The sequence below is a fragment of the Haemaphysalis longicornis genome, unplaced genomic scaffold (assembly GCF_048455015.1).
Source record: "Haemaphysalis longicornis isolate Haplotype H1 unplaced genomic scaffold, Haemaphysalis longicornis Haplotype H1 scaffold_2, whole genome shotgun sequence".
Taxonomy (NCBI): domain Eukaryota; kingdom Metazoa; phylum Arthropoda; class Arachnida; order Ixodida; family Ixodidae; genus Haemaphysalis; species Haemaphysalis longicornis.
In genome coordinates this window covers 205,516,001-205,744,123 of record NW_027526295.1, presented here as the reverse complement: position 1 = coordinate 205,744,123, position 228,123 = coordinate 205,516,001, and the positions used below count along the sequence as shown (strand labels likewise).

The window sequence follows — 228,123 nt, the reverse complement described above, 5'->3', positions numbered from 1 at the left end:
ACACTGTTGCGACCGGGTGGGCCGACCCGAGCCGAGCTCCGTCGCCTCCGGCATACGTATGGTAGCGTGGTGTGACGAGCGGCCAGCCGCTGTTGCAGCCGTGAAGAAGTCCAGAAGCCGTAGGCTAACGTAACTGTTTACTTCATAGCGAGAGGTGCGCCGAAGCCAACTAACAAAGCCCCAACGGGCGAGGTTACAATACAGGACTCGAGCAGAGTGACAGCATGGATTCGCTGCTCAAACAGGAACGGGTTACAGCGCTCGGGCAGCTCTATTTATATCCAAAAGAGGTAACGGTCAAAACAGCGTTCCCTCTACATTTTGCGCACGCTACGCACGTCAAAGACACACACAACGCTCTTTCCGGAGTTCGTAAGCAGTCGGTAGCAGCGGCGCACGCTGATTCCGAGAGAGGGGAGAGAGGAGGACTCCGCTGCGATCGTGGGCCCTCTGTGTCCTTGAAGAGCGTTGAGACGAGCCTCGCTGGTAGCCGCCGAAGTTCTGAAACGGAGACCCAGGCTTGTTCCGGCATGAAAACATGAGTCACCGACACGGTGGGTATTGTTTGAAAGGCGCACGCAGTGGCTTCGCCGTACAGCCGAGGAGTGATGCGGGAAAGTACGGTGGCGGGCCGATTCGTAACAGCTTCTCCGCCGGGGGTCCGAGATCCCGAAGGATAAGGGTCTTCAACCGTTGTCCGGAGGGATGCTCTCGGAAGGATGTGCTCGGCAGACGCTCGACTCCAGGCCTGGGCTGTACGGCGCCGTGCTGGAGCTCCACAGGGCCGGACACTGGACGAGTAGTGGCTCGCCAAGAACGTCTCTGGCTTGGTCAGGCAAGCAACCGAACAACACAGGAAGACACAACCGCATCGCCGGCAAGTGCGAAGACAAATCCACGCTGAAGATCTACCAAGCTTTTGGTTGCGAAGAAATAGGCTAATAACTAACTGCACTAGTTACATATTTTAGCCCAGCAGTACTTTAGACAAGTGCACAAACTTGAAAGGTGACATTCGCGTGATTGGAAATGTCCTACAAAAAGAAACGTAATCGTAGAGGGCGAAACCTGCTTCAGGAAAAACAATGAAATTGAGAAAGTCAGGCGTCTACTGGCCACTTCTCGCGCAGAGAGCTGCGATTTGAGCTCTCGTCATTGCCCTGAGCTTTCCCCAATTTGTACCGCACTTTAGGTGCGTCCGTTCTCTGAAAGCGACTGCTGCTACCGCGTGAAAGGACGCCGGCCGTTGTTTTCGACAAAGGTCGAGCGCGCGGAGGAGCGAGCGGGATTTTCCACCGTTCATACGCTAGGCGCGCACTCCTTGGAGGCGGCGTTCCCTTGGCGCGATGCGAGCTCACGGCTTTACCCCTTGGCGTGCCCGCACTGAAACACGCACCGCAAGTACGCGCAGAAGTTTTCCCTCTCCTCGTTGCTCACCTTATCGTGAACGCGTTCGGCAAGCGAACATCGGAACGCGTTGACGTTCTCTTCTCTAGGCTGGTCGGTTCCCGACTTCGGCTCAGCCGCAGGCGACACCGGATTCTCAACTAGCTCAGCCGATGTTGGCCTATCATGGGGTAATTCAGCTGGGAGTGACAAGGGCACGACGTGCTCATTAGACACGTGGTAGCTTCGAACAGACCCTATCTCGGCGTCTTTCGCCCTTTCCGCAACACCCTCAGTAAGCGAACACCGAAGGGTGCTTCGTTCTGTTTTTTAGCTGTGAAGGCTACACTAGATCCAAGCTGCCCTGTCTCAAAAGACGGCTCAGCCACCCGCGACACCTGAATCTCTACGAGCGCGGCTTGGCGTTGCGAGGTTGGTTACCTGAGCTGGTGGCAGGACGGAATCGGCTTGCTGAGTGGCGAGATCGTCATTACTCCCTACTCTACCGTGCAAACCTTTGGCTGCCTCGACTGGGCGCTTTGCCACCACATCGCTCGTTTCTGCACTACCGTCTGAAGGGACAACCTCCGTTTCAGCGGACTCGTGCGGCCCTCGAATTTGAACCGTCCGAACACCCTGCCGAGATCTCCAAAACAAACGCCGACACATTATTGCACTCAGTGGACACACACTGCCCTCTGCCGCCTCTGCCTACAGTCTGAGCTAATGCGCCTTATCTCTCAGCAACCTTTTCGCGCTGCTGGGACGCAACGGACGCCTCCGACTCGCGCTCCCGAGCGTCTGCTACTGGCAGCGCTGGCACGGTGCTTTCCTAGCAGCCGAGGTCTTTTTCGAGCAACAATTCTAACTCAGGCTTCACTTCTTCCTGCTCAAGTTGAATTTCGTGCTCTAGGTTCTTGTTCTCCCGTTGGAGTATCTCTTTTTCGAGCTTCTTTCTTTCCCATCGGATCCGCTCGATGTGGAGGACGTACCATCGCATCTTTTCCTCGTGTTCTCGTAAAAATTTCTCATGTTCTCGCTTCCGTTCCTCGCGTTCCTGTTTCCGCCTCTCGAGCTCCTCACGCTTGCGCTCAGCCTCTGCCTCTGCAGCCTGACGCTTAGCGGTCTCCCTGCCATTGATAAGCTCAATGCATTCCGACAGCTCGTCATCAGCTCTGGCTTTCTCAGCGCGTCCGCAACCTCCAAGCGCAACTCTTTTGCAAGCTCCAACAACTGCGGTTTTTTCAATGCCTTCAAATTCACGGCTGGTCTAGAGTACTGCTTTCCCACTGCTCCAAAAATGTTTGGCGCGAATAACCCACGCGACAAAAACACACGCCCTACCAGCTATTCTCAGAAGCCTGGTAAAACTCAGTGAAGAAAAGTCCCGCACTCACCCTTCACCGCCGTGAATTCTGCGAAGTCCGAAGGCGCCTCGACGTCCATGGTGTTGGGTCTCGCACCGCTGGCTCCAGGTGTTACGAAGTTGCCATCCGACCGCTGCCACCAGTTGTTGTGACCGGGTGGGCTGACCCGAGCCGAGCTCCGTCGCCTCCGGCATCGTGTGGTAGCGTGGTGTGACGAGCGGCCAGCCGCTGTTGCAGCCGTGAGGAAGTCCAGAAGCCGTAGGCTAACGTAACTGCTTACTTCATAGCGAGAGGTGCGCCGAAGCCAACTAACAAAGCCCCAACGGGCGAGGTTACAATACAGGACTCGAGCAGAGTGACAGCATAAATTCGCTGCTCAAACAGGAATGGGTTAGAGCGCTTGGGGGGGGGGGGAGGGGGGTCGTATTTATACCCAAAACGCCAACGGTCAAAACAAGCATTCCCTCTAGATTGTGCACCCGCTACGAATGGCACAGACACACACACACCTCTCTTTCCAGAGTTCGTGAGCAGTCGGTAGTAGCGGCGCACGCTGATTCCGAGAGAGGGGAGAGAGGAGGACTCCGCTGCGATCGCGGGCCCTCTGTGTCCTTGAAGAGCGTTGAGACGAGCCTCGCCGGCAGCCGCCGAAGTTTTGATACGGAGACCCAGGCTTGTTCCGGCCTGAGAAATGAGTCACCGACACGGTAGGTCTTGTTTGAAAGGCGCACGCAGTGGCTTCGCCGCACAGCCGAGGAGTGATGCGGGAAAGTACGGCGGCGGGCCGATTCGTAACAGCACGCTACAAAAGAATCATACCTTCCCTTTCGTCTTGCTTCCTCACAGCTGGCGCGCGCGCACTCCCCGCAGGCTGTGCTTCGTCACAACCACGATAGAGTGTACGTCTAGTACTATACGCACGCTGCAAAAGAATCATACCTTCCCTTTCGTCTTGCTCCCTCACAGCTGGCGTGTGCGCACTCACCGCAGGCTGCGCTTCGTCACACTTACGATAAAGTGTGCTTCTTGTACACTCTACTAATGCTGCAAAAGAATCATACCTTCCCTTTCGTCTTGCTTCCTCACAGCTGGCGCGTGCGCACTCCCCACAGGCTGTGCTTCGTCACACCCACGATAGAGTACTTCTAGTACACTCTACGCTTGCTGCAAAAGAATCATATCTTCAATTTTTCTTGCTTCCTCACAGTTGGAGTGTGCGCACTTCCTGCAGGCTGCGCTTCGTCACACTTACGATAGAGTGCTTCTAGTACACTCAACTCACGCTGAAAAAGAGTCATACCTTCCTTTCCTCTTGCTCCCTCACACCTGGCACTTGCTCCCTCCCCGCAGGCTTCGCTTCGTCACACTCACGCTAAAGTGTACTTCTAGTACACTCTAATCACGCTGCAAAAATCATACCTTCCCTTTCCTCTTCCTCCCTCACAACTGTCGTGTGCGCACTTACCGCAGGCTGCGCTTCCTCACACTCACGATTGAGTGTACTGCTATTACACTCTACTCAAGTTGTAAAAGAATCATACCTTCCCTTTCCTCTTGCTCCCTGAGACCTGGCACGTGCTCTTTCCCCGCAGGCTTCGCTTCGTCACACTCACGCTAAAGTGTACTTCTAGTACACTCTACTCACGCTGCATGCAAAAGAATCATACCTTCCATTTCCTCTTGCTTCCTCACAGCTGGCGCGTGCGCACTCCCCGCAGGTTGCGCTTTGCCACACCCACGATAGAGTGTACTTCTAGTACACTCTACTCCCGTTGCAAAAGAATCATACCTTCCCTTTCCTCTTGCTCCCTCACAGATGGCGTGTGCACACTCCCCGCAGGGTGCGCTGCGTCAAACCCACGATAGTGTGCACTTATAGTACACTCTACTCACGCTGCAAAAGAATTATACCTTCCCTTTCCTCTTGCTCCCTCAGAGCTGGCGTGTGCGCACTCACCGCAGGCTGCGCTTCGTCATACCCACGATAGAGTACTTCTAGTGGATCTACTCACACTGCATGCAAAATAATCATACCTTCCCTTTCCTCTTGCTTCCTCACAGCTGGCTCGTGCGCACTCTCCGCGGGCTTCGTTTCGTCACACTCACGCTAAAGTGTACTTCTAGTACACTTTACTCACGCTGCAAGAAATCATACCTTCCCTTTCCTCTTTTTCCCTCACAACTGTCGTGTGCGCACTCACCGCAGGGTTTCAGGCTTTGATTCGTCACACTCACGCAAAGTGTACTTCTAGAACACTCTACTCACGCTGCGTGCAAAAGAATCACACCTCTCTTTTCCTCTTGCTTCCTCACAACTGGTGCGCGCGCACTCCCCGCAGGCTGCGCTTCGTCACACCCACGATAGAGTGTACTTCTAGTACACTCTACTCACGCTGCAAAAGAATCATACCTTTCCTTTCCTCTTGCTCCCTCACACCTGGCGCGTGCTCACTCCCCGCAGGCTGCGCTTCGTCACACTCGCGCTAAAGTGTACTTCTAGTACACTCTACGGACAGTGCATGCAAAAGAATCAGTTCAAGAGTTCTTTTAACTTATGTACGGATGGCTGAATCGAGGGGCAGGCAGGCAGGAAGGCAGACCACAATTTTTGCCTTGAAGTTGCCCGCGAAAGACTATCGTCAAGTGAAATGATGGTTTTCTGGATTCATACCTCAGGGGCATGTCGCGTTATGGATTGTGACAGCGAAGTGTAACAAAAGGTGATGAGTAGTGCCATGGGAGGAGTTGTATACTTTTATTTGCATGTGCAGACAGGCCTCCAATATATCGAAAAACATTTTGGAAGCAACGAACGGACTACTGTGCACAAATATCGCGGATTAAAAAAAAATTGGCGCCGCTTGCACTAGTAGTGTAAGGCTGGAGAAACAGCGGAGCTGGGAGCCGACCCAGCTTCTTCCGGTTCTGCTAAGTTTCCTAGGCTTTGCTAAGTTTTCTTAGGTTTTGCGATGCTCTAGCTTGGCTAGGCTAAGTGTTGAGGTGTGAGGCCCAGTTTAGCCGAATTTTACAAGGCCGTTCCGGTCGGTCCCCCACACTGACAGCGGATCCCAGATGGGCAGAAGCAAGGTCGACCCCCAGCTCCGCTGTTTGTCCAGCCTTGCACCACTAGTGCAAGCTGCGCCATTTTTTTGCGCTTTGGTTGCCCAAGACAGGCTGTCACATTTAAAATGGTAGTAAGGGGTGCGCATACGCATATGCATTTTGTGCTCACAGTCAAGCAGGCACGAAAGCCGGTTTCACTGTTATAATACCCTGACTGCGGCGGTGCACCCTGTATACAGGCAGCGCAGCCACCTATATGCAGTCGTACGGCTACAAAGGAATGCTGTACAGCTTTCTCAGAAACTTCGCAGGTGAATAAAATTTCATCCCGGTCCAGGATACGAACCCGGGACCGCCTATCTAGGGCAGTCACTCTACCGAGTTAACCAGGAGGCTAGCAGTTTCGTAGGGCGAAAGCGAATTGATCGACAACTCGAAGGGATGGACATGTGTTAATCGACCGGATCTAGGAGAAATTGCCAAGAAGGAATAAGTTTCTGCGATTGACATCCACCTCAATGCAGCCGTACGGTTACAAAGGAAAGCTGTACAGATTTTCTGTGTAGCTGTACGGCTGCTTTGAGGTGGATGTCAAATTTTCATTCGCAGAAACTTATTCCTTCTTTGGGATTTCCCCTAAATCTGGTCGATTAGTTTTTTTCTTGGTATTTTTTGCTAACGCCACCGGACCAATCTCAAGCTTAAACAGCTCCGCTGTTAAGAACGGGCTGACTAGCCCCTGGCTTGAGGACCAGGATTACCTGTTCATTGGGGTCCTAGCACCTCATGTGAGGAATGCGTCGACATCATCCTACAATTGAGCTTAAGGTTAAATTACCCAAAGATTTTGTTCAGCTATATGAAATAGAAATCTCCACCAGTGACATTTTTTACATTTCGTTTTTCGGTAAATATTGTAGGGATTCGCCCCTGTGAGCGCTCGCGTTGCTTCGTTGAAATTACCGCGCGCCTCTATCTCCTGCCATCTCGGAGCGAACTGTAGAAATACTGTGTGATGGACGGGGGCCTGGCACCGCCGAGGTACGTTAGATAAGCGCAGCGGCGCTTGTCAAGGGGGAGTCGCCAGCAAGGAGAGCCCAGCCGCCGCCAGCCACCTTCAGGAGCTCGCACGACAGCAAGCGGTCAGCCGTTCTTCCCGCCGTGCCGTCAGCCTCCGGACATTGAAGTGCTTTGGTGAAGTGCTCGGGTGAACCTATATCCTGTGCCGTTTATGTTTTATTTGTGCTATTTCAGTAAAGCCCGTGTTTCTTGGAATGTTCTGTGCGGTATACTGTTTTGACAAAGACTGTTGCTTGAACTCCCTCGGTAGGCAGGACTACCTGCAATATGTCACACCGGTACCATCTCAACACATCAAGAATTGTGCGATTTTATTCTTTACATATGCAGAAAATGTAGAAACGCCGTGACGCTTTACACTTGCTGTGAAGTACAACTGCACCAGGAGCGCTTAACTAAGATCCAAGCCGCAGGCGCATTTGTCCGCGCGCACTAAACTGGCAAGGGGTCAGTGCATAACCAGAGCGGGACTAGACACTGCAGGTCTTAAAAGAACAGAAAAGAGGTCGGTCGGCTCTGCGACACCGAAGTCCGTAGATGTTAAAAACTAGTTACACGCCATGTCTCCTGGCCACTTCTGTGAAGAAAAAAAAAAATCCTGATGAAGTCATATAACTATAAATTACAGGCGCAGGAGGTGTCGGCGATGATGGTGTAGCTGGGATAGAGGTATGGTCATTAGGTGCTTAAGGGTTACTAATTCGAACCGACCTTGGCGTACTACTGCGGCATAATAATGAATCGCTTCAGTTCACAACATCTGTCGGTGCGTTACCACTTCTTAATTCCCTGGCAATGTCGTGGCTCATAATTAATGACGCCATCACAGCAGATGAATTGTATTCCTGCCGCACGATAGTGGCGACATAGCATAAGCAGGTTGGAAAGTAGGCAGACTGTCGCGAGCTAGCCTTCATTTTTAAACTTTTAATCTTTAACACCCTTAGTATTTCTTGAACTTCAAAATTTATCTGCAACATTTGTGCGACCTCAACTACAATATGCGAATGCTGGCCTGGATACACCAGCCTTGTGGAATTTTTTGAATCGTCCCGAGCTGCAGAGCAATATTTAGGTACCCTGATCATAACCGGGGTCCGGTAAATAGTGTTTGAATAAAGAGGCCTGGGTAAACAAAAAGAAAGCTTGTTTAAGTGTCCATAACGTTTCAATTGTGGTGGTTGTGGTGGATATAGATCTAATGATCCTTTTTTCCCATTGGGACGGCCTTTGAAGCAACTAAGGAATACGGGATGGTGACGAACTGACAAGTGAAATCAACAATTCCTTTCGAATGGTATACCCTGTATAGTGTCTTCGATATCCTTCTCAAAAGCTGAACACTTACCGTAGTTCCACAGAGAAATGAGCTCGCTATCAGCTCCACCATCAGGTGCGCCCATTTAGTAGATTGTAAATACATAACCTATTGATTTTTCACATTTACCAGCTTTAAAACTGCAGCTTTAAAAATTGTTGGTTAAATACAGGTGCATTGGCATGTCCGCGCTTGACATGAGTTCCTATACGACGCAGCTTCGCAACCGTGCATTTTCTGTTTTCTCGCAGCACTCCGCTTGTGAATATTAAGAAGTGAGCCAGTTCATGACCCGGGGGGTTGCCTCAGTGAAACTATACTATACGGGAAATCTGCAACCGGCCAGTTCCACGTGGTCACTATTAAATGCAAGCTAGTGCTGCATTACCCCTCACGCATTTTCGTTTTCTTATTTATTTATTTGTTGCAGAGTTTTCTTTCAGCAACCGGTGACAACCCCGTGAAATGTATACTATTAGAAACTTTAACAGCGCATTGCTTTCGCTCCGAAGCGTGTGCACCACAGTTGGCGTTCAATGCGCACTCTAAAACGACCTAGCGTTTCCACGGGGTCACTGCGAGCAAGGACCTCTACCCTGACACCTCTCTTCTCTCATGTCCAGGGGGCAGAATGCATGTGGCAGGCTATACCTAGTTGTTCGCCATTTATGACAATAAAAATATGTAAACACATGAACACAGACCGAGACGTGAAAGGGTCCACTGCAAGACACGCAAACATTGGTAAATCACGGTGAATCACAGTGCGCTTGAAGCCCGCTGTACGAACAGTCTGGAGAGAAACACGCAGTCAGGAACGAACTTGCAGGAACGAACTTGTAGTGGAATTACAATTACAGAGAGCGTCCGGTCACCGAAGAATGTACCAGAGTGTACTAGCGGTCAGGAGGGCGCTTTGACATCTTCAGCACTGGTGCTCATCTCATCCTCGAGGAGGCTGAAGTTTACGGTGCCCACCATCATGCTTTTGCGGAAGAGCTCCTTTTCTTCCTCTACATCAGCCTTGCTGACAGCGAACTCGTCCCACTCGCTGCCGTCCTCTTCCTTCAGAAGCTTCTCCAAAGCCTCCTGTTGTTGTCGCCGGAAGAAACCCAGCTGCCGAGAAGGAAATATGCAAGGTGTTTGAATGGTTTTGTGCGCACAAGGAAGTCTAAATATGAATAACTATACACCCGGCGCACCACCACCGAAATTGAAAAATGTGACCGACTTGCTGTACGTACATGAACCAGTCCGGCTATGATGAGTGAAAAGAGAAAAAGTCCGGCGACAGCACTGACAGCGATGATCCAAGCTTCCACCTCTTGCGCCGGTGGCGGACCCTCCTTTTGGAACACCGTGGTCACCTGCGTGTACGTGCGGTTCGCACAGGTAAGAAGAACACGAAGTAGACAACATGAGCACTTTGTTGTCTACTTGTTGTGTTTCGTCTTTTTGCGCTTTGAATATGACTGCAGTCCAACTAGCTCAGCTTTTCGTTCTGCAAGTAAGATGGGTGTCCTCGACGGCGATAGTGCACGAGGGCGCTGCGTTCTAATGATTCTAATGAGTACCTATATTTGCCGAATACCTCCACAGCCCCAGCCATGTAACGCCCTGAATTTGCACAAAAATGCATGACTGGCGTAGTTAACGCCTCTAACAGTTATAGTAGAGTAAATGAAGATAACTGTCCTAGGGGAATGAAAAATAAATCTACAAAATACAAAAATAAAGACATTACAAGAATGAACTAAGAAATAGAAATTATCCATATCATACACTTCCCCCACAAAATGACGACAAAAAATATAAAAAGCCCCCCAAAAAACGACGGATATATAAAAAAAAATCGTGAAAACGGATTTATGCGTTTATCTTTATTGCATCACCACTACGGGCATTTGAGGAGTTTTTTTTTTTATTTTTCGAAATGAGCCAAATCCAGACACCGAAACTAAATCAGATAAAGTTGTAGTGAAAAGAAAAAAAACTTGGCAACTTTCCCCTAGCAAACAGGTTTCGACAAAATAGGCCAGATAACGTCGGGCGAACGTGTACGCTCAATGTATTTAGTATCGAAATTGAGCCTGATCACGTTGCGGCACAGATCAAAATGAGCCAAGTCCATTTTTCAGATGCCAGTGTGCCTTTCGTTTGACGTCATATAACTTACATGGCCGCCTCCTTGTGAGTTCCCGCCTGACAGCTCGGACTGTCAGGCGTGATGAAATAATTAATATATTAGTAATTAATTAATTAAAAATTAACAACTACTTAACTAGCTGCTTACTTCACAATTTCTTGTGGCCCCAAACTTTCCTTAGCTTACATGTAAAACATGTCACATAATAGCATTGAGAGCATTGCATTTAGGTCCCGTAACAAAGTTTCGCTGTTTTCTGAAATCCTGCTTGTGTGGATTTGACTCATTTAGAAAAAAAAAAAAAAAAACTGATTTGCATTCATATCGCCTTAGGAATAACGCAAGAGACCCTGAGAACTTTCGTTCATGTTTTGAGTCTTCAATCTCCGTGCACAATTCAGACAAACTGGTCCAGGTTGTAATCCTCAGGTGCGGGGGGGGTTGCAGCCTTCAACAGACATAATGTAGGAACAACAGCACAGATGGTGATTTCGATAAAAACGAAAAAAAAAAAAAAATCAGGGAAGCTTGCACTCATGCGCAAGACTTGAATGGCGAAGCTGTTGTAGGTGATCAGTAACGGACACACACTTGAGTTTCTGCATCGTTGTGGTGTCGTGGTTGGCGTCGGCGGCATGACATTTCAATTACCTTATGCTGAGCAAGGCCAGAGTGAGCTCGTCGTTTTGGTCGACATTTTCGTACGCCAGGCTGCAAGCGCGTCTTATCGTCTCTAGCGGATGCTTCACACGCCGAGCCTCTCGAAGCGCGGCCTCTTCCCCCGCCGTGCGAATTATCCGCGATTGATTGATTGATTGATTGATTGATTGATTGATTGATTACAGTGTTTAACGCGCCGACGCAACGCAGGCGATGAGGCGCGCCGTAGTGGAGGGCTACGGATTAATTTTGACCACCTGGAGATCTTCAACGTGCGCCGAAATCTCATACACACGGGCGTTTTTGCTTTTCGCCTCCATTAGAAAAGCGGCCGCCGCGGCCGGGAAACGAACCCGTGACCTCGTGAATTATCCGCGGCCGGGCCCATGTGGAGTCAATGCTCACCTACAGCAGCTTCGACATGCAAGTGGCGGCTCTTATATACGGTACAGAGCGCATGCGCACGACGACACGTGGACGAACGAACGAGGGGCGTAAGATATGACGTGTCTTTCTCGTTCCGAGCAAGCGTTGCCACGATACAGCGAATGCTGGAGTATTTTTGTGGCCAATGTCGGCCAATCTCCCTAAGCTTGACGAACGTGCGCTCGAGGCACGCGTGCATGAGCGCCCGGCATTTTCTTGGTGCTTTTAACTGCGGACACCATACACAAACGATGTGCTCAACAGCTTCGCTGTTAAAAAAAATCATCGGGTCACTAGCCTTTTAATTGGTGAAACGTCACGCTCTCGCTATAGCAAAAAACAAAATTAACGTACGGTAGGAAAGCCTTACGTGAATTTCTTTGCGAGATTGTGCATCAGTCAAGAAAGTAGTGTTGTCCAGAATCTCAAGGAGACCTTCGGAGCCAACGCTGAATGCGTGCCACGAGCCCTGAAAAATATTGCAAGGCAAGTGAGCGTTTCATGTGCACTCTAAGCAAAGAACTGTATACATTACGCGTCGCATGCAGGTATTGAGTGAATTCAGGTACTTTGTCATGAGCCATGTACAAATCAGTTTCCATTAGGCTTATAAGTGGTTGGTGCCAATTCCTATATTATTTTTATTTAATTTTGTCGTTTATGCCTCTGCTGTTGTATGGCATTTAAAAAAAAAGACAAGCCCCATTCCGACCATACCACCCCTCCTTTGTCATATTCGTGAACGAGGAGTGGCCAATTGGACAGCTGGTTTGCAGTGCAAAAGCCTTTTTGGAATTCTGCTATTTGAATTCCAATAATGCTTTGTCGAAACAGCACCCATTTTTTTCCCCCTGATTAACTGAGACCTAATCAACCAACAAAGGCTAGCTGCGCGTCTGCTCGCTGCTGCACAGCGCAAGTGCTTGAGCGAATACTTACAGCTTGTCGCCTGACCTCCTCCATGTTAACAATGACGGACACTGCGATCTGCGCTATTTTCTGCCTGTCCAAAAATGGTCCGAAAATGCACTTGACTTCGTGGCAGAGTGATGTCTTGCAGTTCTGTGGGAGGAAGCAACGAAAGCTTTGCTAGGCGGAAAGGTTCTGAAGTTTCACTACAGGCTACCATGACTGGATCACCGCTGCGCGTCTATAAACAAAAAATAAACGTATTTAACGCCATGCCGATCATTCTTGACCACCATAATGAAAGACTGCAGAAGCTTGAAACCAGAGAATGAGCTCTTATCACTCTTTGTCTCTGAGCACTGTATGCGCTAGCCTATATGCGCATCTTTACTCCTTCAGTCAGCTCATACTTTGAGGCTTTCAGCCGTTCCATGCCGCAATAAATGTGCGAGTAGGACTAATGTCAGCTAGGACGCGCCAATGATGGCGGCGAAATGAATTTGTGGCGTACAGTGGTGCTCCTGAAGCCGCGCAGAACACCAGTGCTCCCATGTCATTTCTTCTCCTTCTTCTTCTTCTTCTTCATAATAATAATAATAATAATAATAATAATAATAATAATAATAATAATCATCGTCGTCGTCGTCGTCGTCGTCATCGTCGTCGTTTTTCTTTTGCGTCTTTCCCTTTGTTGTTATTAGAAAGAGCCTTGTTCAATCACCTAGGCTAGCGCATACCCGCTACCCCATATGGCTGCTCTGTGGCAGAGCCTTTGCCAGCCATTCGGCTGGCTTTATATCAGTCTTGACGCCATTGCCAAGAGCCCACCTTGGAATATTTCGCTGTTACGAAGACGCGCTTTGTTTTTCCCGCTAAATGCGCCATTTATGCATTCGCGCTAATAACAAAGGAACAGAATACTAAGAGACGAATTACGAATGCCATCGCTTCGGTTTAGGTGCTCTTTCTCTTCCTTCCTACTTTCTTCTCTACCTCTATCTTTAAAACGCCTTCCATATGCCGCGCGGCAAACACTCGTAATTAAAAAAAAAAAAAAAAAAACTTGGAACCGTTTCTTCCAATAGCTACATGAGCTCCTTAACGTAAAAATCAACAAACTGCATAGCAATTGTGTCACTTAAAAAAGGTAAAGGTACTCCAAACTGACAGTTTCTCTTCTGCGCTCGTGCTTGGTGCGTCTCCGTGCGGTAACCTCGTTAAGTAGCGGTGGCTCATGAAGACGACAGTAACAATGTTTCGGGTGAGTGCGCTCGTTGTCTCACGTCACGCTGCTTCCGCTGACACTGTGGCTTGCCGCTACACTATGACTGGCTACTCCCTCCCCCTACTAAACACATGTTTATAAGAAGATCCGAGATTTGTATTTATTTCCGATTTACATTCGCTAAACTAAGTAAAACAAATAACAATAGCAGTAAAAGTCGTTCAGTGAGGCTAAAGTATGCTGGGGGGGGGGGGGGTGGTGTATGGGGGCGATGTACGGAATTTCTTCCCAAATCATTGCTGAACGCGAAACGTACCAAGAGGTGCACGTTCTGGTCGGGGAGCCTGGTAATAAGCCTTTCGGCGCGAGGCGAATCGGCATCAGGCACCGACCGCACTACACGGCCGCTTAGGCTGTCCATCCCGATCGGGAAGACGTCAGAGCCCGAGCCGTCATCGCTGCTCTGTCCGGCCTCTCCGGCCTGGTCCACGCTGCTCATGACGAATCCTTCTACGTTTCGGCATGATCCCGGAACAAACCGGGCCCCTTGCGAAATCTGCGGGAGAGAAAAAAACAGGTATCAGTCACATGTGTTGGGTGCGACAGCAACAATAGGACCAGCCCAGTAGGTTTTGTGTAGACGGTAAACTCTACCTTCTCCTTTTGCGCCTCCCCACCGCCGCTATCATGCTCACACCAACGAAAAAAAATTCCCCGCATTTCCCCGAGGGGAAGAATGTGAAAGTGCGAATGCACGAGTTGAATTTGCGCGGTTCGGTAATGTTCGCGAAAGAGAGATCACACACACACACACACACAACTACAAAGAAAGAAAGATGCATTTATTCACAGACACCTATTTGTGTTGTCGTTGTACTTGATTGCTAGAGCGGATCTCAGCTTTGAAATTTCGTGTCAGTACTCCTTTACGGTGCATTAGCCCTTCTCACGCCCGATTCCTGGCCAATCCCCCACGTGGGTATGTGCCATGTCAGCGGCCAGGCAGCGCGCGCCCATCTTTGAAATTTCGTGTCAGTACTCCTTTAAGCGGGTGCATTAGCCCTTCTCACGCCCGATTCCTGGCCAATCCCCCACGTGGGTATGTGCCATGTCAGTGGCCAGGCAGCGCGCGCCCATCTCCCCCCGTTGCTAAGGAAGACGAGGAGCGCGCGCACCCGCAGCTGTTGCTATATGCGGACTACGGCGGCGGACGATTCAGGTTCGCTTAAGAAGTGCATTCGCACTTAAAACATAATTATAGTCGCATTTATCGTCCTCGTCCTCGTTATGATCATCATAACAACCATTGATGTGGGCATAATCGTCCACTCGGGTCCTGGATCTTTCCTGCTACTCACTGTAATTTCCCGGAATGAAGTGGCGGCCCCTACAGTGCAGGGAGAGTGTGCTCGCGTTCCCCCTTTCCCATTCGCATTGTTCCACCTTTCCCCTTCACCTTCTTCCCCCTTTCCCCTAAGGCCCGTTTTGCCCTTGAAATTTTTCGTGAACGCGCCAACCATGAGCAAACGTTTTTCTATAGATTCCGCACATGGGAAGACACACCGCAAGCCTCGAGACACCGCAAATCTCCGGTGCGCGGTGACTACCAAGAACTTGTGTAACCTTGCCCTTGGGCCTACTTGAGAAAATCCTTTTCTTTTATTTGGCCAGTTGTACATATTGCAGTGTTCATTTCCTTTTTGATATTCACAGTTACATATAGTGTTATTTAGAAATGTTTATTGTCCTCCATTCCTCGTATATTTGTTAACGTAGCCGACTGTGCTCATTAAAGTACTCATGTTTGCTTTTGTTGCACTTGTGTCATTCTATTTTCCTCATCGGGTTATAAAAATTATTCTGTTTCTACTTACGAGATCTGGCTCACACTCCTCGACGCTAGCGGAGAAAGGTAGACATCAACAATAAACCATCTTTGTCGCTGGTGGAATACTCGTTTTCTTGCAGGTACGCCGCAATCAAGTGGAACCGTTATAACATTATATTGCACTATCAGTAACCTTCTGGCATATCTTGTCATTTTCCCTCTGCACCAGCGTCTCAAACATGAAAACTCTTGGTTTCAACAGTTTCCGTCAAAATGGTGTGTATGTACGGTTCCTGTGGAGTACTCCCGAAGTACTGTGTGAAAATAAACTTTTTTTCTTCGGCCGCCAACGATTTTCGTTTTACTCTTTCTGGCACGGTGGCTACCCCAGTCAACCATATTTTCTTGATTTATTTCTGCTTAAAGACTTGTCTTTTCTGAGTTGGTAGCATGACATAACGTGTTGTATAATTAGCTAATACTAAGTAAGCTAGAACTGAAGTGCTGCAATCAAATAGTATAGAGCGCCATGTCACTGAGGTTGGTAGTCACCTAGAGTGACCACCGTGCATGTGAGGATGGGCAGTATCTACAGGTGCGGTATGTGCAGTACAAAATTCCAACCAAAATTCCAGGGAAACAAGGACTGTTTTGCGGCCTTACACCGAAAATGACTAGTAGACCTTTCCTGCATGTTGGTCACCTCAGGTGACCACCTCATATCTTTTGAACCAAAAGTGCCACTTTTTATCTTGTAAGAAAAGCATTTTCTGACCAAAAGTACACTATTTTTTCAATTAGAAACTGTTTCACCACAGAATGAAGTTCTGTGCCTGAAACAGTTAAAAATTATTTTCTGAACACCTGCAAGGCGCCTGCTGCATATACAATCCTTATCACCGTAAAACATGGTGACAGGGAAAGGGAAAGAACATATATTGCGAACTAATTACACTTGTCAGTTCTGTATTAATTATTTAATTTTATGTCGAAAATAAAACTGAACTTAAAGTTGTTTTTTGACGTATGCGGAACTTGTTTTGTCATACTGACAAGGGTTGCAATAAGCCAATCCTTCAATGCGTATAAATTTCGCCATTAGGAATTTATTGAAGCGGGAGTAAAACATGGTGTTTTGTACATTTAGAACACGAAAAGCATTAATGTAGCTCAAAGGTGCAGTCATTGTGACGAAATGTACAAGTCTCCTTGCAGTTTGTGAAAGAATTGCCAAACCACATTTTGTAATACGTATTAAAATGCATTTTGTGTATGCTGCTTGATGTGTTTGTTGTACGATGTACCCACTTCTACTACGTACATCTCGTGTATCGAGACAGCAGTACCTGCAAAAAACTGTGGTTGATTCCTCTGCCATAGGAATCAGTAAAACACGGAAGTGAAATATGCAGTGAAATCTGCAGCTGAGCATGATTTGCGGGTCGGCGGTTGTTTTGTGGGTGTGCCTGGCGAGCGACGTCCTCCTGTCGGGTCGCTTCGGCAAAGGTGTACTGGCGTCATTTTCATGATGGATATCACGTCAGCGAAATCGACGGATATAACGTCAGCAAATTATTTTAACACTTTCGTGTTAAAATATAACACCCCAGAACGAACAACCCTAAGTATAACGAACTCTTTAGTACTAAAGGTTGCTTCCCCGCAAGAAGATCCTGTGTGCAGGGGTGCACCCTTTACAGGCCGCTTGCTTCGCTGTACTGGCGTCACTTCCGTGATGGATATGACGTCAGCGATATCTTTGTGTATCCGGGAATAAAACACTTTCGTGTTAATAAAAACAAATAAAAAGTGTGCATGGGCGCCTCAAGTGCTAAATATTCTGCCTGTAAAGCTGCACTACTGCGGGCGAACAATTTTTGTGGTGAAAGCAACGTCAAGAGAGAAAACGCTGAAAGCACATGAACATCCCATACCCACTTTTCACACGGACTGCAAATGGTAAGAAGTTCGATATGATGTTTATTGTACCGTGGGATCTTCGGTTGTGGTCGTTTGTAGTTGTTGTCATAGTTTGTCCTTTACCTCGCAAAATGGCGAACAGACAGAAATTGCTGCCAAAATTATCAGAGCGTAACGTGGTATACGACAAATTCAGGAAGTAGAGTGCGAAGCTTTGAAATTTTTTGGGTGAAAGGTACCCCTTATTTTTTCATTCAGTCGTGAATGAATTGAGGGTATGTGAGTTGTCTGTGTACGACCAGCCCAAAACATGATGACTGGATTTGTAAGCTAAATCAGTGAGCGTTAATTGTCCAGGTTGTACGTGAGAAGCATATAAACAGTAATGGGTTACAAAAGGGAATAAAACTTTCAGGCAAAAATTGTTTAACTCAGTGCTTATGCGTGTAATACTTGTAAAATTGCTCGCCAAACTGCTCGTGTCGCTTTCTCGCTAGACTGCTCGCTTGCTCTGCTCGCTAAAATACTCGATAAATTGTTGTAACTGGCTGATTACAGCCGCGGAAAGTTATCGACAGAAAAGAATGCCCAAAAGTACGTAGCGATATTGCTTTTAGAAAACGTTTTAACTGCAAGGGGGGGGGGGGGCAAATATTTAGTTATGGGTGATCTAATTATAACACCTTACTTGTTCCTCTGCAAAATTAATGAAGTACTGGTGAGCAAATAAAACAACAAAATAACTTGAGGGTTCACTGGTTGACCAGCATTGAATTTCTGAACATTGAGATTGCTATGAATACCTCGATTTCTTTGACGTAGATGATTGGTTGCTCTGACTCGCTGAAGGCGTGTGGCACACGAATGGAGAGTTGGACCTGCTGAATTGGACTCGCGTATTGCTTGACAAGCTGGAAAAAAGAGGGAATATGACGTGGCATTGTATTCCCTGGGATGCATTTCACGTTTAGTGCTGAAAAGTGCAATTAATTTTACAGAAAAAAAAACTTTATCCAAGGGTGTGAAATACCTTACCACGAATCCATGTTTCAGGTCGATTGACTTTGTAGTTCCGTTGAAAGTTAGCACTTCGGGCCTCGCTGTCCTGCAAAGTAGGACCGGAGGGCATTTGGGCTCTGAACAACAAATATTGTGAAGATATCGCCATAAAATTAAACAAAGCAAACTTCCTGATTTTCACGACAGAATATTTTTTTATTTGAAATCGCGAACAAGAACATTTTATGCTAATCGATTATTAACTAATGCAACAAGAAACAATCATCGTCATTCAAATGTTCCTTATGTAAAAACCCAAGCCCACCTTCCTTACATTGCATTGCGATATATTGTCTATGCCTGACGTCGTGCTCAACCCCGACTGTGTAGCATTTAAAACTTCCATCAAGCAAACTTTGTACTAGAGCCCGCCAAACAAACAAACAAACAAACAAACAAACAAACAAACAAACAAACAAACAAACAAACAAACAAACAAACAAACAAACAAACAAACAAACAAACAAACCGACCGACTGACCGACCGACCGACCGACCGACCGACCGACCGACCGACCGACCGACAAGCAAGCAAGCAAGCAAGCAAGCAAGCAAGCAAGCAAGCAAGCAAACAAACAAACAAACAAACAAACAAACAAACAAACAAACAAACAAATAAATAAATAAATAAATAAATGAAATACTCATGGGTGGACCCTCAAAGATGCGTTAGCAATGCATCCCTTTCCCTCGCGAACTTGACAATTCGCCTGATGCCATGCTTTGCCCCGGCTTTAGAAACACGCCACACGGCATTTCCCGCACGCCACTCGCAAGCCAGGTCCGCGCACCATGTCAACCTGCTTCGGATTCTTCCTATCTCAGTGGTGCCGTTTACTCGCTTTAGAGGTGGTACTGGATGCGTATTGCTCCTTTCGTTCCTTAAGCCCCTCGGCATTCCATCGTAGTCATTTCCATACCATCTTCTTTTGCCGTCTACTCAACCCTGCATTCGCGCCACACTCCATTTCGCACTGCGCATCATCGCGTACAAGCCTCAAGGTGTCGGATGCCAGCATGCTTGTGTGACATCCCCACGAAAGCAACGAGCCGCCGCCACCTCTTACCCTGGTATTCTGAGTCCATCCTCCACTCGAACCTCCAGTGGAGGAGATCCCTGAAATCGATTTCCGCATTCATGTGAATTGCGGAATCCTTCCCTCATCCGAGTTGAGGGAGGAGTGAGTGTGGAGGAGGGACTCAGAATACGGCCCTTAGACTTGACGTCATCCCGTATACGCTTGCAGCGCCGTGAAGGCTGCGCCACTGCAGCCGATGCCAGCCCTACCTAGGCTTGACGTCGCCCCTCTGCAAGGTCTTTGTTTAGGCTTAACGTTTGGCAGCCCTAACGTCAAGCTTAACAACTTCTCAAACGACTTCAAGCTCATTGTACTTCAAGGTACCGTTTGACGACACTGGGTTTCAGAGCCTGATGGGTGAGGTCAATGCTACGGCTTCATCTTACGTATTTGGAACCAAGAGGTCATAGAGGCTTTCGCACTAAATCGTAGAACAGAAGCGCCCCCCCCCCCCCCCCTGGGGCTACAAAGCGCTTGACTAATAAAACAGGAAAAGAGGCGGGCCTTCAACCTGAGGCACAGAAAAAGGGCACTGTGCACGCGGATGGACACTGCCTCCTGGGCGGTTCAATAGATGGCACTACCTGGCCTAAGGTGCCTTGGTTAAACTTGAGGTATATAAACGCATCGTATGATAGGACTGGTGCCACTGTTGGCGTTATTAAGTTTTCATCATCCGAAGTTTTATCTCTCGCACATTTTTGCGTTCTGACCTTATGAGGATATGCTTAGGGCTACCCTTCACCTTATTTGTTTCGAAGTTAGATTTCTGTAAAATTGTGCGGGCGTTATGTCCCTGCATGGTGAATTCTCATGATATAAGGCAAGCTGCATCAATAGGTGGTATCTCGCTACCTAGCTGCATCATCCCTAACTATCCGGTCTGTTTTAACGGTTATGCTAACGTATTACACACGGCCTTCTCGATCCCCTCTTTCTAGTTCACTCCAGAAACCACTTTACTAGGGCCAGAGCGAGATGCATTCCTGGTGCATTCCAAGCCCAAGAGCTCACCCTAGCATAGCGATGTCCGCTTGGTGAACGAATGGTAGAGTGAGGACGACCTTGTTGTCGCTGGGCGAGGTCTCCTCGCTGGTAGTTGCTGCCTCGGCGGTCAGGTCGAACGTGTCTTGCACTTGGCTCGTGTCCAGCTTCAACCGGAAGGAGGCCTGCACAAACAGTACTGTGTCACACAGGTCCTGTGTTCATCGAAGGATTAAGCGATCAAATTAACCCCCGTCGAAAGAAATGGCAAGAACCAGTGACTAACGCCAGGTTTCACCTAGGGTTGGCAGGACCTCCCCCACCCTCCGCAACAACAACAAACAAGAAAACAAACATTAACATAAGAACGCCCTCGTTAATTTTTTGCCTCCGATTTTCCTGATTTAATTTTTTAATTTCTCATCCCTCCAAAAAGGCTTTTTTTTGTGTCGGAGAACGACGAAAAAAATTAAGAATATGAGCCACGTGTAGTTTCTCTGTAAAATAATTCTAGGTAGCGTCAATGGCCTCATTCGTTTCTTCCTTCTTCTGGAGTCCAAAACAAGCCCGATGTAGTTTTGTTTTGAGCGAAGCTTTAATGGCTGGGTTTCATGCGTTTTTAATATCCGAGAGCAAAATCACCCGAGGTTCCACGTTTCCCTGAAGCGCGAGGCGGTCTATAGCGCGAAGCGGTGAAAAAAAGAACGTCTCGGTGTGCGCGGGATTTGTACGCAACCACCAAAGTCGAACACTGTTAAAAAAAAGGGAAAAAAGCTTACTTAGAACTTAAGCTTACGCGTCTCGTCACTTGGATAGGCATTTTGAGCTGATATAGGCACTATTTTCAACATGCTTGTGGAGTCAACATAGGTGCATGCGTATATGTGCGCGTCTTTCTTAGAGATTACCGCCGTCAATGCTCAAGAGAAATTAATTGATCATACTTATTTTCACCTAAGCTCTGTGTCACCTCTATGTAGCAAGCTAAAAAGCTTCGCTGATTATCTGATTTGACGGAGTGGAATGGCTTCTGATGTTTTTCTAAGAAGCTTGCAGTCAGCACTGAACTGTGCAGATGCCGATAAGTGCGCACCGTGTTTGAGGGCCTGAGAGGGTTTCCGGCGTCGCAGACAATGAGCGTCCTCTGTTGGTCCGAGTCCTGCTGGACGCTGCACTGGTCTTTGTTGACCACTTGCACGCTCTCGGGAAACGTAATCAACACGCGCGCCAGGTACGCCGGGTCAGCCGTGCGTCCGTTCTCCACGAACACCAGGAGCGACAACTCCCGACGCTCCCCGACGACCAGGGGCGACCCGCTGTCGAAACACAGGTTGGCGGAGAAAAAAAAAAATGGGCGAAGTTTAACACTTGGAAACCTAGTTATCGTAAGCGAAGGGTCTGCTTGGCTGAGTTTTGCAAGGACTACGCGAACAGTGTTTTATGAAAGTTAGGTCACACCTGCTACCTCAGTAAAATGTGCTGTTGGGCTAGTTGGCGCATTATGAATTACGAAAATTGCGCTTAGAGGACAAACAGAGGAAGGACGACAGACAATGCGCATTGTCTGTCGTCTTTCCTCTGTTTGTCCTTTTAGCGCAATTTTCGTAATTCATAATACGCCTGCCACCCTTGGGCTCCGGATGGCTGCGGGCAATCAATCGCCACAGAACAGACGATTGGGCTAATTGGTAACTGTTTATTTTGGTTTTGAAAGCGCTCACAAAACAGGAACGAAGGTAGAAAAAATTACGTCCACCTCCCCTCGCGGGAACCCTGGTGTGATGCGACGCTGAGGGGGGGTTCAAGCGCAAGCGGAGAGCAACCGTCGACCGAAAGGCCGCCGGAGAGCGGCACACCGGTTATATGCGCAGCGCGCCCGAAGGAGAGGAGACCGCGGAGAGAGAGAGTACTGCACATGCGCAGCACCGCGCGCAGCGCCTCCCACCGGCGGAGTGAGAGCGCGCTGGGCCGCACACGCTCTCACCTGGGCACGCTCCAGCGCTAGTGCGTCTCCCGCGGCTATGGCGCAACACAATCCAACACATCATCATCATCATCATCATCATCATCATCATCATCATCATCATCATCATCATCATCATCATCATCATCATCATCATCAGCCTATCTACGCCCACTGCAGGGCAAAGGCTTCTCCCATTATTCTCCAATTACCTCGGTCCTGTGCCAACTGTGCCCAATTTATCCCCGCAAACTTCTTGATCTCATCTGCCCATCTAACTTTCTGCCGCCCCCTGCAACGCTTGCCTTCTCTAGGGATCCACTCTGTTACCCTTAATGACCAGCGGTTAACTTGCCTTCGCATTACATGCCCTGCCCACGTCCATTTCTTCTTCTTAATTTCTACTAACATGTCTTTAACACCAGTTTGCTCCCTGACCCACTCCGCTCTCTTCTTGTCCCTTAATGTTACACCTATCATTTTCCGCTCCATTGCCCGCTGAGTCATTCTCAATTTAAGTTGAACCGGGATCACGCGTGGCTCTCACCGACTGGCATCATTTCCGCCTGTCGGATCTCCCCACCATTGACCCATCTAATCCCGACGCTTGGCTTCGTGCTCTCATGCGCAATCATGATCGGCACACGAAATATGTTGCCCTGACAGCCGATGCCCCTTTCATAGACCCACATCTCGTGTACCTTTGGGACGCGCGCCGCTCACTCATTCGCCGCTGGCGCCGGAACAAAGCCAACCGTCGCTTGCGCCGTCGAATTAACATCCTCACACAAGAAGCCCAGACCTACGCGGATCAATTAGCTCGCTCGAACTGGTGGAATTTCTGTGACTCTCTCAATCCAGCAATGAACACCAAACGGGCTTGGTCCCTCCTCCGCTCGCTCATTCAACCTTCCTCACCGGTCCACCCTGTTCCCCGCATCCTCCTCTCGACAAAGCAACATCCTAACACACTAGCAGAGGACCTTCGCTTACTCATGTACCCTACTAGTACACACATTCCTGCTTCTGCGCTTCCACGCCGAGACTTCTCGCCGTCCCCCCTTGACCAGCCTTTTACAGTAACAGAACTGCACCGGGCGCTCAACACCCTTCGTCGCAATACGACGCCAGGGGAAGATCGAATAACTTATAAACTACTCCGCAACCTTCCCGACAGCGCACTTTCAGAACTCCTGGCTCTCTTTAACCACATCTGGCTCAGTGGCGAACTGCCGGCGTCTTGGAAACATTCCAAAATTATTTTGATCCCGAAACCAGGCAAACCACACACTCTTCCAAATCTTCGCCTTATCTCGCTTACGTCTTGTGTTGGTAAATTGCTTGAGCGTATGGCATTGACGCGCCTTGAATGGCACCTTTCTCACAACTCTGCCCTCCCTTTCACCCAAACTGGATTCCGCCACTACATATCCACTCAGGATACCCTCCTCCGTATTTCCCATGACGTCTACGGCTTTCGTAGCTCCTCTCAGCTCCGTGGCATCCTTGCTCTCGACATTCATAAGGCCTTCGATAATGTTCAGCACACTGCCATTCTCGCTAACTTAGCCAAAACTAACTGCGGATCTCGCATGTATACCTACATCCGTTCGTTCCTCTCTAACCGTACCGCTTCTTTCTCTATCCCGGGCTCTACCTCCCCCCGTTCTATCTATCAGCTGGTACCCCCCAAGGCTCCATCCTGTCACCCACCCTTTTTAACATCGCTTTAGCTTCGCTTCCTCCACTATTAGGTGCCATCCCTCTTCTCTCCTACTCTATATACGCGGATGACATCACGCTCTGGTCAACCAAGGGCAGTCCCGGCCAACTGGAGGACACTCTTCAGCAAGCGTGTGACGTCATCCAAGGCTATGTCACGTCTGTCGGCCTCTCTATTTCGCCTTCAAAATCCGCTCTACTCGTAGTCAGTAACAAGCGTGGAGTAGCCCCGGACCGCTTTCTTCCTCAGGTACAAATTTTTGGCAGCCTTATACCGCATGTTGACACCCTTCGGATTCTCGGTCTCACCTTACATTATGCGGGCAGCTCTGTACCGAATCTGCGCACACTTCACAATCAGATCACTCAGCTATCCCATCTCCTCCGCCGGGTCGCCAACCGAAGAGCTGGACTGCACGAGCATCACCTGCTCCGCATCATCGATGCTTTTGTTATGTCCCGTATACTATACACAATTCCGTATTTGCAACCCTCGCCATCTCAGCTCTCGTCCCTCGAGGCCTCCCTCCGCACACTTTACCGTATCGCTGTGGGAGTACCCCCCTACGCCCCCAGCGCCACCCTTCTGGAACTAGGGATATATAATACTCTTGAAGAACGCATTGCGTGCCATCGCCAGGCCCAACTCGAACGCCTGCAGACTTCTGCCCAAGGTCGTGCTATTCTCAATACACTTAACTACCCCACTTCGCAACTACCCCCCATACCACCGGAGCACCCTCCTTGGGCGACTTTCACTAATTTACGGGTTGAGCCTTTGCCCCGCAACATGAACCCTGATCGACACCCTGCTCGTCGTGCACTGCGCGTTCAGGCCCTCTCCAGACGAATTAATTTTCTACTCTCCCATGGTTCCATCGTTTACTTTACTGACGCCAGCGACATCCCCTCAAACTCAACGGGCATGGCTTCATTTCTCCAACTCCCTTCTTTAGACACTGCCACGCTTTCCTTTCTTCCTACACCGGGTTCGACCTCTCTCGAAGAATACGCCATTGCCCTTGCAATAGAGCACTCTTACTGTTCCTACCATCACGCCAGCATATATCTTCTCCGACTGTCAGTCAGCCCTTCGTAATTTCGCTCACCATGAGACTCACCCACACACTACTGAATTCGTCACTCCGATACTTGCATTGAATCCTCGGCCCCGCTTCACACTGGTTTGGGTTCCTGGCCACGCTGGCATGTGCGGAAACGCCTTAGCAAACGCGCTCACCCGAGTACTTTTCCCGGGTCCGCCCATGTCCTGGCCAACCTTGTACCACCCGCCGACGGTTCGTACTCAACACCGCGCTTCCCGCCGTTACCAATTACACGCCCAACGCCTATCACGTACCCTGTACCCACCCCCCAGTTCCCGTCTAACTCGTGAGGCTGCGTGCCTCATTCGGAAGGCTCAAACCTCTTCACTCCCCTCCCATCACATTCTTCACCGCATCTATCGGCGCCCTGGTCATCCTTCCTGTCCCACCTATTCTTCCTACCCATCCATCCCTCATTCTTATTGGGACTGCACCCCGCCATCACTTGACCCATCCCTCGCCTCCATCACCTCCTGGGAGCTCTGGTTGTCTCCCCCGCCGACAGTAAACATCCAGGCTGCCCAGGAAGCTCTCTACAAACACGTGCACCGGATCCGCACGGACATTCTGGAGTACTACGTGGATCCGGTGAATTGAACTTTGAAATTAGGACCTGGACTTAGGTCCTGCGAAAAATAAAGTTTATTCTCTCTCTTAGTGAGCCTCCAAGTTTCTGCCCCGTAGGTGAGTACCGGTAAGATGCAGCTGTCATACACTTTCTTCTTCAGGGACAATGGTAGTCTGCTATTCATTATCTGAGAATGTCTGCCATATGCACCCCACCCCATTCTGATCCTTCTAATTATCTCTGCCTCATGGTTGGGATCTGGGGTCACAACTTGGCCTAAGTAGATATATTCGCTTACCACCTCCACTGCCTCGCCACCTATCTCAAACCGCTGTGCTGTCCCGAGGTTATTGATCATTACTTTAGTTTTCTGCATACTAATTTTCAGGCCCACGGTTCTACTCTGTTCGCCCAGTGCGGAAAGCATGCTTTGCAATTCGTCCCCCGAGTTACTTAGCAAGGCAGCGTCATCAGCGAATCTGAGGTTACTGAGGTATTCTCCCTTAACCCTTACTCCCACCTGTTCCCAATCCAATGTTCTGAATACTTCTTGTAAACATGCTGTGAATAACATTGGATAGATTGTGTCTCCTTGTCTGACACCCTTCCTTATAGGTATTTTACTGCTCTCCCTACGGATGATGATGGTAGCTGTAGACCCATTGTAGATATCCTCTAGTATTCTTACATAATGCTCATCTACCCCCTGGTTCCGTAATGCCTAAATGACTGCTAGGGTTTCGACCGAGTCAAATGCTTTCTCATAATCTATGAAGGCTATATATAGGGGTTCAGTATACTCAGCGCACTTCTTTATCACCTGATTGATCGTGCCCTGCTTGTTCTTTGGGTTGACTGAAATCTAAGGTTGCAGAAATTCGGTTAGCGATTACCTTGGTAAATACCTTGTAGACGACTGACAGTAAGCTGTCAGCGATGGCGTACAGGTAGAACACCCGCCTCGCGTGTAGAAGGACCGTGGTTCGAATCCCGGTGCCGGACAATTCCCACCGGATTAAAAAAAAAATCCGCGTATTGATGGAATTGCACAAAGGGGCTTGGGGTGCGGCCTGACCCCGGCGACCGTTGCCGGCAATGCACTCCCTCACCCGAGCAGGATTGGCCACCCTGGTGTAGTAATGGCCACAACCTCCCATGAATACGCCAAATAACCCAATCCAACACAATCCACCTTAATCCAATCCAAGCCAAGCCATGCCAATCGAATCCAATCCAATGCCCCTCGCGAGAGAGTGTTCGCTATCGGAGAGGAGAGCGGAAGAGTGTGGCTGCGGACAACAACGGACGCACGCGGACAACAAAGGACGCACGCAGGAAGGACAGGGCCGGCGACAAGAGATGCTCTGAGTGTCGCATCTAAAAAAAGGCAGGCCAGTTAGCGCCGTGCCGTCTCTTTTTTCTACCCTCATCCCTGTTATGTAAGGGCTTTCAATACCAAGATGATCAATGACCAGACTGAGCGACCAAGCGCAGGCGAAGCAGCCGTTAAACCCTCAACTGGTCACGTGGTACCACAGCGGCGAGGCTCCGAGCGAGCGCAGCTGCGTCGCCTTTCCGCAGCATATCACGTGGAGTGACGTCACATGTGCCCTTCGGCTCAGTGCAACGAGATGAATGACCATGCGCGACACGGAGTAGTATAGCTTTAGCTTAAAAGAATGATTTATATTTTTTCCCCGAGTGCTGATCGAGGACGCCGCAAGACTTTGCCTGGTGAGGTAAAGGACGCGGTAATAAACGGCTGCAAAAGGGGCATATATAATCCTCTACATGCATAGGCAGGGCACCGATTTCAGCAGGCCATATCTTGAAAATTCTGACGTAGACTAGTGAAACAAGTGCTGCTGAAGTTGTGGTCTCCTTTGAGTTTAGATTATTAGATTATTTAGTGTAGCAGTTACGCCGAAGTTGTTTGACGCCAGTAAAGGAGAAGATCCGCCACGGTGGCTCAGTGGCTAAGGCGTTCCGCTGCTGAGCACGATGTCGCGGGTTCGATTACGGTGGCTACTTTTCTGATGGAGGCGAAAAGTAAAACCGCCCGTGTGTTCGAGATTTCGGCGCACGTTAAATATCCCCAGGTGCTCAAAATTAATCCGGAGCCCTCCACTACGGCGTGCCTTAACGCCTGCATTGCGTCGGCGCGTTAAACCCTACAATCAATCAAATCAGCCAGTACAGGAGAAGTCAAGAACGGCGGAAGCTGTGTTTGACGCAAGCGCCCCTGAATATAGAAGAGCAGCAGATGTAATGACAGTTTTTTGTGATATTTTGCATAGCACTGTTATCTTTTTTTAATGCGATAGATTGCCCTACGGCATAACAGGAGGTTTATAGGTACATCATTGCACCAGTTGCACGCAGAAAGCCAAGAAGAGACCGGTACTGGGGTCCCCATATCCAACGCTTAAGATCGGGGGGTCTCCCAGGATGGAGCCCTGTGCCTCGGAGGTGTTGGATTCTGGCATTTCTAAGACCTGAACAAGTCCACAACCGGTGTTCAACGTCAGCTTCTAGCGCCCGAGTCACACAGAAGGGACAGGTGTCCGCAAACGGGGCGTGGTATCGGGCAGGCCAAGCGTGAGTAACTGCTGGGGATAACGCCACCCCAACTCGAAGCCTCCGCAGCAAGACCTCCTCCCAGAGAGCGAGCCCACTGGGGCGATCAGTTCCACGCGGTGGAAGTAAAGCACGCGTGGCGCGGCGGAGGTTCTCTTTTTCCACCAGCAGTTCTTCTAGCGTAGATACTCGAAGTAGTGGTAGTGGCCGTGGGAGGTCTCTTCGGTGGCAGGCGCGATCTGCCACAGTGTGGGCAGGAAGTGTGTCCCGGCGAATTCATGAAACGCGGACAGGGCATAGATAAGTGTCCATAATCTCGTGAATGCGTGCGGCCAGGCTTGTACAACGCGCAACGTGACGCAAATCCCGAATCGCTGCCGTTGAGTTCGTGTAAAGTTCCAGCTTGTCCCCAGTAGTCAAAGTCGATGCAAGCGCCTGCAGGCCATCCCTAATGGCAGTAAGTTCTGCTAGCAGGCTTGGGAGTACACGGAGTGACTCGTACGCGCAGCTTTGATTTAGGGCAGGGTAGGAGGGACACTTCAAGGCCGTGGTGACGAAGCAGTCGTATGCCCCGGCGTCCACAAAAGCCTGGACAACCAGCGGTTGCGTCTCAGGCGCCCAGTCAGGGACATGAAGGACGGCATCTGGAGGCTGGTGAAGGCCCGAGGTACGGGCGTGTAGCCTTGTCAGAGGCTTGTTGTCTGTCACCTGATGGAACAGCCAGGGCGGCCTTGCGGCGGAGGCTGGCATCGTACTCGGCGGCTGGCCCATGTACGCGGAGAGAGCTGCTGCGTCTGGAACCAGTCCACGTTTCAGCAGGCGTGCGGAACGACGCTGATGAATGAGTTCATCAAGCGTGTTTAGCTGGGCTTCTGCTTGGAGCTGTGGAATTGGTGTTAAGCGGGGGAGTCCAGTAATAGTGCGCATGGCGGCTCTGTTAATAGCCTCCAGCCGATCCCAGTCCCCTTGCGTTATGTGCTGGAACTGTGCCTGGTACACGAGCCTTGGCTGTAGTACAGAACGCGCTAGGAGACCGGCCATCGTCCAGCAGGCCCCGCCAGACTTCTGGGAGATGCGGCGAACAAGGCGGAGCAGTTATCCGGCTTTCTGTCGAGCAGATCGTATCCACTGAGCTGCCGACCCTGAGACCGATATCTCCAAGCCCAGAACCCGAAGGTGTCCGACAATGGGAATGGCGGTACCGTTCAGTAGTAGGACGATCGGCGATACTGCAAGGGAGCGACGGCCCTAAGCGTTGGCGACTGTAAGTGCAGCAGTCTTCTCTTGAGAGAGGGTGAGGCCCACATACCCGCACCATTTCTGACAGTCTGTTAACGCTTGCTGGAGGCACTCGGCTTGTCTTGGCAGGTCTGGATGGACTGTCCATACAGTGATGTCATCCGCGTACATGAGGAAATACATGTCTTGATTAGTGGCCAGGTGCCAGGATAGCGGCAACAAGACGATGTTAAAAAGTAGCGGAGACAGAACAGACCCTGGTGGCACACCGCGCACTGGTGTAAAAAAGCCGAAACTTCCACCGTTGATGCGTATACGAAGAAAGAGCGGTGTTGTAGGAAGTGCCGGACAAAGACACAGAGTTTGTCTGGGAGGCGGAGACAACTTAGTACCTCTAAGATGGTAGCATGGCTAACATTGTCGTACGCCTTGCATATGTCCATAGCTAGCACATTCCTCACACGACGAGAACGGCCTCCCACCAAAACCATAGATGACAGGTATTCCAAGCCATCCTCAGTACCAAGATGAGGCCTGAATCTGATTTGCGCCGGGTGATACCACTGAAAAGTATCAAGCCACCACTCAAGACGCGTGGCAAGCATCCGCTCTAACAGCTTGCACAGCGTAGATGTCAAGGCGATTGGGCGCAAGTTACGAAGTTCATGTGGTGATTTCCCGGGCTTAGGGATGGGGGCAATATCCGCCCGAAGCCACGATTCAGGGAGTTTACCAGAGAGCCACACCTGATTTAAGGACTCCAGAAGCATCGTGAGAGCTGGGTCGTCAACATTTTTGAACACCTCGTTTTATGTTTGCTCATCACCACATTGAAGAGAACTAATTTATTTTCTAATGGTGCACTGTGTTAAACGGGATCCAAAGAGCTCTAACTGGCTGTGTCCTTTTTTTGGTTTCGCACGCCCATATTGTGTTTCTATTCCTTCTTAATGCGTGCCGTCATGGTAAGCCACAACTACAGCGCAAGTAAGTTCGAAGTGATATCCAGCTGACCAGCTTCGTGCATTAGGTGAGAGTTAAAAACATGTTTTCGGTATTCCACCTTTGCATGCTCGGGGCAAATGCACGAATTTCCACTTTGGTGGGAGTTTCAATAACGCTTTACATGTTCGAATAACGGCGAAACCTCATTCATTCATTCATTCATTCATTCATTCATTCATTCATTCATTCATTCATTCATTCATTCATTCATTCATTCATTCATTCATTCATTCATTCATTCATCTTTATTTGTACGTTCCCACCAACAGCTCTTGGCCTTTGATGGTGGTGCACAAAATCAAAAAGAAAGAAAATAGAAGAAAATGCCCTTCAAAAAGAGAAGAAACATGAATACCAATACATGAGACGCTATAACTTCGCAAGAGCTAGTTAAATGCCGACATATTATTGCTAAAACATCAACATCATTTAACCTCACACTAATATACACCATTACGCCAAAATGACAGCCTGTCGGTTTTTACAATACTCAGTCGACTGTTTCATGTTTCTGACAGTTATTGTTAATACCCCGCGACGTGGAATTGCGGTACTTACTCGTAGTTCGTAATATTTGCGGTCAACTTCATGTCCGCCCGGCACATGTCGTCCGATCCGCAGCCATGCTGGTACGGAATCTGCGTCGGAAGGTACGTGGGTTGTATAAAATTCCGCTGGTCCTCTTTCAAACACTTCAATTTTACATGTGCCATTAAGACAAAATGCAACTTTGTTTAATTTCAAAGTAGTAGTCTTGTAACTCACTCAGGAGAATTCCAGCCACGAGGAACATTTTTTAACAAAAAAAAAATGCAAGAAATGTTACAAACTCTTAAATTCCGCGCTAAAGTGACGTAAGTAGTGACGTATATGCCCGTTCGCATTCGAGTGATACGATCAAAAGGAACTAGAGGCCCCGCTACAATCGCCCAGTAGTGTTTCTTGGCGGTTTTTTATGTTCGCGGTGGCCAGCCGCATAAACAAGATTTTGTGCCTTCAAGAGAAATTACCGGAACGTGGCCGGGGAGTCGTCACTGCTTCATCTGTTTTGCTTAATATCTCCATTATTTGTTTTAGTTCGCGATAAACTTGCGATGATTGTTATTGGGACAAAGCAATCTCTTGAATAACCCAATCTTGTATTATGCCTCCCTGGCCCCTTCAAGGAATGAGCAATACGAGAGAGGACGACGCTTACCGCGCTGACGTTGCTGATCGGTAAGTTCCTGTCGGCCACGGGACACGTGGGACACCAGTGCTGGTCACCGGTGTCGCGAAGACGGTACTCCAGACGCACAGCAAAGGGTATCAATGGGTCGACAAAGTTTTCCTGAAACGCGAAGTTGTTGTGAGCAATACGATGACGACACTGGGCTCAGAAAAGCACGCATTGTTTCTTCTAGCTTTGTCTGAATCCAATATATAAGTTTGATAAGTTCCATGTCGAATTCTTTATTCCATTGGTGTTATTAGCCACCAAAGTTTTCTCGCCAGTAGTTTTATTCCCCTGGCGCCATACCATCGGAGAAATTTAATGGGGTTTCACTCTACAGTGCCCCAGATATTTATTGTTGTAATACATCGGGAGCGTAAACAGATTCGCGTGATAGGTGCATGAGCAGGAAGACCACGCCAGTGGAAGCGCGCTGTGCCAGGCTGCTCCCACAATCGTGACCCAACCTGTGATTTTTAACAGCGGAGCTATGGTCCCCAGAAATTGTGGCGGAGCTGTTCGGCCTTTTCGTCAGTCTACTGTTGGTCGTGCGCCAGGCAGGGTAGGAGCAGGTTCCCAGATACAACGATAGAGGGCGCAGTGGCCTCGCCATGGCCTCGGTCGACTTGTTCCTCTTTCTCCCACTAGAGGAGGGAGACTCCCGCTGCTGACCTTTAGATGCTCGTTCCTCTGCGCGAACCGTCGAATTTGCGCCACGACGGCGCTGCCGTTCTCGGGCGAGTGCCGGTCGATGTTCGACCCGACAAAACAGAACCACCTATCCCCTGTTTCAGAAGATTTCACACTGGGTGGGACTGGGTTTATTTGCTAGCTGCAAATATGTCGTGTACGTATTGTGAGCGACACTTAACCTTCGCGTTATCATTCGCCTTTTCGGGTAATGTGCCATCATCGCAGTTTTTTTTATTTCTGGAACCAAATTATGCCCAGAAAAAAGCTAACAGACAAAAAATAATGATCATATGCCTAATAAAACGTGGTGTATTTGAGTGGAAAACGATGGTTAGCAGTCATTTCGATCAGTTAAGGAATTGTCGGACAATAAAAAAATGCCAATTTAGAGCAACGAACCGAAACTCCCTGCAAGGCTAGGTTCACCTGTTTCTTAACGACAGTAGGGAGAGCCAGGCAGGTGGGATTGCGGGGAGAGACAGATAAACATCGAGAAAAAAGGCATAAGCGCCAGCCGTTCCAAAGGAGTGCACTGCAGTTAGCGTCATCGACAGCTCAGGCGATGTCGTTTGCACCGCGGCCATAAAAGCTAGGAACATCGCCGAAGCCGAAGAAACAGTCATCCCACTGGCGGTGGCATCTCGAACTACGAAGAAACCCCTTCACATAACCACAGACTGCCAACAGGCGCGCAGGGACTACAGCAACGGTCGCATCTCAACCTCCGCCCTTCGAATACCAAAAAAGCACAAGGATTTTCTAAACCTTACTCTGCTAACATGAAAGCCAGGTCACGCAGGGCTCGACGGAAACGACTGACAGATTGACACGCTTAACTTTTTTACACCCTTTTTGGTCAAAAAAGGTGTAGCATAAGGGGAAAAAGGGTGTTGGGAGCCCATTACACCCCTTTTTAAGTGCGAATGCACTTTATAAGCGACCCTGAATTCCGTTGACCGCCGTCCGTCCACATAGCAACAGCTGCGGGTGCGCGCGCTCCTCGTCTTCCTTGGCAACGGGGGGAGATGGAACATACCCACGTGGGGGATTGGCCAGGAATCTCCTCGTGTTCCTTGGCAACGGGGGGAGATGGGCGCGCGCTGCCTGGCCGCTGACATGGCACATACCCACGTGGGGGATTGGCCAGGAATCGGGAGTGAGAAGGGCTAATGCACCCGCTTAAAGGAGTACTGACACGAAATTTCAAAGCTGAGATCCGCTCTAGCAATCAAGTACAACGACAACACAAATAGGTGTCTGTGCATGGCACATACCCACGTGGGGGATTGGCCAGGAATCGGGCGTGAGAAGGGCTAATGCACCCGCTTAAAGGAGTACTGACACGAAATTTCAAAGCTGAGATCCGCTCTAGCAATCAAGTACAACGACAACACAAATAGGTGTCTGTGAATAAACGCATCTTTCTTTCTTTGTAGTTGTGTGTGTGTGTGTGTGATCTCTCTTTCGCGAACATTACCGAACTGCGCAAATTCAACTCGTGCATTCGCACTTTCACATTCTTCCCCTCGGGGAAATGCGGGGAAATTTTTTTGGATCTCAACACCCTTTTCCTAGCTCTAAACCCTTTTTTTTTGTGAAAAAAGGGTGTTGATCAACTTCAACACCCTCGGTTTTTCTTAGGGTGTTGAAAGGGCGTGGAAAAGGTGTTCAGCTGTTCATTGGATAAGGCTATGCATGCATGTATAACTGCACTGTAAAGAACAAGACCTCACCTCATACCCTCCTCTACTCGTAAGAAATGTTCAGAAGCAAAAAGCAGCTGCGGGTCCGCCTAGTTTCTTCCGGTGTTGCTAAGTTTTGCTACATTTGCATTTGCTAGGCTTTGCGATGTTCTTGCTGAGCTTGGATAAGCGCTGAGGGGTGAGGCCAAGTTTAACTGGATTTTACAAGGTTGTTCCACTGACAGCGGATCCAAGGGGTAAACAAGCTAGGTCGACCACAAGCTATGCTATTTCTCCATCTTGCTCCACTTCAAGCTGCACCATTTTTTTGCGTTTTAGAATCCCCGAAAGACTGGTGCCTTTGAAATGGTATAGTAAGAGGTTCGTATACGCTTGCGCCTTATGTGATCACACTCGAGCAGGCTCCAGAGCCGGCTTCACTGTTATAATACCTTATCTGCTGTGGTGCACCCTTTACAGGATGCGCAGTTCTTTTTCTCTGTCTTTTTTTTGCTAACGCCACCGAACTTAGTTCAAGCTCAAACAGCTTCACTTGTAATAAATTATGCCAATTTATATTGTGTGAAACGTCGTGAGGTACAAAACATACTCCGCTTGTTGAAAATGCTCTGTCCAGCCGTGTAAACGGGTATGAATACCTCCAAAGTTTGAAGTCTCTTACACCCTTTTCTCAGTCGGCGGTCTCTTCTTACACCCTTTTTCTTTACACCTTTTTCTTAGTTTCCAACATCCTAATTTGTATTTTTGCATTTTTTTGGAAAAAGGGTGTTCCAAGAATGAACACCCTTCTCAAGGAGCAAGGATTATTCCGTGGCCCTTCTTGAGGGGTGTTGAGATGGCGGGAAATATTTGTTTGGTATATGCTTACACTAAAATGCATAATTCCGAAATTAGCACTAACATATCTTGTTTTTGCGACAAGCCCACCGCCTCTATTGGTGGACTTTTTTCTGCTGGCTATAAAAGCACGAAGAGCAGATGTATTTCTAAGTATGTACGTACTCGCTCTCCCCATGCATCCCGTTGATTTTCTTGCTCAATTCATTTGATGGTCAAGTGTGATTTGTCCGTATTAAATGTGTCTGCATGTCATGCTGCACTCTCGGCCCATCCCCAGCGTCACGCGTAGCTCCGCTGCCAACACCCTTATTTTAGAGTGTTGAGCAACGTAACACCCTTTCTTTAGGGTGCTCGCATGAACACCTATTTTCATCCTTACGTGTTCGCCCTGGGACAAGATTCTTACACCCTTTTCGGCTAAAAAGGATGTAAGAAAGTTTAGTGTGTTGGGTTTAGCGCGCCGATGCAACGCAATCGATGAGGTGTGCCGTAGTAGAGGGCTCCGGATTAATTTTGACCACCTGGGTATCCTTAACGTGCGCCGAAATCTCGTACACACGGGCGTTTTTGCTTTTCGCCTCCATCAGAAAAGCGGCCGCCGCGACCGGGAATCGAACCCACGTCCTCGTGCTCAGCAGCACAACGCCTTAGCCACTGAGGCACCGCGGCGGTTTCGACAGAAACGCGCGAGCCCACGCTACAGCCCGAGAATACACAATCCGGAAACCGTGCCACCTACCCTGTGAGGAGCCGCAGTACCTTTCACTTTTGCAACACCACTGCCTTGCCAGATGTTCTTACCCATCACCGCTCCAGGAGCTCACCCGAGAGGAGGCTGTGGCCTGGCGGCAACTACAGAGAAACGCATACCCCAACTTTGGCTTCCTGCATATCGTACACCTTACCATACATACCCACATTGCAACTAACATCCAACACTGGTCCACACCACGTGGGCTTGCCGCAGCACACCAGCAGCCCCCATTATTCGAATCCCCAACCTCGAGCACTGGGAGGCGGCTATGTGCAGCTCGGACCCTGAGTACCAATGGGACCCTGAGTTGGTGGACCGGGCACGCACGACAGCAGCCGCCGCAGGAGCCCTGGACTGAGGGCTTCTCCCGCTTTCGAGCGCGAACCTCTCCTCTCACTAGAAACAAATGTTTTACCATCGCCAACAAGAACCGGCAGACAGACAGACAGACAGACAAACAGACAGACAGATAGATAAGTTAGCGCCTCACGTCAAGGTAAATGAGCCTCTTTTCGCAGGTGGGGCGTCCTTTCCTCACTAGCTCCAGCGAGCTGTGTTTGTCCACTCTGGCATGGCCGTCTAACATGAAACCTCGCGCTGGATCGTTCTCCACTCGCTTCACGTCCAGCTTCAGTTCTGTTTCTACATCTGCAAAAAGGAAATAAACGACATTTAGCAAGGTGTTTTCTCTCTTAATTCACTCGCGACTGACAATACCTTTATAACAATCCTATTCATGCGACTCTTAAAGGAGCGCGAGCGTATTACTCCGTACGTTAAAGATTCGCTTCGATTGTGTATGAGCACGAGGCTGTACTTGCTATGTATGTATGTATGTATGTATGTATGTATGTATGTATGTATGTATGTATGTATGTATGTATGTGTGTGTGTGTATGTATGTATGTATGTATGTATGTATGTATGTATGTATGTATGTATGTATGTATGTATGTATGTATGTATGTATGTATGTATGTATGTATGTATGTATGTATGTATGTACAGTCGGCCAAATCTTTAACTAGCGTTCGGGAGCGGCGACTTTTCATGCGTCAGCGGCGTATGACGGAAGCCAAGTTGCAAACAGGTCGGAAGCCAAACAGGTCGGATGACAGGCCCATCGTTCGCTAGGCTGTTCCTTCCTAAGAGCGTCATAAGGTTGAAAAATCACAGCCGCGCACGCTAGTTAAAGATTTGGCCGACAGTACTTTTGTATGTATGTACGTGTGTACGCTCGTACGCACATATGTATGTGTGTAAGATATATATATATATATATATATATATATATATATATATATATATATATATATAGATGTGGGTTCGACTCCCGCTCCCGGAAAAACGGCGGATTTTTTCTCGACTTATATTTTCGCCTATTTAGCACTGTATTAAAGAAACATGACAAACACGCGTCATTCGGCACTATTAAATATCTCGGAAACAGCCGAATAGCACTGGCAATGACGACTGCAACCTTGATATGTGTCCTTACTGAGTCCCTCGTCCCGTATCTTTCTGTTCTGCTATATATATATATATATATATATATATATATATATATATATATATATATATATATATATATATATATATATATATATAATATATATATAATATATATATATATATATATATATATATATATATATATATATATATATATATATATATATATATATATATATATATATATATATATATATATATATATATATATATATAGGGCGTAGTTACCTATTACCATAAAAATCGGCTTCCATCACTCACCGGCTGTGTCGTTCACAAATTTTCCGGAGTACTCGACGCAGGTTGTCAGGTTGAAGCATGAAAACGTGCCCACTCCGGAAACTTCGCACTTGCTGATGTTAGCTGTTATCATATCAATTTCTGGCCTGATAGAGCCTTTCAGCTGCGCAATCGGCCGAGATCTGATAAAAAAAGTAAAACGAAAGAAGTTGACTCGTACAGACTGCAAACGTTTACCAGAAATGTTGGGTACACAAGCTGGGTAGTGTTTCCGTTGATAAATTTATGTTTCTGACGAGACACTGTGGATTTCCAGCCTGTATCCTTTATTTTAACGAGCTATTCTTTTATAACGTATATTAAAACACCAAATTATTTTTTACACGTATTCAATGTTTTTAAGGTAATACTGTGAATAAACACTTTATTACAAAATTATGAATCACAAACGAACACACTGAGGCTATTCACAAGTTCCTTGCCAATTGGTAGCAGCAAAAAACGCAATATGAGTTATCAGTACAATATTGAGCTACTAAGGCATGTAACAGGTGGTTACTGCAGGATACAGAATAATTTTTTTTCATGAGGTGCTGACTATATTTCAATAACAACAAAAATATGTAATTTGTTTTACCTAGACTATTTTAAATAAATTTTCAAATCTTCGTACTTGGGAAATAACTTTGACAAGAACTTTCACAACACAAAATAACAGGGACAAAATTTTTTTCACTAGTTAGGCAAAGTAACAATTTTTAAAGGCGTGTTTAATCATGTTTGAATGATAAATAACTGCGCTTTATGTAAGCATGTTATTCGGCGAAATCACCGTATGCACTCACCTGAGCAACACAGCACTGTCTGTCATGTAAGACCCCACCATGATGTCTGTAAAAGAAATTTAGCGTGTACACTTTAGGTCAAAATAAATTATTTTTACCGTACTAGACCCGCAAACGCCGAGAAAATTCAACATGCCCAAAGACGTAACGAAAATTCGTGAGTTAAAGTTGTCTTCTTTCTCTCGGTGCATTTGTATACGCTCTTATTTAGGACTTAACACGACTGGCTGAGCCACGCGGAGTGGAGACTGCCGATTAATATAGACAACCAGAAATTATTTAACGTGGCGCACAGGGGCAAGACATATACACACTGTCCAAAATTATCGTCATTCGCGGAAACAAAATCATACCAGAAAGCCTTCTCTTTTCCTCTTGCGTACAGAACTGGAAGCATGATGGCTACCAGGGAGTCCTCTAGATCGACGAATTTAACGGCGCCTTTAGTACCATATGAGAGGGCTACGCAGCGATGAGTGGTAAGGCAAGGTAACGGAGGTGTCTTGATGCAAGGACCATTCCCTCGCCGATGGGGAGCCGTTTCCGGGTTCTAGTCATGCCACTCACGGGTTCTTTACCGCAACCAGCCTTCCTTACCACCTTCGTGACTCTTGATGGCAGTCAAAGGATGTTTAGTGCAGTGTTAAAAGTGTCGTCGCAGTGGCGTTTCAAGGGCTCGTGTGCGATTTACACGCCAGACGGAATCTTGTTAGAATGCACCCACACGTATCACCAACACGTATACTTAGCCAAATGCACCTGGTTCTTTGACACCGTCCCGAACACGCTATAAAGCGTGCATACCTTTGTCGTCGTAAGCGACTTCAACGTTGACGCGTGTAGTAATAAGAAAACCTGTTTTTTTCAATACGTGGCGGTGTGCGAGCTTAGACTATCCGACGACTCTCACGGGTCTGCTGCTACCCAATTACCGCCAGGTGCATAAAGACGGCGTTTGTGTGTTGTACTGACTTTACAAGGCATGAGATTTACTTCATATGCAAGAAAGCACCAGAACGTAGCGATGCACAGGCAATCAATAAGATCATGGGGCCATCCCTGTCCTGCACTTTGCGTGTTACTTGCGTGTTACGTGAGTGAGTGAGTATGACATAGAAGGATGCAAAAAAAAAAAAAAAAAAACTGTGGTTGATTCCTCTGTCACAGGAATCGGTAAAACACGAAAGTGCAATGTGCAGCGAAATCTGCAGCTGAGCATCATTTGCGGGTCGGCGGCTGTCTTGTGGGTGTACTTGGCGAGCGACGTCCAGCTGGCGGGTCGCTTCGGCAAAGGTGTACTGGCGTCATTTTCGTGACGGATATGACGTCAGTGAAACCTTGGTGTATCTCGGGATAAAGCACTGTCGTGTTAAAATATAAAACTCGAAAACGAACCCGAAGTATAACGTACTCTTTAGTACTAAAGGTTGCTTTCCCGCAAAAAGACCCTTCGTGCACGGGTGCACCCTTTACAGGCCGCTTGCTTCGTTGTACTGGCGTCATTTCCGTGACGGATATGACATAAGTGAAATTTTCGTGAGTCCCGGATAAAAACACATCGTGTTAAAAACATTGCCTCTATGGAGCAGTCAGGTAAAGATTAATATCATTTTAGTGCAATGGTGTAATTCGCTAAGTGACAATTCTTGTGGAACGGGTACAAAGATAAATTTATAAAATGTGTAGATAAAACATGGCGTGAGGGAATAAAAGAGCCTACCGTTGTAGTGATTAGAGTCGACGTCCCGGCCTTTGGTTATGCTGACGCCGAATCCTTTCAGTGGAGATCCGATGCGTGACGAGATCACGCTGGCCTCTATTCGCTGCGCAAACGGCGTGTAAACAAATAATTGAGGGGAAAAAAACGCGAGCCCAGAGTTACAAAACAATTTGGGGGGGGGGGGGGGGGGGTACACGCGTCGCACTATTCGTATCGTATTTTTCGTAATAGGTGCTCGTAAAGTGAAGTCTGCTGTATCTTATTATTATTATTATTATTTTCTGTATCGTGTTATCGTAAATGAAGTTCTTGCGGTGTTTTAAAGTAAAAAGGTATTTTCTGATCATTCTCTGTATTCGGCCATTAGGCAACAGCGTATTTTGAGGCATTACTTGTGCATGTGCTCAGAGTAACCTGGGTCGACGGGATTCCTTGCAACACAAAAGGAACCAGACAATATTTACTGGAGCCCACCGCTGCGTTCGCGTGTTCAGTTAAAAATATTTGTACCAACGCAGTTTCCTCGAGCCATCCAGCCTAGCATGGGAAGTTTAAAAGCACCGCATTAGTCTGCCATATATCTCTTATATCGTAGCCCTTTTACGCCGAACCTGGAATTCAAGCACACGGATCAGCTTTTCACGTGCCCGTTCCGAGCATAAGTGCTACAACGAGTGCCGCCGGCATCTGTGATATGTTACAAGCCCAAACAGACAACCTGCAGCGAAAATTTCGTCTGATTTAATGCGTATCTACAACCATTTCTTGACCGTATACAATCACCGAAACACAAAAAATCAAAGCCCTTTTCCTAAGAAAAAGATATATGGTTAAAACGCGACGCTTCCTCATTCAACCTGAGTCAAAGTCCAAACTCCAAACTGGTTCGACCGTGTTGGAAAAAAAGGGGGCGATCAGATAGACGTCAGCTTCAAACGCGAGTGGCAGTAGTAGTAGTATGAAACTTTAATGAGCCTTATAAAGTAGGAGTGGTTCCCTAGTCCGGGAATCCAAGTGATGGCCGGGCGACCGACGTCCTAGATGCCAGCAGTTGCTGGACGTCCAGGTGGCCGCCGGTGATCAGGTTCTCCCACAGCTCATGGAGGGGGAGGGGGGAAGGAAAGGTGGGAGGTCAGGGTTATGCGCACACTCTAATAAAATGTGGACAAGTGTGCCAGGCTTAGAGCAAAAAGTGCATTGGGCGGGAAATTGAGTGAGAAACATGTGGTGTAAGCGAATTGGATGGACGAATGTATTCGTTTGGATGCGACGAAGAGTCGTTTCTTCTGATTTGGACAGCTTGGAGTGAGGCTGAGGGAATTGTTGTCTGTCGAGTCCGTAATACTGCGTAATGTCCTGAAATGTAACCAATGGTGTGGACGCCGCTTGTTCTTCTGGGGCCTGGGAGGAGAGTGCGCAGGCTTGATGATGGGCAAAATTATTGCCCGTCAATGTACAGTGGGCGGGTGTCCAGACGAGGGCGACGTTTTTTTGTGGCTGATGTTGCGAGAGGAGGCGGAAAATTGGTGGGGCCACCCTCCCCGCCAAGAAGCTCCGAAAGGCAGCTTGAGTGTCGGTTAAGATGACCGCGCTCTTGGTGTGATTAAGTGCGAGTGCGATCACCAGTTCCTCAGCAATCTGCGTGGATGTCGCGAGTAACCCAGGTTCCATTCCGTCCAAGGGAAGCGTTTTTAATGCGTAGCATTCGTTGCCGAGTGCCTCCCCAGCCAGAATCATGTAACGCCCTTCATTTCCACAAAAATGCAGATATCGAGGAAGTTCCGCATGTTTTCGCCATAACAGCGTAAATGGAGATAACGGGTCGCACGAAACTTTTAAAAACTACAAAAATAGCAAAAATATAGAGAAATTACGAAAAAGGGCGAACCGTGTAACGCATTTCCACATTTATGCAGATTTCGCAAAAAAGTTTCACCTGTAATCGTTATAACAGCGTAAATTCAGATAATTGGTCGAACGAAATCTTGAAAAAAAAAAAAAAAAGAGAAAAATATAAACAAATTACGGAAAATGGCGAACTGTGTAATGCCCTGCATTTCCACAATAATGCAGATGTCGCAAAAATTCCTAATTTAATCGTTATAACAGCTTAAACGGGGATAATTGGTCGAACGAAATTTTGAAAATCTAAAAAATAAGAAAAATATCAGAAATTATAGTAGCGTAAATGGAGATAATCGGTTGGTCAGGATTTAGAAACACCAAAAATCTTGGCTGTAAAGAACTCACCCTCAAGACAAGCGACATAAGAATGCTACGCATTAGTAGACAATTCTCTGAATATCTGCAGAATTTTTTTTGAGGCCCTTGATGAGGCTTCGTTTATCATCGTCATCCTCACTGTGTTAAACCCATTGCGTAAAGTTGGCTTTCCTGAAGTGCGTTCTGGCTTGACGAATGACTCCATTAATGAGGCATAGAAAGTTTTTCTTTAAAGATGCGTTAATTTTAGCCAACGCTGTAATAATTCGTTATTGCTGGTAATCCCGCGTTGCTAGCTACACCACAGTATGAGCGTATGAGCGTACGTGGTGTGGAGCGCCCTTTAAAGGCAAAACTCAAGGCCTCGGGTACAGCAAGAATATATAGGAGAGGAAACGACCAATTGCGGCAAGCGCGGGCGGGCGACCAGTATGCCACAATGAAAACCAAGGCGCACCACTAAGGAAGGAAGGAATGCGTTTTTTTTCGTACATCGGGATCAGGTATTGGGGGTGGAGGAGGCCCACAGGGCCACCGCGACCGCCAGGGCCCGGGAGGTGGTCAGGACTTGGCCTGACTCCCCCGGGTCACGCAACATCTGCTCCCAGTGGTGAGGGGAGGGAACGGGGGGGTACGGGTCTGCGGGGCATTCGCAGAGGGAATGGTAGTGAGTGTCGAGTGCCCCGCAGGCTGGACAGGTAGGGTCAGTAAAGAGGTGTGGATGACTGTGTATTAAGCTTCGTCGCTGCGACGGCGAAGGAGAGGGTAGCGGCACATCATGGGCGAAATGATAGCGGCCGCAATTCATTCCGTGGCTTCGCAGTGAAATTCCGAAAGCGGTGGTCGAGCAGCTTCTTCACCCGTGGCAGATGCCGCTAGCTCAACCTCTGACGACAGCTTGTGACTTTATCTGGCCGAGCTAGGAAGCCTCGTTTCCACTCGTGTTTTGTTCTTGCTCCGTGGGTACGACGAACAGCCGGAATCGTCTGCAAGGTTAAAACGCCGGAATCGTCTGCATAACAGCCGACATTGTTTAAGTAAAAATCGATAACAATATACCTTCCATAAGAAGGAAGATCTTTAGCTGTACATGTGCGGTGTTCCTCTCATTGTATAAATGAAAACGAAACGCCGTTCCGCGTGTCACGAAGCATGGGCGTTAACTTTCCACCGCCATTGTGAATCGTAGGCTACAGTGCCAAAGGGGTCTTTGCTCATGAACCATACGACATGTGTGGTCATTAAGCTCAGCGAAACAGGAAAGAATTAAGGGAGATGCTTGGAATTATTTAAGGTTGTGAAGACGAAAGCCTAATTGAACCGTTTGTTGCTCGGTTGTAGAACATGTCTCTCGTCGGACCGCTGCCTCAGCTTAGTCCATAGCCGCTTCCTCCCGGCGGCGGTTATGACGAGCGGCATTTCGAGCTGCTCTGGTCTCTTCCATCGTGGTGATTTTTCTCGGTATTCCCCGCCCGCGATTCGGGCGTAGTGTGACGCCCTCGCGGCGACGCATACAAAACACGCCCAGAGCGCTGTACGATGCGCCCTATTTCCCAGAACCCTCCCCGGCAGATGTTTTTTCGTTTTGCGGCGTGGGCTCTGACTTTCGCTCCGACTTTTAGCACGGTTAATTTTTGTACAGGATTCTGTACAACGTTTAACTAAGCGTCGCGGTCTAAGCCTTTTGCTTTAAAAAAATGGCCGCATATCTTCTGGCTTTGCTGCAAATGTCGTCGGAAGACGAGAGTTTTCTGCCGCCCTGCTACGTGCATTCTCTTCTCAGGGCCTCCAGAGGGCCGAGCTGATCGAACGTCGTCCACATGAGCTCCTGGGACTTTCCATTCCTGTGGCCGAAATTCCATGCGTGGACCTCCGAAAAGTATTCAACCGTATTCATGAAGGCCAGTGCACCCAGAGGACACCGAATCCTCGGCGTACGAAAACGCCCGAAATTCTCGGCCTTTGTCTGCAGTCGGCTGGGCGATGCCTCCCAACCCCAACGATGCCTACTACGGCTACTGCTCCCACGCTGACGCGAACGCTCTTTTTTGGCACGTTCTGGTACGGGCCGTCACCACGCCATACCGTGACCCTTGCACGTACTTGCGCACTGGCATGCACACTGGATGTGCGCTGCCACGCGCCACCGAAGACTTCCAGCACGGAGTGCACTCTCAGCCCCTGCCTAATCGATACACAGCGATGCATTATCGAAGTCGGGGAAGTGGAAGGTGAGCCAGTCTCACCCAAAGACTACGAAAACTACGCGGGCTGGATTACCAGCCGCCAGAAACGAAGTAGCCGAGCAAAGGAGGCTGACTAATCGAGACTTTCGAAGCCAGGATGGCGCCCGTCGAGAGCAGGCGCACGAAATCCAAAACCAGCTGGGCGTGCGCAGGCCGCGTCTGCCACCGCTTCCAGGAGGAAGGGGCGTCTTCATTTTATTCGACCTCGTGATGGGCTGAACACGTCGCGTGTGAGTTACAGCTCCGTGACGGTGTGTTACGCGCCGCCGCAGTGTCGACGGAGGGTGAGTGACGACGTCTTTCGCCTCCATCCCGGACAGAACCTCACGGTTATGGGTAGGCGAACGATGGAAAATGCTAAGTACTGTAGCATCAAAGAAATTCCATTCGGGAACCAGACCTACGCTACGGCGGCGTACGTGACGCCGCCCGACGACAGATCAAAAGGCGTGATTCACGTTCAAAACTACGACACGCAAGAAGACATAACAAAAAGTCTGGTCAACTCGAAGAACCCCGCGATTGTGCAGGCGAGACGAATGGGGAAGACGGGCTCGGTTATTATCGTCTTCGAAGGTGCCAAAGTTCCGCACTATGTGTACTACCGCGGTGCCTCCTGCGCAAGAAGAAAGGGGAAGTCTGCGGCCATCTCGGGCATCGCACTGACGTCTACCCCAGCCCAAACGAAAGACACTGCCAGATCTGCAGGTTTAAGGACCCACCGGAAAATCACAGGTGCGACCCAACATGCGCCATTTGCGGCAAAGCGCACATCACGGGTGGCAAAAAAAGTCGCAACCGTTTCAAGGCGCCGTTCTTGCTAAGCAACGGCTATGGGAGCAACTGCAGCGCTCCACACATGACGAGGGAGGAGCGGCTCCGGAATTCTCTGCGGGGAAAATCACCTGAGGTGCGCTACGAGCGCGCAAGATCCCGCCAAAGACACCGGATGCGAGCGAAGAGAGCCCTCCCGCTCCTTTCCCCGATTCATTCCTCCAGGAGACGCGTAAAAAAAAAGCAGAACGCCAAGCGTCGTCGTTCTCGGTCGAAGTCAAAGACCAGGAGGGATTCAAGCCGTACTCAATCGAGGTCTAGCTCTAGGTCCAGGCCTAGGAGGGGTCGCTCGCAGTCCTCGGACAGAAACAAAGAAGAAAACGCAAATAAGACGAGCTGGCCAGATGCGGTCTCTCATAAGGCTCCTAGCAGAGACAACAAAAAGTCAGAGCCTTCCCTTGTAAAACAAAAACTAACGAGTATCAGGCAAATGCTTGAGCAGTAACTAAAGAGAACAGAATCTTAAAGGAAGAAATAGTAAGGCTGAAAGCGGATAAGCAAACTTGTTAGAAAACCGCTGCAACGCCGATATAAACGGGAGCACCAGAAACTGAAACCGCACCTGTCGCAGTCACGATGCTAAGTAACGAAGATTCTTCCCCTCCTCTAAAAAAAAAAGAAAAGAAAAGCGAGTGAGCAACCTAAAACATATAACGACCCCGAAATAACTTAAAAAAAAATTAAACAACAGTATTGACTGCAGGTTTGAAGCTATGGACCGAACGATCGAGATAGCGATCTCTAAGCTAACCGACGCCATTAAAGATCACTTTGTCAAGCTGGAAACTCGGTTTACAGCCTTATAGGTTACCCATAGGAACTCCCGCACGGTTGGCGTCAGGCCGATAAGATCCTCGAAACGTTACAGCAGACCCGCTTCGGCAGGCATACCCAAATTTAACACGGAAGAATCGAATTCGAACAATGGCCCGGAGTAACGAGAAATAGTAATCTGGCAATGGAACTGCCCTGGGTTTCGCCGAAAACGAGAGGCGCAAGGATTTTCCCAGCCAGAGACACTCATAAAGACCTCGACTGGCCGTCATATTTTAATGACTCTAGGCATCCGGTACGAATATCAATTCCGCGCCAAACGCAAGATTCCCCGTGAAGTAAGGGGAGCATGCATCCCGAACACAACAAAGAAAAAACACGAGAAAGAAAGAAAGCCTTACAAAATAAATTCAAAAACTCCGAGAACGAGGACGGCCCGCGATGCCATGACCGTGGTAGCTATCGACAATAGCGGCAATTCCGTAACTATCGGCTCGAGTCTTACGTCGTCGCCGGAAGCGGCAGAAGGCAGAAGAGGCGGCCATGTCATAGCTTCCACGAAAACTAAGTTTATTATCAGCATCTCAAGAACTGCAATTCGGAATTTTGCAAAGGGATGATCTCGTCCGAGGCACTGAGAATTCTGGTCGGCTTCAAAGACCGGAGAAAGGTCCAAATCGTATCGACGCCGGCACACTCTTATCTTCCCGGTAACGAGAACGCTCACGACGCGGCTCGAGGTTTGCTTAACCGAGCCGATCACGTCGTGGAAACATCTGAGCACTTCTCGCGTGCTGGAATGGGGAAGGACCGCAGGGTCTCGTACAGGGACATATAGTTAACCAGCACAGATTGGAACGCGTTAACTATCCCTCCGCTCGCACTGTACGCTCAACCAATGGCAGTCTGTAGCATGCAGCCTCTTACAGACAAATACATTCCTCAAATTGGCCATGTACAGTAACTGTTACCCCGGGCTCTGCACGAGCGAAAATGTACGGGCAGGGCAGACCTATGCCATATTATTTGGGAATGTCCCCAGAAGAAGAATCCGTCAGGTGCTTTGTTATTAATTGAGACCGAGGAGCAGATGGGAGACAGTTCTGCGCAGCTCCTACCCGGACGTCCAGATCCGGGTTGTCCAATTGGCCGAAGATGCCGCCGGAGCCCAAGCACTTCTGGCCGCCGTCTGAGGGGGCTGAAGAGGCTCCGCCTCCTTTACTTCAAGACCATGTTGGACAAATAAATGTTCTTTCTCTCTCTCTTCCTCCCACTCCGCAAGCTCTTCCCCTCTAGATTAATACGGACGGTCATGCAGAGTAAGCATAACCAAACTACCGCTAATGCACATGAGCCTGCGTATGCCATATTGACCAAGAATGTACAGAATTGGCGTGGCGCCTATCATAGAAGGGCAGACTCCCTTCTTGCTTGCTTACTTGGTCCCACGAGAGGTTTCTTTAAAATTAGTTTATACAGTGAACGACTTTATAAGAAAATAGTCAGCTGTTATATTTTGTACGCTTTATCTTTCGGTAATGTAAGAGAAATTGTGAGTGAAGACTCACAGCCCAAATTTAACTAGACCGCAGTCAATATATTGACACAGAAGAAAGGCACATGTTCTTGTCTCCATCTAAGGTAGTTATCGTGTGCTGCGACTTTTCATTCATCATGGATTACGAAGTTGCCAGTACGAGCAGATAAAAAAGTGAGTGTGTTCGTCGGTGCGGGAAAAACAGAAGGTGCTCTCTTGCTTGGGACTCACCTGCGCGTAGGCGCTCCTTTCACCGAGCGTGGGTGAGCCATGGTAGATGTAGACGGCTCCCACATCGTTCTCGTACGGTGCGCCGACTGCCACGTCTGCGGAAAGAGCGAAGCGAGGGGAAGGAGGGCAGTGGACCTTTGGTAACATACTTAAGCCAACAAACCCTTCCGTGAATAACGCACAGGGCCTTCCGTGAAAGCTCAGGGACATATCATCAATGACTGTGCTAGGTATACCCTACTCCTAATGGCGGTCGTAAGATTGCGCGATACTTTCGTATTTATTGAATGGACGCTATGAAGGCTGAAATATCTCGTGTTTCGCAGCCTTCTCAACCTTTGTTCGACGTCGAACAATGCCTTATTTGCTGATAAACATGTAATTAAAGCTGGCGTTCGCCTCTGCCGATTCCGTTCCATTTTTCCGTGATGTTTCAGAGGACGTCAAAGAGCGACCGGAGGACGCGGGTTCGATTCCCGGCCGCGGCGGCCGCTTTCTGATGGAGGCGAAAAGCGAAAACGCGCGTGTGTACGAGATTTCGGCGCGCGGTAAAGATCCCCAGGCGGTCAAAATTAATCCGGAGCCCTCCACTACGGCGCGCCTCATCGCCTGCGTTGCGTCGGCGCGTTAAACCCTACAATCAATCTAAAAGCGACGGGAGCGAGCTGAGCCTGTCTTTACTCGATCATCGCAACCTTCCTAAAAGCCTGTCCTCATTGGCTTTCTCTATGTTCGCAAAGATGGCAAGCCATTCACAGTGGGTCATTTTAACGCCATCTTGGTATAGCGGTGTCCAGGCAAAGCCGGCCATCAAGCCCCCCGCCCCTGTATGCCGCCCCCCAAGAATCTTTCCGGTGAGGCGCCACCACCGCCTTCACTGTTAAACATCACCTCAGGTGGGCTTCACCACAACACTCCTGAACGACCAATCACCGCGACCAAATGTGCAAATTTTGCGAAGGGCGATGCCCAGCATGCGATAGAGCAAAAAAAAAAAAATAGTATCTGCGCTTCTCTCACGGTGCAGATACTATTTTTTTGCTCTAATCGCATGCTGGGCATCGCCCTTCGCAAAATTTGCACATTTGGTCGCGGTGACTGGTCGTTCAGGAGTATTGTGGTGAAGCCCACCTGCGGAGATGTTTAACAGTGTGAGAGAAGGTGTATAAAATGCACGCGCAATGAGCCAGCAATGCAGCTTGCGGCCGCTGCACCCTGGCGTGCAGCGTAGCCGATCGAACTATTAATATCTGGCTTTTGCAGTTTGCTGCTGCGTATGTACACACATATACGCGCTAGTGCGGAGTACGTAGGTATACGGTGGGCTCTGACATTCACCCTCATGCGCCTTTTGACTGCGCGCGTGCCGCAAGGCGAAACATTGGCCGAAATTAAAACTGAAACAAAACCTGCCGCGTGTGGTAGGCATCCTATTTTATGTTTATAATTGTATCAGGAATCGTCAGCGTGTATTTTCTGTAAATTTCGGTAAATGAGTGAACTTAGTTAGGTTTTTTCGCTGGGATGCCCTCGCGTACCTTCAGTTCCGTCCATGTTGAGATCTCCGACGTTGGCCATTGCTGTTCCGAACCGGGCAGCCGTGGCTCGATGTCCGTCCAAGTGACCAGACGAGTATATTACCTGTGGGGAGGAAAATAAGGGCAGAAAGTTCGGGAAGGCAGAATCAGAAAAGGGAACGCCACATGAGCTTGCGGTATTCGGATTTGCCAAGACACTGCCAGAAGAATGGGGATAAAACCGGTGAAATTATTTAGATGGAGCACCCATCGATGACGTCCATACCTCAGTACCTTTCCCTCTAGTGTGACCCCTATTCGGTTGTGCTTCCGGTATGCTTGATCTTGTGTACCTTCTTTTATAAGGAGGAAGGAGGAAGGAGGAAGTGGTTGTTGGGGGTGGGGGAAGGGGAGATAGAGGCCGGTAACTGTCTGGCGTTTCGCCGCCACCTCAACCGGCCGAACGGAAGCGAGAGGGGGGACAGTAAAAAGAGTAGAGAAGGAGGGATGGAGGAAGAGAGGGAGAATAATAATTCGGCACGCGACTCTTCCCTGTAGCACGTACCCGTCCCTGCAGACAGGGGAAACGCGCGGCACACAGCAACCCGCCCGGGGAACTTAATTAATAACAAAAGAGGATAAGCAGCTGAGCCGAATAAGTAACAACAAAAAGAAGACTTCCCACCAGAGGCCAGTCTTGCTAGAAGCGTCGATTCGCAAGGGGCTGTGTACGAGTCCAGAAGGGCGCACCATACGCTTCACTTGCGCCCTCTTGATGCGAATCATAAATCCCGAGGCAAAGGTGCGGGTTTACGACGCTCATAAAAGGCAACGCGACCGTGTACGTCATCCTGCATTACACCTACTTGCAGATTGGGCAGACCTTATTCGGTCTTACTCACTTAGAAGGTTAAACTGAAGGCATACTCACCATGCCGTTGCTTCGGAAGACGTAGACGCGCCCTTCGTCTTGCCCGCCATTAATGGCGTAAAGCGGAGCACCGACCAACAGGTCATCGACACCGTCAGTGTCCAGATCTATGGCTAATAACGACGCCCCGAAGTACTCGCACATCTGCATCATGAGAGCACAGGATGGTGATGTCAGAAATGAGTCTGGTTGGTGGAACGTTCTGGCAATATCGGGCCACAGGAGAAAAGCAGGGCAAAACAAACACGGATAGTATGCGTTATTCCCATATCTTTTCTATACGCACAGAACTTACGTACGGCAACTAACGCAGTTGGAGACTAACGCCAGGTTCAGACTGTTGTCGTAGGTGTGGTAATATTTTTAAATAATGACGTCAGTACAAGTCTCAGCCAAACTCCTTGAAGCGAAGTTTTTTTTTTTTACTTCAATAGCTCACGATATGGCTGTTGCATCGGTAGTCTGAACGACGGTGTGGTCTGAACATAGCATACCTGTACAGGATGTTGAAATAAGAAATCCAGTTGGTTTATTTTCTTTAACTTCTGGAGGGGATGACAACAATTTAAAACTGGCACCGACCAAGCAATTGTGTACAAGAACTCGTACGGGAACCTAAACGTATTTTTTTATTTTATTAACATTCTTGGTCGGTGCCAGTTATTAATTGTTGTCATGCTTTTTCCCGACCATACGGGCTTTCGTATACAACCCTTGGTCTCAACATCTGGAGAGGTGAAGGGATGCAGATAGTTATTTAGAAATCAAATAAACACAATTTTACCCAGTGATTACCCAGGCCATAAATGAAGGTCGCGAATGGCGTCGACCCCTGTTTTATTCAATTTTCGTAAAAAACGAAAGACTGGGTCGCGAATGACAAATCTATAGCTTATACACACACACACGCACAGGCTTAAAAAGATGTTAATTCCGGCCCAATTTTTATTTGCAGTTAGCAGCAATATGACTAACCACAGCGGGGATTTACAAATTAAAAGGCCGCACACAGTGGTGTTTATCAACCTCGGTCAGGGTATCGAAATTTTGGAAAATGTGTTATCGCGCCAGAGGCACGAGTTCCGCAATAGCATGTCAAACGACTTTGTACAAGTGCGGCAGCATGTACGAAAAATGTTTAGGCATGCTAAGTAGATTTATACCATTGACATGAAATGGCAGGCTCTTTTTTGCCACATGATTTTTAAAACCATTGAAAAATATAACAGTGGCTTTATGCAAAAGCTTACCTGGGACCCTAAGAGGCGGCTGTTAATTTCCACGCTTCTGTCGTTTCCAGGACCATCAATTCCGAACAGAAATACCTGTGAATTATATGGAAAGTTAGCATCATTCTTTACGTATATATGCGGCCTATAGTAATTGTTTCGATGGGGTAACCCGAATCAAGGCTCGTGAGAAAAGAGCATATATCCATGTATACGGTATCAGAAAGTGGGAATCGCTACGAGCTTATAAATGTCATCAGCTCATGCATGTTAGCAGGTTATAAAACAGCTTTTTTAATGGAGTTAAATATATTGTGTTCCCCGATAATTAATCACACTGAAAAAAGGCCGCCATCCCGCCCTGCAAAAGTGGATGTCCGGCGAAGCTTTTGTAAGCCACTACACATGCTGACGAAGGAAAGTTTGACATCCACGTGAATGCAGCCTTACGGCTACAAAGGAAAGCTAAACAGCTTTCTCAGAAACTTCGCAGTTGAAGAAAAATTCGTCCTGGTCCAGGATTCGAACCCGGGACAACCGCTTAACCGGAGCAGTCGCTCTACCAACTGAGCTAACCAGGAGGCTAGCAGTTTGTAGCGCGAGAGCGAATTGATCAACAACTCGAAGTGAAGGACAGGTGTTAATCGACCAGATTTAGGGAAATCCATAAGGTGGAGTAAGTTTCTATAAAAGAAAGCCGTATGGCTGCACTCAGGTGGATGTCAAACTTTTCTTCATAGAACTCTTTTGGGAAGACGCTCCCTAATTTTTCAACACCACTACTTCTTCCCGGAACCAGTAGCAGTAGCAGCAGAGAGCGAGTTAGACCAGCTAGGTAGTCAGTGAAGCGCATCTCCAAAAGCAAAAAAAAAAAAAAAAGCAGCCCTGAAAGAAACAAAACAGCACAAAAATTGCTGGGCAAAGTATGGGCGCTGGGCAAATTGGATAGTGCAGGACCGGCCTGCCTTTCTGCATGTGTCATCTACTTCTTTTTGTCTAAGACGAAATATACGTATCGCCTGCAAGTTCGGGGGATAAAGCTTTAAGGAAAATAAGAAAGTGAGTGCCACGCACTAGCAGTTTTTGTGCAATATTTATTATCATTATGTGAATATTGTCACGAAGTTTGTCTTCAAGGAAAACACGTTTATTGGAGTGAACTTTCGCTCCCCTAACAACTCAAAGAATACACAGGCGGCGAAGCAGCAGTCAACAAAGTGACGTGCCTAGGCGAGCGTCGGCAAGTCGAATCCCGCGGCCTCTGCTCTGAGGTCATTTATCTCGGCACGAGGGCGTCTCGAACAGTCGAATTGCACACAGAACACTGTAGATCATAGAAGATTATTCTAGGCTGGAGACGTTAGTTCGCGACACTCTCTCTATCAAAAGAGATAACACGTGCGGCATTGATAACACAGATAACATAGCCTGGTGCAGCCGGTCGGCAAAAACAAATGTAAACAAACCCAAAACATGGTTCGTGGCATTACGTTAAAAAAACGCCAAGTTATCCGCTCTGCACGTCATGAAAAAATTGGCCGCGTATCTGCTCCTTTCGTTGCAAATGACGTCAAAAGACGATAGTCTTTATCGGCTTTTGCGAAGTAAATGCCTCCCTTCGCTTTACCGCTCACCTCTCATGTTGTTCCTCTTGTGTCGCGCTCCTCCCAAGGTAAATACACCAAATGTTTGCTTAAATCATTTTAAATTTCCCGCGTTCCACTGCTCCAAACCGGGTGTCTCGGTGCTAACGCTGCCGTACGGCGAAGACGCGCGTTAATCGAGGCACCCTACTTCAACGTTTATAGAACCGCGTTTCCCTACTCCACGTGCGTTGCAAGCAGAGCGTGGAAACTATCTAGTAGAAACTATCTAGTGGAACCTTGCGTAACTGTTGCCGGTTGATTTCTTAAAATGGCGCCAGAAGCTATAGTGGCGCGGGCGACAGCAGGCGACGGCGGAGTGAATTCTTTTTCTGCAGTTGATGAAGTATTTAATTTCGCAAAAGTCAAGCATGTTTGAATTTTTATAAAGGAACACTGCAAATATCACTTCTGTATTGATTTTTTGTCTCATATTTGCGTAATGTCTTGTTCTTCTTCAACAATGTTGACAAGTATGAACATTACACCGGACCAAGACGGGTAGATTTAGCTGTGACTATATAAGACTATTGCACAGGCATTGTTTTGCTTTGGCCGGGTCCAGGCTGAATCGAGTCACAGACAGACAGACGGACGGACAGAAAGACATACAGACATACAGACAGACCAAAATTTCTGGGTTTAAGTAGCCCAAGAAAGACTATCGTCTTTAAAGCTGACTATTTTTCCAGGCACCACGACGCTAGCTGCTTTCTCCGTAATGAAATGTTTGTATATGTTAAAGAAATGTTGGACAAAGGAAGAAATGTGTAGGGCAAAATACACCTTTTGGTGTTTTGATTGTTCGCTGGCTGAAGGCAGCAAAAAAGAGCCTAGATTTTACAGCGAAGCTGTATACCTCTCGTTGGTGAGAAAATGTCGTGGCGTAAACGCAAAACACACTGCAGGAAAGCCAACTTTCCCTGGCGATGGTGATGATAGTGGGTGAATTGAAGAAAAAAACGGTTCCTGTGTTCGGATTCGAACCTGGGTACCTCGCGATATCTAGCCGACGTCAATACGATTGTGCCATTCCGACACGGTCGAAGCAGTTCGGATTTGGAGAGGGGTACATGGACGTACCAAGTAATTAAATATAAATATGCACCCCTCAGTCCAACGACGACGATAGTTTAAAATTCGTTTCAATAAGCATAAAACCGCATATGATTAATGATAAGGTCCTGTTACCAATGGAAACACCCTCGCACGCGTTCCCGGTAAAGGTTAGGTTGCAGCTGCTTTCGAATCGGCCGTTTGATTTCATTCGAAACTCTCGTGTGAAGTGCAAACCGCACTATGGTTTATAACCACGCCTGCGGCAATGGGAGCACGTTCCTTCACCCCGCTTGTGTTTCCCGGTTGCAGAAGAATGTAGCGATAATGGTGATGTAATGATAACCAATCACGGTCGACCACAGCGACCACAAAGCGATTATCACTACCATTACTCTAAAGTAGTAATAAAACATACCTCCCGTCAGCATGTGCGGTGTTTGATACAGCTTCGCTAAACATTCACGTTCGCAGGGCGGGATGGCGGCCAATTTTTTGCCTAGGAACTGGCTTCGGAATAATCTAAAACCACGTGTTAGGGCTTTCATTTTTGTTTCCCGTGGAAATGCACTTCTAAAAAAAAAAAAAATTCCCGCGCCTTCCCGCGAGGGGAACACGAGTAAATGCAGAGCATTGGGGCCTCAGTACTGATTGAAGGCAGTGTTGCTTCCATTGCTTCTTCCGTGATGCTGGAGTAGCAGACACGAGTAAACGTGGGCACGAGCGTCAACCAAGGAAGGAAGGAGCAACGCAGTGACTGAAACACGAGCGACCGCTAGCCGCTATATTTGCAGCGCGCGCAGTAGAGGGAGAGCAGTACGGGGGGGAGAGCGCGCATGCGCAAGCAGCGCGCGCCTTTCCACGCCCCACCGCGCTGCTATCACGCACCTGTTAGGCCGAGACCGCGACGGAGCGAACGGGCTGACTACGGCGCATGCGCGCGCCAGCTGCTGTTGAGAGAGAGGAGGGAAGGAGAGGCGCACCTGCTGCGGACGCGGAACTGTTGACACCGTCCGACGCAGGAACAGGCGAGGCTAAGAAATGCTCTGCATTTAAAAAATATTGGCGTTTTTGATGCCAACCGTATGAAGCCCACCGTATAGTTCAAGCCGGCAGAGCAATTTAGACCACCTGGGAATCTTTAACGGGCGTCGAAATCTCGGCACATAAAAGTTATCGTTTTCGTCTACGTCAGAAAAACGGTCGCTGGGTGCGGTGATCGAACCCGCATCCTTGTGGTGAGCCGCCAACGGCTCAGCCATCCAGCAGCTCTTGAGGGCCACACTTGTCAAGTATGCACTTTCCAGCTGTGCGACTTTTAGATGCGACTGCATCTCATTCACTCGCCTTGTCCCTCCATATATGGAGGAACATCTCCGTCCATCTCAGCCCGTCCACACACCTTCCCCATTCTCCTCGCCGCGCGAGCTGCGCTCTCCGCCGCTCACCCCCTCTCCTCTCCGATAGCGAACACTCTCTCGCGAGGGGCATTGGATTGGATTCGATTGGCTTGGCTTGGCTTGGCTTGGATTAGATTGGATTGGATTGGATTTGATTTGGATTGGATTGGATTAAAGTGGATTGTGTTGCGTCATAGCCGAGCCACGTTGCGTCATAGCCGCGGCAGGGGGTTCACGGCACGTTTCACGCGATGGGAGAATCAACCTAACGGAAACAACAACGGAACCCCCTATGCGTCACATCTTCACAGGGGTTCCCGCGAGGGAAGGTGGGAGTAATTTAAAAAAAAATCATGAAACATAGCGAGAATGCACATTTAGGGTGTAGGCCTTGACCGTTGCGCAGTGCAGAAAACTTGCGGGCCGATTGTCTTTACGCAGTCGCCGCGAGGCACGGGCAAAGTGGATGTTTCATGTCGCCTCCAGGCTGCCGCGAGTGTGACATTTTGTTTGCTCAGCGTTGCACTTTGCCCGCGCAACCAGCAGTAGCATACCGTTGCAGCATTGGTGAACACACTTTCCCTCATGTTGTAACGACGAAGAGAGCGTTGATAGTATCGTGACTGATCCGAAGGAGAAACTGCGTGAGAAGTTACAAAGAAGTTGGTGGAGCGTGAATGCGGAAAGCCCCGAGTGGCCTTGACCGCGCATTATAAACAGCGGATGGTCGAACCGCTGCGTCGTGAACCGGTAGGCGTTAGCGTGCTCAAAAAATCACGTTTAGGGTTCGGGTTCAGTTCCGGCAAAAATATCGGTTCAGTTCCGGTTTTCTGTTCAGTTCGACTCCGGTTCGACACCCTGGTTAAAACGAGGTTCGACTGTACTGAACTCTATGCTGTATGTCTGAATGCAAAGAAAGATTGCGCTGGGCTTCCCTGCCGGAAAATACTAAGTCATGCCTAGCCTGACGCATGCGCGTGGTGTCTTGGGCGGGAATTGCTAAATCCTGCCTTGGTTTTTTGTTTACGACATGAAATTCTCTGACCAACGAGAGGCTAACAGCTTCGCTGTAAAAATAAAAACACATTTTTCTTCACGCGTTGATACTCCATGGCTATATCTGTGATCATCTCCGAAAGTGTTTAGAAAGCAGGATCCTGAGCTAGCGCACTACAGTTTCCCATACCTTTAAACAAGACATTCACATAACATTTTCACAAACGCGAAAAAAAAAGTTGATAGTTTGCAACATCAGCAGTGTTTACGGTGCCTATAAAAACGACAATGCACTGAAAGCAGTGCTGTTATTTCGTATGCAACTTAAAGCTTCTTTTGTGCCTTGCTGTGGCGTACTGTTCTACATACCATGATTCGGCTTTTGTACGGATATTCCGCTTACCTGACCCTTGTAGTCGTTTCCCCGCGGAGATCCGGCAGCGACGGTCAGTTCTCGTCGCCGGAAGAACCTTCCCGTTGTGACCGAGTAACCTGCATTCAGAAGTGGGTAACTGCAGATGCAGAAACCGTTCTAGTCACGAACCTACGTTGCGGGACTTGAAGCTGCGGGTACGTAATCTACTCACCTGTTTGGTTCTTTTGCATGCGTTAGTTCCGCTAACTACAAGTGATATACAGTTAAACCTGGATGTAACGAACCTCTATATAAAGAATTCCTGGATTTAACGAAGTTTTTCAATTCCCCATTGCCACCCCCATTGAAGCCCATGCGTTCGCGACCCCTATGTAACGAAACGTCGAGGCGGTTAACCTTGATGTAACAAAGTCGGCGAGCTGACCAGTCTTTTTTTTTTTGCACTTTTACTCGAAGTCAACTGGAGAAATGAAGTAATTTAGCGACTGCTAGAACTACCGTAAGGAGCCAGCAGCAACGAAAACATCTGGAATCGCCTAAACACAAAATTCGCCATGTTGATGATGGTGATCAATAGAAGGGCTAGAACCATCGCGTGGCTAACGTAGCAGTCACTTCTGGTTTTGCTTCTGTAGCGTGGCACCACACTAGCAAGCAAGCGTAACTACCCTTCACGTTTTTTTTTTTCGCCTGCACCGCAAACTACCGTGCGTTTCCGCGAGTGAGGGCGGTTTCGGTTACAGACCCAAGTTTTGAGGTGCTAGGCCGCGCTGTCGACGTGTAGTCGCGCGTCCCCACTTGAATCTGTGGTATCGATTCGTCGGTGATGAGTGCAGCTGCTAGAAAACGCAAAGTTGTGTCTTTTCAAGAAAAGCGCGCGATTTTACATGCCATCTCTGCTGGCGAAAAAGAAAAATGTTGCCACCTGGTATAGTATCCCAGCTAGCACCCTCTCAAGAATCTTGAGTGCAGTAAGGAGCATCAAGTTCGCAAAAAGGCACCCTTTCAGCATAAGTTTGGTCCTTGTAACGCGTTAAGGCGCCGAAAAGTGTCAAAAGGCAAAAGGCAAAGGATACTTAATTTACGTTTCTTAACACGAGGTAAGTGACCTTGCTTCTGTGGAGCGCCGTGTAGTGCCTAAGCTCGTGCGAAAGCAGGAGGCCCAACTTCCGCAGTTTTTCGCTGTGCAATAAACCAATAAAGGGTGAGTTTGCCTTTTCTGATGTCTAGCATTTTGTCTTCGTTTCTGCTTCATTTCTAATTTCCGCAAGCCTTAACTCGAAACCTGAATGTAACAAAAACCTGTATGTAATGAAAAATTGCGAACTTTTGTCAACTTCGCCACATCCAGGTTTAAGAGTACTCCCGTATATACCTATACATGTGTACACCACTCGTAGCAGGGGCACGCAGCGCCAGGTACATAATTAAATTGGTGATTACGGTAGCTCTTTACACGGTACCACTTGCTAGCGCCAAAATATGTACTCTTACTTGATTAGATTTACTTCGCCCAACGGCATTGTCAAGAACTTTACACACATGGGACAAATTCCGAAACTAGCTCACAAGTGTCATAAAAACGCAGGCAGCACGGATAAGTTGGGGAGAAAAATACAAGACGGATTTTGTTGATTCGGTTTAGTGCGCACAGTCGCTTGTTAAAAACTTCGTATACATAGCAGAAGTTTGACAATTTATTGGCGCATGTTAGAAAACAGCAGGAAGCACGGATATGATATAGACCGAAGCACAAAACGAATCTGTCCTCTGGTGTCCCTTCCTTGCGCTTTCGGCAGTTTTTTCAGACATACAGGACAGATAAAGACCACCGTGAGTACCTTTGTATGCCTCTTCCTCCTTGCTACCCAAGAGCATGTGATGGCTAATGAGGTTTTGCTGTGCATCGTACCGTGTTACAGAGCCTGGAAAAAATTGAGATCGTTTGGGGGAGTAACAACAACAACAAAAACAACATAAAACAACAACAACAATTTGACCGCGGTACTTTCTTTTGCAGCTAGCAACGCAGGATAATGCATCACGCCGGTAGGAAGATAAGAGCCCGTCGCAATAAAAACAATGATTAAAAAGGCTGGTTCAAACACAGTTTGATGCGTTTAAATGCCACAAGGTAGCATCGTTTTTTTAACCACATTTGTTTGACAAATTTGCAGATTCCCGCAGTACGAAACGGCATGTAACCTAGGATTACGTGATTGTTGGGCAATGAGAGAATCAGCAGTTTTTCGTAAGGCTAAGATTTCCACTACAAGTGCGAATACTTGGAGACACCTAGAACAGGAAGCGACAGTAGGGGGAGAGAAGAAGCAACTAAAATTTGCGTACGTCATGGCAACGTTTTTTCATGCAAATAAACATGTGTATCGCTTCGATAATAAAACCAATACCTAGCGATTTTTCATTTAGAGAGGGGCAGTTACTTCCCACGACTGTAAGTGCAACTGCAACAAAGGATCTTAGTCTTGACTCATCACTTTGCCACCCGAAACGTATCTCGGTTATTTTTATTCCCTGTGTCATGTTGCCTACATTTTAATTGATTGATTATAAGGTTTAACGCGCCGACGCTACACAGACGATGGGGCGCGCCGTAGTGGATGGCTCCGGATTAATTTTGACCACCTGGGGACCGTTAACGTGCGCCGAAATCTCGAACACACGGACGTTTTCGCTTTTCGCCCCCACCAGAAAAGCGACTGCCGCGGCCTTGGAACCCGAGTCCTTGTGCTCAGCAGCACAACATCTTAGCCACTGAGCCACAGCGGCGGATGGCCTACATTTTATTTAACACTTTCACTGCCGTGTGGACTTATCTATAAAAACTACGTGGCTGTAGTGTGTTTAGTAGGAAATTAAATCCAAATGCCAACGTTCTTCGCATCTAATTCTCTTCTTTTCTGTTTAGTTAGAGTAAGGTGCCGTCACTACGAACGGAAGGGGCCGTTACATAAAAGGAAATGTTCTTTTATACCAAAAAGTTCAAATCCGCACAAATTGAACTGTATTGACATCAGGTAATGACTAACCTTCCCATTCGACGAAACCAGGCACCCCGAGCACCAGACGGCCATCCTAAAGAAAGGGTGAAACCACATGTGACTCATATTTTCTGCAGCTACAGGTCAAAAGTATGGCTACCGGATGGAAGTATGCACAGAACCACGTGGCAGCAGCTAACTTTTATTTTAGCGGCGTAAAAGTGAGTATGAATACATATTAATGCAGGAAAATGAACTGTTCTGGTATGGGACTACTGCCGCCTATGTTCTCGAGAAAAAATGGGGCCTTCCTTTGAAACTGCCCTGCAGGCATCGGTCGACCCCTAAACCCGTATTTTTAAAGTAACGATGAAAAAATGAGAAATGCACGTGTCTGGCGTCCTTCCGAATATTTATCCGAAATTGTGGGAGGTCTAAACAACGTAAAAGTGGTTTCGGATGACATAGTGACCTTTTAGATGAATCTTGAGTTGTAGGCGCGAGATTCACAAAGGTTCCGTCCTTCATTTGCCAGAGCGTTTCCAAAACAGCTAATCTTGACGCAAAGATGTGATTTCAAACAATTCGTCGACAAATCTCGAAGTGTATCATGTTCCGAAACAACGAGAATATAGCTAACCTGACCTAAGAGTGCCTGCAAGTAGCTTGAGTTGGGAATTTTTAAGAGCTGTGTTTTTCATTCAGGCCTCGCTATTAGGCCACCCGGCGGCCTGAACAAAACTATGTGAACATTTGCCTTTATTTTACTCTTGTGAGTGTGCGGTGTGTCTGTTGCTGCGCCTGTAAATGTCTGTGTGCTTATCTGCGTTTGTAAGCGCTTGTGCGCATTATTCTGTCTTCGCTTCTTTCGCCCATTCTCGACCCTCTCATGTTCATGTAGAGCAGCAAGGCAAGTTCGATGCCAGGCTGACTTCTTTTAAATGCAGAGCATTTCTTTAACTCACGATGTCACCCGTTCTAGGCGTCCGTAGTAGTCCGCATCGCTCGCAGGTGCGCCCTCTCGGCGAGATCATGGCGTGATAAAGGCGGGTGTCGGCGAGGCTGGAACGCACTCATCGCCGCGCTCTCTCGTCAGCCCCGCTCCTCCTCGTCTACTCTCCGCTCGCATCGCGCGCTCTCTCCGCGGTCGGTTCGCGCCCAACAGGTGGGGGCGCGCGCGTCGCGGGAACAACAACATCTGTGGGTGATCGTGACGTCAGCATGGCGCGCGCGCGGCGCGATCGTGGCGTGATAAAGGCGGGTGTCGGCGAGGCTGGAACGCACTCATCGCCGCGCTCTCTCGTCAGCAGTTGCCACAAGTGCAACAACATTAACGTAACGCAAACTACTTAACGTCGTGCGCCCCCGGAAATGCTCTGCATTTGATCGTGCCCCTCGTGAGGGGGATGTTTCTTCCATCAGAAAAACGGCTACCGCAGGCGGGAATCGAACCCGCTTCCTCGGGCACAGCAGCGCAACACCTTACCCCCTCAGCCATTTCTTTTGGAAAAAAAAGAAACATCCCCCTCGCGAGGGGCACGATCAAATGCATAGCATTTCCGCGGGGGGCGCGCCTGCAAGTCGTATGGATTACGTATTGGTTGTTGTTATTGTAATTGTTGTCTTCCAGCGTAGACATTGTCGATGAAGTCGATGGTGAAACGTGAAACGTGCCGTGAACCCCCTGTCGCGGCTATGACGCAACGTGGAGCGGCTATGACGCAACGTGGCGCGGCTATGACGCAACACAATCCAACACAATCCACTTTAATCCAATCCAATCCAAATCCAAACCAATCCAAGCCAAGCCAAGCCAAGCCAATCCAAGCCAATCCAATCGAATCCAATCCAATGCCCCTCGCGAGAGAGTGTTATAGCGCCGAAATCACGCCACCACACGAACGCGTGATGTTGATGTCACGATCACGCCACAGATGTTAGCGACCGGAGCGCGCGCGAACGACATATGTGGTTTAAGCGCGAACCAACCGCGGCGAGAGAGCGCGATTCGAGCGCCCCCACCTGTTCTTGCGCGCGAACCGACTGTTGCGCAGCGCGAACCCAACGCGGCGAGAGAGGGTGTTGCGCACGTCCCCACCTGTTGTGCGCCCGAACCGAACGCGGCGAGAGAGGGTGTTGCGAGCGGAGAGAAGGCGAGGAGGACGCGGGGGAGAGGGCGCACCTGTGGCCGACGGTTGAATGAGTCAAGGATATAAGGCGCGTGCGTAACCTTCCGTTCTGTGTCGGCTTTGTGGCGCAGTGGTTAGAGCACCATGTACCTTGCGTTCCGCCCGCAGAGTCGTGGGATCGAAACCTGGCGCCGGTAAGTATTATTTTTTTATATAGTGTAGGGGGAGCGGTGCGGACTACGGGCGTCAACGCGGGTGGCATCGTGAGTAACTGAAATGCTCTGCATTTAAAAGACGCTAGACATTGAAGGGCAGCCCTTGAGCCTGTGAAGACAGCCCACTGTCGTGTGGGTTGCTTGATGATATGAGAGAAAGCCGCCCTCAGAACTGCAAGTTCGGTAGCCGTAGTTGACGTTTTGTGACTGAGAATTGCACTGATGGTGGAGCGTGATGACGGTATCCACACCCCGATAGTGGATGATGTTGATGACACCGGCCCATCAGTGTACACATGAGTGTGGTCTTTGTACATCCACGAAATGTAGTCCAGGGCGAAGAACTTTAGTGCGGGAGGCGGAATATGCTTCTTCCTCGTGATGCCGGGCACAGTAATCGTATGGGCAGGGCAGGAACATCCAGGGTGTGTGCTCAAAAACAGCAGGCTCTTGATAGACCTTCGGTAGAAAGTCACGCACTTCTTTGGTTCAGTTTGTCGCTATCCGCAGACGCGCACGAAGCAGTTCTTGCGTGCTTAGAGCGAGTGGTGAGAGCTACCTGCATTCTGTCAGTGTTCTGACAGTAGAGGTTGTCTTTGGAACGCCAATGGAGACCCGCAGGATTTGTGATTGCATGCTCTCTCGCGCTTTGACAGTTCCTTTCGATAGAGGGACCAAAGCAGGGATGCTGTAGCACATCAGGCAAGCGCAAAGCGCTTTGTGCACGCGGAGAAGCGACTGAACAACCACCGGTGTTGCTGGAGAGCATGCGGAATATGCGGGCGAATGAAGTAATCTTGTCCTTGAGGTGGCGAACATGAGGCGACCAGGTGAGATTGCTATCAAATGTTTCTCACAAGAACTTGTTGGTCCGGACGTATGGAACTGCGGTCCCTTCAACAGTGAGGCCGTAGCGCGTAAGGTCACGCTTTATAAAAGCTATCGCAGCACATTTGTTCCCTGAAATCACTAACCCTCGAGTTGCCAGAAATGCCGCAATGGAGTCAATTGCTCGCTGTAGTCCTGACCGCAACACTCGCCTATTGCGGTCAGAACTCCAGTCGCCGTACAGAGAGATTTCTACTGACTGTGGCACGCACTTCCCTAGGCCAACTATGGCAGTGTTAAAGAGTGTAGGTCTCAGCACCCCACCCTGGGTGCTGAGCCCTACACTCTTTAACATTGCCTACACCTCGGGGCACCTGGTGTAGCGATGAGTCACCGCTGTCCGTAGACATGTACACATACCTATCGGAGAGGTAGTCCGATAGCCATGCGTACATTCGGCCCCTGATGCCTAAAGACTTCAGAGCCGAGCGGATGGCTTCATGCTCGACGCAGTCATACGCTGACTTGATGTCGAGGAACAGGGCAACAGTAATGTTCCGCCGACACTTTGCTTGTATTATGCTATTCGCATGGGTGATGACGTTGCCGAGGCTGCTACGACCCTTGCAGAAACCAGACATCTGTGCTGGGTATATATCTGGGATGGTCAAATCCCAGTCCAAGCGGAACAGCACGATCGTTTCCATCAGTTTCCCGATACAACTCAGGAACGCTATAGGTCGGTAGGCCTCGATGGCGGTGGGAACTTTACCTGGCTTTAGGACTGGGACAAGGTGAGCGTGTTTCCACCTTGGCTCTAGACGGCCAGTTTCCCACGAAAGATTGAAGGCATGCAGGAGGCAATTTTTAGATGCGAAGCGTCTCATGGTTGGGGCTATGTCCCTCCCTTGTCGTTGTTGCGCCGTCCACACACCCACTGCGCATGCTCGGCTTGCTGAACGTACGGTGGTGCCTTGCCCCTTAATGGCTCCTGGAGCGACAGTGTTGCCGGTGTCTTCCTGGGCCTGGACGAGACGAGCACGCTTCCCCTTTAAGGGCTCCTGGAGCGACAGCGTTGCCGGTGTTTTCCTGGGCCGGCACGTGACGAGCACGCTTCACGCGCCTTCGACGTTTCATCGTCGTCGGCAGCGGCGTGCGTCGGCGAGTCGGCGGGCCGTAATTACAAGCAGCCCACAACCATCCGGGGAACATGCATTGACCTTATCTTCTGCAACTTTAGGGTTCATCCACTACAACAGCCCTTGACTTTACATTTCACAGACCATAAGGCGGTCATATCAAAGCGGAACGCAAACCACAGCTCGACGTCACCTACGTTGAACATGATGATGACAATGCTTAAATAAAGACAAACTCATACCACGTACAACGTCTTTCTATCTATCTCTTTAATTCCTCTCCACTCTAACACCCCCACCCCCCTCCAATAAAATTACACCATCTTCCCGTAGGGGAACCCTGAGTAGTATGCGAAGCAGCCATGGGGTCAACGCAATTTCCCATTTCGTAGTTCCGGTAAGTGAAAAGTGTGGTAGTTACCAGGTAAACCAAACGGTAAATATAACGGCAGGTACGTACCTCAGCCTAACGGAAACGACGAACTGAAAGCTAATGGGCACTTGAATCGACCCCATGGCTGCTTCGCATACTACTCAGGGTTCCCCTACGGGAAGATGGTGTAATTTGTTTCCCTTTTGCTGCATCATGGCGCGACAACGGTATGTCGGCCAATTGGGCACTTTCATGGGCATGATGAGCCGCTTTGTCTGCAAATTCATTCCCATAAATGCCGCAGTGGCTAGGGAGCCATTTAAAAATAATATTGTGCCCATGCCTTGTTAGGAAGTCATACGCTTGACGAATCTCGGCCGCAAGCTGTTCGTACGGGCCGCGGCGAAGAGCAGAGTGCAGTCTCTGGAGAGCTGGCCTGAAGTCGCATAGCAAAGCCCATTTTTGTGGTAATTCTTACTTTAGGTACAGAAGAGCCTCGCGAATAGCTGTGAGTTCGGATGCAGTTGAGGTTGTTAAACTGGACAGCTTGAATTGAATGTCTACCGATCTGGCCGGCACAATCACAGCTCCCGCAGAACTGGAGTTCGTTACGAGCCATCGGTGTATATATGAATCCGGTCTCTGTAGGCTTCATGTAAAAGGTGCATAGAGAGCTGTTGGAGACCTTGTGGTGGAACGTCCGATTTCTTGGTTATTCCCGGGATGGTTAGGTGCACCTCTGGCTTCGAGAGGCACCAAAGGGGCGATGATGGTCGTGCCGCAGGTGTGTATCCTGAGGGGAGGCTCTCGCAGTGAGCGGCGACTATCTTAGAAAAGGATGCTTGTGGTCTAGTTGACGGCAAGGATGCAAGGTGGTGATGAGGCAGCCGAGTGAGATGTCTAATGTGAGCCCGGAGTGCATCCACTGCCACGTAGGTCGTTATCGGATGGTCTCTTGCGGTGCATATGGTTGCCACTGTAGAGGCGCAACGCGGTAGACCAAGACACGTTCGGAGACCTCGGGCTTGCATCGCCTGAATTGCACGCAAGTTGGTTTTGCTTGTATTGGACAGAACGGGCAGGTTGTAGTAGCTAAATCACGCTGACCGTTTGGAATACGCCGCAGTTTTCAAACCCCCGCCTGTACTCGCTCGACCCTGACCTGCAGCGCCACTTACCCACTAACATGCCACGTTCAGATGCCACCCTACTGTGCCCACTGTGGATTGGAGTTGCTTTCACTAAAGCTTACTCATTCTCTATCGGCATGACTGACAGCCCTGCATGTGACGTGTGCGCCACGGACGAGACAATAGAACACCTCTTGTGTCACTGTGTCCGGTTTGCAACGCAGAGACTGCACCTGTCAACCGCTCTCCGGAAACTCGACAACCAGCCATTAACTGCGCAAACTGTTCTGTGTCACAGACGCAGCCCATCACAGTCCGAAAAGGCCACAAAAGCACTACTTCGGTTCTTAAAGGACACAGGCCTGTCTGAACGATTGTAGAGACACTGTGCACCATTGTTCATTTGTTATTTGGTTAGTTTACCGTTTCAGTTTAGGCTTTATTAGCGCCTATTGTTTTGATTTTGTAGTTATCTTTAATTTTTCAATTGCTTCTTAAGCTCTATTCCTGTCTTTTCAATACTCTTTCTTTCTCTTTAAATCCCTCCTTCCCCACTTCCCATGTGTAGGGTAGCCAACCGGACTGTAACCTGGTTAACCTCCCTGCCTTTCATGCACTGTATTATCCTTCCTTCCTTCCTTTTTTCCCTTTTCACCTAGATGTGAGAGGGTTGTGTAGGTTATGTCATCCGGGTCTCGGTAGCTGGATTTCTTGACAGAAGCCAGTGAAGCGAGCAACTCTGCCATGGAGAATGACTCGTCCATTGGGGACACCGGGCCTGAGCATGCCTCGCTGGGGGGAAAGTGTGGCGGAAAAAGAGCTGCTGGCGCTGCAGTAATTCTCCTGCAGAAGGCGTCAGCGGCTTGGAGGTCACTGGTGTTCGTGCTCAGTAAGATGGATTTGAACGGGTGCAGTTTAGTCTGTGGGGTGCGCAAACTTTGGAGTAGGTGCCATAATCTGGATAGCGGCTTCCGGGGGTCCAGCTTGGAGCAGGATTCCCACTCACGCTTGGCCAGCTTGTTCGTATACCTCCGAATCGCCTTCTGGGCTAGTCTTGAAGCTCGGATATCTTCAGGCGTTTGTGTCCGGTGCGCTCGTCTTTCTGCTCTTCGATGCAGTGCGCGAAGCCTCCCATACTGGGAGTCGGCGGCTGTGTATCTATTCGGAAGATTCAGTACTTTGCTGCTTGACTTTCGAGCTCTTGACATCGTGTCCACGAAGGCTTCAAATGAGCTCATCGAGTCCACGGTTTCCTCCACCACAGTTCTAAATGCCTCCAAGTCAGAGGAGCTAATCACACGCTGTGGACGAGAGAGAGCCCGAGAGACCATCCACTGCCATGTAATTTGGCGCATGATCGCTGCCATACCGTTCAATGTCCCCTGCCCAGCTCGTCCAGGAGGAGTTGTGACGAAACAAACGTGACGTCGAGGGCGCTTGACATTTTTCCCCGGTAGAAGGTGGGCTCTCCAGAGTTGACGACTGTAGCGAGTTGTTGCGAGTTGTAGCGACCGCGGTCTGCTGGTAGCGGGCAACTCAACGGGTTTATTTACATTTTTACAGTGAGTTGTCGAGATGAAGACAGAAGACCGATCTTGGCGGGCCGCAGCACGCCCTTTTTGTTGACCCCCGATCCCAAGTTCCCTAGGTTGGGGATCCCCATACGAAACAATGCGGACCAATGGTGATGTGTAAGGTCCTCACTGTGAAGCACCACCCTCGGGTAGGGACACGCCTTTCAGGTATGTCGGCAGATGCGCGGCACACACACACACACACACCCTTGCCACTCGTCAGGAGCCTGTAGTAGAGGGGAAGAACGGAAGACGCGCGGGCGCCGCGTATCCTTTTGGTGTCCGCCGCGCGCTGCGTTCCCAGGGAGCCTAACAGCACAGATTAACAAGGTTCGTGGAATCACTCCGGGAAGGGTTAATGGCTTGACCATTGCCACTGCCTTCTTCGCTGTGCTGTCGCCGCCACTGGGTCCCATTGTCCGGTCGTCGCCGTCTGGGCTTTCACGCGCACACGCGTTCAGTTGCTTAGGCCGGGGGAAGAGCGGCGGCTCCTTAATCCCTTTGGGGCAACAACACTCAACACCGCTCAATAGCCGATGTCAATCAGTGGCCGCCGCCGCGTTGTCGGCTTCCTTTCGTTTCCGTCGACAAGCGGTGGGGAGGTCGACCGGCGGGTGACTGACCCACGCAAACATGGCGCCAGTGAGTCATAACACGACGCACATACCCTGCCGGTGGGTGATGTCCTGAAGGGGCCTCCCTTTAGCCATCGTTTTCCTGCTGCCCCAGATGGGATGATGGGCGTTGAAGTCACCGGTCAAGATGTGCGGTTCTGGTGTAGTACTGCTGATGTCTTCTAAGCGATTTCAGTCCATTGCTACACGAGGTGGAATATAGGCGGCGATAATGGTGAAGGGCAAGCCAGCGCCGCTAAATGTGGCTTCCACGTATTCATTCCGCGCATCCGGTGAAAGACCATGCTCTATTATGGTGAGGTCATTTCACATGGCCAGTAGAACTCTTGACATTTTTACGGCAGTCAGGACCCCAGAACTGTGTAGCTAGAAAGGCGTTTGTCTTCCAGCAGTCGCGATTCAGAAATAGCGATCACCGGAAAACGATTTTTTCATGTGAATTGGTGTAGGTCCAAGAGGCGCTGCATGAGTCCGCAAGCGTTCCACTGTAAGATGGTAGCTTTATCTAAAATTTCTTGTACTCTTGGAACTGTGATTGCACCAGCTGTAGCAGCTAACGCCATTGCGTAAAGAGAGGTGAAACGTAATCCAGGAGAGTCAGGATAGCCACGGCTACCGGTGATGAAAGGGGGGGGGGGCGCCGATATGCGCACAGCCTCTACTAGACCGGATATCACAGAGCGCAAGCCCCCGGAGCTATAGTGATTCTTTGGCTCACGCTGCTCTCGCAGAGATGCTCGACGAGCAGGCTTCGAAGTTCGTACAGCTGGAGTCGGAGTCGGATTCTCGTATGATGGCCGAGCAGGCGCGGCTGTCGAAACAAGGGTAGCGACAACTTTTGAGGGGGACTCATCCGTTGCTGCTGCAGCTCGTACTGGCAGAACTGCTGTAGGGGGATGCTGCTTCTGCGATTCATGATGTACGACTGGCAGAGCTGGAAATCCTCCTCGTTATTAATGAACCCGAGACTCGCAAATGTGTTCTCTTGCTTTCTCCAGTGTTCCTTATGCCCAGCCTTACGGCATTCCAGTAGAGCTTATTTCGCAGATTTGTAGTCAGTGTTGTTTCTAGACTTTATTTTTAAGAAAGATTTCTCATCACGGTGGACAGAGCAATGAACAAACGTCGATTCATGCTTTTTGCTGCAGTTTGGGAATTTAGGATTTTTAACTGAACAGAATTTTCGGTCACGAGTACCTCCGCACCGGGAACATCGGAGCGGGAGTTTGCACATTTTCGCCACATGCTGGAACAGCTGGTAGATTTTGCATTGTATCGGTGTCTCTACGTGATAATAGACGCGATAGAGCGTGTAACCGATGACTACATGCTCTGGTACTGTTCCTGTGGCGAACGCAATCTGCACACTCTTTGATGATTTTTCCAGTCTACGGGCGGATTCGACAGGCGCTCTTACAGGTAACGCACTAATGATTTCAGGGTCAGAGAGCTCCTTAGCCACTCCCCTGATCACGCCCATTCCGCAATTGCTCGGTCTTGGTTCATAGGCTTGGTCTTTCACGCCAGCAATGGAGATTTTCAGGAGACGGGAGGGCGCCACTTAGCAGCCGAGCAGTGCGGACGTGTTCCACGAGCGCTCTGTCCTTTTTCGCAAATTGCGCCGGTTAATCAACTTGAATTCTAATGAGAGTGCATCGATCGTGTGTATGAAGTTACGCGGACCATCGGGGTACCCAATTCCGAGGTAGCGGATCATTTTTTTGACAATTAGAGCCGATTTTGTGGCCCGCGAGGAGCACCTGTCGCTAAGCCTAACGAGCACCCGGCCTCGGCCGTGGTAGGCGATAGGCCTAAGACCACTCCACGGAGTCTCGCTCACCAAATTATAGCTATTAACGACCCTGTCGCTAATTGGAAGAGCGGACACTGACCTAAAATGTCGACCGTTATGAGAATCGAAGTCGACGGCGAAGAAATATCGCCAGAGCAAGTATACAAAGCGCCGGGGTGGAAAATCGCCGGCGAGAAACTCAGGCAAAAAGGCGAAGAAAAGCTAAGCCTAACGCCAAGTAAGCAGGCAGGCCAAGATGGCGCCGAAGTCAGCAACGGTGACAGCCGACGTGGCGGAGCCCTCGGGGGCGCCACCGGCGAAAGCCCACGTCACCGGAAGACGGGGAGTGTAAACAAGGGGAAGTTGCTGCGGGCCGCCCGCATGCCGGACCTTCCAAAAGAAGACATCAAGATTGTGATGAGACACCGGGGCGGCCTCCAAGTAGGGCAAGTGTCCCGAGTGGAGATCATCCGAGCCAACGCCTTGGCGGCGCAAGTCGACAGCGCGGAGGCCAAGAACGACGTCGTTTGCTCAAATCTTCAGCAGAACATCGTTGTCGTAAGCACACCGAAGAGGGAGAATGCCGACAAGTACGCCCAGGTGAAGCGCATAGTCATCAACGGGACGGTCCACGAGGTGACCGCGTACGAGTCGGCACCCCACGGTACAGTCAAGGGAGTCATACGGGGCATCCCGCTAACGGACACCGCCCAAGAAATACAAGAGCTGGTGGTCCACGAGCACTACCCGACGGCACTTCAGGTGAGCCGGATTGGCAATACCACGTCTGTCGTCATCGCCTTCACGGGGCCCAAAGTCCCAAACTAGAACCGCTACGGGAACCTGCTGATGGAGGGCTCGTTACACCGCAAGCAGATAGATGTCTGCTACCAGTGCGGCCGCGTCGGTCATCGCATGGACGTGTGACCCAGTCCCCAAAACCGCATCTGCCTGGGATGCGGCATCGCCAACCCGAACTCAGACCACACTTGCATCCCCACGTGCGGCCTGTGCGGCGGCAAGCACCTCACCACCGACCGAGCCTGCAAGGCACGATTCAAGACACCGTACGTGGTACGACACCGGCGCTGGGAGCGCCGCCGGGCGGAAGACGAAGAGAACCCAAGAAACAAAGGTCCTACAGGGTGACCCAAACGTAGCAGCTCTTCGCGGAGCCGCTCGAGAACACCAACCCCAACCCGCAAGGGTGAACACCAGAGCCGCCAACGGTCCCGGTCCCGGGACGCCCCAAAGGGGGCTCGCCGCACCCCATCGGCCGGCCTGCGGGGCCGCCGCTGGGAGTCCCGTTCGAGATCCAGGTCCAGGTCGAGAGCCCGGGCCGGGTCAAGTCGACAGAGGAACGCCGAGAAAAAGGTGGGCTGGACCGACAGGTCTCCCGTCGCTCTCGCGAACGAGAAGGAGTTTCCTCCTCTCAAGCCCCCTCCCTCTCCTCCCCCCGCAACCATGAATCAAAACGCCGAGACAGAACTCAAAAAGCTCATAGAAAGGCAAAATACTCAGATCCAATTGCACAACATGCAAATCAGGGCACTGATGGATAAAATGGATGCGCTAGCTAGCGGCAGGCCGCGGCTCGGGCAGTCAAACCGAACGAAGCGTCCGGGGACGCTAACGCAAAGCGCAAAGTGCCACGAAGGGACCCACCCTGCTCTAGTATCCCGCGAGGAGATGCGAGCCCGTCCACGTCGGAGCAGCCGAACCAAGAGGAGATGGACGCCGAAACCTCGAGGCGCGAGGAGACGGCGACGCCACAGTCTAGTCAGAAACAACAACCGCCGCAAGGGGGCGACATGGCAGCGATTTTAGCGGCCATCAATCAAATTACGGAACAGTACGGCGTCATTCGAGCCGAACTGCAAGCTATGGAAACTCAGGTGAAGGGCATGTCAATCAAGCAAGAGCGGCATGCCGCCAAGATGGCGGCAATGACCGCAAAGAGCCGATTTGCAGCCTTGAAAAAGGGTCGCACCAGTAAAATCAAGGAGGAGACGGTTGCGAGCAAACGCGGCCGCGTAACGACTTCGGACGAAGATGAGCCCAAACCGTAAGAACAGATCCTGCGGGGGGGGGGGGGGGGGAGACAACGTTACTTTACCAATGGAACTGCAGGGGTATCCGCAACAAGGCTGCCGAACTTCAACTACACATTGACGGCCTTGACCAGAAGCCGGACGTGATTGCGTTACAGTAGACGCACGGCAGACCCAGAATACCGGGATACGTGTCCTACACGGACCCGACGTAAGGGGGCACGGCGATCCTGGTGCGCAACAACGTGGCAGCAACCCAGCACCTTACGGCGCAAGAGGGCTGCGAGCACACCCTGGTCGAGATCCACACGAGAACCACCGGAAGCAGCGAAAAACTGTTCGTTATGAGCGCGTACTGCTGACCGTCACGCAGGAAGTACGACTTTGACAAGATGGTGAGCTAGGCGAAGCAGTTGGCGGGGAACAGGCCGCTCTTATCCTCGGCGACTTCAACGCCCCGCACACCACATGGGGCTACAAATTTCAGTCCAAACGCGGAAAGGCCCTCGCGAAGGCGATGGAAGACCAGGAGATGTCACTCCTCAACGAGCCGGGCGTTGCGACTCGAAGGGGTAACAGCGCGAGCCGCGACACCGTACCCGTACCGGATCTCTCATGGCTGGCGGGATCCTTAGACGTTACCTGGCGCAATGAGGAGGTCGACCTCGGATCGGATCACAACATCCTGAGCGTAACAATCAAGGGACCCACTATCCGGGCGGCCGTCGGCAAGGCCAGAATCACCGACTGGGACCGCATGCGCAAGTGGACGGAAAAAGCGGAGGAGACTCCCGAGGAAGAAGCGGAGGACACCAGCCAAAGGACGTACACGGAGTGGGCGAAAGACCAAAAAACTGCGCTCGATAAGTTCACGCAGGAAGTGACCACAACGGCGCAGACAACGTTCGTCGATGCCAAGCTCGCCCACATGTGGGCGGCGCGACACTCCCTCACGCGGAGGTGGAAACGCCAGAGACGCAACAAGAAGCTGGTCAAGCGCATAACCCTGCTCAACAAGCAAATCTCTGAATACGCCGCCAAGCTCTGCCGCGAAAATTGGATGAGCACCTGTGACGGACTGCAGGGCAAGCTGTCGGCGCGAAGGACCTGGTGCCTGCTCAGACACCTGATCGACCCGCTAAGCAGCAAGTCTGCAACCGATCGCGACCTCACCAAGGTGTTGAACGCCTACGGAGGAGACAGTCAGAGACTCATCGCAGACCTCAAAGCAAAGTATCTAAAGACGGAAAAGGGACAGTTCCCGATACCTGAGTAGTACGGGGGACCGGAAAATGCGGAGATGGACGAGCCCTTTATCATCACGGAGCTGCTAACGGCAATTGACGAAAGCTACAAGAACAGCGCGCCCGGCACGGACGCCATAACATACAAATTACTGAACATGAGCGATGCAGCGGCTCACGAGCTCCTAAGGCACATCAACAGAACCTGGGAACGCTCGGAGCTGGCCGCAGAGTGGAAAGAGGTCGAGGTGAGGTTTATACCCAAACCGGGCAAGCCTCTGACGATCGAGAACATGCTACCGATCTCGCTAACGTCCTGCGTGGGCAAGGTCATGGACCGCATGGTCCTCAGAAGACTCGAAGGATTCCTGGACGAGACGGGCCAGATGCCGGCGACCATGTACGGGTTCCGTCAGCACCTGAGCACGCAAGACGTCCTTGTCCAACTGCACGAACTGGTCATCAAGAAGGCATCCAGACACGCACCACGCGGAATACTGGCACTGGACGACGTGTCAAACTGCAGCGTGCTTAAGAACTTGCGCATGACGGGCTGAGGCAGTAGAACGTACGGTTACGTCAAAGACTTTCTGACAAAGAGAACGGCGACCATCCGGATAGGAGCGGAACAGTCGGAGTCAATAGAGCTCGGAGATAGGGGCACCCCTCAGGGATCGGTCTTGTCGCTTCTGCTCTTCAATCTGGCCCTCCTGCCCCTGCCTCAGTTACTGAACGAAATCGAAGGCGTCGACCACGCGTTATACGCCGACGACATAACGGTGTGGACGAACCGCGCGGGGTCCGATGCCTGGGTGGAGGAAGCCTTGCAGAGAACGGCAACGACCATCCACGAGTACGCAAAAACATGCGGCCTGAGCTGCGCCCCGCAGAAGTCGGAGCTAATCTTGGTGCAACCCGGCAGACCGAAGAAAGAGCCGCCGCCGAATGTGGTAGTCACCATCGAAGGCACAGAAATCAAGCCCACGCAGCAGATCCGGATCCTAGGACTCCTGCTGAGGGACGACGGAAAGGCGTACGTGGCTGTCAACAAGATTAAGACAACGTCCGAGCAAATCCTGAGCATGATCCGCAGGGTCACCAACAAGAACTGAGGCATAAAAGAAGACGACGCCCTGCGCCTGGTCCAGGCGTTCGTCGTGTCGCGCATCACGTACTCCGCCCCGTACCTCCAGCTAACGAAGGCGGACCGAGAAACGCTGAACACGACGATCAGGAAAGCGGTAAAGCTTGCCATGGGCTTGCCCGTCCACTCGTCCACCCAGAAGTTGCTGGGCATGGGCAAGCACAACACGGTGGAAGAAATGGTGGAAGCCCACCTTACCAACCAAAGAATACGGCTGAGCCGAACCGAGCACGGCCGGGCCGTTCTGCGCAAGGTGGGATGGAAGATCCAACCGCAACTGACAACGGAAAGGCTACCCCAGGAATGGAGGGATGCAATAAAGACGAAACCGCTCCCCAGGAACATGCAGCCGGGGAGAAACGACGAGAGACGCTCCGCGAGGGCTAGAACACTAGCCCGGCAGCTGGAAGAGGACCCGAAGATTCTATACGCGGATGTCTCGCTCCCCAAACATGGAACCAGAGCGACGGCGGTCGTCACCACCATCGACAGACTGGTCACCAGCGCGTCGATCAGAACGACGAACCCGTCCGAAGCCGAAGAACTGGCCGTGGCCCTCGCCCTCGCATAGCCGGGAGCGAAGACCGTGGTCACGGACTCTAAGATGGCCTACGCAAGCTACCGCAAGGGAAGGGTCTCTCCTGCCGCACTAGCGCTTCTGTCCAGACGCAGGCCACCGGGACGAGCCATATAGCTCGTATGGGTACCGGCTCACTCGCAGGTGGAAGGCAACAAACTCGCCGACCACTACGCCCGAGAACTGACCAACCGGGCCGAGGACGAGCCGGGACTGCCGCGCCCTGTCACGAGCTACAGAGACATTACCGAGCTATACTGGGAAGGCAGGTGTAGGTTCCCCGGACCTCACCGGCCCCTCAACAGGAACCAACAGACGATCGTACGCAGTGTACAGGCGGGGTGGCTGGTGCATCCCATCCTCTTACACAAAATGCACCCGGAGGAGCACGATATCAAGTGCCCGTTCTGGAAGAGCGAGGAAGGCACCCTGACGCACGTCATAGCCGAGTGCACTAACCTCAAGAACCCCCCACCACCCTTTCCCCCCAACTTCCCCAACCCCAATCCCAGAGAGCGATGGGAGACCTTGTTGTCCAGCCCCGACCTGACGACCCAACTCGCGCTGGCAGTCAGGGGCCAGGAGCTGCTGGATGCATATGGGACCCGCGAAGAAGGTTCCACCCCATATGGTGCCTGCGTGCACTAACCACTTAATGGGCTCGATTAAAGTTGATTCTCTCTCTCTCTCTCTCTCAGGAGACACTCTGGTACATCAGCGTTGCGAGTGTCAATGGCAAGCACGTTGAGGCGATAATTTGGACGTACTTGTGGCACACCATCTGGAGCCGGAGTATCTAATCCTTCCATGACAGCAATGGGGCTGTTGCGAGTGATATCCTTCGATGAGTCGACGGGTTTAATCCCCACAACGACACCATGTCTCAGGGGTCTTGCGGTCGTGCTGACATCAAGTGGCCTGCAGGCACGCTTAGAGCCACGGCAGCACTTTGTAGGAGTCACAGGCTGAAATGACTTTGACTTCTCAGGTGGAAAAACGGTTTCATTGCCGTAGATGACCGTTGCAATGATGAGTCGAAAAAATCAGACATGTCATCTACGTCATCTGGAGAGTGTGTTCGCACTACCACCACGCAACTAATTACAATTATTCCTTGGCTTCCTCTTCCTGTAGTTGTAACAAAAACCATGTTGGTGTAATCGGCTTATATGTGGGCAAAACTTTGACACAGGACTTTGACATAGTTTCTCACTATAAATCAACCAGGCAGCTTAAAACTGGCACCCCTGAATTTTTTTCCCTAGATTGCAGTTTTGCTAATAGGTAAAAATTCATAGATGTGGGTGGTAAGTACACAGTTGCCGTCCTCTTACAATATATTGGAGTGCCACAAGCAGTGTAGTGGGTTGCTTGCTTTTCATGTTGCATATAATTTATACCACTAATGTAGTTAACTCTGGAGTTCTCATTAAGCTCTTCGACAATTTACCTTTCGTATAGGGATATTATATTACCCAGTAAGTAAAGTGACCTTAATAACCACAAAAACGCGCTAAAATGGAGGGATGAATGGGAAATTTTTCTTAACGTTAAGAAAGGCATCCTTTTTTCTATAACTCAGCAAGAGAAGCATACCTTACCTCGGTAAAGGCCGCCGAGAAGCCCATTTCCGCCGCGGCGTAGTAGTGGGCGTTGTCCACCGCCTGCAAGTCTGTTGAGATACAAAGCGTTTCAAGCGCGGAACACTTCAAGTGCTCGGCTTGTCGTCGTAGCTCGCTCGGTGGACTCAAGTAGAGTCACAAGGCGTTCCGCCGTAGCGGCTGTTGTCGCGGCGTTACCCAGAGGTTTGGAAAGCCAAGCTGTTTATATAGTCATAATTAAGCGTTCGAAACTCGCGAACCTCTAGCGCGTCTCATACATCTCTCCGTTGTTTAGCGCAAAGAAATCTCTAGGTACATTTGAGGCAAAATATACGTAATTAGCCGGCAGCGCCCCCGCAATTTAGTTAGGAACGCCACTGGTTTCGCCCAGACTCTGTGTGCGCTCCGAGTTCCGCATGTATTGTATTTTAGTGCGGTTTTCCTTCTGTGTCAGTGCACATCATTGTCACGACGTGTTCCGGAACATTACCGGGATCTCCTGAACAAATTTTAGGACTCTCCGAGAACCATTGGTGAAGTTACGGCGTTCTTTGTCTGGACCACGTTGGGAGTAGGCCTAGACCGTTAGGCCTAGCGACCACCTCGTCTGCATCCGGACGGCTCCGCCGATCAACACCGCAACGAGAGCCTCACAACCCGGCAAGATGAAAGCATTCACTCCTGAACAAGACGGCTGGTTCCGCACAACGTCCAAAACGAGGGTGAGCAATCCTACATTTCGCAAACTCATACTTCGTTTCCAGGACGGTTTCACGATTAAGTCGTTCTTACCCCTAGACCTTCGTCACGAACTATGCCTTCGAGCCCGATTCACAGCGAACGAAGCTACCGAGCTCAAAGTAAGCATCTTACATGGCAAAAACATTGCCGTCTTGTTTGCTCAAGAGCCGTCCGCAATCTCCAAACTTAAAGGAGCCATGAAGTGAAAACACAAGTTTGGTTTATTCAAAAGATTGCCTCGTTAGAGTCATACTGACATCACTTTTAACGTAGACTCCGCTCAAACAAGCAACATAATTAGGAACAACAGGGAATGGCCATGCGACCCCCCAGCTCATTTCCCGCAACAGAACCTATGATGTTATACGAGCCAGCTCTGCGATTGGCGGAGGGCGGCACACGCAGACGAGAATTAGGTAGAGCTTATAAGCTAGCCGAACGAGCGATTTGCGCTTAAATGTAGGGCACATTCTTTATAAAGCAATAAGAATGGTGGGACGAACAGTGGAAGTTACGAAATCACATGTAAGCATAGAAGTACTGATGCGTACTGCTGTTGGTACTGCGCGCACTAAGCTTGGTTTAGCTGCACAGCACTGCGGGGCTTTGGGGTTGTCTCAGACGACACTTACGTGTCTTACGTGACCATATTTGTCGACTAGCACTGTTTCAGGAAACGATTATTTTCTCCCAGACCAAAAACAAGCCAGGTTTAATTACGGTCAAAAACAAACCAAAGGCAGAAAACGGCTTGCCACGCTGTAGTGGCGCCATCTAGGTTCAGAACGAGGTTTCTCGAAGACAGGGTGGAGACACCGTTTGAACGGTCCCGTGTCGCTGCAATTGGGTCAACGTTCTCAACGCGTTGTTCTATTCGTTTCTCACGATACCTAGCAACGCGAAACAGATAAGATGGTTCAAACTTCGCCAGTAAACTGCGTTGCGGCGATAATTTTGATGCGGTTTTGACACAATGACTTGCTTCGGCGGTGAGCGAGTGACCCAAAATGGCGGCGCCAGCGTATACGCGTCTCTACCATGTACGGCGGGCGCGTGAATCAAGGTATTCTAGGCTGCGGAGCGATTGGTTCCTGTGATGTCATTGCAGACCACGAAAACAAACAATTTAGCGGGAAAATCAAAATTTGAACTTAAATTGATTAATTTCTCAGGAATAAAGCATCGTTTGTATCCGGACAAGCGCTGGGGGCACTATAAAACACGAAATCTTTCGAATAAAACAAACTTGTCTTTTCTCTTCATGGCTCCATTAAAAACTGTTCCTTCGTCACGCTCAACGGAAAGCAACAATGCATCAGTGTCTATGAAGCCGCCAACCGGGAATCATGCAAAGGAGTGATCCACGGTGTGGCCGCCAACATGCCTCCCGATTTTCTGCCTAAACACCTCAAAGCTGTTGGATACGAAATCCTTGCCGCCCGTATGATGGGCTCTACCCAAACTGCGATCATCACGTTCTCCGGTACATACGTGCCTGTAGAAGCAGACTACGACGGTGGTCTACATAGGTGTACGCCACGCAATCCACGCACCCAATACTGCACTAAGTGCCTTAAGCGCGGGCATTGAGTTGACGTCTGCACAGCAGTGTCCTACCCTCTTTGCCCTAAGTGCGGATCAGCAAAGAAAGATGAAGAACATGAATGCATCACCAAGTGCGCTCTTTGTGGCGGCCCGCATCCATCCGAAGACAAAGAATGCAAGGTCCGACGTGAAGCAGACGCCGTGACAAGGCTTCAAGCCTACCAAAAGAGGCTTGCCATCCGGAAGGCGACGGAATCACTGAAAGCATGCATGTCCCAACAAGAACTACCCACCAAGAATGACAAGGCATCAACAGAGCGGGCGTCACGAGAACCCCCACCCAAGAATGAAAAAGTATCAACAGAGCAGGCGTCGTATCAACATCGAGCGTCCACCAGCACGGGGCTTATGCAAGTGTCGAAGCGCAATCAGGACTACCGAACTGGTCAGGTAAGTCAGCCACTCCCTGCTGTAAAAAATCGTATAGAAACGAATGCCAGGTACCTATCGTTTGCACATGCACTGAAAGGCAAGCACACTAAGAACACCACCCCAGACAACACGCCAAAACACACCCCAATAAATCTTGAGGGAGGTACTCAGGAAGACCCGACGTCATAATCTGCCGACATGGACGCGGAGAGTGAGAACAGTGCCCACGGCACTGAACAAGCGCCTCTCACCAAGAGAAGCAGATCCCAAACCCCAAGCAGGCCATCGTCTACCCGATCACATGAACTCAGCAAAAGGGTGGAGGCTCTCGAAAAGCAAATCGCCGAAAATGAGAAACTAGTGGAGCTCCTACTAGAGAACAACACAAAAATGTGCGAACAGGCCAACGCCTTACAAGCCGCCTGCTTGGCTTTGCAGATAAATTTCGAAGCTCAAGCACAGTCAATTGCTGCACTAACCAACCTGATTACTCAGCAAGAGCAAACATTTGAGGCACGTGTCCTGAAGGTGATAAGCCCTCTTTTTACCAGGGTAGAACAAATAGCATGTCACCTTCAGCTCCCCCCACCCACAGTTACGATGAAAACACACAGCAATAAGGATATTCGGATCCTACAGTGGAACTGCCGTGGTTTCAAAAGGAAAACAGGCAGCACTCTTCCATTGGATCAAATTCTTACCCCACTCTCCGGACATCATCCCACTACAAGAAGCAGGCAAGAACCCGGAAATTCCAGACTACATGACGTATCAAAGATGCCACAACATCGCCACTCTGGTCAGCAAACGTGTGCCTGCCAACATTGAACATGACACAGATTCAAGCCTCACAATATCTGTGTCTACATAGCAAGGCCCTATTCACGCTACCACTATATGTTTACAGCCCGCCAAAATACAAGATACAGGAAGTAAAAGAACTCCTCCGACCCAATGCCTCACGTGCAGGTTATGAACACCTCTTTGCAGGCGACTCCAACGCCCCGCACACAGCTTGGGGCTACCAGAGAAACAGTACCAAGCGCAGCAGATTACTTCGACTGCTACACGATGCAGAATACACGGTACATAACGACTTCACTGAATATACGAGATTGGGAAATTCTGTCGAGAGAGACACCAACCCGGACCTCACAGTCTCCACAAGACAGCTTAACACCAATGGTCCCACACTCAAAAATATTTTGGCAGCGACCATGCAATCATACAAGTGATCATTCAAGCTACGCCGAAGCGTCTAAAGTGGAAGAAATAGCACACCACGAATTGGCACAAATACAGGCTAGACAGACAAGGCTGCGACCCACCTACTATAGACGTCTGGACTGAAGAAATCAAACAAGCAAAGAAACACAGTAAAACATACTCGCAGACGGAGGACCAACCAGCAGTGGATAAACACCTCTCGCAATGCTGGGAAGCAAGAACGGCGCTGGTAAAACACTGGAAAAAGAAGAAGACTAACCGTAAACTTAGGAAGCGGATCAATCAGCTGAACGATCACATACAAAACTATTCAGCGCAACTACGTCATGATCAGTGGACGGAAACGTGTGAACAGTTACAAGGCACACTTAGCACTGGGAAAACTTGGAGGATACTCAGAGCGCTCATCAACGCGGATGCGACAAAAACCACGACGTAGCACAAGCTACAAGCACTCATGCAAGAACATGAAAACGATCCGGACAAGCTCATAGAATCCATCAAAGACACACATCCCAGCACCTAGACAACCACAATATGGGCCTCCTCGATTTACCAGTCCTGGACGGTCCGCGGGCAGTCCGAGGACTGCCCCCGGACCGGAAGCCCCAAGCAATACATGGGAAAAACGAGTGCCGGATCGCGTCTTGGGCAGTCCGCGGACGATCCGGGACTGATAATCGAGGAGGCCCTATGCTGAGCATACGGGCGCCCCAGATGAAAGCATCGATGAAAAATTTGACATGACATAACTGAAAAGCACTTTCAGCCACTGCAAAAAAACAAGGCACCGGGTCCAGATGCCATCACCTCGGCGCATCTAAGGAACCTAGCGGAAGATTTATCGGCACAGAGAAATTAACAGTATGTGGCTGGGACACCAACCACTGGCGAAGCAATGGAAGATTGGGAACATGATTTTTATACCCAAGCCAGGGAAGCCAATCCGGCTTGAAAACCTATGACCGATCACATTAACCTCAAACGCCGGCAATATCATGGAACGTATGGCCTTGTACCGCCTTCAAGATCATCTTGAAAAGAAAAGGGCTTTGCCATGCAACATGGTGGGGTACCGTGAAAACATTTCCACACAGGATGCACTACATCGGATCTACGAAGACATCACTAAGGAACCTAGCAATTCGCAACTCAAAGCTATACTAACATAGATCTGAAGAAAGCTTTCGACTACGTGGATCATGATGCAATGTTAGAGGGACTCGCTGATACTGACTGTGGGGCACCTCTCTATAATTATGTCAGGGACTTTTTACAAGACAGAGTACTCACGGTTGGAATTGGCGAGCACACATCACAAGAATTTCTACACCCGTAGCGAGGAATACCTCAAGGTTCCGTACTATCTCCTACTTTATTTATTCTGGCTATGCTGAAGGTTCACAGAGCCTTGGAATTGGTACCAGACGTCCGTCACGCCCTGTACGCGGACGACGTTACCGTGTGGGTCAACACAGGCAGGCTTGGGAACATACAAGACCTGCTACAACAGGCTCTCGATGCTACAGAAGCTTCCGCTGTAAAGATAGAAAATGGTTCGTAGAGAAAACAGAGCTTCTGGCAGTCCATAGTCATCGATGGGAACATCCAGAACTTCGCTTATCGTCGAATGGGCACAACACCATCCCGGGTAAACACATCAAGGTACTAGGAATGCCATTACAGAGTGACGGCGGAGGACACATGGCGGTTAATAACATTATCAGACTGGGAGAACAGATTTTGCACATGTTTTGGAGAATATCTAATAAAAACAGAGGACTCCTAGAAGACGACCTCCTTCGTCTGAGAGATGCACTCATCACGTCCAAAATCAGATATCAAATACCGTACGTGAATATCAATATAACTCAGGAGAACAAACTTGACACGCTTTTGCGGAAGGCCATGGAGATCACTTTCGGTGTTTCTTTGTATGCTAGCACCAAGATTCTACTCGACACAGGCACCATCAGTACACTCCAAGAAGTATTGGAAGTCCACAGACATAACCAACTGGATCGACTGCGAAAATCCCCGCAAGGCCAGGACATTCTACGCGCTGCGGGCTACAACCCCGTACGAACCACTACCGGAGAACTGGCTATATTGAGAACTGTTGAACCTCATTCAAACAGCACCTATACCGAGAAATATGGACAAAGAACGCAACCCAGCAAGAGGACTCATTCGGGCCAAATTTTATGCCAACAAAGCCACCAGAGACGCGCATCAGATCCATGTTTACACCGATGCAGCAGTGCAAGGATATAGCTATGGCATAGCATTCACGAGCAGTTTAGGCCAGGAAGCGAGAAACCAGGGCAGCGGCTTTTCCGTCGAAGAAGCCGAGGCCACTGCAATAGATTGGGCAGTCGCTATAGCACTGCAACACAGCTCACTCTTAATAACATATACACTGACAGTAAGAAAATCTGCACCCTTCTGACTCAAGGCTTCACTCCGAAACCAGCTTTCGAAGAGCTTAAACACCTTAAAGTCACGATAAGGGAACACTGGGTACCGGGAAAAACAGGTTTGGCAGGAAAAGAAAGAGCAAAGCTGCTCGCCCGCGAAGCGCTTCTCCGGGTACCTTCCAACTGTAGCCAAACGCAAAAGCTCGTGACCCCGCGAAAACTACAACTTAAAGAATACGCAGACAGCAAACGCAACTTGACTCCATCCGCACAAGAAATTGTTCACGCAACAGCAAACCACCATAAGGCTGACGCAAACGCAAACGCTACTCACACCCGACAAAGTATACATGTACAAAGGCTGTATAAACACTTCCCCACCAGTGTGGGATGAATGTCACGTACCGATCAATCAAGAGCACATGTTATGGGTATGCCCCAAGGTAGACAGAAGCAGTATCCGCAGGGAGTTCAAGTCAAGGATATGACGGAAGCCCGTCTGGTCGGGATGCATTTTGAAGAAGGAAGACGACGACGCCGACCACGAGTCCTTTCGAGTTTAAAAGGAATTTACGTTTCGGCTTCCACACGGAAGCCTTGGTCACAATCCGCAGGGAGTGGCTGACTCAACCGGCCACGCTAGAGCAGCAGCTATCGTTGGCAGGCTTCGTCCAAAATACCGTAGGCATCCCGCCTTCCCGACAAGATGCCTGGAAGACCCACCAAGGAGGAAATCCAGTGGCCCCCTGGAATGAGGAGACCTTAGCCTAAAGGGCAAATAAATTTTTTCTCCCTCTCTCTCGTTGAGTTGGTTTTAGATATTAAGAGAAAAAAAAAATGGCAGTGCAACACCGGCACGTGCGGCAGGAAAAGCAAGAACAAAAAGAACAGAATTCCCGCTGGCTCGGTTTGAGGCAGGGGGTGCGCGAGCATTGCGAAGGCGGGAAATTAGAATTGCATTGGGTGGTAGCAGTGAGCGCATAACGGCGCTACAGCCCATTGTGGCGAATCACTGCTCTGCACTTCCTACAGTTTTCACATTGAGTGGAACGGCTTTAATTTTTTTTCTAACTGGTCATTTTCGGCACAATTTCCACCGACACCACCTCTTCTCCGCAGAAATATCCCGGATTTAGTAGGCATTTGTGGGACGTCTTCTGCAGGCCTCCTCTGAAGGTAATTACGTCTGCACTTTCCCCCTTAGTGTATTGCGTAGCTTTCAAAGACGATAGTCTTTCTTGGGCTACTTAAACTTTTTATTCAGAATGTCATACTTTCTCGCTCTGCCCGCGTCGACCACCCTGCGGAAGTATAATAGGGCGTTGCGGAGAAAAAGGCAAAATACACCAGGCCGTGAAGTATAAGACACCACCGAGGGCGAATAGTTGCTTTCGGTTTCCCTGGTTGAACTCCAAGGGGGAAAGCACGCAGTTCTTGCTTGGATAGTGAAAGATTGAGCAGAGGGAGAACGGGGCACAATAGAGGGAAAGCGATTTTTATTTCGTGTATCTCCGGTGATATTGATGAAATTCTCGAATTATTGCGGAGCGAGATTTGTGGGGCAAGTCTTCACCGTTAAACGCATTCGAATGGCCGGTGAAATATGTTTCAGAGCTTCTATCGGAAGGTTGTTTCAGAGCTTCTTTCACCTAAGGCTTCTGCGTTCACTAAAGGGACACTGAATTAAGTCTTGCCAAGTTGTAATTATGCATGCATTGCGCAGTTTAACGCATGTAATCCATTATATGACGGTTTGTCGGAAGTAGACCGCCAGTTTATCTCTAATCAGGTGCAGGAGAGAAAACGTCACGCGCCGTTCGCTGTCGCCGTACAAACTGCCACAGTGATGTCCCACTAATTTCCAATGTGTTTTCATGCTATCGCAACTTTCGAAATTGTGATATTCAGCGATTTTATTTGTCATAAGAACTTTTAGTTTCTCTGCGCAGAGACTGCACAGGCTAGGCATGCAAGCGATCCGCTAAACTGTCATGTGTCGTCATAGCTGGCATCAGAACATCGGTGGAAGGGAAAGTGCAAGGGAAGTGGCACTTGTGACAAAATGTTGGAAAATTGCAGGGGAAAAATGAGGACGTGGAGTACCGCATTCGTAATGATCGCACACCTGCAGTTTGCCATCAAAGTTCGATTTTTTTATTTCCCGCGCAATGAACGCACCCTGAACTAGCCGCAGCAATATGTCGTATTTGTGCCAAGTATAGCTGATGATGGTCGTGCGTCTTTGATAGGGGACATGGTTCGATATTAGCTATATCAGCAAGCATGCGTTCAATATTAATGAGGAAGAAACTCTCACTAAATGCACGTAATGTACTCACAAGACAAAGAAAAAAACGCGCTCAGGTTGCTGCGTGGGCAGCCATGTCTGTTTTGATGTCCCTCACTGTGACAGTGGCAGCCACTTATTGGCCGAACTGTTGTCACCTCGCAGCAAACTCGTTCCGGCACGTTCCGCAATTCACGATAACACTGCATTTCGCATCACTTTGCAAAGCGACTGGCGGCGGTGTGCGGAGATTGATCAGTTTTGTTTATCAGTTAGTAAAAATTTTTACCAACAACTTGCTCGCGTTTTCAGTGCTCAAACAAGTTTCGGGAAAATTTACCCCGCGTAATGAACGCACCCCTAAATTTGCATCGAATTTTCTGGAAAGAAAGTGCGTTCATTACGCGAGTAAATACGGTATTCATCCTCGACTTTATTTTGGTAATGTTTGCAGCTTACTTCAATGCGTGTCTAAGGAGCCAAAGCTTTCGCTTCGCTTTTGAGGAAGGCAGGCACAGCGATGTGGTGGTTACAAAACAAAGTAAGTATATACTCACAGAAATCGACGAGCGGAACTAGCTTCTTTGGTTTCTCGAGGTTTTTGTTGAGAACGTAGCAAGCGCCGTTGGCTAGGTAAATGCCGTGGTACTGTTGGTTTTTCCAGAGAGGTGCACATACCTGAGCAAGAAAGTAGTTTTTAAAGTGAAGATCTTTTATAAGTACACGGCTGGAGTCATCATTACCATTACGATAGCGGGGGGAACGTTTTAGGGGTTTTCAAAGCCCGAGTCTAAACCCAAGGAACACGGCCAACATTTGTTCAGTTCACGTTTTGTAGCGTAAGCTACACAAGCCGAGGTTCAGCAGTTTCGCGTGGACCTTGAAGGGCCGTGCTGCGCAAGCGCTAGGAGCATTGGATTGGATTGAATTGGATTGGATTGGATTGGTTTGGATTGGATTGGATGAAATCCAATCCAATTGGAGTACGGGTGTGTAGATAATTGCGTCTGCACGTCATAGCCGGGGCAGACGCACTGGTGCCGGCGCGTTCCCAGCTGTGCGCCTCCGTTGCGCAGTAGGCAAGTCTGACGCTGCTCCGGAGGCGCTTGATAGCCGTTTCGCGTGGCTCCTGGAGAGCCGTGCTGCGCATGCGCGAGGAGCAGTGACTGGACTGGACCGGACTGGACTGTATTGGATTTGATTGGATTGGATTGCATTGGATTGAATTGAATTGGAAATCATTTTAGCAGCAGTAAGCATGATAATCAGCTAATCGTAGACAACCAGAAAACCTAAGAATAACCAGCTGAACCTTAGCTCACGCTACGTATATCCTGGCATAGCCGAGCTAAGCCACTGCAAATTTTTTTAAGAGAGTCAGAAGTGCCTCCTCTGTATCAAGCACAGCTAAGTCGTGTGCTCTTTTTCGTCGCGTTTGCTTGTGAACGCTTTGATTTTCGAAGAACGCTTTGTAAAATCCGTTTTACGCATGAAAATTGAACTCGACACAATCATCGATGACGGAAGTACGTGGGCCGCTCGACGCTCTACCGTGAGAGATTCATTAAGGACATTTTGGCGCTGAAACCGACATTGTTATTTGCGGGTCAAGACAGACCGGCCACTCACTAAATAATACAAGAAAAAACAAATTTTTAACCAATATTACAACCCGCCGCTTCCAAGACTACCGTCACCTCACTCGGGGTTGGCTTGTTGCTCTGATAAACTGCGGTGTCAGAATTTAATGCCCGAGATTAATCGGCTATTATCCCATCGGACACTGGAGGAAAAATTAATCGGAGTTTGTAAATTTTCTCCCAGCTGTAGAAAGCAACACAAAAAAATTACACCATCTTCCCACGTGGGAACCCTGAGGGGATGCAAAGCCGTGGAGTAGTAGCGTGTTAATTAGTTGTTAGAGTAAAGACACGTGTAGTAGCGTATTAAATGTCTTCTTTATTTATCGAGTAGTGGGGAACGTTTTGCGGCTTCTCGTTCTCGAAGCGAGGAATCCGCTGTTCGAAGCTGGCGTTTCGAAGCGTTGTCACGTTGCCCAACGCCATCTGGATCAGCTACTCGCCGCTGGCGTTTCAAAGCGGCTTCTTGTTCTCGAAGCGAAGAATCCGCTGCTCGACGCTGCCGTTTACGTACGGCGTCGCCAGCTCTCCTCTGCGCAGCCTTGTCTTCAGAGGTGCTCGCGGTTCTGACAGTGTGCTGGCTGGCACTAGTGGAAGGTGTGCCAGCCAGTCCGCTGACGGAATCGTTGGCGTCCATTTCCAGTCATCGGACGGCGCAGTACCGAAGAAGCAATTGAGCGGAGCGCGGACGAGGTTTATTTGCAGAGCAGAGGGAGTGGAGAGGAGGAGCAGCGCGCATGCGCGTGATTGGACAGCTGGTGTGGAGAGGGGAGAGGAGGAGCAGCGCGCGTAGCCGACAGGGGGTGTGGAGAGGAGGAGCAGCGCGCGCTAGCGCACAGGTGGTGTGGAAATGGGGAGGGGAGAGAGAGAGCGGCGTTATCACAGATGTTGTGGAGAGAAGGAGAGGTGCGGACGCCGGACGACGGAGGGTCGACTAAGAGATGCTTTGCATCTAAAAGAAAGAATCTCTTGCTTTACAGAGAGATAAAAATGATTACAAAAAAAAATTGCTGCGCTGCTTTAACCAAAATGGACGCTCCCATGCGCATCCCGTCAGACATTCGTAACAAAATACTTGTCCCGCCTATCCGAAGCACGTGCACCCCATACAACAAAGGATGACGACAATCCTGGGTCCATTTAAAGTAAAAAAAATATTGCAACAGGCCTGACACTCACAACACGAACGTTGTCATAAATACGCTTAAAGGGGTCCTGAAATACCTTCCGCCGATGCATGGATGTACATGTACCCAAATAAAGCAATGTATTTGCAATCTCCTCCCGCAAGAATTATGTTAAAGCGATGAGTATTAGCTGAGAAATCGTAAATCAAAAACCGCGCATTATCGTCGCTCCGCGTTTCCTCCTCCTTTCGACTTACTCTCCGCTGTTGACGGCGCGCGAGCCTTGCCTCCCATGATGCTGCGCTCCGCAGAGGTGACGTACTTCCGCTATTGTCGTCTGCTACGGACAAGCTTTGTTGACACCATGAATCATGTACTCCGCTCAAGGCTGGAAAAGCGAACGAAAAAAAATTCCCCCGCATTTCCCCGAGGGGGAGAATGTGAAAGTGCGAATGCACGGTTGTCGGCCCGCTTGCGGCGCTTGCGCTCGGCCCCCGCAGCCCACCGCCTCGCCGCCTTCTCTTCCATCTCTTCCATCGGGTTTGTAGTATCACGTGTACACCACGCAGTTATCAAGCCGCTATAACGCCGCTGAGTCGCCAACGCACGCCGCTGACGACGTAGTTTGAATGCGTTAAAGATATAAGGCGCGTCACTAACGCTGATATCACGTCGCGTCCGTGGCTTGGTCGGTAGAGCGTCGCGCTGCAGCCGCAAAGTCCGCGGATCGAAACCTGGCGCCGGATGCTGTTTCTTTATAGAGGAGCACTGCGGACGCCGACGCCGCCGCCGACGCCGGCGGTGGATGGTTTGGGGTCGCTTATTCGCACTTAAAATCTGGCCGCATGTATGCGGCGGCCTGGCCTTGCCGTTTCGCGGTGTACGTTGCTGGCGGCACATGACTTTTTATCGGCGGCGAACTCGCAGCCGCACAAGGAGGGTCGTGCGCTCGTTCCCTTGATGCACCGCGCACTGTTTATCCAAAAAGCGCCGTATCAGATGTGGCCCCGCGGGTGCCGGGTCTCATTTTGCGGCGGTGGTAATTCCTGCTGGCGGCATGTGAAGAAGTCATAGTAAATCGATACAGAACCCGTGCACAAAACGCTTCAATCATGTGACCAGTTCAGCTTGGGGCGACGCGTGGTGGAGAGCGGCAACGTTGGCAAAACATGCTCCGTCGCGGCTCTGAGCTTTCTAGCGCTGGAGCGAGCGCCATTTCTTTGACAATCTCAAACATCGGTTGCCTTGGCAACAAGGCACAAACCGCTCCAGAAGTCAGTTACGGTTGCGTGATCCCGGTTCAGCTTGGGGCTCCACTTCGCGACATGTGGGAACTGCAGGCGTACCACTCACTCCCATTGGGAAGTGCGAGATGCGTTTGGCATTACAGGAGGCGATGGTGTATGTGTTGTGGGCGCCTTTGTTTCGCGATGAAATGCGACGTTGTGCTTCTGCGGGTGGATAGTGCTTCCCATGGTCTGGATTATCTTTCTCGTGCGACGTACGACTCAACCTCGCATGGGGTATGTGCAGTGTGCGTGGCTAAAAGCCATCGGCTTGTGCGCCAGTGTTAAGTGACTTGCTGTTCGTCCCCGCAAACCGCGCGTGAGGTGAGTACCGAATTTACGACGGGCAGGAGGCAACCCATCCTCTGTCAATTGTGGTTAAGACTTTCAACGCATGTTGTGACGTTGTGTTCGTTAGAAACGCATCTCTGGATTGTTTTGAAGTTGAATAAAATGTATGCGTCAAACCCGGGCATTCGGCTCAGGGCGTTCTCTGCGATTGCACGAAAGAAGTGCCACGGGGCTTCAACGCTTTCTTTATGGAACGTACTCAGGTAACAGAATATCCATGTCGTGTTATGGCCGTGTTGCATTCAATACAAACGGTTAAGCGTTTGTTTTACACTTGTTTCGTTTGTCGTAAAATGCCCAAGCACTCCGCTGGCAGATCAGCCGGCTAGCCGACGCTGAGCAGACGACTCATCTCTTTGCCGGAAGTGCGTGAAAAAGCCGCCCAATAGCAGGATGTCTAGCTCATGACGAACATCTGGGAATCGATGATGTAGACATGTGAAGATGGCGGCGCCCAAAAACACGAAGGGAAGGGTGAGAAAAAAACGACAAACTTTGCAACAAAAGTGTGAGCTTTCCGCTGCGCGTACAAGAGTAATACTTGGCACAGAGGACGTTGACGACCCAATTTAACGGTTGCGCTAGTTCATTTAGTGTGCTCAAAATGCCTTTCAGGGCCCCTTTAACCCTGTGATGTCCAGTGTTGCTCAGGAGCAACAACTCAAACAATATTTCTTTCTTTCGCACTTTGTGTTTTTTTTTTACATTTAGCCCCATCTATTAACAAACAAAGGATCCCGGACCTTCAAAAATTAAAGAAGACAGGGCAGGTACTTCCGTGTTCTAAAAAAAATATTGTTTAGATGTGTCAACTCGCACCGGGCCGAGTGGCTCAATGGGCTATAGTGACAGGTAACCGAAATTGTGCAATTTCGTCGTTATTACAAATTATACCAATACAAACTTTACGCCATTGTCTTCACTTGAACCATAAACCATGGGGATCAAGGTAGCTCTCTTGTTGAAGTGATATATCGGCAGCCAGAGCCGTGTTTTCCAGTGACCAGTGCGTCCTTGTGTCCGTCCTAATGAACCAATGTTTTTTTCTGACTTCATATTTGTGATGTCGGAAGTCCTTTTAGATCATAAAAAAAACTTCTCAAACGCATAAGCAAAACAATAGGTTTTGGGCATCAAAGGGTTAAACGTCACGGCGTCCATCATAAAAATCTGTTTTGCAATTTCGACTTTGTTAGGCCAAATTTAGCTTGACTATCACTGAATACAAAGAGAAGGCAGATCTTCGTCTCCGGGGAAATTCCAACTCATCATTTCGTCGAGTGCATTTGCGAAAGGTGCGGTGTGTTTGTGCTCTTTCCTGCTCGTTTAGACATTCACACTTTTAGCTACACTCGTTGCAGGATAGCGCAACGGCGGAGCACCGGCTACGAGGGGAGTGTCGGGCCGTATGCGGGTTTATTGCTTCGCGCAGGCAGATCGTGTGACGACAGATTCTCCTTCTTTGGCTCGTTGTTAAACAAGAATTACAGCCCAGCAGAGCAAACAGAAAAAAAGAAATGCAGGCGCGAAAATACTACAGGATAAGATAAAGCGTTGCATTTCGCGGACCCGCCTAAAGCAAGAAAAGTAGTTGTGAAAGCAAACACTCTACTGTCGTGAATGTTTTGTCTTTTCAGCGTCTAAAGCCAGATAGTACAAAGGCTAGACCATTTGTCAGATAGCGTCCTGCGGCGATATCGTTTCTTGACAGAGCACTGCTTCACGTGTTTCTCAGTGTAAGTTTGCTCTTGAGAAGTGAGAACGAACCGTTCACAGGATTTTCTAAACATAAGTTGCTACATAAACAACCTAGCAACTAAGTGGGCTGTAGCACACATAAATGGCAGTAAATGAGGGCAGTGGACAAATACTTACCACAACGTTGCCATCGGGTGACACATCTAGAGACATTCCCAGGGTCATGTTGTCCTTCAAGTCTTCGTAACTCATGCTCGCAATTTGATTGTGATGTTTTTCATTACCTGAAATGGATAAAGAAAAAAAAACAAACAAACTTCTTCTACATAGCCAAGCTTGATTGAATTCCAGTAAGTGACAGCTTAAATCACGCCCAGGGATTGACTTAGCGCCTTCATCAGAAAGCATTCGAGCTTAATATTCAACATTCAGTCTATAAAATTTTGTCGACTCACGTAACGGAGTTCTATGTTTCCGTACGTGCGCCTCTTATGCTCATAGTTCAAATATTGCTTGGCTGATTTTTGCATTGCGAAGTTTTGTGTTTTTACGGCGCGCCATCGGCAGATTTTCCCGCCAGATGTGGCCGAACTGAAAAAAATCCCCGGCCATCTCCACTAGCGTGAAACCTGGGGAGGGGCGGAGCATGCAGTGTATAAGTGCGTTCTTGGTGCCTTCGCGTTTTTTCAAACGGAGATGAAACCGTTGGGGGGTAGAGGTATACAGCTTTGCTGTGAAAGTCTCATGTCTTTAAAGCACGAATCTCTCTAGCGCGAGGCGTAAACGAGTTTTCCGGTGTTTTAGTACCGTGACTACATGGGGCGACGATGACGACGACGACGGGAGACGCCAACAGCCCCAGATTTTAAGAGGCTTAGCCCTTAACATGCGGCACCATGAACGGACGGGCGGGGTTGGGCCCGATTCAACCTAATCTCGAACGACCTGACTGTCTAGACAACCGAGTTCCGCTCACCGCGCGCCAATCCCAGTTTTGTGGCCTGGAGTAAACACTCATAACGAAGCGATGTAGCGAGAAAACTGGTTTTGTTATAAGCTATACTTCGCTAAAAGCGAATATAATTTGTTCTTTATCCACTGCAGTGGGAACTATGATACATTTCGAACAAAGCGAGATCTCGCACCAAGCGACTTCATTCACAGCCAGGGTTTACTATATTTGATTTTGGTGTTCGGTCCGTGCACGTGGTTGTGACTCGCGGGAACCAAAAATTACTGATCTGCAAGACATCAGGACGATGCACAGCATTTGCTGGAGGAAGTGTCTTTGTTGGACACCGCTGTGCTTCTGCATTTTGTTATGGCGGGGGGCCAAAAAAATTGTCCCAGCTCACGGAAAAGGCAGCGATGGTACAGGATGTTGGGGTTCCAGATGAGGCACCGCTGGGATTTCAATTTCTTTTTTAATGCGGATTACTTTACTACTCTGGCATATTAGAGACTTGCGGCAAGACAATTGGTGTATTTTGTAGTTTTTATGAATTTATTAATTGCCTGCAACAGTTCAGCGCGACTTTATTTTTGTTCTTTATGGATTTAATGTTTTGTTATATTGTTTGAGTGGTCGCGATTTATTAACATGTTAATTACATGTTGTTGGACCACTGGGTCCTTCAGCTGCGGCGCGATGCTCAGAAAGCGGAGTGACATGTCTTGATAGGATGAGGCGTTAATGAAAACTGCCAGAAAAAGCGGGAGCGAGCCGGCGCAGCCACGAGAGCATGCGACAGCTCGGGAGGAACATAATGGAAATGATGATGGTCGACGTCGTCTGCTGCCGGTGAGGAAAAAGAAGTCCCAACATATGTTAATACAAGCTGTAACAATTTACACGAGCTTGTAAACATTTCGTGTATAAGGGACCTTAAGAACCGTCTTCAAGTTTCTGACATCGCGCTGATAACGCATGCGTGGTTCCCAGACAGCTTATTGAAAGCCGTTTTATCCAGCGCTGTTTCATTAGAGGGGTTCACGTTTCACGAAAAACCATTTTCATTATTATAGTCTTCCTAGGGCTGCATAAACGCGAAAATATTGGTGTTTGTCGGTTACTCGAATCAGCTAGAAATGTTGCTGGTGGGCCTAATCACTCGAGGACTAGTGACGCACTATGAACTGGTGGGTAAGGAATTGGTGAGTGAAGACGAGTCTGCTTCCTAATCTACCTTGAATGTTGAACTGACACTCGCTTTGCATGCAGGCTTTGAACAAAAACAAGGAAAGGGCTGGGAAAAAGGGGATATTTTCGTAAGCTACCCCACGCATAGTTCAACCGCCTCCACCTCATCTTCCCCATTCGACAACCTTCCCTCTGTGCTTAATGTACCTAGCCTGGAACCCTATACCATTAAGTAAGGGCGTGCCAACGCAACACAGTCTTGCCTCCGCTTCTCAACCCCACCTTAGAGCAGTTGCGAGGCCCATAACCTCAGCCTATTCTCGACGAAAGAAAAAGTATCTATTCCCTCTCGCGACAGCTGAGGGTGTAGAGGCACTGTCACCGGCGTTGCGTGTACTCATAGAGCTTACCTGTGGCGTCCACGATGAGTTCAGTGCACGGCCGGCCCGCTTCGAGTAGCGGGCAGCGATAAAGAACGCCAGGCTCGTAGATGCCTGTCCAACGGGGATGAGAAGAGTTGGCCCGAATGGCGCCTACCAGGGCTCTGTAGACGAAGTATGGGACGGGGGATCAAGGTGGCGAAGAGTTTGTCACGTTGATACGACGATGCGACCATCATTGATGCGACCAACATGAACGACAGACCAGTGTGCACGGCTTTTTAGTACACGGTGCAAAACCCGGGGTAAGCCCAATACATGTTATGAGGGAAGCTATGGCAGCACGTGGAGTATACGGCAAGCCAAATTGGCAGCAGAAAAAAAATCCTGGGACATCTCCATTGACGTGAAACCTGGAAAGGGGCGAGCCGAGCAGTGTATAAGTGTATTCTTGACGCCTTGGTGTTTTCCCTAACGGAAATGAAACCGTAGAGGGGGGGGGGTGTAGAGGGATACAGCTTTGCTGTAAAAGTCTCGTGTCTTTGAAGCACGAAGCTCTCTAGCGCGAGGCGTTGGAAAACGAGTGCCCCGTGTGTTGTTTTAGTACGAATTACGTTCTAGCGCGTGGCGTTGAAAAACGGGTATCCCGGTGTTTTAGTACCGTCACTGCACGAGACGGGATACAACTACGACGACGACAGCCGGCGCCGACAGCAAGAGGCTTCGCTTCGCCCTTAAAAAACCGGTAGAGAGAGAGGTGGATGGATGGATGGATAATTAAACGGGCTAACGGGTATTCAGTCTTTATTTTCATTGAAATGCGAAAGCCTCTCCCACAGACCTCCAACCGCTTCAATCCTGCGTCGTCCGAATCCATTCTTTGCAAAGAATTTTTTTTATCTCATCCGTACATCGACTTGACGGTCTTTTTCTGCTTTTAGTGTCTTTATCGATAGCCACTCGTTACCCCTGGGGTCGCCCGTTCCCCGCATTACATGTGCAGCCTAACTCCACTACTCTCTTTTAATTTGATACGGGATGTCCTCGGCACGAGCTTGCTTTGCTCTCCAATCCAAGACACTCGTTTCCAGCGGCTAAGCGGCACTCATATCATTTTTTCTATGGCTCACTGAGCCGACGTAAGTTTTCATTGGAGATGCTTAGAAAGTCCCTATGTTTTACCACAATAGGTCGTCACCAAGAGTGCGCATTCGTTGCATAGCTCTTTTTAAATAACAGAGCCAGCCTTCTCTTCATCGCTTCAAAATGTTTGGCGACTGCTTTCCGCGCCGTAGCAATTCAACGCGTAATTTCCTTTTTATGGTTTGGATAGGCACTTACAACTTGCCCAAGATAGTCATATTCAACCACCTCGTGTAATATTTAATGGCTTAACCTTTCTGCATGTCCATTTATTGCTCCATTTCCTTACTTTCTTCTGGCCGATGAATTGTTCATAATTGTTACCAGCAGGCATTGCCGCAAGCAGGGGTCATTTCCTCATAAATGCACGCGCGACGGCATATTGCTCGTGCGTCATCCCGGACCTCCTCTCTAGGCCAGGCGTTGTCATCGCTGCCCCCTATCAGGCACGTGCTGCGCGTTCCCGCAGCTGTCAATGGGTGAGACGAGCATCCTGTCTCCGTTAGATAAGTTCCGTGTTGCAAGTCGATGCCCCGCCGGCTATATGACATCACTCGGCTGCGGAATAAATGGACAAGGAACAACTGGTCTCGGAACAATCGGAAACTCCCAAGCCGGAAGAAATGGAGGATCGGCTGCCCGGACGCATGGTCGTCAGTGAAGGAAGCAGCAAGAGGGGTTATATACCGTCCGCTATTGCACCGAATTGCGGCTAATTGGAAATCGGCATCGTTTAAGCTAGGTGCAACGATAGTTGTTTTGTTTAAATCAAAATGATTGGCCAAAAGTTATAAATCCTATAGCTATTTCATCTTTTCTTAGGCAAGCGTACTTCATTTAAGCTGAATGTCGGGTATAGGCAGCACTTATGTTATGACAAAACATTTAGGCCAGAAATATTTCCCATTTGCAGGCTATTTAGATTAATGACATTAGTAGAACCCGTGTTGTGATTTTTACACTCGATACTTAGCGTGCGCTTTGAACATGTTTTTTTTAATAAGATGTTATGTCGTCGCTAACGATAGCGTTAGAAATCACAAACTGATTCATTCGGTTTTAAAAAAAATTTTAGCTACCCTTCATTTTCATTTTCTGTTTACTTCAGCTACCATTAATAACCTGAAACTTTTCTGGCAACACTAGTATGGCTTGAACGCGCGAGCGTTGTGGCTTCCGCTTGCGTTGCACGCCTCCCGAGTGCGTCGGCGGTGTTTGCGTGGATAAATGCTCTTAACGAACGTAGAAAGTTGCAGTACTCTTCATGTTGAAGAACTTTATGTTTTGAGACACCGCGCGAGTCATTCCGTAGCCTCGACGAATGCCAGGTATACTGATGGCTTCCTGAGCGAGCTATATTGAAAAGAAAAGTGGTGCGAAGAACAAAAAGCAAACCAACCAACCAACCAACCAACCAACCAACCAGCAAACAAACAAACAAACAAACAAACAAACGAACAAACAAACAAACAAACAAACAAACAAACAAACAAACAAACAAACAAACAAACAAACAAACAAACAAACAAACAAACAAGCAAACAAACAAACAAACAAAAAACTCACGCGTCTCTTTGAAGCGAATCATGACGAGTGGGCGGAGCACTGGGGATCGTTCTTACCGTAAATCACCCGTGGCGTTGCTCACTCGCGCATGTAAATGTGTGACAAAACGTGTGTACTGTATATACAATTAAAATCCAATACAATCCGATACAATTCAATTTAATTCAATTCAATCCAATCCAATCCAATCCAATTCAATGCTCATTGCGCATGCGCAACACTGTGTGCACGGACGCCAAGGTTGACAAGCCACGGACAAAGCGAGGTCTTAAGGTGCTTCGCCCCAAATAAAAAAGGTGACGAAGCAAGTACTTGCCCCGTCGCCCTCTTTCCGTTTGTCTTTGTGTTCTCTGCGCTTAATTTTCTAAATGATGTATCAAGTTGTCCAACGAGTATACTATTCTTAGGTCACTCCGTAACCTGAAATACCTCCACAGATTGTAAAGTTTGTGAGTCCATCCGACCGTGCGTCCCACGTCCAGTTTTTCCTGTACATTTTTGCAGATAAAAAATTCAAATCCGCTTGTAACCAACCGACGATGGTTGAAGCGCGTAGATTTCTTGCTTGCGAAATTCGATTGATTGTGGGGTTTAACGCGCCGACGCAACGCAGGCGATGAGGCGCGCCGTAGTGGAGGGTTTCGGATTAATTTTGACCACCTGGGGATCTTCAACGTGCGCCGAAATCCCGTACACACGGGCGTTTTTGCTTTTCGCCTCCAGCAGAAAAACGGCCGCCGCGGCCGGGAATCGAAACCGTGACCTCGTGTTCAGCAGCACATGCCTTATCCACTGAGCCACCGCGGCGGGGTGTGCGAAAATCAAATGGCGACGTACCAAAGTCGAACCCATGCAGTAAAAGTCAAAGTGTCAATAATCAAAGTGCAAACTGCCCGCGAGTCAAAGTTCAAACTAAGACGACAGCAAACGAATTCATCCCGAGAAAGCTGAGCGCAATCGTTGTCGTTAGGCGTAGGGTATTTGAACCTTGTTTGAAAAGAGGATGCGATAAATACGTACTGTCTGGTGTTGAGATTAATTAGCTTTAAAATTCGAACTGGTTCGACCGTGCCGGATTGGCGCAATCGGATAGACCTCGGCTTCGTAACGCGAGGTACCCAGGTTCGATTCCGAACACGAGAAGCGTTTATTTCTTGTGTCATCATCATCATCATCATCATCATCACCATCATCATCAGCATCACTCGGCGCCCACCTGTTGCATAAAGTTGCCTTTTCTGCAGTGCCTTTTGGTTGCAAGACCGCTATCAGTGAGAAGAAGAAAGCTTCAGTTTGATAAACGCACGTAGTTACAACAACGTGTGCAGCACAGGATGTTGTTGCGCGTTATTTCAGGCAACGAAAATAGCCTGAAAGTAGGACTAACAAGTGTAACTTTCAGAACACGAGTGCTGGTGCTGTAGCTCCCTTTTGTTTTTGTTCTTTTTTTGTCAATTCGGTCTTCGCCTTCTTCCAAGTTTTAAGCGTTAAGAGAGAGAGAGAGAGAGAGAGATAACTTTATTGCGTGACAGCCAGTTACCCTAGACGTCGGCCAAGAGCCCTTGGGCTCTGGCAGCGTCTTCGGCCAGCTGAATGGCCCTGAATTGATCCACTGGGTCCGAGCTGAGCAATACGGTCTCCCATTGCTTTACACTAGCGATTTTGCGACCTAACGTTGACGCCTGTGGACAGGCCCAAAGCATGTGTGCTAGGTCTGCCCTCTCCTTACACCGGTGACACTTTTCAGAATATTGCCCGGGGTAGCAGTAACTGTACGCTACCGGGTTGGGGTACGAGCTCGTTTGCAAAAGTCGCCAAGCCATGGATTGAAATTTACTGAGGGTAGGGTGAGCTGGAAGGAAGCGGGCACTCTCTAGCCTGTAGAGATGAGTGATGTCTGTGAAGGACACGAGCCGATCCTTGCGCGAACAGCGAAGTGAATGAGCGCTGTGATCATCACCAGCTCGGACTGAAAATCCTCGAGCGGCGTCGTGCACGTATTCGTTCCCGGAGTGTGCAGTTGCCCATATTAGAAATATCTTGCCGGAGCGCTGAATATTGCGAAGTCCAGTCCTGAGAGTCACGCACGCCTTTTGGGAGATACGCCCTCCGGCGTAATTTATAATAGCAGATTTGAATCACTTACCACGTATTTGATTTTTGAAGAGGCCGTCAGTGCCAAGGCAACGGACGCCTTTTCGCCCACCTCCGGTGCGCTCGTGCGTGCCGATTAGGAACTTATGGTATTACCCTGCCGATTGACTACCACCAGCGCCATGGCATCGCGATCCGGGTAATCGGCCGCGTCCACGTATAAACCTTGTCTACAAAATTTTCGAATCGTTTGTGCAGGGCTTTCGCCATTGCCGGTCTTCGTTCCAGATTAGTGGGCCGGGTGCATGTTTTTAGGGATCGGTGGAATATGAATTTGTTCGCGCACTTCGGGATCCAAGTGTACCTTGTGTGTGCCGGTTCGAGGGTAGTTGATCCCCAGGGATCCGAGAACATGCCGACCCTTCTGGGTGTTACCTAAGCCGCTCCCGTCGAGCTAGCCTTTGAGCCTCTATTAAGCGTTAAGAAATATTTTTCTCAAAATCGATTGAACTGGACGCCTATATTGTTACAGGCTACCTTTTCTGTAACGATGAGGCAGTTTCATTCCAGCAAGCACAGAGTCACAGAAAAAAGGCACGTTGAATGTCTTATATGATCGACTTGCCCCAGTTGGAAAAGGGACCATTTACTCTGGACCACTAGTTTCGGGGTCAGTTTTTCCTACACCTGTAAGCACCAACAGTTTTGGAGACGACTTGCATGTATCCCTCATGAATGCATGTTTGGGGGCAAGGAAAGGTAACCATGAATTTAAAAACACTCATGTAGAAGACGTTCGAGCTGAAATTGAGAAAAAAAAATTATACGTCAACCCACCCCCGCGACAATCGATGTCCAGCGATGTGGTTGCACAACCACTACTCCTTCTGAAATGTTATTAGTTAAGTGTGATGGTAGGGGTAATCACTTTGTTGTCGCTGTGCTGGACCGTGATGGGTTCCGCGACAATATTCGTAACATTCTTGGCCAAGACCAAATCTAACACAATCTGTATCGTGTAGTTGGAGGATGGGGCCCACTGTAGCATGCGAAACTAAAGTCGTTCATGACAAAAGCCCGAAACCAGTCATTGTCGAATTTGGCAAAGTCAACATTGAAGTTGACAGTAATAGCCACCTATCTCGTTTATTTCTCAACCATGTAGAGTTAGTTCTCTTGCATGAAGGTGTCCATGTCTGTTCTGGATTTTCCATTGGGGATGTTGACTGTGAAGTTTAGGATGCCGTCGCTTATCTTCACATCGCACACGCCCGCACACTGTGTGTCATTGGACACTGGCTCTGGAGTTTGTTTCTGTCCGTGCGTCGACTCAGTGCCATTTACACCAACTTTTGCGGATGATGCCCGTTGTAATTGTACACATGTCTTCCGGGTAGGTGGCTCGTTCACAGAAACGGTCTTTTAGATGCGACTGCATCTCATTCACTCGCCTTGTCCCTGCATTCGGCGTCGTCGGCGTTGTTGTGGGCGTCCGCCTCTCCCCCATTCTCCTCGCCGCGTGAGCTGCGCTCTCCGCCGCTCACCCCCTCTCCTCTCCGATAGCGAACACTCTCTCGCGAGGGGCATTGGATTGGATTCGAATGGATTGGCTTGGCTTGGATTGGATTGGATTGGATTAAATGGGATTGTGTTGCATTGTGTTGCGTCATAGCCGCGGCAGACGCACTGGCGCCGGCGCGTCCCCTCACCGTTATGCGCGCTATAAAACGCGGTGCCTGCGCCGCTCCGCTCCATCGTTCCAGCGCCGTTCTTCCGCTGTCCAACGCTGCAACGTGAACCCCCTATGCGTCGCATCTACACAGGGGTTCCCGCGAGGGGAGGTGGGAGTTTTTACTTAACGACGAGCAAAGAGAGATAGAAAAAAAGATATATATATATATATATATATATATATATATATATATATATATATATATATATATATATATATATATATATATAGAAATAAGGGTTGGCAGTCAAAAAAACCTCGGAAAGCAAAGGGGAAAATGGGGGAGGTCATAGAAAGAGATGAAGAATTTTTTGAGAGAGAAAGAAAGTGGTGAAAAAATGCCCGCCGGGTTGGATCCGAACCCACGACCTCTAGAATATGCGTCTGGTGCGATGACCACTACGCTACCGGCGGGGCTGTTTTCCCACCACTTTCATGGGTATTTATGTTAAGGTAGTTTTTATTTCCTGCACTTATGGGTGGTAGCCAGCGCCACTCGGACTACTCGGGATGAAGGGGACCTTCTTTTTAACCCCCGGGGACTCAAGTGTCTACGACATGTCGAGAGTGGTCGACCAGCGTTGAACCCTCTTAAGCTCCCTATGGCACCAAGACTGCCAGTACAGAGGCCCTCGCTGTGCATGTAGCGAATCAGAATGGAAAATGAGGGGCTCGTTAAATTAAGACAGAAATAGGGGTTGGCAGTCACGAAAACCTCGTAAAGCAAAGGGGAAAATGCGGTAGGTCATAGAAACAGATGAAGAATTTTTTGAGACAAAGAAAGGGGTGAAAAAATGCCTGCCGGGTGGGATCCGAACCCACGACCTCCAGAATACGCGTCTGGTGCGATGACCACTACGCTCTCGACATGTCGTAGACACTCGAGTCACGGCCTTGGGGTTAAAAAGAAGGTCCCCTTCACCCCGAGTAGTCCGAGTGGCGCTGGCTACCACCCCCAAGTGCAGGAAACAAAAACTACCTTAACATAAATACCCAAGAAAGTGGTGGGGAAACAGCCCTGCCGGTAGCGTAGTGGTCATCACACCAGACGCGTATTCTGGAGGTCGTGGGTTGGGATTCCACCCGGCGGGCACTTTTTCACCACTTTCTTTCTGTCTCAAAAAATTCGTCATCTGCTTCTGTGAACTATGGCATTTTCCTCTCTCTCTCTCTCTCTCTCTCTCTCTCTCTCTCTGATATATATATATATATATATGTATATCAGTGTGTCGAACCGAAAAAAATACCGGTTCGGTTACGGTTCTGGTTCAGGCGAAATCATTTCGTTCCGGTTCAGTTCCGGTTCGACAAAATCATGTACCGAACTGGTTCGCGAACCGGTTCGGGAGCTTGAACCGGTGCGCGAACCGGTTCGATGAGTTGAATTATCACTGAAATTAGAAAAAAAACATTTAGTAGTTTAAAACGACAGTCAAATCAAAATACAAACAAAAATTCAAAATGCTGCTGTTCCCCAAGGGCAGTGGCGCAATTGCAAAGCAAACTTTAAACAATTACGTGATATTAGAAAAACAGGTGAAGTGGCGACGATTTACCACCTACTTTCTCGCCCAGACTTTATGTTGTCCTAGCGACTATTCATAAAGCCATCGCCAAGGGATATGACGGTGGGATATATTTTCTGCCCTTTCCTTTTTGTTGAAATCGCAATCGTCGCTATGAAATCGCCCATCACGCTAACCTTGAAGCCTTAAATTTAGGCCTGCGTACTGGCGCGTTCAAATACCAGCGCTTAACACCAATGACGCTTATTTTTTATATTTGTAACAAAACAAAAATCTTACAACAGGCACATAAATGCTACCAATGAATTAGATGATTTTGTCACCCTGAATAATTTGTTAACTGTCACCTTAGAATGTGTCAGACACACTTTTGTTAGAAGTAAGCTTTAGTTAATGCTCAGTCACTGCATTATTGCTCTGACCACTGCAATTCCTCTTGCGATAGCTATAACGAATGTGTGCATTACAATCAGTATGTCATCGTACCGCCTGACCCCCGGCCATCGTTCCGTGTGCTACACTGCGGGATCTTATAATAGATTATGGTGTTACCAAAGGGACATTTGACGCAAAGCATGAGATGGGACTTTTTTGAGTAGATGCTCTATAATTCGTCCACAGCAGTACTCCCCTCCGGAGCGAGTAGCAGTAGAAGTAATGTAGCGAGTTGGACAGTCAGTACAAGTGCACCTTCGATAAAAAAATTCCCCCACCTCCCCGAAGGGGATCGTGCGGAAATGCGAATGCATTGGGTGCACCGATGAGTGCGGTGCGAGTAATTATTATTAATGGCGTACTTAATGAAGAGAGACGAGAGTGTGACGTAACCATTTATTCACTTGTCTTCTCCTCCAACCGATGATGACGTTGAAGCAACTGCAGTGACGTCACCGCCAGCGGGAGGTGTAATGCTCAGGTTGCATTGTGTTACACTTCGTGCTTGCGGTATCGTTGCCGCGAGGGATTCGACTTCACCGACTTCCATCGCTATCCAGGCGCCAGGCGCGCGCTCCACTGCATTATATAGATTCCGAGCGCAGCGAGCGGAGAGAGGGTACGCGCAGAGGAGGGAGAGCCCGCCGAGCTCCGCGATGCGAGCGCCCTCACACGCCCGAGCGCGCTCCTCCTCTCCCCTTGCCTTGCACGCGCTTTGAACGAGGAGGAAGTAGAGAAGAAGAAGAAGAAGGCGAGCTTGCTCGCGGCATCTCGTGTCCTCTCGCGCAAGGTACACCTGCGGGCGCACGCCGACGGAGCACGACAACCCCCGACTAAGAAATGCATTCGCATTTAAAAGCAGATCTGAAAGAGACAAAACTGCAGAACAAGCAGAAAAGATGATCTCTGGGCGAATGGGAGAGTGTGAGGTACCGGCCTGCCTTTCTGCTCGTGTCATCTGCTTTATTAGTGTTTCTGCTCCCAAGACAAGGTCGAGAGCTGTGGTTTTTCGCCAAGGTATTAAAGGGACACTGAAGTGATATGTAAACATTGCGGGATTACTTGCGCAAATTGTAGTCCGGAGTCCCCAGGCCATGTTACGACCACTCTGGGCGCGTTTACGCGATTTTATTTACTAGAAAAATTAATTCGAAAATGCTGTCCTCCTCTCTTTACGCTCGCCCATTTTCTGCGGCGTTTTCGTGTGACGTCGCGAGGAGCCGAGCTCGCAATTGGCTGCGCTACTGCACGGCTCGCCGGCCTTCAGACAGATTCAGTCGGCCCAGCGTTTCGTCCGCCGGCAGCCGACGGGTCGTCGCAATTCGTTCGCTCAGTTGGAAGCCAGGACACGTTTGTGAATGGAAGAATGGGCCTTTCTTTACTTGGTTAGTTTGTACACTGTATCTAGCTCCAAGTCAAGGTCGCTTCACACAAGCGCTGCACAAGCGCACATGCGACGCATCGCTGACTGGTACGCCAGTAGGAAAATATAAGGCCTCTTGAGGGCGGGAGAAGAGTCAGCGAAGTCAATATAGGTACTAAGGAAATAAAATCAACTGATATTTTTACCGTACAGCGTAAAAATAGGGTGCGGGAAGCACTTTTTTGCGCTGGGCGAACAAGCACAGCGGTCAGCAGCACGACTACGCATCTGCGAACGCTTTTCCGTCTACGAAATGCAATTGCTAGACGTGAGCTATTGTGGAAACTCGGGGGACGCTTACTGCGCGATCGCAATACAACAAATAGTCACCTAAGCTACTTGAAATGCCAAAACTAAATAAAAGTGTAAACTTGTTGTACAATATATACCTTATATTACCACGGCCGGCGGACCCCGTCCCGTGGCCGAGTGGTCTGGGGCGCTAGGTATGTCGCCGCAAGTGTTTTGCGAGTCACGAGTTTTTTTTGGGCCGCAACGTTCATGGCTCCACGAACTAGTTCACAGAACGCGCGCAGGTTGGCACTGGCGCGCTAGCGAGTTCTCGTTGGCGTGCTGTTGCCATAAGCACCGACTGCTTGCGGGCAATGGGCACAGGCCAGAATGAACAGACCCTTGGCCTGGTGCGAACACGCTTTTTACGGTACAGGCATGAGTGAGGCAAAGCTCCAAATATGGGGGAAAAGCGCATGATTGATTGATTGATTGTGGGGTTTAACGCGCCGACGCAACGCAGGCGATGAGGCGCGCCGTAGTGGAGGGCTCCGGATTAATTTTGACCACCTGGGGATCTTTATCGTGCGCCGAAATCTCGTACACACGGGCGTTTTTGCTTTTCGCCTCCATCAGAAAAGCGGCCGCCGCGGCCGGGAATCGAACCCGCGGCCTCGTGCTCAGCAGCGCAACGCCTTAGCCACTGAGCCACCGCGGCGGGTGAAAAGCGCATGACATTTGGGCGTCTGCGGGTACGCGGAGGGCGTCCATGCACTGCGTAGGCCTCGGCTAGTGAATGCTACGATTCCAAGCCGTCCTGGGAGGCTTATCTTTATGCATTTTTACAGCTACACGGCAGAAGCGCGGTACGATGATTACTGAGCTATTGAGAATGCCCATCCAACAACGCCACCGGTTGTTTTTTACAGAACCGAAACCGAAATCGAAACTTGTTTGGTTGCTCACCTTGGGCATCGTCCAATCACGGTGCCCGCTCCTCCCAACGTCACAGCTTTAGTTGGTGCGGCCGCCGCAAACCGCGCATGGTAGTTTTTCTTCTTTCGCGCTTTGTAAAATAATTACCGATTTGTCAACCGGATAAACGATGAAAAGTGTGCTAATTTGAGCCAGTCTACGCAGTGCAAGCAAAACGGGAGCTTGACAAATTCACTTCAGTGTCCCTTTAAGTGCGCACCTGAACAGTTTTCCCTAACATATCTGTTGTTAGTTGTATCTGTAAAAAACGGAACTTGTCCACTGTACTGTTCTCAAAAACTGACCACGGAAATCACTTCCTTCGCATCGATGACACATGTGGTGTGGAAAGGCAGGGCAAAGAAAAGTATATAGAAATATCCACGTTTTGGTGCTTTTTTTACTTATTCGGTTTTACTTACTTTTTGCGTAATATTTTAATACAACGTGATTCGCCTTCTCTTTTTTGTTGTTTTCCGTGTAAACACATTTTTTTTGTAAAAAAAACTGGCGCACTTGATGCCCCGGCCTATATCTCTGCTCCGAGGCTCAGCTTATGTTGCAGGCCGGCAGAATTATTTTAACCAGCTGGTGATATTCAACGTGGATCAAAATCGCGATACACGGACGTTCTCGATTTCCATCTACTTCAGAAAAACGGTCGTGGGAAGGGAGATCGAGGCCACTTGTGGTCAGCAGCAAACGGCTTAGCCACTGAGCAGCTCCTGCGGTCACACTTGTCAAGTATTAACAATTTGCAGGTGTCGGACCTTTTAAACAAATTATGAAATGCAAAAAGTTTGCACACATCGGGTGTGGGCTTTCGCTGTTGCGCAGTGGAGCACTCCCGCAGCCTGATTGCTCCAATAAAGTCGCAGCTAGGGAAGGGCGAAGTCGTTTTATATCCCCTGTAAGCTGCCGAAATTGACATTTCGTTTGGTCAGCTTGAACTACGCTCGCGCTTCCAGCAGCAACAGTCCATTGCTACATTGGGGCTCATTCATTTCCCGTGTTGTTACATAGAGCGTGATAGTGTTCAATTGTCTGGAGGGGAAAGCGCGCGAGCGGGTACGAAGTTGATGGTACGTGAAAGAAAAAAAGGCCTGAATTGCATTAACTGTGCAATATCAACAACGGAGGGTCGAACCGTTTCGGCATGAACCGGTAACCATTATTTATTTTTTCGGTTCAGTTCCGGTTCGGGTTCGACGTGCTAAAAAAATAACGGTTCGGGCTCGGGTTCAGTTCCGGCAAACATACCGGTTAAGTTCCGGTTTTCGGTTCGGTTTGGCTCCGGTTCGACACCCATATATATATATATATATATATATATATATATATATATATATATATATACGCACAAAGGAGACAGTCGAAACGTTGGAAATAAAGTCTCTGAAGAGCGTACTTCTACTTTGTGCGTATTCCTGCAGCACCTGAGGACTCTACTTCACGACTATATATATATATATATATATATATATATATATATATATATATATATATATATATATATATATATATATATATATATGTATATATATATATAGGGAGCAGTAGAACTTTGAAGATGGTAGAGAACACAAGAAAAGAAAACTTTGAACAAGGTAAAAGCACGATTGTTGCTAACGTTTCAGTCTAAGACACTTGCTTTCGTGAGCTCCCTTGGCCATTCGAGCAGTGACAGTTGGCAAAGCCATGCTTGGTGCGAGGACTCTGGACTTATTACAATGCTCCCTCTTCATCTGTACATTATCATCATTGCTAGGTGACGCCCCAGCACTTCGTCCTCATCCACTGTACTTATAATCGTGGGGTGTTCGCGTGGATTCGTCGCTCAAGCTTCCGAATAAACGGTCGCCCTGAACAGTGACCTCTCCAGTGAACCTCGTCCCCTCAATATAAATGAACCTCTCCTCTTGTCTCTTTCTCAGAGAGACAGAGACATCTTTATTTGTTCTTCTATAAAGGCTTGTGCATCACTGGGGTAGGGCTGCTGCTACCAGTCATCCCCAAGGACTGCCTCAATGTGTTTCAGGAAATCTGCAGGCTTGCAGCTTATTCCCGTATTGCTGCCCGATGTGATTGACACTGCGCATCTATAGCTTGATGGTCACCCAGTCTGTTTCAATCGCGGCGTCTCCCCATCGCGAGTGTTCGGGCTTTGATGTGTGTTACATCACTTGCACGGAGTCCGTCGAATATCAACCGTGGACACTCGTTACGCCTGAGATGTATCCCAAACTATGTACGCAATTTGCCTAGTACGCCAACAGTACCATTCACGAGGCCCTCCTTCCCAACTATGTGGTTGGCAGGCGCGCAGCTTTTATCGTGACCAAGCGTGGTGGTGTGAGGCCAATTGCTCATTACTGTGTTTGGACCTCGACTGAAAAAGTACGTATTCCTAGTGCCCATGAAAAAATTTCACCATAGTACCGTAGGGGAACCCTGAGTAGTATGCGATGCAGCCATGGGGTCGATTTATGTTCCCATTAGTTTTCAGTTCGATCGCGGCGTTGCGGGAGGAGAATGAGGGGAGCGGAGCGCGCGCGCGTCATTTATACCGCGGAGCCACAGTGGCGCCCCCAGCGAAGTATACAGCGGCTACCGTCGCGCCTCTAACCCTAAGCTGCTTCGCATTATCGCGCGGAGCCGCAGGTGCTGCCATTCGTTACGCAATCCCGGAGAGGAGAGGAGCTTCGGAGAGGAGAGGAGGAATGCCGGAGAGGAGAGGAGATGAAACAAGGAGAGGAGAGGAGGGGGAGGAGGATGCGCATGCGCAGTGGGGGTGTGGACGCCAGACAACGGGACGCACAACGGCGGAAGGAGCAGGCGCGACCATAAGCTGCTCCGCATCGAAAAAAACTGTCCGATGCTACTCATGCTTTCTTCCCTGTAAAAATGCTCACCCCCTTCCTAATCACCCCATCCTCCAGATTCGACACCGAGTCCTCCTTTTCCGTTTTGAAAGAAGAAGAAGAAGAAGCAGTGGTGGTGGTAGTTGCAGTAGTAGCTGTAGTAGTAGCTGTAGCAGTAGTAGTACTACTACAACTACAACAACAACAAGTACTACTACTAATAATAACAATTCCGAGACAGAGCCCGCTTCAGACGTGCTGCTCTAAGGGTAGGTGACCTTGCGGGAGTTTTTGCACACATACGGATGCAGAGAAAAATTCTGGCAACTAGAGGGTAACAGCTTAGCTGTAATAAGCTTAGTGCAGAAGCAAGGGAAAGCTGCGTCGTGAACCTGCTTGCGTCGGCAATTAATCTTTGACCCGAGCAAGGACAGCCAGCCGAAGCCAAGACATCCCGGACTCGGGATGCCTTCCGCACGGCGAGGCCCATTCGTTAGCCTCTGCTAGATAAATAAAAGTATTTATTCTCTCTCTCGCTCGCTCTCTCTATCTCTCTCTTTCTCTCTGTCGTTGTTCTGCACGCTTTTGCCAGGCTATTCTCCGAACTTGATGACGCGGGATAGGAGTGGTTGGAAGCTGCCTGAGGAGGCATTCGTATTGCAGTCGACATAAATCGGCTGGTGATAATTATGCTGTTAAGGGCAGGTACGACGCTTTAAACTTTTCCACGGCCGGACTCGACTCTCCTCACGCGCTCCCCTTACGGTTTGCTATCCCAGCAGCCTCATTAAAGAGAAGCGTGCATTCGCATTTCCGGCAACGTGAACTGAGTTGCAGTGTGCGCATTCTTCACGGCCCACAGATGCTCGCGCAAGCGCACGTTCAAGCATCGCGATGTCTGCCCTACGTATTTGTGACCGCATGGTAGGTCTACAATGCAATACAAACTTTCCCAGCAGTCCGCCCTAATCTGCACGATATAGTCCATTATGAAACAAGGTATGAAACACCAGTCCTTAAAAGTAAACAGGGTAGAAAAAATACAAATGCAGACTACAAATACAGTCCAGTCTGCTGCAACTATAATGATCCCATCTGTCGTTTACAGATTCAAAAAAATATATTCCTTGTGAGCTGTGTTCCTACCCCGCTGTGCGAGTTTTTCCGGTTGATTTCTCGTAAAAAGTGGCAAGGCCTGGATATTTATATACAGCTTGGCAAACCTCCTTCACAAATCGTAAATCCGATTGCTGAGTCGATAACAGTTCAACGATGAGGCTTCAACTGACCAAATAATTCTAGCTTGTTGGAAGGCAACAACACTACGATAAGGCTCTCACTATGTCAATGTAGTGATTTTAAGTCCTTGAATTCAACCGGCAGAACACGAAGCCATTTCTCCACAGTGATCCTTCAGGACATCTTTTCATGGCGCCACCCTTAGTTATCGCCGCTATGAATGCTGGCCAACGTTACCAGGTTAGATGCGGGCAGCTTACTCGACAACAGTGCATATTCATCGGAGGATGTGTAACCATGCACTTTCCGCGTCACAAATTGTCACACATGTGGCTGTAACCGGCGCGGCGGCGCACGCACTGCGCCCGTGAACGCGCTTGGAGGCGGCGGAGCAACAGTGTCTAGCAGCGCCACCCCCAACTTGCGGCGGCAGGAAGCAAGACGCCCCAATGCGAAGGCCGTCAGGGGAGCGCGGGAGGAGAGTCGAGTTCGGCCGTGACTTTTCATACCATGCCGAGAATGGTCCACCAGTTGTCCGTCAACGCCTTCCACGTCTTGGCCAATGCCCCAATTTCTGTCTCTGCATTTATTTATTTATTTATTTACAGATACTGACAATCGTATTTAGGTTTTTACCGGAAATGGCATTTACATCAGACGAACAAACGAAGCCTAATGATAAGAACTCCTCAAATAGCATAAGAGATCCATACGGGTGGGGCACGTGTCAGGGACTAAACGCGTTTCAACGTGGGATAATCGTATTTTGAGTGGGAATGGCCGCCGGTAACAAGAATGGGCCCATCTCCCCGCGAGGGGGACTCGAGTAAATGCGTCGCATAGGGGGTGGGTGTATTGCGTTAACGTTTAGTGTTTTGTGGGTTGGTGCTATCACGTGTACACCACGCCGCTATCACGCCGCTAGCACGCCGCTGAGTCGCCAACGCACGCGGCTGACGACGTAGTTTGAATGAGTCAAGGATATAAGGCTCGTTCGTAGCCTTTGATTCTGTGTCGGTTTTGTGGCGCAGTGGAAAAAGCACCATGTACCTCGCGTTCCGCCCACATGTAGTGAATGCGTTGTATCAGCAGCTTCTTGACGTATTTTGAATGAGCCAAGGATATAAGGCGCGTTCGTAGCCTTTCATTCTGTGTCGGCTTTGTGGCGCAGTGGGTAGAGCAGCATGTACCTTGCGTTCCGCCCGCAGGGTCGTGGGATCGAAACCAGGCGCCGGTAACTGTTATTTCTTTTTATAGTGTAGGGGGAGGCTGGCTGCTGCGGACGCCGACGCACGGGTGACATCGTGAGTTATACAAATGCTCTGCATTTAAAAGCGAATGCCTAGGATGAACACATGTCTTATTAAAGTTATTGCCACACTGCGTAAAAAATGTTAGATGAAGATGAAAAAAAAAACAATCTTGGTGTACGGTTCTAACAAAAGTATGTTGAAAGACATACAGGGAACGTTACATGACAAAATTACGACATACCCAGTGTTTCGTGTTGTTGATGGTCTCCTTGCAAATGGTATTTTATTAGAGCGGTAAACTTTTCCAGTGAAATGGTGTTTGTTATAGAAGTATGTTTCCTTCACTTGTTGCTAAGGGGAAGAATAAATATCTAAACTGAGTTGGTGTGAAATGAATACTCGTTAAGCACTCCAGCGTACTTGTGGCGAGTCATTCTTGCTTGTGGAATAAAAATGTATTTAAAATTGAGGATTTCGCCATAAATTAGCTGGTACATAAATCTTATACCTTAGATAAACGGAAACTTTCAATCGACAGTTCAGTGCGTTCTGTATATAGACAATGCGCCACTCGATCGACAATTCGTTCGAAGGCCTAAACGGCCTGGTAGCAGGGGTACTAGTAGGGCAACTGCGGCTCTGTTTTGAAGAGTTAGAATTCGAACTTTTTTAATAGATCCAGTGGGTGAGTCGTATGACCAGTGCTTATTGAATATAAATCGGGTTGTTTTTCCGTGTATTCTTCCTAGTCCGTTAGTTTAGGGGACAGCAAAGGGGAACAAAACAACATTAGCGTATACTAGAGATCTGACAAAAATGTTGTAAGCAATTATTTAGTTTCCGCAGGGGCTAACCTCAAGGGTCGTCCAAGGAACGTCAAATGCGGTTGAGGTTACATTTGATATGTGAGAGTTCCACTTAAGATCTTAGGTTATCGTTAGGCCGAAAGGTGCAAACTGAAGATGGCGTTTTGACATGCCACCTATTTCGTGAACACGAAATAGGTGGTATGTCATTAATGGTGTAAAGAAATTTAGAAGTGTGTTTTTTCTCTGATTACTGGGAACAAAGTGGGTTTCTTAACGTTAATGGTGATTTGCCATGGCAAATGACCAACTGCAGTTAGTGCTCCAGATTGATACAGATTGCAGCGCTTTGTTTAGCTCTAGGGAGTAGGAAGAAACTTTCAAATGAGCCGGCGAGGTCTGCGAGACCAGCCGCCCTACTTACTACACCGGATGTGGGCGAAAATGACACGAAAAATTCGCTTACACACTGACATAAAATAAAAACGGAAATACAATCGATCTAGGGAAAACAGTCATATGATCAAGAATTTACAATGTTCTGTCAAGTCCGGCGTCACGAAGAAAAGTTAACACTGCTTTTGTGGTGCTACGTGCCGTTTCTGGAGTTGAGCCCGGACCAAAAAGTATCCAGATAGAGCAGGCCTAGAGAAGCCTTCACGGTGTTTCCATTTGAAAGAGAGGACATGCACAGAGAATGTGTTGGAGGTCCTCGAGTTGCACAGGTTGGGCACAGGGGTTAGGATGTCTGTAGGAGTTCATAAAGAAAACTCTTCGCGTAGGCCACATTTAGTGTGATTCGATGCAACACTTCTTCGTCACGCCTACGCAGACGGCTAGGCATATGGAAACTCCAGGCTGGGTCTATTGTTTGCAGTGTGGCGTAAGCATTGCTTGGGTCGGCACAGAGTGAACGCTGGGAGCCTTTCACTACCACAGAAGCAAGAGCAGCTCCATCTCGCCTTGTGAAAGGTACTGCAGTAACTATCGATGATTTTGTGTTTATGTGGTCTTCTGTATATGTTAGCGTCTTTCATTTCGCCATGCTTATTGCCTAAAATAATTATTGCGGGGGATTTCTGAGCCGATCCTAGCTTTTTGTTGATGATAGGCTATCTGAACGTGATAATTTTGGTGTCTGTCTGTCTGTCTGTCTGTCTGTCTGTCTGTCTGTCTGTCACTTTACAAGTGAGTGATTGGGGGGGAAGAAGAGCGTAGCGGAAGGGATGAATAAGCTGATGATGACGATAATATTAATGATGACGGTGGCAACAGTAATAGTAATAACAATGACAACGCAGTCAATTAAAAATAAAAATATTCCTTGTGAACGCCGGGCCTAACTATATCTTATCTTTGCAGTCCACGTGTCGTCTTTTCCAGTGGCGCTAGCCGGTAAAGGATTCCCGGCTCAACAGGTCCGACAAAATCGGACGACGTAAAATGTGCGTTTACAAAAATAACAGCAGGCTCGAGTGATGGCTCTCTCAGTGCGTACTCACTGCATGCCGAAGCCGGAGCTCCTGTGCAGCGCGACCGAGTATCCGAAGTGGCTGCCTGCGGGGCCTCGAAGGAGCACGGGGAAGTGGGTGTCCAGGTTGAAGCCCGCGGCCCACGGCACGGCCAGCAACAGGGTCCACCACAATATTAGAGGTCGCGGCGCTGAAGAAGGTTGGCATGCCATGCAGCCCGCCGGCCGTGAAGTCGCCTGTTCCGGACGGTGAGCCATTATTGCGCCCGATGCACGGAGTTCTTTCTGAGGGCAGCGGACCACGGTGGCTACGACATGCGATGGAAACCGCGTGCTACGCCTGCTGATCGCGGCGCAGTCCATTAATAAATGCCGTGACGATAAGAACCGCGCGCTCCTCCGGGCACACATCCGTCACTCGCGACATCCGGCGGCAGTGGCGTGGTGGTTAGTCATTTTACGGTCTCGAAGGCCCGACCCCACTAACGATACGAGGGACAAAAGCGAAGCGACTTGTCCGCGACACTCAATTCACTATAACAGAATAGACTCTGGACCGTTTGGTCTCGACCGATTTTGATGGCCGATTTTAATGGCCGCCAGGGAGACTGACACCGCGTGATTTCCAGACGTCTTACTTTGCCGAAGAAACAGGAAATTATCATGAATCGGGACAGCACGCCAACCAAAAAGTGTAAGTGTATGCAGAGCGCGTAATGTTCAGTTGACTCCAGCGTCCCCGTTGTGCCGTAAACGGCTGCTATGCATTACGTTATCTATTGAGGAAATGCATTGGAATGATGAAAAAATGTCAAGTTTTGTTTGATAGTGGGCACTTGCAGCCTAATGACATGAACTGTAAAGTGAAAGCTTGATGAAAAGCGGGTACGAACTTGGAGCATATAATAATAACAATCAATATCTGGACGTGCACATTTCTAACGTTTTCTTTTGTTTTGAAAAACTTAGTATGGTTTACTTCCGATGTTACTCATGGTCTCTATTCATACGAATGCAAGAGTTGTGGGGAGTCACGGAAAAGGGCTGATCTTCATTACATGATATGGTCCGGTTCCGTTACGAAAAATGACCCCCACAGCAGTAGGCCAAAGCACCTTTCATTCAACATAAGTACAATGGAGCAGTGGGAGGCCGAGCTACTCAGCTGTGACATGGCTACACAAACCCGGCTCGTCCAGATGCCACGACCGTCGCCAGGGAACAAGAGCTCCTGAGCGACGGCTAAGGAATAAAACCGCTAAGCAATGGCCTACCTCAAGCAAGTCTACCAGGGGCGGGCTGTTAGACTGGCAAATATATTAGTGACAAAGACGGGAGCCCGTATAACCGCACTAACCAAATGTTGCGGCGATCTTTCCGCGATCATCGGCGCGTTCTCCAAGTTAAGATGGTATATACTTAATCAAACTTGCCGTTCACATTTTAAGTGAAGAATATACTAGGAAACACCGGGCCGTTCGTTTTCTCCATATATTATTTTGCTTCACGTATCCGTAGTCACCCTTGTGGACAATATTTGAATTGAAGGAGAAAAATGAATGCGTTCGCGTGGAGTGCCTGTTCGCAATTTCCGAGGGAAATATGATCTCGCAATTTTTGCTGAGAGTGGGATAAGGGTACGGGAATGCCCGATTAGCGGTCCGTTAAAATTGTGCAATGTCTTGATAGGTGAGATGTCGTGTGAGAGCTGCGTGATCTTAGGGGCTCGGTTGGTCAACTCGCAAATCTATTGATGGGCGAAGTTGTTGCCATTTACAGATGAATGAGAACACCGGGCCGTTCGTTTTCTCCATATATTATTTTGCTTCACGTATCCGTAGTCACCACCGGGCCGTTCGTTTTCTCCATCTATTATTTTGCTTCATGTATCCGTAGTCACCCTTGTGGACAATATTTGAATTGAAGGAGAAAAATGAATGCGTTCGCGTGGAGTGCCTGTTCGCAATTTCCGAGGGAAATATGATCTCGCAATTTTTGCTGAGAGTGGGATAAGGGTACGGGAATGCCTGATTAGCGGTCCGTTAAAATTGTGCAATGTCTTGATAGGTGAGATGTCGTGTGAGAGCTGCGTGATCTTAGGGGCTCGGTTGGTCAACTCGCAAATCTATTGATGGGCGAAGTTGTTGCCATTTACAGATGAATGAGAACACCGGGCCGTTCGTTTTCTCCATATATTATTTTGCTTCACGTATCCGTAGTCACCACCGGGCCGTTCGTTTTCTCCATCTATTATTTTGCTTCATGTATCCGTAGTCACCCTTGTGGACAATATTTGAATTGAAGGAGAAAAATGAATGCGTTCGCGTGGAGTGCCTGTTCGCAATTTCCGAGGGAAATATGATCTCGCAATTTTTGCTGAGAGTGGGATAAGGGTACGGGAATGCCTGATTAGCGGTCCGTTAAAATTGTGCAATGTCTTGATAGGTGAGATGTCGTGTGAGAGCTGCGTGATCTTAGGGGCTCGGTTGGTCAACTCGCAAATCTACTGATAAGCGAAGTTGTTGCCATTTACAGATGAATGAGAACACCGGGCCGTTCGTTTTCTCCATCTATTATTTTGCTTCATGTATCCGTAGTCACCCTTGTGGACAATATTTGAATTGAAGGAGAAAAATGAATGCGTTCGCGTGGAGTGCCTGTTCGCAATTTCCGAGGGAAATATGATCTCGCAATTTTTGCTGAGAGTGGGATAAGGGTACGGGAATGCCTGATTAGCGGTCCGTTAAAATTGTGCAATGTCTTGATAGGTGAGATGTCGTGTGAGAGCTGCGTGATCTTAGGGGCTCGGTTGGTCAACTCGCAAATCTATTGATGGGCGAAGTTGTTGCCATTTACAGATGAATGAGAACACCGGGCCGTTCGTTTTCTCCATATATTATTTTGCTTCACGTATCCGTAGTCACCACCGGGCCGTTCGTTTTCTCCATCTATTATTTTGCTTCATGTATCCGTAGTCACCCTTGTGGACAATATTTGAATTGAAGGAGAAAAATGAATGCGTTCGCGTGGAGTGCCTGTTCGCAATTTCCGAGGGAAATATGATCTCGCAATTTTTGCTGAGAGTGGGATAAGGGTACGGGAATGCCTGATTAGCGGTCCGTTAAAATTGTGCAATGTCTTGATAGGTGAGATGTCGTGTGAGAGCTGCGTGATCTTAGGGGCTCGGTTGGTCAACTCGCAAATCTACTGATAAGCGAAGTTGTTGCCATTTACAGATGAATGAGAACACCGGGCCGTTCGTTTTCTCCATCTATTATTTTGCTTCATGTATCCGTAGTCACCCTTGTGGACAATATTTGAATTGAAGGAGAAAAATGAATGCGTTCGCGTGGAGTGCCTGTTCGCAATTTCCGAGGGAAATATGATCTCGCAATTTTTGCTGAGAGTGGGATAAGGGTACGGGAATGCCTGATTAGCGGTCCGTTAAAATTGTGCAATGTCTTGATAGGTGAGATGTCGTGTGAGAGCTGCGTGATCTTAGGGGCTCGGTTGGTCAACTCGCAAATCTATTGATGGGCGAAGTTGTTGCCATTTACAGATGAATGAGAACACCGGGCCGTTCGTTTTCTCCATATATTATTTTGCTTCACGTATCCGTAGTCACCACCGGGCCGTTCGTTTTCTCCATCTATTATTTTGCTTCATGTATCCGTAGTCACCCTTGTGGACAATATTTGAATTGAAGGAGAAAAATGAATGCGTTCGCGTGGAGTGCCTGTTCGCAATTTCCGAGGGAAATATTGTCACGAATAAAGGTAGAAAAGCAGTATTTACTGGGTTTGAAAGACCTACAGACGGCACCGAAGCTGACGCACAACCAAAGCTGCCGTGGTAGCACCTTAGCCTCTTCTTCTTCTCAGACCCCAATGTTCAGAAAGGCACATACCCAAACAGGGAGATTGTCCCAGGCATGCGGCATTACCCCCTCCCCTGAGAAAGCATCGTCCCGATGCAGCGTCCCAAATGATTGTCCCGAGAGTCGTACCGCAAACATAGCAGTTCAAGATTCAGTCGAGCGGGTATAGTACGGCTTCATTCGGGCTACGTGGACGACGTCGGATTGTGACGTGGTGCGAGTAGAACGTACCGTGCCCTCAGGAAGAACTTCGTAGTTCACGTCGCTTGTCTGGCGCAGAACCTTGTAGGGTCCAAAGTAGCGACGCATCAATTTTTCGGAGTAACCCTTCCGGCGAACAGGGCTCCACACCCAGACGAGGTCTCCTGGTCGATATGTAACCTCCCTGTGATGCGCATTATACCTCCGGGCATCGTTTACTTGCTGGCATCGAATGCGCTGGCGAGCCAGCTGCCGGGTGGCCTCTGCACGCTGTGCGATTTCTTCGGCGTCTGTGGTGACGACAGAGCACTCGTCAGGTAAAAGCATGGAGTCCAACATTGTCAGGACGTCTCGACCATGCACCAAGCGAAACGGGGTAAACCTTGTTGTTTCCTGCGGCGCCGTATTGTAGGCGAAGGTCACGTATGGTAGTATGGCATCCCAGTTTCGGTGGTCGACGTCAACGTACATAGAGAGCATATCGGCAATGGTCTTGTTTAGCCGCTCCGTTAGTCCGTTCGCCTGCGGGTGGTAGGCGGTTGTCCTCCGGTGGCTTGTGCAGCTGAGATGTAATACTTCTTTAAGAAGTTGTGCTGTGAACGCAGCTCCCCTGTCCGTGATTACAACTGCCGGAGCACCATGACGAAGGACGATGTTCTCGATAAAGAACTTGGCAACTTCTGTGGCCGTGCTTCGGGGAAGGGCCTTTGTTTCACAGTAACGCGTTAAGTAGTCCGTAGCGACGACGATCCATCTGTTGCCGGAGGATGACAAAGGAAAAGGCCCCAGAAGATCCATACCGATCTGCTGAAACGGTAATTTCGGAGGGTCAACCGGTTGGAGTAGACCGGGGCGCTTTTCGGGCGGAGTTTTCCGCCTCTGGCAGTCTCGGCAAGTTTGTACGTACTGCTTGACATCAACCGCAAGTTTCGGCCAGTAATACCGTAGACGTATGCGGGCTAACGTACGGGCGAAGCCGAGATGTCCGGAAGATGGTTCATCGTGACAGGCTTGCAGAATTTCTGCACGCAGTTGTCTTGGTGGAACGAGCAAGTATGTTGTTTCCGTGGCATCGAAATTTTTTTTATACAGGATGTTGTTACGCAGACAAAATGATGTACGGCCGCGTGCGAAAGATCTGGGTAGCTGAGAAGTACATCCTTCGAGGTAATCGATGACTGGGCGAAGTTCTGGGCATTTCGTTGGTCTTGAGCAAGGTCAGAAGGAGTGACGGCTCCAAGAAAGGCACCATCATCGTCTTCCTCGGTCGAGATTTTATCGATTGGGGCGCGGGAGAGGCAGTCTGCGTCGCTGTGTTTACGGCCAGACTTGTAGACGACACTGACATCGAACTCCTGTAGACGGAGACTCCAGCGAGCGAGACGTCCAGACGGGTCTTTCAGGTTGGCCAACCAGCACAGAGAGTGATGGTCAGTAGCCACCTTGAAATGTCGTCCATAGAGATATGGCCGAAATTTGGTGACGGCCCACACGACAGCCAAGCATTCCTTCTCAGTGGTAGAGTAGTTGGCTTCGGCGCGTGACAGAGTACGGCTCGCATAAGCGATAACCCGCTCTACACCATCTTGCCACTGTACAAGCACTGCACCTAACCCGATGTTGCTTGCGTCAGTATGCAGTTCAGTGTCAGCATCCTCGTCAAAGTGACCGAGCACAGGTGGAGTCTGCAACCGACTTTTCAGTTCATCGAACGCTGCACACTCTTTTGGGCCCCAACTGAACTGCACATCGTTCTTTGTTAGGCGAGTTAACGGCTCCGCTATATCGGAAAAGTTCTCCACAAAGCGACGATAGTACGCGCAGAGACCGAGAAAACGGCGTACGGCGTTTTTGTCGCTTGGAGTTGGGAAAGCAGCGACAGCAGCTGTCTTGTCGGGGTCAGGGCGGACGCCTTGGAAGCTGACGAGGTGGCCCAAAAACTTCAGCTTTTCGTACCCAAAATGGCACTTCTCTGGTTTTAACGACAGTTGGGCGGATCGGATGGCCTCAAGAACTGCCCTCAGACGCACTAGGTGCTCTTCGAAGGTTCTAGAAAACACTACCACGTCGTCCAAATATACAAGGCACGTCTGCCACTTTAGTCCAGATAGAACAGTGTCCATCATCCGCTGGAAAGTGGCGGGAGCGGAGCACAAACCAAACGGCAGGACCTTAAATTCGTAGAGGCCGTCCGGAGTAACGAAAGCTGTTTTTTCGCGGTCTCGTTCATCTACTTCAATTTGCCAATAGCCACTGCGCAAATCAATGGACGAGAAAAATCTAGCATGGCGCAACCGATCCAACGAGTCATCAATACGCGGCAAAGGATACACGTCTTTCTTCGTAACTTTGTTAAGCTTCCGGTAGTCTACGCAAAAACGAAGAGTACCGTCTTTCTTCTCAACAAGGACGACCGGGGATGCCCAAGGACTTGTCGACGGCTGGATGACGTCGTCTCGGAGCATTTCTTTCACTTGGCGACGAATAGCCTCACGTTCTTTCGTTGAAACTCGGTAAGGGTGTTGGCGAATTGGTCGCTCGTGTTCGTCGGTGATGATGCGATGCTTGGCGATGGTTGTTTGTCGAACTTTAGATGTTACGGCAAAGCAGTCGCCAAACGAGTTAAGAACATCGCGAAGCTGTTGCTGTTGCGACATCGGCAGTTCAGGGTTTACGTCAATTTTGGCGACCTTCTCCGATTCCTTCTGCGTGGACAAGACTCCTAGAACAAGATTCTTTTCTTCGTCGCTTACTGCGTCCAGGTATGCAACTGCTGTTCTGCGTGATAAATGCTGGTGTTCCGGACTGAAGTTCGTAAGCAGTATTTCTGTTCGTTGGTTGCTGATGTCCACGAGGCCACGGGCTGCGCAGACCTGTCGGTCGAGCAGAAGGGAAACGTTTTGTTCGGCGATACCGCAACTGACAGGTGATTGCTCGCACTCAACAGTAACGAACATACTGCTTCGGGGAGGTAAAGTAACAATCTCGTCGCAAATTCGCAGCGCAGGCCTGGAGAGGTCCCTCTCGTCGTCGACTGACAGAGGGTTCGAAAATGTAACCAAAAGACTCCGCAAGTCGATCACGGCCCCGTATTCGCGGAGAAAGTCCAAACCGAGTATAAGTTGTTTTGAGCACTCCCGCAGCACGGCAAAACAGCCGGGGAAAGTTGAATCTTGAATTTGAATTCGGGCGGTGCACACACCAGTCGGCACAACAAGGTGGCCACCAGCTGTGCGGATTGGCGGTCCACACCATGGCGTCGTTACTTTACGCAGCTTGGACGCGAGTGACCAGCTAATAACAGAATAGTCAGCGCCGGTATCGACGAGAGCTGTTACCGAGTGGTTGTCGACGAGGACCGGGATGTCGGCAGAAAGAAGTTCGTTCGCTTCAAAAAACGTTCGATTTCGGTGGTCGTCATGCGGATGTCGTTGCGTCGGTGGAGGTTCTTGAGCCTTATGCGCAGCGGCCTCACCCCCGGAGGTCGCTGGGTTTAGTTTCCCCGGTGTGGGCTCGGAGACCGGTTCCCGCCAGATCGAGGAGAGCCGGGACGGATCGGTGATGAGTACCTGCGAGGGGTAGGCGTTCGGGATTGATGAGTAGCGGGCGAAGTTGACGTCAGCTCGTGGGCGGAAAGGTACTCCTCGATTTCGCGGGGTCGTTCTCCGTAGCGCGGTCGAGGTGCGTTCGGCGAGAACCCGCGAAGTCCCAGGCGGCGGTAAGGGCAGTGACGGAACACGTGGCCTTCTTCACCACAATGGTAGCACAGGGGCCGATTGTCTGATGTGCGCCACATGGTCGCTTTCCGTTCGAGACGTCTTGGTTCATACCGTGTGGCCGGGTTCAACGTGCGTCCGAACGGCTGTGTCACAGTTGGTAACACCTGGGGCGGTGCCGAGGTCGGCGTGCGCAGCACGTCCGTGTAAGTGCGATGTTCCGCTGTTGGAGCCAGCACAGGATACACATCCGTGTACGTTCGAACAGGGCTTGCAACATCGGCCGGTGCCGCGGGTGCCATTGCTCGCCGAACTTCGTCTCGCACTACGTCGGTAAAGGCAGCGAAAGTTGGTCGACAGTCACCCTGCTGAAGAAGCCGCAGTTCCTCACGCACGACGCTCCTCACGAGCTCCCGGAGAGCGTGTTCATCGTTGACCGCTGAACCGCAGGCGGCCACACTGCCTTGACGCCCGTACTGCATGTTGCGCTGCTGCAGGGCCCGCTCCATTGAGGTCGCTTCCCGAACGAAGTCAGCAACCGTTGTTGGCGGGCTGCGTACAAGGCCAGCGAATAGCTGTTCCTTCACACCCCGCATCAGGTGGCGAACCTTCTTTGCTTCACTCATACCAGGGTCAGCTCGGCGAAACAAGCGCGTCATGTCCTCGACGAACATAGAGACGCTCTCGTTTGGTTTTTGCGCCCTGGACTGTAGAGCAATTTCGGCCTTTTCCTTCCGCTCGCTATTTTTGAAGTCTTCGAGCAATTGCCGCCGAAACTCCAACCAGCTCGTAAATGTAGGCGCATGGTTTTCGTACCACGTCTGTGCCGAATCTCTGAGTGAGCAGTAAACGCTTCTCAGCTTACGTGTGTCGTCCCACTCGTTGAACGCAGCGACCCGATCGAAATGATCGAGCCAGTCCTCGACGTCTTCGAAGATGTCGCCGTGGAACGGCCGCGGTGTGTGCGGCAAATGCACTACCAGCGGCGAGAAGGCTCCGCTGCCCTGAGTGGTTTGGCAAGCCGTAGTGGTTGTCATGACGCGAGGAGGCTTCACCAGCAGGCCAAATTCTGGTGGTAGACCTCGAATGCGGCGACTTGACTTGTGCACTGGTGTTGTCTCCAGATGACACTCGCGTGGGTCGGTAAACTCGCCTGGTTCAAAGTGCATGGGATTACCCCGCACCTCCACCACAATATGATCTCGCAATTTTTGCTGAGAGTGGGATAAGGGTACGGGAATGCCTGATTAGCGGTCCGTTAAAATTGTGCAATGTCTTGATAGGTGAGATGTCGTGTGAGAGCTGCGTGATCTTAGGGGCTCGGTTGGTCAACTCGCAAATCTATTGATGGGCGAAGTTGTTGCCATTTACAGATGAATGAGAACACCGGGCCGTTCGTTTTCTCCATATATTATTTTGCTTCACGTATCCGTAGTCACCACCGGGCCGTTCGTTTTCTCCATCTATTATTTTGCTTCATGTATCCGTAGTCACCCTTGTGGACAATATTTGAATTGAAGGAGAAAAATGAATGCGTTCGCGTGGAGTGCCTGTTCGCAATTTCCGAGGGAAATATGATCTCGCCATTTTTGCTGAGAGTGGGATAAGGGTACGGGAATGCCTGATTAGCGGTCCGTTAAAATTGTGCAATGTCTTGATAGGTGAGATGTCGTGTGAGAGCTGCGTGATCTTAGGGGCTCGGTTGGTCAACTCGCAAATCTACTGATAAGCGAAGTTGTTGCCATTTACAGATGAATGAGAACACCGGGCCGTTCGTTTTCTCCATCTATTATTTTGCTTCATGTATCCGTAGTCACCCTTGTGGACAATATTTGAATTGAAGGAGAAAAATGAATGCGTTCGCGTGGAGTGCCTGTTCGCAATTTCCGAGGGAAATATGATCTCGCAATTTTTGCTGAGAGTGGGATAAGGGTACGGGAATGCCTGATTAGCGGTCCGTTAAAATTGTGCAATGTCTTGATAGGTGAGATGTCGTGTGAGAGCTGCGTGATCTTAGGGGCTCGGTTGGTCAACTCGCAAATCTATTGATGGGCGAAGTTGTTGCCATTTACAGATGAATGAGAACACCGGGCCGTTCGTTTTCTCCATATATTATTTTGCTTCACGTATCCGTAGTCACCACCGGGCCGTTCGTTTTCTCCATCTATTATTTTGCTTCATGTATCCGTAGTCACCCTTGTGGACAATATTTGAATTGAAGGAGAAAAATGAATGCGTTCGCGTGGAGTGCCTGTTCGCAATTTCCGAGGGAAATATGATCTCGCAATTTTTGCTGAGAGTGGGATAAGGGTACGGGAATGCCTGATTAGCGGTCCGTTAAAATTGTGCAATGTCTTGATAGGTGAGATGTCGTGTGAGAGCTGCGTGATCTTAGGGGCTCGGTTGGTCAACTCGCAAATCTACTGATAAGCGAAGTTGTTGCCATTTACAGATGAATGAGAACACCGGGCCGTTCGTTTTCTCCATCTATTATTTTGCTTCATGTATCCGTAGTCACCCTTGTGGACAATATTTGAATTGAAGGAGAAAAATGAATGCGTTCGCGTGGAGTGCCTGTTCGCAATTTCCGAGGGAAATATGATCTCGCAATTTTTGCTGAGAGTGGGATAAGGGTACGGGAATGCCTGATTAGCGGTCCGTTAAAATTGTGCAATGTCTTGATAGGTGAGATGTCGTGTGAGAGCTGCGTGATCTTAGGGGCTCGGTTGGTCAACTCGCAAATCTATTGATGGGCGAAGTTGTTGCCATTTACAGATGAATGAGAACACCGGGCCGTTCGTTTTCTCCATATATTATTTTGCTTCACGTATCCGTAGTCACCACCGGGCCGTTCGTTTTCTCCATCTATTATTTTGCTTCATGTATCCGTAGTCACCCTTGTGGACAATATTTGAATTGAAGGAGAAAAATGAATGCGTTCGCGTGGAGTGCCTGTTCGCAATTTCCGAGGGAAATATGATCTCGCAATTTTTGCTGAGAGTGGGATAAGGGTACGGGAATGCCTGATTAGCGGTCCGTTAAAATTGTGCAATGTCTTGATAGGTGAGATGTCGTGTGAGAGCTGCGTGATCTTAGGGGCTCGGTTGGTCAACTCGCAAATCTATTGATGGGCGAAGTTGTTGCCATTTACAGATGAATGAGAACACCGGGCCGTTCGTTTTCTCCATATATTATTTTGCTTCACGTATCCGTAGTCACCACCGGGCCGTTCGTTTTCTCCATCTATTATTTTGCTTCATGTATCCGTAGTCACCCTTGTGGACAATATTTGAATTGAAGGAGAAAAATGAATGCGTTCGCGTGGAGTGCCTGTTCGCAATTTCCGAGGGAAATATGATCTCGCCATTTTTGCTGAGAGTGGGATAAGGGTACGGGAATGCCTGATTAGCGGTCCGTTAAAATTGTGCAATGTCTTGATAGGTGAGATGTCGTGTGAGAGCTGCGTGATCTTAGGGGCTCGGTTGGTCAACTCGCAAATCTACTGATAAGCGAAGTTGTTGCCATTTACAGATGAATGAGAACACCGGGCCGTTCGTTTTCTCCATCTATTATTTTGCTTCATGTATCCGTAGTCACCCTTGTGGACAATATTTGAATTGAAGGAGAAAAATGAATGCGTTCGCGTGGAGTGCCTGTTCGCAATTTCCGAGGGAAATATGATCTCGCAATTTTTGCTGAGAGTGGGATAAGGGTACGGGAATGCCTGATTAGCGGTCCGTTAAAATTGTGCAATGTCTTGATAGGTGAGATGTCGTGTGAGAGCTGCGTGATCTTAGGGGCTCGGTTGGTCAACTCGCAAATCTATTGATGGGCGAAGTTGTTGCCATTTACAGATGAATGAGAACACCGGGCCGTTCGTTTTCTCCATATATTATTTTGCTTCACGTATCCGTAGTCACCACCGGGCCGTTCGTTTTCTCCATCTATTATTTTGCTTCATGTATCCGTAGTCACCCTTGTGGACAATATTTGAATTGAAGGAGAAAAATGAATGCGTTCGCGTGGAGTGCCTGTTCGCAATTTCCGAGGGAAATATGATCTCGCAATTTTTGCTGAGAGTGGGATAAGGGTACGGGAATGCCTGATTAGCGGTCCGTTAAAATTGTGCAATGTCTTGATAGGTGAGATGTCGTGTGAGAGCTGCGTGATCTTAGGGGCTCGGTTGGTCAACTCGCAAATCTACTGATAAGCGAAGTTGTTGCCATTTACAGATGAATGAGAACACCGGGCCGTTCGTTTTCTCCATCTATTATTTTGCTTCATGTATCCGTAGTCACCCTTGTGGACAATATTTGAATTGAAGGAGAAAAATGAATGCGTTCGCGTGGAGTGCCTGTTCGCAATTTCCGAGGGAAATATGATCTCGCAATTTTTGCTGAGAGTGGGATAAGGGTACGGGAATGCCTGATTAGCGGTCCGTTAAAATTGTGCAATGTCTTGATAGGTGAGATGTCGTGTGAGAGCTGCGTGATCTTAGGGGCTCGGTTGGTCAACTCGCAAATCTATTGATGGGCGAAGTTGTTGCCATTTACAGATGAATGAGAACACCGGGCCGTTCGTTTTCTCCATATATTATTTTGCTTCACGTATCCGTAGTCACCACCGGGCCGTTCGTTTTCTCCATCTATTATTTTGCTTCATGTATCCGTAGTCACCCTTGTGGACAATATTTGAATTGAAGGAGAAAAATGAATGCGTTCGCGTGGAGTGCCTGTTCGCAATTTCCGAGGGAAATATGATCTCGCAATTTTTGCTGAGAGTGGGATAAGGGTACGGGAATGCCTGATTAGCGGTCCGTTAAAATTGTGCAATGTCTTGATAGGTGAGATGTCGTGTGAGAGCTGCGTGATCTTAGGGGCTCGGTTGGTCAACTCGCAAATCTATTGATGGGCGAAGTTGTTGCCATTTACAGATGAATGAGAACACCGGGCCGTTCGTTTTCTCCATATATTATTTTGCTTCACGTATCCGTAGTCACCACCGGGCCGTTCGTTTTCTCCATCTATTATTTTGCTTCATGTATCCGTAGTCACCCTTGTGGACAATATTTGAATTGAAGGAGAAAAATGAATGCGTTCGCGTGGAGTGCCTGTTCGCAATTTCCGAGGGAAATATGATCTCGCAATTTTTGCTGAGAGTGGGATAAGGGTACGGGAATGCCTGATTAGCGGTCCGTTAAAATTGTGCAATGTCTTGATAGGTGAGATGTCGTGTGAGAGCTGCGTGATCTTAGGGGCTCGGTTGGTCAACTCGCAAATCTATTGATGGGCGAAGTTGTTGCCATTTACAGATGAATGAGAACACCGGGCCGTTCGTTTTCTCCATATATTATTTTGCTTCACGTATCCGTAGTCACCACCGGGCCGTTCGTTTTCTCCATCTATTATTTTGCTTCATGTATCCGTAGTCACCCTTGTGGACAATATTTGAATTGAAGGAGAAAAATGAATGCGTTCGCGTGGAGTGCCTGTTCGCAATTTCCGAGGGAAATATGATCTCGCAATTTTTGCTGAGAGTGGGATAAGGGTACGGGAATGCCTGATTAGCGGTCCGTTAAAATTGTGCAATGTCTTGATAGGTGAGATGTCGTGTGAGAGCTGCGTGATCTTAGGGGCTCGGTTGGTCAACTCGCAAATCTATTGATGGGCGAAGTTGTTGCCATTTACAGATGAATGAGAACACCGGGCCGTTCGTTTTCTCCATATATTATTTTGCTTCACGTATCCGTAGTCACCACCGGGCCGTTCGTTTTCTCCATCTATTATTTTGCTTCATGTATCCGTAGTCACCCTTGTGGACAATATTTGAATTGAAGGAGAAAAATGAATGCGTTCGCGTGGAGTGCCTGTTCGCAATTTCCGAGGGAAATATGATCTCGCAATTTTTGCTGAGAGTGGGATAAGGGTACGGGAATGCCTGATTAGCGGTCCGTTAAAATTGTGCAATGTCTTGATAGGTGAGATGTCGTGTGAGAGCTGCGTGATCTTAGGGGCTCGGTTGGTCAACTCGCAAATCTATTGATGGGCGAAGTTGTTGCCATTTACAGATGAATGAGAACACCGGGCCGTTCGTTTTCTCCATATATTATTTTGCTTCACGTATCCGTAGTCACCACCGGGCCGTTCGTTTTCTCCATCTATTATTTTGCTTCATGTATCCGTAGTCACCCTTGTGGACAATATTTGAATTGAAGGAGAAAAATGAATGCGTTCGCGTGGAGTGCCTGTTCGCAATTTCCGAGGGAAATATGATCTCGCAATTTTTGCTGAGAGTGGGATAAGGGTACGGGAATGCCTGATTAGCGGTCCGTTAAAATTGTGCAATGTCTTGATAGGTGAGATGTCGTGTGAGAGCTGCGTGATCTTAGGGGCTCGGTTGGTCAACTCGCAAATCTATTGATAAGCGAAGTTGTTGCCATTTACAGATGAATGAGAACACCGGGCCGTTCGTTTTCTCCATATATTATTTTGCTTCACGTATCCGTAGTCACCACCGGGCCGTTCGTTTTCTCCATCTATTATTTTGCTTCATGTATCCGTAGTCACCCTTGTGGACAATATTTGAATTGAAGGAGAAAAATGAATGCGTTCGCGTGGAGTGCCTGTTCGCAATTTCCGAGGGAAATATGATCTCGCAATTTTTGCTGAGAGTGGGATAAGGGTACGGGAATGCCTGATTAGCGGTCCGTTAAAATTGTGCAATGTCTTGATAGGTGAGATGTCGTGTGAGAGCTGCGTGATCTTAGGGGCTCGGTTGGTCAACTCGCAAATCTATTGATGGGCGAAGTTGTTGCCATTTACAGATGAATGAGAACACCGGGCCGTTCGTTTTCTCCATATATTATTTTGCTTCACGTATCCGTAGTCACCACCGGGCCGTTCGTTTTCTCCATCTATTATTTTGCTTCATGTATCCGTAGTCACCCTTGTGGACAATATTTGAATTGAAGGAGAAAAATGAATGCGTTCGCGTGGAGTGCCTGTTCGCAATTTCCGAGGGAAATATGATCTCGCAATTTTTGCTGAGAGTGGGATAAGGGTACGGGAATGCCTGATTAGCGGTCCGTTAAAATTGTGCAATGTCTTGATAGGTGAGATGTCGTGTGAGAGCTGCGTGATCTTAGGGGCTCGGTTGGTCAACTCGCAAATCTATTGATGGGCGAAGTTGTTGCCATTTACAGATGAATGAGAACACCGGGCCGTTCGTTTTCTCCATATATTATTTTGCTTCACGTATCCGTAGTCACCACCGGGCCGTTCGTTTTCTCCATCTATTATTTTGCTTCATGTATCCGTAGTCACCCTTGTGGACAATATTTGAATTGAAGGAGAAAAATGAATGCGTTCGCGTGGAGTGCCTGTTCGCAATTTCCGAGGGAAATATGATCTCGCAATTTTTGCTGAGAGTGGGATAAGGGTACGGGAATGCCTGATTAGCGGTCCGTTAAAATTGTGCAATGTCTTGATAGGTGAGATGTCTTGTGAGAGCTGCGTGATCTTAGGGGCTCGGTTGGTCAACTCGCAAATCTATTGATGGGCGAAGTTGTTGCCATTTACAGATGAATGAGAACACCGGGCCGTTCGTTTTCTCCATATATTATTTTGCTTCACGTATCCGTAGTCACCACCGGGCCGTTCGTTTTCTCCATCTATTATTTTGCTTCATGTATCCGTAGTCACCCTTGTGGACAATATTTGAATTGAAGGAGAAAAATGAATGCGTTCGCGTGGAGTGCCTGTTCGCAATTTCCGAGGGAAATATGATCTCGCAATTTTTGCTGAGAGTGGGATAAGGGTACGGGAATGCCTGATTAGCGGTCCGTTAAAATTGTGCAATGTCTTGATAGGTGAGATGTCGTGTGAGAGCTGCGTGATCTTAGGGGCTCGGTTGGTCAACTCGCAAATCTATTGATGGGCGAAGTTGTTGCCATTTACAGATGAATGAGAACACCGGGCCGTTCGTTTTCTCCATATATTATTTTGCTTCACGTATCCGTAGTCACCACCGGGCCGTTCGTTTTCTCCATCTATTATTTTGCTTCATGTATCCGTAGTCACCCTTGTGGACAATATTTGAATTGAAGGAGAAAAATGAATGCGTTCGCGTGGAGTGCCTGTTCGCAATTTCCGAGGGAAATATGATCTCGCAATTTTTGCTGAGAGTGGGATAAGGGTACGGGAATGCCTGATTAGCGGTCCGTTAAAATTGTGCAATGTCTTGATAGGTGAGATGTCGTGTGAGAGCTGCGTGATCTTAGGGGCTCGGTTGGTCAACTCGCAAATCTACTGATAAGCGAAGTTGTTGCCATTTACAGATGAATGAGGAGGCGTGTGCAGAATGACAATAACATGCGTTAGACGATAGCGCTAAAGTAGCCGAAATCGTTGGGGCCGTGCTTTTCCAGAAGAAACTTCGCCAGGCTGGGCGAGCATCTGTGATGGTGATTTGTTTAGAGGGTTGAGTGAGGGTCAAGACAATGGTGGCGAATTCTTCGGCGTCCGGAAGTCAGGTCGTCTGTGTAGACGCGCATGCGGATAAGTTGCTTCTGGATGTTGCCACTGCAGCCATGCATTGATTGATTGATTGATTGTAGGGTTTAACACGCCGACGCAACGCAGGCGATGAGGCGCGCCGTAGTGGAGGGCTCCTGATTAATTTTGACCACCTGGGAATCTTTAACGTGCGCCGAAATCTCGTACACACGGCCGTTTTTGCTTGTCGCCTCCATCAGAAAAGCGGCCGCCGCGGCCGGGAATCGAACCCGCGACCTTGTGCTCAGCAGCGCAACGCCTTAGCCACTGAGCCACCGCGGCGGGTGCAGCCATGCATGGTTTTGTTGTCAGCATAGCAAGCTGCATCTGTGTAGGATACGACGGAGCGAATGGCCTGTAGGCACACGTGGGTGTGGCTGTTCGCTCGGGATGAAGGTAGAATTCCTCGGGAGGACTCTGACTGAAATATGGGGGGATCCGCAGGTGGGCCCGTTCCAAGCGCGTCGTCGTCTGCTACTGTGCTTCACTCTGCTGTTTTTGCCTTTCTTCTCAGCGAGACTAATTCCGAACTAGCTAGAGCGGCTGAACCAGAGACCACGCTTATCGTAGCGGTTGCTGTACGTGCCAACGAAGAGCGCGCTAGCAGGATAGTATGCACAAAGGACGGCAAGATAACATGTGATAGAAGGCTTCAGTGCAAGTACTGAGATACAGCTTGTTTTGAGGTACCGGGATGTCTGAGATGTTTCCTCGAAATCAGAAAAAAAAAAAACATGCAGATACAGGGATGCACTTATTAAAGCAATTTAGCGAAGTATCAGTGATTTTTAAAATGTTTACTCTGCGGTCCTATGGAAATACATTTATAGATGTAGCTTGATGCAGACATTGGCTACGCACTGGAAGTTAAACATGTGGATCCAGTTGCTAACATAATTAAATTCTAGCGTGCGAACTCATATTAACAAAGAAAACAAGCACATGCGCGCAAACGTGGACTCATTTTTTATTACAAACTGTTCACCATCAAGAAAACTGCGATAACCACACTTTAGTTATGCGGCTTCTCAAGCAGATTTTTCGAGGATCGCCAAATTGGTGCCAGGATTATTGCACTTTTTGCATTGAGGTATTGCATTATTTGTATAATATGCACACGCGACATTTTTTCCTAAGCAACAAAATTTATTTATCGAAGGTGCTACTGAAAAGTTAAAAAAAGTTTCGTTGACTGGAACGAAAAGGTTCTTGTCACAGCGAGAAACAATCGCCTATGTGGGTTCGGAAACCAGAATTATTCGGACATGCTGCTTGTATAATTGTGGCGTTTAAAAAAAACAATTGGTGTGTCTATGGGACCCTACAATCACTTCCCCGTTATGGGGGATTACGAAATCCTATGGAGGTGTCGTCGATAATACCTTAAGCATCAATCGAAAATATTCACAACTGAACGTTCATCTTCCTTTGCATGCATGCATTTAAAAAGAAAGAAGAAAAACCGTGGCGCAAACTAGACGTGGACGAAGTCTAGTTTGCGCCACGCTTTTTCTTCGTTCTTAAAGTATGTACCAACTAGCTCAGCAACAAGTTTTGTTAACGCATTTATCAAAGTTTTGTTTTATATCTATGCATTATTTCATTTCTAGGCTTAAACGCACTTTTTTTCAAGTGTTTAGAATAAATCTGCTGATACAGAAAGAAAACCAACTTTTGTAGACGTGAGAGGATATCGCGAAATAAACATTTTATTACCGTTATCAAAAATACAAAGGCAATTCAGAATTTCAGAAGCAAGTAACGCGTGTCTTGGCACAAACAACTATTTGCACCATTTCTTGCGCGGAAATGCGTACGATAAAATACGATAATCAATTTACCGAGATTCCTACGTTTGGTTCAGTATGGTATAATCTATATAGACAAAAGGTATTTCACTACTGAATACAGAACAGTACTTCAAATAAATCTGGATATAGAAATACAGATACCAGAAATTGTCTTGAAGTAACTGCTCCAATATTTCAATTTTAAGGGTTTTGACTATAGCGAACACATGATAGTGCTGTGTCCTGTTACGTTCCTTTATGCCACTGGTGCCGTGTTCGCCCCTGGGAGTACTTACGGTGTCACGTGAAATAAGTGTAAAAAGTGAAATAATGTTGCGAATTGTTTTTCCGGACTCAAACTTAGGCATGATGTCGCGGTGTGGATTGCGTGACAATAACGCGTTGAAGAGTACCGCCAAGTGAGTAGGTGTACACATTTGAGCCAGATCCACCTAACGCGAACTTGAGAAACAAGCGGAAGTTTGTTACCGGACCTAAATGCAGCGCCGTCAGAGCTATAATATGATACATTTTACATGTCAGCTAGGGGTAGTTTATGGCCACAAGTAACTAAAAATTATGCTGTGAATTTGAGCAATAGTAGGGAATAAATTTGGATTTGGCTCATATTGAATTGAAACACTCAATTTGATACTGAATTATTGTGAAAACTTTATTTAAATTGACTTTCAGGCATTATGCGATTGAGTTTTGGTGAAAAAGGCATTAGAAGTATGCAACAGGGCTTCAAGAACCGTAGAACTATTTCAAGAAGAGAATCGAAGTCCTTTGGTTCCATTAGCTGGTCTTTTCAAATTCTTCCCTAGGATAATTATCTTGCGCACGCCTCAAGGCTGTAACGAACTAAGCAAGCTCTTCATTGCTCGGCCACGAATTTTCAAAATTCTTCACAAGAAGGCTGCTCATATCTTATTCACCTCGATGAAGTGGTTCGTACTCTCAGAGCGGGTAGGAGGGGGGGATTTGCCAGGGCTTGTAAGCGGCGACTATTTAGTTCAGTAGTGAAATGGTAAATATAAGAGTAAAAAGGAGAAACTGAAACTAAAGCGTGGCAAACTGTTCGCATGGCGACGCAGTGAAACATCCCCCTCGCGAGGGGCACGATCAAATGCAGAGCATTTCCGGGGGCGCACGACGTTAAGTAGTTTGAGTTACGTTAATGTTGTTGCACTTGTGGCAACTGCTGACGAGAGAGCGCTCATCAGCAGTAATTTGAATGAGTCAATGATATAGGGCGCGTTCGTAGCGTCCCATTCTGTGTCGGTTTTTTTGCGCAGTGGGTAGAGCACCATGTACATTGCGTTCCGCCCGCAGGGTCGAAGGATCGAAACCAGGCGCCGGATAGTATTTTCTTTTATATAGTGCAGGGGGAGGGGTGCGGACAACGACGGTGCGGACTACGACGGGACAACGCGGGTGACATCGTGAGTTACTGAAATGCTCTGCATTTAAAAATAAATAGAACTAGAGTTATTTCGTAGGAACAGGGTAGACGAAATTAAATCATTGTTTTACATCTCTGTTTCATTTCGTTCACTTCTTCCGTTCACTTCGTCGTTAAGACCTGGGGACCGATCTTTCGCCGATCTCCTAATTGCCACCTGAATTCATAATAAGCCAGCTTCGAAACGCAAAAAACACCCGAAAACACCCACGAAACAGTCTCAACACACAAGCCAAAAAGCAAATTCCCATTGGGCAAATGCATTTGCCTCATTTTGATCCGTGAAACAGCAGGATATGGCTCATTTACAATACGAACTACGATCTGCGTTAACGTTTCCAGGGCGTCTTCTAAACTATACTCACGCCACCCGTTTTTTAGGGAAAATTTGCGAGTTTTTCTTGTCAATGAAGCTTTATCCGACTCAGTTTCGGTTTCTGGATCTAGCTCATTTCGAAAAAAAAAACGCCTCATTAATTTACATGTGCGCAAGGGCCTCCAACTTCTTGGAAAATATTTTCGGAAACAACAAACGGTCTATTTTACACAAACATCACAGAGTAACAAAATCGGGCAGGGTAGCTTTTCGCTTTAGGACCAGGATTGCCTAGTCATCCGAGCCCGAGCAGCTTGCTCTAGCATTCTGGCTACACCGTAGTACAGTTATACTGGAAAAAAGTATTATAAAAAACACAATTATTTTGCTACACTATAAAATAGGAAATCCTATAAAATACAATCTTCCAGTAGAGATATATTCCTATCATTTTTTTTTTATTTATATAAATATACAACAGTGGCGAACACGAAATCATCGCAACAGCTTAAGAATGATGCTGCAATTCCCCTCTTTATTTACGCATAAAATTGCGAAACAGAGTGATGATTCCCACTCGGCATGAAAAACAACTGCTATAGAGGTTTAAATCTGGCACAGTACTCAAGTACCAGGCGTGCTCAACTAAGCCCACATTCACAGACACATTTGCCTGCATATCCAAGTTGGACTATTCACTGCACGTCATGCTTTAAAGCAACGGAAAATAGAACGACCAGTTGGCTGCGCGACGCAGAAGTCTAGGGATTGGTGAAACTAAGTAACCGCCATGCCTCCTGGCCACTTAAGTGAATAAAAAAACATCCGGAGTAAGCCTTGTAAGTATAAATCACAGGCACAGGAGGTGACTGCGGTGAAGAGTAAGCTCGGATAGAAGCATGATCGTTAGTTTATCTCGGGTTAGCTCAGATTCAAACCGACTTTGTCAAACTATAGCGTCCAAATAATGAATCGCTTCATATTCACATCAATAAGTTTAGCAGTGACTATCTCACGAGCCGCAGTTCACGTTATCTCTAGGTGCGTTACCCCTACTGAAGTGACGCCCCTGGTGACGTCACTTGTCTCTCTGTTTTAGTAGTAACGCCATCACACGGGGTGGCGTCAGTTCCTGCCACACAAAGTACGCGGCTACACAGCGGTAGAGTGGGCAGGTGGTCGCAAGAAATCCTTCATTTAAAACACATCACACCTTTCGTATTTCTTGAGCGTAGAAATTTAGGTGTAACACTTGTGCCACCAACTACAATACGCACGTTCTGGCATGGAAACACCAACTCCGTGAATATTTTTTGCATTCATAGAACGACATTTTGGTGCCCTACACATAGCCGTAGTCCAATATGTGTATGGTTTGGGCATGGATGAATAAAAATGAAATTTATTTTGAGAGTCATTAAAGTTCTAAGTGTAGATGCATCTTACCCATATGACCTCTTTTTTGTCGTTGGATCGGCCCTTGATTTGAAATGACTGAGAATAAACGTGGTAATGACGTGGTTTGAAATAAACGTGGTAATGACGAACTGACGAGAGACTTCGGTAATTCATTTCGATTGGTATACTTTGTATACTGTCTTCGAAACCTTCCTCAAAAGTTGTAGTCTACACCAGTTGCACACAAAAAAAGTTCGCTATCAGCTCCACCATCAGGTGGACTCATCTAGTATGTTATTAGCACGTAATCCATTGATTTTTCACGGTTTGTGTTACTTGGTTAAACACAGGCGTATTGGCATGTCCGCGCTTGGCACTGGTTCCTATGACGCAGATCCCCTATTGTACGTTTGCGAGGGCATAGCGCCTCAAGTCACAGGTTTATGGTAGCTTTTCGCTGGTGAATATTATCGAGTGAGCAAGTTCATGACAGGTGACGTTGCTTCAGTAATATCTCTGGGAAGTCTGCAACCTGCCAGTTTTATAAGGTTATTATTGAACGCAAGATAGTGCTACAGAAACCCTCACACATTTTTATTGCGTCGATGTGGAGTTTTTTAGCACCCGGAGAAAACCGAGCACCTTATAATATCTAGGCACTCTTACAGCACGTTGCTTTCGCCCTGAAGCGTGGGCACTAGGTGTTAACGTTGCGTTCAAGGCGCACTCTAACATGGACCAGCACTTGCACAGCATTAAGGCAGGCGTGGCCGGTGGCTTGAGAGCCGAGAAGCCTCAAGGAACTTTTACCTTGATGCTCGCCATTTTGTACGCCCAGCGGGCGGAATGCATGTGACATGTTATGCCTTCTTCGCGGCCTATTACAATAAAAATTCCAGAACACATAAAAGCAGACCGGGTGAGTGTATAGAAGGGTCCCCTCAGTGATACAGAAGCATTGGTAAAGAACGGGGAACAACAATGCCCTTGAAGACAACAGTCTGAAGGAGAAATGAAGTCAACTTGCATAGCAGGATTTGTAGAGCGATGCCATGTCCAGGAGGAAGTATTGCAGCTTTCACTTGTCCCAACAACGCCAAGTACTCACACGTGAAACCACCACAAACAGCCAGAAGCACATCACGTAGTCACCGAAGTAGGCACTATGCTTGCAGTCTTCACCTGTGCACGCGGTCAGGAGGGCGTCTTGATGTCTTCAGCGGTGGGGTTCCTCTCCTCCTGGAGGTAGCTGAAGTTTACGGTGCCCGCCATCATGCTCTTGCGGAAGAACTCCTTTTCTTCCTCTACATCAGCCTCGGTGACAGCGAACTCGTCCCACTCGTTTCCGTCCTCTTCGCTTAGAAACTTCTCCAGGGCCTCCTTTTGTTGGCGACGGAAAAAACCCACCTACCGAGAAAAAAATAGTTTTGAACGATTTAGTGCACACAAAAAAGCCTATGTATAAGCTACCCAGAACACAATCAACTAAATCCCAAAAAGGCGTTCGACGTGATGTACGTACATGAACCAGTCCGGCTACTATGAGTGAGAAGAGGAGAAGTCCGGCGAAAGCACTGGCTGCGATGATCCAATCGGCCACCTTCTCCGCTGGTGGCGGGCCTTCCTTTTGGAACACCGAGGCCACCTGCATGCACGTTCATTCCACGCAGGTAAGAAGGGCAGCCTCGACTGCGATAGTGAATGATTTCGTCGAGTTCTTATGCGCAGCATTCCTTGCCGACTACGCCATGGGCCCCAAACATGTAACGCCCTGCATTTGCACAAAAATGCATAATTTGCAAAGTTAACACCTTTTATCGTCATACAAATGTAATTGTAGGTAATTGGTCAAGGGTAATTTTAAAAGGCAAAAATGAAATACAGTAAAAAATTACAGGGGGGTGCTTATAATGTGTGCCAGGTGTGTGAAGGTTAAAGCCTAGTTGGACCTTTTGTATATCTGCTCTGAAACTTTCTGTCACGACTGAACCATTCCCTTGCGCAGCCCCCTCCGAAGCTCGTTCCGCTTTCTTTCCCTCGCTAGGAGAATCCTGTTCGCCTCGCGAGATTTCGTTCCCCTGTGAATACAAGCCGGCCAATTCCTGTATGCGTCGAGCATTCATTCTATTGGTTTGAGGAAGTGCTAAAATAGCCTGGCTGTTTGGTCTTCGTAGTGCGGGTCTAGCGTAGTGTGCTCGATCTTCACCATTAACAAAATTTGTGCTGGCCCATCATTTTGTTACTGCAAAATGTTCTCTTGGCATATTCTACGCATTATTTTCGTGGTTTATAGTTACAATAGCGTTATAATTAAGCAAGCGGAGATGGCTGACAAATAAATAAACAAAAATAAAATGCAAACTGAACTAATGAAATAAAAAATTCCGATTTTATACACCCGCTTCCCAAATGAGGTAAAATGAAATGAGCCACAAAAAACGACGGAACAAAAAAAAATGGAAATCAGAAAAACTGGCTGACCGTGCAGCACATATATGTGTTTGTGCTTAGAGCATGGCGACTCAGGTCTTTGCCTTCAAGTCGTCTTAGATATAACGAAAGAGGCGCCGTGAATTTTCAGTCATGTTTGTAACACAGGAGCTGTTTAACTTGGCCGTAAGTTGTGCAACGCGAACAGAAAACCTAAAGTTGAAAAGAAAAAAAAATGCGACCCATGCTGGAAATTGAGCCTGGGTCCCTCGGGTTATGAAACTGGCGTTCTTCTTATTGAGCTGTCGTCGCATTCCTGGCGGTCAGCATTATTTCCTTTGGGTTTTAGATGCAGAGCATCTGATTCACTCGCCTTGTCCCTCCGGCGTCGTCGTCGTCGTCGCCGGCGTTGTCCGCCCCTCCCCCATTCTCCTTGCCGCGCCAGCTGCGCTCTCCACCGCTCACCCCCTCTCCTCTCCGATAGCGAACACTCTCTCGCGAGGGGCATTGGATTGGATTGGATTGGCTTGGCTTGGCTTGGATTGGATTTGGATTGGATTGGATTGGATTAAAGTGGATTGTGTTGGATTGTGTTGCGTCATAGCCGCGGCAGACACGCTGGGGCCGGCGCATGGGCAGTACTCTCTCTTCCGCGGTTTCCTCTCCTGCGCGCGCTGCGCATATAACCGGTGTGCCGTTCTCCGGCGAAGCAACATCCACGCTTGGCTCAAACACCTAGAGTCCACGCCGCTTTACAAGTACGCCAACGTCGTCATCGACTGGGACCGGCTTACGCAGTCCCCTCAACGTTATGCGCGCTATAAAACGCGGTCCCTTCGCCGCTCCGCCTATGCGTCGCATCTACACAGGGGTTCCCGTGAGGGGAGGTGGGAGTTTTTTAGCGTTGGTTTTGAGCTGCTGGGCCTCCGACGAAGGGAGAGGGGCCGCCAGCTCTGCTGTTCCTCCAGCCTTGCACCACTAGCGCAAGCTGCGCCAATTTTAGGTGCGGAGCACCTTAGCACCGCCCAATGTCCATCCGCGTCCGTGCGTATAGCATTTACAATCGCAAAAAATCACACAGGCACCGACAGGATTCGAGCCTGTGTCCGGTAGACCAGACAGAGTGTCAGTCGTCTTACACATTGGGCTACGACCGTGAGTTAGCACCCGAGAGTCAAACGGCTTACTCCCTCGCCTGTAACGGTGCGGAGTACCTTAGGACCTCCCAATGTCCGTCCGCATCCATCCGTGCGCACACCACCATCAAGCGAAAATCAAGCAAAATTTGATTTGAGCCGTGAGTTGCAGTCTTATTTGGGGAATAATCAAGGTGCCACTCACGGCTCAAATGGAATGACGGTCGAGTCGCAAATCGAATGTCACTCGGGGCGCAACTTGGATGTCATTTCGAGTTCCCGTACTCCGCACCGTCGCCATCATCCACGGAGTAGAGATGCTGCCATTTTTTAGACTTCAATCTCCCTTCACACTTAAGAAATTTTGCCGAAGATTTTGTAGGAACAACAACACAAATGGCTCTTCGATTGATTGGATTGATTGTAGGCCGACGCAACGCAGGCGATGAGGCGTGCCGTAGTGGAGGGCTCCGGATTAATTTTGACCACCTGGCGATCTTTAACGTGCGCCGAAATCACTTGGTCGCTAGATTTTTCATGTGGCACAAATCAAGTTTTCGGTATAGCAAAACAAACATTATAAATACACGGTAGAGAAGCCTTACGCGGATCTCCCTGCGAGATTGTGCGCCAGTCGTGAAAGTAGTGTTGTCCAGAATCTTCAGGAAACCTTCGGAGCCAACGCTGAATGCATGCCACGTACCCTGGAAAAGGTTCCAACTCCAGTTACCATTTTATATGCACTAAAAAAACTACTGTACATTGCTCGGAGCACAAGTGATATTTGGTTAATTCAGGTACTGAGGCGAGACTCAATTACAGATCAGTCTTCGTCAGCCGATAAAGTGATTCTTCTGTTAATATTGTCAGTTACATTTCTGCTGCTTGGTATTCTTGATACGTTATGCCATGGCAGGATGAACGAATCGTCACGCTTCATTCATGGCTGAGCACATTTCTTACACCGTTACACCACCCTTACACACACATAAGCAAAGTTCCCACACTTGCACATGGAGTTATCTGGGGCTGCGACTGCAATGTCGCGGCTATACTTATTACTTCGCCAGTAATAAGCACAAGGCGATCTCATATTTAACCCATCCCATCTCCGAAGCCAGTTTAACCGGATAAGACCAGTTTCCCCACAGGTGTTATCAAGGTGAGCGTCAACCACTCTGCGCGTGCCCAGGCATCGCCTAACAACGGATGCATGCTCCCATCTCCTGCAGGCTGTGCGTTCTTGTGCTCAGCGTTTAGTGAAACAAGGAGGAGCTCTTGCTAATTGGGCATTATTTCTTCACGAATTCCTTTGGTCAGGTTAGCTTGGCACAAAGAATGAATCTCTCGCAATTGGCGCACCGCTCCCTACTTTACATATATGCGGCCACGATGGGTGGCCCATTGGACAACTGGTGCCGCGGAGTGCTCGAGCCTTCGCGGCATTTCGATGGTTCGAATCACCATGATGCTTTGTAGAAACAACGCAATTTTTTCTTGCGATTAACTGAGACAACAAATTAAACAAAAAAGGATCGCTGCGAATGCTAGTTGCTGCACAACGCCAGTGCCTGAGCGAATACTCACGGCTTGTCTCCTGAACTCCTCCATGTCAACGACCACGGACACTACGGTCTGCGCTATTTTCCGCTGGTCCAAAAATGGTCCGAAGATGCACTTGACTTCGTCACACAGGGATGTCTCGCAGTTCTGTGGGAGGAAGTAACGAAATGTTTACAGGTGCAGAAGTTACGAAGTTTCACTATGTGCCATCATGATGTATCTCTGTTACATGTATATACAAACGAACAAACTTAACGCCATGGCGATTATTATTCATCACGGTAACGGAAGACTACGGAGGCGTAAGTCGTTATGTAGTTTGCTCCTCATGGTTACGTAGGCGTGAGTAGTTGGGAAAATGTACCGCGCTCGAAGTTTGCATTGAAAATAGAGGCCAGTTGAGTGATGTGCTAGGTTTCGGGTATTACTCCGCGGGGTTCTAAAACATGAACCCATACCGTGCATAACTCTACAGAGGCAACATCTTTGGTGACTATGCTTGTACAAAAAGTTTAGAGTGCCTTTCAAAGTTGTCTTGGTACTGCGTAAGTCGAGCTAAACAGCATGCCTCACGCAAAAATCGATAACATGTTTCAGAAATCCTTGGCTATATAAGACCCCGAGAAATGAAGAATACTAGCGCTGCGGGCGGCGACTTTTGTCTACCCAAACAAAATGTTACGAAGTGTTACGCGAAATTCTCTCGCTTGCAAAAGAACGAATTTAACAACGATTTCTTGAATGCTTGGACCAGAGGTTTATACCGGGCAAACTTTCCCGAACCACTAAATATGGAGACACACTTCAGACTTGTTTACATTGTTCGGGAAAAAGAAAATATTAGGCATATTTTAAGCAAGACATCAATACGTAAGTGGTATTTACAGTTTTCTTATAATCAAATATACATGGCTGCTTTGATTTTGCGACGCCAAATAAAAAAAAATACGCACTGAAAACAATTTTGACCCAAAAATACAAAGAGCAGGCGACGACCCTGGACTATGGTGTACCTGGACCACGGGGCGGCGTCCCAAGTTCAAAAGTCACGAGAGGTTCCAATATAGATGGCGCGGGAGCAGTGGAACGCGTGAAAATTGAACTGACTGTAGAAAATGTTCCGATGTTGAAAACGTACTGATGCACCATCATACAAGCGATTATTCACAAAATGCAATATTGTCCCAGCCGCAAATGGTTACGACTATCGATTTTACAAGTTATTTAAACAAGAAAGTAAATGTGGTGAAGGTTTTATTCAGAAAGTAGCTGAACTGGAAAGAAATGTAGAAGCATATAGGGCACGTCATTTTGAGCCATGGAAAATTACCACTTGTAGAACTACATGCGGTCTACAAATGTAGTTAAAAAAACAGATTACCTCGGATATTAAACAGTTTGAATGCTAGAAACGTCAAGCTTCAGAACATCAATTTTGTGGCATTACGAGAGCAGTTCAAAATGTAGTACATGCCTTTTCTTGCCCGTTTTCTAATTTTTAATTGGCTAGTTCAGCACCCAATAAGTTATTGGCAAATTCGTCACCTTGGGCTATAGTGATGTTAATTTGTTCATTGCGTTAAACAATTTGTCGATTTGTGTCACTGTGCTAATTTTGTGTTTTGCGCGCTATCAGCCGCAGATATGTAATAACAGAAATTTCGTAGTCATCCTTTTTTTTTGGCGGCGTGCCTAACACAACGTGTACAGTGATCTTTCGTGTTTTTCTTTATCGCAAAAAATTATTTTATTGCTCAGTGTATGTATCATGCCAATGTACGCCAATTTTATGTATCAAGCCATTATGCATTTTATGTATCATGCCAATGAAGGGGGCCCCGTCAAGCTGACTTCTTGCAGCTTTTTCCCCAGGCCTCCTGCATCATGCAAATGATGTGAAATAAAGTTCTATTCTATTCTATTCTATTCTATTCTATTCTATTCTATTCTATTCTATTCTATTCTATTCTATGCTATTCTATATATCCTCTGTGGTTATGGTAGGAAGAGCTAAATAGGAGCAGAGGACTGTTTCAGATGGGCGGGGGAAGGAAGAGAGCTATTCACGCGGCAGGGGCGAGAGAAGACAACCGTCTTTCGACGACATTTTGCAGTGAAGTGGGCAGGTACGCGACCATTTGTTTTGTACTGATTCACTGCTACGGACCACTCTGTCTGCTTTTGCACTGAATGGGGCCATTTTGTGCATTGTCGTTAGTAAAACACAATGTACTAATAGAATTACCAATGTTACATTTTACGTTTCGGTGCACCAGGCGCGGGAATGTTTCTTTCAACACCCACATGAGCTAGTAAAAGCAAAAATAGACCAACTGTATTGTAATTCTATCATTTAAAAACAAAGCAACTTCAAACTGACAGATCGTCTGCTGCGCTGCTGATTGGGGCCCCCGCATGTGCGACCTCGTTCAGTGGCACTAGGTCGCGGTTTCGATTCCCGGCCGCGGCGGCCGCTTTTCTGATGGAGGCGAAAAGCAAAAACGCCCGTGTGTACGAGATTTCGGCGCACGTTAAAGATCCACAGGTAGTAAAAATTAATCCGGAGCCCTCCACTACGGCGCGCCTTACCGCCTGCGTTGGGTCGGTGCGTTAAACCCTACAATCAATCAATCAATCAATCAATCAATCAATCAATCAATCAATCAATCAATCAATCAATCAATCAATCAATCAATCAATCAATCAATCAATCAATCAATCAATCAATCAATCAATCAATCTATCTATCAATCTATCAATCAATCAATCAATCAATCAATCAATCAATCAATCAATCAATCGTTCAGTAGCAGTGGCTCGGAAGACTACAATATACAATAATAGCGTTTCGCACAGAACCCCAGTCTGTAAATAGCCAGTGCTGAACAACCCTATTGAGGACAACAACCGGAAACAAATTTTGTAGTCTCCGGTAGGGGCTTTAGAAATTCCGTTGCATTTGTCGAAGTTAATCGACTGGCACATCGAAATAAATGGCCTTTTGAGTTCTGCTTGCAGTGTTTGTCACTGTTGCTGTTTTGTTTGCATCTATTTCAATTGTTCGCTTTTGAATTGAGCGAATAAAATCATTCTCTTAGTATCTGCATTGAAAACAAGGATCACAATTCACAGACGCGTATAAATTTTGATCCAGGAATACCTCAGGGTAGGAGAGACAGGTGCAAGGTTGACAAAGAGCATTTTCGCCAAGTTCGGCGCGAGAACAGACGCTTGTCCTAACTTTTTTTTTTAACCATAAAATGCTTGCCTTTTTGCATGTATTAAATTTCTGCCACCTGTTCATGAAGCCTTTTTTTTTAACCCTGGGAATTTCAGTGTATGTCACTTAAGCCATGTCCAGCACTGCAGGTGTATAATTCTTCTCATGGCTACACCTCGCATCCCGGGAGCGCATTTAGAACGCACATTCCCACGTACAACACACTTCGCTATTTAGGGGCGTTTGGATTTACAATGACTGCCTACGGCCTCCCCCTACTAAACAAATGCTCATAAGACGTTTCACGACTACCATTCTTTTCTGATCTGCATTCACTAAACTATGCAAAACTATAACAATAGCAGTAACAGTAGTTCAGAGAGGCGATATTAGGGTGTGGTAGCTATGGCTGCGAGGTATGCCAATTTCTCTCAAATCAGCGTTGATCGGGAACGTACCAAGGAGGCCATATTCTGGCCGGGGAGCTTGGTAAGCCTCTCGGTGCGAGGCGAGTGCGCCTCGGGCACCGGCCGCTGTACACGGCTACTCAGGCTGCCGTTCCTGGTCGAGAATACGTCAGAGTCCAAGTCGTCATCGCTGCTATGTACGTCCTGGTCCATGGTGCTCATGACAAATCGTCCTACGTTTAGGCATGTTCCCGGAACAAAGATGTCTCCTTTCAGAATCTATGCGGGGAAGAAGAGACAGGTATCAATCACACCTGTTAGGTGCGATAGCAACAACTCGGCCAGCCCTGACGGTTTTGTGTTCGTCGGCCTTTTGGGCGTAGGAAAGGCAACACTGTATCCTCTATCTTCTCCTTTTGATCCTCCACACCACCGCCATGACCCCCACAGCAATGACAAAATATAATTATAGTCGCAATAATCGTCATCGTCCTCGCCATGATCATCCTAACAATCATATATGTGGGCATAATTATCCATCCTGGTCCTAGATTGTGCCTGCTCACCATTGTAATTTTCCCCACGAGAATGAAGTGGTGGCCCCTCCCGTGCGGCGAGAACATATATTTTCCTTCCCCCTGAAAACCGCTGTTTTCTCTGCAATTTTCCGTCGACACGCCAACAATCAGCGAGCGTTTCTCTATTGATCCCGCACAAGGGAAGACACATCACAAGCCTCGAGACACTGCAGATCCCCGGCACGGGGTGACTATTAAAGAACTTGTGCAACCTTGGTCTAAGGCCTACTTGAGAAAACTTGTTCCTTAAATTTAGTTAATTGTATATACTACAGCGTTTTTTTCTCTTTGATATATACACTGTTATATATAGCGTTATGTGGGCTTGTTTATTCTCCGCCATTCCTCTGTATATTTTTTAACGTATCCGAGTGTGCTCATTAAAGCACCTGGGTTTCTTCAGTTGTACGTCTGTGATTACATTTACCTTATCACAATATAAAAAAAATAAAGCAAGCTCGTACTCACGCGTAAGACTTGAAAGTAGCGAAACTGTACGCAACGTTCACAATGATCACGACGGTTTAAGTCTATGATTGCAGGCGATTTGCTTCTTATTTGCTGCCGCAACGACCTTTACTCACTCATCGTTACTATAAGTGTGAGCTTCCTTCATTTATTTGGAAGAGATAATCATTGGACATAAACTTGGAGGGGCGTACGATATGACGTGTCTTTCTCGTTCCCAGCAAGTGTTGCCACGATTACGGCGAATGCTGGATTTTTTTTTTTTTGGCCACTCTTGGTCAACCTCCCTTAATGGCCATGCTCGGCATTCTTGGCCAATCTGTCGAAGTGGCTATGCTCGTCACAATGTTAGACCTATGCTTTGTATAATACATAGGAAATGTAGTAATGACTTTGCTTTGTGCTATTTCTCCATTACGATTGTGCTATTATACTTCAATTTGTGAACAGACGTGTTATTATGTACGCTGTAAATGGGGTGGCTGGTGGCTGAGGCCCCTGTCAGGCCATGTCCGCCTTTAGTCTCAGCCTCCCCTTGGTTTTGCCAAGAAATAAAAATCAAATACTCAGATACTAAAATACTCAAATACTTTCTTGGTATGTTAACTGCGGACACGAAAATAACAATTTGCTAAACAGCTTCGCTGTTAAAATAGCTTTTTTCCATTTGGGGGTGTGACGTATACTGCTCAATTCTACCGGCGAATGCAAGGCATAAAAAATAAACCATCTTTGTCGCTGCTTATTGATGGAATAGTCGTTTTCCTGTAGATGCTTCGTACCTTAGTGGTACCGTTATAACAGTATTGCATTATCAGTAACCTTGCCGTAATTTATTTTCTGTACCAGTGAGGAACTTGAAATCGAAAATCAAAACTGTTGGTAGCAACAGACAGCACCAACATGCAAAGGGCTGCCTAAATTATCAGAGCATAATGCGGTCTAAGACAAATTATGGAGCTGAGTGTGAAGCTTGGCAACTTTTCATGAGAAGTACCCATGCGTGAACGAAGTGAGAGTATGTGTGTGGTCTGTCAGAAGATTGTCAGCCCAGTGAGCATTGTCAGGTTGTACGTGGGGAGCATTTCTACAGTAATGCATTACAAGGAGCATTATTCTTTCAGATAAAAAGTGTCTAACACAAAGCTTCTCTAAATATAAATGTATGTAAATGATCTAAAATGACCTAACATAAAACCTGCTTGTCTTTCTACAAAACTTTTAAGGTGCTGGTGAATAATAAATCAACAAAATAACTTTAGAATGCAGTCGCTGGCCACCATTCAGTTGCCGAAAATTGAGGTTAGTATGATTACCTCGATTTCTTTGACATTGGTGATTGGTTGCTCTGACTTGCTGAAGGTGCGTGGCACACGAATGGAGAGCTCGACCTGCTGAATTGGACTCGCATATTGCTTGGAAAGCTGGAAAAAACAGTGGGAAAAGGACGTGGCATCGTATTTCCTGGGATGCATTTCCGATCACTCTTCAAACTTTATCAAAAGGCGTGAAATGCCTTACCACGAAACGATGTTCCAGTTTAATTGATTTGGTCAATCCATTGAAAGTGACCATTTCCGGGCTCGCCTTCCTGCGAAGTAGGACAGGATAGCATTCCGGCTCTGGACAACAAATACCGTTAAGAATGTATGGAAAAGAACGCTGAAAATGCGAACGAAGCAATCTAGAAAACGCGACAACCCTGCACCACGCCTTGCATGTGCGCAGACATACGGAATTTGCGAAGTAAATGCACTTAATCTCTACAATATTGTATATTTGCATCATTGGAGAGAAGGAACAAAAGAAAACTTGGAACAGTAAAATATTCCAAGGTATCCGGCCACTCCTAGCCAAATCTGACTTTAAAGAACTCACAATTTATAAAATCGACGTAAAAATGCCACGCATTAGAAAACAATTCCCGGACATCCTGCAGATTTATTTCATTTCAAATCGCTTGCAAAGACATTATATGCAACACGAATATTGGCGTATGAAAAAATTCACAATCCTCGTCATTCAAATGTCACGCATGTCATAGCCGGAGCCCATCTTCTTAACATTCAATTACGATCGCATAGTCAACGTCCAGCATGGGGTTAAACTATAATAAATAAATAAATAAATAAATAAATAAATAAATAAATAAATAAATAAATAAATAAATAAATATACCTTGTCGAATTTTTAGGGTGGATGCTACGCTTTGCTCAGGCTTCAAAAGCGCGCAATACGGCATTTCTCGGACATGTTTGGTACCGTTTGCTCATTTTAAAGGGGGTACTGGCTGCGTGTTGCTCCTTTCGTTCCTTATCAGCCTCGGCCTTCCCATTCCGTCTTCTTTTGCTGCCTGCTTGGCCCTGAACTCGCGCGGCACTACATTTCACACTGCGCATCATAGCATACAAGCAGCAACGTGTCGGTTGCCAGCATGCGTGGGAAACATCCCCACGAAAGCAACGAGCATCCACCACCGCCTAGACTTGACGTCGTTCCGTGCGATAAAGTACGCTGGCTGCGCCACTGCAGCCGACGCCAGCACTGTCTAGCCGTGACGTCAACCCTCTGTAAGATGTGTGTTTAGGCTTAACGTTTGGCAGCCCTAACGTCGAGCTTAACAATTTGCGAAACAGCGTCAGGCTCATTGTATCCGTCAAGCTGTAAGTACCGTTTGACAACATTAGGTTTCGGAGCGTAATGATGAGTGGGGTCGCTGCTGCGGCTTCATATTACGTTTGTGGAAGCAAGAGGTTAAAACGGCTTTTTAACTAACTGGGAGATAAGGAGCGCGCGCCCCTTGCGGCTTCAAAGCGCTTGACTAATAAAGCACATAAGGGCGCGTGCCGTTACCTTCAACCTGAGTCATAGAAACAAGGCGCTGCGTACGTGGTTGCGTGGCCTCCGTGATTTGCTGCCGGCGGCGCGCCGCCGGTAGCCGATCGCGGAGGCCACGGTGGTTGGACGCTGCTTCCGGGGCGTTTCACTAGATGGCGCAAGCCGGCCTAGGGTGCACTGGTTGACCCCCTTGAGATATATAAATGCATCGTATGGCTGAAGGGGTGAGACTGTAAGCAATATATTGCGTCTTCATCATCTTAAGTTCGATTTCTGGCACGTTTCCGTATTCTCACTTTATTAGAATATGGCTCGCGATCCTTCGCACCTGACTCGTTTCGAAGCCAGATTTTCGTAAAACTGTGCTGGCGCTATGTCACTGCATGTTGAAGTCACATGATGTAAGGTAATCTGCACCAATAAGTGGTGTCTCGCATACCTATCTGCACTATTCCTAAATAACCACTCTTTTTTAGCAGTTATGATTTTCGTCCTTAAATAACGCACGCGGCCAACGTATTATATAAGGCCTCCTGGATTCCCTGTTTATTTCCCTCGAGGACATACCGTGGCGCCACCTACGAGTGACTTCAATTATAGGACGCCGGGTTATGTTGTCGTCTGATAAAACACATTTACTGTGCTTATGCGACCGCGAGTTGTTTGTTGAGGCCACCGTCTGCTCCCTCTTCGTGGTTTTGATGCTAATTACACAAAACAGTGGACTACAGACCTAATAATCAAGGCGAGCAATCAGCCACTCGCTTGTTCCCGGCAGCACCGCCTCGTCTATAAGTAAGTAGTTGCTACCATCGCGACCCACAGCTTGTGCGTATCTGCATAACGCCAAGGACGATGCAACTGATGCCGACAAAAGTGCGCTGTTAATTCATTAGGATATACTTACGATGTGACATGTACGAGACTGTGTGTGCAACAAAAATAGACCTCGCAACAGCGACGGAAACGTGCCGCTAAGTTGTGATCTCACCGCGCGTACCGCCGCATTCCTGGTATATGAGCTACGTGAGGACATCGAGCGGATTGCTTCGCCGTAGATGCTTATAAGTGTTAGAACGATCTGCAGTTCGGCTTAAACAGTGCCTATTTCCCCTCCAATGTTTTTTATAATTATGCCCTGATTTGATTAGCGAACACTGTCGTACTCCGTACGGCTGATATGTTTACTTTTCGTGGCAACTTCTCCGCAATGTATGAATGGTATAAACGCGAGTTTTCAACGCCTTCAAGAGGGTTTAGACGTGCGCATGTTTACTTCTCATTAGGACCTGGCCGTGAGAATTCATAATCGCACCGTGAGCTTTTGTGTGCTTACAGTGAGCCTGCATGCCTTTCTCTAGCATCAACTTCGTGAACTCACGTCTGCTCACAGAAGGCGAGGCTGTCTACGAGGCGAAACACGTCGTGGTATGATAATTTGGGGTAATGGGGTGTTTCAGAATAGGGGATCCAAGCGTTGGGGGCCCCCAAGAAGTTAGGGGAGCCCGAACACAACACGCTCGCGCGCGACGAGTTTTAGAAGAGGGTCTTCTCCAAAAGCTCGCCGCTGGCTTCGGATTCTCGGAGTCGGATGTCGGTAACTATAGGCTTAGCGTCGCGACCGATATTTCATCGCCGCTATTCTTGCAGTTGCGAATGACAGTCCCTAACACAACCCGTTCGCCGCACCGCGTGTGAACGGGCCGACGGTGCCGGGACTGACCTCCGCGCGGCCGGTCGGCGTACATCGCGGCAAATATTTGAGCATCAATTTCAAAATCACAGCTGATGACACTACCTAGCACAAATTTCCACCACACTAACATCCACTTCCGCGATTGTAGAACTTGTTTTCCGCGCTCAGTGCGATTAAAAAAAAAAAAAATTGGCCGCGTATCTGCTCCTTTCGTTCCAAATGTCGTCAAAAGACGAGAGTCTTTGTAGACATTTGCCAAGAAAATGCCCCCTTCGCTTTCCTGCTCACCTCTCATGCTGTTCCTGTTCCGTCGCCCTCATCCCAAGGTAAACACAGTAAAGGTTTGCTCAAGGCGATCTGAATTTACCGCGTTCCACTGCTACAAACGGGGTTCGTCGATGCCAGCGCTGCAGTACGGCGGAGACGCGCGTGAATCGAGGCGGCCGACTTCAAGGTTTATAGAACCGCGTTGCTGTGCTCCACGTGCGTTCTAAGCAGAACGTGAAACCTAGCTAATGGAACCTTTCTTTGCTGTTGCCGCGTGATTTCTCATATGCCGCCCGGAGGTGGCGCGGGCAACCGCAGGCGGTACGCGTTGTTCTGCAGTAGATGTAGAATATCATTTGCTATCTAAAAACCAAGCATCCATGAATTTTTTAATAAAGGAACATGGTAAATATCCCTTGTGTACTAATTTCCTGTCTTATATTTGCGTAATGTCTTGTTCTTGTTCAACAAAGTTGACAAGTATGAACATATAAACCGGGCTTAGACGTTTACATTTGGCTGTGAGTATATAGGACTATTGCGCAGTAAGCATTTTACTTTGGCCGAGTGGCTGAATCGAGTTACAGACAGACAGACAGATGGACAGACAGACTTACAGACAGACCAAAATTTTTGGGTTTAAGTAGCGCAAGAAAGACTATCGTCTTTAAAAGCGGCGACAGGGCTTTGGTGTCGCGACGTGCGTCGGTTCGAGTCGGTTCGTGGGCCACGCGGGCGGGCACGGCGGGCGTGTGTGCGGAGTGTTTCAGTGTGCAGTAAACGCTTCATAATTTCCTGCTTTATCCATTTCTTGCCAACGACAACCGAAATCTAGAAATTTAGCCCGGCGATCGTCGTAGCCTGCAATGCTGATCGGGGAAACAAGCCGCAACTTACGCTTACACCGGGCTCGGTTGCATACGCCCGCATACACCACCATGCTAAAGTTGTTTGCGGGCAGCCTACCACAGGTGATACGGTTATAAAGTCCCCATGAGGTCAAACAACGCTTCACGCACTGAGAATTAACTTTAATGCGGAAAAGTAACACGGAAATACACCTAGAAAGCGCGTCCTAAACGAAGCGTCACGCGCTGCAAGCCAACTACGCAGCAAGGTAGGAACAGGGATCCTATAGGTGACGTCAAATGGTCGCAGCGCCGGCCTCTCCAGTGGTGGCCCGCGGGGCGAGTAGTTTACTGCACAAGCGACTTTACTATAGGGCCTGAGCAAGGTGCATTCCTGGCGCACTGTGAGCCCAAGAGCTTACCCCAGCACGGAGATGTCCGCTTTGTGAACGAATGGTAGAGTGAGAACGACCTTGTTGTCTCTGGGCGAGGCCTCCTCGCTGGTCGTATTTGCCTCGGCGGTCAAGTCGAACGTGTCTTGCACTTGACTAGGGTCCAGCTTTAACCGGAAAAAGGCCTGCGCAAAGAATACTACGTCACACAAGTTCCGTGTTCGTCGAAGGATTAATGTACTTTCTTTCTAAAGAAATAGTAAGAACAAGTGGTGTACGCGTGGTGTTACTTTTAGTTGGCAGGATCCCCCATCCCCAAACCAAAAAATAAAACTAAAACTGAAAAGTTGCAGTGACATGTACGTTTAAGACAAATGTACGACGTGATGGCGTAACTACGACGTAGAAGGAGGGTTTTGGAAGGGAGTTGTCTGTTTACACATTTCTGCTTTGCAAGCACTGAAGGTCAGCCAAGTGAGCAAGACTAGCCTCAAATTTTCAAATCGCCGTGGCATACAAAAGAAAGACGACTTTTACGCTTGTGTGGCTTAAGATGAGGACGCAAACGGCTGCGGTTGCTGTTGTTGGTAAGTTTCAAGAGAAAGCAACACTGTTCATGGTGCAAAGCGCTTATTATCTCGTCCTGGCCCATCTGGACGTTTTAGTTTTTGTTTAGAGAAAGGTCGAAAGAGAGTACTTTAGTTTAGTAAAACATAGGAGGGGGGGGGGGGGGTGGCAGAGGGGTGCCAGAAATCCAGAGCCCCGGATGCAGCAGCTCGTTCCATGCCCTCTCAATCAGCTCAGGTTGATTGTGAGGTGACGACCTTGTCAAGGCTGCCTCCCATTTCTCCACGAGAGTGTAATATGCGATGTTTGAGTTTTCTCCTGAGCGTACCCTTGGACAAGGCTCGGTTACGTGGAAGAGGGTAAAGGTTTTCCGCATTTAGCACAGTTTTCAGTTGATGCCGTTTGTTTCCTACGAAGCATTTACGCCCATCTAAATTTGTGAATATAAATTGGTTTTTATCCCGCGAATAATTTGTGATTTTTGACCCTTGACAGCTTTTTTGTGGCCCGCGAAGGATTGTGTTCCCACGCACAGAAATGGAGACATGCTCCATACTTTTATGGGAGATGAGTGTGGCAATCTTGGTAGCAACAGCACGCAACGTGAGTGCCGTGCTCCTTGGACAGCAGCCTCGATCCCTTCCAGACCCTCGCGTCCGGGTGTCCATGTAATTTGAACCTCCTTCCTACTGGATGCGGGAATCTTCCCGAAGTGTTTGAGCGTTCTGTTTCCATTTATGTGTAAAATGCTATAACAAGAGTCTCCAATGATGCTTGTGCTTCTTCGCCAGTTTCTGCTTCTACAGTTTGTGTGTGGAGGGAGGGTCATGCAGTCACCTTGATTGCCAGGATAGTCCAGTGCGGCGATTTTTGCCTCAGTATTTTTCGTACATTCAGGCGTCCGTGTATACTGTGTTGGATGGTTTTGGTACTTTACTCGAAGAAATTTGATCCTGGATTTCTGACTGTCCTTGTGTAAGTTTGGATCTAATGATTTCGGTTGGGAATTGCTTTTATGAGGAGCCGCTTCATCAGCGACATGTCCATCAGGACGTTTAGTTTCGTTTCCACGGGGTCCCTTCTTGCATCCGATAGCCCGCACCGATATTTTCCCTTAGCCTTTTCCTTTCCGCTGTGGGAGTGGCTCTCCTGATGTCTTCAAAGGTATTATAAAGACACACTTTCAGTACCTTTTTATGGACCGTGAAAATTGCGAGGCTGAGGGTTGCCTCATACGCTGTCCTGATGATGGTGTTCATATTTGGTTTTCTTCGGTGTGGGTAAGTTTGTGGTAAGGCAGGCTATACAATATCCGGCTCACAATAAGAGCCCGCGTGGGTCTTATCCTTTCTTTTCTCACTCGTGGTGCTGTTCTCCAGATTAGGCGCTTTACAATGTGGCTCGATTCGTTGACGATTTTCTGTTTTGGCAATTGTGAGAACGGCTCTCCCGCTTGTCGGTAGGGCCATGTCGAGGATTCTACCCTGAGGGTTCTCTGGGATGACATGCTTTAATATTTGAGTGGTCTTTTTTTATCTTGGCTGCGTGGTGGCATCATTCGTTTGCCCCACACACCTTCAAGCGGTGACAGAGTCGCAGAAAATTAGAATAATAAATGAAAAATTACTGTAATTAAAAGCTATATACATGGTTTTATTTCTTACTAGGAGACATGTTAGTCGTTTGTGCCTGTAATCTAGACCTTCCTTGGTTTTTGAGACAAGGGCGGTAATCTTCTACGCCCCTTCTTGTTAGGTGACACAATGTTGGTTCTGATATTAGTTACCATGGGAGAGCCGCTTTGGTGGGATGCCGTTAGTTGCGGGTACGACTCACCACGGGCTGCTGAGCATTGCACCACCGGAAGACAGTAGAACGCACTTGGGCGCCGGAGCAGCGCATGCTGAATTCACGCTGTTACGAATCGGCCAGCGCCACGTGTTTTCCCGCATCAGCGACCACGTGGGAATCGACCATGTGCGCCCGCGTGTCGGTGAATCGTACTTTCGTGTCTCGACATGCCGGGTCAGTCACCTCGCTTTGCAACGCGCCTCTGGCGGCTGCCAGCGACACGCCCAGGCATGCTTCATGACGTTCGCCACACCCTTCAGGCACCTGCGCGTCGGTGAGTCCCGCTTTGACCTCCCCAACTCAGACGTTTCGCTATCGGCGCGATCAGCAGTTGATAGCGCGACCCCAGCACCTTTCAAGGACACTCTCTCCCCCCCTCTCGGACGCCATGTGGGACGAAGCCATGGGTGACTCACGAACTATGGAAATAGTGTGTGTGTGTCTGTGATTTCGTGGCGTGTTACTCTTGGGGGCGTTTTTTGGGTATAAATAGAAGCAGCACAAACGTTGAAATTCATTCCTGTCTGAGCAGCGAATCCATGCGGTCGCTCTGCTGGTGTCCTGTATTGTAACCACGCCCGTCAGGGCTTTGTATGTTTTTTTTTGGCTTCGGCTCACTTCTCGCTATGAAGTAAACAGTTACGTTACCCTACTGCTCTGGACTTCTTCACGGCTGCTACACCGGCTGGCCGCTCGCACCATACACGCTACCCATCGTATGTTGGAGGCCACGGAGGAAGGATCGGGTGCCCCCGCCCGGTCGCAACAACGCATATTTTCTTTTGTTATCTTCTAAACTACTATCATTGTCCATTTTTCCACTTTTGGTTGGTGATGCGCGTATGACAGATTCAGGCGAGCCTTATTTGCATCCGCCTGCCTTATTCCAAGCTTTCGGTTGCCGGCAATCACGTATTGCCGCGGACACTTGTTGAGCACTGCTGAAATGGACAGCAACAGCCACGGCAAAATCGAAATATGAGACTAATAACGCTATCACGTTAAAACAACAAAGAAAAAAAGGCGCAGCATGCTCTAGTGGTGCAAGGCTGGAAAAACAGTAGCGCTAGCGACCGCTCCTCCTTCGTCGGAGACCCGGCTGTTCAAAGCCAACGCCAAGAATAACCCAAAGGAAATAAGGATGCGCTCCTGGAATGCGCTGCCACACTTAATGTGAGCGGCCTAAGGAACAGGAGACGTCAGCTCTTGTGCCTCCTTAAATGGATGAAAATAAGCATTACGGCCATTCAGGAGACAGAGCTCTGCAGAGATGAGGACATATCGGTAGCATTAGAGCCTTTTTTTAGAGCACTATAGCGTTTGTGTTAGCCACTCCGCAGGCTTTTCTGGGGGATGCTTCATCTTCATCAGCAAGAAAATAGGGTTTTCCTGTCTCTCCTGTAGTACCGAAACTTCGGGCCGTTTTATGTGCAGTGACTTTGTCATTGCTGGTGTTGAGTGGAGTGTTATTTGCCTACAGGCACCCGTGAACTGCAAGCAAAGAAAGTCCTCCTCATGGGGGACTTCAATAGTGTCTGTAATGTGCAGGTTCGTTCCAGGCCGAGTGTGCATTATGACCGTAGTGCAGCCACCCTGGCTTATCTAGTGCACGAGCATGATCTCGTTGATGTTAGAGAGGGGAAATGGAGTTCCGTGCACTTCACTCACTTTCAGTTGAGCTCTAATGCACGCCTGGATCAAATTTACATTTATGCAGAAGAAATTTCAGGGATTTCTGACTATAATGTGCGCCCTATTTTTATCGCCGACCACTGTGTGGTATCAGTTTAATTCGGTAGATCAACGCCGCGTGGTGTGCTGACTCAGTGGGATATATGGAAGTTCAATGCCTCCTTACTGGTTGATAAAATCTTTTGCAGAAGCATGTGGGAGTGTTTATACAGTACTCTCGCAATAGCTGATCCTTCATTATATGAACAATGGGATCTTTTTGAGCAAGAGGTGAGAAACTCTGCCATAGAAGAGTTGGCTCGTCTTGCGATTCTAAGACGCTTTCATGTGCGTGAACTTTCCCGTACTATGGTGGAACTTCATGAACCGGAGTCAGTAATGCCGGGATCAAGTCTAGACAAAATTGGCGTAACTAAAGGACAATTGCAGCAATATGTTATTGAAACATACCACGGTGCTTTAATTAGGTGCAGAACACGAAGGTTTTTTGACAGTTATCCCACTCGACGTTCGCTTTGTGATGACCGCGAATCGGCTCTTGCAAATAAGGTAATTGAGAATGCATATAATGGTACTAAGTATACCGAAGCAACTGATATTGGTAGCTCCAATGTCATGGGTCTAGAGCTTGACCTTAGTTCTCTTAATGGCTTACTTCCAAGACTTGCGGACGACAATTGTGTTGGGGTTTCCGGCCATTTTACTCTGGAAGGAATTAAACTTGTCATCTTTTCGCTTAAGACAAACGAGACCCCTGGACCGGATAGACAAAGCGGGGAATTCTATCCGAAGCTTTCTGATATCCTTGCTCCAGTCTTCTTGGACATATTCGCAGCTGCATATGGTAATGGTGTTTTGCCTTTCACTTTGAAAGACGATAGCCTTTTTTGGGCTACTTAAACACAGAAATTTTGGTCTGTCTGTCTGTCTGTCTGTGACTCGATTCAGCCACCCGGCCAAAGTAAAATTGATGTTGCGCAATAGTCTTATATACTCACAGCCAAATGTAAACGTCTAAGCCCGGTTTATATGTGCATACTTCTCACCTTTGTTGAACGAGAACAAGACATTACGCAAATATAAGACAGGAAATTAGTACACAAGCGATATTGCCGTAAACCATGTATGAGTTTGTTTATTTATTGTTTGTTTTTACTGCCGGGCCACGCCCGGCTGTGTTATCTGCGTTCCATACGAAGCGCGTCTTAGATTCTTTACTTTTATGCCGCACGGGCTATCACATTCAGATAAGCACACTGTTTCACCCTAACGTCACTAGCCCAGAATAATCTTCTGTGATCTATAATGTTCTGGATGTGAATCGACAGTTTGAGAAACACTCGCGCCGAAAGATAAAAAGCCTGCAGAGCAGACGCCTCGGCATTCGATTCTGCGACGGTCGCCTACGCAAGTCACTTTGTTGACCGCTGCTTCGCCGCCTCTGTATTCTTTTGAGTTGTTAGGGGAGCACAAGTTCGCTCCAATAAACTTGTTCCTCCTTCAAGACAACTGCGTCGTCCTTGGCTTCGTGACATCTGGTGAAGGTGCGGGGTACTAGCCTCCGTCGATGCCCCACGCCCCCGACCCAGCCAGCGGCCTACTGAGATCGACGAATACCTGTCCAACACCAACCGAGGACCAGCCCGCTTCAACCGATCGCCGTCGCCCTACCCATACCAGTCGCCCAACCGCCGTAGCAATGCTGACTTCTCACGTGGAAGGTCCCTCAGCCCAAGCGGGGGAAACTAAAAGCAGCAACTCTGGGAGGTAAAGTTGCACAACGGCGGAAAAATGAACACCCTCCAATGACGCAGCGACTCGCTGAAGACCATGATTCATGACATGCCCCGACCCCGACGACCCAATCTAACCCTGACGTGACTCCCGACCACGACGACAGCAAAACGGCGCGACGTGTACCCGACATGAGCGAACCTGCCGATGAGAATACAACGAAGACCACGATGCACAGTGCCCGACCGTCAAAACACAGAAGCCGAGATACGACGCCACGACGCACCCGGAACTCGAAGAAGGCAGCGTCCGACGTTCAGCTGTCCATCGACGGCTTTGAAGTAGTCGCCCTCATAGACACGGGAGCCGACTACTCAGTCATGAGCGGACCTTTTGCGTCTAAGCTGAAGAAATTTATGACCAAATGGGACGGTCCGCACATTCGCACAGCAGGAGGCCACCTCGTGACGCCAAGTGTAACGTGCACATCGCGTGTCACCATAGACGGCACAACGTACCGTGCGGCGTTCGTCATTTTGCCTAACTGCTCCCGCGACGTAATTCTTGGAATGGACTTTTTGATGGATAACGGCGCAATAATTGATCTGCAGACCAAGTCGATAACTTTTTCCTCTGATCACTCCACGACGCAGTCACAGAACCCCGATCCCCATGCGGCTTTAAGAATCGCCGATGATCATGTCACACTGCCACCCCGCGCAAGCTTCATGATCACCGTCTACTGTGAAGATGCTGTTCCTAACGTCGACACTATCGTAGAAAGTGACCAAAGGTTGCTCCTCGACCGCGGTGTCTCCGTTGCAAGAGGCATTGCGCGTTTTACGCAACGCCAATCCCAAGTTTTGGTCACTAATTTCAGCGAGGAATACCAGCATTTAAACAGGGGCGCTGCAATTGCGTTCCTCGAAGAAACGCAAAAAGCAAGTGACGTGATCCCGGTTGCCGGCTTTGAACGCGCACCCGAAGATACCTTCAAGCTTCCGAATCCCTTCGACGTGAATCCGGCGTTACCGCAAGAAGAACGGAAGAAATTGGATATGCTGCATCACTACAGCCAGTGTTTTTCGTCGAACTCAAAACTACGTCATACACCTCTAGCGAAGCACCAAACAATAACCGAAGATGGAGCCCGACCTACCCGACAGTCACCGTACCGCGTCTCTTCACACGAGCGGGAAGTCATCCGGACTCAAGTCGACGACATGCTCAGCGACGACATTATACAGCCATCGAAAAGCCCCTGGGCAGCGCCGGTCGTAGTGGTGAAGAAAAAAGACGGCACATTAAGGTTTTGCGTTGACTACCGGCGACTGAACAAAATCACCAAAAAGGACGTGTACCCCCTGCCACGAATCAACGACGCCCTCGACCTCTGCCATGCGAAGTACTTCTCATCGATGGATCTGAAGACCGGCTACTGGCAAATTGAGGTGGACGAGAGAGACCGAGAGAAGACCGCATTTATAACCCCGGACGGCCTATACGAGTTCGAGGTGATGCCGTTCGGGTTGTGCACGGCGCCAGCAACGTTTCAACGAGTCATGGACACGGTGCTAGCTGGTCTGAAGTGGCACACCTGCCTCGTATACCTCGACGATGTTGTGGTATTCTCCCGGACTTTCGACGAATACCTTCCAAGGTTGCAGTCTGTACTCGAGGCCATCCGTACATCGGGGTTAACGCTGAAGCCTGAAAAATGCCGCTTAGCGTACGAGGAACTAAAGTTTTTGGGACACGTCGTCAACGCCGCGGGAGTCCGGCCTTATCCGGCGAAAACGTGCGCCATAGCGAACTTCCCAAGACCAAAAGATAAGAACGGCGTGTGGAGATTTCTCGAACTATGTGCTTACTAGAGGCGCTTCGTCGCAAACTTCGCCCACATTGCAGAGCCACTCACCCGCTTGACGAAAGATAGCACCCCTTTCATCTGGGAAAATGCCCAAGAAACAGCCTTCTGCGAGCTGCAACAATGCCTGCAAAGCCCGCCTGTGCTCGCGCATTTCGACGAAAACGCCGAAACGGAAATGCACACGGACGCCAGTGATATAGGCTTGGGTGCCGTCCTCGTAAAAAAGCAAAGCGGGTGCGAGAAAGTAATCGCCTATGCCAGCTGTGATCTTTCCAAGGAAAAAAGAAACTACTCAGCCTCTGAGAAAGAGTGCCTCACGATTATATGGGCCATTTCAAAATTTCGCCCTACGTGTATGGAAGACCATTCAAGGTTGTGACAGACCACCATGCGCTGTGTTGGCTCACCAATTTGAAGGACACCTCCGGCCGTCTTGGTACGTGGAGCTTGCGCTTGAAAAAATTCGACGTTACAGTAATCTATAAATCCGGGAGGAAACACTCAGACGCCGACTGCCTGTCCCGTGCCCCCGTCAACCCACCACCACAAGACTCCGATGAAGACAGCGCGTTCTTCGGAGTCGTGACAGAGAGCGACCTGGCCGCCTAGCAGCGTGCCGACCCCGATCTACGCGTCATGATCGACTACCTCCAAGGATGCAACGTCGCCGAGCCCAGGGCCTTCAAACGCAACTTACTTGCATTCAGTCTGAAAAACTCCGTTCTCGTGAAGAAGAATTTCAGCCCCGGAACGCGAGCGAATTATCTTCTTGTCATCTCGGCAGATCTTCGTGACGAAATTTTGGAAGCGTGCCACGTGACCCGTCTTCCGGACATCTCGGCACAGCTCGAACAATTGGGAAAATCAAGATGAAGTACTACTGGCCCCGCCTTGCATCCGACATCACACATTACGTCCGGAGCTTCCGTGACTGCCAGCGATAACAAACGCCACCGACGATACCCGCCGGACTTCTGCAGCCGATCGGCGTCCCATCTAGGCCCTTCCAACAGATTGGAATGGACCTTCTGGGCCCGTTCCCTACATCCCGATCCGAGAACAAGTGGATTGTTGTAGCGACAGACTACATGACGCGCTACGCAGAGACCGCCGCTCTTCCGAGGGGGACAGCACAAGAAGTCGCCAAGTTCTTCATAAGCCAAGTTGTGCTGCGACATGGAGCCCCGGAAGTCCTAATCACGGACCGCGGAACGGCCTTTACTGCGGAGCTAATGAAAGGGATATTACGCTACAGCAACACGGATCACCAAATAACGATGGCGTATCACCCCCAAAAGAACGGACTAACGGAACGCCTGAAAAAGACAATCGTGGATATGCTGTTAATGTACGTCGACGTTGAACATAAGACATGGGACGAAGTGCTACCGTATGTCACCTTTGCGTACAACACGGCTATCCAGAAAACTACGCAGATGACGCCGTTCGAGCTTGTCTGCGGAAGACGGCCGACTAGACGCTCGACGCCATGCTTCCGCATGTAGTAGAAGACGACGACCTTAACGCTGACGGCCAAGGATATCTTCAGCGTGTGGAGGAGGCCCGCCAGCTGGCTCGAGTTCGTACAACAGACCAGCAGCTGGTGAATGCCAGGCGCTACAACTGCCAACGCCGAGACGCCGAGTACCACCCTGGGGATCGTGTGTGGGTTTGGACTCCGATCCGCCGACGCGGACCAAGTGAGAAGCTTGTGCGACGGTATTTGGGGCCCTACCAGATTCTACGACGTGTCGGCCAACTTACCTACGAGGTGATCCCCGATGGTGATTACGGTACATCACGACGACGCACGCGGCCCGAAGTCGTACACGTGGTTCGCTTGAAACCTTACTATGCAAGATGACGGACTTTTTTTTGGTTCTTCGTTCGGACTGTCTTTTATTTTAGCATCGGGTCGATGCACTTTTAGAGGGGGGGGGGGGGTAGTGCCGCAAACCATGTATGGGTTTGTTTATTTATTGTTTGTTTTTACTGCCGGGCCACGCCCAGCTGTGTTATCTGCGTTCCAAACGAAACGCGTCTTACATTCTTTAGTTTTATGCCGCACGGGCTATCACATTCAGATAAGCACACTGTTTCGCCCTAACGTCACTAGCCCAGAATAATCTTCTGTGATCTACAATGTACTGGATGTGAATCGATGGTTCCAGAAACACTTGCGCCGAAAGATAAATGCCTGCAGAGCAGACGCCGCGGCATTCCATTCGACGACAGTCGCCTGTGCAAGTCACTTTGTTGACCTCTGCTTCGCCGCCTCTGTATTCTTTTGAGTTTTTTGGGGAGCACAAGTTCGCTCCAATAAAGTTGTTTCTCCTTCAAGACGACTGCGTCGTCCTTGGCTTCGTGACAATATTTACAGTGTTCCTTTATTAAAAAAATTCATGGATGCTTGGTTTTTCGATAGCAAATGATATTCTACATCTACTGCAGAAAACCGCCGCCTCCTGGCGGCATATGAAAAATCACGCCGCAACAGCAACGAAAGGTTCCACTAGCTAGGTTCCACGTTCTGCTTGGAACGCACGTGGAGCACGACCACGCGGTTCTCTAAACCTTGTAGTTGGCCGCCTCCATTTACGCGCGTCTCTGCCGTACTGCAGCGCTGGCATCGAGGAACCCGGCCTGTAGCAGTGGAACGCGGTAAATTCAAATCGCCTTGCGCAAACCTTTAGTGTGTCCACCTTGGGATGAGCGCGACGGAACAGGAACAGCATGAGAGGTGAGCAAAAAAGCGAAGGGGGCATTTTCTTGGCAAATGCCTACAAAGACTATCATCTTTTGACGACATTTGGAACGAGAGAGAGAGAGAGAAAAATTTTATTTCTCCAGCAGAGGCTGATGGGTGGGCGTCGCCCCGTGGAAGGCGTCCCTAGTCCGGGATGCCTTGACTTCGGCTGGCCGTCCGTGCTCGGCAGATACGCGGCCAATTTTTTACTTAGGGCACACAGTGTTAAAACTGCGAATGAACACAAGCTGAGATTGTAGAGGGCTATGGGCCAATCTCCCTCTGCAATGTGGACTATAAATTGTTTGCGAAAGTCTCATCTAGCCGTATTCAACATGTAATTTCTAGTTAAGTTGAGGCTCACCAAACAAGCAGCATTCGGAAAGATGCATCCAAACAAATATACTATTGCTCGACCTGTATTGGAGCGCGTATCTGTTTAGTTGAGTCTCACCAAACAAACAGCATCCGGAAAGAAGTATTCAAACAATTATACATATTGCTCGTTCTTTATTGGAGTTCGTATCTGATTCGATGGAACAGGTGGCCCTTATCCAAATTGACCTTGCGAAAGCATTTGATCCGGTAACTTGTAATTTTTATTCGCACTTTTGGAAGCGGCTGATTTAGATGATGTGCTATATTAAGGCATTTAGCTTTGCTACAAACATTGTACTACACAACTAGTCGTAGCCAGTTCAGATCGGGTCGTCTGTTAGACAGGGCTGCCCACTTTCACCTCTATTGTTCGCACTACATGTACATGGAGTCTCTTTGTCTTAGCATACACCAGAGTCAAAGAGTACGTGTTGTTTTTTAGTTTCATGTGTAGTTGAAGTTTTTAGGTATGCCGATGACACCGCCTATTTTTCTGCTGACAAGCGTGGTGTTCAAGAAGCCCTTATATTGACTAAGGAGATTTATGACGTGTCTGGAGCGGCCATGAATATGGCGAAAACTAGGGGTTTTTGTTTGGCCAGTGGGGAACGAAACCTTCCAAATTTGCGGGTATTACTTGACACAATACACCGCTTGAATACCTTGGGGTGCCTTTGCACCAAATATAGAACTCCGGACCACACTAGTCTTCAGCACTCACGCATGTCAAGCGCGCCTCGCAGGCATGGATGAGGCGATAACTTTTTTTTTATTTGCGCGTGCGCAAGTCTGATATGTCTTCTTCGTAGCAAAGCTTGTTTATGTGCTTCAGGAATTGCACTGTGCGCGGGCGAAAGTCCAGGCTCTACACAGAGTATTTGCTACCTTCGTGTGGGGATCTGAGTGGGAGTCAACGCGTAGGGATAATTGGTTTCTTCCTTTGCTGTCTGGTGGTGTTGGGATAATGCATTCGTTTGTGCACCAACTTGTGTCGCGGTTTTCTACTATAAGTTGGCAGATCATCCACTTTTACTTGCTATACTTCAAAAACGCATAAGTTACCATTTACCTTTTCTTCTTGTTTCTACGGGTGAGGAAAACAGGAAGCCTCTATGGGATTTTCTATAAAACGTTTTGGACACTTTTCATTCCCTTACCGCATAGTTTTCTCTGTAGTATTTGCTTAGCCTTTTAAGGAAGGCTATGATGAACACTTTAATGGATAACCTGCTTCTAGTGCCCATTTATCGCCAGCCCTACGTGCGGGACCATAATAACAGTGTTTTAGATCGTGTCAAAAATCATTTGTGCCGCCAAATGCCAAAACGTTTTTCTTTAAGCTTAATTCGGAAACGCTTCCAGCTAAAACTTGGCTGTGCGAAAAGGAATGTCGATCCCTTGGTCAGACAATTGCCGCTTGTGTAATCAACCAGAGACTACGGACCATTCTTTTAGGCTGTGCTGTGATAGGGTTGACGGGGTGTTTTTCTGGGATGTTGGGCACCACACACAAAAAAAAGACATTGACATCCCTCCGTACACCATTCGTTTCCTGCCATTTGAAGAAGTTAACAGGGTGCCACATGAAGTTTTTGTTTCGCTAGGGTTGTTTACCTTAGTGAAAGTGTTTAGTGTTTAATGAAAGTGCCGGATGATTGATCAGCATGCGGAGCCCCCTAGGCCAACCACGCGCATTGTTCGGGAGCAGGCAGCGTTAGTGCGGAGCGTGTTGCGGTGCAGAGCGGCATCTTTTGGATGCGCGCATCTGCTTGCCTGAATTTTTAAATGATGCCAGTATTCGTTAGACTGATGTGCTCTAACGTGGCTATCTGGGCGTGTTGGTTTAACATGATTAGGAGAAGACAGCGCGGTTTACACACGGGCACAGGGAAGAGTACTTGACACACACGAGCGCTGATGTGCTCGCTCTTTGCTGTGTGTTAGTATTCATATTGTGTATTGATTGCCATGCCTGAATTGGTCTAAAATTTCCATGCATTGAAGACAAAAATGCGATGATAGCTCAGTCGGATAGATGCCAGCGTCATAACGAAAGGGACGCCGGTTCGATTCCCACCACGGGAAGCGTTTTTTCCTTAATTGCAGAATTTCTGTTCACGCTGGAAAAATGACTACCGTGTTAAGCAGCTCCGCTGTTAAATATAAAAATGGAAACGAACGTTTCACCTGTTCTGTTCTATTCTAGTCCACTCTTCACCTCCGATTTTCATGATTTCATGTTTCCTAATGGGAAACAGCGCAAATACAAAACTTGGACAAGAAAGACAACGGGACGAAGCGCTTCGTCCCGTTGTCTTGCTTGTCCAAGTTTTGTATTTGCGCTGTTTCCCATTATGAACCTATACCAACAAGCCCAACTCGCAGTTCTTCATGTTTCCATATCTCATCTCTCAAAATGCGAAGTTTTTTTTTATTTATGTCGGCGTACGACGCAAGAAATTATGAACATGAACCATATAGTTTCACTGTAAAACCATTCAAGATAGAGCCAATGGCCTCATTAATTGTCCCCAAGCCCGATATAGCTTTGTTCTAAGCGATGCTTATTTGGTGGTTTTCCGGGTATTTTTAATATCCGAGAAGAAAACTACCAAGTCCCCGCGTGTATTTAGCGCGAGGCGTTCTATAGCGCGAAGCGTTGGAAAACTATCGTCCAGGTGGGTGCTCTTTTATCAAGCAATCGCCAACAAGGTCGCCAACCGTTAAAAAAATGGTTTGGACTTCGAGCTCATGCGTCTCCTCACTTGGATGTGCATTTGGAGTATATTAATTATCCATATACAGGCATCGTTTTCAGGATGTCCGTGGAGTCAAAATAAAAGTGCGTTCGCATATGTATGTGTATTTCCTAGGAATTACCGCCATCAATGTTCGAGATAAATTTACTCATACCTTTCACCTAAACTATTTATCACATCTACGTCATGCGCTAAACCACTTCTCTGGTCATCCACTTTCACAGAGTGGAATGGCTGGAGGTGTTTTTCTAATAATCTTGCAGTCAGCATTGAACTGTGCAGATGCCGATCAGTACGCACCGTGTTTGAGGGCCTGAGAGGGTTTCCAGCGTCGCAGACAATGCGCATCCCCTGTTGGTCCGAGTCCTGCTCGACGCTGCACTGGTCTTTGTAGACCACTTGCACGCTCGCGGGAAACGTAATCAACACGCGCGCCAGGTACGCCGGTTCAGCCGTGCGTCCGTTCTCCACGAACACCAGGAGCGACAACTCCCGACGCTCCCCGACGACCAGGGGCGACCCGCTGCCGCAACACGGGTTGGAGAAAAAAAAAATGGGTGATGTTTAACACTTGGAGACCTAGTTATCAAAAGCGAAGGGTGTGCTTGGCTGAGTTTTGCAAAGACTACGCGAACAGTGTTTTATGAAAGAGACATCACGCCTACCCCCCTTGTGCTCCGGATGGCGGCTGGCAATCAATCGCGACAGAACGGACAATTGGCCTGCTTGGTAACTGTTTATTTTGGTTTTGAAAGCGCTCACAAAATGGGGAGGAAGGTAGAAAAAAAGGCAGGCTATTTAGCGCCGTGCCGTCTCTTTTTTTCTACCCTCATCCGTGTTATGTAAGGGCTTTCAATACCAAGATGATCAATGGCCAAACTGAGCGACGAAGCGCAGGCGAAGCAGTGGTTAAACCCTCAACTAATCACGTGGTGCCGCAGCGGTGAGGCTCCGAGCGAGCGCAGCTGTGTCGCCTTTACGTAGTAGATTACGTGGAGTGACGTCTCACCTGCCACATTTGCCCTTCGGCTCATTGCGGCGAGAAGAATGACCATGCGCGAATTGGCGTGGTACAGCTTTCGCTTAAAAGAACGATTCATAGTTTTTTCACACGTACTGAACGAGGACGCCGCAAGACTGCATATGGGGCTGAAGAGGTAATAAACGACTGGAAAAGGGGTATATCTAAACGTCTACACGCATCTCTTGTAAATTCTGGCGCAGACTACTACAACAAATGCTGCTGACTTTGTGGGCCCTTTAGAGTTTAGCTTAAGTGATGCAGCAGTTATGCCTAATTACTTGATCTTAATGCAGCAGACGGCAAGAAATGCGAAATGCTACGCTTAGGGCAAGCGTGTGGATGAGTTTACGGTGCAGCAGATGTAACGACTGTTCTTTGTGACATTTAGTATAGCGCTGTTGTCAATATTGCATTTGTCTATCATCCCATTGAAGAGCATTTATTCATCTTCCAATGGTGCACTGTGTTAAATGTGATCGGAAATGATCAACTTTCTGTGTAATTTATTCAGCTCCCCTCGCCCATAGGGGGTCTTCGCTGCTTCTAACCGCGTGCCGTCGTGGTAATAAGCCACAACTGTAGCACCAGCACATCCAAAGTGACATCCGGCACTCACCAGCTTTGAGCATCCGACCAAAGTTAAAAATACGTTTTCAGTATTCCTACTATGCTCAGGAGCTATTTTACGAGTTTTCTCTTTGGGGAGAGTTTCGATAACGTCAACATCTTGGAATTGCGGCGGAAATGACAGCGCGATGGTTCTTACAATCTGTCGACTGTTTCGTTTCTGACAGCCATTGCTAATATCCCGCAAAGTGGAATTGTGGTACTTACCCGTAGGTCATAATATTTGCGGTCAACTTCATGTCCGCCCGGCACACGTCGTCGGATCCGCAGCCATGCTGGTACGGAATCTGCGCCGGAAGACACGTGGGTTGTATAAAATCCCGCCGGCCCTCTTTCATAGACTTCAGAGCTTTAAAGGTGCCATGAAGACAAAATGCAACTTTGTTCAATTTGAAATAAGATAGGCCTTTGTAACTCCCTCAGGAGAATTTTTTCGAGATCCGTTTTTAACAAAAAGAAAAACGCACGAAATATTAAAGGGACTCTACAACAATTTGGATAAGCGCTTTCACGCTTTCCTTCGCGTCTGGAACCTCCGCGAAAGCTATAGCTTGTATTCATTGGCGAGGCACGCCTGCAGGCAACCACGTGAGTGCGCCGTTACTGGTTACGTGGGGCTCCGCGGGATGGCGGTACGTGTCCGTGCTAAGCACACGATGTGTGTTGGACGTTCCAAACTCTACCCCAGCGAATGCAAAGTAATGCCTCGAGTCCAATGTGAGTGCGATTAATAGCGTCTCTGTTGACACCACCGTTGAGAATCGGGTGGAAATGGAGCGGACGACGCCCACCGGTGTTTGTTTTTCTTCGGCGTGCCGGCGCAGTAGCACCAGCCGCGCCATGTCCGCATCGGCCATGTCCGTGGCCGTTTCCAATGTGGCCTAGCGAAGAAATTTACAGCTAAACTTTTCAATGAGCACGGAGCGGCACTGCGTGATTTTTTCGTTGCACCAGGTGCGCCTTCCATTCCTGCTTTGTTTTTGCGGCTTTTTTTTAGTTGCTATCGAAAAGCGTTCATTGCTGCAACTACAGGAAAACCGGCCAACAGCCGCTACATGGTCTTAGTGGCGTAATTCGAGCCGTCGAAGAACTTCAAGACCGGGAAAGAGAGAAAAATATTTTAAGCGAGTTTACAACTTCTCTTATGGGCACAGAGCAGTAATTTTTGGCTGAGGTACTTAATCTCGGTACTTAACCCCCCAATCTAAGTACTGGTTGTGTTGGGTGACTGCGTTCTGCAAGCATTTAGGATTTTAAAAAGAGTGTAAAAAAGTGTTGCAGGGCAACTCCTAAATTTCCGCAAAACAAAGCAGGAATGGGCAGCTCCTAAATTTCGTGTTACAGTGACGTAATGAGGGCACTAGTGATGTGCCTGCACGTTCGCATTCGAGTGATACGATCAAACAGAACTAGAGGCCCTACAACAATTACCAAGTAGTGTTTCTAGGCAGTTGTTTATATATGTTGGCGGCGGCCAATCGCATAAACAAGATTCTATGGCCTCAAGAGAATTTGCTCAGAAGTGGCTGGGGAATCGCCACTTCTTCATCCGTTTAGTTCAATATCTCTACTATTTGTTTTAGTTTGCGATAAAATTGCCATCACTGTTATTGGGACAAAGAAATCGTTTGAATACCCCAATCTTGTACTTTGCCTCCATGGCCCCTTCAAGGAATGAGTAAAACGAGACAGGACGAGGCTTACCGCGCTTGCGTTGCTGAGCGGTAAGTTCCTTTCGGGCACGGGGCACGTCGGACACCAGCGCTGGTCACCGGCGTCACGAAAACGGTACTCCAGACGCACGGCAAACGGCATGAGTGGGTTGACAAGGTTGTCCTGAAACGAGAACTCGTTATGAGCAATACGTTAGAGACTGCGTTAAGAAAAGCACACACTGCTTCTCCATGCTTTGTACGAATGCAATTTACAGAATCGCTAGCACGTAATTTCGCCGGATAAGTTCCACGCCGAATTCTTTATTTGATTGGCCAACAAAGTTATCATGTGACTTGTTTCATTCGCCTGCCGTTATACCAGGCAAGATTTAGCGACGTTTCACTGTACAGTGCTTCAGATATTTGATATAGCAAACAACGTGAGCGTCAACAGATTTGCTTAATAAGCGAATCCGCAGAAAGCATATGCCTCTGGAAGCGTGATGTGCCAGCTAGGCTACTCCCATGCTCGTGAACCAGTTCGTGAGTTTCAACACCGGAGCTGAGAGAGCATTTCAGTAAGTCTACTGTAGGTCATGCGTCACGCAAGGGTAGGAGCAGGTTCCCAGACCCACCGATAGAGGGCGCTATGGTGTCACAAAGGCGCGTTTCTCTCCCTCCCGCTGGGGATGGGAGCCAAACTGCTGTTGACGCTTACCTGCCGATTATTTTGCGCGAACCGTAGAATTTGTTCGGCGACACAGCTGCCGTTCTTGGGCGAGCGCGCGTAAGCGTTCGAGCCGACATAACAGAACCACATCTCCGCTGTTTCAGCAGATTTCACGCTGGGCGGAACCGGGTTTAATCTTTTCCTAATTGCTAGCTGCAGATATAGCGTACCCGTTTGTGAGAGGCACTTATCAACATCCGGATTATCAACATTTGGCGTTTTGACAGGGCGAGCGAATAACAGTCACAAGACTGCATCGTGCTGCTAGAAACAGCCAAGCATAAACGCTGATTCGTCCTTCTGCTTATTGTGCAGGCGAGACCAGCTGTTTAAGCTTATTTTGCGCGCTCACCCCAGGCATCTATAAGCTAATAAACCAAACTCACGCGATATTTGTAAAAATATAAAAAGTTGCACGAAATCGTTTTTCAGCGTAACGTGCAATCATCGCAGTTTTCTGTTGAACCAAATTTAGTCCAGACAAAAACTAACACTCAGAAAAACTACGAGCATATGCATGCTTAAGTATCGTTTATTTAGTGAAAAATAATGGTTCATTTCTACCAATCAAGGAATGTAGATGAATGGAAGATCCCATTTTGAAGCAATACGTTTTCTCGTTACATGCAAAAAATCTGTCGACTCCTACTAAATTTTTCTTTGTTTCTTTACATCATTGTTTTTACATACGGCAGCACAACTTACACGTGTTAACCACAGAATGGGCAGAACAATTTTCTTCCCCCGCTATCACGCCTTGTTTGCAACTTTTGGTGGAAAGGAGAGTCCAGCATGCCGTGGGAGGCAACATCGCGGCGTTACGATTCCGCCCGAAGTGCTCCGGCGTTACCCTGTGCGCTCGGTACATGTTTTGTGAACTGTGGTGAAGTTTACACCTGTGTGTAGCGGTGAAGCCAGCTCATTCCGCGCATTAAACAAGTTTCTTCAAGCCTGAGACCTGCCGGCAGGCGCCCTCGAGCCGCTGATGAGTCACAGACAGCGGCGCGATAGCTTCAGGGACCGACAGAATCCAGTTCGAGCGAAGCGTGTTCCAACATGCTTGTGAGCGGCGGCCGTCCGGTGAAATCCTCCTTTCCCCCATCACAAGACCTGGGGAACTCTTTCTTTTGTATTTCTACTTTTTGTTCTGAGCGCAACACGCTAGAAGCCTGACGACCGTTGGGGTTTCTGGTTATAAATTCTCGTCCTTTGTCGAGCCGAGTGACAAAATCGGCGGCATCAGAGCGAGAAGTAAGTCCTTCCGAGTCATGTTGTAAGAACTCCCAGTGGGCTGATCTTGTATCATCGCTGTCCTCTTTTCGGCATGCATTAAACAAGGTAAGTTTTGCTATCAGCTCTTCGTCGTTCAGAGAAGAGGCAGCCCTTCGGCTCGCCGCTCGTTCACCACGCTACCTTTACATGACGGAGGTGATAGGGGATTGGTTCCGGAACACTTTCTCCAATGTAAAATGGGCAAAAATTAATGGAGAATTTCTCGGTGGATATTTAAGAATGCGTGAGCACCTATTCATTCTCCCTAGCGAATCTGAATCTTGGACCCGTGCGAACACCTTGTTGTGGCTTTAGTAGCCCGGAACACGGCTTTTTTCGCACGCCCCCCGCACATCGGCTAACAGTGCCTTCCGTTGAGACCCTCTGAATGTTTAGCCTTGCTAGCTTTAACAGCGGCCTTGACTGCCTGTCGCTCCTTTTGCTGTCATCCAGTATCGGCATAATTCATTGCCTTCATGCAGTTTCCATCCTCTCTTGCCGACTACTCGGCCCTGAACTCTGTTCGCTCCATATTAAAACGTGTTCCAGCGGTGCGCGTCCGCCACCGTTTCGACTTGACGTAGCCTCCTGCAACGAGATAAACAGTGATGTAAATGCAGCACCGGCTCAGCGGACGTCCCCCTCTCCGCATGTGCTCTACCCCTCTCTCTATCTCTCGCTTTGTCCATGGATCGACGGCGCAAATTTTCGCCACCATGCCCCAAACGAGAAGAGGCCCAGATTTGCACAAACATAGGCTCCCTCGAACAGATTTCAAACGCAAGCGCGCGCACACATTCACACACGTTTACATACATACATACATACATACATACATACATACATACATACATACATACATACATGCATGCATGCATGCATGCATACATACATACATACATACATACATACATACATACATACATACATACATACATACATACATACATACATACATACATACATACATACATACATACATACATACATACATACATACATACATACATACATACATACATACATACGTGCAAACGTACTTGCGTACATAAACACAGGCACATATGAGGTTGAGCGGATCTATCTTTGGAGGATGTACTTTTTCCAGACGGACGTTGGATCACTAGGCAAGAGGTCTTAAGGCTGGTCCCCCAGTTCTTAAAGGACACAATCTTCTGTGGCGCTTGGTGACTGACCACAGATAGAGTTTAAAAGAGGTGCTGCTCGAGCGGGAAAGTTGCCGACACTCTCGGCAACGCTAGGTTTGCCTGTGAATTAGACAGACAGACAGACAGACAGACAGACAGACAGACAGACAGACAGACAGACAGACAGACAGACAGACAGACAGACAGACAGACAGACAGACAGACAGACAGATGAGTTAGCGCCTTACGTCAAGGTAAACGAGCCTCTTTTCGCAGGTGGGGCGTCCTTTCCTCGCTAGCACCAGCGAGCTGTAGTTGTCCACTCTGGCATGCCCGTCTAACATGAAACCTCGCGCTGGCTGGTTCTTCATTTGCTTCACGTCCAGCGTCAGTTCTGTTTCTACATCTGCGGCAAGGAAACAAACGGTAATTCGCAAGGTTTTTTTTTTCTTTTGAGACGCTTTGAGCAGTGCAAATAAACCTGCTCGAAGTTTGCACTAGACGGCCAGGAATAACTGAGCCAAATATTACACGTGCACCTAAAGCGCTAAACAAGCGAATTGCTCTGAAAGACGCGGAAAAACCCACCGCGCTCTCTTCAGTTTCCCTCATTATGCACCACTCCCGCCGCTGTATAATTACGTCGTTACAGCGGTGGCTGTCCCATTGGCTGTTACTGTTCAACTTCACAGTTTATTTCTCGCATTTCCTGTGACAATCCGCCGTCGTCGGCGCTGTAAACGAACCTATTCTATACCTGAACCTGCACGATCAGTTTTGGCGTTTCCTTTGTGTTTTTAGTGCATGCGTAGTTCGAGTGACGAACTTAATATTTGCCTTTCAACACGACTACTCAACAACTAACGTTTATTGCTTCAAAAACGCCAGCCTGAGCGAGCGCTTTCCAGCAGGCAGCCGTACTTTTCTTGCACCAGATCTGAAATAGACCCCTGTGCGTAGCGGAGAAAAAGGGCAAACTCAGCGGCCTGTCGTATTTCGAATGCCGCTGCAAGAGAACTCCGCAAGCCACCGCCCACTCCTGGAGAGAGCGCGTAGCTTTCGTCGCGTAGTCCGCGGGCGAGTTGAGAGGGAACGATTATGCGCGATTTCTCATCCCGCATAGGTTCTGTAATCGTGAACGGATTTTTATAATTCTTGCGGAAGGTGACTGCTCGTAGAATAGACTTTATTCCAAAGTACATTAAGAGCAGTCGGTGGTAAGTGCTGCAGGTCCCCCAAAAGGGACACTAAAGACAAAACCGAAGCTTGTCTAAACAGATAGTTTGGCGTCCCTAGTGTCACTAGATAAGATACATAGCACCGTCAGTGAGGCACGCAAGTACAGCTCGCTGTAACGCAAGGATGAATGCAAGTGAGCAACGGTGGTCATTTTGGCATTCATCAGTGTTGCCAGATTGCCGTTTCTGCGGCCTCACCGTTAACGGTCATACTTCTGCTGCTCAAATGCTGCGAAGCGCGTTATCTTTCATTCGCCTTCGGAACGACGCCTGGCACGCAGGCGCAGAGCAGGAAGGACATTCTGAGACTACCACAGCTGATTGATAGAAAACGCATAAACAACAAAATGGCGGTGCCCATGAACCGTCGCAGTGTAAACAAATGTCACGTGATGAAAACTGACCAATGATGGCGGCGGCAGCACGCAACAATAGGAGAAAAGAATGCCGATACTTTGTAACCTTATGCAGTGACACTAGGCGTCCCCAGAAAACGAATATGCCAGTGTCGGGGGCAGTACGGGGCAGTCGAACTTTCGTCTGAGCCCAACTTGCTGGTTACCTTCATTATTCCTTTAATTCACTCTGCTGACAATACCTTTATGATATTCCTATTCACGTGACACTTTAGAGTAAGTTAGATTCGGGTCGCTGGTGTACGAGCCCGAGGCTGTACTTCATGTATGTATGTATGTATGTATGTATGTATGTATGTATGTATGTATGTATGTATGTATGTATGTATGTATGTATGTATGTATGTATGCATGTATGTATGTATATATGTATGCATGTATGTATGTATGTATGTAGGTATGTATGTATGTATGTATGTATGTATGTATGTATGTATGCATACGTGTGTGCATGTGTGTATGTATATATCATTACAACAATGGAAGCACGGATTCTATGTGGGGCGTAGTTACCTATTACCATAAAAATCGGCTTCCATCACTCACCGGCTGTGTCGTTCACAAATTTTCCGGAGTACTCGACGCAGGTTGTCATATTGAAGCATGAAAACGTGCCCACTCCGGAAACTTCGCACTTGCTGATGTTAGCTGTTATCATATCGATTTCTGGCCTGATGGAGCCTTTCAGCTGCGCAATCGGCCGAGATCTGATAAAAAAAGTAAAACGTACAGGCTGCAAACGTTTACTAGACATGTTGGGTACACAGGCTGGGTAGTGTTTCCGTTGAGAAAGTTGTGTTTCTGACGAGACACTGTGGATTTCCAGCCCGTACCTTTATTTTAATGAGCTATTCTTTTATAACCTATATCAAAACCCCAAATTATTTTTATACGTATTCAATGTTTTTAGGATAATGCTGCGAATAAACACTCTATTACAGAATTAAGAAAGCACACACGAACACACTGAAACTATCCACAAGTTCCTTGCCAGTTGATAGCAGCAAAAAAAAAAAAAAAAAAACACGAGTTATCAGAACAATATTCAGCTACTGAGGCATCAACTCGTGGTTAACTCAGGATACACAACAAAATTCTTTGATGTGGTGGCGACTATTTCAGCAACAAGAAATAAAATATGTAATTAGTTTTTGTTAAGCTATTTTAAATGCATTTCCAAGCCTTTGTACTTGGGTAATAATTTACGATAAAAACTTTCACAACACAAAATAACAGGAACAGAATGCTCTCACTAGTTAGACAATGTAACCATTTTAAAGGCGTATTTGATCGTGTTTGAAGATAAATAACTGCTCGTTATGTAAACGGGTTATTCGGGGAAATAAACTCATGCACTCACCTAAGCAGTACAGCGCTGTCTGTCTGGTAAGACCCGACAATGGTGTCTGTAAAAGAAATTTACCTTGCTCACATTGTGAGTGAGTGAGTGAGTGAGTGAGTGAGTGAGTGTCTGAATGGGTGAGTGTGTGTCTGACTGAGTGAGTGAGGGTTTGAGTGAGCGAGTGTCGGTGTGAGTGTCGGCGTGACTGTCTGAGTGAGTGAGTGAGTGAATGACTTGAGCGAGTGAGTGAGTATCTGTGCAAGTGTCTGAGTGAGTGATCACAGGGTTTAAAGGCGTAAGAAAAAACGCGGACACTAGAAGAGAAAAAAAAAACAACCAAGACAAACGAAGGCGCTTCGTTTGTCTTGGTTGTTTTTTTTTTCTTCTAGTGTCCCCGTTTTTTCTTGCGCCTTTAAACCCTGTGATCATGTCGAACCAACTGGCCCACATTAAGCTATTGCTAGAGTGAGTGAGTTGATGGTCTGAATGAGTGAGTGTCTAAATGAGTGAGTGTTTCTGACTGAGTGAGAGAGTGTTTGAGGGAGCGAGTGTTGGCTTCGTGTGCTGGGATTGGAGATTTCATCATCAGGGTCAGCTGCCTTGTGGCTTCGATCTGCCCGCCAACAAGCAGGTCAAATGCTACACCTTATACGACGCATTTCACAAAAGTCTGGAGGCTCCTGCTTCATGATGGCCCGACTCTTGGTGCGGTCAATACTTCAGCCGCGACTTGTCTACCAGGCTCAATTCCAGCATATGACCCAAGCGGAGTGGGCCCGACTTGAAGCAATTAATAGAGCTGCAATGCGGACGATCACCTGCCTCCCTCAAATAACGCCTATACCAGCTCTTCAGGCCGAAGCTCAACTTAACACCCTGGATGAGCTTGTACATCAACGCCGCTCCGCACGCCAGAACAAACTAAATTTTGTTCCGGAGGCAGCGGCGTTGGCGATCTACATGGGCCGTTCTCTACCCGCCTAACCAGCCCGCCCTGTAGCTAGGCCGCCCTGGCTGTATCATCAAGTGACCGACAACCGGCCTCTCATTCGACTCCACAGTCTGTCGATGGGAAACGCAGTCGAGCAATCCGCGGGTGTGCCATTACTAGCGACTGCGAACCTGCCCCAGGTTGTAGAGGTATTTGTGGATGCTGGGGCCCAAGCCGGCGTTTTAACTACAGTGATCGTATGCCCCTCTCATCCAGAAGCAAACCAAAACAGTGCTTATGAAACACTCCGCCCCTGGCCTTCTATGCTGGCGGAGCTTACAGCCATCCGGGACGGACTGCAAGCTCTCCTACCGGCACTTCTTGAAGCTCCTGGAAGTTTTACGGCACAAATTTACAGCCTCCAACTCGTCTGTCTCAAGAGACATTCATCACCTGCTGGACACGTGGCCCTGCCCTCTCCGACTGTCGTGGATACGGCGTAATACTATCACCGCTCATATTGCGGCGGATAGTTTCTGTCACGTTACGTCGGTTCCACGGCCCCTGCCCTTGCTGACAACTGACCCACATGACCAATTTGTCCAACTAAAGGAAGATCTGCGACGCGCCACACGTACTCTCATCCCACCGTGTGGAACAGACCTTCCCAGTGGGCTCGCTCGCTGGGAGGAGGTCCTGCTGCGTAGACTACGAGTTGGGTGGCCCTCTCTCCTGCGGTAACCCGGGCGTGGCCACCGCGATACCATGCCCCGTTTTCCACGACCTGCCCCTTCTGTACGGCTCCTGCCAAAGACGCCGACACCAACCACCTGCTATGGACGTGCCCTTCACTGAGTGCAGCGAGATCCCGACACCTTCGCGGCACAGGCCTGCATCCGGGGAGACCCCCCGATCTTCAGCGATGGCTGTGGGGGCCCCACCACCGCTGTCTTCTGGACTTCATCCGGGAAACGGGTGCAAACTTGTACCTGTAGGAACTTATGCCAAAGGGCATACTGTCGCAATTAAAAAAAAAGTGTTGGCGTGAGTGTCGGTGCGACTGTCTGAGTGGGTGAGTGAGCGAACGACTGTCTGAATGAGTGAGTGAGTGAGTGAGTAGTGCCTTAATGGGTGAATGAGCGTCTGAGAGAGTGAGTGAGTCCGACACAGAAGCACGTGGAAGAGTCAGTGCTCTGATGAGCAATCATCTGAACATTAACATCTTGTTGTTGCAGCGGTGTTATCAACTGCGTAAACATTTTTAGGCAACAGGCACAAAGAAAAATCACAGGAAATGGGCATTAAACTAGGCACGAGTGAATAAAAGATCCTACCGTTGTAGTGATTAGAGTCGACGTCCCGGCCTTTGGATATGCTGATGCCGAATCCTTTTAGTGGAAATCCGATGCGCGACGAGACCATGCTCGCGTCTATTCTCTGCGCAGGCAGCGCGAGCACAAAGGAAACGAGAGACAACAAATAGCGAGCTCAAGGTAACAATAAAATTTGGTGTGATCCAAGATTTGAATAGCGATAATCACGTCGTATTGCTCTTAATTTGTTCTCCAACAATTATGTTGTTGCTGCCTTTTAAGGCACCTTCATATGATTCTCCGTCTTCGGGCTTTACGCAACAGTGTTTATTCTGAAGGCCTTTTGTGCATATCTATTAACGTGTGTTGGCGATATACTACCCTTCAACGGAAAAGGAATGAGAGTGTAATTACTGAAGCACACCATTGCGCGCGCTTTTGAAGTTAACAGTGTTTGTAGTTAAAAAAAGCCCCACGTGAGTTTGCAAAATCTCTGTCCATAGCTCTTTCACATATGTTTGAACGTGAAAAGGGAGAAAAAAGAGCCTTTAAAAATATGAAGAAAATGCAGCCTATAAGCTTGCTACGCTGCATATGTAGTTGGAAGACGATTTTCATCTGCCTCCCCGCCATCATAACACACACTCACTCTCTCTCTCTCTCCCCCTCCCAACCCACCAGCTCTTTTCCTTAAGATTAATGCGGACGGTCACGTAGACAAAAAGCGCAAACTTTTCCACTTGCTTCCTTGGTTGCTCGCTCAAAATATTTTTTTTTGGTGCTTTTATACACTCACCGACTTCATAAGGCAGGGGTCAGCTATTATACCTGATACATACTGTCTTCCGATATGGTGAGAGAACGGAGAATGAAGAATAACAGCCCAAATTTAACAAAAAACGAAGGCAGAAGAATCCGCCTCTTTCACAACCCCACTGCGCATGCGCAATCCCCTAGAGGCCAAGTTCCTAAGCAGTCCGGCAGGGGCAGCAGACGACATTCCCCACAGCTCCCGCACAAGCGGGAAGGGGTCGTGGTTGTATTTCCATCGTTTGATTTTTTAAATGCAGAGCATTTCAGTAACTCACGATGTCACCCGCGTTGACGTCCGTAGTCGTAGTCCGCATCGCTCCCCCTACACTATATAAAAAAAAATTGGGCCCATCTCCCCGCGAGGGGGACTCGAGTAAATGCGTCTCATAGGGGGTGGGTGTATTGCGTTAACGTTTAGTGTTTGGGGAGTTGGTGGTAGTGAATGCGTTGTATCAGCAGCTTCTTGACGTAGTTTGAATGAGTCAAGGATATAAGGCGCGTTCGTAGCCTCCCATTCTGTGTCGGCTTTGTGGCGCAGTGGGTAGAGCACCATGTACATTGCGTTCCGCCCACAGGGTCGAGGTATCGAAACCAGGCGCCGGATAGTATTCTTTTTTATATAGTGTAGGGGGAGGGGTGCGGACTACGACTACGGACGTCAAGGCGAGTGACATCGTGAGTTACTGAAATGCTCTGCATTTAAAAAAATAATACTTACCGGCGCCAGGTTTCGATCCCACGACTCTGCGGGCGGAACGCAAGGTACATGGTGCTCTACCCACTGGGCCACAAAGCCTTTTTTTCTTTTTTTTTTTAAACAAAACCAGGTTTATTTACATCATAAATATGTACAGGGCCAGACACAGGGCAAATATGTACTGGGCAAGACACACTACTATACATGCTGCTGCCTTTGTTACATTGTTGATGCCACGTTCCTGACTGGCGTGTTACGCTGTTCAACAGTATTCACACTCATACACTATAGAGAGCGCATTTACGGGTAAAAAAGGAAAAAGGGGGAGTTGTGGTTCGTTGCAGCCTAGCCTGTTGCTGGCCTCATATCCACTTAAAGCGTTCTAGCTCCTTTGTTTTAAAAGCTACCGTCGCACGGCAGCAGCGCGCAAGGGCTTGTCCTAGTTCTGAGTCTGAGTCGGGTGCCCCGAGCGCACTGACGGTCCACTCCATCTTGTGGACGAAATGCCTCCACGCTGGCCTCGGGGTGGGGGTACACTCCACCGCATCCACTCGTGCACGCCACAGTGAGTGTAGGCCAAGTGTGATGACGCATTCGCACAGCTCCGAGTGTTCTATCGGTACGTCCAGGTAACGGAGACCTGCCCAGTCAATGTCCCAGTGGACGCCCAGAAAACACTGCACCTCGTCCCAGAAATAACGTGCAGTGTTGCATTCTAGGAACACGTGCTCCGCCGTCTCCAACCTCCCGCACAGGAAGCAGCCCGCACCGCGCTGCAGAAAGAAGCCACGTTCTTCCTGACGCGATCCCACCGGTAGCACCCCGAAGTGGAAACGGCAGAAAAAGTTTTTCGTCCCAGTCGGAATCGGCAGGCACATGATTCGCTTTAGTACGCCCCGCTTAGCCGCCTCGACTGGTGGCTGTCGGTACAGGGGTGGGGGAAGGAGCTTTGCGAGAAGGTCGCGGTATAGCCGGCGGGGCTTAACTGCTAGGAGGTAGTCCCATGAAAACTGCTGTTCCAGTAGGGTGATGGCGCCAGCGATTTCTCTATAGAAAGCGGCGGCTCGCGCGCCATGGTGCAGTTGGACAGTTGTGACCTGCCACTTTGAAATGTGGGCAGAGCCGATTGACTGGAGTGCTCCACGGAGAAAAGGGTCGGACTGGTCTCGGAAATATATAAAACGTTGGACTGTCAGCTTAATCTCCACGTGGACCAGACCTAGGCCGCCGGCATCTAGTCCCCAAAAGAGATTTGTGCGTCTCATAGGCTCGTACGAGGAGCGCCAGACGAAGACCGCCCACTGTCTGTGCAACTTGTTCACCGATTTCTTGTCGATGGAGGTGACCCGCGCCGAATATAGGGTAGCCGGGTACACTACGACGTTGCAGATGTGTGCTCTTGCGACCAAGGCGATGTGGCGTGTTCTCCATGGTTGCAACTTGGCCTCCGCTGCCGTTAGCCTAGGTCGCCATCTGGCTGCGTTGGCTTCCCATAGAGCCATGTTCACGCCCAGGTAGCGGTGTATTGAATCCTTCCAGCGAGCGCCGCAGAAGCTGGGGGGCTTAAGTTCCCATTCACCCAGCCAATAACCCTCCGATTTCCTTTCTGTGTCGGCTTTGTGGCCCCCCGCCACTGGGCCACAAAGCCGACACAGAAAGGAAGGTTACGAACACGCCTTATATCCTTGACTCATTCAACCGTCGGCCACAGGTGCGCCCTCTCCCCGCGTCCTCCACGCCTTCTCTCCGCTCGCAACACCCTCTCTCGCCGCGTTCGGTTCGGGCGCACAACAGGTGGGGACGTGCGCAACACCCTCTCTCGCCGCGTTGGGTTCGCGCTGAGCAACAGTCGGTTCGCGCGCAAGAACAGGTGGGGGCGCTTGCATCGCGCTCTCTCGGCGCGGTCGGTTCGCGCTTAAACCACATATGTCGTTCGCGCGCGCTCCGGTCGCTAACATCTGTGGCGTGATCGTGACGTCAACATCACGCGTTCGTGTGGTGGCGCGATTTCGACGCTATAACACTCTCTCGCGAGGGGCATTGGATTGGATTCGATTGGATTGGCTTGCATTGGCTTGGCTTGGATTGGTTTGGATTGGATTGGATTAAAGTGGATTGTGTTGGATTGTGTTGCGTCATAGCCGCTCCACGTTGCGTCATAGCCGCGGCAGGGGGTTCACGGCACGTTTCACGTTTCACCATCGACTTCATCGACAATGTCTACGCTGGAAGACAACAATTACAACAACAACAACCAATACGTAATCCATACGACTTGCAGGCGCGCCCGCCGCGGAAATACTCTGCATTTCACCGTGTCCCTCGCGAGGGGGATGTTTCTTTTTCATTAAGGGTGAGTCTAACCGACCGAGATTTTTCTTTGTTACCAGTCTTCAACACACACGTACAACACAAAAATAACCACACGCTGCATGTGGTACAACACACACCGACATAAACATACCAGCCGTGCCTTTCTTCACTTTGGAGTAATTAACGGCTCTAAAAAATCCAACCAATCTGGTACTGGCTGCTGGACTCTCAGCCCCTCAACAAAGCCCAGGAGCATTATTAAATCGTAGGGGACTCCTTCGTTATTTTCTGTGGGTAAATACCGTATACCATGCGGGTTAAGTGGGAAGTCTTTGTGTAAAGTTCGCTGAATAACATCCCAAAAGTGAACCGCCATCCAACAGTGTACAAAACGTGGTCTATGCTATCCGGTTGTTTACAAATTGTGCAGTCAGTGCCCCATGGTGTATCTAACCCCTTTTCTTTTAACCATGTTTGCACAGTAAGTGTCCCTGAATGAAGTTTGAAAAAAAAAAAAAAATGGCCGCGTATCTGCTCCTTTTGTTGCAAATGCCGTCAAAAGACGATAGTCTTTATCGGCTTTTGCGAAGTAAATGCCTCCCTTTGCTTTCCCGATCATCTCTCATGTTGTTCCTCTTGCGTCGCGCTCCTCCCAAGGTAAAGACGGCAAACGTTTGCTTAAATCATTTTAAATTTCCCGCGTTCCACTGCTCCAAACCGGGTGTCTCTATGCGAACGCTGCCGTACGGCGAAGACGCGCGTTAATCGAGGCGCCCTACTTCAACGTTTATTGAACCGCGTTTCCCTACTCCACGTGCGTTCCAAGCAGAACGTGAAACCTATCTAGTGGAACCTTGCGTAACTGTTGCCGGTTGATTTCTTAAAATGGCGCCAGAAGCTATAGTGGCGCGGGCGACAGCAGGCGACGGCGGAGTGAATTCTTTTCCTGCAGTTGATGAAGTATTTAATTTTGCAAAAGTCAAGCATGTTTGATTTTTTTATAAAGGAACACTGCAAATATCACTTCTGTATTGATTTGTTGTCTCATATTTGCGTAATGTCTTGTTCTTCTTCAACAATGTTGACAAGTATGAACATTACACCGGACATAGACGGGTAGATTTAGCTGTGACTATAAAAGACTATTGCGCAGGCATTGTTTTGCTTTGGCCGGGTGGCTGAATCGAGTCACAGACAGACAGACGGACAGACAGACAGACAGACATACAGACAGACCAAAATTTCTGGGTTTAAGTAGCCCAAGAAAGACTATCGTCTTTAATAATCATGCCCGGGTAGCTGTACGAACGCGCCTTATGTCCTACTCTCTAACTTGTCCATTCAGATGGTGCTGCCGACCAGGAGAGGTGAAACGAAGTTGTGCATCATGACGCTAATGAGCGCCGATAGTTGGCGCCTCAATAGGGCAGGGTGAAGCAGCGGAAGCTACTGCGTTTACCCGTCCGCCGCCTATGTGGAACGCCGCCGCCGCGTTCCAAAAGATGAGCTCGTCGCAACGCAAGCGTCTGGAAGTACACGCCACGGAGCAGGACCAATGTGGTCGCACCTTTGCCTAAGTGACCCGCCAGCCGGACGTCGCTCGCCAAGCACACCCACAAGAGTGCTGCCGACCCGCAAACCATGCTCCTTTCGTTGTAGCGTACTGTGACTTGCTTCACCAACGACTCGCTGACAACCCGTTCGGTTTCGTTCGCACGGTTTCCGAGCGCCTGGGGTTTCATCCGGATTTACGCAATGCTCCGGCGAGTGTAATCCAGTGTCTAATGTTGATGCGTCTAACGGCGCCATACCGACGAAATGTAAATAGCGATGTGCAAGTTCATATTGATGCACAATAAACATTCAACTGCTCCTGTGAAGGCACTTTTCACTTTCGGGTTTTGCCGCTTCCTATGAAAGAAGGATCAACCACATTTTTTTAGTACACAGCTTTAGTTTTTTTTACACAGCTTTTAGACAGCATCTGGTGTCTTGGTTACCCGCATGGCGACGAATGACCGCGTTTTTTTGTCCTGCATTTTGTTCCTAGCAAATTTCTTCTGATGTCTTCTGAAAGCTGAAGTATTTTCACATGCAAGGCAAGTGGTTACTGGTCAGACGCTGCATACGAAGCAAGAAATATATAGAGGTTCTCCGATGCATGTACATAGAGATGCACCTTGGGAGAGAAGCAGAGACGCACTGACGACGTTTTTCTCAGCCACGTTTGTTGAAGTACTGGTGAGCGTACAGTTTGTGCAAGCACACAGAAATGTGTTTCGTGCGAGAAGAGTGCCTTCGCGGTGTTTATCGCGACCACGAGCAGCCGGGAACGCTTGCTATCGAACGTGTGCATGCATGCAAGCGGACAGCGAGTACGCCACACACGTGTACACTACTACGCTGCGCGGGACACCTAATGAGCACATCCACTTTGGCACTTGCGCGGAACATCGTGGAATAGCCGCCGGATATCGAATATCTGTAACTTCGGTTTGAGGGAGCTAGAACTGTCCCGACATTCGTAAGGTATTGTGGGGTGCGTGTATTCTAAAGTGTCGCTTTCGCATCGAACTACCAATGCTTTTTCTCCCTGCGTATAAATTTCAAACAGGACTAGTTTTGTTGTCGAATTCCGAATTTGTGTGTGCTCGTTGTGCGCGGAACAATGCCCACAACTTGTGCTGCGTTCCGCTGTAACTCGGAGTGCCGAAAAGGGAAAGGTGTCGGCTTCTATTAGTTCCCGTCGGCCGCACGCGATCGGCTACGGTGGCTCGCGTTGCTCAGTTCGGCTCGGGTGATGGGAACTTTAGGCTTAACATCCTGGCGGATATTTGATCGCCGCTATCTGTGCAACTGCGAATGACAATCCGTAACACAACTTTTCACCACACTATCATCTCCTTTCTCGCATGTGGAACTTTATTTTAGCTATAACTGCCGTTTGAGCGATCGGTGACCAAGACATCTGCGTAGCCTGATTTGATGCTTCCGCGCAGGTATCGCCATCTCTCGGCCCCTCGGCGCACCGCGCACCGCGCGCCGCGGCAACCGGTCAGCGTAGGCTTGCATCGCGGCAGATATCTGATCGCCGCTTTTAGAATAAGCCCTGACAACAATCCCTAGCACAATTTTTCACCACACTAACACCTACTTTCTCGCATGTGGAACTTCTTTTTAGCGATCAGATTGATTCAGAAGAGCAGCGACAAGCGCGGTTGCTACCGTGGTCTGCGCCGGTTCGAGCCGCTGAGTGCGCCGCCGAGCTGGCAGGCGCGGCCGGCGTGTGCGAGGACTGTTTCCGAAGGCAGAAAACGCTTCACGATTGCTTGCTTTATCTGTGTCTTGCGAACAAACGCGCAGAATCTACAAATTCAGCTCAGCGATCGTCGTAGTTGTCCATGGGGCAAAAACAGTGGGCGGAGCGACGCCGACAGCGCATCTCATGCGCGCATCGGGCCATGTGTCTCATATTCACGCGTACGACTAGTCGTGGCGACAGTCGTAACGATCAGTCGAATGCGAATGGCGTGTACCAATCGTACATGTGTCCAGCGCCTAAAGACCGTGTGCGAACTGCCGGTTTTTGTTGAGCTGGCGATCGCAGTTCATGCCAGACGACTCCAAGTACTGCTCGCTCTGCTGCTCGGACGGCGCACGGATCTGTCCGAGTTTCTCCGCCAGCCCTCATTCAGTAATTAGAAGCCGCCTGGTATTATGTGATGACCAGGGGCTGCCATCTTAAGGCGCTATAACACCAACACAGAAGAAAAACTTCGGCTGCTCCTCGCCGTAATGTGGGATTGCCGTGCATACAACGAGAACGCAGCCGGAGGAAACGCCGGCGAACCCTGCCGCTTCAACTTCCGCTAGGCACGCTAGGTGGCAGCACACCGCAATGAAAGAGGCGGATTAAGACGAAGAGAGCTGCGTGCCGTTGTCTTCACCTAAGGCAGTTTTTTTTCTCTCACGGTGATTTTTCACTCCTCTGGATTACCCAGTCGCCGGCACGGACTGTTAAAGAGTGTGCGTTCAATTCGTCCAACCGGGTAAAACTGAAGATGCTCTCTTGCTTGGGACTCACCTGCGCGTAGGCGGTTTTTTCATCCCCGAGCGTGGGCGAGCCGTGGTAGATGTAGACGGCGCCCACATCGTTCTCGTACGGTGCGCCGACTGCCACGTCTGCGGAAGCAGCGAAGCGAGGGGGGAGGATGGCAGTCGACCTTTGGTAGCAATTGTAAGCCAACAAACACTTTCGTGAATACCGCACAGGGTGAAGCTCAGGGACAGTTAACAATGGCTGTGCTAGTTTCGCTACACATAGTGGGGGTCGTAAGGTTGCGTGATACTTTCGTCTTTATTAAATGCACACAATAAATGGTGAAAGATTTCGCGATTTCCTGCCGTGCCCCTTTGGTCGTTTCGTGATATTTCAGAGGACGTCAAAACTAGCGAGTGAGCTGAGCCTGATTTTACTCGAACGTCGCCACATTCGTAAAAACCTGTTCTTATTGGCTCTTACTTTGCTCGCAAAGATGGGATGCCATTCAGAATGGGGTCATTTTAACGCCATCTTGGTATGGAGGGGTGCTGGCAAAGTCGACCACCAAGCGCTTCCCTGTTTGCCGTCCCCAGATAATCTTGTCGGTGGGGTACCACCGTCTTGGAGAACATGTAGAAAATGCACACGCAATGGGTCAGCAAAGAAGTTTGTGGCCGCTGTGTCCTGAAATGCAGCGTAGCCAATCGCGCTAATAATATCGCGCTTTTGTCGCTTGCTTCTGCGCGTATACACACATATACGCAGTAGTGCGGAGTTCGTAGGTACGGTATGTTCTTGCATTGCCCCGCATGCCCGTTTTGACTGCGCTTGTGCGCCAAGGCCAAATGTTTACCGAGACTGAAACTGCAACAAAACGTTCCGCCTGCGGTAAGGCATCCTATTTTATGATGTCTGTAATTGTTTTCGGAGTCTTCAGCGTGTAAGTTGGTTTGGTTAGATTTTTATTCCGTTCGGCGAAATTCTCGCGCACCTTGAATTCCGTCTATGTTTAGATCTCCCACGTTGGCCATTGCTGTTCCGAACCGGGCAGCCTTGGCTCGCTGTCCGTCCACGTGACCGGACGCGTACACTTCCTTTGAGGAGGAAAATAAGGGCAGGAAGTTCGGGAAGGCAGAATCAGGAAAAGGCGGGCAACATGAGCCTCCGGTGTTCGGTGTTTTTTACTGTTGCAGACACTGCATGAGGAATGGGGACAAGACTATTGCAATTATTCAGGTGGAGTGCCTTGCAGTGGCGTCCATACCTCGGTAATTTGCACTCAGCCCAGTAATACCGCTATTTAGTTATGCTTCCGCCATGCCTTGATCTTCTGTACCTTTCATTATTACAAAAGAAAATACTTCGAACGAATGGTCACAGTACCGCAAGAAGCTGCAATTCGCAAAAGGCTGTATACCCTTTCAGACTGCGTTCGTCCTCTGACATAAAATGTTATGTCTCTGACATAAAATGGACAAATGTTGAGCCACCTTACTCTCGTATAAGGGCAGATTCAAGGTGTACTCACCATGCCGCTGCTTCGGAAGACGTAAACGCGCCCTTCGTCTTGACCCCCGTCTACGGTGTATAATGGAGCACCAACCAGCAGATCATCGACACCATCCCTGTTCAGATCGATGGCTAGTAAGGACGCCCCGAAGTACTCGCACATCTGTGGAATGAGACCACAGGATGGTGAAATCAACAATGAGGCTTGTGAATCATTCAAGCAATATCGAGCCTCAGGAGAAAAGTAGGACAAAAAATGAGCAGTGGCTTAGCTCGGCTATGCCAGGGTATACGTAGCGTGAGCTAAGTTTCAGCTGGTTATTCTTGGCTTTCCTGTTTGCCTAGGATTAGCTTGATTATCATGCTTACTGCTGCTTTAATGACACACACACGGTATACGCATTATCTGACACATGCATATTTATCAAGCGGCTCCGACACAGCGTTACCAATCGCCCCAGAGCTAAGCTGGTTCCACAGGCGCACGCCGGTGCTGCTGCAGCGCACGAGGCATCGGTTGCAAACCCGGCCACCCCTCGCATGATCATCAAGTGGACCGGGCCGCAACGTGCGGAACGGAGGTAGGTGAAGACGCTGGGCGCGTGGGGGGTATGAGAGAGGCCGGGCAGTGAGCAACGTTCTGTGCGCCGTGTGACGTCACTGCTCCTCGGGCATGCGCATCGCGGCTCTCCAGGAGCCATGCGAAACTGCTCAACCTCGGCCAGTGTAGCTCACGCTACAAAAGTCGCACGGAGAGTATGCGTTGACCCGCCTATTTTTCTACACGTACTGAACGCACGTGCACAACAAAACCAACCGTCATGTAACTGTACATGATCTTGAAATTATAAATTAATGAGACTACTGAAAAAATGTTGCTTTTGAGAAAACCACGCATTCATACGCTCAAGCTTTGCACGAAGGTAGCACTTTATTAGCTACGTATTTTTCTTTGCATCTGGAGAAGTAGAGGCGTCCAGGTAGTTCTTTATAAATCAAATAAAACACTTTTACCCTTTGCTGACCCGGGTTGCATACGCGGAAAAATCAACGCTGTGAACGGCGGCTCCACTCGTTTTCCTCGGGTTTTGTAAAAAACAAAAAACCATTGTGGTAGACAAGTCTGTCTCTGTCTATCTGTCTGTCTGTCCCCCTCTCTCTCACTTTCTTTTTTCACTGACTTGCTGAATCACTCACTAACTCCCTCCCTCTCTCACTCACTCCCTCACTCGCTCACTCAACTCACTCACTCCCTAACTCCCTCCCTCACGGACGCACGCCCGGCAGGAAATGGGAATTTCCTGCCAACGTTTTCCTAGCAACTGTGCATCTTAAGAAATAGGACTAACCACCACGCACATTTACAAATCAAAAGACCGGACATGGTGTTATGTATCGTTGCCTGTCAGGGAATCGAAATATCGTAAAATGTACGTGTTATCGCGTAGGAGGCCGCAGAACGAGTTGTGCAGTAACATTGCAATAGACTTGATGCAAGTGCGGCAACATTCATGGGAAATATTTAGGCATCCCTAAGCAGATCGATGCTATAAAATGGCATGATCTTAATTGCAACATGATTGGTAATACTATTGAAAAACATAACCGTTGTTTCACGCAAAAGCTTACCTGCGACCCTAGCAGGCGCCTGTTTATTTCTACGCTTCTGTCGTTTCCAGGGCCATCGATACCGAAGAGAAATACCTGTCAATAAAGGTAAAAGTAGAGCATAATTCTTTCCGTAAATATGTGACGGTTAGTAATTGTTGCGATGGAGTAACCCCAAATCAAAGCTCTCGAGGAAAGAGCATGTTCATGCACACGGTATCAGGAAGTGTGAATCAGTGCGAGCTCATAAATAGTGTCATAAAGAGAGCATTTTTCAAGCTGTTTACCGATTGTGTTTCGAAACACTAAATCGAAGTGAAAAGTGAAGCAGATACTTTTGCATACGCATTGATACTTCATGGTTACATTTGGGATTCTCTCAGACAGTGGCTAGAAGTTTGCGCTACAGTTTCCCGTGCGTTCCACACGACATAAGCATGATGTTTTCACATAGGCGAAAAGAAAATTTTGGTCGTTGGTGACACTGGTCTCGGGCGTAACGTGTCGATGAAAGCGGCGATGCGGTATGTTTCGTATTTGCCCTTCATGCTTATTCATCTTGCCTTGCTGTACGTACTGCACTGTTCCATGTCCATGATGCAGCTTCTGATGTAATGTTCCGCTTACCTGACCCTTGCAGTCGTTGCCCCGCGGAGATCCGACAGCGACGGTCAGTTCGCGGCGCCGGAAGAACCTTCCCGTTGCGACCGAGTAACCTGCACGTAAAAGTGGGGAATTGTAGATACAGCAAATCTTCTCTTCTCATTTTGCACGCTTGATTCCGCGATCTGCAACTGCTACATGTTCAGCTACACCCGTAGGTAGCTACCAAAAGGACCACACATCGCTAGATGTAATGATTAAACTGACAACTTTACGACAGCTCCGTCCCATAACTTCTTGCTCTCATCAAGAAGTTAGCCTTTCTCTGGTTCGGTTTACCGCGCACAGTGGTGTGGCAAAAACAGTATTTACATAGGAGAAGCTTTACAACTAATTGGCTTATGCTCGGAAACCTAAGGAGGCTCGGATATCACAAAGACCGAAACACAATGCGATTCTTCCATTTCATGTCCCTTCCTTAGGCGTTATTTGTGCTGTCGGCAGTTTTTTTTTTTTTTACACATTCGAAGAAAATTAACACCACCGGTGAGTACCTTTGTAGGCATTTTCCTCCTGGCTACCCAAGAGCATGTGATGGCTGGTGAGGTTCTGGTTTTTATCATACCGTGTTATAGTGCCTGAAACAAAGTGAGGACCGTTGGGTGGGGAAAAGAGACTTTTCATCACAACAGTTCTTTGTTTTTTTTTTCAGCGAACAGCGAAAAAGAAACCGGTACGGCTGAGAACAAAATAAAAACACACCTGAAAAATGATTTTTAAGCCTAGCTTTCTATGCCTAACTGATGGCGTTCGATGTAGCGCCAAAACGCGACGCACTGCAGAACAGTCAACTTTACTCAATAGGTTTCACAAAACGATGTTGATGATAAGCGAAGGCACATCGAGCCCTTCAAGAGACAAAACGCTTCCCATGGTCGAAATCAAACCTGGGACTCTCGAGTTATGGAGCCGACGTATATTCGATTACGCCACTCGGACACGGTCGGTCCAGTTTGGATTTGGGATTTTTACTTTGTCTCCGGTTGCATGAGGTAAAGCCTTGCTTTTTAACCATCTTTCTTTTTGAAAAAATGGTTCAGACAACGTTTGAGAGCTTAAAGTCAGCAATGTAGCGGCAGTTCTTTACTTATATTTGTTTGAATAATTTAACTGCAGAACGAAACTGCACATAACCTCGGATTATGTTTATGTTCGGCAACGAGAAATGTAATAGATCTTCGTAAAGCCAAGATTTCGACCACAAGAACGCACATATACTTGGAGTTAGGAAAAGGAAGCAACAGCAGGGGGAGAATATAAGTAATTAAAATTTCAGTATACGTCATATGACGTTTTTTTTTCTTTGCGCAAATAAATATGAACTTACATAGGAAAGGTGTATTGCTAAAACAAACAACAACAACAGGTGTGTTTAAATCAACACACCGCTAGGCCTCTTCTGGGAAGGTTTGTAATTTTCAAGAGTGAAAAATACAACCGCAACAAGGAGTCTGAGTTTCGACTCGTCCCCCGTCAATATTTTATGTCGTATATTCTGCCTAAAAAAGTCCACTATCGGCTATTTCTTTTCCTGCATCATGTTGCCTACAATTAAGCACTTTAACTGCTTTGTGGGCTGATTTTATAAAATACGTGAATGCAATGTGTTTTCTACAAAATTAAATGTAAAATATAAAATTTGTCGCAAGTTTTTTCTTCCTTTCTTAAGTTAGAGTAAACACCCACCCATTAGTGCGAACGCGGATGGGCCGTTACTTGGTTGAGAGCTTCTATGATGCCAAGGGAGTTCAATTCAACACAATCGTATCGTATTGACATAACATAGTGACTAACCTTCCCATTCGCTGAAACCAGGTGTCCCGAGCACCAGTCGGCCATCCTAAAGAAAGGGTGAAGTTACAGTTTTAACTATATAAGCCATCTATTTCCTGAAACTGCAGATCAAAAGTGTGGATACAGAAAGTGTACACTTAACCTTGTGACAGCAGCTAACTTAAATATCAGCCGTATAAGAGCTTGTTATCATAGCTTAAAATGCATCTTTCCACTATCTGTGGCTGCTGCTGTCTATGTTCCGCACAAAAATCGGGAATTTTTTGCAACTGTCCTCCAGGCATTGGTCGGCCCTTAAAAACGTATTCCGTAATATGTATAAGAAAAAAAAGCGAGAAATGCACATGTCTGTCATCCTCCCGAACACTATGGCTACGCAGTTGTGGAAGATCTCTAAAAATAAGCAAAATCAGTTGGGGAATGCATAATACCCTTTTGGCTGTATTCAACTGAGTTTCTCGGGCGCCCGAGATTAACAATGGTTCGATCCCTCATTTGCCCCAACCCCGCCCCTTAATCTAGCCAATCACATCGCAGAACCGGATGTCAGACAAGGTGTCCAATAATTTCTAAACGTGTTTAAGAGCGTGAATACGGCTAAAGAACCTATAAAATGCTTCCAAGTACTTTGCGTTGCGTTTTTCGATCAGTGTGTTCTAATTAAAGCTTCAATAACAGGCCTCCCGGTGCTGAGCCTAGGAGAATCTTTAGTTTTAATTAATCACAGAAACAAGAAGTTTGTTTCACGTCAAGAAAAACAATGTTCTACCTCCACGCAATAAAAATTATTCATTCAGTTCATGTAGTTATAACAAAAGCAGTGTTGCTGTAACTGTTTTATACTTTGGCAAAACATTTGAGAAGGTACCTGACGATGAAGTAACTACGGCGTGTGACTGGTACCTCAAAAAAGTTTGTCTCTTAGGTTGCAGCTTAGCTAATCGATAGAAATTTATAGGTGTGGGCACGTAATTTTCGGTTGCCTTCTGCTTACTTCTGGAATGCCACAAGGCAATGCAGTGTGTCCCTTGCTTTTTATATTGCATTCATTTCGCCATTCAAGCATGACAGAATATTTCTAGTGGGTAATTTTAACTTGCCTAGCACTAATTGGGACTCTGCTTTTGTTAGAATCGAACAATTCCCGCATGCCTTGTATCTACAGGATATAATGATGTGCCATGATTTGCGCCAAGTAGTGAAGACACGAACACGCGTCGACATGAACTGTGCTTTTGTACTTGACCTTGTTTTTGTAAGTCAATCAATGGAAAATTATGATGTCTTCATTGAAAATGGTCTTGCTGACTACTATATGGTGTCTTTTTTATGCCCTTTGGGAAATTGTGTACTGCGCATCGAGCTAAATGCATCCGTGTCAAAGATTTTTCGCATGCCCAAGATGAAACTGTGTTAGATTATTTAAAGCTACGCTTAAGTAACTTTCACGGTCCTGATACTGCCCAAATGGGGGATTCTTTCAAGAACATGTCTTCTCTGTATCGAACATTTCGTGCCAGACAAGGGGAGCTAACCCCTTGGATTTCACGGGATATTTTACACTCCAAAACAAAATTAAAACGCCCTCACATGACATGATTCAAGCGGGGCGCTGTCAAAACAGCACACGACGAAAGGGCACGCGACAGAAGAGCACCGACATAACAGCACGGCGTCAAAAGGGCACCCGACAAAACAGCACGCGACAAAACAGCACGGCGTCAAAAGCGCACGCGACGGAACAGCACGTTGACAAAACAGCACAGCGTCAAAACAGCACAGCGACAGAACGGCACAATTTTATGGAACGCCTAAATGGGCAAATATTTCGATTTTAACATGGATAAAAACACTTTAGTGGGCGAAAACTGCTCTCTCTGAGGTTCTCTTCATGTTTCGTTACTCTTTCTAGGGAAAAATTCTACGGCTTTAATTATTACAGCATGTGGGATATCTGAAATGAAAGAAGCAAAAGCCAGGGACGACATTTGGTAAAACTTTTGTTCCTTTTTAGGTAGCCCTACAATTTTTATGATAATAATAATAATAACATTAATAATAACAATAATAAGAAGAATAATTTATTTCCGAATTTATTCTCCAAGACTGGTAGGCCCGGATCATTTCGTCCGCTAAAACCGGTGACCGAGTCTAAAGTCAACGCCTGCGCTACGAACCCAAAGGAAATACTGTTCGCCCGGAATGCGATCAGAGCAAAATCGGTAATAAAAACCGCAGGGTAGTCTTGGTATGTCTGCTTTGCGCCGCAGAAACATTTTGCAATTTTTTGATACGAGCTTTTTATTTTAGCGCCGTCTATGAAGCGACCGCCGAAACCTCCGCGCTGGGCTGTTAAGTGCGCTGTTCTTTGCGTGCGTCTGCTCGGAATCCGTGCGTTACCGAGTGAACCGTAGTGGTTTGGCGTTAAGTTAGCGGTTGCAGTGCTTGTGTGTGTGTGTTCTTTTTTGTTTTCATCATCTGCGGACGGATTTTAGGTCCTGATTTGCTGCCAGAGCGGGAAATTCCGACCGCGGCTGTTGAGACCAGCAGCAGTAGCAGTGTGGTGGTGGTGCCGGTGGTGCTCCGCAGTTCCGCGATGAAAACGTACCGGTATGGCACCGACTGACATATAAATCGATATCGGGGAGTAAATACGTGTTTTCAATGCCACCGTGCTTGTTATGTTCACCGATTAGTCATGTTTACGGAAGCGCGGACGTCGAATGCGGAGCGCGCATAGCATATGTGGGTCACGGTGATCCGTGCTCGCGATGGACTTTCGACGAGGCGATTGCTACGCTGTTGGCATTGCAATGCAATATAATCTTTCTTAACTAGACTTATGACGGTTACTGACGAAACGAAATTACCCGGGCGGAAAAATAACGCGACCGCACAACCAGTCAAATTACTATTCGAAGGTTGAGCAAAAGGGTTGACGTTCGGGCGAGTTAATATTGGTTGATCATGATCGTGATCATGATTGACCTAACTCTGCGCAGCGCACGTGGCCTGTAGCTTGGAGCCCACCTTTGTGAAACCGCTGCTTTCACCACAAATGCTTTACGCGACCAGCAGTAACTGTTTTGTAATTGTAATACTTTAGATTCCGTGGCAACGCAAAAGGATTAAAAGCTTTTCCTTTGACCGCGTTGTGAACAGGTTGAGCTATTTTCCAAATGCAGCGTTCACGCGTACCTCGAGCTGCGTTTCCACATTTGGCTGCCTGCTTATCCTGCTATCGACCAGCAGTGTGCGATGGAGAAAGTTATCCTTTCAAATCGTTTGGCAGTGTAATGCGTTGGCCTGAAAAAAAGTAAACAAAACGCCGTGATTTTAAAGGTTAGATTAGATGAAAAGGGGATGGTTTAATGCCAATCGGCTGTAATGACCAAACAATATATGGTATTTTAAATTGACTACAAGGAACCAGAAGTTATTGTAGTGTTGTATTGTATCGGCGCTCATGAAAGATCCCCAAGTGGTCCAAATTAACCCGCAGCCCTCCACTACTGCGCGCCTCATCACCCATGAAGCGTCGGGGCGTTAAACACCATAATGAATGAATGAATGAATCAATCAATCAATCAATCAATCAACCAACCAATCAATGCTGTATTGTAAAGGATAAAGTTGCTTCTAACATTTCAGGGGGTTCCGTTCCCTGTCGCAGCTTTGCGTGTGATAAATGGATTTTGATCCGTCTGCTTGCCGTCCAAGTGCACCCAACAAACCCTGGAGTTGGTCGTTGGTACAAAGTCGTTGCGATTTATCAACGGAATCCACCGATATCTCAACTCTGTGTGCGTTGGGAAGCGATGCCGCAAAAACACGCCGCAACCGCACTGCATTTTCTCCAGGCAGTGTCGTGCACATGCGTGCTGTCAGCGACTGTTTCTCGCTTTCTCTGGTTGTTCAATAACCCACCACCGCGCAGTGCTGACCAGGCGACGTTTGCGCCTTGAACGGCATCGCAGCATTGGCTAAAACAGTTGAAAGTTCCGCAAAAACTAAGCACGCGGTGCGAAATACTCCTGAACTACGCAGTGGAGCACGGGAACGAGCCCACTCGTCACAAGCCCACTCGTCACCGGAAAACTCGTCGTAGGCCAACTCGTCACACCGGCCTTTTCGTACAGTGCCATCTCGAGATAGGAACTCTCGTGCCAGGTGACTTCTCGTCACATGGATTTCGTTACACCGCGGCCGTGTGAACAAAAGTCTAGAAGCCCTGACCGGAAATTGGCGTTTAAAGCCGGGCTGAGGCTGGTTTCTGCAATGGTAAATTCGTTACGGCTGTTTAGTCGGGCGTGCGGAGGTCTGTGTGAGCAGCAGGTGTGCATAAAGAGCTGTTTTTTTTCTTTTGCTGGGGAGGGGGGTAGAGGTCAGTGCGATTTGAATTCTTCAAGTGCTGATCGTCAGCAGTGTTGAGGCGGTGTACGTCCGTATTTTCGCGCGTATAACCTGCCCTTGCATACAACCCGCAACCCCACTTTCAGTCTGCGAATAAAAATAAAAATAAAAACTGGCGAAGCTTGCACCAACTCGCGCAAGGCTTGAACCATAGCTAAGCTGGAGGATTTCTTTCTATGTAAACACTGAAGGGCACACCACCAGGCATTGCATTAGGCATCGCATTGAAATTGTTTATTTGTTGATTTGATTAATTGTGGCGTTTTAATGCGCCGACGCTACACAAGTGACGAGGCACGCCGTAGTATACGGCTCCGAAATCATTTTGACCACCTGGGGATGTTTAATATGCGTGCGTCGAAATCTGGAACACACGGACGTTTTCGTTTTTCGCCTCCATCAGAGAAGCGTCCGCCGCGGCCGGGAACCGAACGCGCCTCCTTGGGCTCAACAGCACAGCGTCATACCCAGCTACGCCACCGCGGTGGGCAATTGTTTTTCAAATAATATTAATCTTTATTTCACTGCACTGAATACATATTCGGGCCAGCCCAAGCCAAAAATTCTTTTGGGGCCTTTTGTTAACCTGTTCCGTTGTCGCTTTTCACGGTGATGGTAATATCGTCGGACGGCACCCACCGCGGCTCGCTCACAAATACCAAGATATCAACGATCGCATCGCCAGAATCCTGGCTGATCACGATGGCTCAGCCACAGTCAATACGCTTCGGAATATGGCCCACAACATCCGCTTCCGGTACTGATGAAGTGAACAACGTCGCAACCCAGCGTTGAAGACGCCTACGCAACGAGAAAACAGTGCAGTAGTACAAATAGTAGAACTGTACAAAGAGAGTGCAATAAACTTTTTTTTATTTCATGTACAACTGGTTCACTGCGTCATTTATAACATTTTGTTTACTTTTTTTGCATGCCATGTAATACAGATTTGCAGGCTATTATCATTTTAATATAGTACCTCGGTATGGCGGCATATTTACCTAACTTCCTGCGTTAAAAACTTTGAAAGAACACTCGCTCGCCTACATAATTTTGAAATGGGCGACGTATATATAGCAGGCGGAAACATCGCTTTAGAAAACAAGCTCGTAATGCGAGTTTTCCGTGTGACGAATATTCCGGTGATACCAGAATTCCTCGTACGAAATGCCCTGTGACGAGTTGGCGTTCCTGACAAGTTTACCTGTGACGAGTTGGCCTATGACGAGTGGACTTGTGACGAGTGGGCCTAGACCCGTGGAGCACACCACGCCGAGCGATGTTAGCAGCCCAGCGCGCTCAGGCAACGCTGGTCGGCCGCCGAGAGAACTGGTTTGAGAGTATTTTCCTCCTTTCCCGGCTGCTACGTCTCCGCGTGCTCATTGTACGCTCTGCGTTCCACAGCAGCCACTGCCCCTTTGTTCGTCTTGGCGGCAACAAAAGCCGACCCAACCCTCGTTTTCGCTGAGGAGAGGGAGGAGGTCGAGGGGAAACGAGAGGGGGCAGTTGCTAACATGCGCATTGAGTGGAGGGATTTTGAACACGAGCCAGCTTATTTTGAGAGCGGGACTTGGAAACAGGCAAAACGCGTTCGGGTTGTTTCGTGGTCCACCCGTTCTTGCATCAATCGTTGCATCAATCGTTGGCTTTTCATTGTACCATGACAAGTGACAGTCTTTGATTCTCGCAATTTCTGGGAAAGTAAAGCCGTCAGAAAGATGCACACGAACATGTTTATGTATTTTAGCGAATGAACTGCATATGTTTCTGCACAAATGCGGTTCCCAGCAACAGAGTTTGTTGTTTATGGTGGGTGACCTGTTTTTATGAGCTCACCTGCTGCCGTCAGCAATTGTTAGGCTCCCGCAACACGCCGGCAAATTGAACAAAGCATGTTAGCCAGCAGTCTTCTAAGCCTTGCAGCAAGATAATAGGCGTCATAGATAATAGCTATATGTCATATTTTCGGGAAAAATCAAAAGTATCGAAGCTGCAAGCTGCAAAAGTATCAAGGTCCAAAACCTTAGTGCCGCTTCGCTTGATTCTAACTGCAGATATCGAAGCATTTCAGATGAAGAGCACAGCATCGCAGCTTAGGTAACGCAATAAACCATTCATCGGGTAAAGTTAGTTTTTTTTTTAAATAGCGAGAAATCGGCGAGCGTGATCGCTAGTACAGCTTTATGTTGTCTGATATTCAGTGGTGCCGGCCCACTTCCATTTTCGACACATCATGTAACCTAAATAATATTGTGCCTGTAAAAGCGCTCACTGCACAGCCTGAATCGTGATACTCGCTTCTCAAGCGTTAATAAACGAAAGGATACAAGCAATGGAAGCACGGGAGAACATACTCGTACGACGACAAATTCGCATGCAGCATTTATTTCAAATAATTTCAGCCTTAGCAAATATATTATGTACGGACCGATGCAAATACATTGTGCACAAATACAAACATGTAAAGACAAATAAACTGACCCCCTCCCTGCTTCCCTTATACAGGCGCTCATGCATAGGTGAAGTAGTGGTGGGACATTTTTTTCCTACTTTGAAGTTGGGACATGTTTTCCGGCACCATTTGTTCCGGGACTATCAGTTCCGGGGCCAGTAGCTCCGGGACCATTTGTGCCGGGACCATATCGCCCGCACATCGTGCGTATGGTCTTCTGCTTAGCAGTTACACATGAAAAAAACAAACACGCCTCAAGTTTAACGTACACTGCGATGACGTACACTGCAAACACCCCACGAGATTAGCGTTCCACATCCTATAGCAGTTTTTTTCGCAGTAAGGCGGGTGTTCGCGAACCACTTCCGTGCGGCCGGAGCCATGCACAGCGGATTGCGTATAACGCGGCTCTTTTTACGCCGCACCAGGCACTCTGAAACACATTTAACGTACTTTCGCATTTAGCAACATATGCCTGCGTTTATCTTTAATAAAGTAATTGTTTCTAGTAGAGCTACGGGCTTTTGGGCCTCTATTGATGCTGGCGCGCATGTTGGTATGAAGGCCGGATCACAGTCTGGTACGCCATGATGATTAAGATGATGATTATGATGATGATGATTAGAAGCCCTCCATCTGTATCGGGACGTCCGTTGCCACCAACCAACTTGCCTGTCTTATTCTACTCATTAAACCTACCCTCTATTACCCTAACGGGTTAGCCCTCCGCCTACCGGTTTTAAACTCGCTTCTGCTATTGCCGTTTTCCGCAGCGCCACCTGTAGGGGCTGGAAAGAGCGGATAGCGTTGAGCCGCCGAGCCAAAGAAAGCGAGTTAGATGCCCGCAATGGTGGTTGCATTTCAAATGAAGGAGAAGAGCGAACACGCCGGAGTGTCGCCGTTTAAATGCACGCGAAGAAGTGTGAAGTCCCTCACTGCGGAGCATCCCATATTCCAAATTTAGCGTTCTGGTTGTGAAGCCTAAAAAAGCTGAAAGAAATGAAAGCTTTTGTGTGCTTCTTTTATTGTGTCCGCACTGCGAATACAAAAAAAAAAACAGCATCAAGGCAAGAAAAGACCTTAACCCGGTACTGAGGCATGCTTTGCAGCGGCCGTGATCTTTCGGCTCCCACAAGAAGATCTTCTCTTGCTGCTGTTTTCTTTTTCTGCTGTTTTATCGAAATTGTAAAAAAAAAAGAACAAGTGCCAGTTGCAATAGGCATGCCTCAGGTTATCATGAGCCGCTGCAACCCAAATCACCTGGAGTATGATGGAAGCGAAAAAGCCGAAGTGTAATCCTTAAGCGCTACTATTCTGACGGATAATTTGCTTCTTACTGAAGTCCTACACCACTTAATTCTAATTTATACATGGGGGTTTAATTTGTTTAACAGCACAGAGGAGCTCTTAGTGGGTAAGAAATATTTCCGCAACAATATTGCGCGTCAAAGCAGCGTCCGCGAATATGAGCTACTGTGGATCGCGGCTCATTGGTGACCCGGCAGCTCACATTCTTCACTTTAGCGAAAAAGACCGTCACTATACATCGAAGTTTTCAAAAGAATGGCGTCAATGAGCAAATGAATAATTCAAACAGCATTTATAAGAAAAGTAATTAAATAATAGAGGATCCAGGAACAATCCTCAGTAAATTAACACAGAAAAAAGTGTTCACGAAATATGCAGATTCATGGATCTGCGTTAAATTACCACGAAAAGGGCACAGATGCCGTCTTCATAAAAATAGATCCCTGAATTCATGACCAAAAACCAATCAATACAGCGGGATCGAGGAACCACCTTTAATAGGCAATTACTGGAGTAGTCGTTTCATAGAAATAATTGCACATATAACCATGCGTGAAAAAGAAAGTAATACGAACAAGTAAAATCTGTAATGGATATCAACGGCTCACTATGTTGTGTTGCTTCAGTCTATCACAGGCACACCTAAATCTCTTCCTGTACCGAAATCGCCCTCCACTGGAATATGCGGGTGCCTAAATGTCCATGTACTGATATGTTCCTGCACAGATAAGTCTTGTAAAAATAAGTTCAAATGAATGTGCTTTTCTATTCCTTACTTGCCGCAGAGTTTGGATTCCGTTCCGGCGAGTGATTATGCCATACTACCTAGCAACGCCACCGCACCCAACTTTTACAGTGCTCATCTCTTGCAGTGTGCTGTTTTGTCGCGTGCTGTTTCGTCGCCGTGCTGTTCTGTCGCCGTGCTCTTCTGTCGCATGCTGTTTTGACGCCGTGCTGTTTTGGCGCCGTGCTCTTCTGTCGTGTGCGGTTTTGTCGCTGTGCGCTCTTGTCGCTGTGCTGTTTTGACGCGTGCTGTTTTGTCGCGTGCCCTTTTGACGCCGCGCTGTTATGTCGGTGCTATTCTGTCGCGTGCCGTTTCGTCGCGTGCTGTTCTGTCGGTATACCGATTCAAGCCACCCAAAGAGCCCTTATTCAAGCAGTAGGGAGCGCTAAACAGAGTTATTTTGAGCACGGGTTGCTGAATTTCATTCGGTCTGCTCCGCAGAAATTGCGGACCGCGTTGTCAAACAAAAGAAAACTTATCGAAAAAGTACGTCACGATGACGCGCTCCTCGTTGATAAGGCAGACATTCTGAGCGTTGCAACGCTTATTTCCACAGTGTATTTTTAATGGTACATAAGCGTATGCTCCAAATTATTCCCAATTGCAGTATCAATGCTGATATTGTCTCTATATCTGCTGTGAGTTCTATGCTTCATAACCTAAAAACTAACCTGATTGGATACAGATCGTTTTTATTTCCCGTTACGCTGAAGTGTTATCACGTTTTCTTGTGGCAATTTTCAACGCCTCACGATCTTTTATGCCTTATCCTTTGATTAGAAAGTCGGACGCATTGTGCCCGTGTTTAAAAAGGGCGATTACAATTTTCCATGTAATTACCGTCCTATTTCCTTAACATCATCTTGCTGGAAAATTGTAGAACCCATTATAGCTAACTACATTTCGAAGTTTGTGAATGATAACGATTTATTATCCTGCTTCTTACATGGTTTTAGAACAGGGTTTTCTACTGTCACCCTATTAACCTTTATTGTTCAGAGTTTTGCAGGACTCCTTGATAAGTCTGACCGGGTCGACGTAATTTTCCTAAATTTTCTGAAGGCCTTTGACCTTGTTTCCCATTCGAAACTCATGCACAAACTACAGTCAGCTGGACTTCCGGCCTTCCTAACAAACTGAATTTCTCCTTATCTATCCGACCTCACGCAATGTGTTAGTATTGAGGATAAATGTTCTAAGCCTTTACCCGTCACACCTGGTGTGCTGCGAGGTAGTGTACTAGGCCCTTTATTGTATCTGATATATAATAATGATATTGTTGATGTGATTGCCAGCCCAGTACAAATCCGATTGTTTGCGGATGACTGCATTTTTTAACAAAATAATTTGCCACGAGGATCAAATGCATTTAAATTCTAACCTTTGTAGCATCCAAACATGGTGCACAATGTGGAACAGGAAGCTAAACGCCGAAAAATCTATTTATGAAAACTACTAAGGACAAAAACAGCTTGTCGTTTTCTTATGAGCTCCCTACACGGTTCTTTCATAAAGTGAGTTCTTACAAGTGCTTTGGTGTCGCCATTACAAACAAATTAATTTGGAATCAGCATGCTTCCATTATCTGTCCTCTTTTCGCAAGCTCTGCTTTCTCAGACACAAACTAAAATTAGTTCCTCCAAGTGTTAAACTACTTGCATAACCATTGATTATATAAGGTCGAAACTCGAGTACGCATGCTCAGTTTGGGACCCGAAGAGGCAAAAAAAGTATTCAGTCCCTTGGAATGATACAGCGCAAGGCTGTTCGCTTTATCTCCCCAAAATATCGTTTGACAGCTAGACTCACCCACTGCTCTGATGAAGGAGCATGGGATCCAAACACTGCGGGCACACCGTAAAATAGAAAGTCTTAAATTTCTTTACCAGCTTAAGAGCAACATACTTGGCATTAATCCTGATAAGTATATACAACCATTGACTGCTCGGCGTACACGACATCGACACTGTGCATTCCTGACCCCCTAGAGTGCCAGAATAAACGTCTTCAAATTCTCCTTCTCGCGCAGCATATCCAACTGGAACGATCGACCCGTATCTCTTCGCTCCGGCATTGATGGGATTGAACATATAGAAAATTGAGACAGCATGTTTTTACGGGCCACTGTATTTTACCCTGTGTTGTCGGTTTGTTTATACGTGAATGATTATACCCCTCCTGCTTGGTCCCCTTGGGGCCTGCAGTATGCAATAAAATAAATCAAAGAGAGAGAGAGAGAGAAGCTCTTTATTAAAGAAGGAAAGGCAGAGAGGTTTGCCAACATGCGTACGTCGACATGCTACTCTGCAGGAAGGGGAACGGGGAGAAGACAGATGAGTAATCAATAATAACATTGTTCCCACTAATGTTATTTACTCTGGTGTTCCGAGTCCACTCGTTGCAAATGATTGCACTTTGTATGAGGATAATAAACTTAACAATGGTCAAAGTGACCTTAACAACAGCCTCATTAACATACTACAATAGAGTGATGAATGGGGAATGGTTTCTGATGGAAGGAAAGGTGTCTTTCTTCCTGTGACTGCGCAAGCGAAGCATGCCATTTACTCACCTCGGTAAAGGCTGCCGAGAAGCCCATTTCGGCTGCGTAGTAGTATAAGTCCTTGTGCGTCTTCCCTACGACCCGCACCGTCTGCAAATCTGTTGAGATGCACTGCTTTATTTTTATAGCTGGTAGCCTGCAGCACAAGTCACGTCGATACCACCACTACGTTCGGAGAAATATCCCGGCTTTAGTAAGCATTCGTGTGACTGCCCTACTCTGCAGGTAGCTCTTAAGATAGTTAATTATGTCTGCGTTTGCACCCTCAGTGTACTGTCTGGCTTTTAAAAGCGATAATCTTAATTGGGCTACCTAAACGCGAACGTTTTGGTCTGTCTGCCTGTCGGCCTGTCTGTCTGCCTGTCTGTCTGCCAGGCGGGAGGGGAGAGCGGAGGAGTTACGTGGCAGGGCGGCACACGGCCATCGTCTTTCGATGACATTTGCACAGAAGCAAGCAGATACGCCGTCAGTTTTTTAAAGACGATAGTCTTTCTTGGGCTGCTTTAACCCAGAAGTTTTAGTCTGTATGTCTGTCTGTCTTTCTGTGACTCGATTAAGCCACCCGGTCAAAGTAAAATAGGTATTGCGCAATAGTCTCATATACTCACAGCCAAATGTAAACGTCTAAGCCCGGTTTATATGTTCATACTTGTCAACTTTTTTTAACAAGGGCAAGACATTACGCTAATATAAGAAAGGAAATTAGTACACAAGGGATATTTACAGTGTTCCAAAAAATTCATGGATGCTTGGTTTTTCGATAGCAAATGATATTTTACATCTACTGCCGGGAACCTCCGCCTGCTGTTTCCCACGCCATCTCCTGGCAGCATATGAAATATCACGCGGCAACAGCAACGAAAGGTTCCACTACCAATGTTCCACGTTCTGCTTGGAACGCACGTGGAGCACGGCCACGCGGTTCTATAAACCTTGAAGTCGGCCGCCTCGATTCACGCGCGTCTCCGCCGTACTGTAGCGCTGGCATCGAGGAACCCGGCCTGTAGCAGTGGAATGCGGTAAATTCAAATTGCCTTGAGCAAACCTTTAGTGTGTTTGCCTTGGGATGAGCGCGACGGTAGAGGAACAGCATGAGAGGTGAGCGGGAAAGCAAAGGGGGGCATTTCCTTGGCAAATGTCTACAAAGACTATCGTCTTTTGACGACATTTGTCACAAAAGGAGCAGATACGCGGCCAATTTTTTCTCGTATATTCTCCGGCTTTCTGTTACGTTTTGGAAATTTTTTGCCTACCTTTTTAAAGACGATAGTCTTTCTTGGGCTACTTAACCCTTGAAATTTTGGTCTGTTTGTCTGTCTGTCTGTCTGTCTGTCTGACTGTCTGTCCGTCTGTCTGTATTTGACTCGAGTCAGCCACCCGGCCAAAGTAAAACAATGCCTGCGCAACAGTCTTATATAGTCACAGCTAAATGTGCCCGTCTAAGTCCGGTGTAATGTTCATACTTGTCAATATTGTTGAAGAACAACAAGACATTACGCATATATAAAACAACAAATTAATACAGAAGTGATATTTGCAGCGTTCTTTATTGCAGATTTGCAGCGTTCTGATGCAAATTTCCCCGCGCCGCTTCAAAACGACGCCCTTTTTTAAGTGCAAAGCACTTTATGGGCTCGCTTTGTCGTCTTAGCTCGCTACCGGTCGATGCGACTGCCGGAATCAGGCGATACAGAGAGATAACGGACCCAAGCAGAGCCTTCTGTACCGGCTTCAGGGAGTCACGCTGAGGCTTCGAAAAACCACGCGGTTTAAATGGTCATACTCGCGCGAACCGCGTGAATCGCTGGCGATTTTCCTACATTTCCCCGTTGCTTGGCGCAAAAAAAAAAAAAAAAAACTTCTGGTACATTTCAGGCATAATCTGTGTATATAACCGGCAGCCCCCGCGTTAATTTAGTTAAGAACGCTCGTTGGGTTGGTTGTTACGATAGTAAGCGAAAAAAACGGCCGCGCAAGAAAACAAAATGGTGCTTTCTAAATGGCGCAGAAATTCCCCAGCCACGCAAGAAAAAATTGCGCGTTCGAAATGAAGCAGAAAGGCTCCAGCCGCACAAGAAAAAAATTACGAGTTCGAAATGACGCAGAACAGTTCTAGCATACGAAATTAAAGCAAGAACAAAACTAACACACTCCCACTGGCGTAGTTTCGGGCAGGGGGCATGCGAGCACTGCGAACGGGGTAAATTTGAAATGCATTGGGTGGCTTCAGTGAGCGGATAACGGCGCTGCAGACCATTATGGCGAATCACTGCTCAGCACTTCTGACAGCTTTCACATTGAGTGGAACGGCTTTAATTTTTTTGGAGAATTTGGCCTCAGGACCTTCCAAAGGCCACGTATAAATAAAAGCAACACACCGAAATTTTGTTTAGTTCCCGTTTAGTTCACAAGTTCCTCGTGTAACACACAGCTCGGTTGTATGTTGTTGTTTAATATATCCGATTTTCAACACTATGGTTTTCAAGGCTTTGTAGAAATCGTTTAGCTGATCAAACTATTCTCCGGAAGAATCTTCACTTTCACCCGAGACGAAGTATGTTTTTGTCTTTTGATGTTTTACTGTGATCTATTTATTAACGACATTTTTGCTTTAAAGCTGGCAATATTATTGACGGAGCCAGAAATATCACCCGCGCATAAAGTAATAAAAATAGAATACTGGTCCTATTTCTTCCTTGTTTGAAGGGCTCGGCCCACCCCGTGGGAGTCAGCGGCCTCCCTTGCCATTCAGATAGGGCCCGTTGATCTTCAGCGGTAAAGCTGTGCAGTGCGGCCTTCCACTGCATGTCTTTGTGCACGTTTACTAATTGTGTCCTCTTGGTTTGTAGGGATGAGCGAGTACTTCCACATATTGTGTGAAAGTGTAGCTCACCCTAAACAAAATCTACATTTTGGTTCATATACGTCGGGATACGTCCGGTGATAGAGGACTGGATTTGGAAAGGAATTTGTACGCAGTATAGTCATAGTGCTGTATACTGGAAAGTTTATAGAAGTGAAGTTATTTTCCTCAGTAAGTAACAGAGAGAACAATCGTCGAGCAAGCAGTCAAGGGAAGTTCCGCATTTGCCTCCTCTTTTGCCATAGTTCTAACCACTCCGCTACTCGTATAGTAAACAAGGCTGAGAGAGCAAAAATATAACAAATGCGCATGGCCCCAAATATGATCCTCGTCACTTCGGCATTCCTCATGCTACCTTACCAAGCCCTAAGGAGAAGGTTGAAGTTCGTCTCCGGGGGGTTTACAACACCTTATTTGCTAGAAGACGTTCGCGAAACGCGCGGTGCGTTCGTGCTCTTTCAGCTGTTTGCGCAGCTGTTCATGCAGTTCGTATAATTCTTGACGCCTCAGTCGCTTCAGGAAAGAGCAACGCCAGAACGCTGTGACGAGAAAAGGGACCGGCCGCTTACGGTTTTATTACGTCGCGCTTTATTACGCGGCCCGACAGATCCTCATTCTAAGGGCTCGTTTCTTAACAAGGACAACCCAGCGGAACAATTAAAAATGGAAATAATACTACAGGATGAGATAAAACGTTGCATTTCATGGCCTCAGCTGAAGCACCAAGATAAACATTTAGACGAGCACTACTGGCGTTAATTTTTTGTGTCTTCAGTGCCAGAAGCGGGGTTGTACAAAGGCTAGGGCATTTGCCAGATAACACCCCGCGGAGAAATCGTTTCTGAGGGCGCATTGCTTTGCACGTCTCTTAGCTTATTTTTTCTCTGGAAAAGTGAAAACGAACTGTTTACAATTTTTTTAACATCAATTACCACATGAACAACTCTTAACGCTGTGCCCCCATAGCACACATAAATGGCAGTGACTAAGGACGGTGGACAGAGACTTACCACAACACTTTCATCGGGTGACACATCTAGAGACATTCCCAGGGTCATGTTGTCCCTTAATTCTTCGTAGCGCGTTTCATATGTATCGTTACGTCTTTCGTTTTCTGAAAAAAAATAAACGAAACACAGCCTTTCTTGACAAGGCCATGGGGATAAAATACAACTTTGTTTAATTTTAAAGAACTAAGGTTCAGTACCTCTCTCGGTTCCTTTCTATCCACAAAGGACGTTTTTAACAAAAAAAGCATGAAGTTCTGGAAAACTTTCAAATTTGGCGATACATTGACGTGTTTTGCACAAGAGGGACGTCATTAAAACCAGCACTGAAAAAACAATTTTCAGTATGGAAACTTCACGTTAGCATTCAAGTGATGCAATCAAACGAAACTAGAGGCCCCACCACATCGTCCAGTCATGTGTCTTAGCGATGGCTTCATTAGGCGTCCGCCAATCGTACGAACAAGATTATGCGACATCAGTGAAAAGATGCCTGAAGGCGGCTAGAAAGTCCCCACTGCTTCTCCTCTTTTCCCTCATATCTCAATTATTTGCTCAAATTTTGCGATAAAATTAGTGTCATTGTTACCGGGACATACCAAACTCGTATATTGGCTTAATGGCCCCCTTAAAGGCCAATTGCACTCAAATTTTTCTTTGTCCAAATTTGATTCAAAGAAGCAGTCTAAGCTCTTAAAATCACCTTGGTGAAATCTTAAGCTTCGTAAGCACACAACACACTAGGTATCGTCGTTCAAAGTAGCTCCGTGCAGACGACGTTTGCACCTGGCGGAGAGTTGCCGAAACAAGTTCCGAGCGGCCTGTGACGTAGGTCGGGGAACCTGTCCCGCTTCCCCGGTGACTTGGACAGCGCTCCGCCTGGCACAGGCACGCGTTCGCCCGAGGTTTCTCTGGTACACCACCGCGCTGTACCGCCGTCGCCATCCCACGTTTCAAACTAACCGCATAGGTAGCACTATCCGCCTTTCTTTTTAAGGAATAAAAGAGATTAGAAGCCTAAACTATACGAGCGCTTGCTAAAGTTCTGGAGCTAGTAAAACTCTTTTTACTTGAAAATAATATTTCTATTAAAAAAACACAGCGTGACATGCCTTTCATTTGTCATTCCTATTGCATCTATCACACAAAAAAGTATCTTTTATAAATTCTTGACCACTTGCACTTCCGCGTCCTTGGGCTGGGCCAACGCCACCTCCATTGCTTAGACCTGTCCAAAGTTCTTCGGCCTAACTAGAGTTGTTGTACCCACGGATATAAATATTTCTTCTACATTTGCCTCCCTCGCTAAGTGAACCAAAATCAGCCTTGCTCGTAGTAATAAATACATCCGGACAAATATCTGTCGTCGTCTTCGCGAAGTGCGAAAGCTAACAAAACTGCTCCTCTCATAAACGAGAAACTTGATGTTCTTTAATCCCGAATTTTTTTTTCAATCCCCAAAGGAAGTATTTGCGTTTGTACAGGGCTAGATGTAATTTACTTGAAAGTAAAGTGTTTTCAACCGCACATGCCTCTGGTGAGAGTAGAAAACAGCGTTAGATAAGTCTTTTTTTTTCGTGTTTTAGTGCATCATTGAGCTGTGGAAGCTGGCTTATAGTTCTAGACCCCTTTTATAATACGATTCTCGATGTGCAGACAGGGGGAAAATATTGGGCTGATATTCACGATGCTGGTTGCACGTAATGTGTAGTAAAAATAGGGATTCATTTCCGATCGCGTGCGGGTTATTTCCTTCAAAGAGAGCGATGGAACAGCCGACGGGCGGCTAACCAAAGCTGGTTTTCGATATCGTACGAGCAGCTAGCTTTCTAAATCACTGGCCCGCTTTTTTACTCGCTATGCCAAGGATTCCTACAACGGCAGTTATTCTGACGGAAAAATAACTGTCGTATGGTCTGCTTTATTTCGATTGATACCAACGCGATGACGGATCCTGGACAAGCGTTAGGGGGAGTTCTTCTGTGAAAATAACAGTGCGAAACGCGACGCTACCACGCGCATTTGAAGGCAGCTCTGAGCAGCCGCCGGTTCTAGTGTGGTCGCTTCCGTTACATCACGTACGTCACGTCCGGCCACTGGTAATAGCTGCTTTTTCTATTCAGTTTCGGTTCCGAAAACGCCAATGTCGCGAGCCGCTTGCGTCGCGCGTGTTCAGGTTTGAAACGTAGTATTTTGCATTAGGACTCTCTCTATGTGTACTATTAGGCGACCTTGTTTAAGTTGTCGACAATTTAAGTGCAGTTGGCCGGCACTCAGATGGTCAGGCTTGATTGGATTCAAAGTGACAAAACATCAGAGCCCACTATTCGATAGTACTCAATATACACAGTTTAGTGGACTAGTGTAACGGTGTCCCATGTTTTCGTCCGTGCGCTTTTTATGGTCGTAGCCCAAATTTTGCTTGACTGTTTTTGTCATGCGAATCTTTGTTTTTACGGCATCGCCGTCCGCAGAATTTTTCCCTAGAGGTAGTTAAACTGTACCTTCGGAATCCGAGACGGGCAGGTTTCGAGGTTAACTTGAATGGTTACCATTCAAGATAACCTCAAACGACCTGCCTCATAACCTTCTAAAATCCGGGTCCCGGCCACCGCGCGTCGCCGCAGTTTCGTGGAGCATTTATTTAATTTTGGTGCTCGGTCAGTGGTTGCGGGGCGTGGGGCCGAAATTGACTGCCCTGCAAAACGGGAGGGGAGGGGGCTGTGCTTTTGCGTGTTTCATTTGCAAGAGGCCAGCAAAATTGCCATCATTGAAAAGGTATAGCGCTGGTAGAGGAGGTTGGGCTTCCACATAAGGCAGCACCTGCATTTCAAACTTCTTTTTTGATGCGTGCAAGATGGTGTACTCAATGGACTATTTAGTCATGGGAGGTATTATCTGGTAGGCGTGAAGGATACCCATCAGAAAGTTTTATTGTAAACTAGCGGTATTTGATTGATTCTGGGGTTTAACGCGCCGACGCAACGCAGGCGATGAGGCGCGCTGTAGTGGGGGGCTCCGGATTAATTTCGACCACCTGGGGATCTTTAACGTGCACCGAAATCTCGTACACACGGGCGTTTTTGCTTTTCGCCTCCACCAGAAAAGCGGCCGTCGCGGCCGGGAATCGATGAACTAGCGGTAGTACCCAGCGATGCCCGGTTGGGCCACTATACCAATTACACGAATGAGTGTTACATTTGTTGAGTTATCTCTTTGCTCGGCAGACATCGCAAGTTATACTAAAGTTCGCTCTCTCCCTCTCTATCTCCCTTACTTGTATTATCTTGGAGTTGTACACAATCAGGAACTCCTGCCTGCTGTCAATGTATGGGCTCCTCTAGAGGCGTGTGGTTATTGGAAACGGCTGCAGCTCGTGCTTTATTCAAACTATGCCGAAACAAATTGTATACCAAGATTATTAGAGTTTGAGTTTGGGCTAGTTGGTAGCGGTGAACCGTAACTTCGTGTAGCGCCAGAAAAACGACAGGGGACACAGGGAGGCGACGGGAACAAGCGCTTGTGCCCGTCGCCTACCTGTGTTCTCTGTCGTTCTTTTTTTGGCGCTACACGAAGTCATGGTGTACCAAGATGGTGTGCTCAAAGGACTACTTACTCATGGGGAGTATTATCTGGTAGGTGTCAAGGATACCATCAGTCGAAATTTTATAATAATAACATGGGCTTCTGCAGGAGCATTGTGGTTGTACAAATTCCCAAGAGATAGCGAGCGCGAAGCATTTATAACCAAAAAAAAAAAAAAACGACTGAATATATCAAGAGGCTGAATAGTTATTGATAAATGTGTAAAACAGGTAATCTCCCAAAAATTTCCATTCTCCTATTTCACAACTGTTGAGAAGAAATCATGTACAACAGATTTTAAACATTTGTATTGGTTACCCATATAAACAAAAAACTGTTCGATATCTAAACTGACCTGCGATAAATAAAAAAGTGAAACATTTTCAGTGCTTCTCACTCTCTCAGGGTGTATAATTTCTTTAAAAGGCCGCCAAATTGAGCTCCTACACCGTAATAATAATAATGGGCTCCACATTTTTCAACTTTCTACAACCAGCAGCTTGGCCAGGCGTTCACATCAAATGTTAGGCTTTTCAGCCTTTCGTAGGTGTAATTAAAAATATATATATTTTTTCGGCCTTTCAGCGGTGTCGCAGGGCGAAATACTTAAAACTGGTTTTGTGCATTTGTAGGGGTAACGCTTATAAGCACAAAAAGGGCCTTCTAAGCAGTGGAACATATATTGGGGAATCTTTGAAAACACCCAATTTTTTCCGAAATGCAGATTCGAGCTGTTATTGTTGGTTAGGGAAAAACCATAAAACAACTCTTTAGAGATTCTTACGGGCTAAATATATCCGCAAGAAGCACTTCGATATCTTAAAGGAGCACTGACACGAAAAATTTTATGTCACACTTTTATTTCTTTTATCGATGCTTAATGGTCTGGCGAATCTGAAACAGCACTTCATATACTTCAGCGCGCGATAGTTAATTACATTCAACGGCCTGAAAATCGTTTGTTTCAAATTCCCGCGCTTTCATCCCGAACGGCGCATATCACAGCCTCCCGGTTTGACCTCACCGCCTTGTGCGGACGTCACCGGCGCCCGCTTGAGAGGGTGTTGCGCCCGCTCGCCGCCAACACCACCTAGACTAAAGTCTAGGTGGTGTTGTCGCCGCTCGTGGGGCCGCGCGCGTGAAGTGACGTCACGAGTTTTTGACGAGCGCTGTCGCGTCACTTCTTTTTCCTCTCCTGGAGTGATTTCACGCTGATGTCCATTTGCTGAGTGCCGCTCCGCGCGCTGCTCCGTGGGCGCGATAAATGCGATCCAATTGAACTATATTCTTCGCGTCGCAGGCCGCTCATATTTCAGCCAGGGTATACTGTTGAGTGAAGGAAGCGGACTGTGCAATAATATTAACGTCGAAAATTGGTGTCAGTGCTCCTTTAAAGGGTGAGCGAGATAATAAGGAATTTGGAAAAACACAATTTCCCTTTTTTCCTCTGTTAGAAGCGTAATTTCCAGAAATCCCGCCTTGTCGAGCTTCTACGCCATGAGAGGAATACCCTCCGGTAGTCTCAAGTGTCTAGGTCCAGCAGTTTTGGTCGGGCGTTGACGAATCAGTCAGTCAGTCAGTCAGTCGGTCGGTCAGTCGGTCGGTCAGTCGGTCGGTTGGTCGGTCGGTCGGTCGGTCGGTCGGTCGGTTGGTCGGTCGGTCGGGTACTTCATTTTGTAGGTGTGGATAACAACTTGTGTCAAAATTTACCCCAGTTTTAAGCATTTCCTTCGTCAAGGACATGAAACACCGCGCTCATTCTCCTGGAACTGTAGTATAAAACGCGTACGCGGTTTCCAGGCGACGTATTGAACGCCATGTTATTGAATGCTATTTCATTGAAACGGTTATCTTTTCACCTAAAACTATTTTAAAGACAGTATATTCTTCCTCCGACTACAAAAACGATAAAATGTTCACCTGTCTGTCTGTCATTTGAATCAGCTAGGCGGTGAGCCTTATCACTAGCCGGCTGCAGATACACTGGGAATTGGTGGGTAAGGAATTGGTGAGGGGAAGACGCGTCTGCTTCCTAATTGACCATGAATACTTAACTGACACTCGCTTTGCATGCACGCCTTCAAGGAGAGCAAAGAAGGGGATGGGAAAGCGGATGGTGGGGGCTTGAGCCCCCAAAAGCTAGCCGATATGGAGTGCCTTCTATAGCTGGGGACGCGCATTAGACCTATATACCAAGCGCTTACTTGTGGCGTCTACTTGGACTTCTTCGCATGGCTGGCCCGCAGTGGTTAGCGCACAGCGGTAGAGAACGCCGGGCTCGTAGATGTATTTCCTCTTGTCATCAGAAGAGTTTGCCCGAATGGCGCCAACCAGGGCTCTGCGAACGAAGAAAGGAGGAAGGAATCAAGGGTACGAAAAGTGTTTCAACTTGATTCGACGATACTACCATCATCAATTAGAAAACAGACGGGTGTGCAGGGCTTTTTTGTACACGTTGCAAAACGCGGGGTAAGCCCAACGCATGTTATGTGGGAAGGAATGGTAGCATGAGGGCAATACGGCAAGCGTAAAAAAGAACCTGATCTCTCCCTCTCCCTTCTCTCTCCTCTCTCCCTTCGTCTCTATTTTTTTCTTTCTCTCACTCAATATATAAAGGAAAAGGCGGATGGGTGGATGGATGGATGGATGGATGGATGGATGGATGGATGGATGGATGGATGGATGGATGGATGGATGGATGGATGGATGGATGGATGGATGGATGGATGGATGGATGGATGGATGGATGGATGGATGGACAGGTCACGGTCTATTGATGTCCACTGAAGAACGAGGGCATCTCCCAGACCTCCAACTGCTTTTATCCTGCGTCGTCTGAATCCATTATTTGCAACAAAGTTTATCTATATCATGCCTCCATAGAGTTATCAATCACATTCTGCTTATAATGGCTTTATCGATAGCCACTGGTTACCCCCGGGTCATCTGTTCCCGCCGTTACTGATCCGTGGTCGTTACTGGTTGTCAGTTCCCGCTTTGCATGAGCAGCCTAACTGCACTTATTGCTTTTGCTTTGAGCTCGGATGTCCTCGGCACAAGTTTTCTCTCGAATCAAGCAGGCGCGTAGCCAGGGGAAGGGGGTGGGGGGAGTGTTGCTTCGGTGTCAGAACACCCCCAAAATTTTCAGAGAGGTGCATTGCCCCCTCTATTCCATCCTCAATTCGGCCTCATTTTCGTCCACGCTATTCACAATACGCATAGGCATATTAATATGTAAAACACACTGACGATAACTGTACTCCCTCATGCGAAATTCGGTCGCAGCGATAGCTTCCGTCTTACCGGTCACGGCGCATGTCTGCTGCGTCTCAGGAACTCAGTGATCGCGTGATCAGTGAACGCACTGCGACGCGCGTTACTTTGCTGTTATTTCGTAGCGCATCACCGCCGCCGGTCAGCGTGTTGTTGCGAATCGTATCTGCACCTGCCGCGCAAATCTCACGTGGTTCAGATTAGTCATGCACGGGGGAGCAGGCAGCATGTTGTTGCAAATTGTGTTTGAACCTCCCGCGCAAACGTCACGTGGTTTGGATTAGCGGCGAACGAAACAGCGTCTGGGGAAAGTGTCAGGGCCATGGCGGCGAGGCACGAAACAAGGGTGAGGGGGAGGCAGTAAGAAATATGACGCCACACCGCGCGTGCCGTCCTCCTCCTCACCCTTCGCCAGACACTCCTGTCCGTTTTCATTCAGTTGTCCCTGCTGCGTTCGCTCACTCGGGAGCCCGTGCATAAACGACGACACCGCGAAATCCAGTTAACGGCTGCGGAATGGTGGCGGCCTTAAACGAAATAAAAAAATCAGTACGAAAATGAAGACGAAATGATGTTTGCTCTCGGGTTAAATTTCCTTTTGCTTTTGTTTTGTTACCGGTGGCGTATAACACCTCCGAAAAATATTTCTGGATGTGCCACCGAACCCAAGACACTGGTTTCCTTCTCCTGAGCGTCCCTCGTATCTTTCTTTCCATGATTCACTGGGTCGACGTACAGTTATGATTACCTACCTAGTGGGTCGACCTGCTGCTGGTCATTGGTCATTTGTTGAAATGCTTTGAAGTTTGTAAGATGATAAGGGTCGTCACATATTTGTGGTGCTTGAAGGTCCTCGATTGCGAACGGTCTCTTGTCGAACTGTCTGCATAGAGTGACTCTCACTTTTTTATATCGTTCCTGTTGAAATGCAGTGTTCCTGAACACTGAAATAGGTAACAGTTCGTGGCCGTTCTTTCTTTTATGTTATTGATTGATTGATTGTAGGGTTTAACGCGCCGACGCAACGCAGGCGATGAGGCGCGCCGTAGTGAAGGGCTCCGGATTAATCTTGACCACCTGGGGATCTTTATCGCGCGCCGAAATCTCGTACACACGGGCGTTTTTGCTTTTCGCCTCCATCAGAAAAGCGGCCGCCGCGGCCGGGAGTCGAACCCGCGACCTCGTGTTCAGCAGCGCAACGCCTTAGCCACTGAGCCACCGCGGCGGGTCTTTTATGTTATTAGTAAGTGCCCAAGTTTTACCGCCATAATTTATCACCCGAAATGCGACTCACGGGCTGTGAAGCTCTGTTTTTAATAACAGAGGCAGCCTTCTGTTCATTACTTCGGAGTGTTTGCCGAATGTATTCAACCCCATAGTAATTCTAGTACTGAATTCCTTTTCATGATTTGGGCGGGCACTGGCCCAAGATAGCTAAATTCTCCTACATTGCTCCAGTATTAAATTGCCTAGGTGAAGGGCGCGTTTTCGGCATGTCCATTTTATGTTGAATTTCATTATATTCTTCTTGCCTGTGGATTGCTCATCCCGCAGGCATTTCCGCATTTAAAGATTATGTCCTTTTTCAGGCACGCGTGGCGTTATATAACCGGTGTGACTCATCCTCGCCAACACGCCAAGGGCGAGGATTTCCACCGCTGCCCCTTATCGGGCTCGAGCTACCGCAGCTGTCACTAGGTCGGGCAGGCATCCTCTCTCTGTGAGATAAGTACCGAGTTGCAAGTCGACTTGCCGCCACGGATATTTCAGCACTTGAACGAGGAACTAATGGATCCGGAACATTTTTTCCTAGAAGACGGCAACTCTCTCTCTCTCTCTCTCTCTCTCTCTCTCTCTCTCTCTCTCTCTCTCTCTCTCTCTCTCTCTCTCTCTCTCAAGAAGGAAGAAATGGAAAATCGGCTCCAATAACGCATGGTCGTCATTGGAGGAATCAGGGAGAAGCAATTATATGCCCTTACACATTGCACCGAGAAACAGTTAGTTAATTGCAAATCAGCACAGTTTCAGCTAGATCCGTGTAACAGTTCACTATATTTATTTCTAGATCAAGTGATTGGCGATAAATGTTCAAACGTCTATATTTCACACCTTCTCAAAGAAGCATTGTTCATTTAAGCTGGATGTTGCGTATGGACACGCGATCACTTTATAACAAGCTGAAAATCTTTCCCATTTATGGACAATTTAGTGGTAAAACCCGTGCTGGCATTTCTACATTCGCTACTCTTTCTGCGCTTATAAATTTCTTTTCGAATAAACCTGTAATGTGGCCTCTAACTACCGTGCAACTGATACTAAACCTATTTATTCAGTTCCTAAAGAAGTTTTTATTGCATTGATTCTGACGTTTACTGCAGCTACTAGATCTTAGCAACCTGAAAACCTTCTGGGGACGCTTATATCTCGGTATGCATGCGGCCTGATGACGTAAGAATTGTGGCTTCCGCTTGCATTGCACCCCTCCTGCGCTTCGGTGTTGTTGCCATATCTGCGTATAGTTGAGCGCGGTTAATTAGCCGACGTGACGACTGGCGGCACATTTTTTCACTTAGGGACACGGCACGAGTCATTCCGAGCCCCCGGCGAGCACCAGGTAGAGGGACAGCCTCCCTTGGAGCGCTATATAATAAATAAAACAAATATACAACGCAAACAACTGAATTCTTTCCCTTCCTCATTGCACCGAATAGCGGTTCATTTATTGCAGATCGTTCCAGTTAGATCCGGAGAAACCCGCATTAGTTATGTAGTTTTAGAGCCAAAGTATTGGCGGGAAATGCTTAAAATGTTCTGTTTCACCTCTTGTCAAAGAAGGATTCTTCATTCAGGTTGGATGTTGCGTAAAGACAGCGCTCATTTTATAATAAGCCGGAAATCTATACCCTTTACTACCAATTTTGATGATGGCATTAGTAGAACCCGTGTTGTGATTTCTACATTGGCTACTCATCCTGCGCATTAAAATTTCTTTTTGAATAAAGCTACGATATTGACGCTAACCATTGTGTAACAAATAGCGAACCGAGTCATTCAATTCTTAAAGCAGTTTTTTTAATGTATTGATTCTAACGTTTACTTCAACTACCAGATCTAAAAACCTGAAAAACTACAGGGGGTGCTTATATCTGCGTACATGGTTTGATGGCGCAAGAATTGTGTCCTCCGATGTCATTTTACACACCTTCCACTTCGCTGTTGTTGGCCTACTTGCTCGGTTCAGCGCGCTTTATTGGTTGACGCGAAAACTGTCGGCACACCGTATACGTCCATGCACTTTCCATTCCGAGACACGGCGCGAGCCATTCCGAAACCCCTACGAACACTTCCCTATGGGCGCTATATAAAAAATATAAAGCGCGAAGAACTCAATGACGTAAAAAACGGCTACAGGACAGGTGCGGTCGTTCAAGTGCTGGTCCTGTCACCTCCTTCCTCGTTATGTTCTTTACGCTCCATTTTTAACAATGTACCAACTTGTTTAGAATTCCTTTCCTTACTTATAGGTTACTCCTCAAAAAGAGAAAAGCCACTGAGCATACGGTTTGCGAGCCTATCCGACTGTGCGTCCAACTTCGCATTTTAGGTGTGAAGCCACTTAGGGGCTTGGGCTGTCGGTGTCTCATGTCGTCATCGTCTCACATCATCGTGGATGTAGTCACGGTACTAAAACACCGAGACACTCGTTTACGCCTCACGTTAGAACGTAACGCGTACTAAAAGAGCACATCGGGGCATTCGTTTCCTAACGCCTCGCGCTAGAACGCTTTATGCTTCAAGCAAAGCTGTACACCTACACCTCCAACAGTTTCATGTCCGTGAGCAAAAACGCCAAGGCGCCCAAAATACACTTTTGTGGGCACAATGATTTGGATTTTAAACCTTGAGCATTGAAGACATTGCATTAAAAAAAAAAAAGATTTGTCTTTCAGCAATCTTTCACTTCACCCACGATCATTATCATTTCAGAAAAAGTTGACTTTCCTGCGGGGTCGCCATCACAGAGGTAAGGAAAGCTTCGCTTTAAAATTGGAACTGCTTAGACCATGTAGAAATGGTGCAATCGAGTAGACATCGGCTTCATAACGCGAATGACCGAGCTTCGGCTCCGACCGCAGTAAGCGTTTTTTTCTTGAGGTGCACAATGTGCTTTCGCTTATCATCATTATCGTTTTGCGAAAAGCATTATGTAAAGTTAAAGTTGGCTTTTCTGATGTGCTTTCTGGCGCGACATTGCACGCCATTAGTGAGGCATAGGAAGGTTCGATTTAAAAGCTATTCTACAGCGTTGATGGCGCATAACACCTCAAGAAAGGCAAAAATCCGACCCCCATGCTTCCGTGAAGGCGGTTGGGACACGAAACATGATCTCCCCGACAATGAAATAAAAACAATAAGCAAATCTCTGCAGCCGTTTTACAACACCTTAACTGAATTTAGGAGAACAAAATGACGCGCCATCCAGGCTCCGCGAAAGAGGATGTCCAGCGAAGTCGTTGCAAAGCCACTAGAACTGCTGTTCGTGCATGAAATGTTTTATTGGGTTATACTAATGGTAGTGGTAATCGCTTTATTCTCGCTATAATGGGTCGTTACGTCTTTCTGGACAATTTTTGTTACTTTCTTGGCCAAGATCAAATCAAAACGGTTTCTGTGTCGGGTGGTTGGATCGTTGGGGCCGTTGTAGCGAGCTTATCGAAAGTTGTCCGTGACAAAAGCCAGAAACCAGTCATCGCCGAATTCGGCAATGTCAACATTAAAGCCGCTGATGATAATCACTGGTGGGCCTCTTTCTAGTCTCAGCCATGCCAGGAGCGTTTGCATGAAGGAGTCTATGCCTGTTTTTGCATTATTCCGGTGCCCTCTAGAGTGAAGATTATCCCTCCGTCACTTATCTTTACGCCCCACACATTCGCACAGTCGGTGGCCTTGATCTCTGTCTCCAGCGTTTGGGAGTGAATTCCGAAGACGCCGAGAGGCAAATGTTCTTTTGCGTTGACGGCTACACCGCCGCTCCTTATGCGCGCTTGCTGATGGCCTCCCTCCCACACGTTGCACCGCTGGTCGTTCCCTTTCGCTTCTGGCGAGGTAAAGCAGGTAAACGCCTCGCGCGCCAAAGACACGTGCAGCCTTGACGTGATGACATCGAAATATGGGCGGATACTTGGCCTAACACAGCGCTGCTGTAAGTGTATGGGGTTGGAAGGGAAATTGTTCAATAGCGGTAGGAACAACAACAACAACAACAACAACAACAACAACAACAACAACAACAACAACAACAACAACAACAACAACAACAACAACAACAACAATAATAATAATAATAATAATAATAATAATAATAATAATAATAATATTAATAATAATAATAATAATAATGACGATGATGAAAGCAGCTCTGAATCAAAAATAATATTCCCAGGTGAACGCCATTGTCTGCCCAATTTTATGCACAATCATCCTGGCGTAGCCTTTTCCCAATGACGTTAGCCCGTCGGGGATTCCCGGCTCAACAGGTCCGACGAAAGCTGACGTATAAGGCGCGCGCTTACAACAACCCAAGTATTGAATGATGGCTCTGTGAGCGCGCATACTCACTGCATGCCATGTTTGGCGCTCATGTGCAGCGCGACGGAGAATCCGAAGTGACTGCCGTTGGGGCCTCGAAGGAGCACTGGGAATTGGGTGTCCAGGTTGTAGGTGGTGGCCCATGGCAGGGCCATCACAGACACCAACAGGGCCCAGCGCAACATTAAAAATGGCGGCGCTGAAAAACGTGGGAATGTCATGCCGTCTGCTGGCCGTGGAGTTGTCTGTTCCGTGCGCGGACTTCTAGAGGGCAGCGGAACACGGAGGTGCCGACATGCAGTGACAACCGCGGCTGCCGATCGCGGCACGGTCTTTAATATACGATGTGACGACAAGTACCGCGCCCTTCTCCGGGCTGACATCCTGAAAGAACGGCGTGGTGAACGTCATATCCTGGGCCCTGATATTCGTCCCCCCTTGTGGTATGAGGGGCAAACGCGAAGTGATTGGGCTGCGCCACTTTATTCACTGTAGTAGAAAATGGTCTATAGCTATTCATCTCGGCCTATTTTAGTCGCCGCTGTCGATTGTTCTCTAGGAGTCCCCTGATGCGAAGGTACCGTACGTCGGGATGGCATGCCAACCAAAAATTGTAAGTGGATGCTGCGCGCGTCGAAATCAGTTGCATCTCAACGCTGTCACAATCAACTGCAGTGCATTCCGTTCTCCAGTGAGGAAATGCATAAGAATGATGCAAAAATTGCTTAATTTTGTTTGACAAAGGGCACTAGAAGTATCATGGGAGAAAAATAAAGCTTAGATTAAAAATTGGTGTGCGAACTGGGAGTATATAATATTGCAGGCGCCGATGTAGTCGCGCGGCTGACCCTACATTTATTTGCATACGATTTTCGGTGGCAGCAGGAACTCGTGAACCAAGGAGCGCCCGTAGAATGCGGCTGAGTAATGCGGAAGCCTGGATGTTCTTTTTCGCGTGGCTCGTCGTGCGTGTCGGGGCCACACGCTGCTGACGATGGAGGCAGCGGCCAATGATGAACTTATCTCAAAAGTCAATTCTGCCAGCTCAACCGCCCAGCCAAGCAGAGTAAAGTAGTATTGAACTAACACAATTGTACGACCAACATTGATGTGATCTTTACTCAAACTTTCAAAAACACGTTCTATTATTAAACACAAGCCGCAATAATTGTAACCAGAAATTGCTTTTTCAATACTTGTGGATACTACAGCATGTATCTTCTGATAAATAATTGAGTATGGCTTGGTTTTAGGATTTTTTAAGGTCTCTCGCATCTTAAATTCCGTCCATGTTGAGGTCTCTAACGTTAGCCATTGCTGTTCCAAACCGGGCAGCCGTGGATCGGTGGCCTTCCAAGTGACCAGAAGAAGAAGAAAAAAGAAAGGAAAGGCCGGGAGGTCAACCAGGTGTAGAGCCCGGTTTGCTACCCTGCACTGGGGGAATGGGGCTCAGGGAATAAAAAGGGGGGGGGGGGGGGAGAAGAGGAAGAGATAGGAGTGGGAAAGCGCGCACTCTAGTCCCGTTTCGGGCACTTTAGTCTTTCAAGCAAGTTCGTTTCACTCAGGAAACGTAAAAGGGCTTTCGTTGCCTTCTGCGAGATCGATGGTGAAGACCGATGACTTAAAATAGTTTTCACCGTAAATGGTCGATTGTCCAATCGGCTCAGCGCGGTGGCAAGCACGCTCCTCTCCGACGAATATTCGGGGCAGCGACACAGCACATGTTCTATAGTCTCTTCCGCCCCGCAGGCGTCACAGTGGGCGCTGCTGGCCATCCCGATGAGGAAGGAGTAGGCTTTCGTGAAGGTCACTCCCAACCACAGTCTACAAAGTAAAGTTGACTGGGGTCGAGACAGCCCATACGGAATACGGCGCTGAAGAAGGGGATCCTGAATATACAGTCGGGGATTCGAAAAGTCCGGTGTATTCCATTGCTGCATAGTAATCTTGCGTGCAAGGGAGCGAAGCGTCCTGGCGGCATCGGTTCTTGAAAGCGGAAGTAGAATGGTGCGGTCGCTCTCATGGCCTGTACGGGCAGCTTCATCCGCCAGTACGTTACCGATGACTCCGCAGTGACCTGGAAGCCACTGGAAAATTACGTCATGGCCGGTTGTGATGGCTTGATGGAATTTTTCTCTTATCTCTGTCACCAGTTGGTGTAGGGGGCCGTAGCGCAGGGCTGCGCGCGAGCTCTGTAAAGCAGCCTTCGAATCCGAAAAGATCGCCCAATTTTGAGGAGTAGCTCCGATGATATGGTCAAGAGCCTCACGAATGGCTGCAAGTTCTGTAGCTGTCGAGCTCGTGGTATGACCAATACGGAATCGAGTTGTTGCAAAATCTGCTGGCACAAACACTGCACCTGCCGAACTGGATGACGTTACTGAGCCATCTGTGTACACATGTTTCCGGTCGTTGTACCGTTCATGCAGTAATAGCAGCGTAAGCTGTTAAAGGGCCAATGATGACAAGTCGGCTTTTTTTCGAATTCCCGGAACACTGAGACGAATCTCAGGTTGTTCCAGGCACCACAACGGGGAGGTCGGTGTTGCCGCAGGGGCGTACCTTGAAGGGATTTCAGCCCTGTGCGTTGTGATAATGGCTAAAAAAGTAGATCGTGGTCTGCTTTGAGGAAGCTGCGCCAGATGGTGAGAAGGCAGCCTCGTGAGGAGCCTGATGTACAGGCGTAGTGTTTCAGTAGCCACGTACGTTGCTATTGGGTGTTCCTGTGCGATGCAAATGGTGCTCACTGTTGATGCACAACGCGGCAAAACAAGACACGTGCGCAGAGCCTGCGCTTGGACGCTCTGTATTACCCGCAGGTTAGTGGTACAAGTGTTGGAAATTGCTGGCAAGCTGTAACGTAAGGCGCCTAAAAAAAGTGCGGAGTACAGTTGCAGCATTCCTCTCACCGATGTTCCCCACGTCTTTCCAGCAAGAAATCTGAATATCTGGGCAATGGTGGTAAGTTTCTTCTTAAGGAAAGAAACGTGTGCGCTCCAGGAAATGTCCCTGTCGATGATTACACCAAGAAATTTGTGATGCCTGGAGTAGGGAACCAACCTCCCATTGATCTTGATGGAATACCGTAACATGGGCTTGCGGGTAAATGCAACCAGCGCGCACTTGTCACCCGAGATACTCAGACCTTGTTGCCGCAGGTAAGATCGCGTTACATTGGCCGCCTTTTGAAGTCGTGCCCGTAGCTGTGGTCGGCTATTCCAGACGCCCTGGAGCACTTCGGACTTGGTGGGCGAGTTTGCCGATGGATAGAAAGCTTCTTGTCCGGAAGATCTTTTTATGTCATGACGGAGGATGGCACGACATCACAGCACTTTGTTCAACGTGGTGTTCCTCAAGGTGCGGTGCTAAGTCCAAGTGACCAGATGATTACACTCCCTTAGGCATGGATAAAAAAAACACTAGCGTATGTGATGCAGAATCTGAAACTAATACAGACTGGTTGGCTGCACAGAACATATGTTACATCACACGCAAGCAGCGGACGTTCCTGCTCATACGCGTTGTCCAATACACTTCTTGGTACTCTGTGGATATGTAACACTAGACTATATAGGTGTTCTATGAGCGACCACTTTTCATTATCCTTCACCATTTTCATTTGCGTCCTTTTCTTGCTTTCTGCCTTACTATAGAACTAAGACCATTGGCCTATCACCATTTTTATGCTCATGTTTTTCATATTTAACATTGGTAGCCTTAGTGCTGAACCTAACGACATCAAACTTATTGTATGTCAAGTTGCAGCACGGTAACGACGTTAGACCTCAAAGTGTGAGGTTAGGTCTAACGTTGGGCTATCGCATAACCGCATATCCCCTTCCTCTGCTGCGCCAGCAGTTCGGGACTGGTTATATGTTGTCGTTCACAAACCACCTTTGCTCACGCAATATGTTCAAGATCTAAAAATTTACAAAAGTATTTATTGAAGACAAAGTAGTCTTCCAATTGAATGTACTCAGCTGAAGTTCAGGCACCATAATCACGATTGTTTGATTTCGTATTTGCAAAGCCCCAAGCAACCAGGCAATATGACATGAAAGCGTGATGTCAAATGAGGCGTTGACAAATCTTGAAGCATGCTTCCCGGTGTTTTGCTTGTAAAGCTCAAATATTAGGCTTTGCAGCGGTTATAGGAGCATGTTTCACGTTAGGTAAGGAAGGACAATGTTCAAAAAACGGCATTTAGAAAAATAAATTCAACCACAACAGAACTAATTACAAATATTAATGTTTGCTTCCTGTAGTTGTAACAAAATCCGAGTTGGTCCAGCGGGGAGAGCCGTAAGCCAGAAACGCCATTTTAGGGAGGGCTTTTTTGAAAGACAATAGTCTTTCTTGGGCTAGTTAAACACAGAAATTCTGGTCTGTCTGTATGTATGTCTGTCTGTCTGTGACTGAATTCAGCCACCCGGACAAACCGAATAAGAACCTGCGCAATAGGTTTATGTACCCAAAGCCACATCTAATCGTCTATGTCCGGTGGCAATGTTCATACTTCTCAACACTGTTTAACAAGAACAAGATATTACGCAAATATAAGGCAAAAAATTAATACACTAGTGTTATTCGCAGTGTTCCTTAGTTACAAATTCATGTATGCTTGGATTTTGCGATAGCAAATGAAATACTACAGCCACTGCTTCACTCGGTCGCCTGCTGTCGCAATTTAGGAAAACGAACGGTAACAGTAACGAAAGGTTCCATTAGATAGGTCGCACGTTCGGCTTGGAACGCATATCGAATAGGGAAACGGGGTACTATAAACGTGTCAGCAGGGCACCCCGAACCACGCGCGTCTCCGCCGTACGGCAGCGTTGGCATCGAGACACCCGGCCTGCAGCAGTGGAACTCAGGGAATTTATACGCATACAATTTGATAAACTCATACGTATACCTAAACATATACGTGTACAATTTGATAAACTCATGTAACGGTATTCCCTACGTTTCGTGCGGGTGCTTTTTATAGTTGCAGCCCAAATTTTCTGTTGACTAATTTTGGTAATGCGCATATTTAGGTTTTAAGGTGTGGCTATCCGCCAAGTCTCCAGCTAGATGCGGCCAAACCATAACTGGAGCATACTGGAATACGTACGCCCTAAAGCAGGTGTTACTGAAAAAAAAAAAAAAAAAAAAACTAGCATCAATATGGTAACGACTACAAGAAAAAAATTCTGCAGAAATTCGGAGAATTATGTACTAATGCGTAGCATTCTTATTCCGCTTGTCTTGAGTGAGACTTCTTTTCAGCCAAATTTTTTGGTTTGTCTAAACCTGTCCGACCAAAAGATTAGAAGTGAAACTTTCGCTAAATATGAATTATTGTGGAAATGCAGGGCATTACACGCTTCGCCATTCTCTGTAATCTTGCATAGTTTTACTTTTTTTTAGTGTTTCCCAAGTTTTTTCTACCAATTATCTCATTTACGCTAATATAACGAATATAGGTGGAACTTCCACAAAATCTGCATTATTGTGGTAATTCAGGCCGTTGTACGATTTCCCATTTTCCGTACTTTTTTTATTTTTCTATTTTTTCCAAAATTTCGTTCCACCAGTTATCTTTTTATCTAAGCTATTACAACATTTATAGATGGAATTCTTGCGCGAAATCTGCATTATTGTGGAAATTCAGGGCGTTACACGGTTGCCGTTTTCCGTAATTATATTATATTTTTCTTATTTCCTTGGCTTTTCAAAATTTCGTTCTACCAATTATCTCCATGTACGCTATTATAACGATCACAGGTGAAACTTTCGCGGAAACCGGATTATTTGGGATATGCCATGCGTTGTACATTTCGCCATTTCCCGCAATTTTTATTATTTTAGTCATTTTTTTAGGTTTTCAAAATTTCGTCCAACCAATTATCTCCAGTTACGTTATTGTAACGATGAAATTTGGAACTTTCGCGAAGTCTGTATTATTGTGGAAATGCAGGGCATTACACGGTCACCATTTTCCGTAGTCATTTTATATTAATGCGCAGCATTCTTTTCCGGGTACTTCCACAGCCAGGACGGTGTCACGACTGCATTTCTACAAAAATTGATATCACGGAAGTTCTACGTGTAATCGCTATAATAGCGTAAATGGAGATAACCCGGTCGCATAAAATATCGAGGAACTAAGAAATAAGAACAATATAAAAAATGCAGAAAAAAGCGAAAGGTGTAACACCCTGCATTTCCCCAATAATGCAGATTTCACGAAACTTCCAACTGCAATCTTAATGATAGCTTAAGTAAATACGAAAGGTTCAAACAAACAAAATTTAGAAATTTTTTTAAAAAATTAGAAATTAAAAAAAAAGAAAAATATAAAATAATTCCGGAAAATGGCGGAGCGTTTTACGTGCTGCATATCCACAATTACGCAGGTTTTGCGAAAGTTTTGAATGTAATCATTATGATAATGTAAATACAGATAATTGGTCGGGCGAAATTCTGAAAAAATAAAAATGATAAAAAAGTAGTGAAAAATGGCAAAACGTATAACGAATAGCATTCCACAATAGTCCAGTTTTCGCAAAAGTTCCACCTGTAATCGTTATAATAGCGTAAACGGAGGTAATTGGTAGAACGAAATTTTGAAGAACTACAAAAAATAGGAAAACTACAACATTGAGATAAATGGCGAAACGTGTAACGCCTTGCATTTCCACAATAATTCAGATTTTGCGAGAGTTTCACTTGTAACCGTTATGATAGCGTAAATGGAGATAATTGGTCGGACAGGATTAATGGTGAGAACTCACACTCTAGACAAGCTGAATAAGAATGCTACGCATTAGTAGATAATTCTCTGCATGTCTGCGGAGTTTTTATCTTACTTCTTAGTTTTTAGAAATGCCGTTCGACCAATGAACTCCATTTACGCTATTATTAAAGCGATTACAGGGGGAACTTTCCCGAAATCTGCATTATTGTTGAAAATCCATGCGTTATACGTTTTGCCATTTCCGTATTTTTTATTTTTATTTTCCTTAGTTTTTCAAAATTTCGTTTGAACAATCATCTCCATTTCCGTTGTAACGATTACAGGTGGAACATTCATGAAATCTGCATCATTGAGAAAGTGGGGGGTTCGCCATTTTCCGTAGTTATTTTATATTTTTCTTATTTCTTTAGTTTTTCAAATTTTTCTTTGACCAATTATCTCCATTTACGCTATCATAACGATTGCATTCCAAATGCTCAATTACGTTCCAAATGCTCAATTACTGCACGATAAATAATGTGCTCAGGAATTTTTCCTCACATGTTGTAAGAGATATGGGCCTCTAATTTTCGGGGTGTAGTAAAGCAAAGTGTTGTATGCCTCACTGATGGTGTCGTTCATTAGAGTAAAATGCACTGCAGGAAAGCCTACTTCACACAAAACGTTTCAACGATGGTGATGCTAAGCGAAGGAACGTCAAGCGCCTCAGGAAAAGAACGTTTTCCGTGGTCGGAATGGAACGTGGGTTCCTCGCGTTATCCGACGTCTATCGGATCGCGAAATTCCGACATGGTCGATATATAGTTTGGATTTTGGGCTTTGACTCAGGTTGCACTGGAGAAAGCTTCGTATTTTAACCATCTTTCTTTAGCTTTGAATTTTTAGACCGTCTTTAGGGAATGGGGACCACTTTAGCGGTTCTGTATTCATGAGGCAGTTCTCCAGTAACTATCGCTATGGTTAACAAGGCGACGTGAGTATGAGCACTGATTTCTGAAAAAAATATGCAAATCAACCTGTCGCCGAAGTAACTTCAACATTTTAAAGAATTTAGCGCACCGTCATAAGCGATAGTTTTACTGCCAACAGGTTAGTGTATCTGTTTAGACACTCGAGTGGCACATAGATTAGGGGGACACGAAAACTGCTTTGAAATATCTTTTTTTTTTCATAATCTCCCGTCCGTACTTTGTAGTTACCTTGTAGCCTAGGTATGCTCCCTTCCCTGGTTTTTTACGGATTTCCGCATAACCTTCAAATTCCTAAAGAATAAATTTTTTTACAAGGAGGCTTTTTTTACGAATCTAGCCTGGATGGTGCCTTGAGAGTCCAGGCACTAAGAAACGCCATCTGTCAAGATAGACATCACAGCAGCTGACTTCGATATATACCTTTATGAACAATACAGTGACCATACCCATATTTACTCTGATGGCTCCGCAACAACTACAGTTCTTCCGACGCTGTTGTCACACAAAGAATGTCTCTTACTGCCAGATTCAACATTGCCCATCCGTCGTCATCCACTGTCAGAGCTTACGGCCATTCTTTGCGCACTTTACGCCACTGAGCAAAACTTGTGCCGAAATAGGTGATCTCCTGTGATTCGAAGCCTGCCCTTCAGTCACTTCAGTGTGGGCCTTAGGAACAAGCCCTGACAGAAATCAGAATATTTTACGACCGTTAGTTCCGAGCGGGTCATGACATTGTCTTTCTCTGGCTTTCCAGTCACTGAAGCATTACAGTCTAGTCCACTTATAACAATGCCCAAGTGCCAAGAAAATCTTATCGTTATAACCGGTAATTGTTATAAGCGGGTTGCGAAATAAATAGACGGAATAGAGCTCAAAATATTTTATTCGCATGCCAGCAAGGTCGTACTACTACTAATTTGCGGAAAAGAAGCCACAGTCGATCACTTTTGCCTGCCGCGTGTGAAGCTAGCGCAAATCTTTTCCAAGAGCATCTACAGGTGCTTCATCTAGCTGAGGTAAACGTCCTTAGCGGAAACAAAGTCCCCGAGGTACTGTGTCACGCATTGGGCCTCCTACGAAGACACTACCTGAGTACGCTGCGCAAACGCGTCATTAGAGTCGTCACTGTTGAACTTTTGGCGCACAATATTACCGGATTCAATCGTTATATCCGATATCGTGGCGCTGGAGTATTGTAATAAGCGGTTTATTTTACCATAGAAAGAATAAAAATATTGACGGTGTCTTAGCTGTTCATCGTTATATCCTATATATTGTTATAAACGCTATCGTTATAAGTGGACTCGACTGTATCGACAACAATACTGCGGACGGTGCCGACCCTGCAGCTCATCAAAGAGCGACGACCATACGCATTTTGTTATCTAGAATGGACTCAGATAGAGAGCTCCGGGTCGCTTGTTGAGGACATGACACTTTCCAAATGGACATACTCAAGAATTCACCAATTCACGCATCAGCGCCCTTGACCCGCACCTTCAACGTCCCCTCCTACTGTCTTTGCTGTCCCTGCGGGTGGCATTCACAAATGCTTGCTTGGAAGCGCGCAGTAGAGGGCTCCGGATTAATTTTGACCACCTGGGGATCTCTAACGTGCTCAGAAGTCTCGAAAACACGGGCGTTTTCGCTTTTCGCCTCCATCAGAAGAGCGGCCAAGGAAATCGAACGTGCGTCCTTGTGCTTAGCAGCACAAAGTCTTAGCCCTTGAGCCACCGCCGCGGGTCGTATTCACAAATTGCGGTCTTCCTGTTCGATGGTATTGACACTGTGCGTCTATAGCTTGATGGTACCCCAATCTGTTTCAATCGCGGCGTCTCTCCATTACGAGTGTCCGGGCGTCATATGTGTTACATCACTTGTACGGTGTCCATAGAATGTCAACCGTGGGCACTCGTTCCGCCTGAGATGTAACCCAAACTACGTACTCAATTTGCCTGAACACGCCAACCGCAGCATTGACGAGGCCTTCCTTCCCAACAATGTTGAAGACAAGCACGCAGCTTTTACCGTGAGCAAGCGTGGTGGTGTGAGGCCAATCGCTCGTTACTGTGTTTAGACCCCGACTGAGAAAGGACGTATTCCCAGTGCCCATAACAAACTCTTTTCGATGCGGCTCATGCTTTATTCCTCACCTAATTACTTATCGCCCATTCCTCCTGCTTGGACCCAGGGTCCTTCTTTTCCTTTTTGAAAGAAGCAGTGGTGGCAGTAGTTGTAGTAGTATTAGTAGTAGCAGTATTTGTAGTAGTAAGTACTACTACTACTACTACTACTACTACTACTACTACTACTACTATTAATAATAATAATAATTCCGAGTGAAAACCATCTGCAGACATGTGCTGCTCTGTGGGTAGGTGATCTTTGGGTTTTCGCACACAGACGGACGCAGAGAAAAATCCTCGCAACAAGAGGCTAACAGCTTCGCTGTTAAAAGCTTAGTACAGGAGCAAAGGAAAGCTGCGTCGTGAACCTGCTTGCGTCGGCAATTAATCTTTGACCCGAGCAAGGACAGCCAGCTGAAGTCAAGGCTTCCCGAACTAAGGATGCCTTCCCCAGGGTGAGGCCCATTTATCAGCCTCTGCTCAATAAATAAAAATATTCTCTCTTCTCTCTCTCTCTCTCTCTCTCTCTCTCTCTCTCTCTCTCTCTGCCGTTATTTTGGACGATGTTCCCAGACTATACGGCGAACTTGATGACGCGGGATAGGAGTGGTTGGAACCTGACTGAAGATGCATTCGTATTGCAGTCGACATAAATCGGTGGTGATAATTATACTGTTAAGGACAGGTACGAAGATCGATTCGGCCGGCTGGTTGCCATGACCGTTGTGCGAATTCCTCCCTTTTTTGTATGTGTTATGGCTTCAGTGCCATCTTTCTTTGCGCTGTCTCCTCTAACATTGCAGCGATCGCCAGGAGGTGGGTCCACCGCATCAAGCGGCTTATTTGGAGCACTGATCGGTCCCTGCAGCACGGCGGGGTACCACCATCTCCTCCGATCCATGCAGCCTTAATGGAAAACCTCGACAGAAGCATGCCGCACCAGCCATCACCTGCTGTACCATGCGACCCCCATTCGGGCCTACAGCCTACAGCCCCGAAAAAGCTTGCCGTCGACCAGGCTCCAGAGGACTCTGCGAGTTCTCGTGATGACGTGGTTGAAATGGAACAGGTGGCATTCACTCCTGTCACGCACAAAACAAAGCGGACCGCCGTATACACGGTTGTTTCCACCGACAGCAGATGGATGCCCATTCTGGAAAGTCAACCCCAACATCTTGGCCTCTGAGGTCGTGGCAACCGCATAGAAAAAAAGTCCTAACGCATCGGTTGAACAAGGACGGCAGCCTTATGGCCACCGTATCAACTCTTGCTGCTGTGAACCGCCTTCTCCAGATCTCCAGCCTTGCCGGTATAAAAATGGAAGCTCGTGTACCTCACTCCTACATGGCGAATTAAGAGAGAATCCAAGGTGTGCACACGGATGAAGACATTGGACACTACCTCAGCAATCAAGGTGTGCTATCTGCTCGCAGGCAAGTTTCGTACCCGCCGTGGTGGCTCAGTGGCTAAGGCGTTGCGCTGCTGAGCACGAGGTCGCGGGTTCGGTTCCCGGCCGCGGCGGCCGCTTTTCTGATGGAGGCGAAAAGCAAAAACGCCCGTGTGTACGAGATTTCGGCGCACGTTAAAGATCCCCAGGTGGTCAAAATTAATCCGGAGTCCTCCACTACGGCGCGCCTCGTCGCCTGCGTTGCGTCGGCGCGTTAAACCCTACAATCAATCAGGCAAGTTTCGTATGGACGTAATGACGACAGTGTTGTGACTAAATCGCGCCGACACTCTGTGATCTTAGAGTTCAAATATGACTCACCACTGCCACAACAAGTGTTTCTCGGCTTTTGCAGTTTCCCGGTGACGAAATACATGGGATCAGCAACGCAATTTTTAAATGTCAGAGACATGGACATATCGCCGAGAATTTCCGAGGACCAGTGCATTGTAAAATATGCGCTGGAGCTCATTCGCACAACGATTGCACCTCTAAGACCCAACC

General features: G+C 48.0%; 3 protein-coding genes across 3 annotated transcripts; all 3 read right to left on the bottom strand.

The window, feature by feature from the left end:
• Nucleotides 1–6,352: 6,352 nt before the first annotated feature.
• On the bottom strand, nt 6,353–112,977 carry LOC144169809 (integrin alpha-9-like). The gene is made up of 27 exons (XM_077699168.1): nt 112,635–112,977; nt 93,879–94,012; nt 91,506–91,612; nt 85,784–85,904; nt 76,578–76,648; nt 60,194–60,239; nt 58,985–59,068; nt 57,171–57,259; nt 51,694–51,768; nt 50,444–50,587; nt 49,534–49,636; nt 47,996–48,090; nt 40,151–40,253; nt 38,431–38,476; nt 37,607–37,767; nt 36,324–36,481; nt 31,829–31,960; nt 31,189–31,268; nt 21,544–21,766; nt 20,481–20,635; nt 18,364–18,433; nt 18,132–18,239; nt 13,897–14,136; nt 12,386–12,508; nt 11,817–11,915; nt 9,459–9,581; nt 6,353–9,330 (listed from the first exon to the last, which is right to left on the bottom strand). The coding sequence occupies exons 1-27, from the start codon at nt 112,964–112,966 to the stop codon at nt 9,118–9,120; spliced, it is 3,435 nt and encodes a 1,144-aa protein (XP_077555294.1). The 5' UTR covers nt 112,967–112,977; the 3' UTR covers nt 6,353–9,117.
• Nucleotides 112,978–132,042: 19,065 nt separating this feature from the next.
• Nucleotides 132,043–200,077, bottom strand: LOC144169806 (integrin alpha-PS2-like). Its single transcript, XM_077699163.1, has 23 exons — nt 200,023–200,077; nt 188,494–188,539; nt 187,194–187,277; nt 186,664–186,752; nt 186,058–186,132; nt 184,448–184,591; nt 183,911–184,013; nt 182,962–183,059; nt 175,076–175,178; nt 172,829–172,874; nt 172,015–172,175; nt 170,063–170,220; nt 166,714–166,845; nt 165,217–165,296; nt 163,659–163,881; nt 149,792–149,946; nt 145,242–145,311; nt 145,037–145,144; nt 142,726–142,953; nt 139,072–139,194; nt 138,090–138,188; nt 135,441–135,563; nt 132,043–135,325 (listed from the first exon to the last, which is right to left on the bottom strand). The coding sequence occupies exons 1-23, from the start codon at nt 200,047–200,049 to the stop codon at nt 135,113–135,115; spliced, it is 2,688 nt and encodes an 895-aa protein (XP_077555289.1). The 5' UTR covers nt 200,050–200,077; the 3' UTR covers nt 132,043–135,112.
• Nucleotides 200,078–206,544: 6,467 nt separating this feature from the next.
• On the bottom strand, nt 206,545–216,618 carry LOC144170942 (integrin alpha-5-like). Its single transcript, XM_077700938.1, has 3 exons — nt 216,361–216,618; nt 209,673–209,806; nt 206,545–206,576 (listed from the first exon to the last, which is right to left on the bottom strand). Exons 1-3 carry the CDS (start codon nt 216,549–216,551, stop codon nt 206,545–206,547), a joined length of 357 nt encoding a protein of 118 aa, XP_077557064.1. The 5' UTR covers nt 216,552–216,618.
• Nucleotides 216,619–228,123: the final 11,505 nt, after the last annotated feature.

What these genes read in the sequence shown, in the direction of transcription:
- LOC144169809 (XM_077699168.1), bottom strand. Translation starts at nt 112,966, where the DNA reads ATGGACTGCGCCGCGATCAGCAGGCGTAGCACGCGGTTTCCATCGCAT. An exon ending in GACAGTGCTGTGTTGCTCAG is followed by an intron (nt 37,768 to 38,430) that starts GTGAGTGCATAC and finishes TTTTTTTATCAG; the next exon opens with ATCTCGGCCGATTGCGCAGC. An exon ending in CTCTCAGGCCCTCAAACACG is followed by an intron (nt 20,636 to 21,543) that starts GTGCGCACTTAT and finishes CTGTTTGTGCAG; the next exon opens with GCCTCCTTCCGGTTGAAGCT.
- LOC144169806 (XM_077699163.1), bottom strand. Translation starts at nt 200,049, where the DNA reads ATGGGCTTCTCGGCAGCCTTTACCGAG. An exon ending in GCAACGACTGCAAGGGTCAG is followed by an intron (nt 186,133 to 186,663) that starts GTAAGCGGAACA and finishes CTTTATTGACAG; the next exon opens with GTATTTCTCTTCGGTATCGA. An exon ending in GACAGCGCTGTACTGCTTAG is followed by an intron (nt 172,176 to 172,828) that starts GTGAGTGCATGA and finishes TTTTTTTATCAG; the next exon opens with ATCTCGGCCGATTGCGCAGC.
- LOC144170942 (XM_077700938.1), bottom strand. Translation starts at nt 216,551, where the DNA reads ATGACATTCCCACGTTTTTCAGCGCCGCCATTTTTAATGTTGCGCTGG. An exon ending in AGCGCCAAACATGGCATGCA is followed by an intron (nt 209,807 to 216,360) that starts GTGAGTATGCGC and finishes CTTCGTTCGCAG; the next exon opens with AGCCCTGGTTGGCGCCATTC. An exon ending in AGTCCAAGTAGACGCCACAA is followed by an intron (nt 206,577 to 209,672) that starts GTAAGCGCTTGG and finishes TTTGCAGGGCAG; the next exon opens with TCAATTTCGGCCCCACGCCC.